Source organism: Phyllobates terribilis, unplaced genomic scaffold, assembly GCF_046119375.1.
Source record: "Phyllobates terribilis strain yellow unplaced genomic scaffold, ASM4611937v1 Scaffold_1__5_contigs__length_1240528914, whole genome shotgun sequence".
NCBI classification, from domain to species: domain Eukaryota; kingdom Metazoa; phylum Chordata; class Amphibia; order Anura; family Dendrobatidae; genus Phyllobates; species Phyllobates terribilis.
This window is the reverse complement of record NW_027362761.1, coordinates 1078637234-1078925591: the sequence shown is the minus strand read 5'-3', so window position 1 is coordinate 1078925591 and position 288358 is coordinate 1078637234. Positions and strand designations below refer to the sequence as shown.

Below are 288358 nucleotides of genomic sequence, written 5' to 3'. Positions count from 1 at the left end.
CACTGCGTGGCAACAAATTGCAATTGACTTCATTACGGATCTCCCTGTTTCTGCCGGTGTACTGTCATTTGGGTGGCCACTGACCGCTTTTCTAAAATGGCCCACTTCATCCCTCTGCCTGGTCTTCCGTCTGCATCTGTGCTGGCTAAGGTCTTCAACCCTCACATCTTCCGTCTTCACGGCCTACCCCTCCACATTGTGTCTGATCGTGGGGTTCAGTTCACTTTGCGCTTCTGGAGAGCGACGTGCAAGCTGCTGGTTGTCTCTTTGGATTTCTCTTCTGCTTATCATCCTCAGTCCAATGGTCAAGTGGAACGTATCAACCAGATCCTTACCAGCTTTCTTCGCCACTTTGTCAACGCTCACCATAACGATTGGGTTGAGCTCCTGCCCTGGGCCGAGTTCTCCTATAACAACCATGAGAGCGAGTCTTCTAAATACCCGTTTTTTGTGGTCTACGGTCGACACCCGGATTCCATTTCCCGTCTCCTCTTCAGTGGACAATCCTGCCGCGGAGTCTCTTGTCAGCGAATTTTCGGCTATTTGGGAAGACACTAGATCTGCACTTCTTCAGTCCCACGAGTGGATGAAGAGACATGCTGATAAGAGACATCTGGATTTGCCTCAATTCTGTCCAGGAGACAAGTTCTGGCTTTCCTCCAAATATGTCCGTCTCAAGATACCTTCTTATAAGTTGGGTCCGTGGTTCATCGGTCCGTTCGAGGTTCTGAACCAAATCAATCCCATGGCTTACAAGCTGAAACTCCAAGTCACCTTACAGATTCCCAACTCCTTTCATGTATCCCTCCTCAAACCAGTTGTTCTTAATTCCTTCTCGGACGATCCAGGTACCACCTCGCTGAGGACGTCTTTGAGGTAGAAAACATTTTGGCCACCAAGAAGGTAAGAGGAAAGACTTTCTTTCTTGTGAATTGGAAGGGGTTTGGCCCAGAGGAGAGGTCTTGGGAACCCAGAGAGAACATTCATGCCCCTCATCTTACCCCTCACGGGCCTTAAAAAGAGGGGGCTTAAAGGGGGGGAACTGTAGCATTGGTGTCTCTGCCTCCTGCCGGGCAGAGACGCCGTTCCCCTCACCGCCGCGGTCCTGGTCCGGCGTCTTCCTGCTCCCCTGCTGCTGTGGTGCGCACAGCTCGCAGCTTCCCGAGCACTGTGCTTAGGGCACGCACGTGCTCCCTCCTTCATAAAGGGGCCGCGCGCGCCGTCCTAAAAAGTCCCCGGCTAATGGCCAGAGGACTTCTCCTATATAACGGACCTCCTCCAAAATGGAGGTGCCTGTGCACGGTTGTTGTTCCGTGTTCTAACACTTGTTTCAGCCCTCAGGTCCCGCTGCCTGTCAGTCCTGACCACCGGTCTGTCTAACAGTCCAGCTGCCAGCTTGTCTACAGTCCAGTCGGCAAGTCTGTCTAATAGTTGTGCCCGCCAGTCTGCCAGTTACCTGCCGTGCCCGCCAGCCTGTCTACCTGGAGCACCTGCCTGTTACCTGCCAGTTACCTGCCGTGCCTGTCAGCCTGTCTACCCGGAGCACCTGCCAGTTACCTGCCGTGCCCGCCAGCCTGCCAACCCGGAGCACCAGCCAGTTACCTGCCGTGCCCGCCAGCCTGCCAACCCGGAGCACCTGCCAAGTAACCTGTCGTGCCAGCCTGCTTGCCTACCCGGAGCGCCTGTCTGGTTATCAGTCGTACCAGCCTGCTTATCTACCTGGACCACCCGCCAGCCTGCCTGTCGTGCTCATCTGCTCTCACACAAGGTCAGTCCCAGAGTGGCAGTGGTTCACCAGTCCGATCCCTCCCTGGTTCACGGAGTCGACTAAGCCGCCGTGTGACCTGAGTCAGGCCGAGTAGGCACTTAGTCACGCCCCTCTGGTCCCTCCTTGCACCGAAGCACAGAGGTTCCACCACCTGGACCCGAAACACTCAGCCACGCATGCCAGACTACTAACAGGCAAGACTTCCGTGTTCTCACCAAGAGGACTGACTATGCTCTCCTCCTCCTCCTCTCTGTCCTCTGGCCATCAACGCTGAACAGATGGTATGACAGCTGCGCAGGTAGTACCGTCTATAGTGCATAAAACTAGCTCCTGTCCTTCCTCCTCCTCCTCCTCTTCCTCATTGTCACCAATCCACGTTGGGATGAGATGAGGCTGGGCTGTGTGTAATCACCCTGTATGGTTCCTTGCTCCATCTCATCGTGCTCCACCTGCAATACATCCTCTTTGATTGTGAGCAGAGAGCGTTTCAGAAGACAGTGAAGCGGGATGGTGATGCTAATTATGGCGTCATCGCCGCTCACCATCTTGGTGGAGTCCTCAAAGTTTTGGAGGATGGTACATATGTCTGACATCCATGTCCACTCCTGAGGTCTTATGTGTGGAGTCTGAACTGAAAGGACGGCCTTGTTGATGCTGGTACTCAACAACTGCCCTCTTCTGCTCACAAATCCTTCCCAACATCTGCAGTGTAGAGTTCCAACGCGTGGGGACATCACACACCTGTCTGTGAGCCGGAAGCTGCAAACGCTGCTGAAACACGGCAAGGGCGGCGGAAGCTGTAGGTGACTTTCTAAAATGGGCACACAGGCGGCATACTTTAACAAGCAGATCCGGCAGCTGCGGGTAGGATTTGAGAAACCACTGAACCACGAGGTTAAGCACATGGGCCAGGCATGGTACATGTGTGAGCTCGCCTCGCCTCAGAGCTGCCACCAGGTTCTGTCCATTGTCACACACGACCATGCTTGGCTGTAGGTTCAGCGGTGTGAGCCACAGATCTGCCTGCTCTTTCAGAGCTGTCCACAACTCTTCAGCATTGTGCGGTTTGTCACCTAAGCATATTGGCTTCAGCACAACCTGTTGCCGCTTGGCCGATGCAGTGCTGCAGTGCTTCCAGCTTGTGACTGATGTGGTCATTTCGGAGATGGAGGCTGAAGAGGAGGAGGAGGCTGAGGAGGATGAGGTGCAGGAGCTATAGACCATGGGGACAACCCTGATTGACCTAGGGCCCGCAATCCTTGGCATCCGACTGGGTCCCGGCTTCCACTATGTTAACCCAGTGTGCCGTCAGCGAGATGTACTCACAAGCACTTGTCCACGTGTCCGTGGTTAGGTGGACTTTCCCGGTAACTGCATTGTTGAGGGCACAGCTAATGTTTTGGGACACGTGCTTGTGTAATGCGGGGATGGCACACCGGGAGAAATAGTGGCGGCTGGGGACCAAGTACCGAGGAATGGCCACCGCCATCAGGTTGTGGAATGCTTCCGTCTCCACAAGCCTAAAAGACAACATTTCGAGCGCAAGCAGTCGTGAAATGTGAGAATTTAGTAGTGTGGCCTGTGGGGCGTTGGCTGCATATTTGCGCTTGCGTTCCAAGGACTGGGGTATGGACAACTGAACGCTGCACTGGGACAAGGACATGGACATGCTTCCTGATGCTGCTACTTGAGAGTGTGCAGCGACAGGTGCGGGGCAGGAGGCATCTTCGCATGCACCATGGACAGGGGATTGGCTTGCATGTACAACAGCGTAAGAAGCAATGGTGCCACCAGCAGACACTGTTCCTGGACCCTGGTGTTCGGCCCACAAAGTCGGGTGTTTTGCTGCCATGTGCCTGGTCATGCTGGTGGTGGTCAGGCTGGTCGTTTTGCCACCCCTGCAGATGCTGGCCTGGCAGATGGTGAAAATGGCCTTTTTGGGGTTATTGGCAGAGTCTTTAAAAAACAACCAGACTCAGGAAGACCTAACAGTTGTACTGGCAACTTCCTTCATGTTGGTGTTACGGGGAACGGTTGCCTGCCTTCTGTCTGTGGCCACCACACTGCTTCTTCCTGCCTGTTGAGATGCTCTGCCTCTCTCCCCCTGTGTGCTGCTGTCCTCGCTCTGCATGTCCTCCTGCCAGGTTGGGTCAGTTACTATATCATCCACCACCTCGTCTTCCACTTCCGCACCCTGGTCCTCTTCCTAACTTTCTGGCAATTGTGTCTCATCATCGTCCACCTCTTGTGACACTTTCCCACCGTCGCCTTCGTGTGACCGTGGCTGCTCAAATATTTGGGCATCGCTACATGTGATCTCCTCTTGCCCCGCTTCAAGTGGACCGGGTGAGAGGCCCGAATCTATAAATGGAAAAGTGAACAGCTCTTCAGAGTGTCCATGTGTGGGATCATTTGTCTCCGGGCACTCGGAATGGTGGGAGGAAGGAGGATCAGGGTGAGGAATATGCGGTCCAGGCTCACGGCTACTGAGACTTGACCGTGTGGAAGACAGGGTGGTGGTGGTGGTGGTGGCTAAGTGACTGGAAGCATTATCCGCTATCCAACCAACAACCTTTTGACACTGCTCTGGGTTCAATAGTGGTGTGCTGCGGTCCCCTAGGAATTGGGACAGGAAGGTCGGGCGAGAAGATGTGGGTGTTTGTTGTGGCACAATTTCAGCTTGCCCACGGCCTTGTCCTCGGCCTCTGCATGCACCATCACCATCACGTCCAGTTCCCCGTCCCTTGCCACGTGCCTTGCCCATTTTAAATGGAGGACAGTATGTTCCACGCTCACTACAAATGACTGAGTTTGGAACGAACTTATATGTGATCCGTGTGATGGAGAAAACAGAGTTTTAAATACCTGGCCTGTAGGTAACTTGTTTGAACAGCAAACTGGTGTGAATTGCTTCACTGACACACTGAAACAAATTTTTAATGGAGGCCAGAAATAGCAGTATTTTCTGACAACGTATATGTGATCCGTGTGATGGAGAAAACAGAGTTTTGAATACCTGGCCTGTAGGTTACTAGTTTGAACAGCAAACCGGTGTCAAAAAGTTTGCTGACACAGTGAAAACAAATTGGAATGGAGGCCAAAAATGTCAGTATTTTCTGAAAATGTATATGTGATCCGTGTGACGGAGAAAACACAGTTTTAAATAGCTGGATTTCTAGCACTGTAATATGGAAAGGACCTGGCTGTATTCTGCAGTGCCAACAAGCAAATGGCACAGAAAAACGGTGTTCTCTGGATTGCTTTTTAAGCAAATAATGAGGATTAAGATCCAAAAAAAAGTATTCCTGGCCCCTGAGACCTGGGCCTTTGTATAGAAATATCTAGCAGCATCAGAAGGCAGAATTGGAATGGAGCCTCTTGTGCTATATGCACTGCAGTCTGCTATATACACTGCCTGCCTATATACCCTGTCTGCCTGATATCTCTGCAGATGGATTAGTTAGTCCTGGAAAGGACTGTTTGTTAAGATGGATAAGTGTAATGTACGGTTTTTCACCCTACACTACTTAATACACAAGCAAATCTCTCCCTGACGCAGCAGCACCTCTCCCTACTCTGCCTGATTCCGCAGTGACTGTGACGAGCACAGCGGCGCCAGGTCTGATATAGACCTGATGACGCTGTGCGGCCAGCCAATCACTGTAATGTCACAACCACCATGACTGCGGCATTACAATGAGTGGCAGGCAATCCCTGCATGTTGATTGGTGCTCTAAAGAGCACCAAACATGCAGGGAGGGGACCCGAGCATCCGCCCGAGCTCCGAGCATCTCGAGTACTGAGATGCTTGGGCGAGTACCGAGTACTTGAGAGTATGCTCACTCATCACTAATTGAGGACATTTACTGAACATACATTTCAGTTGGCCAAAATTTCGGATTTTAAAAACATTTTTCAAGCTGTTGTTATAAAGTATTCTAATTTAATGAGATAATGACTGTTGTGTTCTCATTGACTGTAAGCCATAATCATTAACATTAGCAGAAATAAACACTTGAAATAGATCACTCTGTTTGTAATGACTATATAATATGAGTTTAACTTTTTGTATTGAAGAACTGAAATAAATCAACTTTTTGATGATATTCTAATTTAGTGAGATACACCTGTAGATCCTCTTTAAATATACCTCACTGTTTGAAACACTTGCTTTAGAAGATATAATGTACTAGGAGATCTTTGGCAAAAAGCAACTATTCTCTATGATGAAAACAATATTGCTAAAAGGTTATCCTTACATCTGCTATTAGGGAATTAAAGGACAGAAACTAATATAAAAATATCAAGGTAGAACTTAATAAATATTTGCTACTATGGTGGCTTAAAAAAGTCACAACTGATAGAGCACAGTATATATTAACAATATTTTGCGACTTTTCTCGCCTTGTACAAAATTATATGGGTGTAGGCATGGCCAGAATATTTCCGTTAGATTTACCATCGCTAAATTCAGAAACAGGTGCAAATTTTAGGAGAAATCTCAGCCTATTCATAGCAGATATAGGTTTCATTTTCTGTCTTTAAGTTTCCCTTTAATGCACCACATTATAGAAAGGTGGAACATTTTATGCCAAGGGACATTAGTTGAGGTCTGACAAATGAAATTCCAGTTTTAATCTTTCCTATTAGTTACACACTTATTTATATTGCTGTACATAATACAGAATACATTGCTGTAAAAAAGTGTTTGCCTCTCAACAGATTTCCTCTTTTTTGTTAATTTGTCATATTTAAAGAGGATCTTCCACCAGTTTGAACATGTTAAACTAACCACATCACGATATAGTAGCTGCAGAGTAACATGTATTATTTTTTTATTATTATTTCTCCTCTCCATTGCAGAGATATTAGCTTGTAAAGTTTATGCTATAAACTGGGTTTTACGTCCTCCTCTGCATGAGGTTGCCCAATCATAAACAAGAGGCGTCTTGCAGAGGAGAAAAGAACACACCTTCCTCTCCTCACTGATCTCTGCAGCTACTGTGTAGAGATACATTAATTACAGAATTTTATTCTACAAACAACAGATACCCCTCATAAAACATGCCCCTAAAAGAGACCCATTAAAAATAGAGACAGTGTGGTCTAGTACAGTCAATTATAATTCATATATGGACATGGTCAGAAATAACAAGTATAAGAGTATATCACCAAATACAGCTTGAATATCAGGGAACCAACAATGACACATATATATATAGCATGCATCTATAGTCAATAGAATATAGATCAAATATACAATTTGTAATTATCTATAGATAAATGTTTATCACAGAGTTCATATAGTAAAGCATAATTCATTATATACCAGCCAATCTGATGTAGTTTACAGAAAATGAACTTATATGAAGTTAAGTCATAGATCCCAGCATTTAAGTATATACATTGGTATTATACAGACCAAGTGCCATGATTGATGAACCCACACTGCCTCGTACCCCAACGCGCGTTTCGCGTTCTGCTTCGTCGGGGGGTACTGAGGCAGTGTCCCCCTGGGTATTTATATCGTGTGTCAATCACCTGTGGAGCCCCGTGTTAGCGGGCGCGTGCGCACCGTTAGTTACGCATCATCCCCCCGCGGCCGGCGTCCCGGAAGTCAGACTGTGCATGTCCGCAGAACTCGACATCCGATTGGACGCCGGGCGGTGGGGGAGAGGAAAGCAGTGACACGACGCGCACGCGCACCACACGGGGATTAGACGGCACCGATTTGGATTAGGGCAAGATTGCCCCTTATCTATACAAATACATAGAAGTGACAGAGGTAAACCAATAGATACATATATATTCAAATCCATTCAAATGCTGCATACAGACGATGATTGCTTCATTTGATTCTTATTAAGAGTTCATAAGTAGATCCAAATTCAGATCCATTGTCTTGCAAGTCAGGAGAGATCACTTGTTTCAAATGAGAAATATTACATACAGTTAGTTCATTATATCAGATTATCATATTTAACAAGCAATTTCTTATTAAGCGATATCCCTATCCCAGAAAGAACACATATAATTAAATTAATAATGGCATGAACACAGGCTCAGCAATGTCAAGGACTAACGCAAAAATGGGGCAAAGCTCACTGAATCATTTAACCCATTTGGTTTTGTGGTATCAAGAACAGTGATCCATTTTGTCTCCATTTTATAGAGCAAATTCTTAACATCTCCGCCCCTCGCACCGAGGTGGATTTGATCAATTGCTCTAAAACGTAGAAGACGCCAATTGCAGTTGTGGGATTCCCGAAAGTGTTTTGGGATATTTTTTAGCTTCGCTATTTGTTCTGTGGTAGTAATTTTTGCAGCGTTTTTTATATATCGCGTAAGTGTTCCAGAATTCTCACGCGAAACTCTCTAGACGTTAATCCCACGTAAATCGAGTTACAGGGACATATTGCCCTGTAGATTACATCAGTAGAACGACAGGTGACCCGGTGGAGGATTTTGTAGGCATGTGTATTAGAAGAATCATGAAAGTCAAAAGCTCTCTCCACTTGAGAGCACGCTCCACAGGAACCGCAAGGATAACAGCCCCATTTGGGCTTGTAAGAACCGAAATTTGACCCTTCCATGGGAGGTGGTATATAGTGACTTCTTACCAGCATGTTGTTTAGATTCTGGGATCTTTTTGGAGTTATGAGGGGCTTTGAGGATATAATATTTTTAAGAATAGGATCTGCCCTTAAAACCGGCCAGTATCTATTAAAAATCTCCGACATTTCCCTCCAATATGCATGGTAAGGGGTAATTAATCTCACCTGTTCATCTTTTTTCTTAGGTTTATTTATCAAAAACTGTCTCTATTTTTAATGGGTTTCTTTTAGGGGCATGTTTTATGAGGGGTATCTGTTGTTTGTAGAATAAAATTCTGTAATTAATAAATCTATTGAAATATTTGAAATGAATTTTCCGATGTTTGATTTATTGCAATGGGGAAAGAGAATTAGCCGTTAGAAAAAAACTGTTGGATTTTCCTCATGAATTAACTGAATTAATAAGATGAACTTAGTTATCCTATTTTGTATATTCATGTGTAGAGATACAGCATAGCTTAGTTATGAATCATTACAAACACCTCCAGATGTAATCTCACAGCAGTCAGCATGGGGGAAGTTTAGAGCTGACAGCACTGTGAGATAAGATCTGGAAGTGTTTGTAAATAAATTATTCAGCTAAGCTCCAGATCTCATCTGTCAGCACTGTCAGTTCTCACCCTCTCCCTTACCTTACTTACTGCCATGAGGTTAAGAGGAGTCTATAATTATACATATCTCAGCTGTGCAGAGATCAATGCGGAGAGGTGGGCGTGCTTTCTTTTCCCCTGCATGACGCTACCTGCTTATGATGAGCAACCTCATGCATGGGCAGAAGTACAACTAGGCCATTTGAATACATTACTGATTTTCATTACCACTGCATTTCAATATTCATAAAACGAATGAAATATGGATTAAAAATACGTCCATCTGAAAGAGTTCTATTTGAGATTTATTTGAGCACTTATTATGGGCTCACCTGGTGAGATGGATTTTCTAGGCTGCAGGTCAGTGTGGACAACAAAGACTGAGGGTGTTGGGACGGCAGGAAGGACTTGAAAAATGGCTCATGGAACAGACAAGTACAGCAGGCAGACAAGCAGAGCAGGAGACACCAGAAGACATGGAGCCAGGAGCGTAACAATGCACAGGACCTGAAGATGTGCAGGACTTGCAGCAGCGTTTGTAGTGTGAATTACTGCAGAGCGGAGTTTGTTATGTTTACAGCAAATAAAGGGTTACTCAGCAAACAAAAGGATAGTCGCTGGCATTAGTGATGAACAGGCAAACTAGTTTATAGAGAAGATACAGTCTGTTACAGCAGGGTTAGTAGTGTGAACTGCTGGAGAGGAGCGATCATTATGCTTACAGCTGACAAAGGTTTATCAGCAGGTCTGAACCTGGAAATGAATGCAGATTGAAGAAACAAACAGGAGTGTGCAGTTATGATTGCCAGCTGAGGGATCTGGTTGGTGAGGCAAGCTCCAAGGTACACGGTAACTGACCACAAAGCTGAAGTATGCTCCCTAGCGCCCCCTGGCATTATTCCATTACGTCCTGGTAGTGAGTGATCAGCAGGTCAAGTTTGCGCAGTTCCTGTGATGATAAGAGGTCCGACTTCCCTCAACTCCCCACACCCAGTGTGCACAACATATTCTCCCTCACACGTCTGACAGCACAAGGAGCAGATTGCTATGGAGTGTGTCAGTGAGTCTTCCCAACCTGCCTCTGGGTGAGATCATCTGCTTCACAGAGCTGTGAGCGTGATTGTAGAGAGACGCTTCCAGCGCTTACACACAGCTCTGTGAAGCAGATGATCTCACCCAGAGGGAGGTTGGGAAGACTCACTGACACACTCCATAGCAATCTGCTTCCTGTGCTGTCAGACTTGTGAGGGAGAATATGTTGTGCACACTGGGGGTGGGGAGTTGGGGGGAGTCGAACCTCTTATGATAACAGGAACTGCGCAAACTCATCCAGCTGATCACTCACTACAAGGACAGAATGGAATAACGCCAGGGTGTGCTAGGGAGCATGCTTCAGAAAATAAAAGCTTGGTATTTATTGAATGGAGCATCATTTTTAATAAATGTAAATTACAAAACCATTTATTTCCACCTTTTCTGCTTGGTTAAAAGTATTCTTTATGGTGGCACAACCCCTTTAATACTCGGACAACCACAGTTGTCTGAGTGGGTCTTAACACGCCTACAGCAATCATGTCACAGGTGATCACCAAAAGGCCACAGCCATAGGAGTAGGGAGTAGAGCCAGGCCCTGGAGCTAGGACAGGTGCCTAACAGTAATTATAGCAGTTTACAGATTACCCACTTTTGACACTACTACCACATATACATTTTTGGGGGGTTTGCATTAAATTTTTGCAATACAGAGAAAAGCTTGGTTAAACATTGGGCCATGCTGCTGTCTGCTGGACACTATTAGCTTATTGTGTGTTGTTATCTATCATTTATCACATTGCGGAATTGAAAACAGCACTGGAAAATTATTTTATAATAAGGGGCCAGCACATGTCCTATATAGCAGTACATGTTCCTGTCCTTCATGCTCAGTGGGGGCACTTGTCAAGCACCAGTCTTTATGCTCTTAGTATGGTGCAGGTTGATCTGTTCACCTTCACACCTCCAGAGTGGCTTTTGGGGAAAGAGGGGATAATAGGGACTTTATAGATAGAGGTAGTCTTTATGCAGCCTGTTGTGAAAGGTGAATTGGTACCATTCCAATGTTGCAGGAAACGTTAGGACCAACTAAGAGGTTTGCCGTGACGTGCCAGTTGGCTTCAAACAGTCTGATCAGAATATTAAACTAAGAACCTCATGTCCAGTTATATATATTTTTGCCGAGAGGCATTAGATCAATTGTATGATTTTTTGGAGGTGCGGTCCATGCTCTTTTTTTGCATTGCATATTCTTTACCCTTTCTTGGACCAGCACTCCTCCTGTTTGGCACAGGTGATTATAATTAGCAGGAGACTGCAAAGAGGATCTAGCCTATTTTTGCTCTCTTTTGAGAGGTTGAGGAAGGTGAGTTACAATGCTCCTTTCATGTGGTGTCGATGCAGTGTGTCGGCCATTGTTGCAGCGGCTTCATGCTTGTGGGGCGGCACAGTCTGGAGTCATGGGGACTCAGTCTTGCAGCACGGGTGCAGTGAGATACCAGGCTGCCCGCCCTGCCAATGTTGCTGCGGTGGTGGTTGGTGTGCGGCGCCGCTACTTTAAGGCAGGAAACGTTAGTGTCATGCACAGTGTAGGAAAGACAAATTGCGACATGAAGGGATGAGGGGAAGGGAGCCCAGATACTAGGGAAAGGGGGAAGTGGAGACCTCCTAGATTGATCTGCAATCACCCTGTCTCCCCCTACATCCCTATATTGGTTCCTCACCAATCTCCGCACAGGAACCTATCCCTGTATTTCCCTAGCGCTTGGCCCTGGATAGGGAAGGGGGGGTGAGCGCTAGTCAATCCCCACTGACAACTAAAGACAGCCACGGGAGACAGACATGGGGGAAGTAGCTTAGCTTGAGTCGACTTCAGAGAGATGGCACACACGTTCTCTAAGCACCAGAGAGGAAGTAAGAACTGCACTTGCTCAAAGCCTTCACAAGGGGTCATGTGAATATCACTGGTACCTCTGTGTAGCAACCAAGAAGTATTTAAACACCTAGGCCTGATTGTCAATTAGAGCAGGAGGGAGGTAGCCGCTGGGTCCTAGATTGAGGCAGCTAAGAAGGTGTTTGTAATGCCAAATGAAGAGATCTCTTTCAAACAACTGCAGGGCTACTGTTAGGACCCACTGAGAGGTTTGCCGTGACATGGCAGTGGGCTTCATACAGTCTGATAAGAAAGTTAAAGTAAGAACCTCATCTTCAGTTATATATATTTTTGCCGAGAGGCATTAGATCAATTGTATTATTTTTACACTTTACACTTTAACCCCTTTATATATGGATATGGATGTAAAAAGGGGCCGAGGCGTGAATCCTCGGAGTAGTTGCTGGCTGGTGGTACAGGCTAGCAGGAATGGTCAGGTTGCCTGGTCAGAACCAGGAGGGCATACAAGGTACAAAGTTGAAAGATAGAAGAATGGTAAGGAAATTGGCCGAGGTCAGGACAGGAACAACACAGGCTGTACAAGGGCAAAACGAGCTGCAGTTAACTAGAGGCATTCACTGTATCTTGGACAGGAAATTGACTCTTAGGAATTTAAATAGGAGACAGACCTACCCAACAGTATTAAATAGCCACCGAGCTTCTGGGCTAGGCAGAACCACAAGTCTCAGTGGTAAGAATATCTACTATATAGTAGCCCTGCAACACCCGACAACTGAAGCGGAAATAGAGAGGACAGGCACTAGCACACATGTCACAAACAGATTCCAGTTGGAGTTTTAAGAAATTATTTTGGAAATCTGCTTCATACATGACACAAGCATTCTTTCCATGAAATATTTCCAAACAGATAATTTCATTTATAAATTACTATATCAAAATTACAGTAAGTCAGAACTTTACATACACAAAGATGGTAGTGCCTTTAAATAGTTCGAACAGTCCAGAAAATGATGTCACAACTTTAGAATCTTCCATTAGGCGAAGTGACATCATTTGAGTAAACTGAAGGAGTACATGTGGCAGTATTTTAAATTCTACCTTCAAGGCCTACTTGCCTCTTTACTTGACATCATGGACAAATCAAAACAAATCAGCCAAGACGTCCTTAAGTCTGATGCTTACTCAAGAGCAATTTACAAATGCCTTAAGGTATCACATTCATCTGTTCAAAAATAATCTGCAAATGTAACCACCATGGGCACACAAGTCATCATAACATTCAGGAATAAGACAAGTTCTGTCTCCGAGAGGGGAATGTATTTTGGTGCTATAAATACAAATTATTCCAAGATCAGCAAATGATCTTGGTAAAAATGATCCTGTAATAGGGAGACTTTTGCCGGATAAACCTGGGATTGATTTCTATAAAGCTCCAAGTGTGGGGGATATACACAATCAGTAGTTATATTACAGATCAAAATAAAAAGGGATTGAATAAGGGTCTAAATTGAAGACTGGTCGAAAACATGATTATTAAAAAGCCTAAATCACCAAAAGGCTCAAATATGAAATTAAAAATCATATTATGAGACAGCATTTATATTGAATATTGTATAGAGCAGGGCTTCTCAAACCTTTCCTACTCGGACCTCACTAGATAAACCAAGTTGATACCTGGGTTTCACCAAAGCCCAAGCTTCTCTTTCATTTGAAAGAGAGAAGGTTGGGCTTCACCATCCATGCTCAAAAGCCAGGTCATAATGAAATTTTTACTGAATTTACTTTTTATTTGTCTCCTGGATGGACAAAATAAATCAATTATTTTGCTAAACAAGAGACTGGTGCAGACATACAAAATAGTGCAATATACAGTTAGGTCCAGAAATATTTGAACAATGACACCATTTTTGCCATTTTAGCTGTTTACCAACACAGATTCAAAATATAATCAATAGGGTTTTAAAGTGTAGATGCTCATCTTTAATTTTAGGGTAATCACATCCTAACTGGAGTAAGGGTTTAGGAATTACAGCTCTTTAATATATAGTTGCCTCTTCTTAAAGGGACCAAAAGTAACTGGAAAAATATCTCAAAAGCCCTTTAATGGTCTGCATGGGCTATTCTCTTATTAATCCATCATCAATTAAGCAGGTTAAAGGTCTGGAGCTAATTCCAGGTGTGACATTTGCATTTGGAAGTGTCGCGCCCCCTGGGCCGTGGGGTACTCGGCAGCCTGGCCTCTGGTTGCTGGGGGATATCACGGTCGCTGGCCCGGTCTGTGACCCAGGGCGGTCAGTAAAAGCGGGGCTAAGGGTTTTTAGGGAATTTGGGATTGTTTTTGTGACGCCACCTGTGGATTGCGGTTAAAGGGTGCCGCCGCTGCGGAGCAGTCCTCTGGAGCTGGTGTTACGGCAGCAGGGATGGTGTGGCTCTCCACAGGTAGAGCTAGCTCCAGGGCAGTATAGGGGTAGATGGTGGATGTCGGTGAGAGATGGCAGGGCGGTCCCAGAGGAAAGACGGACACTCACACGGGGGTAAGCTTCAGTACCTTTACTGGTGATGATGCAGGCACGGTCCAGGGTACTCCTGACGAAGGACGCACCCTTTGACTCTCCCCAGTGAGCGGGTATAGAGCCTCCTGATCCGTGGCTTTACTCACTAAGCTTCTGGCCTTCCTGGAACTAGGCCTAGCTTGGTTACTGTCTCTCTCTCCCTTGCACCTGCTGACCTGGTGGTAGGGCTTTTTCTTGGAGATCACTCTCCCTGGATGCTGGGGCCTCCGTGACTCCTAGCCCTGGTACTGTAGTCAGCGTTTGGCAAACCTGGGACCTGTAGTCCTCCAGGGGTTCCGGTGGTCCCTACTGGGTATAAAGGGTCCCCGTAGGCGTGGACCCGGTGTCCGGTATATATCTCGGGGTGAGCCTGGTATGCTCCTCTGCCCCCTCGCTACTTCTTCCTTCTCCTCTCGCCTTCGGCCACAATCGGGGCCCTCACTTGTGCTGTAGGCCCTGGCTCGCCTAAGCACAGCAGCCAGCGTGCTGCCTCTTCGCTGCTCTCTGAGCGTCAGCACGCTCTCAGACTAGACACTGCGCACAGTCTGAGCAACTACTCACTAACTTCTGACTCTGTCTGAACAACAACTAACTGAGCTGCCTGGCTCCACCCTCCCTATATATATCCCTAACGGGCTCCCTCTGGTGGTCTGAGGTGGTAGGGTGGAGGTGTGTGAATGTGTGAGGGCCTCTTGTGGAGAAGTCCATCCATGCACCCTTCTGGGTTCTGTGGCACCAGTGCACAGCAGGGTGCCACATCCCCCACTAGTAAAACTCAGTACTCCTGGACTGAAGCATTTTTCTCAGAACAGGTTTAAACAATAACATTTCTTCCCTTTATGGGAGGCATTTTTCTTGAACGTTACAGGTAACATTATAATACAATAATAACAATTATAAATAACATTAATTAAGTCACAGTAAGTCCCGTAACCTGGTATCTATTCACTGATGAAGGAACATGAGGGACCCGCCTGAAAACCCTCAATGTAGGCCCTGGGCGTGGCTACAGGGCATAGGTGATCCAGGTGCTGGACCACGTCTTCGGCCACGCCAAACGGGTTTTTGTTCCGTGGTCACTTAAGGGGCACTCCAGGGAGTGCAACTATGTACATGACAGTTTTTGAGCTGCTCACAGTCCTCAGCCTACAAGTCTTTATATATATATACCCTTATGGGTAACTCAGTGCAATGAGAAGTGTCCGTGTCACATTAATTGTCCATTAACAAGGCAAGATAAATAAATAAATAAATAAATACATGAAATTATTACAAGAACATATCCTACGGGGTAACTATTAATACTGTCAGTGTTTCTTTACTTCACTTCACTCTCTATACCTGACAGGGGTCTGGCTTTTTGTGCTACGTGATGACCTACGTAGTACTGGGATGCGTGTAGTATGGATGCTTGCACTATTTTCTGCTCTATCAGCTCTATGTGTTGGTGGGCTGCAAGACTGCCTTAACCTCTCTACGGGACTGGCAAGTGCACTGGTTACTGGACCTACTGGCTCTGCTTCTACCGTTGATCCTTCTTCCGGGGATTCTTCCTGAGCGGGCTCTTCTGGGGCACTTACAGGTCTTACTTGCAGTGGAGGGTCTTCTGGCTGGTGGTAGAAGTGTAGCACAGGTATTATTACCGCTCCATCCAGTTGAGGCCAATCTGCCGGGAAATATCCTAAGACAGTATGGAGAACTTCTTCTTTAGGCTTCTCCGGTACGGTGAGAGGCACTTCCTCCTGAGGCTTCAGCGGACTTAGGCACAACTTCAGATGGTCTCTTGATACCGTTGCAGTCGTTCTTCCTCTGTATTTGCTAATCAGACAGGTTTTCCTATTGTCGAATCTGGAATTCAACACAGTGTAATGTTCCCTTTCCCACTGGTCGTCAAGCTTGTGGCTTCTTCTCTATCGTTTCAGCACAACTTCTCCAGGTGTCAAGGGTTCGGCTGGCGCACTCTTGTTGTACTGTGCTTCCTGCTTATCTCTCACCCTACTTAGACTGTCTTCGACACAGGCCTGTACTCTCTTGTACTGCTCCTGTCGCGTCGCATCCCAGTCTTCAGTGGACATATCTGCTTCCGGCTCTACCACTCTAAGCTCCAGGTCCATGGGCAACTTTCCGGGTCTTGCTCTCATGAGGTACGCTGGAGTACAATTGGTGGAACTCACAGGTATGTGATTGTAGAGATCTACCAGGTCAGGTAGTGTGTCTGGCCACTGGTTTCTTTCTTCTAGGGGTAAGGTCTTCAACAGGTTGATGACTATATTATTCATCTTTTCACATAACCCATTGGTTTGGGGGTGGTACGGTGTAGTCCGAATCTTCTTACACCCGTACAGATGGCAAAACTCTTTGAACAGCTCGGCTTCAAAGGCAGGGCCTTGATCCATCAGCACTTGCAACAGGCAGGCTTGCAACGTCCTTGCTGCAGTTTCTGCCGTCAGATCCTTGACGGGGGCTACCACCAGGAACCGGGAGTAGTGATCCACCATGGTCAGGGCATAAGAGTAGCCTGACCTGCTGGGTGACAGCTTGACGTGATCCAGAGCGACTGGGTTGTCTTGACGGACTGCAGGGGTGCCTTCTGGCTGCTGTAGTCTTTTCTTCTGAGGCTACAGGGTCCACAATCCCGGCACCACCTCTCTATGGAACTCCGCATTCCAGCCCAATAAAACAGACTCTTCAGGAGGGTTTCCAGCTTCTTCCAGCCAAAGTGCCCGGCTTGATCGTGGTAGGCCTCCAACACCATCTGGATGTCCGTCCTGGGCACTACGATCTGCCATACCATCTCATGGGTCCTAGGGTTGACATACCTTTGGCACAGCTTCTCTCTATAGATGAACATCCGGCTTCTCTCATTCCACAGTTGCTTGGCTTGTGGAGAAGCGTCCTTCTCCAGGCAGGAACCTTCCTGGGTTATCAGTTCTTTGATATGGCTGACAACCGGGTCACTGTCCTGGGTCTCCTTCCAACTGTGGTGAGGTAAAGGGTTTAGTGTCTTACCACGATACCTCCTGGAGGTGCGCTGCTCGTGGACCATCCCATTTCTGTAGAAGGCAGGTAGCTCAATCTCTTCCAGGTCATCCACTTCTTCTTCAGCATCCAACTGGTGAGGCATTCTGGATAGGGCATCGGCGTTGGCATTTTTGTGGCCTGCCCGGTATTTGATGGTGAACTGATAGTTTGACCTTCGGGCCATCCAACGCTGTTCCATGGCTCCCAACGTGGCTGTCTCTAGATGTGTCAAGGGATTGTTGTCAGTATAGGCCGTGAACTTAGTGAAGGCCAGGTAGTGCTTGAACCGTTCAGTGATGGCCCAGACCAAGCCCAGGAGCTCCAACTTGAAGGAGCTATAGTTTTCTGGATTCCTCTCGGTAGGACGAAGCTTCCTGCTAGCATAGGCAATCACCTTCTCCTTGCCATACTGCTTCTGGCTCAACACAGCTCCTAGTCCCTCGTTGCTGGCATCAGTGTACAGCAGGAATGGTTGGCGGTAGTCAGGGTAGGCCAGGATTTCTTCACCAGTCAGGATCTCTTTCATCACTGCAAAGGACTCAGTCTGCTCTTTACCCCACTGGAAGGGTTTTTTTTTTGCCTCTTCTGGACTGTCCTACCAGGAGATCTTGCAAAGGCGCTGCCTTCTTGGTGTAGTCCTTTACAAACCTCCGGTAATATCCAACCAGTCCCAGGAACTTACGTACCTCCTTGAGATTCTTCAGTTCCGGCCATTTCTGGATGGCAGTGACCTTCTCCGGGTCTGGTGCTACTCCTTTTGGACTGATGATGTGCCCCAGATACTGGACCTTCTGTTTGAGCAGGTGGCACTTGGAAGGCTTCAATTTCATCCCATACCGGGACCACGACTCAAATACCTCCGCCAAGTGCTTCAGATGGTCCTCATACGTCTTGGAGTACACTATCACGTCATCCAGGTATAGCAGCACTGTCTCGAAGTTACGGTGTCCCAAACAGCACTCCATCAATCTCTGGAACGTTCCAAGAGCGTTGCAGAGTCCGAACGGCATACTGTTGAACTTGCAGAGTCCCATCGGGGTAGTGAAGGCCGTCTTCTCCCGGTCCTCCTCAGCAACTGCTAGTTGCCAGTACTCACTAGTGAGGTCAAGGGTAGAGAAGTAATTTGCAGACTTTAGTGCAGCCAGGGATTCCTCTATATGGGGCAAAGGGTATGCATCTTTATGTGTTATGCAATTTACCTGTCTGTAATCTACACACATCCTCATGCTTCCATCCTTTTTCCTAACCAGGACCAGGGGAGCTGCCCATGGGCTACAGCTATCTCTTATTACCCCTGCATTCTTCATGTCGTGCAACATTTCCTTCGCTTTCTGGTAGTGTGCTGGTGGGATTGGCCTGTAACGTTCTTTGATGGGTGGATAGTCACCTGTGGGTATATGGTGTTGTACCCCTTTAATCCTCCCAAAATCAAGTGGGTGTTTGCTGAATACCTGTTCGTATTCTTGGACCACCCTGTATACACCTTGTTTTTGATGGACAGGAGTGGTGTCAGTCCCAACATGGAGCTGTTGACACCAATCCTCCAACTGAGCTTGGGAGTCATTGTCCTCCACTGTATCTGGTGGGGTCAAGGATTCCACTGTGTGCATGGCCTCATCATTCACAGTATACAACCTGGCAACAGTGGCATATCTTGGTAATTTAACTTCATCCTCCCCACAATTTAGGAGATGTATGGGTACCCTCCCATTGCGTTCATCAACTACCCCTCTAGCAGTAAAAAGTGTAGGTCTGTGCTCCGAGCTAATGGGCTCCACTACCGCCTGGTAGTTCTGTCCTTTGAGACCTATTGCTGCCCTACCCCAAATCAGCATTTCACTCATCGGGGGAATCACAATGGGCATCGGGTCTGTAACCCGTACATTACCAATTTCACCACCTGTTATTTTTACCTGTTGCTGGTACAGGAGGGTTCGTATCTCTCTCTGGAACACCTTCCTCTGCCCTGTTTTGGCGGTGTCAGCAATCTGTTGGAGCAAAAACAACACTTCTCCCAAACAGTTACCAACAATATTTGCACCGAGTATCATATACAAGTCTGTATCACCAGGATTAGACTCCACTACAATCAGCCCTTGGTCCTTTAGTTCCGCTCTCCCCACCTTCACTGTCACATCCTTAACCCCTACTAGGTTAAGAAGAAGGCCGTTAGAGGCATACACGGAGAGGTTCGGGGCTGGCGGCTGGAGTTCATCTACGGACCAGTACCTTTTGTAGAGGACATCAGGTATGATGGTTACCTGCGATCCAGTGTCCAGCAGGGCAGGTGTCGCAATGCCATCCAGCACAATGGACAGGAAAGGTCTTAATCCCACGAAACGATGGTACCAGCTTGATGGGCCTGCTTGATTTACTCCTGGGTGTCGGCCCTCGGCCCCAGGGTTTGCTCGTTTAAAGGACAGTTCCGCGCTGTGTGGCCTGCCTTCTGGCAGCGGTAGCAGATGAACTCTCCTGGAGGGTGATGTTGGTCGTTGGTCCTCCCACAGGGTGGCGTTGTCCTCCGCCGAGGTGGCGTTGCCCTCCTACGGGGTGGCGTTGTCCTCCTTCTTCTTCTCATCCAGGGGACATCCTCAGGGCTGTCGGCGAGTAGTATCCTTCCTTCCGGCTCAAGCTCCTCCTGTAGCTGCAGGGTGCTCAGGACAGTGGCCAGGGTTTTACTTAACGGGCACACTTCAGAGCGTAGGCTGTCCAGCTCGCTAGGAGGCACTGTTTGCATCTTTGTTTCCGCCGTTAATGAAGGAGCAGTGGGTGCTGCGGGCACTGGTAATGCTGGATAGCAGTATCTGTTGTTTCCAGGGGCTGCAGCCCCTTTATAGCCATGTCCTTAAGGGTGTCAAGGTGGCATCTGGATGGTCTAAGGCCCACCACCGTACAGTTCTGCTCTCCTCCTGGGACCTCAACCCCCAGATGAACTGTTTCGTCAGCATTTTATTTTCACTTTGTATGCTGGCTGGACTAACCTGTTTCAGGGCCCGCAGGGCTTCCTGTAAGCGCCAGGCGTAGTCCCGGACACTGTCCTCAGGTTTCTTCACTTTCTTATCGGGTAGGTCGCAGCTCCGCGGGCGACGGTCTTCTTCCAGGACCTTGCGTCGCTCGCGTCTGACGTCAGAGCGTCCTCTGGGCTCCTTCCAGGACCTGACGCTTCCTGCTTCGACGTCAGGGGCGGGGCGTGTCCTAGGCTTCGCGTGCTTCCAGCGGTTACGCCTCTCCGATTCCTGCGGTTACGCCCCTCTTCTTCACGCGCGGCAACAGGAAGATGGCGGACAATGGCGGGAAATCTCGGGAATGGCGGGAAAACTTCACCACAGTGAGTATTACAGTCTCTTAAGGCGCACAGTATCCGGTGGCAACGGGCACGGAATCATGTTCGTGACGCCAAGGCTGACGCGCCCCCTGGGCCTTGGGGTAATCGGCAGCCGGGCCTCTGGTTGCTGGGGGATATCACGGTTGCTGGCCCGGTCCGTGACGCAGGGCGGTCAGTAAAAGCGGGGCTAAGGGTTTTTAGGGAATTTGGGAAAGTGTTCATGACGCCACCTGTGGATTGCGGCTAAAGGGTGCCGCCACTGCGGAGCAGTCCTCTGGAGCTGGTGTTACGGCAGCAGGGATGGTGTGGCTCTTCACAGGTAGAGCTAGCTCAGGGCAGTATAGGGGTAGATGGTGGATGCCGGTAAGAGACGGCAGGGCGGTCCCGGAGGAAAGACGGACACTCACACGGAGGTAAGCTTCAGTACCTTTACTGGTGATGATGCAGGCACGGTCCAGGGTACTCCGGACGAAGGGCGCACCTTTGGACTCTCCCCAGTGAGGGGGTATAGGGCCTCCTGATCCGTGGCTTTACTCGCTAAGCTTCTGGCCTGCCTGGAACTAGGCCTAGCTTGGTTGCTGTCTCTCTCTCCCTTGCACCTGCTGACCTGGTGGTAGGGCTTTTTCTTGGAGATCACTCTCCCTGGATGCTGGGGCCTCCGTGACTCCTAGCCCTGATACTGTAGTCAGCGTTTGGCAAACCTGGGACCTGTAGTCCTCCAGGGATTTCGGTGGTCCCTACTGGGTATAAAGGGTCCCCGTAGGCGTGGACCCGGTGTCCGGTATATATCTCAGGATTAGCCTGGTATGCTCCTCTGCCCCCTTGCTACTTCTTCCTTCTCCTCTCGCCTTCGGCCGCACTCAGGGCCCTCACTCGTGCTGTAGGCCTTGGCTCGCCTAAGCACAGCAGCCAGTGTGCTGCCTCTTTGCTGCTCTCTGAGTGTCAGCACGCTCTCAGACTAGACACTGCGCTCAGTCTGAGCAACTACTCACTAACTTCTGACTCTGTCTGAACAACAACTAACTGAGCTGCCTGGCTTCACCCTCCCTATATATATCCCTAACGGGCTCCCTCTGGTGGTCTGAGGTGGTAGGGTGGAGGTGTGTGAATGTGTGAGGGCCTTTTGTGGAGAAGTCCATCCATGCACCCTTCTGGGTTCTGTGGCACCAGTGCACAGCAGGGCGCCACAGAAGCTGTTGCTGTGAACCCTCAATATGCGGTCAAAGGAGCTCGCAATGGAAGAGGAACAGACTATCATTAGACTGAAAACAAAAGAAAAAATCCATCAGAGAAATAATAGAAAATGTTAGGAGTGGCCAAATCAACAGTTTGGTACATTCTGCAAAAAAAAGAGTACACTTGTAAGCTTGGGAACTCAAAAAGGCCTGGATGCCCATGGAGGACAACAGTCGTGGATAATCACAGAATCCTTTCCATGGTGAAGAAAAACCCCATCACAACATCCACCCAAGTGAAGAACACTCTCCAGGAGGTAGGTGTTTAAGTATCTAAGTCTACCATAAAGAGAAGATTTCATGAGAGCATATACAGAGGTTTCATCACGAGATGCAAACCATTAATAAGCCTTAAAAATAGAAAGGCCAGATTAGACTTTGCGAGAAAAAAAACATCTAAGGAAGCAAGCACAGTTCTGGAAAAGCATTCACAGGACAGATGAAACTAGGATAAACCTGTATCAGAATGATGGGAAAAAGAAATTATGGAGAATGGAATGGCTCATGATCCAAAGCATAACACATCCTCTGTAAAACATGGTGGAGGCAGTGTGATGGCATGGGCATGCATGGCTTCCAATGGCACTGGGTCACTAGAGTTTATTGATGATGTGACAAAAGACTGAAGCAACCAGATGAATTCTGAAGTGTACTGGGTGAAACTCTCTGCTCAGGTTCAACCAAATGCAGCAAGATTGATTGGACAGCGTGTCACAGTACAGATGGACAATGACCCAAAACACACTGCGAAAACAACCCAGGAGTTTTCTAAGGCAAAGAAGTGGAATAATCTGCAATGTCCGAGTCAATCACCAGATCTCAACCTCATCGAGCAGCATTTCACATGCTTAAGGCAAAACTGAAGGCAGAAAGACCCACAAACAAGTTGCCACTGAAGTCAGCTGCAGTAAAGGCCTGACAAAGCATCACAAAGGAGGAAACCCAGCGTTTGGTGACATCGATGGCTTCCAGAATTCAGGCAAATGATTCTCTACAAAGTATTAAAAATTAACATTTTATTTATGATAAAGCTAATTTGTCCAATTACTTTTGATGCCTCTGAAATGAGGAAGCTTTGTAGAAAAATCATTGCAATTCCAAAAGGATATTTTTGCTCAACCCCTATAACTAAACCTAAAAGTCTGCATTGCAATTACATTTAAATTTTTTAATTTTAAATAAAAAGAATAGTGACATGCAGAGCCTAAATCACGCAGATTCGGACACTGTCCAAATATTTCTGGACCTAACTGTATAATCAATTTTGCCTCCTTAGCTGTGGGCACTTCACTGGTGACAGCCGCCTCACAGCTTGAGAAGTACTGTTATGCAGTGCCCCTGTGGCCTATACTATATTGCCCGAATATGTCTGACATTGAAAGGCGAACACTGCAGAAATATAAGTAGAGATTTGATCACTCACAGTTTACCAGCACATTTTTGAGTTTTGTGAGGTACATAAGAATCCTAGAAATGTAACGACAATTGATATAACTATTAGCTTTGGGGTGTATGGATAAAATTATAGTTTAGTACATGGAGAATGTAATCTAGAAAATTTTGTATTATAAGGCTATGTGCACATGTTCAGGATCTGATTGCAGAAATTCCTGCAGCGTTTCTGCATCTCTCGCTGTGGAAACAACATGAGTTTTGCCCCAATTTTGATGCGTTTTCTAATGCGTTTTTTGATGCGTTTTGGTACATAAATTAATGCTTTTTGGAGCTAAATAAATATATTTCAAAAAAGAAATGTGGTACATCGCTTTAACCCTTGGATTACCATCAGACCTGGGGTGAGTATATTGGTTAATTTAAATGATTAAAGAATGTGTCTGTTGTATTTCAAATAAAGTATTTATTCTGTGTGTGTGTTTACTTAACTCTTTACTTTCCTTTAATTAGGTTTTGTAATGAAAGGGTCTGATTGACAACTTGTCATTGTTAGAACCCTACTGTTTGTTTTTTTCCATCTTGTGTTTTGCGGTCACATGACCATCTGCCTTTATATTCCAGCTCTGCCCTTTTGGCTGTGCTGGACTTCAGTGTTTGACTCTCTAGCCAGGCGCTTCTGTGCCCTTCTCTGTCAGTTCGCTTGGTCCTTCTGGGACCTCTAGTACCTTTTTGTCAGTTTCTTTTTGTGTTCTGCTACTACTTCTCTGTTTAGGAGGTGTCCCATTTTTTATCCCAGTCCTTAGTTCTTTTAGAGACCCCTTCCTTTATGCTATAGGTCTTCGTTCAGACTAGCCAAGGACTAAGGCGGGTCGGTTCGCTAGGAACAGGCAGCCCGCTACATCATAGGGATTCAGCTTAGTCTTACTGTATTGACAGCTTTCCCCTATCTTTCCTTAGTTCATGTTGCAGATCATAACAGTAAGTCCAGCCTAAAAAACTAAAAGGAAAGAAATTCGGGGATCAGTATGGTTTCCGTCCAGGATTTGGCTCAACGCCTGCAGGTATTGTCTCTGGAGGTGGCCGAGCTTCAGCAACACGTGAGTAGCTGTTCTGGAGCGCATTTTGTCGAACCAAAGGTAGGACTGCCTGATGTTTTTTGTGGTAAACAGCAAGATTTTTTTTCCTTTAAAAACGCTTGTTTGTTATATTTTCGTTTGAGACCAAGGTTCTCTGGGAATGAATCACAGCACATTGGTTTTATTATGTCACTTTAGCGCAATGAACCACAGGGGTGGGCCTTTTCTCTCCAACCTAATGATCCATGTTTAAAGTCTGTTGAATAATTTTTTTCTGCTATGGGGCTATTATATTATGATCCTGATCGAATCTCCTCTGCTGAGGCAGAACTCAGGCGTTTGAATCAGGGGTCAGGTGATGTTGAAAATTATTGCACACACTTCAGGAGATGGGCCTCAGAAGTTAAATGGAATGATCCTGCGCTGAAATGTTTATTTCTTGCTGGTCTGAGTGAAATGATTAAGGATCTGCTAATTGCATTCCCTGCACCCGAGACTTTACAGGATGCCATGCAATTAGCTGTTCGTGTGGACAGGAGGCTGAGGTTCAGGCTGAATGAGGTAAAGACTCCTGTAATGTCAGTTCCTAGTCCCCAGAAAATCTGCTCAGATGGTGGATGGAGGTTGGGGCGATGTCACTCCGCTCTCAGGAAAGAGACCGGAGGTTCGCCGAGGGATTGTGTCTTTATTGTGGTAAAGCTGACCATTTTGATTAAGTATTGTGAGCTTCTTTTAAGTAAAGAAAAAAAAAAGGTCAGTTACGCCCGTATAGCTTGTTTACGCTCTGCAGGAGTATTTCTTTCTGGGAGTACTACTTTGCAGGGAGATTTGATTGAATTTCAGGTATTTGTGGATTGTGGTTCAACACTTAATGTGATTGATAAAAGGTTTTTGGAAAACCTTAAATTGAAATCCAAACCTTTGTCATCACCTATTTCTGTGGTTGCAATTGATAACACTCCCTTGAAATGTATTACTCACAAGCTTGCTGCATTTCCCCTCACTATCAATGGAGTTCACCAATAAATTTTGGACTTGGTTGTATTAGATAATTTACTCTCTCCAGTTGTTCTAGGATTGCCTTGGTTAAAACTGCGCAATCCTTTACTGGACTGGTCTATTAATGTGATTAAGTCTTGGAGTCCGAAGTGCTATGATAAATGTTGTAATGGTCGCATTGTGGCTGTGGAAAAAGGGGAATTACCTGTACCTATTCAAGATTTTTGGAGGGTTTTTTCGGAGGAGGAGTCGCAAGTTTTACCTCCTCATAGGGATTATGATTGCGCCATTGAGTTTGTTCCGGGAGCTACTCTTCCCAAGAGTCGCTTGTTTAATCTGACTATCCCTGAAAGAAAGGCCTTGGAGGAATACATACAGACTAGCCTGGCTGCTGGTCACATTAGACCTTCTAAGTTGCCTGTGGCAGTTGGATTTTTCTTTGTTAAAAAAAGGACGGAGGTTTACGTCCATGTCTGGATTTTCGTGAAATTAATAAGATTACCGTACGCAATTCCTACCCATTGCCGTTAATTCCTGACTTGTTTAACCAGTTAGTGGGGGCCAAGTGGTTCTCTAAAATTGATCTCCGGGGGCATACAATTTGTTACGAGTGAAGGAGGGTGATGAATGGAAAACTGCTTTTAACACTCTGGTAGGTCATTTTGAGAATCTGGTGATGCCTTTTGGTCTTACCAATGCACCTGCATTTTTTCAGAACCTTATTAATGACATCCTGAGACCTTTGATTGGTAAGAATGTGGTTGTGTATTTGGATGACATTTTGATTTATTCACCAGATCTAGAGTCCCATTGGCAGAGAGTACGTGAAGTTTTGCAGTTATTGAGTGATAATTCACTCTTTGCTAAGCTGGAGAAATGTGAGTTCGCTGTGCAGAAAATTAGTTTTTTGGGCTACATTGTCTCCAGCGAGGGCTTTGAGATGGACCCTGTGAAGGTTCAGGCTGGGCAGGAATGGCCTAGGCCTATTGGTTTGAAATCTATACAGAGATTTTTGGGTTTTGCCAATTATTACAGGAAATTCATTAAGAATTGTTCTGTAATTGTTAAACCTCTAACCGATCTCACCAGGAAAGGTGCGAATACGGCCCAGTGGACTACTGAGGCCATTGAAGCGTTTGAGTATCTCAAAGAGAGGTTCAGTTCTGCCCCTATCTTTATGCAGCCTGATGAGACCAAGCCTTTTTTGGTCGAGGTCGATGCTTCATCGGTGGGAGTCGGAGCAGTTTTGTCTCAGGAGAACAAGGGTGGAGTACATCCTTGTGCCTTCTTTTCGAAAAAAATTTCGGAAACCGAACTGAATTATGATGTTGGAAATCGGGAGTTGCTGGCTATTAAACTTGCGTTTGAACATTGGCATCATTTTTTGGAAGGCGCTAGATTTCCTATTCAGGATTTCACAGATCAGAAGAATTTGATCTATCTGGATGCTGCCAAGCGCTTGAATGCCCGTCAAGCTAGGTGGGCACTTTTTTTTTCTCGGTTTCATTTTTCTGTTACCTATATCCCTGGTACTAAGAATGTTAAAGCCGATGTTTTATCTCGCAGCTTCTCTCCTACGGTCGGTGCCGAGGAGGAGGAGAGCATTTTACAGAAAGGAGTTGTTGTGGCGGCATTGGACTCCGTGTTGGAGAATGGGATTCTGAAAGCTCAAGATGATGCTCCATCTAACACGCCCCATGGGAGGTTGTTCGTGCCTAGAGCCTTTAGGAGAGATTTGTTTGTGAAGTGTCATGAGTCTCGGTTGGCAGGTCATCCAGGAATTTCGGGGACTAAGAGACTTATCAGTCACAGTTTTTGGTGGCCTGGATGGCAGAAGGAAGTCATCAAGTGGGTGCGTCAGTGTACTGTGTGTGCTAGGTCAAAGGCTTCACATACTCCTGCTGCGGGGTTGCTTTGCCCTCTGGAGGTTCCTAGTGCGCCTTCGACGCATCTCACAATGGATTTTATTACTGATCTTCCTGTGTCCGAGGGTTTTACTGTTATCTGGGTTGTCGTGGACCGTTTTAGTAAGATGTGTCATTTGGTTCCATTCATTAAGTTGCCCTGCGCCAAGACACTCGCTAAGGCGTTTGTTAAGGAGATTGTCAAGCTCCATGGCGTTCCCACGGATATTGTTTACCTGATAGAGGACCTCAGTTTGTGGCTCACTCTTGGCGTGCTTTTTGTGACAGGTTGGGAGTCCATTTGTCATTTTCGTCTGGTTATCATCCTGAGTCTAATGGACAGACTGAAAGAAAGAACCAGGATGTTGAACAGTTTTTGCGTTGTTTTGTGGTGGACAATCAAGAGGTGTGGTCTGAGTTTCTGTCTCTCGCAAAATTTGCTCTTAACAATCATACATCCTCCTCTGCTGGGTGTTCTCCTTTTTTTTGTTGTACTGGGAGACATCCGTCTTTTGGTTCGTTCTCCAAATTGGGGTCGGTGGTGCCGGAGGAGGAGAATTTTTCCAGTGATTTGGAGAGAGTTTGGACTAATGTACGTTGCAACCTTCAAGAGGCTAACAATAAGTCCAAGAAGTATTTTGACAGGAAACGTAAGGAGGTTTTGTTTACTGTAGGTGACATGGTTTGGTTGTCCTCGAAGAACCTGCGGTTGAGGATTCCCTCTAAAAAACTGAGTCCTAAGTTTGTGGGTCCATTTAAAGTGCTTCAGGTTGTTAACCCGTCCGCTGTTAGGTTGGATGTTCCTACTTCCTGGAAGATTAATCCTGTGTTTCATGTTTCCTTGTTGAAAAAGGCTGATGTATCTGATAGGGATGCCACTGTCACAGTTCCTCCTGTGGTGGAAGGCGGCGAATATGAAATTTCTCGTATCTTGAATTCTAGATGACATAGAGGGAGATTACAGTATCTTGTCTCCTGGAAGGGTTTCGGTCCCGAAGACAACTCCTGGGTAAGGACAGATGATGTCTCTGCTCCTAGGCTTGTTAAAGCTTTCCACAAGAGGTTTCCGGATAGGCCTGGGCCTGGATGATACAGAGAATCATCATAAAAGAGGGGGGACTGTTAGAACCCTCCTGTTTGTTTTTTCCATCTTGTGTTTTGTGGTCACGTGACCATCTGCCTTTATATTCCAGCTCCGCCCTTTTGGCTGTGCTGAACTTCAGTGTTTGACTGTTTCTCTAGCCAGGCGCTTCTGTGCCCTTCTCTGTCAGTTTGCTTGGTCCTTCTGGGACCTCTAGTACCTTTTTGTCAGTTTGTCTTTTTGTGTTCTGCTACTACTTCTCTGTTTAGGAGGTGTCCCATTTTTTTCTCAGTCCTTAGTTCTTTTAGGGACCCCTCCCTTTATGTTATAGGTCTTCGTTCAGACTAGCCAAGGACTAAGGCGGGTCTGTTCGCTAGGAACAGGCGGCCCACTACATCATAACGATTCAGCTTAGTCTTACTGTAGGGACAGCTTTCCCCTATCTTTCCTTAGTTCATGTTGCAGATCATAACAGTCATCACCAAACAAAAGGGCTAGGTGTCAGCTAATCCCATATACCCAATCTCATTCGCATTTCCATTCAAGTAATTTCTGGGACTGCTGAGAGCTGTTATTTTTAGCCTAGGAAGGCGCCATTATGCAAACATATTCCCTGGCTATTAATAACAGCTCACAGCTGTTTCGTTAGCCGTTACGTCCCCGATCAGCAACCAGCAGCGCTTTGGACGCAGCGCATTTTCGCTGCGTCCAAAATGCTGTGCTCTAATGCTGCACTTTTGTTGTCAATACTTGCGGATCCACAGCATATAATGACATTTAAATTGATCAAAACTAGCATATCCGCTACAGAAATTGACATGCTGCGGGTGAGTTTGGGTACGTGGCCACAATCAGGAGCCGCTGCAGGTTTGAAGCTGTGTGTTTATACAGAATCAAACCCGCAGTGCCAGATGTTGCAGCATAGCGGATGGGATTTCTAGAAATCCCATGTCCACTATGCGTGCATCTGAGGCTGAGGCTGCGGATCATCCGCAAACACTGACATGCTGTGCGCCTTTCAGGACCGCAGCATGTCAAATTCTCTTGCTTAGTCGCTAGTCTCCGCAACAGAAATTTGACCACTAGACTGTATTGAATGCGGTAAATCTGAATGGTTCAGTGAAAACATGCGGATTTACCTCCATTCAATAGAACACAGCATTTTGGACACAGTAAAAGTATGCTGTGTCCAAACCGCTGTTACGTTCGGATTGTGGGCACATAGCCTAAAAATTAAAAAAAAAATGTCGTGGGCTTACGCTTCATTTTCTTAACCAGTAGAGGGAAAGCCGGCTGCTGGGAGCTGATATTAGTAGCCGGGGAAGGGGCCATTAGCTAAAAATGTTCCTTGGCTATTAATAACAGCCCACAACTGTTTGCTTAGCCTTTACTGGCTAGATTACAGGGGGGACCCCAGAAAAACATTGAAGTAGGGTCTCCCTATAAAATCAAACCAGAAAAAGCTAAACAGACAGCTGCAGGCTTATATTAATAGCCAGGGAAGGGGCCCCCTCCATGGCTAATAAAATCACCCCTCAGCAGTCCCAAAAATGGCGCAGCCATAAGATGCGCCAGATCTGGTGCTTAGCCTCCACTCTTCCCACTGCCGTGTAGCGGTGGCGAAGGGGGTAATAAGGTTGGGGTTCATGTCAACCTTGGTGGCTGACATGAAGCCCAGGTTAGTAATGGAGCGGCGTCTTTAAGATGCCCACATTACTAACCCCGTAGTAAAGTTTTCGATGGCTTTTCAATAAAAACACCGTCAGAATAAAGTCTTTTATTGAAATAAAATTACACATGGTTTTGATAATTTATTTTTTATTCGGCTAATCCCCGAATCCCTCGTCTCCTGAAAAAAAATAAAAATAAAAAAAAAAACATATCCCTCACCTGTCCACCATCATGACGTAATCCGGGTAACTTCTACAGTAGCCACATCAATCACTGATATGACTGCTATAGAAGACAGCACTATACACTGACAGGAGTGTAAAATCACTCCTGTCAGTGTACATGGCTGTGCTGCAGGCTAAGGTCATGTGAGTTCATCAGCTGAAGATCAGCTGATCAGCCCCAGTGACCTCATTTCACTGCATCAGTGGTATGTGGGAACATTTGAGAGAATATCCCCACGCAGCACTGGTGCCATAAAGTGAGGTCCCAGAGCTCTCAGCTGATCTCTAGCTGATGAACTCACGTGACCTCAGCTGGCAGCACAGCGATGTACACTGCCAGAAGTGAGCCTGTTCCCATCAATGTGCCACCGGGATGATAAGGTCGCTGGGGGACATCGGGAGGATGCCGGGACACCGGGAGCATAGAGTGTTTTTTTATCGTAATATAGATTTTTACTTTTTTTTTTAACACAGTCGCCACACAGACCCCGGCACTGCTGAGGAGACTAATTCTCCCCTCAGCCATGCCGTTCTCGCTGTTATGAGCGGGAGTGGCGGTTGGATGTTGGGAGAAGTAGTCTTCTTCACCGGCCCGGGTACCATTCTTTGTGCGTTTGTGCGCTGCAGAAACGCTACAAAGAATGGACATGCTGTGTATTTTAACGCAATGACAATCCTGAGCAGAAATTTCCGCATCATGTGGACAGCAAATCAGGATTGCCATTGCATTAGCTGGCAGACGGATTACCTAGCATTTTTGGTGCATTTTCGTGTGGAAAATACGCCACGAAAATGCATAAAAAATGCACAGTGTGCACATAGCCTTAAATATAATTAAATGACATCTGTCAGTAGGATCAACCTTCCTAAGCCTTTTATATGGACATCTAGGTCTTAGGAAGCTGAATAAAATAATACTTTGATGTCTGCATTTCAATTTCTTATTCTAGAGAAATCAATTTTTTTCATATGCAAATGAGCTGTTAAGATCTAAGGGCACAACATACTTTAGATCTCCCTGAGAATTTGCCTCCAGAGATAATTTTATATGAAAGGAGAAGTTACCAGTGTGAGACTTGTAATGGCTGAAACTTTGCTTTCATAATCACACACAGCTCTCCAGTGAGATCATAATTCACAGAACAGCAGGGCTAACACTGTAACTAGACAAAGTTCACCTCTGTTGTACTAACACATTTGCACTGAGTGTGTCCTCTCTCATAGTGCTTCAACTTCCTTGTCACAGGCAGCCAGTGTGTGGGAGAAGGGGCAGTACAGCAGAGCTGACATAATTGCAAATGTGTTTGCAATGAGACAAGATTCAACTCTGCTGTACTGTGTTGGTTGTAATCAGGCATAGCTCTGCAGCAGAGCGGTCAGCAGCATTAGGGGACAAATGCTGCTGCAAATGTTTGTAAATGAGACAAACTTCTCTTATGACTGTTAGCTATGATCTCACTGCAGAGCTGTGTGTGATTATGAGAGTAAAGTGTTAGTCATTACATGTCTCACACTGGTAACTTCCCCCTTCATTTATAATAATCTCTAAAGGCAGATTCTCACGGAGATCTATGTCCGGCCCTTAGAACTTAACAGCTTATTTACATATTGAGAAATATTAAGAAAAATTTAGATTTCTCTGGAATGAGACATCGGATTACAGATATCAAGGTATCATTTTATTCAGCTTCCTATAAACTGCATGCCCATATAGACAGCAAACCTACCAAGAATACTTCCATGCAAAAACTCATTTAAATAGTTAATCTTTATTTGTATACAAAAAAATTATAAAAACAGGTAAAAAAGATATACTGCAGAATGAAAACAGCTGGTATACAAAACCTATGTGTGTCACATGCATAGAATAAATTCAGATTAAATACAATGTAAATATGTTCACTTATATGCAGAGAGACATTTATGCGCACACATGCCCCCTTAACCACTTCGCGCCAGAGCCTGTTTTCGCCTTCGTGACCAGGCCAATTTTTTCAATTCTGACCACTGTCACTTTATGAAGTAATTACTCTGGAACGCTTCAACAGATCCCACTGATTCTGAGATTGTTTTTTCGTGACATATTGTACTTCATGATAGTGGTAAAATTTATTCGATATCACTTGCGTTTATTTGTGAAAAAATCAGAAATTTGGGGGAAATTTTGAAAATTTTGCAATTTTCAAACTTTGAATTTTCATGCCCTTAAATAAGAGAGATATATCACACAAAATAGTTAATAAATAACATTTCCCATATGTGATGAAAGCCGGCCGGTGGGTGCAGCTCTCTGGCGCCCCCTTACCTCTCAGGTCAGTCAAGGTACTGCACCTAGAGAAAGTAGAGCCAGGAAGCTGCAACCAGCGCAGGGAACACGGTAGTGTGTTATCCCTTCAACGTCACTAAACCGTAACGTCACTACACAGCACAACTCGCTAGCGCCCTCTTAGCCTCAGGTCAGTCAAGGAACTGCACCTAGGATAAGCGGTCGCCAGGGAGACTGTCCTGTAACCTACTGGGTATCGGGGCCCTCTGTAGTGAGGGCGGTATATATATCTTCCTTGGCCGCGCCAGGAATATATATATCTGAACCTCCGACCGTCACTACCAGCCTTCCCCAATCCCCAGTTGGTATGCTGCCACCAGTCCCTATTTTAGATATACGCCCAGTCCGTGAATGGGCCTATATCGGGTCAGGAACCAACCCTGGGTAGCGTTTTTGGCTTGAGCCGAGCTCACACGGACGTGCGTTCGTTATGCAGAATAAAAGGCAGGCCCACAATTACTTGAGGTAATTGATTATAATAATACACTAGATACACGATATACAACTAAATATACACAGGTATAAGGTCAGGCTAAACTATACAACAATGGAATACAACACACAGAATCACCACAGCATATCAGTTACCGGTTTCTTGATTTTCTTGTGACGCAGGGAGAGGATTCTGCGGTCGCAGGCACGGTTCTTTGTTACAGGCTGAGGCCTACCACCGCATGGTCAAACTGCTCCTCCCCTTGGTGGCCTCAGCTGGTGCTCAGATGTTCAGCACACCACTCTTGGGTCAAAAACTGACTTGTCTCTTGTCTGTCCTGCTATCTTACCTGCCCCGTCCCGCCCACTGCTGGTGAGGTCAGCTGGCTCAGTCTCCACCCTCAGGTCTAACTTCGATCAGAAGCCCAAATTCTATGGAACCCAATAACTTCTTCTGGGATGGTCTCATGATACCCCCAGGGGTTCCCATGGATTCGGGCCGCCGTAACCGACCTTTTGATATCAATTATGATACCATACGGTCCTCAGGAATGGCTCCGCGCTATATCTTGGCTTCCAGAGCACGTACAAACGTCTACCGCGGAGGCTTGTGTGCGCAATGGCTCCGGGACGCCGTGATATTTTTTTATTGGCCCATCCCACGCAACATGCGTGTACTATTCATGTTTCTATATCTTATGCCTCCATGCTTGTGACAGACAAAGAAACTAGTCCTATGGGACAAATGGTCAGGTACAGATAGACGAAGCACCCCCCCCTGCTGGCTGTGTTTCCTCTCGAAGTCTTTGAAGCTCCTAGCATTCAAGTGTTAAGTAGGCTTCTTATCTTACAGGAGCCTGGATGGGGGGAAACTATCTAGTTGACGTTTTAACAGAAGGTCCCAAGGGTGGGGGCTGCTGAAGTGTGGCCATCCCTGGATATGATTTATCATTACCAAGATGGCGGCTACAGGTTCATCACACCTCCCCCTATACGAGGGCGCGAGGGGGTAGCACATTCCTGTGTTCCCCCGTGCGTCCTTCTGCACCCTCCCCTTGCCGGGATAACCCGTCAGCGTTACCGTGGTCACGGCCTCTTCTGTGGCGAATGGAGAAGTGGTACTGCTGGAGAGCGAGGCTCCAGCGTAGCAACCTGCCATTCGACCCAGAGACCGTGTGTAACCAGCTGAGGGGGTTGTGGTCCGTCTCCACGGTGAAATGGCTCCCGTACAAGTAGGGCTGCAGACGCTGCAGGGCCCATACAATTGCCAGGCATTCTTTTTCCACCGTGGAGTAAGCCACCTCCCGGGGCAGTAGCTTCCTGCTCAGGTACAAGACAGGATGTTCCTGGCCTGTCGTGTTGACCTGACTTAGCACAGCACCGAGGCCAAAGTCACTGGCGTCGGTCTGTACCACAAACGGCCGGTCGAAGTCGGCAGCTTGCAGTACAGGGGAGCTACTTAGGGCGGCCTTGAGTGCCCCGAAAGCTGTCTCGCAGGCGACTGTCCAGTCGACTGCGACGGGCAGCTTCTTCTTGGTGAGGTCCGTCAGGGGCTTGGCCAGGGTGCTATAGTGTGGGACGAACCTCCTATAGTACCCGGCGGTCCCCAAGAAGGACATCACCTGCTTTTTGGTCCTAGGAGTGGGCCAGGATGCGATGGCATCCACTTTCCCCGGTTCTGGCTTCAGAACCCCCCCGCCTACCCGGTGACCCAGGTAGAGGACCTCACTCATGCCCAGCTGGCACTTTTCCGGCTTGATGGTCAAGCCTGCCCGGTGGATCCGACCGAGCACCTGCCGCAGGTGCTCTAGGTGATCCTCCCAAGTGGGACTGAAGACTGCAATATCGTCCAAGTACGCAGCCGCGTACCCTTCAAGTCCCTCAAGCAGCGTATTGACCATCCGCTGAAAAGTGGCAGGGGCATTCTTCATGCCGAATGGCATCACTGTGGACTCGTACAGTCCAAAAGGGGTGATAAAGGCAGAGCGTTCCCTTGCCGCGGGGGTCAGAGGAATCTGCCAGTACCCCCGGCTCAGATCCATGATGGTCAGGTACTTAGCCCCGGCCATCCGATCGAGCAGGTCATCGATGCGTGGTATGGGGAACGCATCGGTGGCCGTTACAGCGTTGAGCCCCCGGTAGTCCACGCAGAACCGTGTAGTTCGGTCCTTCTTTGGTACGAGGACTACAGGCGAGGCCCACGCGCTGCTGGATGCCTGGATCACCCCCAGCTTCAGCATCTCGTCTATCTCTTGGCGCATGTTTCCCTGCACCTCGAAAGAGACCCGATATGCTGAACGCCGGATCGGCGGGTGATCGCCAGTGTCCACGTCGTGGACAGCCATCTCAGTCCTTCCGGGCAGGCTGCTGAACAGCCCCCGGAAGGGGTGCAGGGTGGTCCCCAGCTGGGACCGTTGGTCCTCCGTGAGCTGGTGGCCAACCCCCACATCCTCGATGGACCCACCCGCCTTGGCTTGGGTGAGCAGATCCAGGAGGGTTTCTACCTCTCCTTCCTCGGGAAGGTTGCACACTGGGTGGGCAGTCGCTTCCCGCTCATGATGAGCCTTCATCATGTTCACGTGGAAGGCCTTCCTCCTTCCACGGGCGTGATCCAGGGTGACCAGATAGGTGACGGCATTGAGTTTCTGGTGCACGAAGTAGGGACCTTCCCAGGCTGCCTGAAGCTTGTTCTGTGGTACGGGGACCAGTACCCACACCTTTTGACCCACCTGGTAGGTCCTCTCACAAGCATTCTGGTCGTACCACCGCTTCTGGTCGGCCTGGGCCTGGGCCATATTGTCCTGCACCAGCTTTGCCAAGGCCATCATCCTGTCCCGGTGGCGCACGACATACTCGATGACCGACACCTCGGGGGTGGCCAAATCCCCTTCCCATGCTTCCTTCACCAGAGCCAGGGGGCCCCGTACCCGTCGCCCGTACAGGAGCTCAAAGGGGGAGAACCCCGTTGAGGCCTGCGGAACCTCCCGGTAAGCAAATAGGAGGTGTGGGAGGTAACGCTCCCAGTCTCTCCCGTGGGAGTCGACCAACATCTTAAGCATCTGCTTTAAGGTGCCATTGAACCGCTCACACAGGCCATTAGTCTGTGGGTGATACGGGCTGGCCACCAGATGTTGCACCTGCATTTGCTTACAGAGGGACTCCATCAGCCGCGACATGAACTGGGTCCCTCGGTCGGTGAGCATTTCTTGGGGGAAACCCACTCTGGAGAAGATCTCCAGTAAGGCGGTAGCCACCTTGTCGGCCCGAATGGACGACAAAGCTACCGCTTCCGGGTACCGGGTGGCATAGTCCACTACCGTGAGTATGAAGCATTTCCCGGAGTGGCTGGGAGTGGACAGAGGTCCAATAAGATCCACAGCAACCCTCGAGAAAGGCTCTTCGATGATTGGCAGAGTTACCAGTGGGGCTTTGGGGCGCGGCCCCGCCTTCCCCACCCTCTGACAGGTGTCACACGAACGGCAGTAGGCACCCACCGCGGCTCCCATCCCAGGCCAGTAGAAATGCTGAGCTATCCTGGCCTTGGTTTTAGCGATCCCTAGGTGTCCGGCCATCGGAATCTCGTGTGCGATCCGCAACAATTCCGCCCTGAACGGATAGGGTACCACTAACTGTCGGTCCCTGGGCCACGCCTCCGGTGAACCCTGCTGGACCGTTACCCGGTACAGCCGTCCCTGGTCCCAGACCACCCGCTCGCAGTCTGACTCCATGGGAGGCTGTGCCGCCTGTTCCTTGAGAGCTTTCAGGCTGTCGTCTGCTTCCAACGCAGCCTGAAATTCCTGACTTGATGTGGCCAGAATCGACGAAACTGCCACATCCTCTGTCAGCCCCTCCGGGCATGTCACCTGGCCGCTGTCTGACCCGGCAGACACTTGGTCAGAAGTGGGGAAGCCGTCGGACCTCTGCAAGGCTCCTTGGGCTCCGGCGCTCCCACTCCTGGTGACAGCGGCTATGACCGCTGTGACCGTGGGTAGTGCCTGCTTCCCCTCTGTTTCTGACCAAGCCGCCCGATCAGGCAGGCTTCCTAGGCCTTTGGACATCTCGGATGTGGGGAACTCCTGCCCTGGGGTCTTACCTGGCGGCTCCTCTCTTGGGACACCCCCACCTCCCATGGCCTGTTCCTCCCCCTGCAGTGGGCCTATACTCAGCAGCCTGGATACCCCTGGGAGCCCTACACTGCCGGTAGCTGCCCCCCTCTCCATCCCTGAGCTTCCCTCTACAGAATCCTGCCCGCCCCCTCCCTCACCGGAGGACAAGAGGTCACGGCACGCCGGCTGAGCACCTCTGCGGGCATCCCCACACTCCCCACCTGCTTTCACTAACCCTGTTTGTGTTGTGTCTGTGCAGGTGTTACCCTCAGGTTTCACTCCCTCCTCCTCAGCAGGACACACACTACATACAACATGGTTGGCATTAGCAGCAGACAAATCAATACACTCTTGGGGGGCCGAACTTGGGGGTTCAGAGGGTACATACTGCGATACTAGACGCCCCAAGTCGGTCCCTAATAAAACATTTGCGGGAATATTTGGCGTTACTCCCACCTCCCGCATCCCCCTTCCGGCACCCCAGTCCAAATACACCATGGCAACGGGAAGTGCCGGCTCCACGCCTCCAACCCCGGAGACGGAAAGAGTCTTTCCTGGTACCAAGTCCTGGGGGGACACCACCTCAGGCCGTACCAGTGTTCGTTCAGCGCCCGTGTCCCGCAGTCCCATGACCGCAGAACGGCCTATGGTGACGGGTTGGATGTTGTCCAGGGACCTACCACCACCCCCTCCCACACACAAAACATTGGGCGCTCTCTGGGACTGGGATGGGGTCTTTTGGCGCTGGGGACACTCAGCCCTAAAGTGTCCTGGTTTGTTGCATAGATGACAACGTCTTACGTCTGGTCCTTGCCTGGAGAGGGCAACAGGGGGATACACCCCTTGTGTTCTAGGGGCCGGGGAAACAGGGGCATGACTGGGCTTACCCCCTCTCCAGGTGCTGCTGGCAGACTTCTTCAGCTCAGGCGCCCTGTTATTGGCATACTCGTCTGCCAGGGCGGCTGTAGCAGAAGCCCCTGTTGGTTTTCGGTCACGGAGGAACTGTCGGAGGTCCTCTGGGCAGTTCCACAAGAACTGCTCCGTGACGAACAGTTCCTGGACCTCCTGGCGGGTAGTAAGCGCTAGACCCGAGGTCCAGTGCTCTGCGGCTCTCAACAGCGCCCGCATATGATCGGTCCAGGTGTCCTTGGGGCCACGCAGCAGGCTCTGGAACTTCTGGCGGTACGACTCGGGAGTGAGGTTGTACTGCCGGATCAGGGCCCGCTTGATGCAGTCGTAGTTCTGTACCTCCCCGGCAGGTAAGTCCCCCAAGGCATCCAGGGACTTACCCCTCAAACGGGGGGTCAGGTATCTGGCCCACTGATCCCGGGCCAGATGGTGCTGAAGACAGGTCCGTTCAAATGCCACCAGAAAGGAGTCCAGGTCCCCATCCTTCTCCAGTAGAGGGAAGTCCTCAGCTCGGACTTTGGACGACTTGGTCTCCTGATGGGTTGGTTGCTCTAGCGGAAGCCCCCGCTGGGCCAGGTCCAGTTGGTGCTGGCGCTCCGCAGCTCGCTCTGCACGCTCCGCAGCCTCCCGGCGCTCTGCAGCCCGCTCTGCACGCTCCGCAGCCTCCCGGCGCTCCGCAGCTTCGCGCTCCTCCTCCGCTGCCTTCTCTGATGCTGCCAGGAGGGTTTTGTAGACGGCATCGCCATGAGACTGGAGACTTGCCATAGCCGCTTGTAAAAGGGCTTGTGATCTGGACAGGCTGGGCTGGGTAGGTGGTGGGCAGCCCACTGCGGGACCGTATACTGGGGACTGGCTCCCTGAGGTGCCCGGGCTGGACTCCTCCTCGCCATGAGTAACAATGTCCTCCCCTCCTGCCACACGGACCGTAGCATTAGCCTCCTGCAGGGTCTTGCTCCTGGTGCCGTCTGCCATCTTGGTAACCGACACCGCTGCAACCCTGAGTTTGCACACACCTTGTTATACTTTTAGCCTGACCGTCTAACGTTGGGCTGACCTTAAGACTCCAGCAGTGGAAGTTACCACTGGCAGTCTTTAGTGCCTGGGAGTAGGGGTCCCACAACACTATTATTCTGCAATCCCACCGCTCTGCCACCAATGTGATGAAAGCCGGCCGGTGGGTGCAGCTCTCTGGCGCCCCCTTACCTCTCAGGTCAGTCAAGGTACTGCACCTAGAGAAAGTAGTGCCAGGAAGCTGCAACCAGCGCAGGGAACACGGTAGTGTGTTATCCCTTCAACGTCACTAAACCGTAACGTCACTACACAGCACAACTCGCTAGCGCCCTCTTAGCCTCAGGTCAGTCAAGGAACTGCACCTAGGATAAGCGGTCGCCAGGGAGACTGTCCTGTAACCTACTGGGTATCGGGGCCCTCTGTAGTGAGGGCGGTATATATATCTTCCTTGGCCGCGCCAGGAATATATATATCTGAACCTTCGACCGTCACTACCAGCCTTCCCCAATCCCCAGTTGGTATGCTGCCACCAGTCCCTATTTTAGATATACGCCCAGTCCGTGAATGGGCCTATATCGGGTCAGGAACCAACCCTGGGTAGCGTTTTTGGCTTGAGCCGAGCTCACACGGACGTGCGTTCGTTATGCAGAATAAAAGGCAGGCCCACAATTACTTGAGGTAATTGATTATAATAATACACTAGATACACGATATACAACTAAATATACACAGGTATAAGGTCAGGCTAAACTATACAACAATGGAATACAACACACAGAATCACCACAGCATATCAGTTACCGGTTTCTTGATTTTCTTGTGACGCAGGGAGAGGATTCTGCGGTCGCAGGCACGGTTCTTTGTTACAGGCTGAGGCCTACCACCGCATGGTCAAACTGCTCCTCCCCTTGGTGGCCTCAGCTGGTGCTCAGATGTTCAGCACACCACTCTTGGGTCAAAAACTGACTTGTCTCTTGTCTGTCCTGCTATCTTACCTGCCCCGTCCCGCCCACTGCTGGTGAGGTCAGCTGGCTCAGTCTCCACCCTCAGGTCTAACTTCGATCAGAAGCCCAAATTCTATGGAACCCAATAACTTCTTCTGCGATGGTCTCATGATACCCCCAGGGGTTCCCATGGATTCGGGCCGCCGTAACCGACCTTTTGATATCAATTATGATACCATACGGTCCTCAGGAATGGCTCCGCGCTATATCTTGGCTTCCAGAGCACGTACAAACGTCTACCGCGGAGGCTTGTGTGCGCAATGGCTCCGGGACGCCGTGATATTTTTTTATTGGCCCATCCCACGCAACATGCGTGTACTATTCATGTTTCTATATCTTATGCCTCCATGCTTGTGACAGACAAAGAAACTAGTCCTATGGGACAAATGGTCAGGTACAGATAGACGAAGCACCCCCCCCTGCTGGCTGTGTTTCCTCTCGAAGTCTTTGAAGCTCCTAGCATTCAAGTGTTAAGTAGGCTTCTTATCTTACAGGAGCCTGGATGGGGGGAAACTATCTAGTTGACGTTTTAACAGAAGGTCCCAAGGGTGGGGGCTGCTGAAGTGTGGCCATCCCTGGATATGATTTATCATTACCAAGATGGCGGCTACAGGTTCATCACACCATATGTCTACTTTACATCAGCACAATTTTGGAACCAACATTTTTTTGTTAGGAAGTACTAAGGGTTAAAAGTTGACCAGCGATTTCTCATTTTTCCAACAAAATTTGCAAAAACATTTTTTTAGGGACCACATCTTATTTGAAGTGACTTTGATGGGCCTTTATAACAGAAAATATGCAAAAGTGACACCATTCTAAAAACTGCACCCATCAAGGTGCTCAAAACCACACTCAAGAAGTTTATTAACCCTTCAGGTGCTTCACAGGAATTTTTGGAATGTGGAAGAAAACAATGAACATTTAACTTTTTTTCACAAAAATGTTACTTTAGACGCAATTTTTTTATTTTTACAAGGGTAACAGGAAAAATGGACTGCATAATTTGTAGTGCAATTTCTCCTGAGCACGCTGATACCCCATATGTGAGGGAAAACCACTGTTTGGGCGCACTGCATGGTTCGGAAGGGAAGGAGCGCCATTAGACTTTTGGAATGTAAAATTTGTTTGAATAATTAGCGGATGCCATGTTGCGTTTGGAGAGCTGCTGATGTGCCTAAACAGTGGAAACCCCCCACAAGTGACACCATTTTGGAAACTAGACCCCTTAGGGAACTTATCTAGATGTGTGGTGAGCACCTTGAACCCCCAGGTGCTTCACAGAAGTTTATAATATTGAGCTGTAAAAATAAAATTTTCACATTTTTCCCACAAAAATGTTTTTCATCCCCTAATTTTGCATTATCATAGGGGTAACAGGATAAATTGCACCATGAAATTTGTTGTGCAATTCCTCCTGAGTAAGCTGATACCCCATATGTGGAGGAAAACCACTGTTTGGGTGCACGGCAGGGTTCGGAAGGGAAGGAGCGCCATTTGACTTTTTGAATGTAAAATTTGCTTAAATAATTAGCGGATGCCATGTTGCATTTGGGGAGCCCCTGATGTGCCTAAACAGTGGAAACCACCCACAAGTGACCCCACTTTGGAAACTAGACCCTTTAGGGAACTTATCTAGATGTGTGGTGAGCACCTTGCACCCTCAGGTGCTTCACAGAAGTTTGTAATTTTGAGGCGTAAAAATAAAATTTTCACATTTTTCCCACAAAAATGTTTTTCATCCCCTAATTTTGCACTATGATAAGGGTAACAGGAGAAATTGCACCAAAAAATTTGTTGTGCAATTTCTCATTACAGGGAATCTTCCGTCATGGGTTCAGTCTGAATCACGTATTTCAGAGATTTACACGGAAACTCTGGTGTAAGTGCTCAGCGCAGAGCCATACTGCAATCTTTGGGAGATATAATAAACAAATAAGTAGCAGGTGAAGAATTGGTTTTATTTATTTTTTACGCTGTTCCTCATGTGGTATAACTGATAAGATTACTTTATTCTTCAGATCGGTGCGATTACAGCGATACCAGATTTATATCGGGTTTTTATGATTGACAGCTGTCACACACTAAAAGACGCTTTTTTTTTGCAAAATCTAGTTTTTGCATCACCATATTTTGAGAGCTATAATTTTTCCATATTTCGTCCGACAGAGTCATGTGATGGCTTGTTTTTTGCGGGATGAGTTGACATTTTTATTGGTACCATTTTTGGGTACGTGTCATTTTTTGATCGCTTTCTATTCCGTTTTTTGGGAGGTAAAATGAACAAAAAACAACAATTCAGGAATTGTTTTTTGAGGTTTTTTTTATGCCGTTCTGCATGTGGTAAATGTGATAAGGCAGCGTTATTCTTCGGGTCAGTACGTTTACAGCGATACTACACTTACTGTATATTTTTTTTTACGTTTTGGCGCTTTTACACAAAACAATTTTATAGAAAAATATTTTTTTTACATCGCTTTATTCTGAGAACTATAACTTTTTTATTTTTTGGCTGATGGAGCAGTATGGCGGCTTTTTTTTTGCGGCACAAGATGACGTTTTCAGCGGTACCATTTTTATTTCCATTTTGCTTTTTGATCGCATTTTATTCAACTTTTTGTTTGCCGATATGATGAAAAAACATAGTTTTTTGCTCCGTTTTTTTTTTTTACGGTGTGCACAGAAGGAGTTAATTAATGTGACAGTTTTATATATTGGGTTGTTTCGGATGCGGCGATACTAAATATGTGTACTTTTTTTGTTTTTGCATAAATATACGGATTTATTGGTTTAATATTTTATTTATTTCTTTTTATTTATTTTGTGATTATTTTTAACAGTTTGAAAACATTTGTTAGACTTTTTTTTTTAACATTTTTACTTAGTCCCTGTATGGGACATTAATTTTTATTTTTCTAATCACTGTTCTCATGCAATGCAATAGACATGTATTGCATTGCATGAGAGCTCTGCTGACAGTTTTACATTGTGAGTGTCTCCTGCTAGACTTCAGCTGCAGGCTGAGTCTAGCAGGACACCATACATGGCAGACTCGGAGGCGGTCATGTGACCTCCAGCTGCCATGTCAACAGCAGGTCCTCTCAGACATCAGGGGGTCGTCGGAGAGGTAAGTGGACGACCCCCTCTCCTCACACTATCTTCTAAATGCCGCGATCACTATAGATCGCGGCATATAGAAGATAGCAAAGGGTTAACATCATTGGGACCTGATCCAATCAGGTCCCGATGATGTCCCCTGTCAGAGCTGTCGCTCTGCACTGCACCCGTAGCGCTTGCTGGACCCTGGGGGTCCTGAGGGCTGCGGACCACCGACCGTTTATAAACGTCGGTGCTGCACAGAGCCCAGCAAGCGCCGACGTTTATGTACAGTGGGCGGTCGGGAAGCGGTTAATATATATAGGTAAATATAAATAAACCAATATAAATACGACTACTGATGTCGTATTTATATTGGTTTATTTATATTTACCTATATATATTAAGGGGGCATGTGTGTGCATATATGTCTCTCTGCATATAAGTGAACATATTTACATGGTATTTAATCTGAATTTATTCTATGCACGTGACACACATAGGTTTTGTATACAGCTGTTTTCATTCTGTAGTATATCTTTTTTACCTGTTTTTATAATTTCTTTGTATACAAATAAAGATTAACTATTTAAATACGTTTTTGTATGGAAGTATTCTTTGTAGGTTTGCTGTGTTTTGCGCTTCCAGCTAATATATGACCGTTTAGGTTTATTTATATTCCCATATAGACAGTCTAGGAGGGTTGATCCTGCTGACAGATGCCCTTTACTACGTAAAGGGTTTACCTATCCCACTATTTGCCAAAAAATGAAATTAAATAAAATGTATTGATAAACAATTCGTACAACTTAATTAGGGTCCGAATTAGAATAGTTCTATTCATCTATGGTTTCACATATAAGGAAAGATTATACACTGCTCAAAAAAATGAAAGGAACACTCAAATAACACATCCTAGATCTGAATGAATGAAATATTCTCATTGAATACTTTGTTCTGTACAAAGTTGAATGTGCTGAATACAAAATCACGCAAAAATCATCAATGGAAATCAAATTTATTACCCAATGGAGGCCTGGATTTGGAGTCACCCCCAAAATTAAAGTGGAAAAACACACCACAGGCTGATCCAACTTTGATGTAATGTCCTTAAAACAAGTCAAAATGAGGCTCAGTATTGTGTGTGGCCTCCACGTGCCTGTATGACCTCCCTACAACGCCTGGGCATGCTCCTGATGAAGTTGCGGATGGTCTCCTGTGGGAACTCCTCCCAGACCTGGCCTAAAGCATCCACCAACTCCTGGACAGTCTGTGGTGCAATGTGACATTGGTGGATGGAGCGAGACATGATGTCCCAGATGTGCTCAATCTGATTCAGGTCTGGGGAACGGGCGGGCCAGTCCATAGCTTCAATGCCTTCATCTTGCAGGAACTGCTGACACACTCCAGCCACATGAGGTCTGGCATTGTCCTGCATTAGGAGGAACCAAGGGCCAGCCGTACCAGCATATGGTCTCACAGGGGGTCTGAGGATCTCATCTCGGTACCTAATGGCAGTCAGGCTACCTCTGGCGAGCACATGGAGGGCTGTGCGGCCCTCCAAAGAAATGCCACCCCACACCATTACTGACCCACTGCCAAACCGGTCATGCTGAAGGATGTTGCAGGCAGCAGATCACTCTCCACGGCGTCTCCATACTCTGTCACGTCTGTCACATGTGCTCAGTGTGAACCTGCTTTCATCTATGAAGAGCACAGGGCGCCAGTGGCGACTTTGCCAATCCTGGTGTTCTGTGGCAAATGCCAAGCGTCCTGCATGGTGTTGGGCTGTGAGCACAACCCCATCTGTGGACGTCGGGCCCTCATACCACCCTCATGGAGTCGGTTTCTAACCGTTTGTGCAGACACATGCACATTTGTGGCCTGCTGGAGGTCATTTTGCAAGGCTCTGGCAGTGCTCCTCCTGTTCCTCCTTACACAAAGGCGGAGGTAGCGATCCTCCAGCTGGGTTGTTGCCATCCTACGGCCCCCTCCACGTCTCCTGGTGTACTGGCCTGTCTCCTGGTAGCGCCTCCAGCCTTTGGACACTATGCTGACAGACACAGCAAACCTTCTTGCCACAGCTCGCATTGATGTGCCATCCTGGATGAGCTGCACTATCTGAGCAACTTCTGTGGGTTGTAGAGTCCGTCTCATGCTACCACGAGTGTGAAAGCACAACCAACATTCAAACGTGACCAAAACATCAGCCAGAAAGCATTGGTACTGAGATGTGGTCTGAGGTCCCCACCTGCAGAACCACTCCTTTATTGAGGGTGTCTTGATAATTGCCAATAATTTCCATTTATTGTCTATTCCATTTGCACAACAGCATGTGAAATTGATTGTCAATCAGTGTTGCTTCCTAAGTGGACAGTTTGATTTCACAGAAGTTTGTTTACTTGGAGTTATATTCTGTTGTTTAAGTGTTCCCTTTATTTTTTTGAGCAGTGTGTTATCCCGTGCTATGTGAACAAAGTCATGACTGGGGACAGACGTCATTGCACAGACAGGGTTCTGGAAGGAATCTTAGTGGAGAATAACTTTTATTCACTTAATACAAATAGAGATTCGCTGTATAGAAAAGATTGAACAGTGGATAATTAGTGTTTATCGAGCACTGAAATGTTCGAGTGCATGGAACTCAAATCGAGCATGTCGGACATGCTCATCTCAAGAAGCGCGCATAATGGAAGGTAATGGCAAACGCAAGCATTTTTCTGGAGGATGGAAAAATTCTCTCTATCTCTGCACTGAGCTCAGATAATTCACTTACGGGGATTTGAGCACCACGCGATACTCGGCACTGCTTTCTACTTGATCAAAATTTCCTAGCTTTAGAAAAACCCAGCCTCCTCTAACCTTGTACCAAAAGATAGCAGCCATAGATTCTTCTAAGCAGCTGCCTAGCACTCTGAAAATAAAAATGGTAAAGGCCCACAAAGCAAGAGAAGGCTAAAAGAAGATAGCAAAGCGTTTTCAAGTTGCCCTTTTCCTCAGTTCAAAATGTAATTAAGAAATTACAGTTAACAGGAACAGTGGAGGTCAAGATAAGGTCTGGAAGACCAAGCTAAATTTCAATGAGAGCTGCTCGTAGGATTGCTAGAGAGGCAAATAAGAACCCCCGCTTGATTGCAAAAGACCTTCAGAAAGATTTAGCAGACTCTGGAGTTGTGGTGCATTGTTCTACTGTTCAGAGACACCTGAACAAATATGGCCTTCATGGAAGAGTCATCAGAAGAAAACTTCTCCTGTGTACTCATCATAAAATTCAGCGCCAGAAGTATGCAAAATAACATCTAAACAAGACTGATACATTTTGGAAACAATTCCTCTGAACCGATGAGGTTAAAATAGAACTCTTCGGCCACAATGGTCAAAGTTATGTGTGGAGAAAAAGGGCACAGAATGAATTAAATTAAATTTCAACAAATTCTTGATGCAAACATAACACCATCTATATAAAAACTGAAGTTGAAAAGAGAATGGCTTCTACAAATGGATAATGATCCTAAACACACGTCAAAATCCACATTAGTCTACCTCAAAAGGCACAAGCTGAAGGTTTTACAATGGCCCTCACAGTCCCCTATTCTGAACATTATTGAAAATCTGTGGCTAAACCTCAAAATAGCAGTGCATGCAAGACGACCCAGAAATCTCACAGAACTGGAAGAATTTTCCAAGTAAGAATGGATGAAATCCCTCAAACAATAATTGAAAGACTGATGGCTAGCTACAAAAAGTGTCTACAAGCTGTGATACTTGCAAAAGCGGGTGCTACTAGGTACTAACCATGCAGGGTGCCCAAAATTTTGCATTGGCCCATTTTCCTTTTTGTAATTTTTAAAATGTAAAAAATTACTATATTTTAGTTATTTATTTCACTCACTTATATAGCGCCATTAATTCCACAGCGCTTTACAGACATTATGGGCACTGTCCCCATTGGGGCTCACAATCTAAATTCCCTATCAGTATGTCTTTGGAATGTGGGAGGAAACCGGAGAACCTGGAGGAAACCCACACAAACACGGGGAGAACATACAAACTCCTTACAGATGTTGTCCTTTGTGAGATTTGAACCCAGGACCCCAGTGCTAACAACTGAGCCACCGTGCTATATATCTATATATATACAGTACAGACCAAAAGTTTGGAGACACCTTCTCATTTAACCCCTTTCCAACCCTTGCCGTATTAGTACGCACATTTGCGTACCCCCGGTTCAGTGAGGGCTGCTGCGCTGAGCCCTCACTGAACCGAGCAGATGTCAGCTGATTTTTACAGCTGACATGTGCCCGCAACAGCCGCGGGTGGAATCGCGATCCACCCGCGGCTGTTAACATGTTAAATGCCGCTGTCAATCTCCGACAGCGGCATTTAACGCGCGCTTCCGGGTTGCGCGTCATAAGCCCCGCCCATCAGCGACCCCGTCACGTGATCGCGGGTCACCGATGGGTGGGCATCACAACCCAGGGTCTGCAGCAGACGCCTGTAGCTGTCATGATCTGGTCGCTATGAGCGCCACCTAGTGGTCGGCGCTCATAGCACAGGACCATTTCTGCTGCATGCTGGGGATCTGCTCGTCCCCTGTATGTAGCAGAAACGATCAGACAACTGCTGCTTCTAGTCTCCTATGGAGACTATTGAAGCATGCAGTAAGTAAAAAAAAAATGTTTTTAAAAATATAAAAAAAATATAAAAGTTTAAATCACCCTTTCGCCCCATTCAAAATAAAATATAAAAAAAAAACCCACATACACATATTTGGTATCGCCGCGTTCAGAATCGCCCCATCTATCAATATAAAAAAAGAATTAATCCGATCGGTAAACGGTGTAACGAGAAAAAAATTCTAAACGCCAGAATTACGTTTTTTGGTCGCCGCAAAATTGCAATAAAATGCAATAACGGGCGATCAAAACATCGGATCTACCCCAAAATGTTATCAATAAAAACGTCAGCCCAGCACACAAAAAACAAGCCCTCACCCAGCCCCGGATCACGAAAAATGGAGACGCTACAGGTCTCGGAAAATGGCACTATTTTTTTTTAGTTTTTTTTACCAAATTTTGGAATTTTTTTTCACCACTTAAATATAAAATAACCTCTACATGTTTGGTGTCTACGAACTCGTAATGACCTGGAGAATAGGAATGGCAGGTCAGTTTTAGCATTCAGTGAATGTGTTAAAAAAAATAAATAAAAAACAACTGTGGTATTGCACTTTTTTTGCAATTTTACCGCACTTGGATTTTTTTTCCCGTAGACGATATGGTAAAACTAGTAAAGGCGTTGAAAAGTACAACTTGTCCCGCAAAAAATAAGCCCTCACACGGCCATATTTTCCAAAAACTAAAAATGCTATGGCTCTGGGAACAAGGGGAGCAAAAAACGAAAAAGCAAAAACGACAAAACCCAAGGTTGCGAAGGGGTTAAAGATTTTTCTGTATTTTCATGACTTTGAAAATTGTACATTCACACTGAAGGCATCAAAACTATGAATTAACACATGTGGAATTATATACTTAACAAAAAAGTGTGAAACAACTGAAAATATGTCTTATATTCTAGGTTCTTCAAAGTAACCCCCTTTTGCTTTGATGACTGCTTTGCACACTCTTGGAATTCTCTTGATGAGCTTCAAGAGGTAGTCACCGGAAATGGTTTCCACTTCACAGGTGTGCCCTGTCAGGTTTAATAAGTGGGATTTCTTGCCTTATAAATGGGGTTGGGACCATCAGTTGTGTTGTGCAGAAGTCAGGTGGATACACAGCTGATAGTCCTACTGAACAGACTGTTAGCTGCTTTTTCTTGCCATAATACAAATTCTAAGTAAAGAAAAACGAGTGGCCATCATTACTTTAAGAAATGAAGGTCAGTCAGTCCGAAAAATTGGGCAAACTTTGAAAGTGTCCCCAAGTGGAGTTGCAAAAACCTTCAAGCGCTACAAATAAACTGGCTTACATGAGGACCGCCCCAGGAAAGGAAGACCAAGAGTCACCTCTGCTTCTGAGGATAAGTTTATCCGAGTCACCAGCCTCAGAAATCGCAGGTTAGCAGCAGCTCAGATTAGAGACCAGGTCAATGCCACACAGAGTTCTAGCAGCAGACACATCTCTACAACAACTGTTAAGAGGAGACTTTGTGCAGCAGGCCTTCATGGTAAAATAGCTGCTAGGAAACCACTGCTAAGGACAGGCAACAAGCAGAAGAGACTTGTTTGGGCTAAAGAACACGAGGAATGGACATTAGACCAGTGGAAATCTGTGCTTTGGTCTGATGAGTCCAAATTTGAGATCTTTGGTTCCAACCACCGTGCCTTTGTGCGACGCAGAAAAGGTGAACGGATGGACTCTACATGCCTAGTTCCCACTGTGAAGCATGGAGGAGGAGGTGTGATGGTGTGGGGGTGCTTTGCTGGTGACACTGTTGGGGATTTATTCAAAATTGAAGGCATACTGAACCAGCATGGCTACCACAGCATCTTGCAGCGGCAAGCTATTCCATCCGGTTTGCATTTAGTTGGACCATCATTTATTTTTCAACAGGACAATGACCCCAAACACACCTCCAGGCTGTGTAAGGGCTATTTGACCAAGAAGGAGAGTGATGGGGTGCTACGCCAGTTGACCCGGCCTCCACAGTCACCAGACCTGAACCCAATCGAGATGGTTTGGGGTGAGCTGGACCGCAGAGTGAAGGCAAAAGGGCCAACAAGTGCTAAGCATCTCTGGGAACTCCTTCAAGATTGTTGGAAGACCATTTCCGGTGACTACCTCTTGAAGCTCATCAAGAGAATGCCAAGAGTGTGCAAAGCAGTCATCAAAGCAAAAGGTGACTACTTTGAAGAACCTAGAATATAAGACATATTTTCAGTTGTTTCACACTTTTTTGTTAAGTATATAATTCCACATGTGTTAATACATAGTTTTGATGCCTTCAGTGTGAATGTACAATTTTCATAGTCATGAAGATACAGAAAAATCTTTAAATGAGAAGGTGTGTCCAAACTTTTGGTCTGTACTGTACATATATAGATTTTTTTTTTGTTGCCTAAAATACAGAGTACGTTATCTTTAACTTTAGGCCTTTTAGAGATCATTTCATCTTCAACTTGCTTAACTGCTGGCAATAACAGTAATTTTGACCAGGGGAGCTCACGCATTTACATGTCACTCTTTTGGTTGATGTTATGGTCAAAATATGCAAGCTCGCAAACCATGTCAAGGGTCCTCATTATATTGCAAGTTCCTAAACTAAAATCAAAAGCAATTCACTGAAACGGACCCAAAAATCAAGCGACATTACAGAAAATAGCTGCCTTATTTACCTACACCAGGTCACAATACCAGAGCACAACAGGATGCAGCACACTCCCATGATAAAGACGTTTTATAGTCACAGCAATTAGGATGCTGATTGTGACCCAGAAGAAGCCAGAAACGGCGAAACTCAGGGTGAGGCTGAATGACCAGCATGCCACTACTTTTTAAAGTTTGAAGTTATTTTTTTAAATTGTTGTAAGAGTATATGGAATTGAACATTTTACTACATAGGTGGTCTGTACTATTGCGTTTGTCTTCACTTATCAGAACACTGATTCGGGTTTGTGGTGTTCATGGAAAGTGCTTTGACTTCATGCACTTGTTACAGATATAAGTTCTTGGAGGAGGAAAGCCAAGACCAATGCTAGGAATCTCCTATTCAAGTTTGTCACCTGTATACGATATGATTGTTCAGGTATAGCCTCATACATTCCTATTCATGACCGGTCAGTACGATATACAATTAGAACGCCAATAATACTATATGATTGTAGTGATGGTGGTGGCTACATAATGATCATTTCATGACAAACTTAAATTGTGCAAAAATGTTATGCCTCCCCCCCAATATGTCACTGACCGTGAGATAATATAAACTTTGTATCTGATTTAATGCGGACAATTTTACTATATAACCAGAAATTTATGATCGCGACCCTGAACACAGTCTTCATATCTTATAATAATTACTTCCAGCAGGACAACATGAGCAAAGAGTTTGTATGTTCTCCCCATGTTTGAGTGGATTTCCTATCCCACCACACTTTGAAGACATACTGATAGGATAACTGACTTTATATTTTAGATAAAAGATTGAAGGAAAAATTGTGTGATATAGCTGTATGCACTGCTATGGAATGTGCTTGCGCTATGCAAGCAACTTGATACTGAAGTGGTCTGTGGAACTGGATTGCCATAAAGAATATGATTATAAACCAATGGTGTTTACACAGACATCTTGACCTGAATGCTATCAGCAAGATGTGCCTTATATATCTTAGAAAAATACATTTCAGATGTCAGAGATTTAGTGCCAGTGAGAGGAGGGCAAACCAGTTCAGCAAAGAACTCAAAGAATTTAGTTTACATAATATGGAAAATCGTCAAGTGCAGAAAAAAAATAAATCACATTCTCAGAGATTACCTCCTTCTCAGGACCGCAGATATTTTTACTAATTAAATGCATTCAGATGTCATTGATGCCAGGATTCAGGGCAACAAAACAGCTGCAGGATGGTTATAAAACTGAGACCGTTCAAGATGAAAATGATGAAAGGAGTTCAGAGTGACTATTATTATTATTTATTATTATAGCGGCATTTATTCCATGGCGCTTTACATGTGAAAAGTGGTATACATAGCAAATACACTTTCAATAATCTTGAACAAAACAAGTCAGCGACTGGTACAGGAGGAGCGAGGACCCTGCCGGCGAGGGCTCACAATCTACAAGGGATGGGTGAGGATACAGTAGGTGAGGGTAGAGCTGGTCATGTAGTGGTATGGTGGAGCAGTGGTTACTGCAGATTGTAGGCTTGTCGGAAGAGGTGGGCCTTCAGGTTCCTTTTGAAGGTTTCCACGGTAGGCGAGAGTCTGATATGTTGGGGTAGAGCGTTCCAGAGTAGGGGGGATGGTTTATGCTGCAATGGTAATCCTGAGCGGAAATTTCCGCATCATGTGTACAGCACATCAGGATTACCATTGCTATAGGGCAGACCTATTAAGTGGAAAAACTGCTGCGAAAATGCATCAAAAACGCTACATGTGCACATAGCCTTACTGTTGTAGAAAACACGTTAAAAAATGAAGGTACTTAGCAAACAAAGTTGCCAATTTGTATGAGCCCAATAGCCAGAGACAAGATGTACTCCCTTGTTGGGACCCTAAATCTAACATGATGTCTCTCCCGGGCTAAACAAATTTTAAAACGTTTGAAACAAATTTTTACAACTTTTTTCACAGCAGTAATGAAGTTCCAATTTCATATATTCAATGGTTACATATTATAGCGTTTCAGAGTGCAGCTTTAATTTGTTAGCTACACATGAGGTCCAAATTGTTGGTACCCCTCTTTTAATAAAAGAAAAACCCACAATGGTCACAGAAATAACTTGAATCTGACAAAAGTAATAATAAATTAAAAATCTATGAAAATGAACAAATGAAAGTCAGACATTGCTTTTCAATCCTGCTTCCACAGAATTTAAAAAAAAAAAAAATTCATGAAATAGGCCTGGACAGAAATGATGGTACCCCTGAAAATAATGTGACAAAAGGGACATGTTAAATCAAGTTGTGTCCACTAATTAGCATCACAGGTGTCTACAATCGTGTAATCAGTCATTGGGCCTGTATATAGGGCTAAAGACACTCACTGTGCTGTTTGGTGACATGGTATGTACCACACTCAACATGGACCAGAGGAAGCAAAGGAAAGAGTTGTCTCAGGAGATTAGAAAGAAAATTATAGACAAGCATGTTAAAGGTAAAGGTTATAAGACCATCTCCAAGCAGCTTGATGTTCCTGTGACTACAGTTGCACATATTATTCAGAAATTTAAGATCCATGGGACTGTAGCCAACCTCCCTGGACATGGCCGTAGGAGGAAAATTGATGTCAAATCAAAGAGACTGATCATATGAATGGTAACAAAAGAGCCCAGGATAACTTCTAAAGAGATTAAAGGTGAACTTCAAGCTTAAGGAACATCAGTGTCAGGTCACACCATCCGTCGTTGTTTGATCCAAAGTGGACTTCATGGGAGGCGACCAATGAGACCATCATTGTTGAAAAAAATCATAAAAAAGCCATACTGGAATTTGCCAAACTACATGTTGACAAGCCACAAAGCTTCTGGCAGAATGTCCTATGGACAGATGAGACAAAAATGGAAGTTTTTGGCAAGGCACATCAGCTCTATGTTCACAGATGGAAAAATTAAGCATATCAAGAAAAGAACACTGTCCCGACTGTGAAACATGGAGAAGGCTCTGTTATGTTCTGGTGCTGCTTTGCCCTGACCTAAATCCTATTGAGCATCTTTGGAAAGAGCTGAAACATGCTGTCTGGAAAAGGCAACCTTCAAATGTGTCACCCAGGGGGACATAGGGGGACTCGGTACCCGGGCCTTTTACCTTGTTTAGGATGTCACGGCAGTCGGCTCCCGGGCCCGTCCTCTGGGCTCTCTCTTGAAAAAGGGGGTTTTTAGTGTAAAGTTTGTTTCGTGACGTCACCTGGGGTTTCCGGTAACGGTTACCGGCGCTGCTGCAGACCTCCGGGGGTGATGGAATGGCAGCTGGGATATTTCCGCTCCCCACAGGCGGAGCGAGCCCCCGGGGCAGTTTAGTATAGATGATGGTGATGCTGGGGTTTGTGGTGCAGGAGAGATGGCGCAGCTGAAATAACTGACGGAGGCAGTGGAGTGCAGTCATCCGAGTTTACTCACAGTTCTGTTCTAGTTCCTCAGGTACACTGTACGGATGTCAGCCTCCCGCGTCTACCAGATAAGGGGTCCAGCACTTTCTCAAGTAGATCAGGAGCGCTTGATGGAACCCCACTTTATTTATGTTCCTTACTAGACCGACTTCTCGCGCCAGGTCTTCTCCCTCCTGCACTGCGCTTTCCCACACTCAGTCCCGATTGGGTGCTCTGAAGTCCCTCTGGGCAACCTGGAGTTCCCGGACCTACTTGATGCCCTTCACGGTGACTAGGGTGAGACTGTGGCAACTGCACCATGAAAGTGCAGAAGCCTCTGTTTTTCCAGCCGAGACCTGGAGTAACACGGCTGGTCCAGGGACCGGTTCCCTTCTTGCGGCCTGATCCCTCTGACACCTGGAAGATTCGGGCGTACGGGTGCCGTCCTGCACTCACCGTACCCCCTGGGATCCCTTCTGTCGAGGGAGCCTTCCACCTCTGCTCCCCTCCTGGGCCTCTCTTACTAGGCCCCACTTATGGAGCAGAGCTCCTGAAGAGACTCTGCTCCCCTCCTCTCCTCACTGACTGTCTGACCTCTGTCCTCACTGTCCTGGGCCTCTCACTAGGCCTGCCTCCGGAGCAGAGCTCCTGCAGAGCCTCTGCTCCTCTCACTTCTCCTCCTCTGACTGGCTTGTCTTTTTAAGATGGCTTCCCTTTATATACCTCCTATTATGGTGCTCCCCTAATCTACATCCTCCACCCTCACCCACTACTGGTTCCCCCTCTCTTTGGTTCCCCCCACTCCAGTCAGGGACAGGGCTCAGCAGAAACACTGTGCATCTTGCCCTTCCAGCCGGCCTGGAGTAGTGTAGTGTTGAATGCGGGTGTTGGGGTTCCGGGCTGCACTCCCTCCTTACCTGAGAGAAGGAGACACCACACCTCTGGGTGAGGTGCAGTACCCCTGTGGCGACTGAACCCTCAGCGGCGCCACACAAACACCAGACAACTGTATCAGTTTGCTCATGAGGAGTGGGTCAAAATAACTGTCGAGAGGTGCAGAAGTCTCATTGACAGTTACAGGAATCGTTTGATTGCAGTGATTGCCCCAAAAGGTTGTTCAACAAAATATTAAGTTAAGAGTACCATCATTTCTGTCCAGGCCTATTTCATGAGTTTAATTTTTTTAAAATTCTGTGGAAGCAGGGTTGAAAAGCAATGTCTGACTTTCACATGTTCATTTTCATAGATTTTTAATTTATTATTACTTTTATTAGATTCAAGTTATTTCTATGACCATTGTAGGTGTTTCTTTCATTAAATGAAGGGTACCAACAATTTTGACCACGTGTGTATATACAGTGGCTCCCCTAGATTGCACCTGTTCACTATTTTTCTGCTTGGAGGTGCCTGACAGTTTTTTGATACTTGTAGCACACACCTTCTGACTGAGCACTCCTCCCATCAGCCTAACGCATTTTTAAATAGAGCTTGATCCTACCTGCCCATAATTGTAGGCTGTTAGCCCGGGAGAGGCATCATGTTAAGTTTCGGGTGAACAGAAGTCCTAGCTCTAAAGGTGAACTAATTGCTCGTCACAACTGCAGCGTTCATGGATATGTTAAGGTTTACATTGTGTTTTTTTTTTTTCAGATTTATGAAAATAAGATTAAATTAACTTTTTAATAAACTTTGCGTTTCAATTCTTCACTATTTTCAAGATAAAACTTTACTGTGAGTGGAAAATAATATTCTTGTCTACAGCTAAAAAGTAGATACAATTGTATCCAGTCCAGGCAATGCAATGTTTGCTTTAAATGGATGTCCAGCTATATAAAAAGTCATGTGGACGTACTTCAAATAGAAATAGGATAAACTTAGTAATATGCTTTAATTAGCTGCTCTAATTTCCAGGTTTCAGCGTCAGTCCTGCGGGTCAGTCAGCTTCACTACTGCATTCTGTATCATTGTTATATTTGTGGAGGGGGCTGATTGGCTCAGCTTAAAAGCTAAACCAGCCCCTTTGTTTGTCATGGCTGATTCAGATACTGAGAGGGCGATTAAACTGAGCCAATGAGTCTGGCCACTTTCATTACATCATTCCAGTGTTAAGAACATTATGGAAGTGGGGGTGGTTGGAATCTGGATATTGAGGTGGCATTCAGAATTACAGAAGCCCTCCCATCAACTTTTTTTCCCCCTAAATCTGTGTATAAGTGTATTTAGAAAAGTTTGTGTCTGTTAATGTACTCTCCTACCTCCGTTTTGTCCAGGAGTACAGCGGCGCTGGATAACGGAGAAGGTGGCTGTAGGTATCACAAATAAATAATCGGACAGTAGTCGTTATACAGGTTTAGGAAAAAAAAAGTTCACGGGAAGGCTTCCTTAAAGTATATAATATATAAGGTTACTTTGCAATATATATGCACTACTTTTTTTTTTATTGTGCAGAAACACTTTACATTGGTGGTAGCAATTGCTCCCCCTAATTTTTCTTCTTTGGCCAATATCCATCTTCAGTTTTGGCAGCAATGGTGGACATGCACTTTTATGGTCATTCCCCCTGACCTAGTTTGGATGTGCAATGGTGATGCAGCACAACAAATATACCTGCAGAAGCTGCATCTCTCTCCCCTAAGGGTACATGCACACAGTCAGGAGCCGCCTGCGGCCCTGACACTGCGGAATAGCCGAGCGGCTTCTGCTCATTATGTAAATGAGCGGCGCCATTTTTTTTCACATGCGGACTTTCCTGATAGAGGTTAGTCTATGGGGAAAGTCCACATGTGGACCCACAAGAGAAATTTACTTGCTGCGGGTCTGAAAGACGCGCCGCATGTCAGTTTCCGCGGGTGATCCGAAGGTGCCCAGATACACATAGTGGACATGGGATTTCTAGAAATACCATCCACTATACTGTAACATCTGGCCGTTGCGGGTTTGACACTGCATAACACGCAGCGGCTCCGGATAATGTGCACATACCCTAACAAGTGGAGATCCGGCTGTATGGCTGTGATCAGACTATCTTCGGCTGCCTGGAGGAGAGAGAGACTGCAGAACAAAGCTCTGGCTTTAGGAACTACTGGGAGCTAAAGCGACCCATGATGTGGCACTACTGTGCACCACCAATCAACCAACACAGATACAAACCAAAGAAATAAAGATGAAAATTTGAGATTTCTGCATTAAGATTAAATAGGCGTTTCCCACTGATATTTTGAAGAAAGGGGGTCCCTAACAAATTCTGGGAAACAAAAAATAGAAATCTGTACAAAATGGAGTTCTGATTATTTAAGAACATTTAACTTTTCAAAAATCTAATTAATGAACTTATTTTAATGGCTCAAAATATTTTTAGCATATAGTGTAATATTTATATCACATTTTCTCAAGTCACTTTTTTTCTTCGTTATTCCTGACAAGTCTCCCAGTGATAAAGGTATGACTTCTCATTCCATCATGTATTCAAGCTGCCTATCGTTATTAGAACAGTATTTGAATAAATCATTTCCACTTGCCGATGGCTTTTGATATACAAGCCGTGGTAATTAACATAGTCTGTCTCCATCTATTTATAGATCAAGTCACTGCAATTAAGTTCCCTAATTATAAGGAAAGAATTGCTGATTATCTCTGAGCGAGCAGTTTGCAAAGTACGCCGTTTACTTGCCTTACCATTGACCTGAAAAAGTCACAACACAAAGAAAGTCTCAATGTAATTTGCTACCGTTCCATCGCCTAGATTAAGACTAAACACCTCAAACACAGAGGATTTTAGAGATAAATACCAGCTTGTATTAATGTCAGATTGGCACTCATTAAGTGTTATGAAAGGGGAGCAAAAATAAACCGGTGTAAAAAGTGGTTATATGAGAAGCTGGTAACTTATTAAGAAGCATAAAAATAACTCCAGGTTTAAAAACTAATTTTTCAGACACAAATCATATCAAAGTGTAGTCAATAGTTCTCCCCCAGGAAAATACACACACTGTCTGTTGTCTGTGCTGAAATTAGATTGACCCTTTTATGTAGCCAACACTTCAGTATTCAATAAGGATGTCGCTTATATCAGCAAATCTAAATTAGCTGAAACATTTTGAGACCCTATAAAGGCATACATTGCAAAAATCACAACTAAATGTATATTGAAATATGAGTATTTTTTATTGCTAAGATGCTATCCCTTTCAGACTCCTTGGACTTCCACCACCACTTTGTTTTCACCAGCTGATCGTGACTGTTAAAAAACCACCGATCAGCTACATAGAAGCCAATTGGCGGTTGTTTAATAGCCTGTTTTAGAGGCTAGCTGCACGTTAGTAAAACGATCGTTCTTTGCATAGACTGTCATTGTTCTCGGCAGCATATGTTCTGTTTAAACATGAAGCTTAACCCCTTAGTGACCGAGGCAATTTTGACCTTAATGACAAAGACAAATTTTACAATTCTGACCACTGTCACTTTATGTGGTAACGACTCTGGAGCGCTTCAACGGATCCCACTAATTTTTTCGTGACATATTAGAATTTCACAATTTTCAAACTTTGAATTTTTATGCTCTTAAACCAGAGAGGTATGTCACACAAAACAGTTACTAAATAACATTTCCCACATGAATACTTTACATCAGCACAATTTTTGAAATATATTTTTTTTGTTAGGAAGTTAGAAAGGTTAAAAAAGTGATTTCTCATTTTTTTTTCAACAACATTTAAAAAAAACATATTTTTTAGGGACCACATGTCAATTGAAGTGACTTTGGGGGGGGGTCTATATAAAAGAAAATACCCAAAAGTGACACCATTATTAAAAATGCACCCTTCAAGGTACTCAAAACCACATTCAAGAAGTTTATTAATCCGTCAGGTATGTCACCAAAAGTGAAGCAATGTGGAAGGAAAAAGTGAACATTTAACTTTTTTTTTCACAAAAATTTTACTTTAGACCCCAAATGTTTAATTTTCACAAGGGTAACAAAAGAAAATGGACCACCAAATTTGTTGGACAATTTCTCCTGAGCATGGCGATACCCCATATGTGGGGGAAAACCACTGTTTGGGCACATGGCACGGCTCGGAAGGGAAGGAGCACCGTTTGGCTTTTTGAACGCAAAATTAGCTGGAATCTAGAGGGTATGCCATGTCGCGTTTGCAGAGCCCCAGATGTGCCTAAACAGTTGAAAGCCCCAAGTGACCCCATTTTGGAAACTAGACCCCTCAAGGAACTTATCTAGATGTGTGGTGAGCACCTTGAACCCCCAGGTGCTTCACAAAAGTTTATAACGTTGAGCAGTGAAAATATAAAATCAAATTTTTTCCACAAACATGATCTTTTAGCCCCAAATTTTTTGTTTTCACAAGGGTAACAGGAGAAAATGTACCCCAAAAATTATTGTGCAATTTATCCTGAGTACTCAGATACCCCATATTTGTGGTAAAACCGCTGTTTGGGCGCACAGCAGGGCTCGGAAGGGAAGGAGCATCATGTATCTCCTTACATAGGATCTATCACAGTGATCAAAAGGAACCAATAGGAAAAATTCCCTATTCTTGCCAGGTATCGGCCTGCAGATCTCGGTGGGCGCACTGCGCATGCGACTGCCATTTCTTTTTTACAGGAAGATGATGCGGAGGGCCGGAGCACTTTTCAGATCGTCTGAAAAGTACTCTGGCAGTGGCTGTGACTATGCTATGTTTGCGGAATTCAATAACCATCTACATTGTTTAGTGCCTATCATCGAATACTACGTTTTATCTTCAGTTTCACTTTAGAAACTTGCTCTCTGAAAGATAGCCAACCTTCTGTATGACCAGATTAGTGAGAAGGGAAACGACAACAGCACAAGAACACACATGATTTAATCAGCCATCAAGTGCCTCTAACAGCTGTTGGTGGAATAAAAGTACTTCATGGAGAATACAGCATGTCTGACATTCAGCAACAATAATAAATCTTGTAGTATAAGATATACTGCACATGCAACTATATACTTGGACAAATAGGACCACTCACCAATAGATACAATAGAGCAAGAAAAAGGGGACGATATGGTGGTCATCAAGAGTATTAAAATAAGTATGTTTATTGAATATATAAATATAAAAATACAAACAGATCTTCAAACAGGGAGGAGATGGGTATGTGTATGGGGGATGCTGTGACACAAGAAGCACTGGATCTGGGGAGATGTAAAAAAGTGCATATAATCATTTTTACAGGTATCGTAGATATCCTGATATAGTATAATATCCTGCAAGCAAATATAAAATATAGCACATGGTACTAAAATTAGAAACCACATCTACAGAGTAGGCATCTTTATATAAATGATCATGTCCACTATACCTGAAATAACACAGTGTGAGGTTTAAATAGTAATGGGAATCAGACGCGGTAACTGCGAACCGGAAGTGATGCCACTGGCCGGACAGGACACATGCGTTGCCGAGGCAACTGTGAAGCCGGCCGACATCCCCGTCACATGACTCGTGACGTTGGAACCACGTGATACACACGCGTCCCAATGGCAGGGATCACATGACATACAGAAAGCCGGACAGCGGAGCGGGGACAAGGCATGCATGCGTACAGGACCGGGCATCAACGAATAAGCCAACAAGGGTAAAAAGTGGGTATATTGATTTGCAGTGTACTCTATAGCATCATCACTCATCACATTACAACCAAGCAAACAAATATTAGGTCACAATTAAACATACCTCCAATAAATAATAAATAGTAACAATTATATGTTCAGTACAAAAAGAGATGCATAGCAAAAACATCGCAAGCAGAAATCACTAACAATAATCACTAATGATACACAATTAAATCTAACAGTGAAGGAAATAATTATTTGATCTCTTGCTGTTTTTGTAAGTTTGCCCAGTGACAAGGACATGAACAGTCTATAATTTTAAGGGTAGGTTAATTTTAACATTGAGAGATAGAATATCCAAAAGACAAAAAAAAACAAGAAAATCACATTGTATGAATTAGATAAATTTATTTGCATTTTCCAGTGAGAAATAAGTATTTTATCCCCTACAAACTATTATGCGTTCTGGTTTCTACAGACCAGATAGACGCTCCTAATCAATGCGTTACCTGCATTAAAGACAGCTGTCTTACATAGTCACCTGTACAAAAGACTCCTGTCCACAGACTCAATTAATCAGTCAGACTCTAACCTCTACAACATGGGCACGACCAAAGAGTTTTCTAAGGATGTCAGGGACAAGATCATAGACCTGTACAAAGCTGGAATAGGCTACAACACCATAAATAAGACGCTGGGTGAGAAGGAGACAACTGTTGGTGCAATAGTAAGAAAATGGAAGAAATACAAAATGACGGTCAATCAACATCGATCTGGGGCACCATACAAAATCTCACCTCGTGGGGTATCCTTGATCATGAGGAAGGTGAGAGATCAGCCTAAAACTACATGGGGGAACTTGTTAATGATCTCAAGGCAGCTGGGACCACAATCACCAAGAAAACCATTGGTAACACATTACGCCTTAAAGGTTTAAAATCCTGCAGTGCCTACAAGGTCCCTCTGCTCAAGAAGGCACATATGCAGGCCGTCTGAAGTTTGGCAATGAACACATGGATGATTCTGTGAGTTATTGGGAGAAGGTGCTGTGGTCAAATGAGACAAAAATTGAGCTCTTTGGCATTAACTCAACTCGCCGTGTTCAGAGGAAGAGAAATGCTGCCTATGACCCAAAGAACATCGTCCCCACTGTCAAGCATGGAGATGGAAACATTATGTTTTGGGGGTGTTTCTCTGCTAAGGGCACAGGACTACTTCACCACATCAATGGGAGAATGGATGAAGCCATGTACAGTAAAATCCTGAGTGAGAACCTCCTTTCCTCCGCCAGGACATTAAAAATGGGTCGTGGCTGGGTCTTCCAGCAAGACAATGACCCAAAACATACAGCCAAGGCAACAAAGGAGTGTCTCAAAAAGAAGCACATTAAGGTCATGGAGTGGCCTAGCCAGTCTAAAGATCTCAATCTCATAGAAAACTTATGGAGGGAGTTGAAGCTCCGAGTTGCCAAGTGACAGCCTCAAAATCTGAATGATTTAGAGATGATCTGCAAAGAGGAGTGGACCAAAATTCCTCCTGACATTTGCGCAACCCTCATCATCAACTACAAAAAGTCTGACTGCTGTGCTTGCCAACAAGTGTTTTGCCACCAAGTATTAAGTGTTGTTTGCCAGAGGGATCAAATACTTATTTCTCACTGCAAAATGCAAATAAATTTATCTAATTTATACAATGTGATTTTCTTGATTTTCTTTTGGATATTATATCTCTCAATCTTAAAATTAACCTACCCTTAAAATTATAGACTGTTCAGTTCTTTGTAAGTGGGCAAACTTACAAAAACAGCAAGGGATAAAATAAGTATTTCCTTCACTGTACAACCCCAGGCGAAAATTATGGAATCACCGGGCTTGGAGGATGTTCGTTCAGTTGTTTAATGTTGTTGAAAAAAAGCAGATCACAGACATGGCACAAAACTATAGTCATTTCAAATGGCAACTTTAGGGCTTTAAGAAACACTAAAAGAAATCAAGATTAAAAATGTGGTACTCAGTAAGGGTAATTTTTTTCAGACTAAGCAGAGGGAAAAAATTATGGAATCACTCAATTCTGAGGAAAAAATTATGGAATCATGAAAAATAAACAAACAAAAGAACACTCCAATACATCACTAGTATTTTGTTGCACCACCTCTGGCTTTAATAACAGCTTGCAGTCTCTGAGGCATGGACTTAATGAGTGACAAACAGTACTCTTCATCAAGCTGGCTCCAACTTTCTCTGATTGCTGTTGCCAGATCAGCTTTGCAGGTTGGAGCCTTGTCATGGACCATTTTCTTCAGCTTCCACTAAAGATTTTCAATTGGATTGAGATCCGGACTATTTGAAGGCCATGACATTGACCTTATGTGTCTTCTTTCAAGGAATGTTTTCACAGTTTTTGCTCTATGGTAGGATGCATTATCATCTTGAAAAATGATGTCATCATCCCCAAACATCCTTTCAATTGATGGGATAAGAAAACTGTCCAAAATATCAATGTAAACTTGGACATTTATTGAAGATGTAATGACAGCCATCTCCCCAGTGCCTTTACCTGACATGCAGCCCCATATCATCAATGACTGTGGAAATTTGCATATTCTCTTCATGCAGTCATCTTTATAAATCTCATTGGAACGGCACCAAACAAAAGTTCCAGCATCGTCACCTTGCCCAATGCAGATTCACGATTCATCACTGAATATGACTTTCATCCAGTCATCCACAGTCCACGATTGCTTTTCCTTAGCCCATTGTAACCTTGTTTTTTTCTGTTCAGGTGTTAATGATGGCTCATGTTTAGCTTTTCTGTATGTAAATCCCATTTTCTTTAGGCGGTTTCTTACAGTTTGGTCACAGACATTGACTCCAGTTTCCTCCCATTTGTTCCTCATTTGTTTTGTTGTGCATTTCCTGTTTTGGAGACATATTGCTTTAAGTTTCCAGTTTTGATGCTTTGATGTCTTCCTTGGTCTACCAGTATGTTTGCCTTTAACAACTTTCCCATGTTGTTTGTATTTGGTCCAGATTTTAGACACAGCTGACTGTGAACAACCTACATCTTTTGCAACATTGCGTGATGATTTATCTTCTTTTAAGAGTTTGATAATCCTCTCCTTTGTTTCAATTGACATCTCTCGTGTTGGAGCCATGATTCATGTTAGTCCACTTGGTGCAACAGCTCTCCAGATCTAATCTGATGCAGGTGTTAGTTTTGGAAATTAAAATTTACAGGGTGATTCCATAATTTTTTCCTCAGAATTGAGTGATTTCATAATTGTTTCCCTCTGCTTGGTCTGAAAAAAATTACCCTTACTGAGTACCACATTTTTAATCTGGATTTCTTTTAGTGTTTCTTAAAGCCCTAAAGTTGCCATTTGAAATGACTTTAGTTTTGTGCCATGTCTGTGATCTGCGTTTTTTCGACAACATTAAACAACTGAATCAACATCCTCCGAGCCCGATGATTCCATAATTTTTGCCAGGGGTTGTATATAATAGAAAACATATCCATGAAAAATTATTTTCATAAATCCCATAGCATGTACCAAAAAAAATCCAAAAGGTACATAAATAACCAAAACCTATTAGAAAAAAACAATACCACAATAGCACATAAAAGCGTGTGTCATTTCTCTATATGTTGTGGTAGATCGCTCACTTGGCTGCACATGGAGGTAGACACAGGTATGCTGTCTCTTTAAATCTTTGGTTGGTTTATTATAATATGGCATAAGCCAACCTTTAGTCTGTGAAAATAAACACAGTCTGCTGGGAAAAATAGGAAGACAAAGCAAAAATGGTAACACAAAGAACACAGTCCTTGTAGTGGCAGGGATTTGTCTGCTGAGAGTTCAGCAACTCCACATGGTTTAGGAACAGACACAAGCTCCCTTCTGGAGATTACTTCTCCAGACATTGAACTCTGAATGCTTCAGCTGGCCAAGTATTTAAGCTCCCCCAGACCACACCCTGAGAGATATGGTGAATGACCTCCCACCCTTCACAATGGCCATTCACAAAAAAACACTCCCTTTTACTATGGACTTAACCCCTCTCAACAAATAACACGCTGGAGGAAACTTAATGGTTTTAGTTCACTGAAGCCAACAGCCTCAGAGAAACATATCTCCCCTCCAGCACTTTACCAGTGACTTTGTCACATATCCCCCTCCCCTGCCCAAAGCCGGGGGTTTTGGCACCTTCACTAGCTAAACAGGGAAGTCTGGACAGGGCATCTGCATTTCCATGTAGTTTCCCGGGCCTCTGCTCTACATGAAAATTAAAGTCTTGGAGTGCTAGGAACTACCTAGTTACCCGGGCATTGTTCCCCTTCCTTTCCCTCATCCATCTCAGGGGTGCATGGTCTGACACTAGTCTGAATTTTTGGCCTAACAGGTAGCATCTTTGGGTCTCAATGGCCCATTTGACGGGCAGGCACTACTTCTCTACGATGGCATAGTTCTTTTCACAGGAGGAGAGTTTCCTACTCAGCAATAGGACTGGATGTTCGTCCCCATCTATTTCCTGGGACAACACAGCTGCCAAACTGACCTCTGAGGCGTCAGTCTTAACCACAAATTCCTTAGTAAAGTAAGGTGCTACTAAGACTGGCTGCTTACATAGGGAGAGCTTCAACTCCTGGAATTCCATCTCCGCTTCAGGGGACCACTTGGCCATCGATGTCTTCGTGCCTTTAAGAAGATTAGTCAGGAGGGCGGCTATCATTGCGAAATTTGGGATAAATCACCGATAATACCGCACAATTCCCAGAAACGCACGAACTTGCTTATTGGAGTTTGGTTGCGGGCAGTTTTGGATAGCCTCCACCTTCTTTACCTGTGGCTTTATTTCTCCCCTTCCGACAATGTTTGATGACGCTCCGGTGGGGTGTTGCCTCGGCTTCCCAGGTCTATTTCGCAATGTCCAAAAATCCGCAAAATGCCGTCCGTATAGCAACTTGAAGGGTGAGAACCTCGGCCATCCTTCTCCACAACCTTTTTAAGCATGAACTTTAGGGTCTTATTGAACCTCTCCACCAGGCTGTCCATCTGCGTATGGTACACTGATGTCCTGAGTTGCATAATCTTGAGAGCCTTATACAACTCCCTCATCACCTTCGACATGAACAGAGTTTCCTGGTCTGTCAGGATCTCCTTTGGCAGGCCCATCCGGGAGAAGATATGGACCAGTTCTTGCGCTATACTCGGGGCAGAGGAGTTTCTCAGTGGTACCGCTTCTGGGTACTGAGTTGCATAGTCCAGCACCACCAGGATGTATTGGTGTCCCCTGGCGGACTTAACTAAGAACCCTACAAGGTCCATAGCAATTCGGTCAAACGGGACCTCTATAATGGGTAACGGGACCAGGGGACTACGGAAGTGGGACACGGGAGCAGTTAACTGACACGTAGGACAGGACCAACAGTAGTTGACCCCCTCCCAGTGACACCCAGGCCAGTAAAATATTTGAAGGACCCGCTCCCGGGTTGTCAATGCCCAGATGCCCACCCAAGACATGAGAATGGGCTAGGTCTAGTACAACTCAGGAATCTCAGCCTCTTGGGTCACCATCTCATCCTCATCACTAGCAAGGACACACAGGGGAAATTCATTTGCCTCCAACTGCGCTGAGGATTCAACAAGGTGGAACTGTCTCTTATCTACGTCACATGGTACGCCTCCTTTCCACCATAAGTTCCAGAACAGGCTAAAGTCCCGCCCTATTATTACAGGGTGTAGCAGGCCCTCAACCACCCCAACCTCATGAGACTCAGCCCCACAGTCAGTTTTTATTATCACTTGGGCGACGGGGTAGTCCTTGGTGTCCCCGTGGATACAGAGGACGCCCACATACTTCCCTGGGATCAACTGGTGGGGGAGTGTGGCCTTTACCAGGGTCACCAAACTTCCTGATTCCAGAAGTCCCGACACTAACACTCCATTTATGGTCACGGGACATGACTGGGGCCCCCCACAGGGCTGATAGTCCACACTGCAGGCAGGGTAGGCATAGTATGAACAGCGTCTTCCCACACTGCAGTTCATCTGCTCGGAGGACATAGGACAACGGGAGGCTCCGTGTCCAGGACTGTGACACCTCCACCAAATCAAGTCATTCCCAGAGGCTTTTGGCAGACCCTCAGCAACCCCCTGGGACCTCTGACTCCCCCTCAGTGGTAGCTTTAATACCCCTCTTTTGGGTCTCTGGCTCCCTCTGAGTACCCCAGTGTGGGGATGCAGCACCTCCCGGCTTCCTTAGGGACCTCTCGACCACCTGGTATCTTTCTACGAGGCCGACCAGGTCATCCGCATTCCCAGGGTCTCCCTGGGCAACCCAGGCCTGCACTGGCCTAGGTAGGGAGTGAATAAACCTGTCCATCACGACCCATTCTACCATCTGGGCTGGGTTGGAGGACTCTGGCTGCAACCACTTCTGTACAAGATGGAGCAGATCGAACATTTGGGAGTGAGGGAGTTTATCACCGCAATATGCCCAGTGGTGGACCCTTTGGGCTCTCACTCCAGCACGTGCCAGTATCTCAGTTTTAAGTTTAATATACTCCTGGGCATCTTGCAAAGCCAGGTTGTAATAAGCCTTTTGGGGCTCACCAGTGAGATAGGGGGGCAGCACCTCTGACCACTGCACTGGCAGTAGCTTCTCCTGCTCTGCCACCCGCTCAAACACAGTCAAAAATGCCTCCACATCATCGCCAGGGGTCATTTTTTGCATTGCTCACCTTACCGCTTTCCGAATGCTCGAGTCATCACCTGGAGTTGGGGGAGGGGCTGTCGGCTTTCCACGAACTGCCTCTGCGAGCAATTCCATCTGCTGCTGCTGCTGTTGACAGAGCTGGTCCTGTTGGTGGATCCACTGCAATAGTAGCTTGCTTGTCTCCTGCTGGGCTAGCGCCAGATGCTTGCCCAGGTCCTCCATACTGTCTGTCTTTGTTTCCTGGCTTATAGCCGCCTTTACCCAGGACATGCGGTTTGTCCATTACACGTGCCTCCTGGAGATCTTGCCCGCACTTCTACCGCCACCTGTGGTAGATCGCTCACTTGGCTGCACACGGAGGTAGGCACAGGTACGCCGTCTCTTTAAATTTTTGGTTGGCATATTATAATATGGCATAAACCAACCTTTAGTCCGTGAAAATATACACAGGCCGCTGGGCAAAACAGGAAAACAAAGCAAAATGGTAACACAAAGAACACACTTCTCCAGACATTGAACTCTGAATGCCTCAGCTGGCCGAATATTTAAACTTCCCCAGACCACACCCTGAGGCGGAGAGATATGGTGAATGACCTCCCACCCTTCACAATAGTTATTCACAAAAAAACACTCCCTTTTACTATGGACTTAACCCCGCTCAACAAATAACATGCTGGAGGAAACTTAATGGTTTTAGTTCTTCTTTAAGTCTGTGCTTTCGTGTACTATTATGGTATTGTTTTTTTCTAATAGGTTTTGGCTATTTATGTATCTTTGTATTATTTTGATACATGCTATGGGATTTATGAAAATAATTTTTCATGGATATTTTCATGGATATGTATTTTGTGATATGTTAGATTTAATTGTGCATCATTAGTGATTATTGTTAGTGATTTCTACTTGCGATACTTTTGCTATGCTTCTCTTTTTGTACTGAACATATAATTGTTACTATTTATTATTCATTGTAGGTATGTTTAATTGTGACTTAATATTTGTTTGGTTGTAAAGTGATGATGCTATAGAGTACCCTGCAAATCAATATACCCACTTTTTTTTTTACCCTTGTTGGCTTATTCGGTGCTGCCCGGTCCAGTATGCATGCATGCCTTGTCCCCGCTGCATCGTCCGGCTTTCTGTATCTCCAGTGATCCTTTCCTTCGGGACGCGTGTGTATCAAGTGGTTCCGACATCACGGGTCATGTGACGGGGACGCTGGCTGGCGTCGGGGTTGCCTCGGCAAAGCATGCGTCATATCCGGCCCGTGGCAGCACTTAAAGTTCGCAGTTACAGCGTCAGTCTGATTCCCATTACTATTTAAACCTCGCACTGTGGTGTCAGCGCTGCCCCCTGACGAAGACTTACCAAAATGGCCGTTGGGATGTGAGCGCTTGGATCTGGCTGTGCAATCCTGCAGTTTTATTTCAGGTATAGTGAACAGGATCATTTATATAAAGATGCCTACTCTGTAGATGTGGTTTCTAATTTTAGTACCATGTGCTATATTTTATATTTGCCTGCAGGATATTATACTATGTCAGGATACCTACGATACTTGTAAAAATTATTATATGCACTTTTTTTTATATCTACCAGTGCTTGTTTCACAGCATCCCCCATACACATGCCCATCTCCTCCCTGTTTGAAGATCTGTTTGTATTTTTATATTTATATATTCAATAAACTTACTTTAATTTTTATTTTAATACTCTTGATGAACACCGTATCGTCCCAATTTTCTTGCTCTACAGCTGCTGGTGGAGCAGTGCTCCGTCCGCATCTGTTAACCAGTTAAATACCACTGTCAATCACCCACAACGGGATTTAACGCACACCAGCCAGAAGCGCGTCATTCATCTCGCCCATGGGCGACCGTCATGTGATTTCGGGGTGCCGATGGGCTGTTATGACAGCAGAAGACCCCTGTGCCTGTCAGTATGTTATTCATGTGAACACCGACTCGTGGCCGGTGTTCATAGATCGGGATTTCTGCTATACATAGCAGTGCTGAACCACTGGTATCTATAGCACAGGCGATCAGACTATCGCTGCTTTAAAGGGAACCTGTCACCAGAAATAACGCTATTAACCTGCAGATAGGCGGTTAATCTCCAGGTTAACAGCGTTATTATGCTGCCCGGCGCCTGCACGCAGCCAAATGCAGCAGGGAGAAAATTAACTTTATTCTCTCCGCCAGCATTCGGTATTCAGTCATGGAGGCAGCGTCGGTTCAGTCATCGCTCTAAGAATACAGAGTGGCTGCTGTAACCGTGCCCCTGGCCTTGACTGACACTCCCTATGCATTGGAGGGCGGGGGCGCGGTTACAGGGGCCGCTCTGTATACCCATTTTCCAGTGCACAATATGGTAAAATGAATTGTGTCGTTCAAAAGTACAACTTGTCCCGCAAACTGAAAATCACCGGGTGGGGAAGGGATTAAGTAAAGTAATGCTGAAAGTTCCTGTTCAATTCGACAGTCATTTCTTTGTTGTGAAACCTTTAGGCAAGGAATCTTCATAGTAAATACATAACAGAAACCACATAGTCATTATGCATTAGTGTGCTATGCTATTCTTGATGTCAAATAAACCCCCCAAAAAAACTAATGGACAGCATTATAAGCCGACTGGATCTGTTACGATTTCTTGAGCTCTGTTCGAAAACAGATTTGTCATGGGTATTTTTGTTCATGGAAACTATGGGACGAATATGAACAAAACAATCCTTTAAAAGTATTTTTAATCTTTTAATAAAGTTACATTAAATTGTCACTTTGTAATGCTAACTTTTTTTCCCCCATTTTGCTTGACATCTTCTCTTTAAATTCAGGTGATTTAAAATGCTAAAGGGGTTGTTGAGCTGGAAATAAAGAGGTTTTGAAAAAGGCTCACAAAATATTTATAAAGGCTTTGTTTTAGTAGTAACACAGACGGACCAGGCACAATATATGAGGAGACCAAGATTTTATTACAAAGAATCAAAGTTTACAGAAAACTGGGGCATTCCCGTCACCCACACACAGCGATATCGTCTTAGATGTATATGAACATTGTGTGATTCTGGCACAGAATGTCTACTGGTATCTTACAAATGTTTCATTTAGTTATAGACAGCTGCAGAATAGGTGAGAACGTCCAACATGCACAAGGTGCCAACATAACGGAGAAACATAGGATAAATAATAACGAACTATAATATACATCCAGATGTATGCAGTTTCTTACTATAGGAAACAATACATTCAACTAAAAGTGTTAAGAAGCTGAAACTGAAACCTACAGCATAATAAATCCTCGTTCCTGCAGCACAGAATTTTACCATAATTACATGTAAATTCCCTGCCAGGATGTTATTCCAGGTGCATTCCCTACAAAAGTGCAAACACAAGAGTCTATTAGTGTTGGACTTTCCTTCACATGGGGAAATGTTTCAGTTTTCCACCCTAGCCCTATGTCTAGCCCTCACCAAAGCAGAGCAGCTTGTTAGCGTTGTGCTTGCCACCCAGCAAACGTGCCCTACCACATGTGCCCTACAAAAAGTGCCCTGCCAGCTGCCCGTAGCTACAACCCTGCCACTAATGTTAAAGATTGTTAAAGTCTAACAGAACTAGATCTGCCATAATTCTGTAATAGAAAAAGTGACTACAAGGGACGCAGAAGATGTGGTCCTGGATCCTGGCTGGTCACTACTATAACCAATTTGTAAGTTGGCGGACTTCTTTACAGATTTTTTATTTTTGCACGGAAACCCAAGAGCAGAAAAGATGAGATACATATAAACAGATAAAGAAATAATGCCCTAAATGCTGACCAATGGGACTGGAGATGCCTATGCTTGTCTATAGAAATCTATGTACAAGGCCCAACCATGGGTTACATATACTGATATCAGTGATGTTCTAGTACTCACTGGTGCTCTAGAAATGGATGAGTACAGCCCCTACTCATACGACCCTATGATACGTCAATATAACATAAATGGGGGTATAATTCTCTCTTAAATCCCCTGTGATGGGCACATTGATGCAGCAGAATGGGTGGGGTGTACTGAGGTTTTGCACCTAGATTTCTTGTCACCTAGAATATCAGGAGGAATTATATACAATCCTTTGTAGTTAATGTGATAATTGGAGCAGCTATACAGTTATAGTATACAAAGCTACGAACAATTTCTGACAAGCATAATGTGGCTGTAAATTGTGCTGGTCTAATTGTCAGAAATAACCAAAAAATCACCAATATTACGCTTAGATGAAAATGGCCTACATCACTGTTTTCTATTCTAATGAGGGCATGCATACTTCATTCATATTAGTGTTAACTGACACAACTTTATGACAACCCTTCTTTCTTCATTCATAGTGTTACCGTACCACACTACTAAGGTGTCAGGAAGACTGGCAAACTCATATTTGTTCTGCTCCTTATTGGGAATGTAAAAGATTAGAAAAGAGGACTAAGGCATTTTCTTTTATTTTAGTTGGTGAGTTCAAAAACAAGTGTAGAAGGTGTGTGTGCATAGATAAAATATATATACAGTGGTAACCAAAAGTTTTGCTTTTTTTTTTTTTTTAAAGTGTGATTACTTCTGTCTGGTTGTTGTGATGCCATTTTCCTGGTGATTTTAGTAAACCGAAAGCAAATGGTTGTCAGCTATAAGGACAAAAATGTTTGACATTGTTTTATCCCTTTAGGTGTTCATTTTCAACATTTGCTGGGCCGAAAGTTTTGCATATTTTGTCATGGGTAATCGAATTTTGCCTAATTTTTTTTTTTAAAATGTGTGTTTGTTTTTTAGGTTAAAACATGGCAAAGACCAAGCCAAATTTATCAGCAGATTTCAGGTAGCTTATTATTCTGAACTCAGGCAAAAGCTAAAAAGAGGCAGCTATGGAATTCAACTGTTCTCAGAGTCAAGTGTCACGAATATTAAAGAAAGGAAAAGAAGGTTATGGAACAGCTGACAAACCTAGAAGTGGACGACCAAGGAAAACTTCCTCTAGAGTAGATCGCATTATTAAGAAAAAGTCAGTATTTAATGTCCATAAAAGTGCTGTACAGATTTCGCACAAAATGAACGAAGAATATGGGGTCAAAGTGAGTCGCCAAATTGTGGTGTGATGGCTAAGAGCAGTAGGGTTGAATGCACGAGTTCCTGTCAAGAAGCCTTTCATCTCTGCAAAGAACCAGAAGGTCCGACTTGAATTGGCAAAAAAACAGCCAATTGAGACAGATTGGTCTAAGGTATTGTGGTTGGATGAATCAAAGTTCAATCTGTTTGGTAGTGATGGCAGCACTATATATACTGCCCAATTGGAAAACGTAATGATGTAAGGTACCAAACACCTACAGTGAAACATGGTGGTGGCAATGTCATGGTTTGGGGCTGCTTTTCTGCATTTGCCATTGGCCCTTTGCATAGAATTGATAGAAAAATGAATGCTACCATGTAGAAGGATATACTGGAGAATGTAATGCTGCTACAGGGGATGGAAATTCCAGCAAGACAATGATCCTAAGCACACATCTAATTTACTCAAAAACTGGTTAGCAAAGAAAAAGGTTCTCCTGTTGTAATGGCAAAGCCAATCACCTGATTTACACCCTGTAGAACACCTTTGGGATGAATTAGAGCTATGAGTTGGGGCCCGTACCCATAGAAATAAAGATGAATTGTTTGCAGATTTACAAATGGAATGGAACAAGATCCCTCAAGATGTCTTCAATGCCCCGTCAGTGTGGTGCAGTAATTAAAGCAAGAGGTTATGCTACAAAATACTAAGTTATGGCATTGTAAACAATGAATTACTCTCTATGTTGTGATCAATAAATAGTATATGAAAAACTTTTGGCACTCAGTTTCTTTAATTAAATGACCATTCCTATAGTCAAAAGCATTTTGGTTAAAACTAAGGTCTTGCATGATGACAACTTCACGCACTTTCAATTCATCACCAGGGAAATGGCATCACAACAACCAGACAGAAGTAATCACACTTAAAAAAAAAAAAAAAAAAAAGCAAAACTTTTGGTCGCCTCTGTATATCTATCTATATACATACACACACATATGCGTATGTTTGTATCTGTATGCATTTGTTTAGTTAGATACTGATTGTATCTATTCAAATACTTTCTCTTCATTGCCCTCATCATCCTCGACTTGTGCCGTCATCTTGTGGATGTCACTTCTTTCAGCATCCTCTCTGCTTGTTTTATCTAATGCATGTATGGGGTCAGTGAACTGGAAGAGCAAGTCTGGGTTAATCATAGCGTTGGACCAGGAGTCTCTGGAGACGCAGCTGATCGTAAAAGCAGAAGAGGATAGAGGAGAGTAGAAGTCTGATGGTTGTGCTAGTGTGAGAGGTTTCCGTTATTACAGCAGCTATCGCTCTTTGCATCATTATCAATTTTCTAAAGCGCGGTCTTTCTGCCCAAAATAGTGTCATCTTGGAGAGATCAATCTGTTTAGGGAAAAGAAAGCACCCGTAAACAGCTTTAAAGTAACAGCAGAGTGCAGTGCACTGGAGCCGCAGTCATAGCTGCTGTAAGATAGGAGAACTCTGGTCCCCACCCAAGGAGGACCCTCAGCCTTCATTCTCCCAAACTGAACACGAGGTCTCTGCCTCAGGCAGCAAGATCAGGCTTGTTTTGAGGTGAAAGATCATGTTCAATGCTGGGGAGCAGCACAGAGCCATTAGGCATGCTGATAATGTGACAACCTTCTACAGAACGTCCGTCATTTGAACACCATAGGCATGCATAGACATTGAATGGCATGCAAATGATCATTATTACTTCATCTATTTTTTTGCATAAATTGTATGTACAAAATTATTTCTTTATTCCTTATTTAATAAAGTCAGGGCTTTATCTGGCATTGCAGTTCAGCTCCAGAATAATGCCATGGCAGGAACAGGGCACCTAGAACAGTTCTCCAGGAGGAGTATCCTAGCAAACAGTGCCTTATCTCTGCTTATCCAAACAGGAGGATCCCACCCAATAGCTCCTTATCTGTACTTATTCCAAGGGGAGGATCCCACCAAATAGCCCTTATCTCTACTTATCCAAGGAGAAGATCCCACTAAATAGCTCCTTACCTCTGCTTATCCCAATGAACGTGCCACCTAGCAGCTCCTTATCTCTACTTATCCAAAGAGGAGAAACCCACCAGACAGCTCCTTACCGCTGCTTATACAAGGAGGAGGATTCCTCCAAACAACTCCTTATCTCTTATTCCAGGTGGAAGATCCCAACAGCTACTCATCTCTGCTTATAACAGGGGAGGATCCTACCAGACAGCTGCTTATAACAGGGGGAGGATCCCACCAGACAGCTACTTACCGCTGCTTATACAAGGAGGAGGATTCCTCCAAACAACTCCTTATCTCTTATTCCAGGTGGAAGATCCCAACAGCTACTTATCTCTGCTTATAACAGGGGAGGATCCTACCAGACAGCTGCTTCTAACAGCTGGAGGATCCCACCAGACAGCTACTTATAACAGGGGGAGGATCCCACCAGACAGCTGCTTATAACAGGGGGAGGATCCCACCAGACAGCTGGTTATCTCTTCTTATACCAGGGGGAAGATCTCACCAGAAAGCTGCTTATATTAGGGAGAGGATGCCACCAGACAGCTGCTTATAACAGGGGGAGGATCCCACCAGACAGCTGCTTATAACAGGGGGAGGATCCCACCAGACAGCTGCTTATAACAGGGGGAGGATCCCACCAGACAGCTGCTTATAACAGGGGGAGGATCCCACCAGACAGCTACTTATAACAGGGGGAGGATCCCACCAGACAGCTGCTTATAACAGGGGGAGGATCCCACCAGACAGCTACTTATAACAGGGGGAGGATCCCACCAGAGAGCTCCTCATCTCTGCTTATTTTAGGAGGAGGATCCCACCAGACAGCTGGTTATCTCTTCTTATACCAGGGGGAAGATCCCACCAGAAAGCTGCTTATATTAGGGAGAGGATGCCACCAGACAGAGGCTTATATCAAGGGAAGAATCCCACCAGACAGCTGCTTATCTCTTCTTATACCAGGGGGAGGATCCCACCAGAAAGCTGCTTATATCCAGGGAAGGATCCCACCAGACAGCTGCTTATCTCTTCTTATACCAGGGGGAGGATCCCACCAGAAAGCTGCTTATATCCAGGGAAGGATCCCACCAGACAGCTGCTCATCTCTTCTTATACCAGGGGGAGGATCCCACCAGAAAGCTGCTTATATCCAGGGAAGGATCCCACCAGACAGCTGCTTATCTCTTCTTATACCAGGGGGAGGATCCCACCAGAAAGCTGCTTATATCCAGGGAAGGATCCCACCAGACAGCTGCTCATCTCTTCTTATACCAGGGGGAGGATCCCACCAGAAAGCTGCTTATATCCAGGGAAGGATCCCACCAGACAGCTGCTTATCTCTTCTTATACCAGGGGGAGGATCCCACCAGAAAGCTGCTTATATCCAGGGAAGGATCCCACCAGACAGCTGCTCATCTCTTCTTATACCAGGGGGAGGATCCCACCAGAAAGCTGCTTATATCCAGGGAAGGATCCCACCAGACAGCTGCTTATCTCTTCTTATACCAGGGGGAGGATCCCACCAGAAAGCTGCTTATATCCAGGGAAGGATCCCACCAGACAGCTGCTTATCTCTTCTTATACCAGGGGGAGGATCCCACCAGACAGCTGCTTATATCAAGGGAAGGATCCGACTAGACTGCTGCTCATCTCTGCTTACACCAGGGTGAGAATCCCACCAGACAGCTGCTTATACCAGGGGGAGGATCCCACCAAACAGCTCCTTATCTCCGCTTCCTGGATACTTGTGAGTTTATATAGAGGCAGTATGATATTAGGGTAAACTGCAGTCATCCTTGGATTTTTAGGTTTTGAGCAGCATTATTCTTTAATTGGATACTAAACATCAGGCAATATATTTTCTAAATATATACTACGATTTTGTTATTTCTACAGCATAACTAAGTTAATTTTATAGAAATGAAAATAAAAGCAAAAAACAAGCTAAATCCAAAGCAAATAAACTTATCTCTGCCAGAGCAAAGATGGTGGACACTGCAGGCCAAGCTCTGGCTGGTCCATGTGAACCAATGAGTGACATATACGGACTTGGACAACTAAGAGTATTTTAAGTAATGTAAACAGTTTTTAACATTTACATAACTATATATTTATATGGAAAAGCAAAGACACAAAACAGACTTAAAAGCTGTACAATATGTATTGCCTGCCAGGTGATTAGTAATATTTTAAGAAGGGAAATAAAAGGATGGATTGATTAGCAGACTAATGTATATATTAGTCTTACGCAGAATATTTCCTATAATTGTACAATTTCTCTACATTTTAATTTTACATTGTGCAAGTGTTCACATACAGCATAGTATTCCCATATATCGCACAGAATTAGAGATCTGGGCTTATCAAATATTGATTTGAGTAAGGTACAGTGTGAACACGGCCAGAGCGACAACACACACAGGCATTATTATATAATTCCTGTACTTCTGCCAAACAGATGGCTGGGTTTCCACTTCCTCTCTCTTTCTGTTCTTCCTCTTCTTTCCTTTCAGGCGATTCTCAAAAGCTTCTAGTTCAGCCTATAAACAGAACAAAATGCAATTAAAGGATTTGCTTCTTTATTGCTTAGGGTCTTGCCATTTTATTTTAATTTGTCCCCCAAGAGGTCACAAGAAAGATCTTTGGGAAACAAATTTTATTTTTCTTCTATTGTTCATTTTTTTCCACTGCAACTTGGGCATTCATAGGAGTCCAAGTCACAGAGAACAATAGTCACCTGGTGTGCCAAATATCACTGGAAGAGCTGATATGGGTCTGCCAAGACCTGGCAGCCATGGGTCTGAAAAGCTGCTAGGTCTTGTCAGAATCATAGCTGTTATCAGGTTACATAGGTTGAAAAAAAGACCTAGGTCCATCAAGTTCAACCTTTCTCCACCAATTATACATTTTGTCACTAAATTATCTATAACCCACAATGTAATGTTAAATGATCCCAAATAAAGTTTTCCAATAACTTGGAAGCATGTTCGCAGTTTCTCTAAAGTGTGCAAGATTCCCACCGATCTGCAGGACATGGTAAAACAAATTAAAAACAAGCAAATAATGGGTGCACTTTAAGTGAATATTTTCAGCATTAGAACTGAACATCTCTTTCCTGCTATGGACATTATTTTAGCTGTCTTGTGTTTGTTTTTTAATCCTCATCTTCCAAAAGCAGTATTTGTTTCCAACAATATTGCCATATGAGGGCTTCTTATTAACTTCATGAGCTGTAATTAGATGACACAATTTATTGTAATACTTAACATATTGAAAAATGGGGAAAAAAGCTTTGTCGGATAGAATGGCAGAAATAAAAGGAATATCATCAGGTTTCATTTTTACATCGTTCACGGAGCTGGCAAATGACATGTTAAATTTAATCTGTGGTTCAGTACGCTTACCACAGTGACAAAGAATATATTACATTTTTACAAAATGAATACATACATTATATATATATATATATATATATATATATATATATATATATATATATATATATATATATATATATATATATATATATATATATATTGTGGTCAACAGAGTAGTGTTAGAGATGTAGTTTTATTGGTACCATGCAACCTTTAGATTAGTTTGTATTCCATATAAGGGTGAAGAAAAAGTGACTAAAAAACAGCAATTCTGCTGAGGTAGAAAAAATGTTGTATTTTGAAGGTTTGGACATGTTTGGTTATGTTTTTTTTTTAATTTACTGAATAGGAAAAAAGGAGGGGTGATTTCAACTCTTTTTAGATTTTTAACATTTTTTTAGTTCTTTTAGGAGACTTCAATCTGAAATCCATCCAATATACTGCAATCCATCTGTATCCTATGAAGTGGGGAGCTGGGGTTCCCGGTCTAATCATTTACATCAGTGTTCTTTAACTCCAGCCTTTAAAGCCCACCAAGAGATCCTGTTTTCAGGATTTCCTTGATATTGCACAGGTGATGGAATTATAGTGCAGTCACTTATTAGGTACATAGGCATTATAGGCCAATGCCTAGGTTTCAATATTAGAAGTTAGGACCGTCCCGAATAGGGTCACCATGACGGTGTGGAATGGCACATTCTTTTGATCAAAGTTATGTTACTTAAATATCCTACATTATTTTTATGCACTATTGCTATTTATTTACTGCAGGGTATTTGCTTATTATGTTTTCATCTTGGGTTTTGTCTGTTTAGAGGCCAGTGTGAACAATACACCTACATGCTACATGCACACCAACTTATATTCCAGTTCATCTCTTTAGGTTTTTCGGCTTAATAAGAGTCAAGAAACAAAGCAGTAATCACGACCTTAAGGCTATGTTCTCACAATGGGTTTTTGGTGAGTTTCTGCACCATTTCTGCATCTATTAAGTAAAATAGGTTACTTTCCTGATTTTATTGTGTTTTTTATTTGCGTTTTTTTTGGCATGCGTTATCAAATTTTTTTAAGCTGCAGTTTTTGTCTCTTGTTGGTGTGTCATGGTTTAAATAATGCTGCTTTGTATTTGATCCTTCCTGGCTTTTGGCTTTGACCAAAACATTATTGATAGTCATTTGTGGATTACATGTGTTTTCAAGCGTTTCTGCTGCGGAAACGCACTAAAAACGCAGGTGTGGTGTGTTTTTTTACCTGTGAATTTTCTGCATCTAATACAAGTCTATGGGAAAAATCTGAAAATTAAAGTCAGCGAACCCGCAAGAGGAATTGACATGTTGCGGATTTTCAGCGGAAATACGAAGTGTCAAAAGCTCATCTTGGGCACCCAGCCTAAAGGAAGTCTGTCAGCAGAAAATGACTGATTAAGGTCGGTGCACCCCTGGCGTGGCCAAACAGCTCAGTGCACCTTCCCACCTACTTGTTTTCTATCCATCTGCACCCGCCTCTCGCTCCATTAATTGTCAAAACTGTAAATTAAAAAAGAAGGATGCGGAGATAGATGCAAAACAAGTAGGTGGGAAGGTGCACCAAACTTTTTAGCCACGCAAAGGTTGCACCTGATATCTTTGCTTGGTTTGAACAGTCATTTTGTGCTGTAACTGATTTAAAAACAGAGATTCAGCAATGTTTCTCCTGTAACTCAGTACTGTCTATGTTCACATTAAGTGCTGTAAAGACTTCTTTAAATTACGGCAGATTGCATAAGATCCTAATAGTAGATTGCATAAGATCCTAATAGTGATGTGCTACAATATAAACACTACAATAACAGCATGTGTCCGTCAGAAGCCATAAGAAAGCCCACGTGGGCACAAAGCACATAATACGGGTCACATGAAACCCCAAGGAGAGGTAATATGACAAATATTATTATTTCATTAATGTGAATTATAGGGATGGAGGATACACAAAGGCTAGTGATCCTTCAACATTAACGACCTGAAAACAAAGCAAACAACTATGGGGAAATGTGTTTTCTGTTAAACAACATTTGGTTTTGTTCAGTCTGGATGGAGGAACATGATTTTCTATCTGGAGAGGGAAGAGAAAGCATGGCTTCTAACAGATGTAACGGTCAGGACAGTACATCATCAGTTACAGGCTTCATACAATTGATGATTTAGCCCGTGGCCGTGTGCTCGCATTTGCTTTTGCATTCCTGATACAGGAGACACCTGTTTTAAATACAATCATGTTCCGCGGTTCGGAACACGATGAGAAAATGCAAAATCCTACGTAGCTCAGAATATTTTATTGTATCATGATTATACTGAAGAGACACGACTGATGAATAAATCATAGGTCTCTAGCCCTTCCTTGTAGCTGCTCTTCTGGCCGTAGGATAATCTGCATAATGAATGTTATAGCGTTCTTGCCCTTTAAACGAAGCCTGCAGAGAAGCATCGCTGTGCTGCCCTCACGCCCCACAAGGCGTTAAAAGGGTGTTCGAGTTTTCTTTAAAACTTAAGAGGGAGGACATGCTTGTAAAAGACAAAAAGAAGCTATTCGGACCACTGGTTTTGCCCCCAGCTCCAGTGGTCTCCGACACCCAAGCTGTCAGAAGCGATGACTTCTGACAACCAGTCACCTAACCCTGCAGCCAATCAGTGGCCTCAGCAATCAGATCACTAGGGTAGGGGGCAGATTCTGGCAGCTTCTTTTTTTTTTTCTTTTATAAACATGGAGCGCATCTGTTTAATTTTAAACTAGAGCAGAAAACCCCATTAAAATTCCTTTTGTGCACATACCAGTCTATTAATGTCCCGGACCTTCCACAATTCTCATGCTCTGTAACTGGCCAGACACTTTTTTTTTTTGAGAAGGCGATGCCTCTTCATCAGCAATCTGCCAGCACTAAAGGAGCTGAAACACCCTTTCCCTCACTTTCCAACAAGCATCACTACTGCCCAGCCCTGAATTGAAAGCTCTCCTCTCCACTGAGCAAAGTAGAGAAGCGTAAAACCTGTTTTGTTCTGGAGTACAATGCAAATTTAAACACAAAAATACTAAAAAAGGCGCAAACAAATTTAGTAGCACTTTAAAACAGTGTAAAAAGTTGCAGATTATACCTCAAATATAAATATTTAGCATAGTACTGCAGTCTCAAAAGTTGATATGTTGAAAAGGAGGCAAAAATAGAGATAAATACAGCGATTGCTACATAAAATTATACAGCTCAAGATGGCTCACTAGTGTTGTGCTACACAAGAGAGATGCTTCTTGTGGGATGTCTCATGACCTTTTCGAAGACAAAGCCCCCCCCCCAAAAAATACACAACCTGCAACAAGCTGACGAACCCTCTTTTAGGCCGGCTCAATGGAGCCATATGGATATGTATATAGAAAAGTTAGGGCTCTAATGGGGCAATAACCAGCTGAGCAGAAAGATGCGGTGATGGGACCACTTTATCCTGCCATACTATTATCCGGGATCATTGGATTTGTAGCAAACAGTTCCGCCAAGCAGGGAATATAAAAATCCAGATGGCCCCTGATTTGCAGCAGACTAGACATGAATGTCTAGTCTGTGATAGATAGCCAGGAGGGGTCGTAAGGTGGAAAAAGATATCCAACACTATAAGGCTGGGATTGCACACCTGGCATAGGACGAGTTCTCTTCCCCTAATTTTCTCAGCAATGCCCTCGTATATTACCAGGAAAAATCAGAACAGTTAAAGCTCAATGTCTAACTCTTGAGTAATGGTAGCAGATAAAAAGGATGCAGCTACTGACTTCATGTGGGGCAAAAATGAATGCAAGGCAACTTTTCTGGAGCAATAAGGACCACGTTTTTTTCCAGTCCTATTCTGATTTAAAGTGGATCTCAAGAACTGAGCACAGATTTCTTGTAATTAATGAAACCGATGTACTTACTGTAAAAATCAAAATGATTGAATACTTTTTTTTTTTTTTTTTTAAAGACTTCCCATTTTAACATGCACCAGCATTATTGGATCTAAGTGATCCACTTAATCTTCAGGTTTGTTCTTGCTTTTTCTGTTCCCCCCCAATTACATACGATGTGAAGCCTGTCTCACAATCCAGAATAAGTCGGCTACCGCCATAGTGATCATATGAGGCTCCTATAGACAGCAGTGATCGCACACATCTCAGGGTTCGGCTGCGGATGACCTTACCTGCTGTCTGCGCTTCTCTTCTTCATTTGCCGCCTTTTCTTCTTCTTCTTTCATCTGTCAGGATTAACAGAAGAGGAATAATTTGGGACATCTGTGGCTTTCTCAGTCCTTCAGCAAAAATGCTACGACTTTCTAGGAGTCAGGAATATCTGAGCACACAGAAACCTGGGGGGTATATTATTACGCGTAGGCTACGACTTCATGACCAAGTGATTTTTTGTTTTTGCGCCCCTTCTTTCAAGAGCAGTAACTTTTTTTTCTTTTTTTTATTTCTCTGTCAAAATAGCCACGTGAGGGCGTTTTTTTTGGAGGACTAGTTGTAGTTTTGAATAACATTTATTTTATCTTTAAATGCACTGAAAATGGAAATGCAATAACACTGCAAAAAAAAAACAAAACATGGATTCAGCCATTGTATTTTTAGGGGTTGTATTTACGATGTTCAATGTGCTCTAAAAATTACCTGGCAATATGATTCTCCATGTCAGTACGATGACAGTGATACCAAACCTGTTTTAGGTTTTATTTATTTATTTTACTTATTATTCATATTTTGAGACTCGTGACTTTTTAATTTTTCCATCAACGGAGTTTTATTAGGACGTTTTTTCCTTGGTAATCTGATTTTTTTTAATGATACTTTTTAGGGTACATAAAACGTAATCTATTTTTATTGGAAGCTTTTAGAGAGGTGCGACAATTCTTTTTTTTGATTTTTATCTTATTACAGTGGCGTGGCGATACCAAATATGCTTTTTTTTTAGTTTTTTGATTATTGATGTGATGTGGGAAAAGGGGCGTAATTAGAATTTTTATATATTTTAATATATATATTTTTTAACTTGATCTTGCGATCAGCTGATCACTTATTCTATGTACTGCAACACAGCAGTACTGCATAATATAGACAAAATAACGTTCTCTTACAAAATTCAGCCACAGAAGGACTTTTATCAGGCCCCCACCTTCCATGACAACCCATCTGCCTCCCTCAATCGGGGGTCTGATGGGATCCGATGCACCTGCAATCACACCATTTAAATGCAGCTATCAATGACTGACAGCAGAATGTATGTGCTTAAACAGCAGCGATTGGAACTAGCTCTGGTTGCTGCTGTAACAGCAAGATGCATGGCGTGTATGACAGTCGGCATCTCTGGTTATGGGGCTCACTCCATACATGGGACCTGATATATGACATACCAGTACGTCATTTGTCAGGAAGGGGTTAGCGGTCAAATTGTCACTGCTGTGTCTGGCCGTACACTTATGATGAATTCACACACCGCAGATTTTATTGTATTGAAATTGTACATTTCTGTGAGTCCTTTCTGCTGAATAGTTGCAGAACTCTCCGCAGCAAAATCTGTAGCGTGTGAATCCACTGTTATACATTGGGACAAATTACTGCTACCGCAGTCACACACCGGTACAGAGTGTCATTGCTGGAGCTGCGAAAACAGGACTGGGCAATGGACTAGGGCAGCAGTGGCACCAGAGTATCAGGGAATAGGTGAGTATTACTGGGGCTATGTGGTCTAAAATTACAAGTCTGTTGTTACTTGTGAATCCTCACATCGCGGGCACTACGAGCGGTGAGGACTCTCTGGTGTCGGGAGGGGTGGTCATGTGACTGTAAGTGTGTGATATCCTGGACACATTCAGACTAGACTGTTTCCGGCATTGCTCGATGCAAGTGTATTGGCTGCATCCATCTGGGTGCAAATCACTTTCTTATGGCCACATGACCGCCGCACCTGGGGCCAGCACTGAAGAATCCTCATAGCTCACAGAGCGCGCTGTGAGGGTTCACAAGTCTGCAGTCACAGAGTGACAGCAGAGCTGTAGTTTTAGACCGGACAACACCTTTAAAGGCCCCCATACTCATTAGATAGATAAATCGTTCATCTGACAGCTCTCTCCCCCAACTCCCCCATACACAAAAATACTTCGCTCCTGTGTTTTCTAGGAGACTCCTCTGGCAATGGCTTATCTCACAGAGACCAAAAGGATCGGCTGTTGGAAATCCAACAGGTCAGATAGTTCTTTTATCTGTCGAGGAAGAGTCACGAGTCCGCCGATATCGATGGGTTCGACCATGTTTAGTCTAATGTTTATTTTAAACCATTGTCAGCTGTTTGGAAAGGGCTGGAAACCCATCTTCAAACATTAGTATATATTAAAAGTAAACAGTATATTGTTTTCATTTATTTATTTTTTATTAAAGAGTAATGGGTTTCTAAATTTAATAACTTAAAGAGGTTGCCCTATTTAAAAAAAAAAAAAAAAAAAAAAAAACCTTTCTGCCCCACCCTGCGATAGTAATAAAAACAAACAGTGAGAGTATTAAAAAAACCTCTACGGTCTAAGGGGGTATAATATCAGAAACGCATTGATCGCCCGTTCGGTCATCTGGACTTTGTACCTGGTTTTTAGCTATGACATGCTATGTTTTTACCCTCACTACTGGATTTATATTCTTTCACTAAAAAAAGTAAAGGTTTTACCCTGTGGAGCTGGATCTTCTTCCTCTACAATCTACATGTACAGACCTGCTGAGCTCAGTGATTGGTTGCAGCCATGACATCATGTTGACAATGCTGCAGCCAAACAGATTGGGGCAGCTGTGGAGACCTGGTGCTGGACTCATTTTATCTTTATTACCATTTCAGCGCATGGAAGAAAATGTTCTAAAAGGGGAAAACCCCCTTAAGTCCATAAGTCTAAGAAAGTTCCTACCATATGCAGCTCATGTAACGAAAACCGCCGTAAAAGGAATTTACCTCGACAGCTTTTTTCCGTATTTGCAGGCACAGCGGATCACACTCTACAGAAACCTGACCCTCCCGCGCACTGTTACATTGTAGCTCCTAGGATGGAAACAAGCAAAACACAATGCTTTGATCAAGGGTTCGTAAGTGCCAGTTTAGGAAACAAGCGCCACATACCTAAATATTCACAGCTTTAATGTCTGCACATATTAAATTGCCATAAATTATAGTAAAGCTTATACTTAAAAAAGAGAGAACAAACCATAGCTCCTCTGAAAGAAAACACAGAATTCCTGTTAACTCTGTAGGGTATTTAGTAAATTTATGCATCTCTTTAGTGTTGGTGGAGGAGCCTCAGTAGGGGCGGCAGATCTTCATTGGTATGTAGATCGGACAGTCTACAAGATTTCTGATTGAACAAATCTGGCTTTTATTAGTTGATTCATTCAAAGTGTGGATATGAGTGCAATAAAATGCTCCGATCTTATGTCAGAGCAATAGTCTTTAAAACGAATGCCAGAAAAAAGCTGCTGCTTTCATCAGAACCATAGACCAATGAACCAGATGTGGCCGAGAATTCATCAAAGGAGGAAGGGGTCAGTAGAAGACCACCACCTCCCAGAGATGCAGGGCTTTAAATCACATGCAGAGAGGGGCCACAGTTTCATCATGAGCTCTACTTCAATGCCATATATACAGGACAAACCCACTATGCTCTTCTTGTTAAAGGGGTTGTCCACTTGGGAGGGAAATAAAAAAAAAAAAGGGGGGCTGGCTTAGCTATTAAAATGAACCAGTCAGCCAACCTCCTTCATATACAGCACTAGTCTTCTGCACCGAGCACACTGCCAGGACCAAGGACCAGCATTGAAACCAAAATATTAGTTGAGCTTTGGCAATAAAGTATAACATTAAGGTTAATATTAGTGTTGAGCGAGTATGTTCTGTCCGAGTATGCTGGGGCCGAGCTCCGAGTATTTACAGCTGCTCGGTGATATGGTTGAATCGCTCCCGTGTGCATGATTTGCAACTGTTTGACAACTTTATTACATGTGATGAATGTGTAAGAAATAGACATTCCTCACATGTAATAAAACTGTCAAACAGTCGCAAATCATGCACACGGGAGCGCTCAACACTAGTTAATATATGACATCAATGTGAATAAACAGTTCGTATTAATACATATTTAACAGCAATATTATACATTTTTTAACTCCTTTGTGCACCCCATGGTACATGTACATCAGCATCAGGGTGCATGTGTATACAGCTCGCTCCATGCAGGGCAGGTGCCAGCTGTGTTACATTGTCGGCACCTGCCTCCAACATCAGCAAATGCTTCTGTTTAACCATTTAGCCTGCATCTTGGTTCTCCTACGAGCCCAGGCTGTGGCTGAGATTCATAGGAGTTTTTCAATTTCATAATACATAAGATCAAACCACAGCAGGTTCAAGGGCTGTAAAAAAATAAATAAATAAAAAGCCCTCAAGGCTATGTTGACAGAAAAAATGGCTCCCTCTGCTGAAGAGGTTAAAACATTTTTTAATCCATCAAATGTATGGCTTTCTTTTAAACAACACATATCCAACTGTAAAAAAAATTACAATAAAACCTATAGAAAAAACTATGACTAATATGGAAAAGTATATTTCCGCCTCTGTACAGGAGTATAGTTTACTGTGTGGGCTCAGCCTGATTTGGACCTGCCAGCTATACAATGAGAACGGCCTGCATTTTCCTATGGACGTTTAATACTGTTCCCATCATTAGATCTTTTGTTTTGTACAGCGTGGCACAGTACCAAGCCACAAAGACACTTGGAGAATGCCTCAGATTACTTGTTCAGGATACAGAAGTGCTGGAAAACAGTTTAAAGATCGTGATGCTCATGGCTTTTTAGACTTGTTCGATTAGAGATTTAGTCTGATGACAGAAGGCAATAAATCACTGTAAGGAATCATCAAAAAGGGGAAAACCAGGACAAGGGCCGATATCAAGATTAGAGGCACACAGGAAATCCACGCGCTGACTTCAGAGCCGCTGCTTACACGCCTATTGCCTATTATATGTGCCGCAAAATAGAATGAAGAACGGCTCCATAGACTTCACAGCAGTGCTCAGCTGAGCACTTCTCCTCCTTTGTTTCAGTGATTGGTGGGTGTCAGAACCTGGACCCTCAAACCTTCAAGACATATTGAAGGCACTTTGAAAGTGCAGTTGTATAAAGCTTACCCGACTTTTGATAACAGGCTCTCATGTCTGTACATGTGGAATAACATCATTACTGGCTGTTATATGACTCTTGCATATTTTTTTTCCAGTATTTTTTATTCGTTTTTCCTTTTGCAGCCTCGCTCTCTAATTTTCAGTTCTCTCTTAGCTAGTAGGCTGAGCCTATTCGCTATGATATCTTCGATGTACTGCACACGGACAGTATGAGGGATTCCGGCTCTACTATCTTTATATAGCACATACTCAGAAAGAGCATCAGCATGGAGGACATTATACAGCAGTACTGAGAAGGGTAGCTGTGAGTCCAGTAATGGGGCGAGAAAAACACTAACTAGAAAGCAGAAGCATGGGTCAGTGTCTCCCTGCCTCTTTCTCCCTTCTCCACAGACTTTCATAGGCAAATGTAATCTGATCCTTCCCGTGGTTATGAACCATGATAGATTTTAGTTTTTTTTTTTTCCTTCAGAGCTAATGATTTGTTCAGGAAGCGGTGTGGAGGGAGAAGAAATGGTTCTTAAGTGGCTTATAAGTGCAGGAAAAAAAAATATTTCACAAAGTTTCATATATGCACTTGTAATTGATTCATGCAAAGTTTGTTGACAAAACAGACCATTTAAAGAGTACCTATCACCAATCAGGGGCTGTCTTTTTATTTCATAAAACAATGGGCAGTCCCAGATTGGTGAAATTTTCTAAATATAATCTAGCACCAAAACCTCACAGAGGTAGCCCTAATGTACTCAGATAGGGCCAGACTTTCTAGCAAATTCCAGCCTGAACTTCTGGGTTGGGGGATCCTGGCAGCATGAAATCCCACAACTTTACACTGCTGCTCTCATGGTGAAAGAATAAGATCTGGCTCTTTCCACTAACCCAGCGCTGCCGCATACTTTCTTAGGCTGTTGCTAAACAGTCACCGCTATAATGATGTTATGTTTGGCAACAGCTTAAAAGGTAACCAGTCACCTTGGAAAACGCCGGAATGGGAGAGAATGAACTTAATTGCTCCCAGGAGATGCCGGCTTTCAGTCATGAAAGTGTGCAAGGAGCGGTTAAATCCTCCGCTCCCAGCACCACTTACTGTACTGTGAGTGACGGCTGTAAGCACACCCCAACACTTTGAGGCTATGTGCCCACGATGCAGAAATGCTGCAGATTTTTTCCGCTTCTCCCTGGCAGGAAAAACGGATTTTACATGCGTTTTTCCTGCCAGGTAGAAGCGTTTGTCAAGCGTTCTTCACTTGCATTTCGCATGTGGGTTATCAAGCGCTTTTCCAAGCGATTTTAGCATCATTTGGAAAAGTGCTTGACAACTTGTTCACACTATATAAATCCATGCAACCGGCATATATAGTGTGACCAAGTAATAGTTGAAAAAAAAAAAAAAAAAAAAAAGAATAAGAATGGTAAAAAATAAAGATTATATTTACCTTCCGATGGCCCCCGGTATTTTCTCCGCTCCGTCCAGTCTGTTGTATCGGTCGCGGTGGTGTTGAAGGACCTGCGGTGACGTCATTGAGTCATGTGACAGGTCACACGACTGCCGACGTCAGCCGTCACGTGACCTGTCACATGACTAAGTGACATCATGGCAGGTCCTTCACACCACCGCGACCCATACAATAGACCGGACGCATCGCTGAGGAGGCCGGGGGACATCGGAAGGTAAGTATAATGTATTTTTTTATTTTAAATTCTTTATTTAACAGTTTCTATGGCACCTGGGTCTGGAGGAGAGTCTCCTCTTCTCTAAACGCGGGTACCATCCGCTCATAGAAACTAGTGTTGAGTGAGTATGTTCTGACCGAGTATGCTCGGGCCGAGCTCCGAGTATTTACAGCTGCTCGGTGATATGGTTGAATCGCTCCCGTGTGCATGATTTGCAACTGTTTGACAGTTTTATTACATGTGAGGGATGTCTATTTCTTACACATTCCTCACATGTAATAAAACTATCAAACAGTTGCAAATCATGCACACGGGAGCGATTCAACCATATCACCGAGCAGCTGTAAATACTCGGAGCTCGGCCCGAGCATACTCGGACAGAACATACTCACTCAACACTAATAGAAACGCATATTATCCGTGTGTACAAATGTGCTGACATGGATATTAAGCGTTTCAATGCAAGTCAATGGCGGCAATTACGCTGCGTGTCCGCAAAATTAATTTTCCACAATGATAATCCGCAGCGGAAATTTCCGCAGCATGTGCACAGCACATGCGGATCATCATTGGGGACCATGGGGCACGTATTACCAAGCGTTTTCGCTGCGGAAATTCCGCGGCAAAAACACTTGAAAAACGCATATATGTATATGTGCATAGCGTGCTGTTAATTAAAATGTCGGGCTGTGCTTACAGCAATCACTCGCTGTGTACTGAGTGCTGACTGTAGCCTCTGCAGACCCGCCTCTATGACTGAAAGCCGGTGACTCCTGTGAGGAAGTAAGTTAATTTTCTCTAGCTAGATGTACTTTCAGTAAGGCGGCCCAGGAGCATTGTAACACTATTTACCTGAAGATTAACCCTAAATCTGCAGTTAAACAGCATTTGTGAAGGTGACAGGTTCACTTTAAGAAAGTACGCTGCTGTGCTAGACTAGAGGAAAGAGCGACATATCCCTCTATCAGTGCGACAGTGGTGGCGGAAGGTTGCAGGATCTCGCACTACATATCTGGATCATGGTTACGACCACTAGCAACTAGATAACTAACTGTGACTATCAGTGGATGTAACCATGGATACCTAAGGTCCTGCGATGCTCTGCACATGAGGAAAGAGACATAGCGAATCAGAAAAAATATACTACATTTCTAATTGGAGATATTTGCTAATATTACTATTATTACACCTACTACATATTGGGATAGGATCTTGGAGATGGGAATACCCCTTTAAGGATACTCCTGTGAGGTTTTGGTACTGGATTATATATTGACAAATCATCAATCTGGGGCTACCCACTGTTTTATTAAATAAAAAAAGGGCAGTCGGAGACTGGTGATACTTATTCTTTATAGGGAGTCAGTCAACAGGCTTTTGCTATGTAATCTGACAGCACCATCATGTAGGGAAAGAGACCCTGATTCCAGCGACTTACTGGGCTGTGTTTTGCAGTTTCAATAAAATCAGTGTCTTATTAGCAGGAGATTATCACTTCAGGACAAGCTGCCCTTGTGCGTAGTAGTCCAACGACACCCCCACCACTGATCAATATACATCGTACACCTCCGTCACTATACATTGTACACAGGAAGCTGCCAATCAGTAGTGTGGGCAGGGTTATACAGGGCTCAGCGTTCTGAGCACTGCTGCATCTACAGCAGAGAAAACAGGGATTCTATCATAACTGCTGCACCCAGTAAACAAAGTGATACATAGCTGGAATCAGGGTCTCAGTCCTTACATCATTCGGTTGTCAGATTACAAAGTAAAAACCTAGTGACAGATTCCCTTTAAGTGCCAAAAAGACTCTGCGAAGTTATAAGAAATAGCTGCAAAGATACTTACAAGACGAAAGATTACATTGATTGTATAGTTTGGGCAGCGTCTGCGCTGGCAGTTTAAGTGATCTACACGCTATCCCATGTCATTTATTGTGAATCTGGTCATTATTTTACATTATCTGACCATACTGTAAGAATATAATGAGATATTTTGGAGCACAGTACTCACCTTTTTAATCCTACGGCACGGACATCTCAGTTTAACTTTCTGGGTGCAATGGGGCAAACAATTCCCTTGGTGACAGATCTCTTTGCAGCGATGTCCACATGGCAGCTAGAAGGTCACAAAGCAGAATGATTAAAAAGTTTGTTATTTAGTAGCCCAAATAAATAAGAGAATGGCCCCTGCAAGTTATATTGTATCCCACATGCTGATGAATTGGGGTCCCTTCGATCCAGAGGAGCCACTATCCACCTACACTGCACCAGAAGACGTCAGGGGGCAATTACTTTTTATATTAGGCTGATATATTACTATGCCATTAACCCATTCACAACCAAGACCTTTGATTCCTACATTTCCACATCATCTTCTCACAACAATACATCCTAACGGCCTATATATTTTTTTTATTCAACATTTGATCTTTATTAATCATTTTGTGGTAACGATTGGGTATTAATATATACAAAAATAAGACCAGTATCTTTTAATTTCCTGAAAAATGGGCAAAAGCATACAATGAAATTTCATTCTTGCCATTTTAAAATTATATTGTGGTACTGTGTTAGCCAGAAAAATCGATGTAAACACTTTTATGCCCAAAAATGACAAAAATATTCTCGGAGTGATACCTTTATTGGCTAACTTGAATTTTTTCTTTCTGGTTAGCCAATAAAGGTATCACTCCAAGAATACTTTTGTCATTTTTGGGCATAAAAGTATTTACATCGATTCTTACAAAAAAAAATGTAAATCTCTCACTTTCATGTATATGACTATAACGGCACAGTATTGGATATTTCTCTGATGAAGCACTGTTTTAGTCACCTGACCGCTGCAGCCGATCGCAAGCTTCAGTGGTCCTATGACAGTGCAAACCACCAGAATGGTCGGCTTTGGATCACTTGGGATGACAACAGGTGAGTATGCCTGAACTTTTTGAAAGTTATTTAAGTCGGCAACAATTTTAACAGATCTGATACATAAATATAAAAAGGAGAAATAGACGGCAATGTCCTTACTCTTTGGAGCAAATTTAAAGGATGGGCCCTACACTAAAAATCTTTTATCCTTAATGTGTGTAAATAAATATATAAAATATTAGCGTTACAGAACGTCAAACCTTCAATACGATTTACAATCAATCATGTGTTCTACATTATTTGAATCTTCGTTCTAAATTGAGTGGAAAAGCATGATTCAGTGTCAAGTCCAGATGGAAATGTAGTCTGAAGCGATTACATTAATACCGCCCGATATCTACGGCTTCCTTCCACAGGAAATCTGGCAGCTTCCATCAAATGACACCATGTGAAAATGCAAAGGAAAGACCTTTCACGATGTTGAGGTCTTGAATATGAAGAGGCCTGCTCCAGCATGATGGAAAAGAAATTCTGGTCAAGTACAAACCATAAAAGTAAAAGAAATATCACAACTGCAGCCAAGACAAATAGTTCATGTCTGGAGAAGGGTAATAATGACATCTCCGCAGCTAGGCTCCACAACGCTCCAATCCACCAGTGCCAAAGTACGCCGCTAATTGCCACACACTCATCACTCCAATAACACTTGTTTCCTCATGGATTCTGGCCTAAGTATTTGCACAGGCTCCTCAGGACTTTTCTGGAGGCGAACTCCGTGGGAAACGTTGTGTCAAGCACGCAGTAAACCTGTCCGTTACATTCTGTAATGATCTTAGCAGGGACAATAATACAGAAATGCCATATTTCCACAAAGATCATTTAGACCAGTGATTGTCAACCAGTTGCGGGTGAGACGCAGTTGGGCAGGCAGTTCACAAAAGCAATCATACTGCATGTGTCTGTATATAGTTACACAAATCCATGGGTTAGTGATAAAACTCCATTTTCTGCCTGTTTTGGTGTTCCACTGGGTTCAAGAGACACAATTTACGATGGGCTGACATGGACTATGACTGGTGTCATTCTTCACCTTTCCTGGATCCAGTGCAGAGGCCTCATCCTTCCAAAGCGTGCCTCTGTTCTTCTGGTTGTTGTTCCCGACATGCGCTCAGGCCTTATAGGATGACTCAGGCCTCTGAGTATTCAGGTAGTTGGGTGTCCACATTGCTACCGTGCCTTCTGGCTTTATCAAGGCTTTCTGACAAACTCAGATCTGCTGCACTGCATGGTAGCTCTGCTGGTCCGTTCAGTGTTGGTCTTTATGACTAACCCAGCTCTGCTCCATTTCTCAGTAACTGCTGTACTGTTGCCATTGTGCAACTCAATTCTGCTTCACCGAATCTTCTAGCTCCATTAATATGCTACATCGACAAACCAGCTTTGCCTTTGAAACTCCTCTGCAACTCAGTAGTTTAACAGGTTCTTATTTGATGAGTCTCCTCCACTTTCTTGTGGATTACAACCAGGGCTGTGGCGCCGAAGTCGTGGAGTCGGTGCCCATTTTGGTGGAGTCAGTATAAAGCTCCACTAAAATATAAAATAAATTGAGTGCAGTAGTACGATGTGCTGAATGTTTTTTCATAAGAATTTGGGAAAGTTATGAAATGTCCTATAAATGTCTGTTCTGTTCCTGATCTAAGGATCTCGGCTTTTAGTTGAGATGAATCTGTTCTGTAGCCTTTATGTGGGTTTGCTGCACCCTGGTAGTGCATTTAGTTCTGAAGATCTGGGCAGGTTAACACTGCTGCCCCTTTTTTGCTGTGTTTTTTCTTGAATCTTGGGGGAATTTTAATTCTTCTTAGTGTGGCTTTGCTTTCTGTGTTTAGCATAGGGACTCGTAAGCATGAGGACCGTTGTCGCGGGTTACGAGCTTGCGTATTTTGGCCAAACTATAGACTAATACCTCATATATTATATATATTAATTTTTGCACTTTTTTATTCCAGGGTTCAGCCGGGCCCATCAGTGCTGGCATTATAAACTGGGGTGTCTGTTCCCATGGGGTGCACTTGGATAGTACCGGGCAGCACGCCTAATCTAGTAGTATGGGCGTAACTAATAGGCTGTAAGCCGGATACTGTGCACTACCTTGGTGTGAACAGCACCCTTTACAAGCCTCTTTGTGTGCAATTCAAATACTAGCAGTCACCCCCTCCATGAAATGGTAGGTTGTGAGTGGTTGTCTCATCAGTATTTTGCACCTGTGTAGCCACCATCTTTATATGGGTTTGCTGCACCCTGGTAGTGCATTTAGTTCTGAAGATCTGGGCAGGTAAATACTGCTGCCCCTTTTTGCTGTGCTTTTTTTTTCTTGAATCTAGGGGGAATTTGAATTCTTCTTAGTGTGGATTTGCCTTTTGTATATAGTATATTGCATAGTTACAATTTATTAAAGTTTTTTTGTGTTCTAAAGTTGTACTCCAATAAATGTATTTTATGTTTTCTCTAAATAGTTTGATTATTGTATCATAATGGTGATGAAATGCCTGATGTTACCATTTTACTACAGTAAATTTATCACTTAGGCTGCAGTGCCCACTATGCGTTTTTCAAGCGTTTTTGCTGCGGAATTTCCGCAACAAAAACGCTTAAAAAACGCTTGGTAATGCGTGCCCCATGGCCCCCAATGATAATCCGCATGTGCTGTGCACATGCTGCGGAAATTTCCGCTGCGGATTATCATTGCGGAAAAATACGCAGTATGTCCATTCATTTTGCAGAAACGCAGCATAATCGCCGCCATTGACTTGCATTGGACCGCGTGACATACGCATCACTGCATCTGCACACGGTTCAATGTGCGGATGGTACCCAGGTCTGGAGGAAAGGAGACTCTCATCCAGACCTGGGTACCATAGAAACTGTAAAAAAAAAAGAATTTAAAATAAAAAATAAAGATTATACTTACCTTCTGATGTCCTCCCGGTGTTTTCTCCCCTCCGTCTGGTCTGCTGTATGGGTCGCGTTGTTGTGAAGGACCTGCCATGACGTCATTGAGTCACGTGATCAGTCACATGACTCAATGACGTCACTGCAGGTCCTTCACACCACCGCGAGCCGCACAAGACACCGGAAGCAGCAGAGAAAACACCGGGAGGACATCGGAAGGTAAGTATAATCTTTATTTTTTACCGTTCTTATTCTTTTTTTTTTTTTTTAACTATTACTTGGTCACACTATATAAATCCATGCCGGTTGCATGGGTTTATATAGTGTGACCAAGTTGTCAAGCACTTTTCCAAGTGATGCTAAAATCGCTTGGAAAAGCGCTTGATAACCCGCATGCACAAATGCATGCAAAAACTCTTCACAAACGCTTCTACCTGGCGGGAAAAACGCATGTAAAATCCGCATGCGTTTTTCCTGCCAGGGAGAAGCGGAAAAAATATGCAGCATTTCTGCATCGTGGGCACACAGCCTTACATTTGATGAAGGAGTCGGACGTTTGGTTTACCGACTCCACAGCCCTGACAACTCTTATGCCTGTTGCTGTAAACTCAACTATGCTCCATCGGATCCCATGATTCCATATTGCTCATCCTATTGCCGTTCTGCCAGAACAGCTTCTGTTGGTCCATCTGGATCTCCCAGCTGCATTAATGCCATACGTCTGTATTGTATAATTACTTCTCTTATCTGGACTAAGGGTCCCAAGGATCCACCTCACCAGATGAGACATAACATGTTGATGTGAAGGCATCACTATGTTCTGCCAGTACAAAAATACTGATTAGATGTGACTTGGACAACCCTTATTCATATAACTTATTACGGATGCTTTTGCAAAAGCAGAATAATGTTACAAAAATCAATTCCACTTCTGGAAGAATCTGCTGGTCCTTGCACTTCATGGGTTGATAATAAAGTTCAAAAAAGTACTGTATGATAGAAACTGCTGGAGAAAAACAAACAAAAAAAAAAACACCGTCTATGGTGGGCTTGCCAATACAATTGCTAGATCTCAATTTTATCAGGATATGTTTTCATGGGACCTTTTCTCTGCAGATGTCAAACAGCAGGATTCCATTATAGAAAAATTGTGGCTTCCCCACCCATTGCAAAGGATAAAACACGCATTGGTAGCCATAGCATAAATTGACAGTGAGCTGGTCAATTTACGCCGTCGTCTTACCTTGCAACATAAGCTATAAAATCTCATTAACATCGATCTTACTGTAAATACGCGGCTGGTTTTCAGCATGAAACTTCGCAACAAAAGATCCTTTACGTATACCGCCCATAAGAACATACCCAAGAACAAATATGGGATGAGTTTGCCATAAATATCTTCAAAAACTAACATAAGGCTGTGATGAAGGTAAAGTCTAATGAAAATAGAGCAATGATAGAAACAATTTTTTTTTCAACTTTTTGAAGACTGAGACCAAGGAGAGAAGAGGAAAAAAAATACCAAAAGAGATTAAAATATATCCCAGGCAGGATGAAATGTAAGAAAAAGAAAAGCAAAAAAACATTCATCATGAAGTTATAAGACTTTTAGCGTTTTTATTTCGGCCAGCTGTCCCAAAAGTGGTGTAGATTACAACAGCAATGGACATTTCTGGAGATGGTGCACTGCAGTTGAAAGATGTTTCAAAATTCACTAAAGAAGCAAACACCCCTTAATGAATTTGGTGCATCTTACTCCAGCGTTCTCCTTCATTAAGACTGGCGCACAAAACCCCAATCTCAATGAATCGAGCCCTTAGTTCTTCAATGAGAAACAAGGAAGTGTAAATTTAGCTTGATGAAAATAAGCCTCGCAAGGCAAGCAGTCTCTAAAACCAAGGAGTAGTGTCCATCTAAGGTCCACATGACTGTAGGCTGGAATGGAACATGTGTAGCCGTGTAGGTTAACACCAATGAAGAATAAGTTACATCAGCTTTATAATATGAAGTAGTTCACACTAGATAAAATAGATTTCTTTATTAGGTCGCAATGAATTAGGCATGGAGCAATATCAGAAGGAAGACGTTGGATGTAATGGTGACCTTGCATGAGCAGACCTCACAACGTGGCACCAACTAACATGATTCTCATCAAAAGTCCATAGAACAAGCCAAAAAATATCCAACCCATCTGAACTGAGTAGAGTACACACTCACTCTGAGGGCACGGCCCCACTATCAGTATTCGGTCAGTATTTTTTCTTAGGAGTGGGAGCTAAAACCAGGTGAGGAACAATCAGAGAAAAGGTATAATACAAACAAGTCACCAATTCTGCATTTATCACCCACTCCTGGTTTTGGCTCCCACTCCTGAGAAAAAATACTGACCAAATACTGATAGTGGGGCCATAGCCTGAGTGATCAAAAAGGAAGCGGTCACCAATGGAATTCAGCATGTTATATTGTGCCATTAGTAATACATATACAGTAGTGGCTGAAAATGTTGGCACCCTTGAAATAGTTCCAGAAAATGAACTATTTCTCCAGAAAATTATTGCAATTACACGTTTTGTTTATCTCCTTTGTGTGTATTGGAACAGAAAAAAAAACAGAGGAAAAAAGGCAAACTGACCAAACCATATTTTGCAAACCATAAGACGCACTCCAAATTTTTAGGAGGAAAATAAAAACTTTTTTTTTTTTAATGTATTAAATGGGCTTTTGTCTTACAGTCCAAATTCAACTTACCGGTAGGGGATCCCAGGAGGCAGGGTTGCCGCTGCAAGAAGCCGGCGGCGGCAGGCGTGGGCCGATGCTGCTGGGACTGGACTGGGAGGAATGGGGTGTCTCGGCAGTGGGCTTCAAGAAAATGTTAGTGGCGCAAGGCAGGAGCGGAGTCATTAAGCTGAGATCTAAATCTGAGCATGCGTTGCCTCCGGCGGCCATTTTCCTGAGCCCCACCGCTAGGAGAGCAATGTGCAAAGAAGGGACTCCGCCTCACATTTTGACAAACTGCAGTCTAGCTTTTTTATGTCTCTGTGTCAGCAGTGAGGTCCTCCTGGGTCTCCTGCTATAACGTTTCATTTCATTCAAAGGTCGACGGATAGTTCGCGCTGACATGGATGCACACTGAGCCTGCAGGACAGCTTGAATTTCTTTGGAACTTGATTGGGGCTGCTTATCTGCCCATGTCCAGAGAGATTAGCTACAGTGCCATGGGTTGTAAACTTCTTGATTATGTTGCGCACCGTGGACAAAGGAACATCAAGATCTCTGGAGATGGACTTGCAACCTTGATCTTTTTCAACAATTTTGGTTCTCAAGTCCTTAGACAGTTCTCTTCTCTTTCTGTTGTCCATGTTTAAAGTGGCACCCACAGACACACAATGCAAAGATTGCGTCAACTTCTCCCCTTTTTATCTGGTTTCAGGTGTGATTTTCATATTGCCCACACCTGTTACTTGCCACAAGTGCACAAAAGGTGTAAACAATTTCGTCCGGCCCATTTTTGAGGTTTTGGATGAAATTATGTTCAATTCGCCTTTTTTTCCTCTCTGTTTTTTTTGTTGTTCCAATACACAAAAGGAAACATGGGTATAACAAAACGTGTAATTGCAATAACTTAGCAAAAGTGGGCATATAGACCAAAGCTAAAAATATAGCACTTTTGCAAAGAAAGCCTTTTATAAAGCCAGCCTGACTATTCTTTAAAGGAAATCTATCAGCAGCTTTTGCTATGTAATCTGAGTGCAGCATGAGGTAGGGGCTGAGACACTGAATTCAACAATGTGTCACTTATTAGGCTGTGGGCAATTGTCTACTTACAATGAAGAAAAAAAATCCAGCTTCCAATAAAATCTGAATGCTTTATTGCAGAAAACGTCTGATTTCCCTTTTTTGAGAAATGAAGACTATCATACAGTTACAGTGGTTTATGAAAGTATTCACCATCCTTGGCATTTTTCGTGTTTTTCTACATCACAATCTGGAATTATTGTTTTTTTTTTAGGGTCTGCATCAGTTCATGTAAAGAACATGCCTATAAGTGTGAACATTAGGTTTTCTTTTTATTGCGAAGCAAACAACAAAAATAGGACAAAACTGAAAACTTCAGTGTGCATAACTATTCACCCCCCCCTAAAGTCAGAACTTTGTAGAGCCTCCCTTTGCAGCTGCAAGTCGCTTTGGATAAGTGTCTATGAGCTTTCCACATGTTCCCACTGGGATTTTTGCCCATTCCTCAAGGCAAAACTGCTCCAGCTCCTTCAAGTTAGATGGTTACCTCTGGTGAACAGCAATTTTCAAGTCTGACCACAGATTCTCAGTTGGATTAAGATCTGGGCTTTGACTAGTCCACTCCAAAACATTTACACGTTTCCCCTTTAAACCACTCAATTGTTGCTTTAGCAGTATGCGTAGGGTCATTGTCTTGTTGGAAGGTGAACCTCCGTCCCAGTCTCAAATCACGGACAGACTGAAACAGGTTTTGCTCAAGAATATCCCTGTATTTTGCACCATCCATCTTCCCCTCGACTCGGACCATTTTTCCTGTCCCTGCTACCGAAAAACATCCCCACAGCATGATGCTGCCACCATCATGTTTCACTGTGGGGATGGTGTTCTTGGAGTGATAAGCAGTGTTGGTTTGGTGCCAGACAAATATTTACCTTGGTGGCCAAGAAGTTCAACTTTGGTTTCATCTGACCACAGCACCTTCCTCCATACATTTGGGGAGTCTCGCACTCATCAAATTCAAAACAAGCCTTACACGCAAAAATTGTAAAGTAAAGGTTTTTTAATGCCCACTCTTCTAGAAATGCACCTCTATGGAGTGTATGGTTTATTGTGGTCGTATGGACAGATACTCCAGTCTCTGCTTGGGAACGCTGCAGCTCCTTCAGGGCTACCTTTGGTCTCTTTGCTGCCTCTCTGATTAATGCCCTCCTTGCCCGGGCTGATAGTTTTGGTGGGCGGCCATTTCTTGGCAGGTTTGTTGTGGTACCATGTTCTTTCTATTTCATGATAATAGATTTGATGGTGCTCCAGGGGATAATCAGAGATTGAGATATATATATTTTTTTATAACCCAACCCTGATTTGTACTTTTCAACAACTTTGTCCCGGACTTGTTTGTAGATCTCCTTGGTCTTCATGGTGTTGTTTGGTCAGTGGTGCCTCTTGCTTAATGGTGTTGCAGCCTCTGTGGCCTTTGAGAAAAGGTAAAGTGTATATACTCACAGACATGTGACACTTAGATTGCACATAGGTGGAAGTCATTTCACTGAGCATGTGACTTATTAAATTAATTGCTTGCACCAGAATTTTTTAGGGGCTTTATAGCAAAAGGGGAGAGTACACATGCACATGCCAATTTTTAGTTATTTGATCCCATAAATTTAAATGTATGCCTGTAATTTTTCTCACTTCACTTTCTTAGACTATTTTGTGCTGATGTCTTACACACAAACTGGATTACAAAGTTATTTAAACACAGGTTGTAATGTAACAAAATAGGTAAAAGCCAAGGGGGTGAATACTTTCGCAAGCTACTGTATACGCAGAAAAAAAAGTTTAGGGTTCTCAATTTCTTGATTATCGGAAACAAGATTGAAGACTTTCACTGCAACGGAAAAATGTACAGACGAGCCATTATCTATTTCTAACACTAGCAGATGATCTAGAAGAACTTTCTCACACATATGTTAAACACTTGGACCTTGTCTTAATAGAAAAAGACAAAATGTATCTCAGACACAAACTATGAACTGTCTGTACATACTTTACAAGGCACGATGTGCCCTCTGGCAATTTATGCGAGAACATGCTTTGTGCTAATCTGACACCACGGCAGGTAATGTCTTCCAGGACGCCAATTTACTTTTTTTTTTTTTTTTTTTTTTTTTGCAGTTGAAAATTCTTTATAACTACCAGAGTTAGCTGTAAAGCCGGTAATAGATAGTATTATTTCTCCAGATGTACAAAGTAAAGGATTGTGGTGACTGAGCCAAGAAATTACCAAAATGTAACAATTGTATCCATATGACCTTTGCCATAATACTCATTTGTCTACAGTAAAGGTAAAACAGATTCACTGTGACTAATATCATTAGAGATGAAATGTTCATTTTAGTGGTAAAATAAACCCAAAATACAGAACTAATGAGTTGCAGAAAGATCTTCCAAATGTGCGCTAGTTCCAGTTTACGTTGAAAGGGTTTTCCAGGAATCAAGTTTTATTGTAAAAACGTGTCTGCACTAGTGTTGAGCGATACCTTCCGATATCAGGAAATATCGTATCGGATTGGATCGGGCCGATACCCAAAAAGTATCGGATATCGCCGATTCCGATACCGGAAACCAATGCAAGTCAATGGGACACAAATATCGGAATGAAAATAAACCCTTTCTTTCCTTGTAGGTTAATTCTACATGAAGTAAAACAACTAAGAATAATGTAGAATGACATGAAAAGCCGGCAATTCATCAGCGGCATTCACCGGTACCCGACAATTTACAACAGAAAGAATAGAGCATCACACATAGATTAGATAGATAGAAACATGTCAGTCACATATATATGAAGTACAGTGACAGTGTTGCTTACTGTACTTGTCATTTAGTGTAAAGGATTTATTTAAAAAAATAATAGTGTTTTCATGCACCGTCTCTTTAAGAAAGCCGGCCGGCAATTCAGCATCTGTACCCGACAATTTAGAATAGAAAGAATAGAGAATCACACATAGATTAGATAGATAGAAACATGTCAGTCACATATATATGAAGTACAGTGATAGTGTTGATTACTGTAGTTGTCATTTAGTGTTAAAATAAAGGATTTATTTAAAAAAAAATGGCGTGGGATCCCCCATAATTTTAGTCTCTAGCGGAGGTTAAGCAGACGGCTGGGGCAAATGTTTGAAGCCTGGGAAGGGGGTAATACCCACGGAGCTTCCCAGGCTACTAATATCAGCCCCCAGCTGAATACCTAGCCTTTACTAGCTATTAAAATGGGGGAACCCCCCAAAAAAAATGACGTGGGGTCCCCCCTAATTTAATAGCTAGCACAGGCTAGGCAGACAGCTGGGGGCTGATATTAATAGCCCAGGAAGGGAGCCATGAATATTGCCACCCTCCCAGGCTAGAAACACCAGCCGTCAGCCGCCCCAGAAATGGCGCATCCATAGGATGCGCCAATTCTGGCACTTAGCCTCGCTCTTCCACGCTGGCCTGGTGCGGTGGCAGGGGGTAATAGGGTTGGGGTTGATGTCAGCTTATAATGCCAGCTGACATCAAGCCCAGGTTAGTAATGGAGAGGCGTCTATAAGACACCCCCATTACTAACCCCATAGTCAAAGTTAAAGAAAAACACAAACACCCAGAATAAAGTCCTTTAATTGAAATAAAGACACAATCCTTTATTGTTCTAAATTAAACCATACTTACCATCACGCCCATTCCAGCTGAAGCCAACGATCTCCTGCAATAAAAGTAAAGTAATAAAGCAACCTCATCCTTACCTTTCCATGGTTCCCACGACAGCTTCAGCTCTGCTACATCGAGATGACAGGCTGGACCGCAGCAGAACGCTGCCATCCAGCCTGTCATCCCGCAGACACTGAGAAGCGCAGGCATGCTTGCGCTCCTCAGTGTCTCTCTGTGACGTCATCCAGATGAGCCGAGTTCATGTCCAATGAACTCAGCTCACCTCATGCACGTCACTGACAGCGTGGGAAAATTCTCACGCTGAAGTGCTGAGTGCAGGAGAATTTTCCCACGCTGTCAGTGACGTACATGAGGTGAGCTGAGTTCATTGGACATGACCTCGGCTCATCTGGATGCCGTCACAGCCAGACACTGAGGAGTGGAAGTATGCCTGCGCTTCTCCATAATTTTTTTTTAATTATTTCATGAATTTCCTGAAATAATTAAAAAAAAATTGACGTGGGGCTTTGCACTATATTTGGGTCCAGCCAGGTACAGCAGGCAGGAACGGGCTGCCCCCAACCACCAGCTGCCTATTTGTACCTGGTTGGACACAACAATATAGGGAAGCCCTTTTTTTTCTTAATTATTCCATGAATTTCATGAAATAAAATTGGGGGATGATATTAATAGCCCAGGAAGGGTGCCATGAATATTAGCCCCCTCCCAGGCTAGAAACACCAGTCGTCAGCCGCCCCAGAAATGGCGCATCCATAGGATGCGCCAACTCTGGCACTTAGCCTCGCTCTTCCACGCTGCCCTGGTGCGGTGGCAGGGGGTAATAGGGCTGGGGTTCATGTCAGCGCCAGCTGCCATGAAGCCCAGGTTAGTAATGATGGGCGTCTATAAGACACCCCCATTACTAACCTACAAAGTGTTAAAAAGAAAAAACACACTACACCCAGAAAAAAATAATTTATTTGAAATAAAACACACAATTTTATTTAATTCTTAGTTTACTAAAAATAATAGTTACCTGTCCACGTTCCTGCGCTGATCTCCCATGCACAGCTGTCACATCTGGAGATGGTGACAGCTGTCATGGCTGCTGTAAGCTCACGCTGCCGGGAACACGTCCGCTCCCGGCAGCGGGAGCCACTGACTGAGGTCACCGGAGTGCATTCAGGCAGCGCAGCTCCGGAGACCTCCTTTACGGCACTGCTGTACCGTGGGAATTTCTCACGATACAGCAGGGCCGTAAAGCAGCTAACCGGAGCAGCGCTGCCTGAACTCCGGTGAACCCGCTTATGCTGTCATTCTAGCGGCGGCAGCGGTTCAGAGCGGTCACATTCTATGTGGCTGCTCTGAACTGGAGATCTTCGTGGGACACTCGTGGACTACTACGGAGGGGTAAGGATAAGGTTGTGGTTTATTATTTTATATTTTATTACAGGAAATCGATGGCTTCGGGGAATTAGGTGTCTAGGTGAGTATAGGTGTAGTTTTTTATTTTTTACTTTATTTTAGGTGGCGATCGGCGGGGACAGGTAATGTATGAACTAATTTCTTTTAGGTAACCACTGGCCACCAATGACATGTATTTAACATTTATTGGGGACACAGTAGGGCAATTTAAATAGCAGGATCAGTCTGATGGGAACTACTGCTCCCATCGAGCTGATCCTGCTGGCAGGAGTGGACGGGGGACAGACATAGGCCGATGGGAGTAGTAGTGTCACATCGGCCTATGTCTGCCTGCACGCACACACACCGCACACATCGCACAGACACCCCGCACACACACCCCGCACACATCGCACAGACACCCCGCACACATCGCACACACACCCCGCACACACACTAATCATGACGGGTCTGGGAGGTGAGGCTGACCTGTGCGGCCGTGGGAAAGTTCATGTGAGTTCATGCAGTCAAGCATGAACTCACATGAACCCTCTGAGGGCAACGCGGCGACTTCAAATGAACAGCTGATCGGCATCACCTGATACCTCAGCTGTTCATTTGAAATAACCGGCGGGAAAGCGCAGCACAGAACGGGAAAGCCGGTGGTGAAGTCTTTTCACTGCCGGCTTCCCCGCCCGGGTCCTTCACTCCCCGCTCCTTGGAGCTGCGCTCCCCGCCCGGTCCTAACTTACGATCGGGATGGGAGGTGGCGAGGGGAGCGGAGGATCGGGGTGGGAGGCTGCGGGGAAGCAGTATGGGGCTGTGTGATTGTTTAAAAGCCGGCGGCTTTATACCGCCCGCCGGCTTTTAAACAATCAGGAGAATTCTCCCCCGCTGGGATGGCATTCTGATGACAGGCTGGATCGCGCTGCCATCCAACTTGTGATCCTTCACAGACACTACAGAGCGCAGGCATTATGGGAACTTCCGATTCTGGTATCCGATATTGTAAAAGTATCGGAATTAAGTATCGGAATTCCGATACCGCGAATATCGGCCGATACCCGATATTACAGTATCGGAATGCTCAACACTAGTCTGCACACAATGCTGGGCTCTCTCATTTGCACCCTGTCAAAATTGCTTACTGCTGTGGAGATTCTGCTCCTAGTTATGTGACCCGGACAGGACACTTCTGTCTCATTGCACACGTGATCTGGAGGCAGAGTCTCAGGAAGATCTATGTCCGGCCCATAGATCTTAACTCGTTTACATACAAGAAAACTGTGGATTTCTCTGGAATAAGACATCGGAGCACAAATATCAGGGTATCATTTTATTTACCTTTTAATCTCCTGCATTCCCATATAGATGGTTTAGGTGAGTTTAACCTACTGACAGATGCCCTTTAAAAGACATATGTTTCTATCTACACAAGATAGAATTGAGCCATTCAGTGCCGCCTCGCTCCATACACGGCAAGTGGGCACGTCTGACTAGAAGGCGCAACCTCACTCAATACAAGTGTATGGAGAGCGAGGCCGTGTCCACTGGCCGGGGGTATGTATAATACATACCATCCGTTACCAGGTCTCATACCAGCGAATCCCTGCAGCGCACAGAGCCTGCGCTGGGAGGAGGGGGTGGGGGGGGGGGTGAAATCCGACAACCCCTTTAACAGGCTCTGTAACCTGATACCTCAGTTAGCTGACAGTCTGTCTGAGTTGAATTTGACTTGTTTTTCAGAGTGGATGGCGACTTCAAGAGGAAGGGGAACAATTGGTTCACAAGTGGAGAAAGATTACAAAGTTTTGTACTATCGATTTATACAAAGTTTGTTGAAACGAATGACCATTTTAACCCTTCAACAAGTCGTATGGGTATGTTACATACATTTTCCAAAACATTTGTGAAAAGTAAAGTTGAAAAACAAAACTTACTGTAGCCCAAGTGTTGATTTTCTTCTTGGCTATAGTTAAACAGATTATCATTAGGATTTTCTGCCCCGCTTTTGTGCTTGACTACTTACATTATTCTTCAATAAACTCAACAATGTTATCGAAAAACACAGTCCCCAATATGCCAGCAGAAAAAGAAGCAAAGATAATGGCAAAATAATTGTCTGCCAGTGCTCAGAATCTTCCCTAATGCATTAGTGCAAGATCTGATAAACTAATCCAAAGGCATAAAACGCTTCCTTTTTTTATCTTATTGATTCCTTAAAAATAGTCTAAGTAGAGCAGGGAGGTCAGCTGGCACATAACTGCAAAAATAGCTCTCCCAACTAAGCGGAAAATATCTTTTTAGTTTACTTAAAAACTAATTAGATCAGAAGTCAAAGACTATGAGAAACCCCTAAAGCGCTGCCCGGCTTACATGAGAAGATTCATTTGTATTATTCCAGACCTGGGAGCTTCAAGAACTTTGTCAGTGCGGTTCCATATTGTAGATGCATTCAATAACCAATACTGGATGACAGAGTCTGAGGGACATTCTTCACTTAGAAATGTGTACAGATTATAATCTTTGAAAAAAACAAACAAAAAAAAAACAAATAGAACAAAAAACATGATTTTCTGCCTACTTTGTCACAAGATGTTTATGCTACATGTGTATGTGCGGTCACCCAGTGGTTATGATGCCAGTTACAGCCTATAAAAAAACAAACATTCAAGTGCCTAACCAATTCAAGAGATGGTAAGGTTACGGGTAGACACACCTGTATTATGGCTACTAACAGGTTAGGCTGTCTTCATTCACATGACCCACCTTCTCGGTTAATGGACGAATAATTGTGAAAAAGGAATATTGTACTGATAGGTCCTGATGTTCCTGCAATTGGATATACTAATACATCATGGTGATTGTGCTGGCATAGGAGCCAGTGTGATCACTGTGTGAGCTTGGCTTAAAAGGGTTATACCCACCAAAATCAAGTTATTCCTTATCCATTAAATAGGGGATAACTAGATTATCTCTGGGGTTCCAACCCTAGGACCACCAGCAATCCAGAGATCAGGGCTGTGGAACCATAATGGCTCGCAGCCTTGTCCTGAATGAAACCAATGTGCACATGAGCAGTCTCCGCTCCCTCATAGATAATGCATGAAGCAATGGCTGCGCATGCAGACCTGTGCTCCGTTGCTGTAGGTCTCAGCGGTTGGACCCCCACCAATCAACATGTTATCTCGTATCCCATGGATCAAAGAGAACTTGCTGTTTTTGGAATAACCCTTTAACTGACAGCCAAGCTTCTGCAGCAACAGCCCAGTAAGTGGCAGCACCGATCCTGGTCGTTTTACCATTGTCAATAGCAACTGTGGCATTTAGATAGTAGTGATAGGTTGGGGGACACCCTCTTTAACCCCACTGGCACCCCTGCACCATGATCCCAAAGTGTTGATGGTTGTCGTGGCAACCCAAGTTCAAACTTTGACCTTAGTGTCTGCCAGGCATGGTGGCCTTTAAGGACCTGCCATAAACAGGGTCTAACAGGCCTCCTGTCAGTGTAATGCTAACAGGTTTAATACAATGAAATAGTCCAGTGATCAGACCATTTAGTGTTCAAGTACCCTATTGGGACTAGGTTAAAAAAAGTTAAAAATTAATGTGCAAAAATGTAAAATAAAGAACGAAAAAAATAATGGAAAATTATTTCACATTTTTCATGTAAAAAGAAAAACAAACAAAAAATTACACATATTTGGTATCATTATCTGTGCATGGTGGAGGAGAAGCAGGGGGTTGTGGGAGATGTTGTTACAATGGTCACATTGGCAGCACTGAAGGACCGCCCACATCACACCGAGCAGAGACAACCATGGAGGAGCTGGAGCTCCTCCATGAGGAGATGTAAGAGATGTAAGGAATTAGCCAGCGCGTATATAGAAGCAGGTCTGAGTTACTTTAGAGGAGTTATTAGACCCAGGGGAGTTTGAACAATAAATATAGATCTTGAGAGCAATACAACAGAAAATATTCCCCTATTGAGGTGAGAAAACATTTATGACCCAGATGTGTTTTCATGCTGGGTAAATTGCAGCTTAATTACCCTCTACGCCCTACAGAACAGTAACACATGGAAGATGATAAGCCGTCCTCAGCCAAACGACAAGCCGTCCTCAGCCAAACGGCAAGCAGTCCTCAGCCAAACGGCAAGCCGTCCTCAGCCAAACGACAAGCCGTCCTCAGCCAAACGACAAGCCGTCCTCAGCCAAACGACAAGCCGTCCTCAGCCAAACGACAAGCCGTCCTCAGCCAAACGACAAGCCGTCCTCAGCCAAACGACAAGCCGTCCTCAGCCAAACGACAAGCCGTCCTCAGCCAAACGACAAGCCGTCCTCAGCCAAACGACAAGCCGTCCTCAGCCAAACGACAAGCCGTCCTCAGCCAAACGACAAGCCGTCCTCAGCCAAACGACAAGCCGTCCTCAGCCAAACGACAAGCCGTCCTCAGCCAAACGACAAGCCGTCCTCAGCCAAACGACAAGCCGTCCTCAGCCAAACGACAAGCCGTCCTCAGCCAAACGACAAGCCGTCCTCAGCCAAACGACAAGCCGTCCTCAGCCAAACGACAAGCCGTCCTCAGCCAAACGACAAGCCGTCCTCAGCCAAACGACAAGCTGTCCTCAGCCAAACGACAAGCCGTCCTCAGCCAAACGACAAGCCATCCTCAGCCAAACGACAAGCCATCCTCAGCCAGACCTTACCTCTTTTGGACACTGGTTTTTGCATGAAATTAACATATTCTTCTCATTGTCATCAGCCAAAGTCAGTTTTCTAAAGCAAAGAAAAAGATATTAAGTTATTACTGTGAAATACAAACTGACAATCGCAATGATCATCCTCATGATTTCCAGCGGCGCAAGAAAAGGCGAGCAAAACATCCATGCACCAACGTGCCTCACACTGCAGTGATGGGTCAGCGCACCCAGGGGCGGACATAACATTGGGGCAACCTGTGCAGCTGCACTGAGGCCCAAGGTAAAGGGGCCACTCACACCTCCAAAGCAGCAAACGACTTCTGCCAAATAGATATTATTAGTAGTGATGAGCGAGCATGCTCGCCACTGCTCGGTACTCACAGTAATCGAGATGCTCGGAGCTCGCCGAGTACTTGCGCGATGCTCGGGCGGGAGCTCGGGTCCCTGTCTTGCATGTTTGGCGCTATTTAGAGCACCAATCATGCAGGGATTGTCTGCCACTCACTGTAATGCCGCAGCCATGGTGGTTGTGGCATTACAGTGATTGCCCAAATCGATGGGAACAGTGCTCACAGTGAAAAATGAAAAGCCGGCAATTCAGCAGCGGCATACACCGGTACCCGACAATTTAGAACAGAAAGAATAGAGCATCACACATAGATTAGATAGATATTATATATGTGACTGACATGTTTCTAAGTACAGTGACAGTGTTGGTTACTGTACTTGTCATTTAGTGTTAAAATAAAGGATTTATTAAAAAATAAATTGCCGTGGGGTTCCCCGAAATTTCTGGGATGGCTGACGGCTGGTGTTTCTAGCCTGGGAGGGGGCTAATATTCATGGCACCCTTCCTGGGCTATTAATATCAGCCCCCAGCTGTCTGTCTAGCCTTTGCTAGCTATTAAAATAGGGGGGACCCCACGTCATTTATTTTTGGGTCCCCCATTTTAATAGCTAGTAAAGGCTAGGTATTCAGCTGGGGGCTGATATTAGTAGCCTGGGAAGCTCTGTGGGTATTATCCCCTTCCCAGGCTTCAAACATCTGTCTCAGCCGTCTGCTTAACCTCCGTTCGAGACTAAAATTACGGGGAACCCCTACGGAAATTTTTTTTTTTTAACAAATCCTTTATTTTAACACTAATTGACAAGTACAGTAACACTGTCACTGTAGTTATTATATATGTGACTGACATGTTTCTATCTATCTAATCTATGTGTAATGCTCTATTCTTTTTGTTCTAAATTGTCGGGTAACGGTGTATGCCGCTGATGAATTGCCGGCCGGCTTTTTTAAAGAGACGGGTGAATGAAAATCGGAGGGCACTAGTGTGTTTTGAGTGCCCTGCTATGTTTTTCATGCACCCTCCTATATACCCTGCCTGCCTGTCTGCCTATATATTCTGCCTGCCTGACGTTTAATTGAGCACTGTTCCCATCGATTTGGGCAATTTTTGACCTTCTGCAGACCACCGGGGGGGACCGCCAGAAAAATGCTTGAGTTTCCCATAGACTTACATTGGGCTCGTTGCTCGGGTCGAGCACCCGAGTATTCCAATGTGCTCGACCCGAGCTTCGAGCATTTTAGTGCTCGCTCATCACTAATTATTAGGCTGCAAAGATCCCATCTACTGCTCTAGCATGGAGCCCCCTTCTGTCTGTACCCACTCCCAAATGCATGTTTTGGGGTCCACAAATGACTGGGAGCCAAGAGACCATGTGAACACTGCCCTGTGACAATCATATCTAACAAAGATACCCTTTTTTTTTAAATTATTTTGTGAAGTGTGCGGGAGAGTGGAGGCAGGTGTAGTTTAACCCATCCCATTAAGACAATCATGCACTGGGATTCTCAAATGAAGTATCATCATAAAAGGGAATAATAAAAAAAAAAAAAGTGGTTCGATAATGTTGTTAGGGAAGAAAAGGGACATTTTAATTCAAGCAAATTAGAAAATAGTTTTGATTATGGCACTAAATAGATAGGGATTTAGGAGGAAAATGTAGTTATATTTCAGATCACCCCTTTAAAACTTTAACTTGAAGGGGTTGGCCAAGATTTTTTTTAAAAAAGGGCATAAAGCAGGTGCATTGTAATAATAAAATAATACCAAAACTCCAGATACAGTTATATAATCTAGAGGGCATTCACATCCTAACTGGTGTAAGGGTTTAGGAAATACAGCTCTTTAACCCTTTCATGACACAACGATGTATGGAGCAGACTCACGTAGCCCCATTTCTGGGCATGTGATGGCTGTGTATTACAGCCAGGGCCTGCTGCTAACAATGCTCTGCCTGCGATTGTTAACTGTCTCAGAGTGAGATTTAACATGCGCCAGAATGCACGCGCATCATTCTCCACGCCCGTGATGTGATCGCGGGTCACAGAATCGGAGGTCAGCTGATGACCCCCTTGCCTGTCATTACGGAGCTTTGAAACCTTGCCTGTGGCCGGGCTTCAAAGGCAACCGTGATTTTTGCTATATCCAGTAAAGTGATCAGACGATGGGATCTGCAAGTCCCCTAAGGGGACTAACAATACCTGTTAAAATCTACAAAATTATGTAAGTCTCTTGCTACCGTGCTAGGGCTACTGGGATACTGACAGTTACTGCAAATTAATGTGGGATTCTGCTGGCAGCAGTGCAGACGTACAGTGAATGATGCGGTTACCTATATAAGTATACTTATTTACATTAATAGTTGGCAAAGTCTCCAGATATTTGTTTGATATATGGTGAATTAAAGAATTCTGCATCAATTAGTGTATGTGACAAATAAGTGTAGTTGATACGAACATTAAAAATGACAGGTTAAACTTAGAATTAGAAAATGATATACTTAGAACTTCCCTATTGCTTCTCTAGTGTAATGAGTATTGAAGATAGCAGGGGGTGTGCAGATAAATGCTGAATACTGATTTAATCAGTTACTGATAAATTCTTTGAAAAAAATGTTCAATATTCATAGTTGCCAGTAAGATTAAATTATAAGTATAAGCTTAACCTGCCATTAAAATTCAACAATGCCAAAATTAAGTCTTTTTGGGTCGCTGCAGTTCCATAAAAAATGCTGTAACAAGCGATCGTAAAGTCACATCTATCCCAGAATGGTATTAATAAAAACGTCATCTCGCCCTGCAAAAAAAAAGCCACTGCACAGCTCCATTGGCTGAAAAATAAAAATGTTACAGGTCTTGGAAAATGGTGACACAAACCTAAAAAAGTTTTTTTTTTGCAAACTTCTGATTTTTTTTTCTCACCACTAAAACAATAAAAAAAAAAAAACTGGACATGTTGGGTATCGCTGTATTTGTACTGATGAGGAGAATCATATTGCAAGGTAATTTTTACCTCAAAATGTACACCATAAAAACAATTCATGCGACTGCACAGCAGGGGTGAAAGCCCCTGAAATGAGCTGCGCTCAGTGAGTGACAGGACACCGCTCACTGAGTGCAGCTCCGGGGCTCGCTTGCTGCAGAAGTCAGTCTCCCCGGCTCCTCTGCTGAGCGCTTGCATGGATTACAGTGGGGGACACTTAGGACAGGTGAGTATATGGATTTTTTTAATTTTATTCTTGTTTTTACAGGTGGAGACACTGGGAGCAGACTACAACTCTCATCATTATCCCCTGCTGGTGCCGATCGCAGCGCCGCCAGGTGACTGATGAGGGCAGCTAAATGTACCGCTGATTCCCAAACGCCGGTAAATGTCACAGTGATGGCATCTGTGTGCGGCACGTGTTTACATGGACCCATTGACTTGAATGGGTCCATGTGATCAGTGCTGCCGGCCAAAAACGGGCATGTCTACATGTGGAGCACACAGACACACGGTCCGTGGAAACACAGATATGTGCTCAGACCCATTCATTTGTATGGGTCTACATGTGTCAGTGTCTCCAGTACGTGTGGAAACGGTCATCACATGTACCGAAAATACTGACATGTGAAAAAGCCCTTAGAAATAGAAAGGCCAGATTAGACTTTGTCAAAAACACATCTGAAGATGAAGCCAGCCCACTTCTGAAAAAGCATTCTGTGGACAGGTGAAACTAAGAGCATCCTGTACCAGAATGATGGGAAGACAAAAGTATGGAGAAGGCTTGGAACGGCTCATGATCCAAAGCACACAACATCCTCTGTAAAACATGGCAGAGGCAGTTTCATGGGACGGGCATGCATGGCTTCCAATGGCACAGGGTCACTAGTGTTTATTGATGAGGTGATTGAAGATAGAAGCAGCCGGATGAATTCTGAATTGTACAAGGTGATAGATTCTGCTCAGAGTCAACCAAATGCAGCAAGGTTGATTGGACGGCGCTTCACAGTACAGATGGACAATGACCCAAAGCATACTGCAAAAGCAACCAAGGAGTTGTTTAAGGCAAAGAAGTGGAATATTCTGCAATGGCCGAGTCAATCACCAGATTTCAACCTGGTTGAGCATGCATTTCACATGCTTAAAGAAGTTGTCCATTACTTTTCCATTGATCAATGTTTGATTGGTCGGGGTCTGGCACCCAGCACCCCCGTTGATCAGCTGTTATCAGTGCCGGCGGCTGAAGTGCTTACTTGCGCTACTTGGCAGTCTAGCCATAGTGGCCGCCGCAGGGTACTGCACATCCGCCCCCAATTGAATTGAATGGAATCAATGGAAAAGTAGTGGACAACTTCTTTAAGACAAAATTTGAGTCAGAAAGACCCATAAACAAGCAACAACTGAAGTCAGCTGCAGTAAAGGTCTGGCAAAGAATCACAAAGGAGGAAACCCAAGGTTTGGTGATGTCCATGGCTTCCAGACATCAGGCAGTCATTTCCTGCAAAGGATTCTCAAAAAAATATTAAAAATGAACATTATATATGGTAAAGTTAATTAGTCCAATTACTTTTGAGCCCCTAAAATGAGGAGGCTTTGTAGAAAAATGGTTGCAATTCCTAAACCTTTCACAGGATATTTTTGTTCAGTCCCTTTAATTAAACCTTAAAGTCTACACCTCAATTGCATCTCAGTTGGTTCATTTTAAATTAAACATATTGGCCTGCAGAGCTGAAATCACGAAGATTCGGTCACTGTCCAAATATTTCTGGACCTAACTGTACATTGCTAGCATACACACAGTACAATGGGTAGTAAAGCCTGGTCATACCTGCACTCGATGTACAGACTACTAATTTTGCAGTGGCACTTAGTCCTGATCATCTGAATGCATTGTGGGCAGTCCTCAGGGTGACACGGTAGGTTGCACTGATGGGGGCACCCTGCTGGCCGTGGCTTTCTGCATCCTTCTTCACACATAAAACACTCCGGACCACACTAGAAGATATACGTGGTTATATTGTAAGATTTAGGCTGTTACAATCAAGTTTTAGTCCTTCATGCCTGGATAATTGATTTCTGCCTTGGATTGCAACAGTAAACAAAATTTCCCATGTTATCTACTTTAACATATCAACATGTCAGGTTATAGGTTGAACGGCATGGAAGCATGTCTACCATCAAAAGTTAAAAGTATGAAGAAATGCACTTGAAACCATTTTATATCTCAATGTATAGCGATTTTTACAAAAGGTAATGTGAAGAGCGGACGTCAGCCTCGTATTCATCCTATCCGGTACATGACGCGATGATATTTCAGAATATTATACACCAATTCTCACCTTCTCTTTGTTGCCACGATCGTCTGTGACTTTATGACATTCTCTTACACAAGAGTGATTGCCACACGGAAGCAGGCGGTCACATGGTCTTTTGCAGGAAAATGGGCCAGCGGCATGGCACGGTAAGGGGCTCACCTGAGGGGACCAAAACCAACCCAGTGATTAGCTTACGTTACAATTAAAACGGGTGCTTTCCTATTGCTAAAGACAGCTTGAAAACGATTCTCCAAGACATGATATAGAATCCTTAGGATAGTCTGACAAAGTCACGGGCAGAGTACTGGCGGGGAGATATGTTTCACTGAGGCTGTTAGCTTCAGTCATGTGAAACCTGGAAATCTTCTCCTGTATAGTAGGTGCAGAGAGGGTTAATCGGCCATTTAAAAGGGCATGTTCTATAGGTGAATGGCCATAGTGTGGGCGGGAGGCCATTCACCATATCTCCACCCCAGGGTGTGGTCTGGGCTTTAAATAGCCAGCCTTTTCATTCAGGCGGTGTTCAGTGTGTGGAAGCTAGCTCCTGAGAGAGAAGAGCTTGTGTTTGTGCTAAAACTGGACCATTTGCTCTTGCTAACCCCGAGTGACCGGACCTCGGTCGAAGCAAGGACTGTTCTGTACCGTTTTCCTTTTTGTTTCCTGTTATGTCAGAAAGGCCGTTTATGTTATGCACTTGGCAGTGGTTTATGCAGCTTCTTATAATAAACCACCAAGTCATTTAAAGAGACAGTGTCCAGTATCTAACTCCGAGTGCAGCAGAGCGAGCAACTCTACCACAATAGACATAAGTTGAGGGGGTGCTGAAGTAGTGGTCACACCAGAGTGGTGCTGCCCGTGGAGCCAAATACACCTTTGACCCCATAAATAGACACCAGTATTACGAGTGGCACATGGTAGGTGAGGTTGTCCTGTGTAAATAACAAATTAACTTGGAGCGTCCTTCTTTATACTGACAGCGCTGGAGGTAGACACCTGAGACGGCACATGCCATTTACAAGGGAGATCTCACGCCAGTCAAACTATAGAGGGAAACCCATATATTAAGGAGGAGGTGGCAAGCCAATCTGCATAAGATTTCTCCATAGAGCAATGCATGAAAACAAGTCTATCTACCCCGTGTCTCTTCAGATCAGAGTTAGTACCCAATTAGTACTAAAAGGGGAAAAGTAACTCTCTATTGTCAACTTATTCGGATATTTTCAGGAGGAATAACAGGAATGAGCCAACACAGAGATCTAGTAAAAATGTTCCTGTATCATTTAAGGTTGCAAAAGTACAAATCAGAATATAGAAAAAAATATGTGGTAGAATAAATTAAGTTGTATTAAAAAAATAAAAATACCATGTAGGGGCAAGGCCTATTTTAGCCTTAAAAAGTAACTTTGGCTCTGCTCACTCAAGATGATGAGCGAGGCTGGTGACGTCATGTCACCCGATACCTGCCAGGACTATATGCAATAGGCAGGAGTTGTGTACCAGTACTATTTTAATGAGAACCACTGTGATAAGCATGACCTTTAGATCGGTCATGGAGCACAAGCTCCAAGTGCTCATCAAGTCTTAGCATTAAGGGATTATCGTTCCAGATCTGCAGTAGAGTTGTTGCGAATCCATTTGCAGAACCAGGGAGCTCCTCTTCCCTTCCGACACCTCCGGCTCATCTCTTGTTTAGACAGCCAGGTGGAAAGTGATCACTGCAGCAGGACGTACGTAACATCATGACCAGACGGCTAATCAATAGCAGAGTCGCGATGCCCTCAGGTACGAGGAGGTTCTCTGAGCTCCCATCCAGCTGTCAGAGACTACTGTCGCGGTCAATGGACCAAGTCCTGTGCATCAATTTGCACTAAATCTAGTCAACCATCCAGTCCATCTAGACCGGGGGGGTGTGACTTTGTCTTGTCTAGGTGATGTGTTTCAGCGGTCAAACCTCATTGATCTACCAGTCATCAACTATCCTGTTAACACGTAATACCACCTCCGGGATACCCCTTTATGTGCTCAATGAAATTAGCTTTACTGGCATAAAAGTTAGCGCACACATTGCTAGTGTTAGATGGTGACTTTATGGAAGGTATTTTAATTATCGCTCCTGCTATGGACTGCACTTTGTCCATGTGTATTTAAACTCTAGGTAATAAGTGTACACATTGGATAAAGTTGTACTGTTATTTTGTTATTCACTTTCCCTCCTGGACTTTTTACATGACCTGAGAAGTGTACAATATTCCCTTTCAATGGTCATGAATCTCCACAAAGCTTCAAGTCGAAGCCAACAAAGGGATATTTCTTACATCGGACAATACACAAATGAGTCATATGTTGACCCAAGCCAGCCCTGGACAAAATTAAACCTTCACAAAATGCAGCTCTGTAAAAACCACTGATGGCTCACGTATTGCCAAAAACCAAAGGCAGACATACTAGGAGAGGAATTCTAGAAACACACTGCCTCCGCCAGAGATGTGATAGGTAATGAGGTCATATCCTGGAGCTAACAGGAAGTGAGAGACTGACTTCCTGTGTACGCAGAAGAGCACGTACTCGATTGGTGGTCAGACTAAAATCACATAAAAGAGTTGACCGAAATGAAAGGCTCAAAATGTATGGCTGAAACACATGACATTATATATGTGCAAATAAAAGTCACTGAAGTGCTAGTTCTTCAGCAGTTTGTGCTGCAGTAGTTCTTCTGTGGAATCAGGGCTGACGCATTAATGAATCGTGGGAACCCTGTCACCGGTTGTCCTTCACTTAGAAACCTAGGTCCTTGTCAAAGTCGCCCAATCCTTGCACTCGTATTTTATGACTCTAACGTATAATTTTAAAGAACTTACTGTTACACAATATAAGCATCCTTTGAAAACCAATATTTTTTCAGAAGTTTATGTGTTCTGTATATTGTATTAGTCAGTGGTGGCCAATTTTTAAGACTCTCATAAAAGCCGAGAAACAGATAACCAACAAGACAATTCCTCTGATAGTGACGGTATCAAGATGAAGGTTTCTTAAAGCAACTGTCCAACCAGAATTCCAAAAATTATATGCAAATCTCTAAAGAGTATAATTATCTGCCATTTATGTTCCTCTGCTCTTGCTTCTTGGCTCCGTCCTATCATGTCAGAATGTGATCTGTAGATCCATCTCAGTTACAGTGTCTAGGTAGTCAGAGACACGCCCCCTGTCACATCATTGGTTCACATTTCAGCTACCCCTCCCCCCTGCCTTTTCTGGTTGGTGTATAAGACAAGTTTATTATAGCAATGAGAGACAATTTCTACACCAGGAAGGAAAGAATAATAATAAAGTACAAATATATTATATATTTTTTTAGATCTGGGCAATAATTATGTGGAAATCTATCACAATCCTGGACATGATACTAAACAGAGCTACAACGGCTAAAAACACAAAATCAATGATTAGCGACACAGGCGCACACTGATAGCGAGAAGTTTGAGCTCAAGATGGTATAGTGACATGCTTACCTCGTGTTTGCCAAGGCACTCCCTGAAAAAGAAGAGCAGGAGAATTCAGGGATTTGGTGATTCGGTGAAACAGAAAAAAGCAAGATGGACAATATATATCTGATGTCTGACCACAACTTCGTCACGAGCAGAGCAGCAGACTGGTCTGTGACAGAGCCTGTGTACAAGGAGGAACAGATCTGGATGCACAAGGGTGGGGTGTAGACCCAAAAGCACACTGAGGTGTTGTTGAGCTTCCTTAAATGAAACTTTTCAGTTTGTCACAATAGTTGCACTAATACCCAATGCTCAAACTAATATAGAACGCCACTGTACCTCAATACAACATGCACCCCCCTAGTCCAGCCATCAAACAGCTACATCAAAAAATGCATAGAAAATCAATGAACACGATATTTACCAACTAAACAAAATATCATACATAGAGATATATATTTACACACACACACATTATATATATATACGCTGCTGAAAAAAAATAAAGGGAACACTCAAATAACACATCCTAGATCTGAATGAATGAAATATTCTCATTGAATACTTTGTTCTGTACAAAGTTGAATGTGCTGACAACAAAATCATCAATGGAAATCAAATTTATTAACCAATGGAGGCCTGGATATGGAGTCACCCCCAAAATTAAAGTGGAAAAACACACTACAGGCTGATGATCCAGCTTTGATGTAATGTCCTTAAAACAAGTCAAAATGAGGCTCAGTATTGTGTGTGGCCTCCACGTGCCTGTATGACCTCCCTACAACGCCTGGGCATGCTCCTGATGAGGTTGCGGATGGTCTCCTGTGGGATCTCCTCCCAGACCTGGACTAAAGCATCCGCCAACTCCTGGACAGTCTGTGGTGCAACGTGACATTGGTGGATGGAGCGAGACATGATGTCCCAGATGGGCTCAATCGGATTCAGGTCTGGGGAACGGGCGGGCCAGTCCATAGCTTCAATGCCTTCATCTTGCAGGAACTGCTGACACACTCCAGCCACATGAGGTCTGGCATTGTCCTGTATTAGGAGAAACCCAGGGCCAACCGCACCAGCATATGGTCTCACAAGGGGTCTGAGGATCTCATCTCGGTACCTAATGACAGCCAGGCTACCTCTGGCGAGCACATGGAGAGCCCTGCGGCCCTCCATAGAAATGCCACCCCACACCATTACTGACCCACTGCCAAACCGGTCACGCTGAAGGATGTTGCAGGCAGCAGATCGCTCTCCACGGCGTCTCCAGACTCTGTCACGTCTGTCACATGTGCTCAGTGTGAACCGGCTTTCATCTGTGAAGAGCACAGGGCGCCAGTGGCGACTTGGCCAATCCTGGTGTTCTGTGGCAAATGCAAAGCATCCTGCACGGTGTTGGGCTATGAGCACAACCCCCATCTGTGGACTTCGGGCCCTCATACCACCCACATGGAGTCGGTTTCTAACAGTTTGTGCAGACACATGCACATTTGTGGCCTGCTGGAGGTCATTTTGCAGGGCTCTGGCAGTGCTCCTCCTGTTCCTCCTTGGAGGTAGCGGTCCTGCTGCTGGGTTGTTGCCCTCCTACGGCCCCCTCCACGCCTGCTGGTGTACTGGCCTGTCTCCTGGTAGCACCTCCAGTCTCTGGACACTACGCTAACAGGCTGACAGACACAGCAAACCTTCTTGCCACAGCTCGCATTGATGTGCCATCCTGGATGAGCTGGACTACCTGAGCAACTTCTGTGGGTTGTAGAGTCCGTCTCATGCTACCACAAGTGTGAAAGCACAACCAACATTCAAACGTGACCAAAACATCAGCCAGAAAGCATTGGTACTGAGATGTGGTCCCCACCTGCAGAACCACTCCTTTATTGAGTGTGTCTTGATAATTGCCAATAATTTCCATCTATTGTCTGTTCCATTTGCACAACAGCATGTGAAATTTATTGTCAATCAGTGTTGCTTCCTAAGTGGACAGTTTGATTCCACAGAAGTTTGATTTACTTGGAGTTATATTCTGTTGTTTAAGTGTTCCCTTTATTTTTTTGAGCAGTATAAATTTATATTTATATATATATATATATATATACACACACACACATATATATATATACACACACACATACATACATACATACATAGTAGAAAAACCTCATCAGCAACCTCCTAATGTGTACTGGAGCCAGCTGCTGTAACTGAAATATATAAAGAACCGATGCAGCAGCACTCCATATGGCCAAGATACGTTTTAACAACAGAGATACATATATATACAGACAAACAGACATATGTATATGTGTGACATGTTACTGTCCACAAGGAGAAACGTTACCCCTTGGATCCCGGTTAGACGCCTCTCACATAGCCAAACCAGATCTCACACTTTGCACTGATGAGGGGCAGCACCCAAAAACACTGCAGACTGAGATTCTGGTTTTTGCTTTTATCCTAAGTCATGTAGCAAGGCTCAATAAAGGGTCGATATTGGCTTTTAGGATGCCGGTTTCCAATTGGTGGCACTACAGTTCAAGTCCTCTTCTTCTTTGAAGAGGCAATTTGTATATTTATTTTGCCAGAAGAGCACTGCACGGCTTATAAGCCTCCTCACATTGATATGTCAGGCATGTCGATCTCCATAAGGGGACACGTTACCCACTGGATCCAAAGCAATGGGTGAAATCCTTGGATTACAAAGAGTGAAATTTGTGGCGACATCCCCAGCATATATTGTGCTGCAATTTTTAGGTCTGCAGCATCGGTCAATATACTCTGTGTAAAATCTCTGCAGCACATGCTTTCTAACCATCTCATGTAAAGTCCTATTACTATAAAATGCAGCAGATTTTCAGGCCAAATCTATTGCGCTTGTGCCCTTTTGTGCACGTACTCCAAAAGCAATCACTCAGCAGTTCTATGCTGCCCTATCAGAAGTAAGGAAAGGACCCTGATCATAATGCTGTCTTGTATTTGTATACGCCGTGGTTTTTATAAAAAACAAACAAACTATGAATTGGGTTCAGCGTTGAAGTCCTTGATATTCTTAATATTCAGACTCCACATGGCACTGTCCCATTGATTGAAAGCTTTCTGCATACGTGGGAAAGTGCACACAACATCTTTTTCATATGGGACTGCTGCAAACCTGCCTAAAAAAATCACCCAGAAATCACTCAAAAGACAGAATATATGCATTTATATGTAAAAACAACTTGCTGTTCACATATTCAAGTCATTTATGCATCTTTTATCTGCTTCATTAAGAGATGTTTATTATGCTCTTAAGTCTCTCCAGACCATATAGCATAATAAACAGCTTCTCATCCGGTTTTCCTTGCTCAAAAGTGAAGTCAGAAGCGTGAAGACGCCAAAGAACGAGAAGACAGAAGCGAAAGGACAGAAGCCAAAAGAGTGGCAGCGCCAAATCGAGAAGACAGAAGCCAAAAGAGTGGCAGCGCCAAAATCGAGAAGACAGAAGCGAGAAGACAAAAGCGACAGGAAGCCAAAGAGGGAAGACGCCCAAGAGGGAGGAGAGAAGCAAGAGAACAGGAGAGTGAGGGGGTTGAAGGGTGAGGATAGAAGCATACTGATGCGTGAGGAAACAAAAGAGTGGCGGCGCCAAAAAAGAGTGGCGGCGCCATATGAGTGAGGGCGCCAAAGCGAGAGGACAGAAGCGAGAGGACAGAAGCGAGAGGACAGAAGCGAGAGGACAGAAGCGAGAGGACAGAAGCGAGAGGACAGAAGCGAGAGGACAGAAGCAAGAGGACAGAAGCAAGAGGACAGAAGCGATAAGGCTTTTTTAACCCCCTTCCCAGTCATAAAAAATAAAAATAAAAAAAAATCAAGCTAAATGATAGCCACATATTTTCCATTTTGTTTGATTTGCGCACATTGAATAAAAATATAAATATACTGTGGTTTCTAGTGAATCTGAAATTTTGTGAAATTTGAAGAGAATTTGATCATTTCCAAATCAATTTACTCAACTGTAGGCTGTACCTCAGAATTAGTCATAGTCGGATAAATATTGGAACTAATTTGTGAAGTGACTCTGCTTTTAATGCCGATTAATATTTTACATAATATGTAACCTGCGCTATTTTTTGGTAAAATAACAGACACCGTACTAGCCAATCTATATGAAACTGAGAATATGAGAATTGCCCAGCACAGGTGTGAACAGGTCTAGAACAGTTAAGAGATGGTAGAATGATCATATCAGTTACAATGAAAGCAGATCCCCAACAATGCAGACATTTCCTTCAATACAGATTGGAGAAAACCTCAGTCTGAAGCCTCCGGTGATGGCTCTAAACTAGACATGAAGGACATATAAAGTGGTGCATGGAACATATGGAGTCCTGGGCAATAACATAAAATCAACAGCCAAAGGGACATGGAAGCGTAAAAGACGCATCAGTCTGGGAGATCTGGTAACTTTATTGTATACGTTCATATTTATTTTCCTCATATAATGGTAAAAAAAATGTAAAAGCTGCTGCGGACCAAAAAAGAGAGAAGAACGTAGACGACATCTGGAATCAATAAATCACAGGACAAAGTTACGTTGCGCCTGTCACAGAAGGACAGCCAGACATCTCATCATCATAAAGCATCATCCGATAGAGGAAGCAATAAAGGATATTAATGTAATGTGAACCCGTGTCTCTCCATAAATAATTCCCAATGTATCGCAGAATAGAAAGACCAGGCATGACCCACACACTCATCCACAACAATGGAGGCCACGTACAATCAAACTACAGATTAATCAACATCACATCAAACTGACTTCACTATTGGGATTATAATGGAATTGGGAAATCACGACTACATAGAACGTCTCATGCAACCAAATCCGAGGACGTGATCGGCATTGTATTTAACCATGTAGCTACTCACAAAGTACAATTGTATTGAGTAATATACAAATTGTATACAGATGTCTAATTCAGAGCTTAGGACTTACATAGGCATGGGGACTTTGCAGGGAGGACACGGCAATGCGGTCTGGATGAAGGCTGGTTCACAAGGCTGCTCCCATGGACCGGCAGGCTGAGGCTAACAAATAAAAGCCATCATTAAATGTTCATTGTACTTTCATACATTCATATTCGTTAGATCATGTGATAAATAGACGATCCCCAAATCACTTCTTAAAAAAGTTATGTTACCGCCTGTTGTCAAGTGTAATCAGTCTCCAGCAGCAGAGACGACGAGATGGATAAGGAAATGGAGGAATTTTTTTTTTTTTAACTCTTTGATTATGCTCTTCTGTTAAATTCCAATTAAGCATAAAAGAAAGGAGGGCTTTTAATTAGAAGGTAGGCAAGCTACTGGACACTGGTAAGTGCACTGCATGCTGGGAAGTCAGGATAAGGAAGTTCCTGCACCTACAGTGCTGGCAGAATACTCATAAAGAGCAACCACCCAATTAAAAATGGGGTAAGCTACATAGCTTTTCAGAAGAACTATACTACATTTCTAATTGGAGGTATTTGTTAATATTATTACACCTACACATGAGGTCAACATTGTTGGTACCCCTCGTTTAATGAAAGAAAAACCCACAATGGTCACAGAAATAACTTGAATCTGACAAAAGTAATAATAAATTAAAAAAGTCTATGAAAATGAACAAATGAAAGTCAGACATTGCTTTTCAACCCTGCTTCCACAGAATTTTAAAAAATTAAACTCATGAAATAGGCCTGGACAGTAATGATGGTTCGTCTTAACTTAATATTTTGTTGAACAACCTTTTGAGGCAATCACTGTAATCAAACGATTCCTGTAACTGTCAATGAGACTTCTGCACCTCTCGACAGGTATTTTGGCCCACTCCTCATGAGCAAACTGCTCCAGTTGTCTCATGTTTGAAGGTTGCCTTTTCCAGACAGCATGTTTCAGCTCTTTCCAAAGCTGCTCAATAGCATTTAGGTCAGGGCTCATAGAAGCCACTTCAGAATAGTCCAACGTTTTCCTCTTAGCCATTCTTGGGTGTTTTTAGCTGTGTGTTTTGGGTCATTATCCTGTTGCAAGACCCATGACCTGCGACTGAGACCAAGCTTTCTGACACTGGGAAGAACATTTCTCTCTAGAATCTCGATAGTCTTGAGATTTCATTGTACCCTACATAGATTCAAGACACCCTGTGCCAGATGCAGCAAGGCATCCCCAGAACATAACAGAGCCTCCTCCATGTTTCACAGTAGGGACAGTGTTCTTTTCTTGATATGCTTAATTTTTCCGTCTGTGAACATAGAGCTGATGTGCTTTGCCAAAAACTTCCATTTTTGTCTCATCTGTCCATAGGACATTCTGCCAGAAGCTTTGTGGCTTGTCAACATGTAGTTTGTCAAATTCCAGTCTGGCTTTTTTATGATTTTTTTTTCAACAATGATGGTCTCCTTGGTCGTCTCCCATGAAGTCCACTTTGGATCAAACAACGACGGATGGTGTGACCTGACACTGATGTTCCTTAAGCTTAAAGTTCCCCTTTAATCTCTTTAGAAGTTATCCTGGGCTCTTTTGTTACCATTCGTATTATCAGTCTCTTTGATTTGACATCAATTTTCCTCCTACGGCCATGTCCAGGGAGGTTGGCTACAGTCCCATGGATCTTAAATTTCTGAATAATATGTGCAACTGTAGTCACAGGAACATCAAGCTGCTTGGAGATGGTCTTATAACCTTTACCTTTAACATGCTTGTCTATAATTTTCTTTCTAATCTCCTGAGACAACTCTTTCCTTTGCTTCCTCTGGTCCATGTTGAGTGTGGTACACACCATGTCACCAAACAGCACAGTGAGTATCTGTAGCCCTATATACAGGCCCACTGACTGATTACAAGACTGTAGACACCTGTGATGCTAATTAGTGGACACAACTAGATGTAACATGTCCCTTTTGTTACATTATTTTCAGGGGTACCATCATTTCTGTCCAGGCCTATTTCACTAGTTTAATTTTTTTTTTAAATTCTGTGGAAGCAGGGTTGAAAAGCAATGTCTGACTTTAATTTGTTCATTTTCATAGATTTTTAATTTATTATTACTTTTGTCAGATTCAAGTTATTTCTGTGACCATTGTGGGTTTTTCTTTCATTAAACGATGGGTACCAACAATTTTGACCACGTGTGTACTACAGATTGGGATAGGATTTTGGAGATGGGAATACCCCTTTAAAGATAATATTCCAAATAAATACATGAATATGTAGATGGTACTACCACCATTCCTCACGGTCAGAGGTGTTTAGAAAGACGATACATGCTGCACAGTTCCTAAACTGGAGATCTACTTTGGCTGTGCAGGTCTCTGCTTGTGAAGGGAATAAAGGGGTCAATTCTGATTGACAAAATATACTCTGTCCTGGGGAGTGTAAGTAAAAAAAAAAAATTAGTAAAATCTTTGACACTCCAATCAGGAAATTAAGAAAACTGAAAACCACTATGACAGTTCTGCACTAATTACTCACTGTACCCAGAGAGCAGACAGCTTTAAAATTTTACAAAGAGACCAGGTTCCAGCTGTCCATAATAATATATTAGGAGCAGCTTGAGAGCGAGAGACGCACACACACTTTTGAAGACTCTGGTAAATATTTTACTCCAGTGCTGAATTCACAGCAACGCTGCTCAGTACTGCAGTATAATGTCCTTCATTCTGCTGCTGCTTCAGATAGTATGCTACAAAGAGATGGAAGCATGATCCCCTCCACTCTCTGTGTTTTATCCTCAATCATAGTAAAGAATTCTAAAAGTTTGGGATTTAAAATCTGCCATAACCATTAATATCCACATGGAGAGAAAACAATTGAAATTTTTTTTGATAAAACTGAAGCATTTTTTTTCTCCCCATTTACACCGCTTACGAATATACATAACACGGACTAACTAATCACATAAATCCTTCTATCTCCAGGTGAAGATTTTACCAGGTCTTTCTGCTTAATAAGAGCCTCATCGTGACAAGACACGGGGCACAGGTGACCACACTTCTGGAACGTTTTACGACAAATCTGTCGACAAGGTGGGCAAGGACCGAAGTGGCATCTGTGTTGCTCTCTGGCCTCATGGTGGCACGTGGGTGGGTTCCTAAATGAAGGAGACAACATGAGCCCCATTTTTGTAGATACACAAATTAATAAATGCATAGCGAACACATGAAGAGTTCAGAAGAAAAGCCATTGTGGCGAATGGAAATTAATTGTATATGATGTAGTGGTGCTTGGTGCCATGGATCCCTGCACAGTGACTAGGCTCCCGGTCAGGTTTTTTCCCTTTGATGATATAAATACACATTATATATATAATACCCTTTATTATTTATCATTATTTCTATGCACTGTGCGATTTATCCATTTACTTTTAGGTATTAGTGTATTTTGCTTTTGTCTTTGGTTTTTTTCTGTCTAATGGCCTTATGTGAACATGCATTTACATTTTGCATGCACATCAATATACGTTTCAGTTCAGACTCCCAGGTTTTTTCTTTGATATAAGTACACATTATATATGGCTGTGGATCATGCAGCACAGGAGAAATACCATATGACATACCTGCATAGCTCCTTACATCGGGGAGGCTTGGTGCTACGTTCTCTGCCACAAGGAACAGTGAGGACAGTTTTCCCGCAACTACATTTCACATCTACGGTCTCAGGACATGGATAGCAGCTTCCTACAATAAAAAAATATATAAGTGTACAATATCCGCGCCTTTCTCACAAATAAAATCTTACATACGTTGGAGAATTTCCACTCAAGTTGGAACAGTAAAGAAAGTATGGTAATAGTGATTGCTTGTCATTTCTGCTTTGCACTGTCCACATTTGACAAACAGAAGTGCAGCCATTTGGTTGTCACACTTTTGAATTAAAGGGATCTTCAATCTTTTAATGGGAATTTTAACTTTGTAATCTGAAGAAAGCATGATGTAGGGGCTGAGACACTGATTTCAGTGATGTGTTACTTATTAGGCTGAATGCTGGAGTTTCCATACTATCAATGTTTTATCAGCAGGAGATTATCACTGCCGGTCTAGAGCCCGCGTGCCTCCTGGTTCAATCACGTCCCCAGTACTGATTAGTAGTGTTGAGCGATACGATATTTCCTGATATCGGAAGGTATCGGATTGGATCGGGCCGATACCCAAAAAGTATCGGATATCGCCGATTCCTATACCGGAAACCAATGCAAGTCAATGGGACACAAATATTGGAATGAAAATAAACCCTTTCTTTCCTTGTAGATTAATTCTACATGAAGTAAAACAACTAAGAATAATGTAGAATGACATGAAAAGCCGGCAATTCAGCAGCGGCATTCACCGGTACCCGACAATTTACAACAGAAAGAATAGAGCTTCACACATAGATTAGGTAGATAGAACCATGTCAGTCACATATCTATGAAGTACAGTGACAGTGTTGCTTACTGTACTTGTCATTTAGTGTAAAGGATTTATTTAAAAAAATATTAGTGTTTTCGTGCACCGTCTCTTTAAGAAAGCCGGCCGGCAATTCAGCAGCGGTACCCGACAATTTATAACAGACAGAATAGAGCTTCACACATAGATTAGATAGATAGAAACATGTCAGTCACATATATATGAAGTACAGTGATAGTGTTGATTACTGTACTTGTCATTTAGTGTTAAAATAAAGGATTTATTTTAAAAAAAATTGGCGTGGGGTTTCCCTTAATTTTAGGCTCTAGCGGAGGTTAAGCAGGCGGCTGGGGCAGATGTTTGAAGCCTGGGAAGGGGGTAATACCCACGGAGCTTCCCAGGCAACTAATATCAGCCCCCAGCTGAATACCTAGCCTTTACTACCTATTAAAATGGGGGAACCCCCCAAAAAAATTAACGTGGGGTCCCCCCTAATTTAATAGCTAGCAAAGGCTAGGCAGACAGCTGGGGGCTGATTTTAATAGCCCAGGAAGGGTGCCATGAATATTGGCCCCCTCCCAGGCTAGAAACACCAGCCGTCAGCCGCCCCAGAAATGGCGCATCCATAGGATGCGCCAATTCTGGCACTTAGCCTCGCTCTTCCCACTGCCCTGTAGCGGTGGCAGTGGGGTAATAGGGTTGGGGTTGATGTCAGCTTATAATGCCAGCTGACATCAAGCCCAGGTTAGTAATGGAGAGGCGTCTATAAGACACCCCCATTACTAACCCCATAGTCAAAGTTAAAGAAAAACACAAACACCCAGAATAAAGTCCTTTAATTGAAATAAAGACACAATCCTTTATTGTTCTAAATTAAACCATACTTACCATCACGCCCATTCCAGCTGAAGCCAACGATCTCCTGCAATAAAAGAAAAATAATAAACCAACATCATCCTTACCTTTCCATGGTTCCCACGACAGCTTCAGCTCTGCTACATCGAGATGACAGGCTGGACCGCAGCAGAACGCTGCCATCCAGCCTGTCATCCCGCAGACACTGAGAAGCGCAGGCATGCTTCCACTCCTCAGTGTCTGGCTGTGACGGCATAAAGATGAGCCGAGGTCATGTCCAATGAACTCAGCTCACCTCATGCACGTCACTGACAGCGTGGGAAAATTCTCCTGCACTCAGCACTTCAGCGTGAGAATTTTCCCACGCTGTCAGTGACGTGCATGAGGTGAGCTGAGTTCATTGGACATGAACTCGGCTCATCTGGATGACGTCACAGAGAGACACTGAGGAGCGCAAGCATGCCTGCGCTTCTCAGTGTCTGCGGGATGACAGGCTGGATGGCAGCGTTCTGCTGCGGTCCAGCCTGTCATCTCGATGTAGCAGAGCTGAAGCTGTCGTGGGAGCCATGGAAAGGTAAGGATGAGGTTGCTTTATTATTTTACTTTTATTGCAGGAGATCGTTGGCTTCAGCTGGAATGGGCGTGATGGTAAGTATGGTTTAATTTAGAACAATAAAGAATTGTGCGTTTATTTCAATTAAAGGACTTTATTCTGGGTGTTGTGTTTTTTTAAATACTTTACTAGAAATTCATGGTGGTCATGTCTAATATTGGCGTGACCCCATGAATTTCGGGCTTAGGGCCAGCTGATAATGCCAAACTGGCCTTAACCCCTTTATTACCCAGTGAGCCACCGCACCAGGGCCCTGGATGAGTTGGGTACAGCGCCAGAAGATGGCGCTTCTATGAACGCGCCATTTTCTGGGGCGGCTGCGGACTGCAATTTGAAGCGGGGGTGGCCCAGAAAGCTTGGGCCTCCCTGCGCTGCAGATTCCAGCCCCCAGCTGCCTAGTTGTACCTGGCTGGGCACAAAAATAGGGCGAAGCCCCACGTCAATTTTTTTTTAATTATTTCATGAAATAATTTTTTTTAAAAAGGGCTTCCCTATATTGTTGTGTCCGGCCACGTACAAATAGGCAGCTGGTGGTTGGGGGCAGCCTGTTCCTGCCTGCTGTACCTGGCTGGAGACAAATATAGTGCGAAGCCCCACATCAATTTTTTTTAAAATAAATCCTTTATTTTAACACTAAATGACATTTGAGGAGTTAATAAAGATGCAGTCCCTAAATTATTATTTATTTTTTAATTAATTTTTCCCAAAACTTTTCACGTGGGCTTCGCCATATTTTTGTATGCCAGCCAGGTACAGCATCCAGCTTCTATGAACGCGCCATTTTCCGGGGTGGCTGCGGACTGCAATTTGCAGCGGGTGGGGCCCAGAAAGCTTGGGCCTCCCTGCGCTGCAGATTCCAGCCCCCAGCTGCCTAGTTGTACCTGGCTGGACACAAAAATAGGGCGAAGCCCCACGTATTTTTTTTTTTAATTATTTCATGAAATTCATGGAATAATTAAGAAAAAAAGGGCTTCCCTATATTGTTGTGTCCAACCAGGTACAAATAGGCAGCTGGTGGTTGGGGGCAGCCCGTTCTTGCCTGCTGTACCTGACTGGACACAAATATAGTGCGAAGCCCCACATAATTTTTTTTTTAATTATTTCATGAATTTCCTGAAATAATTAAAAAAAAATTGACGTGGGGCTTTGCACTATATTTGTGTCCAGCCAGGTACAGCAGGCAGGAACGGGCTGCCCCCAACCACCAGCTGCCTATTTGTACCTGGTTGGACACAACAATATAGGGAAGCCCTTTTTTTCTTAATTATTCCATGAATTTCATGAAATAATTAAAAAAAAAAAAAACGTGGAGCTTCTCCCTATTTTTGTGTCCAGCCAGGTACAACAAGGCAGCTGGGGGCTGGAATCTGCAGCGCAGGGAGGCCCAAGCTTTCTGCCCCCCCCCCCCCCCCCGGTGCAAACTGCAGTCCGCAGCCACCCCGGAAAATGGCGCGTTCATAGAAGCTGGATGCTGTACCTGGCTGGCATACAAAAATATGGCGAAGCCCACGTCAAAAGTTTTGGGAAAAATTAATTAAAAAATAAATAATAATTTAGGGACTGCATCTTTATTAACTCCTCAAATGTCATTTAGTGTTAAAATAAAGGATTTATTTAAAAAAAAAATGGCGTGGGATCCCCCATAATTTTAGTCTCTAGCGGAGGTTAAGCAGACGGCTGGGGCAGATGTTTGAAGCCTGGGAAGGGGGTAAAACCCACGGAGCTTCCCAGGCTACTAATATCAGCCCCCAGCTGAATACCTAGCCTTTACTAGCTATTAAAATGGGGGACCCCCCCCAAAAAAATGACGTGGGGTCCCCCCTATTTTAATAGCTAGCAAAGGCTAGGCAGACAGCTGGGGGGCTGATATTAATAGCCCAGGAAGGGTGCCATGAATATTGGCCCCCTCCCAGGCTAGAAACACCAACTGTCAGCCGCCCCAGAAATGGCGCATTCATAGGATGCGCCAATTCTGGCACTTAGCCTCACTCTTCCACGCTGCCCTGGTGCGGTGGCAGGGGGTAATAGTGGTGGGGTTCATGTCAGCGCCAGCTGCCATGAAGCCCAGGTTAGTAATGATGGGCGTCTATAAGACACCCCCATTACTAACCTACAAAGTGTTAAAAAGAAAAAACACACTACACCCAGAAAAAAATAATTTATTTGAAATAAAACACACCATTTTATTTAATTCTTAGTTTACTAAAAATAATAGTTACCTGTCCACGTTCCTGCGCTGATCTCCCATGCACAGCTGTCACATCTGGAGATGGTGACAGCTGTGCATGGCTGCTGTAAGCTCACACTGCCGGGAACACGTCCGCTCCCGGCAGCGGGAGCCACTGACTGAGGTCACCGGAGTGCATTCAGTCAGCGCAGCTCCGGAGACCTCCTTTACGGCACTGCTGTACCGTGGGAATTTCTCACGATACAGCAGGGCCGTAAAGGAGCTAACCGGAGCAGCGCTGCCTGAACTCCGGTGAACCCTTACGGCCCCGTCATTCTAGCGGCGGCAGCGGTTCAGAGCGGTCACATTCTATGTGGCTGCTCTGAACTGGAGATCATCGTGGGACACTCGTGGACTACTACGGAGGGGTAAGGATAAGGTTGTGGTTTATTATTTTATATTTTATTACAGGAGATCGATGGCTTCGGGGAATTAGGTGTCTAGGTGAGTATAGGTGTAGTTTTTTATTTTTTACTTTATTTTAGGTGGCGATCGGCGGGGACAGGTAATGTATGAACTAATTTATTGTAGGTAACCACTGGCCACCAATGACATGTATTTAAAATTTATTGGGGCACAGTAGGGCAATTTAAATAGCAGGATCAGGCTGATGGGAACTACTGCTCCCATCGAGCTGATCCTGCTGGCAGGAGTGGACAGGGGGACAGACATAGGCCGATGGGAGTAGTAGTGTCACATCGGCCTATGTCTGCATGCACGCACAGACACCGCGCACACCCGCACACACACCCCGCACACACACTAATCATGACCGGTCTGATGGTCTGGGAGGTGAGGCTGACCTGTGCGGCCGTGGGAAAGTTCATGTGAGTTCATGCAGTGAAGCATGAACTCACATGAACCCTCTGAGGGCACCGCGGCTACTTCAAATGAACAGCTGATCAGCATCACCTGATACCTCAGCTGTTCATTTGAAATAACCGGCGGGAAAGCGCAGCACAGAACGGGAAAGCCGGCGGTGAAGTCTTTTCACTGCTGGCTTCCCCGCCCGGGTCCTTCGCTCCCCGCTCCTTGGTGCTGTGCTCCCCGCCCGGTCCTAATTTACGACTGGGATTGGAGGTGGCGAGGGGAGCGGAGGATCGGGGTGGGAGGCTGCGGGGAAGCAGTATGGGGCTGTGTGATTGTTTAAAAGCCAGTGGCTTTTTACCGCCCGCCGGCTTTTAAACAATCAGGAGAATTCTCCCACGCTGGGATGGCATTCTGATGACAGGCTGGATCGCGCTGCCATCCAACTTGTCATCCTTCACAGACACTGCAGAGCGCAGGCATTATGGGAACTTCCGATTCCGGTATTCGATATTGTAAAAGTATCGGAATTAAGTATCGGAATTCCGATACCGCGAATATCGGCCGATACCCGATATTACAGTATCGGAATGCTCAACACTACTGATTAGCAGCTCACTGTTAATATACACAGAAAGCTGTTGTGCGAGTGGGGTCAACTTTCTGAGCTCTGCTGCATATAAAGCTGAGAAAACTCTGGTTGCATCACAACTACTGCACCCAGCAAAATAAGTGACACATCGCTGGAATCAGAGTCTCTTTCCCTACTTTGTGCTGTTTTCAGATGTGATGGCAAAAACCTGGCGGCAGATTCCCTTTAAAAGGATCATCAATGGTAAAAACCATGGTCAAGAACAGCCATATTTTATTTATCTCAGCTGACTGTCACTTATAATTGGAGTACTAAAGTCACAGAACCCATTTTCTACGACAAATGAGAACCCCAGAATTGAGATACACACCCATAAGAAAGGTATAGCATGATCTAAGCGTATAATATTAATACTCTAGATGAAATACTTCTTCGAAACAAATGCACCAAGTGACAATTAACTAAGACGCTATCTCAGGGGTGACAACCAATATTGGCTTTAGTGATAATTTAATAAAAATGTAAAGGACAAGGACTAATTCATAACTTTTATCCAGACATCTCATTACAAAAAGGAAGAAGCGAAATACAATTCCTAATGATAAAATTAATGGAGGATGCCCCAGGGAAGGGCAGGTGAGAACCTCATGTGGACATGAATGAATCCTGAACTACCTGAAATATGCTGTATTAATAACCCTACTATACAACCTGTTGTCTTCCTCATTATAAGCCAGCTTAGAGGCAGCTTTCATTGGCTGGGCGACTTCTCCATTAACAGTATCAATTGCAGGTTACAGGCTGCCATGTCCGTTACAATTGCATCAGATTAATCCAACATATTTCTTATAAACACAATGCACTTTTTCATAGGACTAAAAAGCTAAGAATTATAATGTTCTTCTATCTTAAGTTATATAAAAATGTTTTTAGAAGGTGCCAGGTGACGATAAAATAAATCGGATTATAAAATGTTCATGTCAGCAGATTTCATAATACAAACTGAGGAGACTGATGTACTTACTGTCAGAATGGCTGTATAATCCTGATAATATAATAAGCATTTTAAGAGTCCAGTTTAGGAGTAAAAAAAAACTCATGAGTCCAATGTATGCAATATCCTCACGCCCACCCAGCCTGACAGCTGCAGCTTATACTGAGCAGAGTGAGATTCTAGCAGCAGCAGGGAGGAGGGACACTGAGAAGTTGTGAAACTAGGAGGGCAAAAATTGAGTTAACGAATAGAGGCCTCAATCTGCGCATGCGCCGCCTCCGGCAGACATTTTCCTGAGGTCCACTGTCGGGAGAGCAATGTGTAAAGCGGGAACTCCACTCCTGTCTGCACTGCTGACATTTTCATAAAGCCTGCTGCCGGGACATCCCCTCCTCCCAGCCCAGGGCCTGCAGCGCCAGGGGACCCCCCTACTCCCAGCCCAGGGCCCGCAGCATCACTCCACTCCTGCCGTGGTGACCCTGCTTCCTGTAACCCCGCTCCACTGCCGCCCCCCCGTAAATTAAGACTATAAGACGGACTTCCATTTGATACATTAAAAGATTTTTTTTGTCAGATTTTCCTCCTCAAAATTTGGGGTGCGTCTTATAGTCCACAAAATCCGATCTGTAAATGGTGTAATGGGAAAAAACTCAAAACACCAGAATTAAGGTGTTTTTGGCCGCCTTAGCATTGCAATAAAATGTAATAAAAGGAGATCAAAACATTGGATCTACCCCAAAATGGTATTAATAAAATCGTCACCTCAGGGCGCAAACAAATAAGCCCTCACACAGCCCCATATTCCGAAAAGTGAAAACACTACAGGTCTCAGAAAATGGCGACAAAAGCACACATTTTTTTTTTCATACAAATTTCCACTTAAAGAAAAAACATTACCATGTAATGTAAACATGGTAATTAAAAAACCCAAAAAGAAATTGTGGAATTGTATTTTTTTTGCAATGTCACCGCACTTGGATTTTTTTTCCCCCGGTTTTCAGATGTGGTAGAACAAACGATGTCATTCTACAGATCAACTCGTCCCGCAATAAACAAGTCCTCATAAGGCTATAGGAAAAATAAAGCTATGGCTCTTGGAAGAATTGGAGGAAAAAATTAAAACGAAAAAACAGACAATGGACCGGGGTGAAAGGATTAATAACATATAAAGTTTGGTGAAATATGGTGACAAATCCGCTATACAGTATACAACTGCAAGGTATTGATATTTCTACACATTAGACCCTTGTAGTTTTCTACGCCAGGACACCATGAGAGACAAGTTTACTATTCTCCAGGTTGTCAAAAGTAAAACAGGAGCCCCACACTTGGGAGTACGTTCACATGCACCAGTTTTTTTCTATAGATTTTTCCATCTGGTTTTTAAAGGGAAAATACAGAGTGGAATTGTCACATTGCTGTGGACTGACAACCCTGACAATATATATTACACACACAAATTATATACTGAACAACCCCTCTAAGTCAATATGAAGATAGATTTCCAAAGAGGTTTTATCTGACATAGTTCATCATTTTACTTCGCACATAGGTCTATAGCAGCCGCCCTATTGAATCTATTACTGTGAAGTGCAGAAGATCGCATTGCATAATTATAGAGCATCATGCAAAATCTGCCATATTCTCCCTTTCTTCATCCTATTATTTCATAGGTCCTAATCAGATTGTCAGAAATGTCAGTTTCTGAACTCTAAAGGAAGCCGATTCTGAGGTGGTGAGACTCATGTGGTTAGTTATCTTTGTGACCTTTATAGGGATCCCATTATTAGTTGTATCACATTTGAGATGTAAATGAGAGCGCTGTGCACAGAAAGCCTCAAGGAGGCTCTCATACCCGTCAGATGGTGCAGATCCACGCTGCCAGGCATGCCACCAGTGACAGCCCAATAAAGAAGGGCAGAGTGTTAATTTAGCTTCAAAGAAACTAGAGAAGCAAATGTTGTTTTTATGATTAGAACCAGAACATTTTGGCTTTTGCATGAATTCTTGATTTGTCTGGTTATGTCTGCAGCACAGCGTGGCGCTAGGATGGCTCCAAGGTGTTAATAAGCTGATACAGAAAATGAGGGGGATTACAAAACAGAGTCTAACTCCAGGCTCGCGACTCACAAATACAGATAGCGAAACCACATAAGATACTAATGGGGGCTGTCACCATGCCTGACCTCACCGCACAGAAGGGACAGGGTAATAACAGCTAGATTTAAGGTTGGCCTTCACATGCACATCAGTAATTAGTAACCACGTCTAATAGACGCAGCCCAGAGAGGACGTCCGTGCCCTTCAGGAGGTCGAGAATGTTTCATGGCTCAAAAAGAATTCAGATTCTTCCACTCTAGTTTTCTCTACAGCTGCCCAGATGAACCGGATTTTGGGTGGAATTGCCTACAACCCCCTGTCGGGAGCCTTTGGAGTAAGCAGAAATCAGACAGGTGGTTTTGTTGTATCTGATCCCTTTATCCTTCAAAAAAGTAGGGGTCAGATACTCATCTTCCATCCAAAGAGTAAATCCAATAGCACAGGAAGCTATTCACAGCAGATCCATATCAGAATCCGTATGTGTCACTGCATGGCCACCCTGGATTCCCCCCTGCTTCTGAAAGAGGTGAACCCATGGTAAAAATAAATCTTAAAAGAGGAATTTTACATGCTGCAGACTTACGGGGTTGTCCACGACTTTTACACTGATGACCTATCCTTAGAATAGGTCACCAATATCTGATCGGTGGGGGTGCGACACCCGGTACCACTGCCCATGGGAGTGGATGTGCTCCGTTGCGGAGCTGCACAGTTTTGTCAACTACATAGTGGCTGTGGCTAGGTACTGCACATTCACACCCTATTGGATTCAAATATGGGCAGATGTGCAATACTCGGCCACGTCCTCTATAATGTTGATGGAGCTGTGCAGCTCTGCACGTAAGCACTGAGAACAGCTGATCAGTGGTGTGCCAGGTGTGGTACCCCCATGGATCAGATATTGATGACCTACCCTAAGGATAGGCCATCAATGTAAAAAGTTGGACAACCCCTTTAAAATTCCTAATGTCAATTTTTGGATTTGTGTGTATGGATGAGATTTGTGGCGTCACATTCACTTACCTGGGACTGTAAAGCAGATTTTACCTATGCAAATCTGGAAATAAACTCCACAGCAATTCCGTTTTGCATGGACCTACTCCAATAGCTTCCTCACAAAATAAAGTTGAATAAAGCCAAATGAGTCGAGGCAAGCATGCATTTGGGGCAGTCAGGAATGCTCATTGGGTCGAAGGCTAACTAAAGGGTATCGGCATGTCCTAAAGTATGGGATGTTCTAACAGTGTGTTCCACATTTCCTGTGAGATATCACATGTGTAGATAAAAACACAGACACCAGTGACAGGACACCACCCATTCAGGAGAGGTTCCCACATACTAACAGTCAATGGGATCCAAGAACCTCGCTGATCTAACATTTATCACCTACGCCATGCATATGACCTGGAAAACCAAACCAATGAAACAAGTATTTTAATATCTTTTGCATTGTAATAGTACTTAGACATGTCGTATGTATTGTTCGTCACGTGCATATCACAAATAAAGAATGCTTACATTTCTCCCAAGAATTCTGTCATATTGGGAAAGCGGTTTCATGTATAAGTAATTGTATACCCAAATGGTTCTATCTTACCTCTGTGGCAGACGGAGGGGCATTTGTGATTACGACATCCAAGGGTACGTCCACATTGCTGATCGCAGCCGAGGCAGTTTCCGATGCAACACTACACAAGAATACATCAAAGTACAAGAGAAATCTATGAAGACCGAGACAAACAACTGCTGACATTCTATGTGTAACCTTTAATATCCACACTTTTAAAAACAAATGTAACCAGAATAATGAAACTTGCAAATGAAAAAAAAAAATCACCCCCACAAGTACACAATTTTCTGAAAGTAGACATATGGCCAATAGCCTGACCCAAGCAGAACAAGACGTGAAGGGAGGAGGACAATCAGAAGTCATATGTGCCATTAATACATCTACATGTAGATATCGACCCTTATTCACAAGAACTAAATACATTAAGATATCCACAAGCAAAACGCTGTTAAATATCAGTTATGGAGTCAACAATGGTCCTGATTGAATGTAGAAGTGACAACATATGCAACTGCTCCTCTTCTCATCCCTTCCTAAAGTGACAATCGGGGTGCACAGATTGGTAGAAAGGGGTGATAATATGGGGAAAGTTTCTGTGCCCACCCTCCTCTTGGTACACTGGAGGTCATACAGGTGGACAGGTGATCGTAAAAGGCTGTGAACTTTATTCCTGATGTCGCCTACCCTTCCCTTAGACTATGTTCACATCTACATTAAAGAAGTTGTCCTCTACTTTTACATTGATGGCCTATCCTTAGGGTAGGTCATCAATGTCTGATCGGCCGGGGTCCGACACCCGGCACCCCCATTGATCAGCTGTTATCAGTTCCGGCGGCCGGACGTACTCACTTGCAGAGCTGGCCATCTGATAGTGACCGCCGCAGAGTATTACACATCCACCTCTTATTCAAATCAATAGGAGGATGATGTGTAGTACCCAGAATCAGCCACTACAAGAAGACGGCCAGCTCTGCAAGCGAGCACATCCGGCCGGCGGCTGCTGACACCGATAAGAGATGATCGGCAGGGTGCCGGACTCTGGCCAATTAAACGTTGATGACCTGTCCTAAGGATGGTCATCAATGAAAGTAGTGGACAACCTCTTTAAGTACTTTTATGTTCTGTTTTAGTAACAGAAAAACTAAATCCATATAGATGTGAATCCATCACATGGTGGATTCACAAATGGCACCTTATGGACTCAATTGATTACTGGTGTTTGTTGGGTTATCAGGGTGGCAGTCACTTTAATAGAAAAATAGCGCAGATCACACATCATTACTGGTAAAAATGCAGAACTCTGCAATGCAGGCTCCTAACAGATCTCAGGCACTAATTGGAACAGAAGATTAATGACACACAAATACAGTAGGTAAAGCTTTACATGCTGCACCCTGATTATTGCACCTGGGTCTAATTGAAACCAGAAAATCTGAGCATTAATGTGTCTCCAAGATGTAAGGACAGGATGTGACAGATTCATAACTACTGCAAGTAAACAACAAAGTTTCATATCGATTGATAGCAAGCAGAGATCTTGATAAACAGCAATGAATCAATATAGATAGTTAGTACAATTTTCCAATATACTAATACAACACACAATAAATATCCAGAATCTCCGGAAAATGTAATATTACAATATGTAAGGCATGTTCAAAAATCTGATCTTAAAAGTCAAGTAAAAAATTTAATTATATACACTCACCAACATTAAAATTGCAAGACAGAAAAATCGTGGAGTTGTGGACATCACAGGATTAATAGACATGTTAATGACAGGTTCCATGACAATTCAATGTAACGCCGAGCTGTTACTGTACCTGGAATGAAGACTAGAGGGGTCCACAACTGTACGTTATGCACCTCACACTATGATCCCCGTGTGATGTTCCCTCGTGAAGGCCTCTATGTGTTGCCCACATGGTCTTCAAACCAATTTCCGGCTATCGCTGGGTCCATAAGAAAATCGGTACTCCTCTCTGAAGGGTATCGACCTTCATTCCAGCCTCCATTGCTGTCTCGCTGTGCACCATGATAGCTCAGAGCGGTGGCGTGAGGTTAATGGACACCTGTAGTTGGATGCCTGGCTCAAAGCCCAACGCCAAGAAAACTCCTTCACATTGTTTGTGTAGACTGTTTGACGCTTCAGGCTTGGTATGCGACATCAAATTTCACTTGCACTACACAATAGACCAATCGTGGAACCAATGGTATAGTCATTTTTCTAAGGTGTCTCAAAAGCCATTTTTCAACATGAAAACAGCAGGCCGTGTGCTACTGTAATCAGACTACATGGCCCAACCGTGCTGCCACGGCCTGCAGCGTCTCTGGACTTGTCTCCCATCAAGTATATCTGGGACAAGATAAGGTAAATAAGATTCTAATAGATAAAATGGCAAAAATACAAGCGTTCAGGAAGGCCAATTTTTATGCTGAGGGGGAGAAGGTTGGACATTTATTATCAGTTATAGCATCGGCACAAAGGAGTACTTCATTTATCCATGAAATGGTTAATGATAAGGGAAGGGCTGTTACAGAATTGGAGGGGATACTAAAAATTTTTAGAGATTTTTATAAAAAACTTTATTCCTCGGAAGGGATGGTGACATCTGAGGAGATAGATAATTTTGTTGATTTAGTGTCACTCCCTAAGCTAAACAATGAGAGCAGAGAGAGGTTGGACTCCCCCATTACTATGGAGGAGATGGAGATTGCTCTGCATGGCATGGCTAATGAGAAGGCCCCGGGTACGGATGGTCTACCGTCAGAAGTATATAAACAATTTGCTGAACTTTTGTTGCCTAAACTATTAAAAAGTATTTGAAGAGGCTAGTGAGGGAGGATTGCTGCCGGCTTCTATGAGGGAGGCGGTGATAGTGGTGATTTCTAAGGAGGGGAAGGACCCTAGAATACCTGAATCATATAGACCAATCTCTTTGCTGACAACTGGTGTTAAAATCCTGGCCAAAGTACTGGCTAATAGGTTGACCGGGATCATTTCCTCATTGATACATCCGGATCAGTCGGGATTCATACCCAATAGATCTACTGCAGTTAATATAAGAAGATTGTATCTTAATCTCCAATTACAGACTAATAACCCAGGTCGTAGAGTAATCGCCTCATTGGATGCCCAAAAGGCGTTCGATAGTGTACAATGGGAATACTTGTGGAGAGTTATGCAAAAATTTGGTTTTGGACCAAGGTTTATCGAGTGGGTTCAATTGTTGTATTCCCAACCTACTGCCAAGATAAGAGTTAACGGAGCGATATCCCCTTCGTTCCATTTGGATAGGGGAACCAGACAGGGGTGCCCACTGTCGCCACTCCTCTTTGCCATGGCAATTGAACCTTTGGCAGCAGTCATCAGGGAAACGAAGGAGATTCAAGGGTTCAAATATGGAATATTAGAGGAATATTGTTTCTGGGTGATCCAGCTGAATCATTGAGTCGTGAAATGCAGATAATTGAGAGGTTTGGAACGCTATCGGGGCTAAAGATTAACTGGTCCAAATCAGTCTTGTTTAAAGTGGATCGAGAGGTAGATTTGACAAATAGAGAGAAGGAAGCTGATAACTTGCAGTGTAAAAAAACATTTAAATACTTGGGAATACAAATATCTTTACCGGTATCAGACTATCTTAATATCAATCTATCGCCATTACTTCAAAAATTGAAAACTAAAATAGACATATGGACTAAACTACATATAACGGTGGTGGGGAGAATAAACCTTTTTAAAATGATCTTGATGCCCAAGTTGATGTATATCCTACATAATGCTCCTATATGGATACCTAAAAAGAGATTTAAATCCTTAAATGTGATGATCAGAGCTCTGGTATGGGGGAAGAAGCAGGCAAGAATAAGGCTAGAAACTCTCCAAAGACCTAAAGATGAGGGCAGATTGGCGTTGCCAAACCCGGAAATATATTTTTTGGCAGCTCAGAGTCAGCATTTTAGAGGGTGGTCATGTTCTGGATCTGGCGGATCTATTAAAAGAATATTGGAGTATTCCATTGGGAAAAGACAGATTCTTGGGGGTCTGGAGGGAGGAGACATGAATAGGTTGGGGGAAAAATGCCTACAATAGATCTTATACATAAAACCTGGAACATAGTAAAGAAAGTAAGGGGAGTGAAAGGACTAACCAAATTTACTCCTATATGGAATAATAATCTCCTAGAGATACAAAAAATTGGTACTATAAGAGAAAGGACAGATAGAGGGATTAATTACATGTATCAAAAAATGGAGAGGGAAAGTCTTAAACCCTTCTCACAGTTGCAGAGAGAATTCTTGCTACCTAATACAGAGTGGTATCACTATGAGCAGGTTAATCATGCAATTAAATCCCAAAGAACCAAACAGCGACTGGTAGCGGAAGCAGATCTAGTACTGGAGTATATGGGTGAGGAGGTGGGTACCAGGGGGGTAATCTCGGGCACATATAGAGACTTAATGCATACTTTCCTCCTGGAGTTTCCACTGAGATCTAAAAGTAAATGGGAAGAGGAAGTGGGACTCATAAGTCAAGATATTCGGGAAAACATCTTGGAGTATATACCTAAGCTTTCTATGAGCGAACCTGCAAGACTGTCACACATTTACGTAATTCACAGAGTCTATAGATCTCCGCTAATTATGCATGAAATTGGGATGAAGGTCAATTCAGAATGCCCAAGATGTGGAAAAGAGGAGGCGGGCATATTTCACATGATGTGGGAATGCCCTAGGTTATTAAGGTTTTGGTCTGGGGTTCTTGCTGTGATTGAAGGGGCATATAGATGTGGGGTCTCTGGGGATCCTATTACATGCTTGTTGGGTTTTTGTAGAAGAAATATTAACTGACAAAAATAGTAAAATAGCCATTGCTAGGTTACTTTACTGTGCTAGGAAAGTAATAGCAAGAAATTGGATTGGAGCTGACCCCCCCTCGAGGGAAGAATATTTTAAACAAGTAGAATACATTATACAGATGGAAAGAGGCATATATGAAAAAAGAAGGAAACAGAATATATTTGGAAAGATATGGGAGCCTTGGATACAATATAAGGGAATTTGAGCGTATTGATTTCAAACATGTATTATATAGTATAAACTAATATTTGTGTAATGCACTTCTGGTTTTCTACCATAATTGGTTAATAAGAGGTTTCGTGTCTTTGTATCTTATGATATAACATAGGGGAGGGGAATGCTGTCGGAATGGGTGGTGGGGGGGATGGTTTGAAGGGATGTTGGTATATTTTATGCTTTCTTTCACAATTTAATGCTTGGAGAAATATTGTATGATCAGAATATGTTTAATAAAAATTTATCTGATTTAAAAAAAAAAAAAAAGTATATCTGGGACATCATTGGTCGCCAATCGCAAAAGGGAGCTGCCAGCAGCGGACCTTGATGATTTGCCAAAGTGCATTCAGTGTGGCAGAACATTCCTCACCAACCATTAATAACCTCATTGATAACATGAAAAGGTTGGTCACTGTGTATTTCTGTGCATGGAGCGCATAGGGTATTTGCACAAGTTAAGGATTTGCAGAAATTTCTGCACCAAAAAACGCTGCATAACATACACGTTTTTTGATGCGTTTCTTGAATGCGTTTTTTTCCGATTCATTTTAATGAATGAAAAACGTTGGAAAAAAAGCTAAAAAAAATTGACATCCTGCAGATTTAGAAGTTTCAAATCTGCAAGGAAAAAAATAACCAGCGTGTGCATGAGATTTCAGAAATCTCATTCACTTGGCTGGTGCTGTAAACTAGCATTTTGGTGCAGAAACATCTGCTGCAAACACTGGCCATATGTACATACCCGTATTCTATACTGAATGAATCGGGATGTTTTGAAAGTTTTGTTTCCATTTTTTCATCATTTTCATATCAGTAACAGGTCTATCCATCCTGTGATGTTCATTATTCCACAACTCTTCTTTCTTGGTGTTGCAATTTCAATGTTGAGGAGTGTAAAAAGGGCACAAGGTTTCCATAAGATCGATCACACAGTGATAATGTATGTTCAGTAATTATTATTTTTTTTTTTTTATTAGCTCAGTAGGGAACATTGTATAGACATTATTGATCGGCCATTCCTAGAATATAAAAGCAAATAAAACCCAATGTTGTATTTGTGATATTTTTGTCACTTTTTATGGTGCATGCGAATGTCGTAATGGGATAAATCCAGGCTGTCTTCTAAGCTATCCTTATAAATTGGTTGTGAGTTTTGATACTAAAATAAAAGGAATAAAAATGAAGATTTGGATGATTATACTTGAGGAATCTCAGTTCTGCTTCAAGTAAGAAGAATAAGAAGCCAAAAACTTGAAAAGATTTTCTCATCTCAAATCTCTTTGATCATCCTGTAATCTTAGAGCGTACATCAACATTTTAAAGTGATGATACCATGCGTGATGTAACCCATCACAACCAAATATGTTTGTACCATAGAAATGACCACAAGTTTACATGGCGGCAGAAGTAAATAAGGCAATGGTGAGGGTCCTTCAACGGCTAGTGAGGATTATTGGGGTCCTGACAGTTACAATTCCTCACTTATTGGGTGTATAATATGTATGTAGATGTATGTATGTACAGTGGGGAAAAATATTTAGTCAGTCAGCCACCAATTGTGCAAGTTCTCCCACTTAAAAAGATGAGAGAGGCCTGTAATTGACATCACGGGTAGACCTCAACTATGAGAGACAAAATGAGAAAACAAATCCTGAAAATCACATTATTTCCAAATCAGACTTTTTTTTTCAAATTTTGGTGGAAAATAAGTATTTGGTCAATTACAAAAGTTCATCTCAATATTTTGTTATATATCCTTTGGTGGCAATGACAGAGATCAAACGTTTTCTGTAAGTCTTCACAAGGTTGGCACACACTGTTGCTGGTATGTTGGCCCATTCCTCCATGCAGATCACTTCTAGAGCAGTGATGTTTTGGGGCTGTCGCCGGGCAACACGGACTTTCAACTCTTTCCAAAGGTTTTCTATAGGGTTTAGATTTGGAGACTGGCTAGGCTACTCCAGGACCATGAAATGCTTCTTACAAAGCCACTTCGCTGCCCTGTCGGTGTGCTTGGGATCATTGTCATGCTGAAAGACCAAGCCACTTTCATCTTCAATGCCCTTGCTGATGGAAGGAGGTTTGCACTCAGAATCTCACGATACATGGCCCCCTTCATTCTTTCATGTACAAGGATCAGTCACCCTGGTCCCTTGCCACCCCCATGCTTCACAGTAGGTATGGTGTTCTTTGGATGCAACTCAGCATTCTTTGGTTTAATCTGACCATATGACATTCTCCCAATACTCTTCTGGATCATCCTGTTGCTCTCCAGCAAACTTCAGACGGGCCTGGACATGTAATGGCTTAAGCAGGGGGTCACGTCTGGCACTGCAGGATCTGAATACCTGGCAGCATAGTGTATTAGGCTGTGTGTCCACGTTGCGGAAATTAAGCGGAAAATTTGCGCTTCATTTCCGCATGTCCTTTCCCGGAAAAACGCATGCGGAATTTCGCGAGCGTTTTTCGTGCGTTTTCGCCATGCGGAATTGCCTTGCGTTTTTTAATGCATTGAAAAGGCAATTCCGCTTGCGGAAACGCAAAATTAATTGACATGCTGCGGATTTTTGTGCGCATCAAAAACGCTGCGGAAAAATCCGCATCATGGGCATAGAACTTGCGCATTCTCATTGGGGACCATGGGGTGCGGAATAACAAGCGTTTTACAAGCGTTTCCGCTGTGGAAATTCCGCATCAAATACGCTTGTAAAATGCTACGTGGGCACATACACTTACTGATAGTAGCCTGTGTAACGGTTGGTCCCAGCTCTCTGGAGGTCATTCACTAGGTCCCCCCGTGTGGTTCTGAGATTTTTCACCATTCTTGAGATCATTTTGACCCCACAAGGTGAGATCCTGTGTGGAGCTCCAAATCGAGGGAGATTACCAGTGGTCTTGTAGGTCTTTCATTTTCTAATTATTGCTCCCACAGTTGAGTTCTTCACAACAAGCTGCTTGCCTATTGCAGATTCAGTCTTCCCAACCTGTTGGAGGGCTACAATTTTTTTTCTGGTGTCCTTCGACAGCTCTTTGGTCTTCACCACAGTGGAGTTTGGCGTGTGACTATTTGAGGTTGTGGACAGGTGTCTTTTATACTGATAACAAGTTCAAACATGTGCCAGTACTACAGGTAATGAGTGGAGGACAGGGGAGCCTCTTAAAAGAAGAAGTAGCAGGCCAGAAATCTTGCTTGTTTGTAATGAACCAAATATTTATTTTCCACCAAAATTTGAAAAAAAACTTTCCAAATCAGACTGTGATTTTCAGGATTTGTTTTCTCATTTTGTCTCTCATAGTTGAGGTCTACCTATGATGTCAATTAAAGGCCTCTCTCATTTTTTTAAGTGGGAGAACTTGCACAATTGTTGGCTGACTAAATACTTAGTGTGTATACATATATACACACACAGTACAGACCAAAAGTTTGGACACACCTTCTCATTTAAAGAGATTTTTCTGTATTTTCATGACTATGAAAATTGTACATTCACACTGAAGGCATCAAAACTATGAATTAACCCATGTGGAATTATATACTTAACAAAAAAGTGTGAAACAACTGAAAATATGTCTTATATTCTAGGTTCTTCAAAGTAGCCACCTTTTGCTTTGATGACTGCTTTGCACACTCTTGGCATTCTCTTGATGAGCTTCAAGAGGTAGTCACCGGAAATGGTCTTCCAACAATCTTGAAGGAGTTCCCAGAGATGCTTAGCACTTGTTGGCCCTTTTGCCTTCACTCTGCGGTCCAGCTCACCCCAAACCATCTCGATTGGGTTCAGGTTTGGTGACTGTGGAGGCCAGGTCATCTGGCGTAGCACCCCATCACTCTCCTCCTTGGTCAAATTACCCTTACACAGCCTGGAGGTGTGTTTGGGGTCATTGTCCTGTTGAAAAATAAATGATGGTCCAACTAAACGCAAACCGGATGGAATAGCATGCCGCTGCAAGATGCTGTGGTAGCCATGCTGGTTCAGTATGCCTTCAATTTTGAATAAATCCCCAACAGTGTCACCAGCAAAGCACCCCCACACCATCACACCTCCTCCTCCATGCTTCACGGTGGGAACCAGGCATGTACAGTCCATCCGTTCACCTTTTCTGCATCGCACAAAGACAGTGGTTGGAACCAAAGATCTCAAATTTGGACTCATCAGACCAAAGCACAGATTTCCACTGGTCTAATGTCCATTCCTTGTGTTCTTTAGCCCAAACAAGTCTCTTCTGCTTGTTGCCTGTCCTTAGCAGTGGTTTCCTAGCAGCTATTTTACCATGAAGGCCTGCTGCACAAAGTCTCCTCTTAACAGTTGTTGTAGAGATGTGTCTGCTGCTAGAACTCTGTGTTGCATTGACCTGGTCTCTAATCTGAGCTGCTGGTAACCTGTGATTTTTGAGGCTCGTGACTCGGATAAACTTATCCTCAGAAGCAGAGGTGACTCTTGGTCTTCCTTTCCTGGGGCAGTCCTCATGTGAGCCAGTTTCTTTGTAGCGCTTGATTGTTTTTGCAACTGCACTTGGGGACACTTTCAAAGTTTGCCCAATTTTTCGGACTGACTGACCTTCATTTCTTAAAGTAATGATGGCCACTCGTTTTTCTTTACTTAGAATTTGTATTATAGCAAGAAAAAAGCAGCTAAGTAAAGAAAAACGAGGTGGCTACTTTGAAGAACCTAGAATATAAGACATATTTTCAGTTGTTTCACACTTTTTTGTTAAATATATAATTCCACATGTGTTAATTCATAGTTTTGATGCCTTCAGTGTGAATGTACAATTTTCATAGTCATGAAAATACAGAAAAATCTTTAAATGAGAAGGTGTGTCCAAACTTTTGGTCTGTACTGTATATATATATATATATATATATATTTTTTTTTTTTTGGACTCATCTGTACTATATATATAGCAAAAATTAAGAGACCACTGCACAGTTTTCTAAAAATCCCCACCTCTGCATGTCTGACAGCCATTCCATTCCAGTGTCAGTTGAATTCCATCCACCTCATTCTACTTAATGTGCTTCTGATTAGGTGATCAACTGAAGCAAATCTTAGGTATAGAGGGAAAGTATAAAAAAACACTGCTGTGGTCTTCATAATCCTCTTGCAATAGGACAAGCTGGATGACAAAACAAGTGCTAGGAAGAGCCCAAAAGTAATTTGAATGAAAAAATAACGTTTAACCATACCAAAGGAGTTGAAAAGAAAAGTCTTGAGTGAGGAAAAGAAGGGCTCAATTCTGGCTTTACTAGCAGAGGGATACAGTGAGCGTCATGTTGCCTCCACCCTTAAAATTTCCAAGACGGCAGTCCATTACAACAAGGTCAAGCAGCAGACATTGGGGACAACAAAGCTACCAGTAGAGGGCGAAAGCGACTATCCAATGACCGTGATCTTATTTGAATGTCACTCAGCAACCGCAGGATGACATCAAGTAACCTACAAAAGGAATGGCAGCTGGGGTGAAGTGAACGGCAAGAACAGTTCGTAACAGGCTCCTAGAGGCAGGCCTCAAGTCATGTAAAGCTAGAAAAAAGCCTTTCATCAATGAGAAGCAAAGGAGAGCCAGGCTGAAGTTTGCCAAAGACCATAAGGATTGGACCATAGAAGACTGGAGTAAGGCAATCTTCTCTGATGAGTCTAATTTTCAGCTTTGCCCAACACGTGCTACTCCAATGGTTAGACAGAGACCTGTAGGAATTTGCAGGAACTGGAGGCTTTTTGCCAAGAAGAATGGGCAGCTTTACCATCTGAGAAATTAAAGAACCTCATCCACATCTACCACAAAAGACTTCAAGCTGTCATTGATGTTAGAGGGGACGATACCCGGTATTAAGAACTGGGGTATGTGAACTTTTGATCAGGGTCATTTGGATGTTTTTGGTTGTCATTAAGATTTAAAACGAGAAAACACAGTAGTTTGACAATAAATGGCTTCACCCAACCAATAATCATGAGTGGAGAAAAAGGTTTTTTTTATCATTTATATTCTCTGAAATAAGGCCAAGAAAGGAAAAATTCTGCCGGGGTATGTAAACTTTTGAGCACAACTGCACATGGCCCTAATTAACCCCTTTATTCCTGAGTGATTGTTTGGCGGGTGAAATAAGTATTGAACACATCCCCAATTTTCTAAGTAAATATATTTCTAAAGGTGCTTTTAACATGAGATTCTCATGGTTATACTAATAACCCATCCAATCCATGCAGGCAAAGAAATCAAACCATAGATGTCCATAAATTGCATTATGTGCAATAATGAGAAATGACACAGGGAAAGACATGAAGAAAGAAATGTGCAAAACGCCATAGAAAGTCCTGATACCAACTGAAATCTATGAGCAATTAGAAAGCAATCCTGCAACTTAGTGAAAAATAATATCAGTTGGTTCAACTGATGGCCTATAAAAGGGTGTCTCATTACCAAGGTGCCACATAAAAAAACATCTCATGATGGGTAAAACCAGTGAGCTGTCTCAAGACCTTCACAACATTATTGTTGCAAAACATACTGATGGCATTGGTTACAGAAGAATTTCTAAACTACTCAAGGTTCCAGTAAGCACTGTTGGGGCCACAATCCGAAGTAGAAAAAACATAACTTCATCATGAATCGGCCACAACCAGGTGCTCCCCACAAGATTTCAGACAGAGGAGTGAAAAGAATTATCAGAAAATTATAATTTCTCATTATTACACAGAACACGGACATCTATGGATTGATTTCTTTGCCTGTGTAGATTGGGTGGGTTGCTATCTGGTGAGAATGTCATGTCAATAGCACCTTTAGAAATATATTTACTTAGAAAATTGGTGACTTTTCAAAACTTATGCCAGCCGCTGAATATGGTTTATTTTGCATTTACGGTAAGTGGTAAGAAAGAAAAAAAAATTGGTTAAAAAAATATTTTGATTTGTGTCCCCATATTCTTGGACCCATAAACTATTTTATTTTTCGCCTATTGAGCTGTGTGAGGGCTTGTTTTTTGCGTCGCAAGCTAATGCTTTTATTTATACCATTTTGGGGTGTGTATGATTTGATCCCTTTTTGCTGCATTTTTTTTTTTTTAAAGGAGATGTGGCGACAATTTAAAAAAAACGCAATTATAGTGGTTGGACTTTTTTTCAAAGTGTTGAATAATTTTAGAATTTGATAGATCAAACTTTTATTGGCATGGCAGCACTAAATATGATTTTATTTCATGCTTTTTTGTTTATTATTTAAAGGGGGGGTATTTGAATTTTTGTACTTCTAAGCTTTCTTTTACTATATTTTTTCTGAATGTTTGTTCTATATATTGCAATACCACTGTATTGCAATATATAGTTAAAATGTCATTCCCTTATGTGAAGCCTAGCATGTGTTGTATGCTTTATGAGGACTAAGATGGTATCCATGGGGCAATCAATTGGGCCTACACTGTGTAAGCAACGCAATGGCAGGGGGCTGATGGTAGCTGGTGCAAGAGTGCACATGCAATTATGCTATTTGAAAGGTTAAGCAGCAGTAACTAGAGCTAGCCCCAGTTGCTGCTTGAGAAGATGATGCTGGTTATGTAACACTCCCAGCATTCTCCTTTGTACCAGTGCAGGCTCACCTCCTGAGCCTACTCCATACACCGACACCCGACATGTGATGTCAATTTGTGAATGGTTGAAAAACAATCTTGGAAAGAGAATTTGAGTGCATCGACCTTGGCAGTAGCCATTCATTAAAGTGGTTGCTCAACGCTGACTTTTTTCTTTTTTTACTTAGCCAAGGATGTTTCCAAAACAACAAATGGAAGCATGGTCCTTGGCCTGTGTTGGATCTATTAGTGTTACGCAAGGGGAATATGCCTCAGTTTATTTTAAAAAACATTTATGCCTAGGAAAAAAATGTTTTCAGCATTGGACAATTTCTTTATTAATATATTATGGAAACAATGACACTCCTGCACTTCCCAATGTCAGCACAAAATGTGTGCCGCTGCAATATAAGCGGTCGCTGACGGTAAAGCTGGAATAAATAAGTCTTTTAAAGCCATACAGGACTTCGAAGGAAATGCAATAATCAGGATATATTTAATACTACAGGCAGTGCCGACTCTGGATTTTCGACACTGTGCATTTATTTAGGGGTTGTGACTACCTTCGAGTCCCATCTAATAGGACGGCTTGTCACTGGCACATGGATCAAAATGTGTGCCAAGAACCTGTAAGAATTGATGCATTTAATGTTTGCAGAGTGCCGCTGCATAGCGTTTGTATACAGCCATCACAGCATCCTTGCACCGGTGTATACATCAGGAGTCCTATACATTATGAATGGAGCAGCTGCACTGAAACAGGCAAATCAAGACCCCTATTCTTGTGATTGGCGGGATTTCCAGCAGTGCGCCCCTTCTGTGATCAGTTGTGATTGTGTCACAACCCCTTTAAATGCTGATTATAAAGAAGAGGTTACAATGACTGATAATATTGAATGTCGGCATATTTCGTTGACATATCATAAATCGTTTGAGAAAACACCTTTAAAGTTGTAAGTTCCACGGGAGCCGGAAATGATATGTACAAGAGAGTGAAGCAGATGTCTGGACAGTGACTGGCAAAATGTGATTAATGTCCCTCTGTCCAAAATCCAGGAGGCTGAAGACTGCAAGAAACCACAATGTGGAAGTCAGACGTACATCTTGAAAATCACTCCATGTGCCTTTGCCTTATTATAAATGATTTATTCTTAAATTATGTGTAGTGACTATGGGGAACACCAGTCACAGCTCGCAGTGAGTGGTCCGTGACTTATGGTGTGGGCGACTACTTCTCAATGTGTAACACTAGTCGAGGAAGGAACACAATGGGAAGCGAGGCAATGTTATTACTAGTCTTGTTTCCCAATCCTCTGCTGTAATAAAAGTCTAAGATTTCCTCCTCCTTAATCCCAGGTGTCTGTGACCCCTTACTGATGATTGCAACATAACCAGACACTTACTAGACTTCAGGAGAAGGAAATACCCTAATGTGAGGAAAGAGCCTGATCCAGAATTAAACATATTACAGATGGATAATTGTTAAAAGGATTGTCAGGTTACAATGGTTGTTCCGTCTCATTACCACACCAGGATTTATGGACCGAGCAAGTAGAAGAATGATCATCGGTGAAATGAAATAGGATTCTTCGTTTATACTTGGCATTTGCAGGGTGCTACATATTAAAACAAGTCCAGACTAGAGTTTGGAGAATCGATTGGCTCCAATCCATCGGCCAGGTCAGTAATCTGTGACCAGGAGCGAATCTACTTACCAGCTAGCATTCACAGCCCTTCTCTTGAGTAGGCGGGTTGGCACACCCGCTGCCCTGGAGTGACAGCTGCCTACATGCGCATAAAGGGAGAGACCTGCCAGTCACTGGCAGTGGGCGGGGAGATTCTGCCGGGGACCCGCCCATCTGACTAGTCTACACTGCGGCTCGGTCCCCAGCAGTTTGTAAAGTACGTTTTTCTCTGAAACCACGCTGCGTTTCAGAGTCACACATGCCTGGCTGAGATCATACAGCCGATGCCTGATACCTGCTGCCCATGCATTAGATTGTTTGTGACGGTGGAAATATTACTGATGGACCCGATTACAGCCAGGGGGATCTGCTCAGTGACGCTGGTGTCGGTAATGTAATTTACCTGTCAGGGCTGTGTGGTTATAAACAGAAGCCACAGCACAGATGAGAACACAGCTGGGCCCACACATACTATCGCTGGGATGACAGTGATCTCTTCTGACTTCTCTCTCCTGTGTTCTCCAGGAGACACATTGGGCAGCGGATTAAAGGGGTTGTTTACTACTTGGATAACCCCTTCTTGATCAAAATGTTTGGCCCCAACATATTAAAAAAGTCTATACTCACCTCCCAAGCCGTCGCCGTTACAGCAGTGTCGGCACTCGCAGTCCCAGGTCTCCCATGCGGTTGTTGTGACATGTGACCCCGGCGCCCAATCAGCGCTGGCGTCACTGTCCCGACTTTAGGACAAATCGAACATGAAGAGGAAGTCCGGGCTGCAGCTGATCTCTGACTTCCTCTTCATGTTCAATTCGACAAGAGGCGGGGACCGTGACTGCAGCGCTGATTGGGCGGCGGGGTCACAAGTCACAACAACCGCATGGGAGACCTGGGACTGCGAGTGCCGACACCACTGGAACAGCGCCTACATGGGAGGGGAGTATAAGCTTTTTTATATTATTGGGGCCAAGCGTGGGGGATGTAGCAGACAACTTCTTTAACTCCTCAAAGGATAAACTGAATTAGAAATCCCAAGATCCGTATGTCCCTGGACGTACTTTATTGGTGGGTCAGGAGCACCCATATTAGATGGTCGGCCAATCCAGCCAAAATTAGTAGTTTGGCTGACTTATCTAATGTGAATGGGGGCCTTAAGCATGTCATTTTAAACCAAATGTTGCGTATGAGTGTAAGGTACTGAATGACATTTTTAGAATTTGCCAGATGTTCACTGCCAGAAAATATATGGATAGATAACTTTGTTTTTTTTATTTTTTTATATTTTTTAATTTTTTGTATGTCAAAAGTGTTAAAAGGTACAAAACCTTCTTTGCATTTAGTAATGAAAGGCACGGCTGGAGATCTAGTTTTATTTATAACTTATAACACATGGCTGCAGGTATGCGTCTGCAATTCATACAATAATAAAAAAGTTTCATATATTTGCTATCATTTTTAATATTAAAGCGGCATTGTACTAGCAATGTGCTATGTGAATGTTAATGCAACAGCGCCTCTACTGGCCAAAGCATAGAAAAGATTCCTCGTAGTTTTAAAGTGGTTATCAGGGATTTAAAGAAAAAACAATCACTTGTTATATTGGTTGTGTTCAGCCATTTAAATTGTTCTTGTTTGACTGGTTTATTGAAAGAAAAAAAAAATGTATATTTATATTATATATATATATATATATATATATATATATATATATATATATATATATATATAAAAAAAATTCAAACAAAATTGTGAGAAAAGGTGCAATTCTCCGACAACGTTTTTAATATACAGGTTGGTTCAGGAGCAGAACACACTACATTACACATATTGGGGTGCTCTCCGTATATAACCCTTTTACGCTGCATTATGGCACATTTTTGACACTGGTGTCACCATGTACAAAGCCCATAGGGCCCAGTTAATTAACACTCATGCCAGTATTCTGCATAGAGCGGGGCTGGGGCATGGCGACCATCAAACTCATGAGTTGTGGTGGCAGCATTCGCCATGCTACAAATCTTACTCCAGCAGGGACTGGAGTAGGATTTGTGGCAAGGTGCACGCCACTCTTCCGGTGCTCCTGATTCATAAAGAGGCGTGATCAACGCCGGACTTGATGAATCAGGTCTAAAGTGTGTACACCATGCCCCACGTTCAAACTGTTATAGACTGCAGCTTAATATGAGCAGCTCTGCCAAAAATCCCCTTATCTATGTTTATATTTCATATTAAGGAGCCTTTAAACAGAGCATGGAGGTGAAAATGCAGAAATACTGCTCTGTAAAGAAGTTTGTTGGTCAGTAAAATGTATTCAAAGTGGATTTTTAACAAATTCGCTCATCTTTTGCGACTTCTTCCAAGAGAAATATCTATGGGGCACAAATTGACAGATTCCATTTAAGAGAAAAGGAACTGATCTAGTGTACACGGCCGACCCTGTTACAGTCCTCCTCCTTAAACTCCAGTATGCCCCCTCATCAAGACCAGCGAGAACAACATCAGTTTTGATTAATCAGGCCCACACTATCCGTCTGGCTCTCTCTGACTCTGCAACATTTCAGAGTAAGGCCATGGCCTCACTATCAGTATTTGGTCAGTATTCGGTCAGTATTTTTTCTCAGGAGTGGGAGCCAAAACCAGGTGAGGAACAATCAGAGAAAAGGTATAATAGAAACAAGTCACCAATTCTGCATTTATCATCCACTCCTGGTGTTGTCACCCACTCCTGAGAAATAATACTGACCGAATACTGATAGTGGAGCCGTGGCCTAACACATACACCCTGTAAGTGGTGACAGCTGACGAATTCCCTTTAATGATTGATTTTTGCCACATGTACACCAGCATATTTTTGCGGCGCCACATTTTTATGTGCAGCACTTTTATGAATATGGTGAATGGCATGCTTTATGCAGATACCCAATTATAGATAAAACACAAAAAATGATTTACTGATGCTAATCCTCCTCGTTTCTGCCCAGTCCTTACCAGTACATTTGACAGACTGGTTTCTAAGAATGCGCTGCTTGACAACCCCTTTCAAGGGTTAAAATTGTAACACAGCCCAGTAATCAGTGTATCACACATGGCACAGGATAAAGGTGAACTCCATAACATTGTGTATCCCGTTAGGCTGGTACAATCCTCATTACTCATCTGAATGGACCAATATAATCCATCATGTGTGCTGTCCAGTCTTATAATGAAAACTTAAGCACCACTGCAGTTTTTTTTTCATTTCAGTGCTGAAGTGTTTCTACTAATGTCTGTTCCCTGCCCCTAGCATTATACTCACCAGTCAGTCTTCAGCTGTTCCCAGCGCTACTCCGGTCCTGTGCCGCCATCTTGTGACCACAGCTCCTGACTGACGGGAAGTCAGAGGTTACGGTCACAAGTTCTCAGTGTAAGTCTATGAGACCCTTGTTCTGGCCTCGTTCTGCCCCTCATAGATTTACATTGAGGTGCGACTTCCAGATCGTCCACCAAAATACTGGAGAGATCCCGCAGGTCACAACCTGCAGAAGACCAACCGGAGCAGCGCCGGGAAGAGATGAAGATGGTGGCTGGTGATTATAATACTGGGGGCAGGGAACTTTGATTAGTAGCACCACTCCAGTGCTGCAATAAAAACAAAAACGCTGGAGTGGTGCTTTAATGAGGTTATCCACTACTCGGACAACCCCTTCTCGATCTGAAAGTTTGCCCCTGTTAAAAATATAATCACTTATACTCACCTCCTGTGCCGGCGCCATTCTAGCGGTGTCAGCACTTGCATTCCCGGCACTCACGTGAGGTTATTATGTCATGTGATCCCTGTGCCCAATCAGCGCCGGCGTCACTGTCCCCACCTTCCGACATATAAGTAATCAAGAAGAGGTGACAGAGCAGCCGCAGTGCTCACCTCCTCTTGATTACTTATTCTTCTTACGGGCAGGACAGAGAAGCCGACGCTGATTGGGTGCAGGGCTTGAGTGACATAACAACCTTATGTGAGCCCTGGGAATGCGAGTGCCCACACCGCTGGTACTGGAGCTGAGTATAAGTGATTATATTTTAATGGGAGCAAACATTAAGAGTGAGAAGTGGACAACCCGTTTAAGCAATACTTCGACCATCATATTTTGTTTCAAGTCCTTACAATTTAAGATGTCTGCTTGCTGTCAATCAGTGGAACATAAAGAACCAAATTAAGTCCACAAGCTTTTATTTTGTAACAGCAGTTGAAAATGCAAATGATTCAGTTCCATCTCTCTCCAGTCCTACCTTTCTCTTGCACTGGTGCCTCTGGCAATCCCGGGTTTTGGGGCATTTGGTTTCACATAGATAAGGCTTATGACAAGGCATCCGTTTGGTGTGCTTGCCACAACGACACTGCTTCTCAACCTCCTTCAATAGAGAAATATTAGAGCGTCAGCCCACGACTGGTAATGGGTTTTATACTTAAGGAAAGCGCCTTGCAGACAATTACTGATGATCTGCAAAACTGAATTGTACACAGCCGTGCGACTCAAGGAAGGAAAATCATAAGAACTCTGTGTATATTGCATCAATTTACCAAGAAGTGCGAAAGAAACCGTCACCTTGAAAACCAATAACTGCTTATACATAAAGGGAAACCACTCTACTAAATCAGCTTTTAAGTAAACATTTTCTGTGTCCTTCCTGCAAAACCCAAGAGGCTATTCTGTAACCATTCTGTATTAGTCCAGTACATCTAAAGAAAAGAGGAGAATGGTTGTAATCATGTGCCCATCTGCTGCCAATCTACAGAACAGACAGTAGAAGAACGGGCAAAGAGACTCCATGGGGTTAGTTTGTCGTCTATATGAAGCTGCATATGAAAAACAATGGGAATTCTCTCTCTTTTTTATTTTTAATCAAAATGATTTGCAAAGTTAATACTTCCTTTCAACATCGTGTCCAGCAGTCACATAAGTAGCCAATAAACCACATCCATGAATGTACAAAAGCAGCGAGTCTGCGGTGGATGGGCATTACATTATTATGGACCAGGACTGTTTAATGAGCACTGAGGAAGAGCAGTGCAATCACATATTACCTGCTGGCTTATTTTTCTCTTGCCTGTAGAGCCCAAAAATATTTTTCCAATAATGGGGTCCCGACATACCCCAATAATCAGCATATGGGCATAAGATATTAATAAAATATTACCAACAATAACACAGTTGTGTTCTGGAATGTGCTATTAAAGCAGGAGATCACTAAAGAAACAGGTAACTGATCAAATCAGATCTAATCACCCTGAGCACACCCTGATTTTCAAGGGATTGTTGCATTGTGCTAATTAGACGTCTAAGGCAGTATATCACACACATACAGTATAGCCATACACTGTACATGCAGCCATGCAGTGGGTACGGAAAGTATTCAGACCCCTTTAAAATTTTCACTCTTTGTTTCATTGCAGCCATTTGGTAAATTCTAAAAAGTTCATTTTTTTTTTCTCATTAACCCCTTAACCCCCGAGGGTGGTTTGCACGTTAATGACGAGGCTAATTTTTACAATTCTGACCACTGTCACTTTATGAGGTAATTATTCTGGAACGCTTCAACGGATTCCCCTGATTCTGAGATTGTTTTTTCGTGACATATTGTACTTCATGATTGTGGTAAAATTTCTTCGATATCACTTGCGTTTATTTGTGAAAAAAACGGAAATTTGGCAAAAATTTTGAACATTTTGCAATTTTCACAATTTTAATTTTTATGCCCTTAAATCAGAGAGATATGTCACACAAAATACTTAATAAATAACATTTCCCACATGTCTACTTTACATCAGCACAATTTTGGAACCAACATTTTTTTTTGTTAGGGAGCTATAAGGGTTAAAAGTTGACCAGCGATTTCTCATTTTTCCAACAAAATTTACAAAACCATTTTTTTTAGGGACCACATCACATTTGAAGTCACTTTGAGGGGTCTTTATGACAGAAAATACCCAAAAGTGACACCATTCTAAAAACTGCACCCCTCAAGGTGCTCAAAACCACATTCAAGAACTTTATTAACCCTTCAGGTGCTTCAAAGGAATTTTTTGAATGTGGAAGAAAAAAATAAACATTTAACTTTTTTCACAAAAATGTTACTTTAGACCCAATTTTTCTGATTTTCACAGGGGTAACAAGAAAAAATGGACCCCAAAATTTGTTGTGCAATTTCCCCTGGGCACGCAGATACCCCATATGTGGGGAAAAAACACTGTTTGGGCGCACGGCAGGGCTCGGAAGGGAAGGAGCGCCATTTGACTTTTTGATTGTAAAATTTGCTTGAATAATTAGCGGACGCCATGTTGCGTTTGGAGAGTCCCTGATGTGACTAAACATTGGAGCTCCCCCACAAGTGACCTAATGTTGGAAACTAGACCCCCCAAGGCACCTATCTAGATGCATAGTGAGCACTTAGAACCCCCAGGTGCTTCACAAATTGATTCGTAAAAATGAAAAAGTATTTTTTTTTCCACTTTTTCATTTTTACAAATCAATTTGTGAAGCACCTGGGGGTTCCAAGTGCTCACTATGCATCTAGATAGGTGCCTTGGGGGGTCTAGTTTCCAAAATGGGGTCACTTGTGGGGGAGCTCCAATGTTTAGGCACACAGGGGCTCTCCAAACGCAACATGGTGTCCGCTAACAATCTGAGCCGATTTTCCATTCAATTTGTTAGCGGACACCATGTTGCATTTGGAGAGTCCCTGTGTGCCCAAACATTGGAGCTCCCCCACAAGTGACCCCATTTTGGAAACTATACCCCTCAAGGATTTTATTAAGGTGTATAGTGAACATTTTGAACCCAGAGGTACGACACAGAATTTGATAACATTAGGTCATCATATTGAATAAGTTGTCATTACACTTGAGCGCAAGTGCTCGCTACTTGAGTTTGCATCGGGTACTCAGGTATGCACCATGTACTGCATGTGCTCGAGTGACATGCTCGAGTCCCCGCCCGGATGTTTCACGGTTATTAGACACCCAAAAAAAACCATGCGGGGATCGCTCGTGCATGGCAAGCAATCCCCGCAACGTTTTTTGGCCGCGAAGCATATGGGGCGGAGGCTCGAGCATGTCACTCAAATACCCAAGATACTCAATGCATACCCGAGCACCCGATGCAAACTCAAGTAGCGAGCACTTGCGCTCAACACTAGTCGCCATATCGTCATCTTTTTTTCTTACTTTTGAAAAAAATCCCAACCCCATCACAACCCTAACCCCAAACCCAGCCCTAACCCTAGCCCTAACCCTAACCAGAGAGTTTATTTTTTACGCTGTTCCTCGTGCGGTATAAGTGATTAGACGACTTTATTCTTCGGGTCGGTGCGATTACAGTGATACCAGAATCATATGGGGTTTTTATGACTGACAGCTGTCACACACTAAAAGACGCATTTTTTGTAAAATCTAGTTTTTGCATCGCCATATTTTGAGAGCTATAATTTTTTTTGGCAGACAGTCATGTGACGGCTTGTTTTTTGCGGGATGAGTTGACGTTGTTATTGGTGCCATTTTCAGGCACGTGACATTTTTTGATCGCTTTCTATTCCGATTTTTGGGAGGCAGAATAAAACAAAAACCAACAATTCAGGAATTGTTTTTTTTGTTTTTTCTTATTCTGTTCCGCATGTGGTAAAATTGATAAGGCAGCTTTATTCTTCGGGTCAGTACGTTTACAGCGGCACCACATTTATATCGTTTTTCTATGTTTTGCACTTTTACATAAAAGCAATTTTATAGAAAAAATTATTTTTTAGCATAGCTTTATTCTGAGAGCTATAACTTTTTTATTTTTCGGCTGATGGAGCTGTATGGCGGCTTGTTTTTTGCAGGACGAGATGACGTTTTCAGCGGTACCATGTTTATTTATATTCGTCTTTTTGATTGCGTGTTATTCCATTTTTTGTTTGGCGGTATGATGATAAAACATTGTTTTTTGCTTCGTTTTTTATTTTTTACCGTGTTCACTGAAGGGGTTAACTAGCGTGACAGTTTTATAGGTCAGGTTGTTCCGGACGCGGCGATACCAAATATGTGTACTTTTATTGCTTTTTTTATAATAATATTTATTGATGGGTACATTATATTTTTATTTTTGGTGGATTATTTATTTATTTATTTTTTTATATTTTTACAATTTTTTTTTTCACTTTCTGACAGTTTTTACACTTTTTTACTCTGTCCCACTCTGGGACTTTCACTTTTTTTATTCTGATTGTCTACATGGCATAGGAATGGAGCACCATCCCTGTGCCGTGCAGGCTGTCAGCGCTGGACAGGGAGAAGATAGTTTGGAGATGCACTGCGCATGTCCAAACAATCTTCCTGCTGTCTGGTGACCCGGATGTTGTCATGACGACATCGGGTCGTCATGGCAACATCCTGGAAGCCACGGCAGACAGCGCTGGAGGCCGGAAGAGGAGGTGAGTATTTGCGATCACCTCCCCTTGCCACCGCAATGCTGCGATCGACTTCGATCGCAGAATTGCGGGGGTTAATGTGCTGGGAGCGGTGCGGGACCGCTCCCTGCACATAGTACCGGGTGTCAGCTGTGACAATCAGCTGACACCCGGCGGCGATCGCGCCCGCACAGCCTGTGTGCGCGCGCGATCGCGATGACGTACTAATACGGGTCTGGCTCTTAAGTCCCAGGGCACAGACGCGTATTAGTACGTCTAATGTTGTTAAGGGGTTAAAGTACACTCTGCACCCCATCTTGACTGAAAAAAAAACAAAATGTAGAAATTTTTGCAAATTTATTAAAAAAGAAAAACTGAAATATCACATGGTCATAAGTATTCAGACCCTTTGCTCAGTATTGAGTAGAAGCACCCTTTTGAGCTAGTACAGCCATGAGTCTTCTTGGGAATGATGCAACTAGTTTTTCACACCTGGATTTGGGGATCCTCTGCCATTCTTCCTTGCAGATCCTCTCCAGTTCCGTGAGGTTGGATGGTGAACGTTGGTGGACAGCCATTTTCAGGTCTCTCCAGAGATGCTCAATTGGGTTTAGATCAGGGCTCTGGCTGCGCCAGTCAACAATGGTCACAGAGTTGTTTTGAAGCCACTCCTTTGTTATTTTAGCTGTGTGCTTAGGGTCATTGTCTTGTTGGAAGTTGAACCTTCATCAAGTCTGAGGTCCAGAGCACTCTGGAAGAGGTTTTCAACCAGGATATCTCTGTACTTGGCCGCATTCATGTTTCCTTTAATTGTAACCAGTTGTCCCTATAGCATGATGCTGCCACCATGTTTCACTGTTGGGATTGTATTGGGCAGGTGATGAGCAGTGCCTGGTTTTCTCCTTACATACCGCTTAGAATTATCACCAAAAAGTTCTATCTTCGTCTCATCAGACCAGAGAATCTTATTTCTCATAGTCTGGGAGTCCTTCATGTGTTTTTGAGCAAACTCTATGCGGGCTTTCATATTTCTCGGAGGAGAGGCATCCGTCGGGCCACTCTGCCATAAAGGCTCGACTGGTGGAGGGCTGCAGTGATAGTTGACTTTGTGGAACTTTCTCCCATCTCCCTACTGCATCTCTGGAGCTTAGCCACAGTGATCTTGGGGTTCTTCTTTACCTCTCTCACCAAGGCTCTTCTCCCACGATTGCTCGGTTTGGCTGGACAGCCAGGTCTAGGAAGACTTCTGGTGGTCCCAAACTCCTTCCATTTAAGGATTATGGAGGCCACTGTGCTCTTAGGAACCTAGCCACAATTCTACGCGTTTCAGAGTCCACAGACTCCTTCCTCAGGACAACCATACATAACATACAAAAAACCTGCTGTCCAGGCTGCTTCCATGCTATTGAACTCAATTCACCTCACTTTCTGAGCTCAGAGTGAGGGGACTCCCAGCCCTGATGCAATGTTGTTCTGTTTGATTCGCTGCCTCCTGTTCCACACGCAGTGAAGTCTGAACCTAGAATTCCCTTCACTCAAACAAGTGTTTTTTTAATTAAAGGACAATATTAATTAACATTATTTATACATTAAACAGTCACAAAAAATACACACCAATACTTGAGAAATTATTCATTCTATTTCAATGGAACTCATGACTCTGTCCATGATCCTATAAGGTTATGTAAGGTTGTCCTGAAATGCGTAGACAATAAACCTACATTTTTATCCATACTAATGGTTTGTCGTGACCCCAGAGAGCGCAGAAACAACTTCCTTTCCCAGCATCTATCTCTGACATATCCATAGGAAGCTGCAGCATTTGGAGTCCAGGCTTTATAGGTGTTGTGTCCCACACAACCCTACTAGGTGAGCAGTTTTTAATACCTTTATGTAACATTTATTAATTGGATAAGACCCTATTGCGCTCTTGCAGTTTTTCATTGCCACAATTCTGTCTCTGAGCTCCTTGGGCAGTTCCTTTGAGCTCATGATTCTCATTTGGTCTGACATGCACTGTGAGGTCTTATATAGACAGGTGTGTGCCTTTCCAAATCAAGTCCTATCAGTTTAATTAAACACAGCTGGACTCCAATGAAGGAGTAGAACCATCTCAAGGAGGATCACAAGGTAATGGAGAGCATGTGACTTAAATATGAGTGTCTGAGCAAAGGGTCTGAATACTTATGACCATGTGATATTTCAGTTTTTCTTTTTTAATAAATTTGCAAAAATTTCTACATTTGTTTTTTTTCAGTCAAGATGGGGTGCAGAGTGTACTTTAATGACAAACTGCTCTATTATCTGCAGAAATGGAAACTCCAGTACTAAATAGTCATTAATGAAAATTCTTCATATATCACTGTAGGAAACAATTAGATGAACGTTAGTGCAAATGTTCACCCACCTGTCGGCATGTCTCACAGGGGCCTCTATGGCAGCGCTGAGAACACTTGTGCATCTCGCACTCCAGCACCTTGTCACAGCTGTCACCGCAAGTGGAGACGTCTTCTGTACAGGGCAAGGTGTATTCTGTGGAAGGAAGACAACCCTGTAAATATTCAGGGATATATCACAAATATATAACAATAGATATAGAATTGTGCTCATCAGTCAGAACCGTACTTGTTTTTCCACATGGACACAATCGATTCCCGGAACGAGGGCACTGCCCGCAAGGTCCAGCATGGCAAACCTGCTCACAAGTGTGGTTCCCACAAGGTAATGTTTTTCCACAGACCTGAAATAATAAGTAAAATGTATCAGTGCCTCTGTACGAGTGGTAAAAATTACTATATGTAGACCATAATGTAATACAATGCATTTGCTACTTGTGATGCAATATGACTGTAGAGTCACTTCATATCTCTGCAAGGTAAGGAGAAAATTATAAAAGGGGTTATCAGTTGTGAGAAACCAAAATCTCAGGAAATGAGTCTCAGGAGCTGAATGCAGGGGGGTCCCAACTGCTGACACCCCTCGGATCAAAGTATCACTGGGAAAAGCCCAAAGTATTGGAAATCTTCAGTTTTATCCCCCTTACATGAAGGGTCTTATGAAAAAAAAACTAGAATATGGTCATTTCATATAAAGCAGTTTTGCGAATGTGGCTGAAACTCACAAAAGCATTTCTTTCCCAAAAGCACATGGAAACCTGCAATGTACCAAAACCCTGCATCTACCGTATATTCCGGTGTATAAGACGACTTTTGAAGACTGAAAAATCTTCTGTCTAGTCTGGGGTCGTCTTATACGCCGGTAATGTTTTTGAACTTTCAGAAATTGACATGCGGGGATAGTCTGGGGGTGTTAATAAGCTGCCGTGGCCGTATCCCTGCCATGTGGGAGTTAATATAAGGTGGAGGGAGTTAAAATACGGCGGCGGTAGGTCCAGACAGTCAGCGCTTCTGTGCTGAAACTGACACATCGCTGCGCTGTGTCTTCTCAGGCCTGGGACACAGCGCAGCGTATTCCCAGCAGCGGAGACAGACAGAACCTAGCGAACTTTTCTGACACATCGCAGTGTCTTCCCAGCTCCGGACACAGAGCAGGGCTTCTGTGCCGACAGCTTTCACTTGTCACAGAAGCGCTGCGCTGTGTCCGGAGCTGGGAAGTTCGCATCGCTTCTGTGACAAGTAGTGTTGAGCATTCCGATACTGTAATATCGGGTATCGGCCGATATTCGCGGTATCGGAATTCCGATACTTAATTCCGATACTTTTACAATATCGAATACCGGAATCGGAAGTTCCCATAATGCCTGCGCTCTGCAGTGTCTCTGAAGGATGACAAGCTGGATGGTAGAGCTCAGCTGAGATCCAGCCTGTCATCAGAATGCCATCCCAGCGTGGGAGAATTCTCCTGATTGTTTAAAAGCCGGTGGGCGGTAAAAATCCGCCGGCTTTTAAACAATCACACAGCCCCATACTGCTTCCCCGCAGCCTCCCACCCCGATCCTCCGCTCCCCTCGCCACCTCCCATCCCGACCGTAAGTTAGGACCGGGCGGGGAGCGCAGCACAAAGGAGCGGGGAGCGAAGGACCCGGGCGGGGAAGCCGGCAGTGAAAAGACTTCACCGCCGGCTTTCCCGTTTTGTGCTGCGCTTTCCCGCCGGTTATTTCAAATGAACAGCTGAGGTATCAGGTGATGCCGATCAGCTGTTCATTTGAAGTCGCCGCGGTGCCCTCAGAGGGTTCATGTGAGTTCATGCTTGACTGCATTGCATGAACTCACATGAACTTTCCCACAGTCTCACAGGTCAGCCTCACCTCCCAGACCCGTCATGATTGGTGTGTGCGGGTGTCTGTGCGTGTGTCTGCGAGTGTGTGTGGGGTGTCTGTGCGATGTCTGTGAGATGTCTGCGAGTGTGTGCGGGTGTGCGCGGTGTCTGTGCGATGTGTCTGTGCGATGTCTGCAAGTGTGTGCGCGGTGTCTGTGCGATGTCTGGGGGTGTGTGCGGTGTCTGTGCGATGTCTGCGGGTGTGCGCGGTGTCTGTGCGATGTGTGCGGGTGTGTGCGTGCAGGCAGACATAGGCCGATGTGACACTACTACTCCCATCGGCCTATGTCTGTCCCCCGTCCACTCCTGCCAGCAGGATCAGCTCGATGGGAGCAGTAGTTCCCATCAGCCTGATCCTGCTATATAAATTGCCCTACTGTGTCCCCAATAAATGTTAAATACATGTCATTGGTGGCCAGTGGTTACCTACAATAAATTAGTTCATACATTACCTGTCCCCGCCGATCGCCACCTAAAATAAAGTAAAAAATAAAAAACTACACCTATACTCACCTAGACACCTAATTCCCCGAAGCCATCGATCTCCTGTAATAAAATATAAAATAATAAACCACAACCTTATCCTTACCCCTCCGTAGTAGTCCACGAGTGTCCCACGAAGATCTCCAGTTCAGAGCAGCCACATAGAATGTGACCGCTCTGAACCGCTGCCGCCGCTAGAATGACGGGGCCGTAAAGCAGCCCCGTCATTGCATAAGCGGGTTCGCCGGAGTTCAGGCAGCGCTGCTCCGGTCAGCTCCTTCACGGCCCTGCTGTATCGTGAGAAATTCCCACGGTACAGCAGTGCCGTAAAGGAGGTCTCCGGAGCTGCGCTGCCTGAATGCACTCCGGTGACCTCAGTCAGTGGCTCCCGCTGCCGGGAGCGGACGTGTTCCCGGCAGTGTGAGCTTACAGCAGCCATGCACAGCTGTCACCATCTCCAGATGTGACAGCTGTGCATGGGAGATCAGCGCAGGAACGTGGACAGGTAACTATTTTTTTTTTAGTAAACTAAGAATTAAATAAAATGGTGTGGTTTATTTCAAATAAATTATTTTTTTCTTGGTGTAGTGTGTGTTTTTTCTTTTTAACACTTTGTAGGTTAGTAATGGGGGTGTCTTATAGACGCCCATCATTACTAACCTGGGCTTCATGGCAGCTGGCGCTGACATGAACCCCAGCCCTATTACCCCCTGCCACCGCACCAGGGCAGCGTGGAAGAGCGAGGCTAAGTGCCAGAATTGGCGCATCCTATGGATGCGCCATTTCTGGGGCGGCTGACGGCTGGTGTTTCTAGCCTGGGAGGGGGCCAATATTCATGGCACCCTTCCTGGGCTATTAATATCAGCCCCCAGCTGTCTGCCTAGCCTTTGCTAGCTATTAAAATAGGGGGGACCCCACGTCATTTTTTTGGGGGGGTCCCCCATTTTAATAGCTAGTAAAGGCTAGGTATTCAGCTGGGGACTGATATTAGTAGTCTGGGAAGCTCCGTGGGTATTACCCCCTTCCCAGGCTTCAAACATCTGCCCCAGCTGTCTGCTTAACCTCCGCTAGAGACTAAAATTAAGGGGAACCCCACGCCAATTTTTTTTAAAATAAATCCTTTATTTTAACACTAAATGACAAGTACAGTAATCAACACTGTCACTGTACTTCATATATATGTGACTGACATGTTTCTATCTATCTAATCTATGTGTGAAGCTCTATTCTGTCTGTTATAAATTGTCGGGTACCGCTGCTGAATTGCCGGCCGGCTTTTTTAAAGAGACGGTGCATGAAAACACTATTGTTTTTTTAAATAAATCCTTTACACTAAATGACAAGTACAGTAAGCAACACTGTCACTGTACTTCATATATATGTGACTGACATGTTTCTATCTATCTAATCTATGTGTGAAGCTCTATTCTTTCTGTTGTAAATTGTCGGGTACCGGTGTATGCCGCTGATGAAAATGGATGATAGTAATGTTGTTGTTGTATGCCTTATGTTTATGAGTGACAGTTTTCCTGCTATATACCTGCATGTCATAAGAATTTAAATTAAAAAAGGACCATGTTAAATTCAAATCTGTTTTTTTTAAATTTTTACCGGTGTTTGGTATGCGTTGGAAAAGGGGTAGTCTTATACGGTGAATATATCCTAAACTCTATATTTTAACAGGAAAGTAGGGGGGTCGTCTTATACACCAGGTCGTCTTATATGCCGGAATATACGGTAAATATTGCTCAGTAAGGTGCATGTTATCTAGTGGTGGTGCAGGGACTCACAATATCACACTGCCATGTTGGGCTGGCACACAGCCGTTCGGCAACCTTTCTCCCACACAGGCATTTTTGCTTGCTGACTCTTGGGCACGGCAGACAGTCTCCTGAAAATAGAGTCACACATTGAAAATTAGACAAAATCCTGCATGTTTTATTGGACACAGCTATAGAGTCCACAATGTTCCCTGAGTACAAGGAAGGCCGACCTGGGATTCACACTAGTTTCCACGTGCCTTGTTGGAAGCAAACAATGTTTTGTAATAATGGCTACAGTCTCTACAAGCGGATATAAAAAAAAGGCAGTTTAAAGGGGGTTTCCATCACTTTTTCAAAAGGGGCTCATAGTAAAATAACGAATAAAATCTTACTTATTTCTTCCAAACCCCCCATTGCTACTCCTGCTCTGCTGCTCATTCTTTATGCTTGGACCAGGACGGAGGACATCCTGTCCATACAGTGAGCTAACTACGGAGGTCACCGATTGTCAGGCTGATGGATGTGAAGTCATCTCAGCAGAAGTTATTACGTCCAGTCCATTAGTCACCTGACCCTGTGGCGGCTTCAGGTGACTGTATGGATGTCAATACTGTCGGACACCACCGGAGCAGCGGCACTGGATTGGTGATCCATTGAATCTGGCCCCCTTGCAAAAGGGGTGGAAGGTCGTTGTGAAGCGGACCCTCACAGCCTCTTACAGGGTTGTCACCTGAAGTAACGTCTCATGCGCTCAGCCCACAAAGAAGTTTATGAGCTCCTTGTTTACTGTGTGCAGCATAAGAACATGGCCACAGAAATCATGTCGACATGAGTGCACCCATTAGGACGGCAGCAATTCTTCAAATAGATGCCACAAGTCCCTAGAGCTCCTTTGTCACAGGCTTATTCACAATATACATAAAATATATTTAACACTACCAACTATATTTAAATATAGCAATGTTTGGACATACTGTGCATCCTTCATAGGGCTGCGCATCCTTCATAGGGCTGCGCATCAAATATGGAGCAAAACATACGCACAGACTACATGCCATGATTGGGCTTCTTTCACATGATACTATTGGCCAGGCTTGCCCGTGTTGAAGGCTGCAATGTAAATCCGAATTGTGGCTGTCCTACTGCCTTCAATTCAACTAGTTGTGGAAAATTTTAAGTGCAATAATAATATGTCAGAAGCTCCTGTGTTGCTACAAGAATTGTGTAGGAGGATCTAAAAAGACAGAACGTGAACAATCAGGAGTTTTGTACAGATGGGGGAAGTTGATCTGAAATCCAGCACTAGTGCAGTGATACATGCAGATTTTGTCAAGGATTGTGCTGCAGATTTAAACTAATGTATAGGTAGATTTCTGCATAAGTATGAGCATATCGTAACTCTGAAACGGCACACCATGATCAGATTTCCCAGCGTTTTTTTTATTTTTAATGCTACATATGGATGGAATTTTCAAAAACCGCATGCACCTGTAGTATACTGCAATAGGAATCTACCCCCAAAATTATATAGAAATGCTTAGAAATATGCAAGTATCTTAGTCACCATTTTCAATGGACAGGAAGCTTCAGGGGTCTGTTCACATGGCGTGGATTACCATCAGTGGCTACTGTGAATATGTGCATAGGGCCTAAAGGATATCTATTAATCTAGAAACTACCTTTATGACATGGATTTGCACACTTGTGTTGCCCACACAGCAGCATTCTCCCACAGGGTTGCTGACAGGACCACTCTTTGGTGCTGCATCGTCTAGGAACAGGCTTTGCTTTCTTACAATAGCAAGTGGTGGTCACCATCTTTGGGCAGGGCGGACATGGACCTAAGAGAGAACAAAGTCGGCAACTTATTCATTTTATTTTTACTAAAAAATTAAATCTACTTAACAATTAAAAACTTTTAATCGCAACCTCTAGCAGTATATGCATGAATGCTGAAGACTAGCTTATAGGGGTCTTCCCATCGCATGTCCATTGGGTCTCGCTCAGTCATCTAGTGACCGCAACTTCTGACTGACCAGAGTTCAGAGGTAACAGTCACGAGCTCTCAGTGTAAATCTATGAAACCCTTGTACTGGCTCTCAGAGACTTTCATTGAGTCGTGACTTCTGGCTTGTCCAGCAAACACTGGAGCGATCCAGCAGGTCATAACTTGCAGAACACCAACCGGAGGGGTACCGATAACAGATGAAGACGGCGGCTGGTGGGTAGAATACTGGGGGCAGGGAACTTACATTAGTGGCACCACTTCAGTGGTAACATAAAAAAAAATGCTCGAGTGGTGCTTTAAATTGGACATATGCGGACGGCCATCTCTCCATTCATCCTCAGACTGGACGTGTCAGCTAGCAGCCATCACAACAGGTGGCATATTGAACAGGGGAGCCCATTATGGAGCAGGTCCAAGAAGTTGGATCTACAGACATTTATGGCATATCCTTCAAGGTGGTTAACTACAGTGCAACGGACCTTACCCAACATGTATAATGGTAGAGCGAGACTCCCAAACCCCGCTGTAATTAAGAGGACGATGGAAACTTAGGCACAAATCTGGGTCCTGGATGTTTAAATATCTTAAGAAGCTTATAGATGGTGTCTGTCAGCAACAAATTACTGTTCACACCAGCTACAGGCGCTCCTGTGGTTCTGGTGTGAACAAAACAGTCCAGGGCACCTTCCATCTACTTGCTTTCTATCCATATCCGCCCTCCTCCTCCATGATTGACAACTGTCTTTACAGGAGAGAGGAGGCAGAGATAGATAGAAAAGCAGTATTTCTGACTGTGCACTGAAGTGTCTGGCCACACCAAGAAAGCATAAGCGCCTGTGCTTGGTTTGCACAGTCATTTTGTGCTGACAGACTCCCTTTAAGTGAGCTGATGGAGGGACCAATTTATACAAGAGATCACACAAGCCAGGATTAATCTGGAGGTAACAAGCATCCACCTCATTGTAGGTGTACATGCAGCGGAAATTGGCTCTGCAGGTAAATAATGTCTGGTTCACCATCTCACCTGGATGGCATAACAGCAGGCATTTGTGCCCACACGAGGGCTTAAATTCTTTTTCACAGACTTGTCCACAGGAATGCGGGACAAGCCACGGGTCCAAAGGGGGGTCTTCTACCTTTCCACAGTAACAGTAATACCTAGCAGGGGTCTGTGATCTCTTATATTCATACCGACATTTTGGGCTGAAAGACATGAGAAAAAGGAAGAAAGAAAATCATGAGAGTTAAAAACAAAATGATAATGGTAAGAAACATATATTGTTCCTTAAAGCGAATAACCATATTCATGTCCTTACTAAATCAGACATGACATTGTATGTGTATATTGTGTATAAAACACAACGCAGCAATAAACTAGTAATATCAGAAAGAACAGATTTTGGAGAAGATTGGTCTCCATAGCGCATCACGTATGCTCAAGATCTCAGTGCTCTCCTTTACCAGGGCCAAGGATAATCTCTCTTCTCAAAGTCGTCATCTGTCAGTGAAGACACGAGGAATATGCTGTCCTTGGCCCACTTCTGGATGCACGGCATGTGGAATATGCAGTAACAGCCAAAGCAGCTCCAGACCTACAGACGAGACATGTAGAATTAGAGAGACTATTGATATCACATAGAAAAACTCCTTAATAAATAATCACCAGCGCAGGACGACAGCCCGATGTACAGAGAAAGATTAATAGGATGGAGTGGCAAAGGTGGCGGTACACAAATCCCCATAAAAAAATCGTCCGCCAACACCTGGAAGTGGTCAATGATACTACAGCTGTCCTAGATCACCCCACAATGGAGTCCTTAAAAGGAACCTGTCATCAACATTGTGCTAAGTAAAGTTTGGAGATTATGATTAAGCCACAATGATGAATATCAGAACAGAGCACCAACAAAAGCCCCGTCCACAGGCCGCCCCAAAGCACGAGACTCTAATTAGCTCCAAACTGCAAATAAAGATTAAACAATCACAGGACGGATTTCATCAACCCAGGTATCATTTTAATCAGTGCAACAGCGCCAACCTGACACTGCCTGCAGTTTACTTAGCACAATCCTGATGACAAGTTTCCTTTATATGGAAGCGACCATCAGAAAGTCACCTTTTTGTTAAATCAGGTTTCGTGTTAAATGTATCTTTTAAATGTATTTGCAAATGTTTTTTTCTGTATTAAAAATGAAATAGGAAAATCTTTTTTAGAGTCTAATTTCTGATTGTTTCAAGGAACAACACACGTACATAGCCACGATGGTCGGATCCCAGCCCTATCTTTTGTATAAAAAGCATCTAATGGGCGTGTATAAAGGTAAGGGGGCACAGGGTCCGCTGTGACATCAACCATTGTGATTAAGAAAACCTGTAAACTCGTTCTGAAAGGACAGGAAGTAAGAGTCTAAAAAGGCCCCAGTGGCAAGTGTGAAAATTGCAAGATTACTAATTTAGATTTTTTTTCAGAAAAACAGTGATATGAAGAAGAAAAAAAAAAAAAGCATTCCTAGATATTTTTCTAAAAATACATCTATAACAAAGCCTTGATTTAACCCCTTAATGGCCTAGTACGCCCCAGGCCATCACACCCGGTTCAGCGGGGGTTCTGGTGCTGAGCCTGCACTGAGCCGGGCACATGTCTGCTGATTCCTGATTCTTACAGCGGACAAGTGCCCGCAACAGCCGCGGGTGGAATCGCGATCCACCCGCGGCTGTTAACCAGTTAAATGCCGCTGTGAATCTCTGACAGCGGCATTTAACAGCGCTGCACCAGAATCGCGGCATTGAATTGAAAGTGAAGTACCTCTCGGTTCTGAGTTACAGCAAATCTGAGAAATTTTCTGCAATCCGGATGAATTGGCACGTGGTAGTAAGCCTCTTGCAGGTCTACTGTTGCCATGACAAATCCTTTCCCAATCAACGGAATCGTGGACTTTATCGACTCCATCTTGAACCTTCTGTATTTCACATATTGGTTGAGATGCTTCAGATTGAGGATTATCCTGTAAGAACCTGAGACCTTCCTTAGCAGAAACACCCGAGAATAGTGTCCCTCTCCTTGTTCCATGCGAGGCACTGGTGAAATGACTCCAGAGTTTTGAAGCTTCTGAAGACCTAACATTAGGAGCCTGTGTAATCTTGTTGATGGTAAAGATGTTACCTCTATCACTCTTGGAGGGTAGGTTTTAAAGTCTATTTGTGCTCCTACCGACACCATGTCCAGTATCTTCCTGTCTGAAGATATCAGCTGCCATTGAGGAAGGAAGCTTGCAATACAGCCTCCTACCTTCTTGGCGTCATTGTCTGTCCTGCCTACAACCTTGAAAGATATTCCTGCCTCTTCCCCCTTTTGGGTAACTCCAGGGACCAATTTTACCCTTGCCTCTGTACTGATATGTTTGCTGCTGCTGTTGAGGGGGGAGAAATGGTCTCTTTCTGAAACTTCTTGGGTTCTTTGGCTCTGGCAGAGACTTCTTCTTGTCGGATGCTTTCTCCAACAACTCGTCTAGGACCGCCCCAAACATATACTCTCCTTTAAATGGAATGGAACAAAGCTTAGATTTTGATGCGCTGTCCCCACTCCACATATTCAACCACAGGGCTTGTCTCGCAGAATTCGATAATGCTGCCGATCTTGCCGCAATCTTGACCGACTCCGCTGAGGCATCCGCTAGGAATCCAGTGGCCTTCTGCAGCAAAGGAAGAGATGCTAGGAGATCTTATCTAGGAGTACCTTTCCAGAGATGTTCCTCTAGTTGTTGGAGCCAGAGGAACATGGAACGAGCTACACAAGTTGAAGCAACATTAGTCTTCAGTGAAGCCGCCGATGTTTCCCATGTCTTCCTTAGCAGTCTGTCCATCTTCCTATCCATAGGATCTTTGAGCTGTGACGAGTCTTCAAAGGGAAGGGTTGTTTTCTTCACAACCCTTGCCACCAGTACATCAATCTTCGGGACTTCCATCCAAAGCTTAGCCACCTTTTTATCTAGAGGGAATCTATCCTTCATTTCTCCTGCCATACTAAGCCTTTTCTCAGGTGACTCCCAGTCATCCAAAATAAGACTCCGAATGTTGTCATGCACAGGGAACACTACCTTCTTTTTGGATTTCAGACCCCCAAACATTTCATCCTGAACTGTACGGGTTTCCTTCTCCTCTTCCACCTGCATCGTGTCTCTCACATGCGACAATTCCTCCATATTCTCGGACGAAAAGTAATATTTCCTAACTTCCTCCTGATCTTCACTTAGGATCCCTTCTTCCGGTTCCTCCATAGACCCTAATTCTGAGATGGACCTTCAGCTCTGGCTTGTGAAAAGGTCTGTGAGAAGGAGGCTAGGCCGAACCATTCCCCTGACTTCTTCCATAAGGGAAGGCTGTTCTTCTTTCATAATGTTGTCAGTGCATTTCCGGCATAGGGGTTTCTTATGCCCTGAAGCAAGCTTTTTTCTACAGATGGCACATTTGCAAACTGTAGTGCTTTCTCCCACTCTCGGTGCAGGATCCTTATCTCCCTAAATTAAAAATAAAAAGAGGGAGATTTAAAATATATTTAGGATCCTGCTCAAAAGAGAGTGGGGAATAACCTAGGACCTAGTACTTACTGGGGCCTGGTTAGTGCTGGGCTCTGCAGACACAGGCTTTGGAACAGCACCCTCCATAGTAGCAGAATATTCTGTCCTACCTTAATGGAGTCTTCTCATCTGGGTCTTTTGTAGGGAAGACCGAGATCCAGCGCCAAATTTTCACCTATCTGGTGAAGGATCCTCATTTTCGGGGCAAACCGCGGCTTCTCCATTTGAATTTCCCGCCGCGGCCCCCATGCGTTCCCACGGTGGAACGCACCGGAAGTGACGTCCCGCAGGCCGAAAGCCTGACTTCCGGCACATCCTGCATGCGCGCCGGAACGCCGCCATGGAGAACAGAGGAGACTCCGGCCGGGGAGCACAGGAGGCCCCCAGCCCCCAAGACCCTACTCGGCTTTACCCGCAGGCACAGGTGAGTGAGGGGGTACCGCTCTCAAAGAGACACACGGGAACTGCCAAGGAAGGAAGGCCGGAGGCACCCCAAATAACCTCTTCATCCCATAGGGACAGGAAAACACTGGAGATTGCAGCAGGGAGGGGCTATTTAACCTCTTGTTTTCGTGTCCCTAATTAGGATGGGGAGGCTACCTCCAGGTGTGCTGTCGTGGAGGGGATTGGAGAAAAATATATAAAAGTTTAAATCACCCTCCTTTCGTCCCATTCAAAATAAAATAATAAAGAAAAAACCCACATACACATATTTGGTATTTTTTCCCCCGTTTTCCAGTACACGATATGGTAAAACCAGTGATGGCGATTAAAAGTACAACTTGTCCCGCAAAAAATAAGCCCTCACATGGTCATATTGACCAAAAAATAAAAAGGCTATGGCTCTGCGAAGAAGGGGAGCAAAAAATGAAAACACAAAAACGGAAAAACCCAAGGTCGTTAAGGGGTTAAACAATAAGTCATTTTCTGATGATAGCTTCACCTTAAAGGGATTAGCCGACCATAACAACTTATCACCTAGATACTAGATGAGTTATAAGTTGCCAATTGCTGGGACTTCCACCAATTCTAAGAATGGGATTCTGGTGACCCCTTAGGCTGTGTGCCCACGATGTGTTTTTTAAGCGTTTCCGCAGCGGCAAAAACGCTGCAGAAACGCTTAAAAAATGCATGGTAGAAGGTCTGCCATGCTCCCCAATGATAATCCGCATGTGCTGTGCACATGCTGCGGAAATTTCCGCTGCAGATTATCATTGCGGAAAAAAAAGCAGCACTACCAATTATTTTGCGGAAGTGCTGCGTTTTCGCCGCCATTGACTTGCATTAGAACTCATGGATTACGCATCATTGTATAAGTAGATGCGCGTTCCAATGTGCGGATGGTACCCAGGTCTATATCAGAGGAGACTCTCCTCCGGACCCGGGTACCATAGAAACTGTAAAAAAAAAAATAAATAAATAAATATGATACTTACCTTCTAACGGCCCCCGATGCGCTCGTCCTCCCTTGCCGGCAAATCACGATGGACTGAAGGACCTGCACTGATGTCATAGTCATGTGACGGGTCACGCGATGCTGACGTCGGCAGGTCCTTCAGTGTACAGCGATCTGCAGGCAGTCAGCACCGAGCGAAGCAAGACACCGGGGACCATCGGATGGTAAGTATAGATTTATTTTTTATTTTTTTACATTCTCTCGGGTCACACTATATAAATCCATGCCGGTGACCAAGTTGACAAGCACTTTCCAGGTGATGCTAAAATCGCTTGGAAAGCGCTTGTCAGCCCGCATGCGGAAATGCATGTGAAGAACGCTTCACTTCCGCTTGTCCCTGGCAGGAAAAACTCATGTACAATCCGCATGTACAATCTGCATGCGTTTTTTCTGCCAGGGGGATGCATAAACGCTCAGGAAAAATCTGGAGCATTTCTGCATCGTGGGCACATAGCCTTTAAGTGCACCATTGTGAACTGGATTTTCGGGGATTTGTCTAGGTTTCTTGTATTCTTGGTAGTAAAAATAACGTATCTTTAATCAATTAGCTCAGACAGACTCCAACATAAGTGGATGGGGTCTGCAATGATTCATGAGTAAGGCCCCATTCACTCGGTCAGCATTTTCCATCAGTATGTGTAAGCTAAAACCAGGAGTGGGTGATAAATACAGAAGTGGTGACGTGTTTCTATTATACTTTTCCTCTGATTGTTCTACTCCTGGTTTTGGCTTACAAATACTGACGTAAAATACTGACTGAATGTGTGAAAGTGGCCTATCTCTTGCAATTGGGTCTGCCAGAATTTAAGAAAGCCACGTCACAGACACAAGTCATGATGCTAATGTGAACTGGGCCTACGTACAAGATTATGTTCATTTGCTGTAACCCCCTTTTTCCTCATCAGAGTACATTGCTTAGCTGAAGATATGTGTGTATGGCATGGTCGGCCACTCACATCCCATCCTTCTTTACTTTGTACATGTAAGATGGTTAAGTCTGCAATGCTTTTCTCACATACCAGACAGTTGAATGGCCAGCTTAAAACCAACAGAATCTGGACTATCCACCATGGAATTAGAAATGCAAGAGGACTTCAGAAAAATCACCGTCATTGGGCTGAAATTAGGATGTTACCATTTCCAGACATAAATGTGCAATCACAAGTTAATACTTACAGCTTGATTCCTCTTCACTGAGGCAATGCATATCAGGCAAGTCACAGCTCCAGACTGAAAGGCCTCATTCACATACTGCTTAGTGCGAGCCAGGTCACTGGTATCACCATCTGAAATCAAGAGCAAAAAAAAATACATTTGCAGTCAAGAAAGCCAGATATTACTGCCAATTTTTGAAAATAACAGGGAAAGATGATATTAAACAGATATTGATTGTTTTTCTCAGTACACAGTTTACTTATTTTGAACAACTGGACTATGGACGCAGTGATACCACATACGTGATTTTAAGTCCTCGTTTTTAAATATATAAAACATTATTGCTATATAGCAAAAATCACTGTCTGGCTTTCACAGGAGTACGATCATGACAGGCACGGGGGTCTTCAGCAGACCCCTGGCTGTCACGGCAATTAATTGACACCCAGCAATTGCATCTCTGGGGCATCGTTGGGTGCTAGAATAGTGCGCTCCCTGGCAAACATCCCTGTAAAAGCAGCATTTAACAGGTTAAAAGCCGCAGGCAGAGCCGCTCTATACGTGGCTGTTAGAGGCAAACGATAGTAGAACAATAAAGTCATCATCTGCCAGCAAAGATGATCCATCAAAATGACTGTTCAAACCAGCTCCTGAGCATGCTTCAAACTCAGGGAGCCAACATAGGTCATGCAGTGAAGGGTCACATAGCCTCACTCAATACAAGTGTATGCAGGGAGGCTGCACCCACTAGACGGGCTCTGGCCAGGAGTATACATGTCACATATCGCATACATCACTACCATTTCCGGCTGAGAAACGGGCAAATCCTTGTAGCAAAAGGTGCCTGCGCACAGAGTGACTGCAGACTTTTAATTTTAGACCGGACAACCCCTTTAAAAATGTTACAGCATTTGCCTTCTATGTGTTGCACTGTCTATAATTGGCTGCAAAGTGAGTTATCCAAGACTGCATTAGTGAGCCCTCGATGATGGTCTGATGGAGAGTCTGCAACTCTTATCTGTCTTTTCTGAGCTCACTTCAGCTGATCACAAACCATTTAATAAGTATGGGGCCCCCTCAGAAATGGTGTCAGAACAGAAAGATCAGGCGGTATGAGTTAAATTGCCCAATCCATTTGTTCTTTACTAGAGGACTCTGGATGCAGCTTTTTACAGTCTTTCCACTGAAAACATGAACACTGAACCCAGCCAAGTGTGCACGTGCGCAGAAGAGCTGGAAGAGATGACTGCCGGCTATCTCATGTGCATGGCCACCTTTATACCACGGGACCCTTCTGTAGTGCAGAGACAAGCTACCTGTTTGGTTGGTGTAAGTGGTAAATGTTAAAGCCAATATTCTTTTCTGTTTCCCTTCATTATCTTCCTCTCCGTCCGCATCGTCTTCATCATCAGAAGAGCTGTAGTTATCTGCAAGTTTCTTAACCACCGCCTGGTTGGCTTTCTGAATATCTTCAAACTTCTTTTTAGAGGTCTCTGCTGGAAAGAAAATGCCCAATAACCGGGTTATTCTTATAGAAGTGAATGAGAATACTGTGAGCAAATACCAATACAGCATATAACAATAGTAGCTCTACATTAAGGTACAGCAGGCTTTAGATATTGAAAACCTTTCCTTAGAATAGGTAATTGATATAGTTGCCATTCTCAGATACTCCCTTCAGTAGGAGCTGAGCTGCAGTAAGACCTGAGCTGCAGTACCCAAGAACAGCCACTACATAGCATATGGCGCTGTGCTGTTCTGCTCCCCACACTGTGTATATCTAGTCACAAAGAGCTGCAGACAGCTGACCGTGGGGGTGTCGGACCAGCAGCGACATAATAATAAGGACCTATCCAATATTGAGATCCTCAACAATTTAATGCCTGGTTTAATTAATACCTCTTTGTGAAAGTAAAGTTCTAAAGTATTTGTTCTTAGAATGCAGTCTTGTGCCCTTTTAGTGTACGAATACATGTACAAATTAACATTCCCCTTGTCAATGGGAAGCTTAACCACTTCGCGCCAGAGCCTGTTTTTGCCTTCGTGACCAGGCCAATTTTTTCAATTCTGACCACTGTCACTTTATGAAGTAATTACCCTGGAACGCTTCAACGTATTCCCCTGATTCTGAGACTGTTTTTTCGTGACATATTGTACTTCATGATAGTGGTAAAATTTCTTCGATATCACTTCCGTTTATTTGTGAAAAAATCGGAAATTTGGCGAAAATTTTGAAAATTTTGCAATTTTCAAACTTTGAATTTTCATGCCCTTAAATCAGAGAGATATGTCACACAAAATAGTTACTAAATAACATTTCCCACATGTCTACTTTACATCAGCACAATTTTGGAACCCAAATTTTTTTTTTCTTAGGGAGCTATAAGGGTTAAAAGTTGACCAGCGATTTCTCATTTTTCCAACAAAATTTACAAAAACATTTTTTTAGGGACCACATCACATTTGAAGTCACTTTGAGGGGTCTTTATGACAGAAAATACCCAAAAGTGACACCATTCTAAAAACTGCACCCCTCAAGGTGCTCAAAACCACATTCAAGAACTTTATTAACCCTTCAGGTGCTTCACAGGAATTTTTGGAATGTGGAAGAAAAAAATTAACATTTAACTTTTTTCACAAAAATTTTACTTTAGACCCAATTTTTTTATTTTCACAGGGGTAACATGAAAAAATGGACCCCAAATTTTTTTGTGCAATTTCTCTTGAGCGTGCTGATACCCCATATGTGAGGGATAACCACTGTTTGGGCGCACGGCAGGGTTCGGAAGGGAAGGAGCGCCATTAGACTTTTTGAATGTAAAATTTGTCTGAATAATTAGAGGACGCCATGTTGCGTTTGGGGAGCCCCTGATGTGCCTAAACAGTGGAAACCCCCCACAAGTGACACCATTTTGGAAACTAGACCCCTTAGGGAACTTATCTAGATGTGTGGTGAGCACCTTGAACCCCAAGGTGCTTCACAGAAGTTTATAATATTGAGCTGTAAAAATAAAATTTTCACATTTTTCCCTCAAAAAATGTTTTTCATTCCCTAATTTTGTATTATCATAAGGGTAACAGGATAAATTGCACCATGAAATTTGTTGTGCAATTTCTCCTGAACACGCTGATACCCCATATGTGAGGGAAAACCACTGTTTGGGCGCACGGCAGGGTTTGAAAGGGAAGGAGCGCCATTTGACTTTTTGAATGTAAAATTTGTTTGAATAATTAGCGGACGCCATGTCACATTTGGGGAGCCCCTAATGTGCCTAAACAGTGGAAAACCCCCACAAGTGCCACCATTTTGGAAACTATACCCTTTAGGGAACTTATCTAGATGTGTGGTGAGCACCTTGCACCCCCAGCTGCTTCACAGAAGTTTATAATATTGAGCCGTAAAAATAAAATTTTCACATTTTTCCCATAAAAAATGTTTTTCATTCCCTAATTTTGCATTATCATAAGGGTAACAGGATAAATTGCACCATGAAATTTGTTGTACAATTTCTCCTGAGTACGCCGATACCCCATATGTGGGGGAAAACCACTGCTTTGGTGTACGGCAGGGTTCGGAAGAGAAAGAAGCGCTATGTTGGCTGGGATAGGCAGCAGACACCATGTCACATTTGAAGAGTCGCTGACATGCCGAAACAGCAGAAACCCCCACAAGTGACCCCATTTTGTAAACTACACCTCTCAAGGAATTCATCTAGGGAAGTAGTGAGCATTTTTTAATTTTTTAATTTATACCATTGGGCAGTGAAAAAAGCATAATTATATTTTTACCACAAAAAAATGTTTTACCCTCAGATTTTACATTTTCACACAGGGCAATGGGTAAAAATGGTGCCGAAATGTGTCACACAATTTCTTCTAAAAGTGTCAATACCCCATATGTGGCTGTATCGTACCACTTAGCCATACGGTGAGATTTGAGGGGGAAGGAGCGCTATTTGACAATTGGAGAACAAATTATTGTAGAATAGGCATTTGGATTTGGGAGCACAAAATTTTCTGAATTTCTTTTGGGGGGCAAGGACCATTTTGCTTTTCCAGAGCCTTTCTGCTACCAGTAACTTGGAAGTCCCTTATATTTTTAACAGATGATGGACCTGAGTGGGGACTAGCTTTTTTTGAGGACTGAGTTGAAGCTCTTATTGGGAACATTTTACGTAACATTTATCCGGCGCTCTAGGCTGAGCACTTACATGGGGGGTTTCCATCTAATTTTCCAAGTGATGTAATTCAGATGAAACCCCTGCAGGATCCATTCACTGTAATGAGGCAGCAGAGTTACTCTGGACTCCGTCTGGCCTCTGTTTAGTGGTGTCCTTTTTTTCAGAAGTGCACAAAACTGTGGCCAACCGCACTTTTATGCACGCCTAAAACAAATGACACCGTGGGATCCCAGGCTAGACGGCATCCACAGTGGCCTATATCTGCCTCATTACAGGGAATCTTCCATCATGGGTTCTGGCTGAATCACGTATTTCAGAGATTTACACGGAAACTCTGGTGTAAGTGCTCAGCGCAGAGCACAGGATAAATGTGAGCAGAGCCTTACTGGGATCTTTGGGAGACATAATAAACAAATCAGTAGCAGGTGAATAATATTTGTTTTATTTATTTTTTATGCCGTTCCTAGTGTGATATAACTGATTAGATTACTTTATTCTTCGGGTCGGTGCGATTACAGAGATACCAGATTTATATCGGGTTTTTATGACTGACAGCTGTCACACACTAAAATACGCTTTTTTTGCAAAATCTAGTTTTTGCATCACCATATTTTGAGAGCTATAATTTTTCCATATTTCGGCCGATAGAGTCATGTGACGGCTTGTTTTTTGCGGGACGAGTTGAAATTTTTATTGGAACCATTTTTGGGCACGTGACATTTTTTGATCGCTTTCTATTCCGTTTTTTGGGAGGTAAAGTTAACAAAAACAAACACTTCAGGAATTGTTTTTTGAGTTTTTTTTTATGCCGTTCTGCGTGTGGTAAAAGTGATCAGGCAGCGTTATTCTTCGGGTCAGTACGTTTACAGCGATACTACACTTACTGTATTTTTTTTATGTTTTGGCGCTTTTACACAATAAAACAATTTTATAGAAAAAAAAATTTTTTTTTTTGCATTGCTTTATTCTGAGCGCTATAACTTTTTTATTTTTTGGCTGATGGAGCTGTATGGCGGCTTTTTTTTGCGGAACAAGATGACGTTTTCAGTGGTACCATTTTTATTTCTATTCTGCTTTTTGATCGCATTTTTTTCCACTTTTTGTTTGGCGATATGATGAAAAAGCATATTTTTTTGCTCCGTTTTTTATTTATTTTTATTACGGTGTGCACAGAAGGAGTTAATTAGTGTGACAGTTTTATAGCTCGGGTTGTTTCGGACGCGGCGATACCAAATATGTGTACTTTTTTTGGTTTTGTAATAATTTACGGATTTATTGGTTTAATATTTTATTTATTTATTTTTATTTATTTTGTGATTTTTTTTTTTAATAGTTTAAAAACTTTTTTTTTACTTTTTTTTACATTTTTACTTAGTCCCTGTATGGGACATTAATTTTTATTTTTCTGATCACTGATCTCATGTAATGTAATACACATATATTACATTATATGAGATCTTCACTGACTGTTTCAGTCAGAGTCTCCTGTCTGACTTCAGCTGCATACAGGCTGAAGTCAGACAGGAAGGACACCATATATGGCAGAGCTGGAGGCGGTCATGTGACCTCCAGCTGCCATAGCAACCCCAGGTCCTCAAACGAAACGGAGGTCTTCGGAGGTAAGTAAGACGACCCCCTCTCTTCCTGCTGTCTCCTATATGCCGCGATCACTACAGATCACAGCATATAGAAGACAGCAAAGGGTTAACATCACTGGGACCTGATCTAATCAGGTCCCGATGATGTACCCTGTCAGAGCTAACGCTCTGCACCGGAATCGCAGTGCTTGCAGGACCCTGGGGGTCCTGAGCACTGCGAGACCACCCACCGTTTTTAAACGTCGGCACTGCACAGAGCCCGGCAAGCTCCGACGTTTATCTACAGTGGGCGGTCGGGAACCGGTTAAAGGGGTTGTCCGGCCTTAGGGTACAAGTCTGCAGTCACTTGTGAATGCATGCTATGAGCAAGTATGTGATTGGCATATGTGTGGTCACGTGCCGACTAGACATCCGTGGCCTCACTCAATACACTAAGACACGTCTAGTTGGAATGTGGCCGGAAATGTGCAAATCGCATATTTGCGGTCACATGACTGCCCTCTCCCGTCACTGGAGAATCCTCGCACTGTGCACATAGAGTGACTGTAGGCTTGTACCTTAAGGCCAGACAACCCCTTTAAGTTCACATGCTAAAGCTGTCCAATAGTTGTCAAGTTATTCATAAAGAAGGAAAAGCAGAAGAACAGTACAACATAGACTGCTAAGAAAAGAAGTGATGGCATATCTCTAAGCGAATGAGGAGTCAACACAGCTGTGTCTCCTTCTCAGTTTTCCCTGCACTGCGGGATCCTGGCCACCCGGCTGTGTACAAAACTGCAAATCCCTCCACATTGGGCGGCCAGGGAAAACCAGTGAAGGGTGAAAAAACAGCACAGCAACACATTCATTTTCATGATCAGTAGAAGTCACAGATGTCAGAAATCATAAAGTGACAACATATTGCAACAATATGGTCGCCTATTAAAGGATGGAAAATCCCTATAATAATTGTTTTTCCATCCATTAAAGAGTATCTGTTGTTTTCGTTTTCACATGAAAATAAGAAACTTTGTAATATATCTTATCAGAGAAATCTGCTTCTTTCTTCTCCTGGATTAATCTTTTCATTTTCAAAATTCTCAATATCTGGGTAAAATCTGTATTCAGTGAAGAAAGATTTTAATATTACTGAGAGAGAATCTTAGTAATAGTAACTGCCATCTCCTATGTAAAAAAGAGAGGAGAAAGGAGGAGCTAGAGGCAGAGCTCCTCCCTCCTCCATAGAATCTTATAAAAACCAACTGCCATCTCTTATCTCAGTAATGGGAAAGTCTTCACTGAATACAGATTGTACCTGGGAATTAAGAATTTTGACAATGAATGATAAGTCCTGGGGAGAAAGAAGCAGATTTCTCTGATGAGATATATTACAAAGTTTCTTATTTTCATGTGTACTATGGATTTATGAAATAAAAATGAAAATTAGGTTTACTAAACTTTTTTTTTTATTATTTTGTCCAGTATTGAAAGAAAGTTTTGAAACTTTACAAATCAATCTATTATGGGATTTGTCTTCATTCCTGTATTAAAAAAAAAAAAAAATTGCATGAAAGTGGCTTCCAACCACCTGCTTTTCACCGGGCAATTTGCCTGCCTTCAGCTACATTGATATCAGAACATACCGATTTGGAGTACAGATGATAGTAGTGATGGTCAGCACCTGTCTTCTCCTCATCGGGACAATCTCCTGCAGCGGCTTATCCCCAGAATAGGTGACACAAATGCTGACCATCACTGCCATCATCTGTACTCTAAATGAGTATGTTTTGTTATAAATGCAGCTGAAGGCAGGCAAATAAGACTAGAGAGAAGCAAAACAGGGGTATGGAAACTACTTGCATATTTTTTTAATTATTTTTTACAGGAATGAAGACAAATCCCCTAATGAAGTGACTTGCAAAGTTTCATATGTTTTCATACTGGACAAAATAATTAAAACAAAAATCACATTTATTTACTCTTTAATAGTAGGATACATACACAAGTTACAGGCCACGATTATTGTCACATATGAGGAAATAAAGATATGTTCCTAATATAAAGAAGAAAATGAGTCGACGCTGGATATTCAATAAATGGATCACTTATACTTTAATATTTGCTTTTATGAAAGGTTATAAAGAAAGGTCTAAAGGGAGCTTTAACGGGTTGTCTTAAAGAGGTATTCCCAATACATATCCCAATATGTAGTAGGTGTAATAATTATATTAGCAAATAACTCCAATTAGAAATGTAGTATAACTTTTCTGATTCACTATGTCTCTTTCCTCATGTGCAGGCATTACAGGACCTTAGGTATCCATGATTATGACCACTAACAGTTGTCACTACATCAGTGGTCATAACCGTGGATACCCAAGGTCCTGCAATGCCTACACATGAGGAAAGAGACATAGCGAATCAAAAAATACTATACTACATTTCTAATTGGAGATATTTGCTAATATTATTATTATTACGCCAACTACATATTGGGATAGGATCTTGGAGATGGGAATACTCCTTTAAGTTCTTAAATGATAAAAATTGGAAATTGCATGTAACAAGCAACTTTGCAATTTAATTCTGTAGTATACGTCAAGGTTACCGGCCACCCTGCAGCCTCAGAGCGGCTGGTCAGCTGGGCGTGGTGCACGTGTGCTGCTTGTAGGCTATGCTACAAGCGCCACTCTGGAGCTGACCAGCCTCAGTCCCTGTGCGCTTCTCTTTGATGCTGCAGAGGCATAGCTCAGTTTGGACCAGCGATGCGACCACGGCACTTGCCTGAACGGTCAATCTCCAAGAAAGCACAGCCCCCAGCAACCAGAAGACTGAGTGCTCCTGAAGACAGAAGATTAGACAACCCCTTTAACTTTTACCCAGCCAGCAGGATTTACCCCTCTAATGTGCTAGACGTGCAGAATCAGTCTTCTACTATTCTATGCAATCATGTCTTTATTATCAATAAGTGATTATGTAGTTACGTCAAAACTTAAAGTTTAATCTCAGATCTTCTGTACCCTGACACGTCCAGGAATGCTATTATGGATCACTGCACTTTGCTGATATAATGTTTACAGCAGTGTGGCTGAAAAACAAACGTGTGTAGGGAGAAGGGGGGCAAGTCATCCCTGTTCTCCTCATTGATGGTATCATGCGTGGTTGACAACACAAGTGCAGGGATGAGTGCCGGCGCTCCCGGACCGGTCAGGGCACAGGAGTGCCGGCGCTCCCGGACCGGTCAGGGCACAGGAGTGCCGGCGCTCCCGGACCGGTCAGGGCACAGGAGTGCCGGCGCTCCCGGACCGGTCAGGGCACAGGAGTGCCGGCGCTCCCGGACCGGTCAGGGCACAGGAGTGCCGGCGCTCCCGGACCGGTCAGGGCACAGGAGTGCCGGCGCTCCCGGACCGGTCAGGGCACAGGAGTGCCGGCGCTCCCGGACCGGTCAGGGCACAGGAGTGCCGGCGCTCCCGGACCGGTCAGGGCACAGGAGTGCCGGCGCTCCCGGACCGGTCAGGGCACAGGAGTGCCGGCGCTCCCGGACCGGTCAGGGCACAGGAGTGCCGAGATTAAACTTCAGTTTTGCTGTAACTACATAATAACTTATTTAGAATAAAAACATGATTGCAAATGACATTAGGAGACTGACTCTGCACATTTCACACATTATAAAGGTGAATCCTATTAGGAGAGTCCCCTTTAATATCCAGTCCTACATGAGGGCACGTACAGGGTGGAGTACGGACTTTTTATTGAACCGATATTCTGCTCGGCACGTGCGCTCATGTCCGAGCTCGGTATTTCTGTCTGCTGAGCAGAGGGGTCTTGTGAGTGATCGGCGGGGATCTTGAACCCAGACCGCATTTCATCTGCTGTACATGTTAAGAAGGGACTGGATTTTAAAATAAAAAAAATAACGATATTACTCTTACCCATGTCAATCACTGTGTACTGCACAAACAAGAGTATAGCTACGATATTGCAATAGGTTAGAATATGAAAGCACAATGAAAACCCCCCCTTTTTTTTTTTTTTTTTTTTTTTTTTAAGGAAAATGAAGATGACTGGAAACCAATTCTTACCATTAACACTCACTGACTGGACAGGCCTGCTGACAGATGCATAGGACACGTTTCCTCTTCCAGCGCTGGACCAAGGACCACTTGAGAAGGCAGCATTTCTGGCAGGCACTGGTGCAGGTCCTGGTGCAGGGGATGGAGCACCATTTAAAGAAACCCCACGACCCCTTGCTCGGCCTCTGCCACCTTGGCGCCATGGAGCATCCATTGTGCTTCTTGTTACAGATCACTCAACATCTGAAAGACATCCCAATGATACATTGAATTGCTGATATAGAGTGGGGTGAGAAATGTTTGGGCAGGAGTAAACCTGAAGTTGTGGCAACTTTCACTGTATGAAGTCAGATTGCCCCAGATGTGAATCCCCGCAACTGAAGCCATATTCAGGGCTGTAGGTGGCATCGTCTCCAAAGTTACACTGTCATCCACAGGCATTAGGGCCATACTCCCAGAGAGGCTCTGGCCATACTTTATAGGAAACATATAAAACTACAATCCTCTATGCCAGAGAACAGAGACAACCCACTGATGAGGATGGGCAACGTCCAGTATTCACTTTGGTGGGTTTTCAGGGGAAAAACTACTGCCAGGTTTCACCAAAGGTTATCGCAGATCACTGAGGTCCAGTATGTGATCAGCTTCATTGCTTGAAAGGTCTTTTGACAATAAGTCTTGTACCAGGAGAAGATGCCCTTCAAGATTAAGCCGCACCATAAGGTGCACACAGCATCCCCACCACATAAGGGCCAGCAGTCGGCTGAGGTCTCACTGCAGTAACTTTAATGGGTTGTCTTCTATATTGATAACCTACCCTTAGGGTAGGTAGCCAATATTCAGATTGGTGGGGAGGCAACAGCCAACACCCCCACCAATCAGCTGTTCCTGGTGCCGGTGGCAGCCGGATGTGCTCCGTTGCCGAGCTGCACAGAACAAGTCCGTCAACTGAAGTGTTGCCGCTGCCGACTACTGAATATACTATTGACTCAAATAGTGGATGGATGTGCAGTACCCGCCAAGGCCACAATACAGCTGATGGAGCAGCTGAGCACATCCGGACGCTGCCGGAACCGGGAACAGTGGATTAGTGGGTGTGCCGAATGACGCATCCACACCAATCAGACATTGACGACCTACCGTAAGGCCACATTCACATGTCAAGTATTTAGTTAGTTTAGCGAGAAAATTAATAGCACAACATTGGTTGGATATTCAAGAGCCCAACAAAAATGGAATATATTAATAAAATAAACTGGTTTCTAGATATGGAAAAAGGGGTATATGAGAGAAGAGGTACCATTCATAAACTTAAACAACTTTGGGCTTTGTGGATTGACGAGTCAGGGCTAGTGTCTAGGGAACTAATGAGACATAGACTGGGCTTGATTTAATAAGGAGGACTCCTAGGTATTGGACCCATGTATACTTTAGGTGTAATAGAAATGTATATATTGGAATGACTCCAAAGAGAGATGCTTTGACTTTAGGTCTCATCAGTAAGGTGACAACTGTTTGTGTTCTTCTGGTTTTTCTTCCTCTCCTTCCCTTTCCTCTTTCCCCTTCCCGTCCCTTTCCCTTCTATGTAGCTTCTAGATTTGATATGGTTTTCATTGTGTATTATGTTTGTTTAAAAACTGTTGGGAAATTTCAATAAAGATACTTTATTAAAAATATATATATATTTGGTCAGTATTTTACATCAGTATTTGTTTTTCAATAATTTTTTATTAAACTTTTAAAAGGGTATTTACCTCAGTATTTGTAAGCCAAAACCAGGAGTGGGTGATAAATGCAGAAGTGGTGACGAGTTTCTATTATACTTTTCCTCTGATTGTTCCACTCCTGGTTTTGGCTTATAAATACTGATATAACATAGTGACCGAATACTGAACGTGTGACTGTGGACTTAGGATAGGCCATCACTATAAAATCCAGTACAAACCCTTTAAAAGAGCTTGGCCAGGTGCCAATACAAAGCCATTATTAAATAGCATATGATGACATTTATTAATCTCATGTGTTTTTAAAATCATTCTGTAGACTCTCTATATGTAACACACACTGTGGGACAGGGGCAAAATGTATGAAAACACATGCGCTGAAGGTAAGGGAGGCAGAAGTCACATCCCCACTGCATCCATTGCTTCTTGTTGTGTATACACATGCATAAGCGATTACTTGGGAGTCCGTCACCACAAATTTACACTTTAACCCCTTAATGACCGCCAATACGACTTAAAACTGACCTGCGATATAAGAGACTAGCATCCCCCGACAGGCGACAATCCAGCAGCTGTCCACTATAGATGACAACTTGCTGTATCAGCCATGATCAGTGTTGGCACCGACCATGGCCTTTTAACTCCTTAAATACTGCTATCAATAGTGACTACAGCATCTAGATGGTTAACAGAGTGTGAGGTCTCTCTCTTTAAGCGCACCCTGAGATCTTGATCATGTAGTCCTGATGTTTGCCATGGCAATTCATAACCAAATAACGGCCTTAAAGTCTGCCAGCTATAGCGGCCTGTTCAGAAGTTAGTAACATTTAGGAGGTAAAAAAATACATTTTGTAAATTTCCTTTAAAAAATGAAAAATTACTGCTATATTTTTAAACCTTCTAAAATGCTAACAAAATAAAAGAACATTTTACAATTGGTGCTGATGTAAAGCAGACATGAGGGAAATGTTATTTATTAATGTTTTTGTGTGGTATGACTATCTAGATTAAAGGGATAATCATTCAAAGCTAGAAAATTGCTATTTTTTTTTTTAAATTGTCACATTTCTGACATTTTTATAAATAAACACGAAAAACATATCAACCTAAATTTACGGTAACTATTATTATAAAGCATAACGTGTCACGAAAAAACAATCACAAAGTCAATGGGATATGTTGAAGCACTCCAGAATTATTACTACATAAAGTGACATGTCAGATTTCAAAAATTTGGCCTGGTCACTAAGGGGTTAAACTAACCATATAGCTTTGCAAAAGATGGAGAAACAATAAAAATCATTCTATTTTTAAATCTGTTCCTCCATTGCTCCAATAAACATTATTGTAATATGCAAATGAAGGTGCTCGGTGCACCCTTGGAGCGGCAAAATGCCCTGGTGCCCTGTTCCACCCACTTATTTAGATTACTGCCACTCCTATGTTGACTGACAGTGCAGACTTGACCAGGGCCAGCTCTGTCTGAAGAAAAAAACATGTTAAGCGATTACTGCCCCAGTGCAGGAGAAAGTAGACACATCACTCTCTCCTCGCTGCTGACATTTCTTGGGTATAGCTGTTTAGAGATGTTAGCAGCGAGGAGAGGGCGAGTTGTAAAGGAAGAGCATTTTAAGAAAACAAAGCATTAATACAGTGCAGAAGTTTTTCACAGCTATCTAGACCGCCTCTTCCTAGAATATAACTGATCTGACAACCATTGTGCCATTGCTAGAGGGAAAATGTAGCATGAAATTGTACCAAGAGTGTGAACCACTCATTACAGCCACCATGTCTTCTGGTTTAGGCTGATTTCACACTTCTCAAACTCTCGGTCTGTGTAAATATCATGGTACCCTGACTAGCCACAGGTCATTTGACCTAAACTCAACAGCCCCATAGATTTTTCATCCATATCTCAGATTTTTATATCCATTATTATACATCAAATAAAAATAAAAATAATAAAAGAGTAAATAAAATTTCCTAAGGTAATAATTGCAATAGATTATGTAAAAAACAGTTGATATCCATATGGAATCCATTTTATTATTATTATATTTATTTGTTTTTTTTACATATATCCACTGAGTTTAATGGGCGAGCCTAATCTGTAAACTACATCAAGGCATTGAATGCTGTGATTTATTTTTTCTACATGCTGAACTTCCTCATTCACTTGCATTGGTCCATGTAATGTTGTGAGGCAGTGACTGGAATAGTATACGGGGGGACGTTATATATCCCCCAGAATGTGTACAGAGACCTATGAAATCCATTGGAGTGCATTGCAGTCACAGACACACCTGCAGCTGCAATGCAGGAATGAAGGTGAGCATTGACCTGGTCTGGCTATCTGGCTAAGACAGATTAGTAAAACCCGGCAGGGCCTTCATTTCCTGAAGGAGGCTACAGGAAGGCAGTGGGGCAGCCTTCTCCCTCCAACCCGGGTTTTCCAGTGGCTCTTGCCCCAGGTCCTTTAAAAACCCTGCATTAAGGATTAGTGTTGTTCAGTGTTGGAACCTGCTAGGAGCATAGCAGGAAAGCTCAGCAGTATTGAGTGTGGCTGAACCCACGCCTAGGAAGGCTCTGCACCTGTCAGGCTCTGAGCGGCCCGGCGCGGCCATTGCCCACGGCAATCGTTGTTTAAGGACTCGTGTTAACCCGGCTGCAAACGGGAGGACTTTTCTGTTTACCCGTGAGTTGCTGAATAAGCTGTTTATGTTGGACTTGCTTGGGTCACTGCCTCAGTTACTGCACGGTGTGAACACCACCGCCTTACAGCTTGGTGGAGAATGCGGGCAGTGTGACTGAGGCATACCTCCACCGGCAGCTGCATGACCACAATCCGGCTGGCCACCTTTCAGCCTAAACCTGTGTACAAAATGGAGGAGCTATTAAGGCAATTAGTCCACAAGTAGGGGCAGCAACAGCAAACCAATGAGCTGATCATGCAGCAGCTCACAGCTCTGCGGGAGACGCCGACGGCACCAGCTCCGGAACAAGGTTCGCTCCGCGTTGAGGAAGATGGGACCGGAGGACGACGTGGAAGCCTTCCTGACCATTTATGAGAGCACAGTAGAGCAGGAAAACCTACCAGCCAGCCAGTGGACAGAAGTGGTGGCTCCGTTTTTGGTCGGCGATGCCCAGAAGGCCTACTTCGACCTCAGTCGGGAGGACGCCCAGGACTACCAGAGGCTCAAAGGTGAGATCCTTGCCCGACTGGGGGTCAATACGTACGTAGAGGGCTCAGCGCGTGTTTTCACGGGCCTATGTGGAGACCCGACCCGCCCAGTTTCAGGCTTATGACCTTTTGCAGCTGGTCAAGAGGTGGCTCCAGCCTGAGTCTTTGACTCCAGCCCAGATGGTGGAGAGGGTGGTGGTCGACTGGCTGGTGAGGACTCTGCCGGCCGCTATCCAACGTTGGGTGGGGCAAGGGGACCCCGGCACCCTCGACCAGGTGGTCAGCCTGATCGAGCGCCACTCGGCCACTCAGGACTTTATCCGAGACTTTGCCCCACTCGCGGCTGTCACGCCAATCCCTCCCAACCCAGGAACCGGGTAAGGGGTCGCATCCCACTGCTGAGGACAGTCAGCGCCATACCCGTGCTGAAGGGGTACCCCGGAGTGAGAGTGGCAGGAGACCGGTTCCCTCCCTAACGGTCATAAGACCGAACAATACCTCCACAGTTAGGTGCTGGTGGTGTCAGGGGCCGGGACATGTGGTTGCTAACTGCCCCCTGACTACGGAACCCATGGACTGCGGGTATAACCACCAGATCTCAATGTACGCCCAGACTGTTTGCACTGCGAGTGCCGACCCCCCCGGACAGTGAACCCCAACTGTGCCAGGTACTGGTTAATGGGTACCTCATGGAGGCCCTCCTAGATTCGGGGAGCCTAGTGACTTTGGTACATGGGTCGCTGGTGGCAGGAGACAACCCCAGTGGACGGACAGGCGGGGTTGTGTGTATCCATGGGGACCTCCGAGAGTACCCAACCGCGGAGGTAGTTTTGTCCACGCCATGTGGAGACATAAAACATGTGGTGGGGGTGGAAAAAACTCTTCCCTATGGGACTGTGTTGGGAGCAGACCCCTGTTCTGGACTCTGTGGAAAAATAAAAACCACTCTCCCCCGGTAAAATGTATTACAGGCGCTGTACCCGACGAACCCGAGTTAGGGGTACCTGCCGTAGGGGTGTCCAACCCCGATAGGTTTCCCCTAGAGGTGCTGGCAGGAGAGGTCGAGGAGACCTCATCGATCCCCGAACTGGAAGTGTCCCGGGGCACGTTTGGGACAGCTCAGCTACAGGATCCCACTCTGACTCGGGCGCGAGAAAGGGTGTTAGAGGTAAATGGCATAGCTCAACAGCCCGATGCAGATACTGTATTTCCATGCATGATAGTCAATGGTGAGTTGCTCTATAGGGTAGACAAAATCAGGGACGAGGTCGTGGAACAGTTAGTGGTACCTCAGTCGTACCGTCGGGCGGTTCTGGAGTTGGCACACACACACACCTGCTGGGTGGACACTTAGGGGTTAAAAAGACGCAAGAGCGTATCTTGCAGCGGTTCTTTTGGCCGGGGATTTACGCGGAGGTCCAAAAGTACTGCGAATCCTGTCCCGAATGTCAGTTGACCACACCCACCGCAAGTTTCCGTAGCCCATTGGTACCCCTGCCAGTGATAGTTACCTTTTGAACGGATTTCAATGGACTTGGTAGGGCCCATTGTAAAATCCGCTCGTGGCCACCAATATATACTGGTGGTCGTCGACTATGCCACCCGGTACCCGGAGGCTATACCGCTATGCCACACCTCGGCAAAACAGATTGCACAGGAGCTGTTTGCCATGTTCTGTCGCCTTGGACTACCTAAGGAGATCCTGACAGATCAGGGGACCCCTTTTATGTCCAAAGTGACAAGGGAACTGTGCAAACTGCTAAAGATTAAACAATTGCGCACCTCAGTGTACCACCCTCAAACCGACGGGCTAGTGGAACGGTTCAATAAAACCCTCAAGTCCATGTTAAAAAAGGTGGTTTCTAAGGACGGAAGGGATTGGGACATGTTGCTACCCTATTTGATGTTCGCCGTCCATGAGGTACCCCAGGCTTCCACAGGGTTCTTTCCCTTTGAGTTATTGTACGGCAGACACCCTAGGGGTCTGTTGGACGTAGCCAAAGAGACGTGGGAACAAGAGCCGACTCCACATAGGAGTATAATTGAACACGTGGCAAGTTGCTGGACCGGATCGCGGCGGTCATGCCCATCGTGAAAGAACATATGTTAGATGCCCAAGCAGCCCAGAGGCGCACATGTAATAAAAGAGCCAGAGTCAGGTCTTTTAACAAGGGCGATCGGGTGTTAATACTGGTACCCACAGCCGAGAGTAAACTCATGGCCAAGTGGCAAGGGCCATATGAGGTTTGAGAAAAGGTGGGGGAGATAAATTACCGGGTGTATCAGCCCAGAAGGAGGAAACCTGAGCAGCTTTATCATGTAAACATGCTAAAACCTTGGAAAGATCGAGAGTGTTTAGTTACAGACGTCACTCCGGGCATATCGCCAGAGAGTTCTCTACCTTCAGCCAGGGATGCATCCGGGGGGGGAGAGGTCAGGATAAGTGATGCTGTCACTAAACAGCAGCGACGGGAGGCTCGCTCGCTGGTGCAGCAGAATACCGACGTGTTCTCAGAGCTACCGGGTAGGACTACAGTACTCCAACATGACACTGTCACCGAACCTGGGATAAGGGTGCGAATGAGACCGTACCGGGTACCTGAGGCTGGGAGGCAAGCCATCACGGCTGAGGTAAAACAGATGCTCCAGTTAGGCGTCATCGAGGAATCACGGAGTGAGTGGGCTAGCCCCATCGTACTGATTCCGAAACCAGACGGATCGTTACGCTTCTGTAACGATTTCCGAAAACTAAATGAAGTGTCGAAGTTTGACCTTTATCCAATGCCCATGGTGGATGAGCTGATTGAGAGACTGGGGCAGGCTCAGTACTTTACCACGCTCAATCTCACCAAGGGTTACTGGCAAGTACCTCTCACGAAATCAGCGAAGGAAAAGACCGCCTTCATAACTCCGGAGGGTCTATATCACTATGTGGTCTTACCTTTTCGGTTACATGGGGCCCCGGCTACATTCCAGAGGTTGATGGACATAGTGCTCAAGCCTCATCAGGAGTACGCGTCCGCGTATCTAGATGATATTATCCTCTTTAGCACCGACTGGCATACGCATCTATCCCAGGTACAAGCAGTGCTGGATTCTCTTAGAACCGGGGGGTTAACAGCAAAGTAAAAAAAAAAATGTGCGATGGGGCTAGAGGAAGCCCGATATTTGGGGTATCTGATTGGACGAGGAGTTATCAAGCCCCAAATCAATAAAGTTGAGGCCATAAAAAATTGGCCTAAACCGTCAAGTACAAAGAAGGTGAGGGAGTTCCTTGGCATCCTTACCGCCGGTTTATACCTAATTTTGCTGGGAGAATGGCGGCCCTGACCAATCTCTTGAAAGGGGGGGGGGGGGGAAATCGGTAATGGTTCGGTGGAACCCTCAGGCACAAGAAGCCTTTCAGTCCATGAAGTTGGCCCTGTGTGCGGTCCTCATCAGCCCCAACTTCAAGGAAACCTTCATTGTACAGACAGATGCCCCGGAGGTAGGCCTAGGGGCGGTGTTGTCACAGAAAGTGAATGGTGATAAGCACACGGTCACCTACTTGAGTAGGAAGCTTATCCTGGCAGAGAAAAACTATAGCGTGGTAGAGTAAGTGTTTGGCTATTGGGCCTTGGAATCGCTACGTTATTATTTGTTCGGGAATCAGTTCCGCTTGGTGATGGACCACTTACCCTTGGGTATGGATGAGGAATTCCAAGAAGAGGAATGCGCGAGTCACCAGGTGGTTCCTGTCACTGCAAAATTTCAGTTTCTCTGTAGAACATCGCCCTGGGAAGTCACAGGCAAACGCGGATGCCCTGTCCCGGGCACCCTGTATGGTGACAAATGTTCAACCCCACAAGTTTCAACAGAGGGGGGGAGGGATATGTGAGGCAGTGACTGAAATCGTATACTAAGGACGTTATATATCCCCCAGAATGAGCACAGAGACCTATGAAATCCATTCGAGTGCATTGCAGTCACAAACTCACCTGCGGCTGCAATGCAGGAATGAAGGTGACCATTGACCTGGTCAGGCTATCTGGCTAAGGCAGATTAGTAAAACCCGGCAGGGACTTCATTTCTTGGGGGAGGTTACAGGAAGGCAGTGGGGCGGCCTCCTTCCTCCAACCTGGGTTTTCCAGTGGCTCTTGCCACAGGTCCTTTCAAAACCCTGCATTAAAGATTAGTGTTGTTCTATGTTGGAATCTGCTAGGAGCATAGCAGGAAAGCTCAGCAGGATTGAGTGTGGCTGAACCCATGCCTAGGAAGGCTCTGCACCTGTCAGGCTCTGAGCGGCCCGGCGCGGTCGTTGCCCACGGCAATCGTTGTTTAAGGACTCGTGTTAACCCGGCTGCGAACCGGAGGACTTTTCTGTTTACCCGTGAGTTGCTGAATAAAGCTGTTTATGTTGGACTTGCTTGGGTCACTGCCTCAGTTACTGAATGGTGTGAACACCGCCGCCTTACAAGGGGCAGATGATGAGCACTTCAATATTACTCATTCATTATCTGATCAGACTGCTAAGGTCCCATCATCATAAGCATACAAGCACCTAATGACATGAAATGCATGTTTATTGTGATAGAGAAAGGGATAAGTGGCTGCATTGCCTATGGATCTACTCTATACACCCTATTGGACAAACCATTAGCAGACTTGGTTTCCAGCATCATCTCTATGCTGACGACACCTTATACACCTCTTCTCCTGACATCATCCCCACCTTAATACAAAATACCAGGGATTGTCTGTTCGCTGTCTCTAACACCATGTCCTCCCTCTATCTGAAACTGAATCTCTCCAAAACTGAACTTTTCATGTTTCCTCCCTTTGCTAACCTATTTATACCCAATTACCTTGGGTGGTTCAACCATAACTCCCAAGCAGCACGCTCACTGTCTTGGGGTCATATTTGACACAGAACTTTCCTATATTTCCTATAACCAATTACTCGCTTGCTCATGTCACTTGCATCTTAAAAACATCAACAGAATCTGACATCTTCTGACCTTTGAAACCAGGGCTGTGGAGTTAGTAAGCCAAACCACCGACTCCACAACTCTGACTCCACAGCACGGCCTCACTACTGAGCATGTACAACCCCTGGCAAAAATTATGGAATCACCGGGCTCGGAGGATGTTCATTCAGTTTAATGTTGTTGAAAAAAGCATATCACAGACATGGCACAAAACTTCATTTCAAATGGCAACTTTAGAGCTTTAAGAAACACTAAAATAAATCAAGATTAAAAATGTGTACCCTCAGTAAGGGTAATTTTTTTTCAAACCAAGCAGAGGGAAAAAATTATGGAATCACCCTGTAAATTTTCATTTCCAAAACTAACACCTGCATCAAATTAGATCTGCTCGTTAGTCTGCATCTAAAAAGGAGTGATCATACCTTGGAGAGCTGTTGCACCAAGTGGACTGACATGAATCATGGCTCCAACACGAGAGATGTCAATTGAAACAAAGGAGAGGATTATCAAACTCTTAAAATAAGGTAAATCATCACGCAATGTTGCAAAAGATGTTGGTTGTTCACAGTCAGCTGTGTCTAAAATCTGGACCAAATACAAACGACATGGGAAGGTTGATAAAGGCAAACATACTGGTAGACCAAGGAAGACATCAAAGCGTCAAGACCGGAAACTTAAAGCAATATGTCTCCAAAACAGGAAATGCACAACAAAACAAATGAGGAAAGAATGGGAGAAAACTGGAGTCAATGTCCGCATAAAGGAGATGGGATTTACATACAGAAAAGCTAAACATAAGCCATCATTAACACCTAAACAGAAAAAACAAGGTTACAATGGGCTAAGGAAAAGCAATCGTGGACTGTGGATGACTGGATGAAAGTCATATTCAGTGATGAATCCCGAATCTGCATTGGGCAAGGTGATGATGCTGGAACTTTTGTTTGGTGCCGTTCCAATGAAATTTATAAAGATGACTGCATGAAGAGAACATGCAAATTTCCACAGTCATTGATGATATGGGGTTGCATGTCAGGTAAAGGCACTGGGGAGATGGCTGTCATTACATCTTCAATAAAGGCCCAAGTTTACATTGATATTTTGGACAGTTTTCTTATCCCATCAATTGAAAGGATGTTTGGAGATGATGACATCATTTTTCAAGATGATAATGCACCTGCCATAGAGCAAAAACTGTGAAAACATTCCTTGAAAGAAGACACATAAGGTCAATGTCATGGCCTGCAAATAGTCCGGATCTCAATCCAATTGAAAATCTTTGGTGGAAGTTGAAGAAAATGGTCCATGACAAGGCTCCAACCTGCAAAGCTGATCTGGCAACAGCAATCCGAGAAAGTTGGAGCCAGATTGATGAAGAGTACTGTTTGTCACTCATTAAGTCCATGCCTCAGAGACTGCAAGCTGTTATTAAAGCCAGAGGTGGTGCAACAAAATACTAGTATTGGAGTGTTCTTTTGTGTGTTTGTTTTTCATGATTCCATAATTTTTTCCTCAAAATTGAGTAATTCCATAAGTTTTTCCCTCTGCTTGGTCTGAAAAAAAATTACCCTTACTAGGTACCACATTTTTAAGCTTGATTTCTTTTAGTGTTTCTCAAAGCCCTAAAGTTGCCATTTGAAATGACTTTAGTTTTGTGCCATGTCTGTGATCTGCTTTTATCAACAGTAACCCCTTCGCAACCTTGGGTTTTGTCGTTTTTGCTTTTCGTTTTTTGCTCCCCTTGTTCCCAGAGCCATAGCGTTTTTATTTTTTGGACAATATGGCCGTGTGAGGGCTTATTTTTTGCGGGACAAGTTGTACTTTTCAACGCCATTACTAGTTTTACCATATCGTGTACGGGAAAACGGGAAAAAAAATCCAAGGGTGGTAAAATTGCAAAAAAAGTGCAATACCACAGTTGTTTTTTTTTTTTTTTTTTTACCACGTTCACTGAATGCTAAAACTGACCTGCCATTCTTATTCTCCAGGTCATTACGAGTTTGTAGACACCAAACATGTATAGGTTATTTTATATTTAAGTGGTGAAAAAAAATTCAAAAATTTGGTAAAAAAAACTAAAAAAAAAAATAGCGCCATTTTCCGAGACCTGTAGCGTCTCCATTTTTCGTGATCCAGGGCTAATTGAGGGCTTATTTTTTGCGCGCCGGGCTGACGTTTTTATTGATAACATTTTGGGGTAGATCCGATGTTTTGATCGCCCGTTATTGCATTTTATTGCAATTTTGCGGCGACCAAAAAACGTAATTCTGGCGTTTAGAATTTTTTCTCGTTACACCGTTTACCGATCGGATTAATTCTTTTTTTATATTGATAGATCGGGCGATTCTGAACGCGGCGATACCAAATATGTGTATGTGGGGTTTTTTTTTTTACATTTTATTTTGAATGGGGCGAAAGGGGGGTGATTTAAACTTTTATATTTTTTTTATATTTTTCAAAACATTTTTTTTTCACTTACTGCATGCTTCAATAGTCTCCATAGGAGACTAGAAGCAGCAGTTGTCCGATCGTCTCTGCTACATACAGGGGACCAGCAGATCCCCTGCATATAGCAGAATTGGTCCTGTGCTATGAGCGCCGACCACTAGGTGGCGCTCATAGCGACCAGATCATGACAACCACAGGCGTCTGCTGCAGACCCTGGGTTGTCATGCACGCCCATCAGCGACCCGTGATCACGTGATGGGGTCGCCGGTGGGCGGGGCTTATGACGCGCAACCCGGAAGCGCGCGTTAAATGCCGCTGTCGGAGATTGACAGCAGTATTTAACATATTAACAGCCGCGGGTGGATCGCGATTCCACCCGCGGCTGTTGCGGGCACATGTCAGCTGTAAGAATCAGCTGACGTGCTCGGTTCAGTGAGGGCTCAGCGCAGCAGCCCTCACTGAACGGGGGGTACGCAAATGTGCGTACTAATACGGCAAGGGTTGGAAAGGGGTTAAACAACTGAATGAACATCCTCCGAGCCCTGTGATTCCATAATTTTTGCCAGGGGTTGTATATAAAGTGCAGCACAGATTTATCTCAACTAAAAGCCTAAATCCTTAGATCAGGAACAGAACAGACATTCATTGGACATTTCATAACTTTCCCAAATTCTTATGAAAACATTTACAGCACATCCTGCATTGTACTACTGTATCCAATGTATTATATATTTTAGGAGTTGGAGTCAGTCAATTACATACTGTAACATACCTGGCGGCGTCCTTGCATAGTGGTCCATCTCCCACTGTGCAAGAGCATGCACTTGATTTCCAGTCCAGACTATCACTCTGGCTTTCCTCCATGCTGTCTGCTTGCCTCGGTTTCTTCTGCTTAAGGGCGGCGCCCGATCACTTCCTGCTTCTTGTAGCTGCTGCGGGCACACCCCTTGTGCGTCCTCAGCCTATTGCTGTCTGTCACCTGGTATTTAACCCAGCTCTTTCCTGGAATCCTTGCCTGAGCATCTTGTTCTGTCAGTTGGCCTTTGGTCGCTGACATGCCAGGTCCTTTCCTGTTCCCTGCCTTCGGTATCAGTTCAAGTGTCTGAACTGTGTCCTGTCTGTGCACTCTAGCCAGCTACCTGTCTGAACACTCTCTTAGCCTGTTCATCCTGCCTTCTAGGGGCTGCATACCTAGATCTGCTTCTGTGTTTGTTTGCCTGTCTGTCCGCCTTCCTTAGGCTGTATTTCTAGGCCAGTCTGAACACGCTCCTTGCCTGTTCGTCCCGCCTCTCTGGGGGCCGCATACCCAGACTCGCTCCTGTCTCTCGCTGCAGTGTCGGTTTCTGTCCGAACACTCAGTTCCTGTCTGAACACTCTCCTACCTTTTACCTGTTTTGTTTATATGTCCGTCCCTTCCCTTTTTCTGCAGAGTCTGAACCTGCTCCTAACTCCTACTCGTAGTCGCTGTACTTTCGTTTGTGAGTTTAGTGTCCACTCGCTACTTCATTGGAAGTATCTGGTTCTGTCTTTCCCTTCCTGTCTGTTCCGTGTGAACAGAGCCCTGTCCCCTCTGCTCCGCCTTGCTCACCGCTCCTGCGGTTTCCGCTCTGCTCCGCCTTGCTCACTGCTCTGGCAGTCTCGCTCTGCCCTGACCCTTTGCTCACTGCTCTGGCAGTCTCGCTCTGCCCTGACCCTTTGCTCACTGCTCTGGCAGTCTCGCTCTGCCCTGACCCTTTGCTCACTGCTCTGGCAGTCTCGCTCTGCCCTGACCCTTTGCTCACTGCTCTGGCAGTCTCGCTCTGCCCTGACCCTTTGCTCACTGCTCCGGCAGTCTCGCTCTGCCCTGACACTTTGCTCACTGCTCCGGCAGTCTCGCTCTGCCCTGACCCTTTGCTCACTGCTCCAGCAGTCTCGCTCTGCTCTGACCCTTTGCTCACTGCTCCAGGGGGCCTCGTCCTGCTCTACTCTCGCTCACCGCTCCAGGCGGCCTCGTCTTGCTCGCCGCTCCGGGTGGCCTCACTCTGCTGTGTTTGTCCACCGCATCTGCGGTTCTGTTCCAGTCTGTACTGGGTCCTATCCACTCTGTGCTCAAACCTGTCGTACCTGCCAGTACCTCCCTGCCTGCATACCAGTCGTGCTTACCAACATCCACCTGCCTGCATACCGGCCGTACCTCCCTGTTTGCATACCAGTCGTGCTTGTCAGCATCCACCCATCTGCATACCTGCCGTGTCTGCCTGTACCCACCAGTCTGTGTGCCAGCCTAACCTGCCTGTTCCTGTATTCCCCGGTGTGGGTCAACAGCCGTGTCCGGGGTCTGACCTGGAGTAGCACCTGGTCCCTCTGCTCGGTCCCTCCTTGGTGCACTGGCGTCGTATGTCGTCGTGCGACCTTGTCGGATCGGGTGGATACTTAGTTACGCCCCTCCAGGCATTCACTCTCCGGTACGGTCCAGTGGAATCACTACATATACACGCACACGCCAGTCAGTCCGGGCGTGTGCATTACACATACCAACTCCACCGCCTTGTTTGAGACTGCAAAAACTCTAACTGTTGCTCCTATTCATTCTCGTCTAGATTACTGCAACTCTTTACTGATTTGTCTCCCTCTAACCAAACTTTCTCCTTTCCAATCCGTCCTGAATGTGGCAGCCATGATAGTCTTTCTGGCTAGCAACTACACCGATGCCTTCTCCTTGCCAGTCGTTACACTGGTTGTCCAATCGCTACAGATACAATACAATACAATACAATACAATACAAAACAAACTTCTCTCTCTCACCCACAAAGTTCTCCACAGTTCTGCACCATGCTACATCTCCTCCTTCATCTCTATCACCCTACCCGTATCCTCCGCTCCACAACTGATCTAAGACTAACATCTTCCATAATCCGAACCTCCTAATTCCTTCTCTAAGACTTCTCTTGTGTGGCACCAGTTTTCTGGAATGCACTACCCCAGATGATCCGACAGAAGATTGACACCATCAGACAAAACTTTGGCCTAAAGTCCACACAACCCCTCCTCACATCTACTCAACCATCCTCCTCCAAACCCCACTTCTCCACCATTACAGAAGGTCAAGTCTCCTCTTTACTCTCCAAATCACACCTCACCACCTGCGAACTTGACCCAATCCCATCCCACCTCATCACTAACCTCACCTCAGTCTTCATCCCAACCCTAACCCACCTCTTCAATCTATCACTAACAACCGGAGTCTTCCCCTCATGTTTCAAACATGCCGCAATCACACCCATCCTCAAAAAGCCCTCCCTTGACCCTTCCTCTCTGACCAGCTACCGCCCCATATCACTTCTCCCCTTTGCCTCAAAACTTCTAGAACAACATGTCCACCTTGAACTGTCCTCCCACCTCTCCTCCTGCTCCCTCTTCGACCGTCTACAATCTGGCTTCCGACCGCATCACTCGACTGAAACTGCCCTGACCAAAGTCACCAACGACCTACTAAATGCCAAATCCAAGCGACACTACTCCATCCTCCTCCTTCTGGACCTGTCATCTGCCTTTGACACAGTGGACCATTCCCTCTTACTCCAGATTCTCTCATCTCTTGGCATCACGGACTTGGCTCTATCTTGGATCTCCTCATACTTAACAGACAGGACATTCAGCGTCTCCCACTCACGCACCACCTCCTCATCTCGCCCCCTATCTGTCGGTGTCCCCCAAGGTTCAGTTCTAGGACCCCTGCTCTTCTCCATCTACACCTTCGGCCTGGGACAGCTCATAGAGTCTCACGGCTTTCAGTATCACCTCTATGCTGACGACACACAGATCTACCTCTCTGGACCCGATATCTCCTCCCTACTAACCAGAATCCCACAATGTCTGTCCGCCATCTCATCCTTCTTCTCCGACAGGTTTCTAAAACTCAACATGGATAAAACAGAGTTCATCATCTTTCCACCCTCTCATTCACATCCCCCATCCGACCTATCCATCAACGTCAATGGCTGTTCACTCTCCCCAGTCCCACAAGCTCGCTGCCTTGGGGTAACCCTGGACTCTGATCTCTCCTTCAAGCCACATATCCAAGCCCTTTCCACCTCCTGCCGACTCCAACTCAAAAACATCTCCCGGATCCGTGCATTCCTCAGCAAAGACTCTGCAAAAACACTAGTGCATGCCCTCATCATATCCCGCCTCGACTACTGCAACCTCCTGCTCCGTGGCATCCCTTCCAACACTCTTGCACCTCTCCAATCTATCCTAAACTCTGCTGCTCGACTAATCCACCTGTCCCCCCGCTATTCCCCGGCCTCTCCTCTCTGTCAATCCCTTCACTGGCTCCCTATTGCCCAGAGAATTCAGTTCAAAACTCTAACCATGGCATACAAAGCCATCCACAACCTGTCTCCCCCATACATCTGTGACCTAGTCTCCCGGTACTTACCTGCACGCAACCTCCGATCCTCACAAGATCTCCTGCTCTACTCCCCTCTTATCTCCTCCTCCCACACTCGTATACAAGATTTCTCCCGTGCTTCCCCCCTACTCTGGAACTCTCTACCCCAACATATCAGACTCTCGCCGACCGTGGAAACCTTCAAAAGGAACCTGAAGACCCACCTCTTCCGACAAGCCTACAACCTGCAGTAAACACCACTGCACGACCAGCTCTACCCTCACCTACTGTATCCTCACCCATCCCTCGTAGACTGTGAGCCCTCGCGGGCAGGGTCCTCGCTCCTCCTGTACCAGTCGCTGACTCGTTTTGTTAAGATTATGTAAATGCTTTTGTTATGTATATCCCTATCACATGTAAAGCGCCATGGAATAAATGGCGCTATAATAATAAATAATAATAATAATAATAAAACCTAGCCCCCCCCCCATTTTTAAGTGTGTTTTAAAAACACATCTCTTTAGACAGGCCTGTGTCCTAACTTCACTAATCTAACTGTTCCCCCTTTCTAAATTTTCACCAAAATCTGGTCCCTAGTGGTGAGTGCAAGTGCTCATTACTCCAGTTTGCCTCTGGTGCCCAGGTATGCACCGAGTATCGCAGGTGCTCGAGTGACATGTTCGAGTCCCTGAGGCCTTATGTTTCATGGCTGCTAGCAACAAAACATGTGGGGGATTGCCTGACAAACACAGGCGATCTCCATATGTTTTGTGGTTGTCTAATAGATGCAAAACACGTAACCGCAGGGACTAGAACATGTCACTCGAGCACCCGCGATACTCTGTGCATACCTGGGCACCATAGGCAAACTGGAGTAATGAGCACTTGTGCTCATCACTACTGGTTTCTCCTTTTCATCCGTCTCTTCATCCTCTATGCACCCAATAGCACACGGTAACTGCACTTATACAGATACTGTCTGATGACCGGATCACACAGCTTTATATCATAACCCCTATTTATTATAATGATGGCTGGCTGGTCTACCTATTATGTTCCCCCTATTTCCTTATAGATTGTAAGTTGCGAGCAGGGCCCTCATTCCTCCTGTAACTGGAGAATTATGTGTCACTTTGTGATGTCTCCATTGTCTGTACATGTCCCTGCTTAATTGTAAAGTGCTGCGGAATAGGTTGGCGCTATATAAATAAAATTATTATCCCAGCAAAGGATGACACATTACACTGGACTCCATCCCCGAGGTAACACATAGCACATAGCATAACTGATAAGTTACACAGGGTCATTTGTACGATCATAATGATCCGACCACCAACATGCCGGACTAAACTCACCGGTCAAGGAGGTCGTCTACAATAACTAAGACAACACGGAGGGTTTACGGCACATAAAGCGGTAAAAGATCTGCCGCATTCGCTACTGGCCCTTACAAGCAATCACTGGTGTATGATTTCCAAATCTTCATCGCCAACTTTTATTTTATGTATAGGCAACTCTGAGTAAAATCTCTGGTACATGAGCAGCAGATATAAATCATGTAAAAGTTATTCCCAAAATATGTTATCCCCTATCCTAGTGATCCCTGGGGGTCTACAGTCCCCATCTCAGGATTGGTGGGGGTTTCAGCAGTCGGACCCCCAGCGATCAATCAGTCATCCCCTCTCGTACTGAATGCTGAGGGCCTATAGAGTAATTTCTAGGCATCGGTGGAGATTGCAGCAATCGGATCCCCAGGGAACAGCTAGCGGTCCAGAGCCCCAGTTATCGAGATTAGTGGGGGTCCCAGTGGTCAGACTCCAGCGATCAGTGAGCTACCCACTATCCTAATGATCGCTGTGGATCTACAGTTCCTATTTCAGGATTGGTGGGGTTCCAACAGTCGGACCCCCATCGATCAGTCATGCTGAAGGTGAGGACATAGAGTTTCAGTTCTAAGAATCATGGGGGTCCCAGCCATCGGACCTCCAGCGATCAGTCAGCTATCCCGTCTTACTGATTGCTGGCGGTCCAGAGCCCCAGTTTTCGGGATTAGTGGGGGTCCCAGTAGTCAGACCCCCAGCGATCGGTCACTTCCTTATATAAATAGAGGATAACGGCATATTTTAGGAGTAACCCATTGATGGCCCCACTGCTCATGTTCCTCTGTGGGGCAAGGGCCGCCCGTCAGTCAGCAGTGTGACTAGTGGTGGGCACATGTACAAGTGACTGGAGAGTATACAGGAAATATACCAGCACCACGTCACTATGGCTACCATTATCCATATTATATATTAATATAATTTATATTCTGCTATGTCACCTGTCAGGCCCCATACACCGCCACAGCTATGTACTCCATACACACTCCTCACATAACGGCCGGCGCTTTTCTCCCCTTACCAGTCACTCCACAGAGGTCTAACAGCCGGGGAGGACACAGCATTGAGAGCACGACCGGCTTCACCGTGTAGTCTCCAGCAGAACTGCGGCAGAAATCGGCTACAACTACATTTCCCGGCATGCACTGAGTAGACGGCGCCGCTGACTATCAGAACGCTAGGACTGTGAGGACTACAAGGCCCGGCATGCACTACTCCGCGCACCCGGCGATGACGTGTCACACGCCCATTGCGAGGCGGCTGGAAGTGCGGCTCCCGTCGTGCACCGCGGCGCAGTGTGGAGAACTTGAGCCTTGTCTGCTGCAGGTCTCCCAGAGGCGGCGGTGAGTACAACGTCCGACAGTGCGGGGCCCTTCAGGTAGCGGGACTCCTGGTTCATATTGTGCCAAAGAGGGATGGGAAACTGCATATATAGCAACTCCCTAAGAGAAGCTCATTGTTGCTGCTGCTCCCCTTGGAGGACTGACTGCACATTGTTGGTTTTCACCTTCCTACTAGATATTACCTGTCTAACCCCTCTCTGGTCCTGCAGTGATGACATCACATCAGTCACCTAATCACTGCAGCCAATCACCGGCCGCAGCGGTACATGCACGTGTCACCACAGAGGCGAATGATTGGCTTTAACCATCACATGACTAATGTCTAGCACATGACCCCTGCTGGTCCAGCGGAGTGGCGGCACTGGCGCAGTTGAGGATTTGAAGGCTATAGTTTTTGGAAAATCACTTTAACCCCGATATAAATATATAGCGTCATATTGCACCGGGGTGATGGGGAGCAGACGTCACGTGGAGGCGTCCCTGCATCGTCCTATAGACTATCCTGGCAGCATATGTCGCCATAGCAAATGATCTGCATACGGTGCCCTGCACTACTCTGCCCGCCTGATGTCGGTCCTGGCCGCAGTGTGGGCACGTTGTGGCCGATCTGGCCAGTCATGTGTACACCCGATTGTGGCTGCCAGCTCTCCCTGTAAGGGCATGTGCACACCAGAGGAGCGAACCGCACAGGTTTTTGAGAGGAAGGTACTTTTTGAACTGCTGCTCTTTTTTACTGAAGTGGGGTTTTTATCATTTTTTGTAGTATCCTGAACGATTTTCTTTGAGCATTTTTGCGGCATCTTTCTGTTACTGGCATTTTCCAGACACTTTTTTTTTACTCAATTCAACAATAAAGAAACCGTTAAATGTTTTTTTTCAAGCTAATGCGCTAAAGAAAAAGCCTGGCCGCCTTTTCTGCCTTCCTATTACAGAGCATCTTCAGAGCAGAAAACTCCAGAATGGTCCGGTCACTTCTTTTAACGGAGTTATCCAGGACTATATCGTGTTTTTTCTCTATGGGCCTAAGAACTAACAGGCAGATAGTTGCTACCTACATGCCTGTTGTGCCCGGTGTTGATCTTTGCCTTAACAGAGCAGTCACAGACCGCTCCTGCTGGCGATTTAGTGGCTTCTGTCGACAGAGCAGCAGCTTCTCTTGCACTCTGCTTTGTACATAGAGTGTGACAGCCACCATCATGCTGATTGACAGCTGGCTCCCTGCTACCTAACTGCGGGGAGCCAGCTGTCAACCAGCATGATGGTGGCAATCACGCTGCTTCGACAGCAGCCTGGAAGAAGAGCTGCTCTGTTGATGTAGAGCCGCTGAATCGCCAGCGGAGTGGTCAGTGACCGCTCGAGCAGACGCAGAGTACAGCAGGCAGGTAGTTGCCTCTGTTAGCAACTACTTACCTGTTAGTTTTTAGGCCCATAGTAAAAAAAAAAATAAAATAAATAATAGTCCTGGACAAACCCTTTAACTGCTTGGCAACTTTGGAAACCTGCAGCGGATAAACAACACTCAAAAGACTGAACATGGGCAGCAAGTCGTCTTTGCATAGAAATGTACCGTATATGTTCATTCCTTTGAGTGTTTAATCAACATTTTTTCAAACTATTTTGGAGCAGATCCGCCTGACAAAAAGATGTTGTGTGCACATAGCCTTACCCAACATTATGGTGCTACTGCTGCAGTCTGAAGGAATACAGAGAGTTGCATGCAATACTGTAGACTGTAGCTGTCACTCTATAGTCAAAAGTGACCTGTCTTTGCTATCCCCTCAGCTCACCAGAGTATTCCGGTTTAAGGCTATGTTCACACGTTACGTACTTGCTGCATTTTTTCCACAGGCAAAACCTGCTCTCTTGGCAGTAAAGAAGCAGCTTCAACAAAGCAGATTTTGCTAATTTTGTTGCTGCGTTTTTATTGTCTCTTGTGCATGCTGATAAAGTTTAGTGCCCCCCAAATAAGATGATGCGACTTCCTTAAGGTTTTGACCTGCGTTTTTTTTGCTGCATTTTTACACTTACTCATTGCTTTCTATGGGTAAAAGAAGTGACATGCTGCAGTTTGCAAAAAACGCAGAAATTTTCCAAATCAATCAGGAAAAAAAACACCAATGTGTGTGCATGAGATATCTGAAATCGCATAGCCTTTGTTGCTACACAAAAAAACTACAGCAAAAATCACGGCAGCCTGGACTCTGCGTCTACATAAAGAACAACCTGTAGTCTGCTGCAGAAGTGTAGGGGATTACTGTTAGTAGATCAGACTTGTGTAGTTTTTTATTTTTTTTTAACTGATAAATAAAAACCTGGTTCCTGTCACCATTTTCTGATATTGGTAACATTTTTATTTTTTCCGTTTTGGCTTCTTTTATTTTATATTTTTTGGTATAGTGAGCTGACATTTTTATTGATACCGTTTTGAGGAATGTACAATGTTTTGATCTATTCTTTTTTTTTTTTTCCAGGCAAATGTGGGAACCAAAAAAACTCACAATTCTGTTTTTTCATGTTGTTTTTCTCTTTTTGTATTAACTACTGTGATTTTATATCTTGATATGACTTTTATGGATGCAGTGATACAATTTTTTTATTATTATTATTTTTAAACTGCGGAGAAAGGGTGGTTTGATTTTTTTTTTTTTCCTTTTATTATTATTATTATTTATTTTTAAAATAAAGGTTATTTTATCCTCTTAAGAGGACTATTTTAATTAGCTTTTTATGTCCCTGGATGCCATAACAAACTATCGGCACCCTATAATAGTGTCTCAAGGGGGAAGGGATATGGGAGCCCCCGTGCACTGGCAATTGTGCCATTTAAATGTTGCTGTCAGCGATTCATTGTGTCAATTAGATGCTTTAATAGCAAAGATCAGAGCTAACCTCAGTCACTGCTCTTTCAGGAGAAGCCGGCTGTGTAACATAGCTGGCATCGCCGCTGAGCACACTCCAGAAATTGGCACGTGACGCACTATTATGTCACACCTTGGGAAGGCGTTAAAAGAGCTCATGAATTTGCCTTCCGAATATGCTATGGCTCCCCACAATTTGCAGCCAGTCATTTGGAGGCCAATTTTAACAGAAAGGGATTTCCCAAACAGACGACTGTTGTATTCCTAATAATGTGAAGACTCAGGATCATTTCATAATGTAGAACTAGCGGGGGCTTTACCTGCACAACTTCACCTAATGGGACCGAAGATTCGCGTGTAGTGGGTTAATTATGCAATGGATGGATTTCATTTCTCTTTTTCTTTTCTTTTTTTTTTTTCAGTGCACTTAGTTTCCACTGAATTAAAGTGATTTAAACCCTTCTCTTTGTGTGAAAAGGTAGGTTTGTGTGCAACGTTATATTTTTTCCATTTATTAATATTTCTTGTCTTTTACCCCTAAACTGCAAAGTACATATCATGGTTCATAAAGCTTGCTACTACTAGAATATATTAGTTATAGTGTTCTTTTTTTGTGTGAGTATGTATGTATGTATGTATGTATGACTGCAGACTTAATGTATGATGATGTGAGTGATCAAATGGGAGCCTGTTTTACAGAGGTGCTGTTCAGTATAGGAGAGTTGGAGATAGAAGTGAAGGGAATCCTGTTTGCTTCATCACAAAGTACCATGAGTATTGGCCGTTTTCCCCATGGCTGTGAAATCGGAGTCTGTGTCCAGCAGGATGTGCTGGAAATGTTTTCATAAGAATTTGGGGAAGTTATGAAATGTCCTATAAATGTCTGTTCTGTTCCTGATCTGAGGAGTTCGGCTTTTAGTTGAGATGAATCTGTGCTGCACTTTATGTACACGCTCAGTAGTGCGGCAGGGCTGTGGAATTGGAGTCAGGGAAATTGAGAAGTCGGAGGTTTGGCTTACCGACTCCACAGCCCTGATTTTACCCCTCCACCCATTTCTGTGCCTTGTACACCTGCATGTTACTTGGTGTCAACACTGAAAGTGATTGAGGGATTTTCCAGCTCTGCATTTCTAATATCAAGTGTAGCTACACCTAGCAGAGCACAAAAACCTATTTAGTAGAATTTACAATAAATATTTTTTTTGTTCTTGACCTACAGGATGCCAGCGTGCATGGTGAAGGGATGTCCCTCTGGTGGGCGACATCATGAAGAAGGGGTTACCCTTCACGTGTTTCCCAAGAACACAGACATGATTAAACGTTGGCTGGCACAAACCGGACAGAATTTCGGTGATCTAGATGAATTTGCAGAGAAAGTACTTGAAGGAAAAAAATCAGACAAATACCGAATGTGCTCTAAACATTTCTCTCCAGGCTCCTATGTCGTAGCTGAAGGTTGGAGAAAAGCTTTAAGAAAAGATGCCATCCCCACCATCTTTGATATCATCCCATCCCCAGCACTTCCAGCCTTCCAGAAGCGACCATTCAAGAGACAGAGGCTGGAAGACTCAATTACCCCAATGTTGATGACTGTGTATGAAGATCCCGGTCCTTCTTCTTCTGGTTTTTGTTATCATTGTGGGCAAAGGATTCTTGCAAATACCACAATGAGATCTATTGGGGTGTTAACTGATTTCAATGTGGGCAGGAAAGATTGCTTTACCCAGACAGACCCCAAAATGGGCTGCAGAAATGTATCTACAGAAACGAAGCTTAAAAAGTATCACAAGCGAGTACAATGTAGGATACGAGTGAAAACCCCGAACTGTGATTCTTCACCAATTACTCTTGAAAACTCTGTAGATGAAGGATCTCCGGTGTTACAATATGTTGTCCCATCAGATAATTATCAAACCCAAATCTCCGATTCCGAAAGTGAGCAAACAAATTACAGTGAACCTGAACACACAGATGGAGGAGTATCTCCCACTACAGATGTTTTCCAGTTTACGTCTGAAACTTCTTTATTAATGGATATTGACTCTAATCATTTCAGTAGAAAACATGAAATTGACTCCACTTTCCATCCCTCCAAAGAGTCTTCTACAGAGCCCGAAACTGGCCTTAAGTTTGACTGCTCGAGCCGAAGTGATCCCATAAAGGAACAGAAATTCATGGTATTTGAAAGCTGTCTTGATGCCCTGATCTATAAAGTACCTTGTCAATATCAGGGGCGATGTTGGAAACCAATAAGCAAAATAGAAAAAAAAAGTATTGGGTCTTTTATAAGCGTCTATGTAACATGTGTAGACAGACACTGCTACTGTCTATGGGAAAGTCAACCCAAAATTGGGCATGTGCCAGTAGGAAATCTCCTTCTGTCTTCTGCAGTATTGTGCAGTGGGTCATCTTTTATGAAGATACAGCACTTATTCGGTTTGCTGGGACTTTTGAACATCAGTAAAGTCACATACTTTAAGAATCAGGTACAATATTTATTTCCCTCCATAAATCAACAGTGGGAAGAAGAGCAGAGAAGAAACTTCAAAATGCTGGCGGCAAATCCTGTGTGTTTGACTGGTGACAGCAAATGTTATCTCCCCGGTGACGGCACTAAATACTGCGTCTACACCATGATGGAGGCACAATCTAAAAAGATGATCGGTTTTCATATTGAACGAGTAAGGGCCGCAGTGCCATCTTTCTCATTGGAAAAACGAGCTTGCAAAAAGGTCCTCCGGAACCTGCTCGATCAAAAACTGCACGTGAAGATGGTATGCACGGCCCGTCGTGTTGGCATAAGAAAAATGATAAAACGGGAATTTTCTACTATTATTCATCAAGTTGACTCTTGGCATTTGGCCAAGTCTGTGGGTAAGAAAATAACACGAGCAAGTCGGAAAAAGAATTGTTCGGCTTTATCATCATGGGTCAGCCCCATCAAGTCACACCTTTGGTGGTGCGCTAGAACCTGCGATGAGAGACCAGATGCCTTAGTGCAGAAATGGAATTCTCTATTGCATCACGTAGTGAACACACATTCATGGCAAGCAGGGAATGGATATGAACATTGCCGGCATAATCCCATCCCACAGGATGTCTGTCGGCTTCGAAAATGGCTCTGGAAGGGAGGCAACGCGCACAACTACCTTAAGACAATAGTTCTCAATAAAAGGCTTCAGCAAGACCTCAGGCGTGTGTCTTATCTGTGCAACAGCGCTGAACTTGAGGTCTACCATGGTGCTACTTCAAAATACCAACCCAAAAGAGACCCTTATTTTGTTGAAGACTTAGTGGCAAGAACCCAGTTAGCGATATTGGATCACAACAACAATGTTAAACATGTACAGGAGATGGTGAGGCGTTCAACAGACACATGTGATCCATTGTGTAACCCAAGATTTTATAATGTAGAGAACAATGCGCGCAAACACTGGTTTCAGAGAGCGCTGTATGAGGCGAGCAACCATGAATTTTTGTTTGCGGTTATGAGAGACGTCTTAGTGTTTGCAAGTGGAAGTCGGCACACAGACATCCCTATAATGGTCAGGACTTAGCTTCATTGCAGATGGGGAAAAAAAGCCATTCATATCTGACTTGGTCACATTCAAGGACGAGTTATATTTAATGATTAGCGAGCATCCTTGTTACTCGAGATTTACAAGCATTCTCGGGTGTTTTCCGAGTATCTTCAGCGTGCTCGGGTGTTATGTTTCAGTCACTCCGTGCACATGATTTGCGACTGTTTGGTAGCTTTAATACATGTGAGGAATTCCTGTTTCTTAGGCACTCCTCACATGTATTAAAGCAGTCAAACAGTTGCAAATCATGCACACGGAGTGACTCAAACATAACACCCGAGCAGCTAAAGATACTCGGCGAGCACCCGAGCATGCTCGCCGATAGGGTTAACAGAACATAGTCGCTCATCACTAGTTATATTCTCTATACAGCTTTATACTTTTCCAATAACATCTTTTCCTCTAATATAAAATATACTTTTTTTTTTCTATTTTTTGTCACATGAAATTAACTTTTAGATTATTGTAGTTGGTCAAAGGGAACCTGTCATGTCCAGAAATGCTATTTATCTGCAGATATGGGAGTAATCTGAAGGTAAATGGCATTAAAATCTTGACTGCCTTACCAGAAGTGCGGCTCCAGGGAGAAAATGAACTTGTGTTCATCCTGTGGCCACTTGTTTCCAGTTATAGGGATCATGCAGGCAGCGATTACAGTCGCCGCTTACTATACAGTGTGCGCGCTGTCATCACTCCTCTGCACTTTGACAGCCAGCTGTAAGCATACGCTGCACACATTCACTGCAGAGCTGGCTATGCATCAAAGTGAAGCCCCTATGACTGGAAGCGAGTGGCTGCAGAGAAAATATAATTTTATTTTCTCAGGCAGGATTTTAAAACAACCTAATATCTTCAGATAAATAGTGTTTCTGGACATGACAGGTTCCCTTTACAAAAATGTAGGTTAACTAAATAAACCAACGTATTATCTATATTGTGACTTTTGTATTAATTTGAAGAGGCTTGTTTATCGTAGTAGGAAAAAGAAACCAGTGATTTATCCGAATTCAGAATTACTATTTTATAGATTAACTTAAACAGTGTTGTTTTCTCTTATATTTTTTTAAGTTGATCAGTAAAATAATAATTCTCTATTTCCCTCAGAATAGTGAAAGCGCTGTGCTTATACCTCCCTATAAGAAAAAAAAATTATCAAGGAATTGACAAAATTAATATGCACAAATATTTGTATAAACCGTTATATATGGGAAATAATTATGCTCATATGTCAGGAGGAATATGGCCAGTAGACACATCGGTGAAACACCAAAGAAAACTGATATAGAGTCAGTAAGATAAGTAATGCTTAAAAAATACAAGCAAAGCCGAAACGCGCGTCAGGGTATGTTCTTCACACAGAAGGTCCTACTGCCATATTTGTATGTGTTAACTCATTCTTATCTATGCTGTCCTTGCTACATGTTGCAAGTGTTTTGTTATATCTATATACTTGCCTACGTCTACTATATACCTACACTACTATTTGCACCACCAGCTACAGCCATATATTATACCTGCAGTGACTATTTAAAAGTATAAATTACACTTTGATTTATATTATATTTATTTTTACTACCATGCAGTATGTGTCCTCCCCCTATTTTATCTTTGTATTTTTTAAGCATTACTTATCTTACTGATCTACAGTACAGACCAAAAGTTTGGACACACCTTCTCATTTAAAGATTTTTCTGTATTTTCATGACTATGAAAATTGTACATTCACACTGAAGGCATCAAAACTATGATCAATCAAGATGGCCGTTTATTAAATATCAATTTTGTGGTGTAACCTCTAAGTGCGTCCTCCACCCTCACCCACTACATGGTTCCCCCTATCTTTTGGTTCCCCCCATCTCCTCTTATCCCGGCTGGGGCAGCACCCTGGTGTATATATAAGCCCCCCTCAGGTGGGAGAGGTGTAGTGTTGGATGGATGGCTGAGTCCTGAGAGGTGCTCCTTCCTTACCTCCGGAGAGGAGATACCACACCTCGGTCTGAGGTGCAGTACCCCTGTACCGCCTGAACCCTCAGGGGCGCCACACATGCGCTCCCCAATACACACTGAACAAGCATGGGATTTTAACACGTATTCCAGTGACGTCTGTGCAAATCCGGGAACATAGTTCAAATTGCATGGGCGGCAACAACCCTGACTGAACGCAATGAAGTACAGACTAAATGAGCAGGTACGATATAACTATATGAAGTGCCTTTTTCACATGATTACAGCGCCGATTTTAATGGAATCTGGAGACCATTTCGATGTTATAAATGACATGACAGGTTTCCTATAAACAGGTTTTGCCAACTTGGGAATGGAGCTTTGAAAGGCTGAGACAGGATGGAGTGGTTGCCATCCATGCTTGCCATTGCTTTACTTTTTGTATATGGGACTGCGGGAGACACAACACTCATTTATCGGTCGACCATGACAGCACTACGAGAGAGGGAATCCTCCCACCAAGGACAGGAAACCTACAGGCTTAAAAGGGGGCGGCCCTCCCTCTTGCCTCAGTTTGGTTTCCTGTCCTTGATGGAGGAAGCCGGTCGCAGGCGCAAATATTTCTTCTAATAATTGGATCCTTGGTCTGGTAGGTTCCGGCCTGAGACTCGACTTTCAGCGAGTCCCTCGTGGGAGGTCCGTCCTGACCCCAAACCGATCCTCAACATGGGAGCAGATGGCCCTACAAGTGGAGGTCCTGAATCTGGTCCATAAGGCCGTCTTAATGGAGATCCCGATAGCAGAAAAGGGACTGGGGTTCTACTCACCGTTATTTTTGGTCACTAAACCTGACGGATCCTTCAGGCGTATTATTAACCTTAAGGCCCTGAATAAATTTTTGTTAATTCCCACCTTTAAAATGGAGTCCATTAAGTCTACTATAAAACTATTGTTTCCAGCTGTCACATGGTAGTTTTGGATCTAAAGGACGCATATTACCATATACCTATACACAGAAGCTTCTAAAAATACCTTAGAGTGGCCTTGGTCATAGGGGATGAAATCAAACATTTCCAATTTGCGGCCTTGCCATTCGGTCTCGCTATAGCCCCTAGAGTATTTACGAAGGTGATAGCGGAGGTGATGGCTCATGTACGGGAACATAATGTGTTAATTATCCCTTACTTAGATGATTTTTTGATCATTGGGAAATCAGCCTCTCAATGTGTCTCCCATCTTAAATTGGTCTCCTCTATTCTGGAAGACCTGGGCTGGATTCTAAATCTGGAGAAATCCAGGGTAGTCCCTTCGAGAGTACAGCAGTTCCTAGGTATCATGCTAAACTCAGACCTCCAGATGTGTTTCCTTCCAGAAGCCAAAAAAACAGAAGGTCAAAAGGCTGGTGGAAGGAGCTCTTGCGAACCCGGTCATGTCCCTTAGGGCTGCAATGTCCTTACTTGGTACCCTAATATCTTGTCTGCCGGGGGTAATGTGGGCACAATACCACTCCAGAGTTTTACAGTGGGACGTCCTGCAGAATGAGGTCTCGTTACGTGGGCACTTGGAGAGACGGATGTTCTTATCTCCTCGGTCTATTGACTCTCTACAGTGGTGGGTGAATTTAGAAAACTTATCTTAAGGAGTTCCCTGGGTGGTCAGAATATCTGAAATAATTACAACTGACACAAGTCTACATGGATGGGGAGCTCACTTGGGGGATATGATTGCCCAGGGGTTCTGGTCGGACGCTGAGAGAGCTCTTTCCTCTAATACCAGGGAACTACTGGCAGTTGATAGGGCTGTTAATCATTTCTTACCATTCCTTCACAATAAGAACATTAGGATCCTGTCCGATAATAATATAGCAGTAGCTTATATTAACCATCAGGGGGGTACTCGTGCTGGATCGCTAATGAGAGTGGCGGATCATCTCTTTCAGATCTCGGAACACCATCTCCTCTCTTTAACAGCCCTCCATATCAAAGGGAAAGAAAATTCAAAGACAGACTTCTTAAGCCGTCATTTTTTAAGGCAAGGCGAATGGGAACTAAAACAGGACATTTTTTCCCTATTAGTCCGGAAATGGGGTCTTCCGGTGGTGGATCTCTTCGCCACAAAGCAAAACCGGAAGACAAAGTCTTTTTGCTCCCTAGATCCGAGAGAAAGGCCCCTGACAGTAGACGCTCTCCAAATCCCTTGGAACTTCAGTCTGGCCTATGCCTTCCCACCGTTAAACCTTCTGCCTATGGTGCTAAGAAAGATCAGAGAGGACAAGGCAAGGGTCCTCTTGATCGCCCACTTTTGGCCCAAAAGGTCCTGGTTCTCATGCCTGAGGAACATGTCCATCTCGGACCCTTGGGTCCTGCCCGAAGTTCTGGATCTCCTCAGCCAGGGTCCAGTGCTCCATTCGCGAGCTCCGGGCCTCCACTTGACGGCGTGGAATTTGAGAGGTCCCTGCTAGAACTAAAAGTGTTTTCCCAGAGTCTAGTATCTACTTTATTACGTAGTAGAAAGCCTGTCACTACCAAAATTTATGCAAAAATTTGGAACAAGTTTTTATCCTTTTCTAAATCTTCAGTGGATAAGGGAGCGCCAATTGGGAAGATTTTAGAGTTCCTACAAAGGGGCTTCGAGCTGGGGTTAGCTACGAGCACCTTGAAGGTCCAAGTGTCGGCACTAGGTGCTCTGTATAACTCTGTCCTCGCAGAAAACTATTGGTTTTCCCGCTTTATAAAAGCAGTAGGTAGGTCCAGGCCGGTTACCAAAACTAATGTCGTTCCATGGGACCTAAACCTGGTTCTGAAAGCGTTAGCTGGGTCACCCTTTGAGCCGATAGATTCTGTATCCCTGAAATCTATTACCCTCAAAACAGCGCTTCTTGTAGCCCTAACATCTGCTAGGAGGATTGGTGATATTCAGGCTCTGTCCTCTGGCCCTCCCTTCACCCAGGTCCTGGACGACAGAATAATTCTTAGAGCAGATCCAGCATACTTGCCTAAGGTAGCTTCCCGGTTTCATAGACTTCAGGAAGTAATATTACCCTCTTTTTGCCCGAACCCTAGTAATCAGAGAGAAGCAGATTTCCATGCTTTAGATGTGAGAAGGTGTGTGGTTAGGCACCTTGCTGTCACTCAGCCCTTTAGGAGAGAGAGTTCCTTGTTTATCTCCTATCTGGGGGTTAGGAAGGGGCTTAAGGTCTCTAGATCCACCATAGCTAGATGGATTAGGGAGGCCATTACGCTAGCCTATGTATCCAGCGGAGAGGAAGCACCGCGTGGCCTGAAAGCTCACTCTACCCGGGCGGTGGCAACCTCATGGGCAGAGAGGTCTGGCGTCTCGATGGAGGACATATGTAAGGCAGCTACCTGGTCTTCTCCATCTACCTTCTATATGCACTATAGACTAGATCTGGGTGCTTCGTCTGACCTCACATTTGGGAGAAGGGTGCTCCAAGCGGTGATCCCTCCCTAGAATCTTCATGTCTGCAATTCTCTCGTGGTGCTGTCATGGTCAACCGATAAAGAGATTAGTTACTTACCGGTAACGGGATTTCTCGGAGACCATGACAGCACCCTTATATTCCCTCCCTTCACCCCTTTTTGGGAGCACTTCTTATCTGTTTTCATTCTTTATTCTCACACATTGGTGTTGTAAGAAAATGTATATACTGTTTGTTTCATGATTATGTTGCTATGTCTACTAACCGGGCGGTCCTCTCAATGCTCTGTAATCCAAACTGAGGCGAGAGGGAGGGCCGCCCCCTTTTAAGCCTGTAGGTTTCCTGTCCTTGGTGGGCGGATTCCCTCTCTCGTGGTGCTGTCATGGTCTCCGAGAAATCCCATTACCAGTAAATAACTAATCTCTTTCATAGCCAATGGATCGAACAGTGACTCGCATGCGCAGCTACCAATCCATTTTGATGTGGCATTTTGGATTCCTCCAGATTGGTGTGGCTCCCAGTGTTTGGACCCCAGCGATCCATTAGTGACCAGCAGTGATTGTTTTGCTGTCCTCCAAAGAGTAGCAGAACCCATGAGCTGCCAATACTCTCAGACCTTACCTGTCATGTCATTATCAATTTGGTGTTGCAACATGTTTGTTTTTGGTGCGGCTTAACACTTGTTCTTGCACTTTCCTTCCACATGTACAATAATTATACAGATGCACACAATGGGCTAATTTACGAGACCTGTACAATTTTTAGACAGTGTAAACATAGACTATACAGTCAGTCAGTCACAGGCCGCAGTGACCCACCTCATCTGAATGAACATTTCCAGGGTGTCAAGGAATAGGCACCAGAACAGCACCTGCATGGGATCATTGATTCTTTTTCTTACTTTTAACAGCTCTGAGATGTTTTAAGTAAAGGGTTATGCCCAAATAAAACAAGTTATTTCCTATTCATATGATAGTAGATAACTTTCTAAGTGCTGGGGGTTCAACTAGTGGTACACTCAAATGATCTCTAGATCAAGGCTCTGTAGCCCGATCCTGAATGGAGCAGAGATGTGCATTCTCTGTCTCCACTCCATTCATTGCCTATGGGATTTGTGCTGGTATCCAAGGAGTAATGTTTCTCCTTTCAGAGAGTGACATGTTAAGCATGTCAAGGGGAGGAGACTTTTAAGCCACAATGCTGCTCTGGGAAATATGCAAATTGTTTTCTCTTCAGAGAGGAAGAGAACTAGAACTCTAGTGCCAACTATAGGAAGTAGCAATCCTAAAAGTCAATATTGACTCTTCAAGGAGCCTTATCACATGACTTAGGATAATAGCCAAAACCAAAATCTCACCTTTAACTCTCTGCAAGGAGAAACGTTACTCCTTGGATACTGGTCAGACGCCTCTCACTCAGCCAAACCATATCTCACACTTTGCACTGACGAGAGGCAGTACCCCTAAACACCGTGTCTGCAAATTTAGATTTTGGTTTTGGCTATTATCCTAAGTCATGTGATTAGGCTCCTTGAAGAGTCACTATTGACTTTTAGGATTGCTACTTCCTATAGGTGGCACTAGAGTTCTAGTTATCTTCCTCTCTGAAGAGACAATTTGCAAATACAGTGCCAAGCTATTTCTGGCAGTGCCATAGACAGAATGGAATGTAGCTTGAGCATAGATAGGGGATAACTTGTTTTTTTGGGGGGGAATAACTCTTTAATATATTTTAACAACTTGGTGAAGTAGTTTCTGAAATCTAATGCTAAGCAGATATTATTATTATTATAGCGCCATTTATTCCATGGCGCTTTACATGTGAAAGGGATATACGTAGCACAAACAATTACAATAAATTTTGAACAGTACAAGTCGGTGACTGGTACAGGAGGAGCGAGGACCCTCACACTCTACAAGAGATGGGTGAGGATACAGTAGGTGAGGGTAGAGCTGGTCGTGAAGCAGTATGGTGGAGCGAGGGTTACTGCAGGTTGTAGGCTTGTCGGAAGAGGTGGTTCTTCAGGTTCCTTTTGAAGGTTTCCACGGTAGGCAAGAGTCTGATGTGTTGAAGTACAGAGTTCCAGAGTAGGGGGGATGCACGGGAGAAATCTTGTATACGATTGTGGGAAGAGGAGATAAGAGGGGAGTAGAGAAGGAGATCTTGTGAGGATCGGAGGTTGCGTGTAGGTAAGTGTTGGGAGGCTAGGTCACAGATATATGGAGGAGACAGGTTGTGGATGGCTTTGTATGCCGTGGTTAGGGTCTTGAACTTGAATCCCTGGAAAGAGGGGAGAGGCCGGGGGGACAGGTGGATTAGTCGGGCAGCAGAGTTTAGGATAGATTGGATGGGTGCGAGAATGGTAGAAGGGAGGCCACAGAGCAGGAGGTTACAGTAGTCGAGGCGGGAGATGTGAGCGTCCGCTAGTGTTTTTGGAGATTCGTGGTTGAGGAATGTGCGGATCTGAGAGATATTTTTGAGTTGGAATCGGCAGGAAGTGGAAAGGGCTTGGATATGTGGTTTGAAGGAGAGATTAGAGTCCAGGGTTACCTCGGGGCTGCGAGCTTGCGGGACTGGGGCGAATGGGCAGCCATTGACTTTGATGGATAGGTCAGTTGGGGGGGTTGAGTGAGACAGTGGAAAGATGATGAATTCAGTTGTATCCATGTTAAGTTTTAGAAATCTGTCAGAGAAGAAGGATGAAATAGTGGACAGACATTGTGGTATTCTGGTTAGTAGGGAAGAGATATTGGGTCCAGAGAGGTAGATCTGTGTGTCATCAGCATAGAGGTGATACTGAAAGCCATGGGACTCTATGAGCTGTCCCAGGCCGAAGGTGTAGATGGAGAAGAGCAGAGGTCATAGGACTGAACTTTGGGGGACACCGACAGATAGGGGGCGAGATGAGGAGGTGGTGTGTGAGTGGGAGACACTGAATGTCCTGTCTGTTAAATGAGGAGATCCAAAATAGGGCCAAGTCTTTAATGCCAAGAGATGAGAGTCTGTAGTAAAAGAGAATGGTCCACTGTATCAGAGGCAGATGATAGGTCCAGAAGGAGGAGGACAGAGTAGTGTCACTTGGATTTGGCAGTTAGAAGGTCGTTGGTGACTTTAGTCAGGGCAGTTTCAGTGGAGTAGTGCGGTCGAAAGCCAGATTGTAAGCGGTCGAAGAGGGAGCAGGAGAGGTGGGAGGACAGTTCAGAATGGACTTGTTCCAGTAGTTTTGAGGCGTAAGGGAGAAGTGATATGGGGCGATAGCTAGTCAGAGAGGATGGGTCAAGGGATGGCTTTTTGAGGATGGGTGTGATCGAGGCATGTTTGAAGCATGAGGGGAAGACACCAGTTGTTAGTGACAGGTTGAAAAGGTGGATTAGGGTTGGGATGAAGACTGTGGTGAGGTTAATGAATAATGTATCTCAAAGTCAAAATACTGATTCACTTTATTTGTACATATTTTACAGTTTTTGACAAATAACATTTTATTCATAAAAATTTTATTTTTTTCAGTACACCTAAAGCATAGTAAAATGTACAGTATTCCTAAGTAAATACCTGGCAGTATACATATAACTAAATATGGTCCTCCTATGATCAGGTGCAAGTAAAGATGTTACTCTTAATTTTCCATTTGAGTATGCAAATTATTTATTAAAGGGGTTGTCCACTACTTGGACAACCCCTTCACATTTACCATATTCTTACATGTAAAATAAAAAGTCTGTTCTCACCTTTGGTGCCAGCACCGTTCCATCAATGTTGGCTCTGTGTCTCCCGGGATTTGCGTGACGTTGTATCACGTGAGCCCTGCAGTCAATCAGTGGCCGCTTATTGGCTGCTCTGCTCTCATTTCCTTTGGGCGTAACTGACATCCAGAAGAAGCAAGCGCTGCTACTGCTCTGTCACCTTTTGGATGTCAGTTACATTCGAAGGAAGTGAGAGTGAAGTGGCTCATAAGCGGCCTCTAATTGGCAGCAGAGCCTTGGAGGAGAGTAGGGGCTGGTTTTATTTTACATGGGGTAATATGGTAATTGAGAAGGAATTGTGCAAGTAGTGGACAACCCCTTTAAGTCATTTCCATTGTGATTCAAGGGAATGCTTTCATATTATTGGGTTTAAATTTACATAGTAGATTGCAAAATAATAGTGAAGATTGCTATGGCATAGCTCTCAGATAATTTTTTTCCTCACTTACAAAATAGATTTTATGTACACTTAAGGGAATTGTCCACTTCATCTGTGTTTTTACAAATTCATAGGAAATGGTTTGTAACATCCAGGGTTTGTAACATCCAGGCCAGTACCTATCCCCTCTGTTTCCACTTTGGTCGCAGGGCAGTAACTCACCTTTGTTATAAGTGACGTGAGTTAGCAAAGTGGCTGTCTTGTTTAATTTCTGGGACTTTTGGTGCCACTCAGGGAGCTATTGGGCTAATTCCTGGCTGCTGTGATTTACTCCTTTCTGTGATCTCCGGGTGAGACTGGCTTCTATTTGAACTCCTGAACCTCTGACTCCAATTTCCAGTTAATAGGGCTCTTTCTCTAGTTCACACCTTAGTGCTATTTTGATCAACCCGTTTTCTGACCTCTTCTTTTTTTTTTTTTTTTTTTGACCACCCACTTGCTTTCCAGTGTGTCCCCAACTAAACCTCTTACTGACAGCTTTCTCTACTTGTTGAAACTGATTCTCTTACTTTAAGCTAGGGGCCCCTGTGTAAGTCCAGATCCCTGTGCTGAGGTTAAAGGAAAGGATGAAGACCAGGGCAACCCCTGTGATCTCGTAGACTGTGTGGCGTGTGCTAAGCCTTTCTGCGGAAGCCCTATTAACAGCTGCCAGGCTGTCTAGAACAGTGCCACATCACAGTTTAAATGCTCATTTTATAAATTAGATTTGTCATGATAAATGTAAAAGAATGCACCTCGTCTATTATAATCCTATGCCACAGTAATGCTATTTTGCATATAATTGAAATTAATTACAAGTGGGATAACATAACAAGATGAGTATTTGAGTATTCTGGATCCAAGTATGCTGAGCAGCAGTACTCAATATCAATCTGCAGCTGCAAAGAGCAAATACAATATTGAGTGTTTAAAAACTCGTGAGAACAAATCTAGTATTCTGCTGTGGGCTCCTCATTGTAAAAAAAAGTTTTATGGTAACGGTTAAAAGGTGAATACATTATTAAATTAATGTGTCGGGGTTGTCCAGCTTAGAAAAGAAAGTAATAGAAGTGATCCTACTAACATGTACAGTGGGGAAAAAAAAGTATTTAGTCAGCCGCCAATTGTGCAAGTTCTCCCACTTAAAAAGATGAGAGAGGCATGTAATTGACATCATAGGTAGACCTCAACTATGAGAGACAAAATGAGAAAACAATCCTGAAAATCACATTGTCTGATTTGTAAAGAAATTTTTTTCAAATTTTGGTGGAAAGTAAGTATTTGGTCAATTACAAACAAGCAAGATTTCTGGCTTTCACAGAACTGTAACTTCTTCTTAAAGAGGCTCCTCTGTCCTCCGCTCATTACTTGTAGTACTGGCACCTGTTTGAACTTATCAGTATAAAAGACACCTGTCCACAACCTCAAACAGTCACACTCCAAACTCCACTATTGTGAAGACCAAAGAGCTGTCGAAGGACACCAGAAACATAATTGTAGCCCTGCACCAGGCTGGGAAGATTGAATCTGCAATAGGCAAGCAGCTTGGTGTGAAGAAATCAACTGTGGGAGCAATAATTAGAAAAGGGAAGACATACAAGACCACTGATAATCTCCCTCGATCTGGGGCTCCACACAAGATCTCACCCCGTGGGGTCAAAATGATCTCAAGAACGGTGAGTAAAAATCCCAGAACCACACGGGGGGACCTAGTGAATGACCTGCAGAGAGCTGGGACCAACATTACACAGGCTACCATCAGTAACACACTACGCCGCCAGGGACTCAGACCCTGCAGTGTCAGACGTGTCCCCCTGCTTAAGCCATTACATGTCTGGGCCCGTCTGAAGTTTGCTAGAGAGCATTTGGATGATCCAGAAGAGTATTGGGAGAATGTCATATGGTCAGATGAAACCAAAGTAGAACTGTTTGGTAGAAACACAACTCGTCGTGTTTGGAGGAGAAAAATGCTGAGTTGCATCCAAAGAACACCATACCTACTGTGAAGCATGGGGGTGACAACATCATGCTTTGGGGCTGTTTCTCTGCCAAGGGACCAGGACGACTGATCTGTGTACATGAAAGAATGAATGGGGCCATGTATCGTGAAATTTTGAGTTCAAACCTTCCATCAGCAAGGGCATTGAAGATGAAATGTGGCTGGGTCTTTCAACATGACAATGATCCCTAGCACACCGCCAGGGCAACGAAGGAGTGGCTTCATAAGAAGCATTTTAAGGTCCTGGAGTGGCCTAGCCAGTCTCCAGATCTAAACCCTATAGAAAACCTTTGGAGGGAGTTGAAAGTCCGTGTTGCCCAGCGACAGCCCCAACACATCACTGATCTAGAAGTGATCTGCATGGAAGAATGGGCCAACATACCAGCAACAGTGTGTGCCAACCTTGTGAAGACTTACAGAAAACGTTTGACCTCTGTCATTGCCAACAAAGGATATATAACAAAGTGTTGAGATGAACTTTTGTAATTGACCAAATACTTATTTTCCACCAAAATTTGAAAAAAATTTCTTTCCAAATCAGACTGTGATTTTTAGGATTTGTTTTCTCATTTTGTCTCTCATAGTTGAGGTCTACCTATGATGTCAATTAAAAGGCTCTCTCATCTTTTTAAGTGGGAGAGCTTGCTCAATTGGTGGCTGACTAAATCCTTTTTTTTCCCCACTGTATAGATATTTCTTAGCATTTAATAAAGGTCTAAATTTTTATCTAATGATTATTAATAATTTAGTATTGAATGGAAAACTTGATGGACTTGTCTTTCAACCTAAGTAACAGCGTAATTTTCATGGTAACTTGTGTTTTTCAGATGGTCATTCTGTTGCGTATGTGATACTGTAGATGTACTCCATTGTTATTTTTTTTTAGCAAACTATTCTTTTAAGAAAATTCTAATATATAAAATATATATTTTTTAATAGTTCATCTTTTTTGTATGCTGTTCCTTAACTCTTCAACACTATTTGTCCGGCATTGTACAGTCATAAATACCCTATTAAAATGAATGACAGATTCAAGACTGTACAAAAGTTTCTGATGACAGTTCATTGTACCAAACTTTAATACCGTGAGTAAAGGTTAGTTGCAATCATTTAATGACAAAGTCCCTCAGCCAGTTAGTTGTACATTCATTTAATTATTCATTTGGAGGAGGCTCTACTTCTTTTGGTGCCTCCATTTCTACAGTCTCAACAACTTCAGGACCCGGCTTTAACATTTCTTCTATTTGGGTCACCCTCTTTTTAAGTTTCTGTTGTGCGGAGTCATACTCCGCCAACAGTCTTGCAAATTTTGTTTGCAGATTTTCAACTAAACCTTCCATGTGAGCAACTTTCTCTTCAATGTCTTTGGGATCCGCTCCTGCATTAGCAATGTCCATGTCAAGTAAACCATCTTTCATTAGAATTTGCCTTCCCTTTTCCTCAAGCATGGCCTTAGCATCTGGATATTCAGTGAGCGCTTCCATTAAGTCATCTTTGGACAAGCAAAAAAGATCAGAATATCCAATACTCTTAATGTTTGCTGTTCTTCTATTACCAGCTTTACTGCCCTTGATGTTTAGAATACTGATCTCTCCAAAATAGCTGCCATCACTCAACACCACAAATTGTGTAATTCCATCATCTGCCACGACAGCGAGTTTACCTTCTTTGATAATGTACATTTCTCGTCCAATGTCTCCTTTCCTACATATGTAATCCCCAGGACTGTAAACCTGAGGTTGAAGCTTTAATACAAGTTCAATCAAGAGTCCAGCTTCGCAATCTGCAAAGATTCTGACTTTCTTTAGTGTGTCTAGATGGACATTGATAGCAATTTCTGCTCTTAACTTGTCAGGTAGGTACTTCAACACTTCTCTTTCATCAACGGCTTTCTTATTTGTCCACAAATAATCAAACCACTTAATCACTCGTTTTTCTAAGTCTTTGCTGACTTTCCGAAAATGCATATACTGTTTAATTGCGTCTATCCGACTCTGGAACTCTGCTCTGGCGGCATTCATGTTTGAAATCATGGATCCGACATTACCAACGATGGTGGCGAAAATCAATACTCCTACTAAGAAATCAGCAACTACAAACCAAAACTCCGAATCTTGCACAGGAGGAGGAGTTTCCCCAATAGTAGTTAGAGTCAGGGTTGACCAGTAAAGACTGTATACATATTTCCTAGCTAAACGGCCATATTCAGGGTGTGAAGTGTTAGGGTAAACCCATGAATCTTCTCCAAATCCTATAGCTTTAGAGATGGAATAGTAGACGCAAGCATTCCAGTGAATGATGATGACAATGTACATGATGAGGTTAGAAATCCTGAAGATGTTGGGGTAGTTGGTCCTTGTTTCAGTTCGCTGGAAAAACTCGAACATACGAGCAACTCGTAGCAATTTATTAAGTCTGAGCTCTGGATAGTTTAGTCCAAATTTAAAATACAATATATCTGTTGGTATAATGGATATCACATCCAACTTAAACTGTAAAGTCATTTTATACTTGTCCCTAAGTTTTCCTTCATCGCTGACCAGAAGACCTTGTTCCAAATAACCTTGAATGAGAAGAAATGGTGTTAATAAAGTAGAACGTCTAAGGGCTCATTCAGACAAACATAAATAAACATCTGTGTACTGTCCATATACGAAAGGATTAGCATACAGACTGCACACTGAGCAATGCAAATGTGGTAGCTCGCTTGAACGTTATTACACAAGGACCTATGGTTTGCATGTAAAAAATTCTCAGCATTCGCTACTTTGGACTGTATTTTGGATCACACCCATTATAAGTCAATGGGTGCGCAAAAACAGATCACATATGGGTTACCATCCACATATCATATGTTTTTCACACAATTGTAAAGATATCTGCCCTTTATTTATTAAATTGTTCATGTGGATGCCATATGGACTTACAAAATGGATATAAGCATATGGGTGTAAAAAACGGATACCTGGATGACTTACGGATTGCATATGCATGACAATAAGGATGAAAAATCATCAGTCTTTTCTTGACGTAAAATGGATGATTTTGCATGTGCTCTTGTGAACCCAGCCTACCACACAAAATCTTTTAGGCCTAGGACAGAATTAATCAATCACTATTTTTACCGCATTCAATACTTTCTAGTGGTCAAATTTCTGTTACGGAGACTAGCACTCCACAAGAGAAATTGACATGCTGCGGTCTTGAAAGACGCGCCGCATGTCAGTGTCCGCGGGTGATCCACAGCCTCAGATGCATGCATAGTGGACATGGGATTTCTAGAAATACCATACACTATGCGGAAACATGTGGACGCTGTATGTGTCACAGGTGACAGTCGCCCTGCAGTTGGTTGCAGGAGATCTCTGCATTTGTCATTACAAACATCTTCTTAGAGGCTGTCTCTAGGACCCAGTGGCTACCTCCCTTTGGCTAATTAACACCCTGCCTGGATGTATAAATACCTGCTGTGTTTCAAAGGGAGATGCTGGCGATATTCCTTAGTATTGTGAAGGATTTAGCAAGAGCTGTACCTCATCCTCTCTAGAGCTTGAGGAAGTGTGTGCATTTGTCTGGATTCGTCTAAAGCTAAGCAATTTCCCCCTGTTTGTCCACCATTGTTGTCTATAGTGTATAGTGGAGATCGACTAGTGCTCATCTCCACCCTTCCCTAGCCTGAGCCATACGCCAGGGAAAGACAGGGCGAGACACACATGCGGCGATTGGTGATGAGCAAATACAGGGATGTTAGGGGAGACAGGGTGACGCTAGATCAACCTAGGAGGTCTCCACTTTTCCCTAAAGTCTGGGCTCCCTTTCCCACACCTTGCTTGACAGTAGGTTTGACGCTGCATAAATACGCACCGTCAAACCCGCAGCATTTCATGATCGTGGGCACATACCCTCATACAGAGAAGGAGAACCAGAGTTCCTGATAACAGTTAAAGGGGTTTTCCCAAGTTAACTTTAATTAATAGATCTTGGAATAATAACTTCCACAATTGGATGTGTTTAAATTAAATGTTCCTGTGCTGAGATAATCTTACAAATGTGCCCCTGCTGTGTAATGGCTGTGTCTGACCGTGTACAGAACATGGTCTGATCATACCACATCTCCTGGGTAGGGGAGAAAGCAAAAGAGTATACAGACATTATAGCAGGGGATCATAACTGATTCTTTTTGTGAGGTAAAAAATTTCACTGCCTGTTTTTAAACAATGTTTTGCTTCTAAGAAAGAATCAGCTTTGATCCTGTACTGTAATGTCTGTATACTCTCTTGTTTCCTCCCCTGCCCAGGAGCTGTGGTATGATCAGACCATGTTCCTCCACAGTCAGACACAGCCATTACACAGTACACAGCAGGGGCACATTTATAAGATTATCTCAGCACAGGAACATTTTATTTAAATACATTAAATTGTGGAACTTATGATCATTCCAAGATCTATTGATTAAAATGAACTTTTGTTTGTGAGGAAACCCCTTTAAGCACTGAAGAACAGAAGATGCAAGGGGCAGAGAAGCTTTTATGGAGATGCAACTACTGCTTATTTGCTACTCTTCTGAAACTTAGAGGTTGTCCACTACTTGAGCATTGATGACCTATCCTTAGGTCATGATAAAGAGCACTGCCAGGAGCAGAGGGGGCAGAATTAAAATCAACTTCTCGATTTTGGCACAAATTGACCTCCAACGGCAAATTAATTTAATTGCCCAGCCCTATTGCTCAGTGAAATTTGTTCTGGGAGAGTAAGAGAATGGTTCTTTTCTCTAATAGCATTTTGGTTATACGCATAGCAGGCTTCGCCAAAAATGTATACTTACAAACAGTTAAAGAAAGAAGCACTTCCGTAAATTCTTTTTATTCCCTGAACCTGTATAAATGTTAGTGTGTTAATATATCATGAGTCATGTGACAAGGCTTGTTAAACTTTCAATATATAGGTGGCACTAGAGTTCCTCTCTGAAAAGGATAGTTTCATATTTAAATACCTAGAGGGGCATTGCATAACCTATGTCGACTTTGCACCCTCCATAAGGAGAAATGTTTCCCCTAAGATCACATCAGAAGCCTCTCACCTAGCTTAGTCAGACCTTTTGCTTTTCACTGAAGAGGGGTAAATACCCCAAACCACACGTCTGCAAATGGAGTTCCCAGTTTGGCTTTTTATCCTTAGTCATGTAGCAAGACTCAAAAAGGGTCGATATTGCCTTTTACGATTTCCACCCCCAATAGATGGCACTAGAATTCTAGTCCTCTTGATTCTTTGAAGAGGATAGTTGCATGTGGTAATATACTCAACGATCACCGTTGTGCTCCTCTTCTGAGTCATGTGCCGGCTATTCAGACTCTCTGGATCACATAGCGTTCTATATGTGAGCGGGAAGTCTGTTTTACCATGTTAGACTATGGGGCCTCGTTCTAAAGCTTCAAAGGCTTAGATTGTAAAAGCCACTTCCAGGTCATGCAGAGCGCAGTGTGACCAAGAGAGTCTGCAGAGCGGTGACATCACTGAGAAGAGGAGCAGAGCGGCGCTGGATCCCGGAGAAGAGGACAGTACGTGACTATATTAATACACTCGCACTACATTACACTAACATGTACACAGGTTTAGGTCGTAAAATAGGGAGTGCTTCTTTAAAGCAAATTCAGACATACTGTGAATGCCTATTTATTTTATATACAATCGATGAACCAGATGATCTCTGTGGGTTTTTAAACTGTCTGTGTTTCTAGAAATTAATAAACTTTGAACTCTTTTAATTGTGAACATAATTATCTGCATTACTAGCATGGAAATACAGGTAGCCAGTTTGCCTATTAACAAAATTGTATAATAATATACGTAATTTCTTCTCGCCGCCTAATGGGTTCTCCTAATGTTACTTTTACTTTGATATTTCTAACAATAATCATAGCTAAATTCATATTTGCCACAAGTGCCTCAAATTTTGTCATTTGTTAATTTTGGGTCTTCAAAGTTATTACATTGTCTTTAATCAGCTAAAAAAAGAAACTAAAGAAAATCATGTTTTATTGGTTTCATACTTTTGTCAACATTAATGCTTTGGCTTTTCATTGTATCTGTGATTGCTGGATGGTATTACAATATATGAGCAAGTTAGAACCAGTTTTAAACAATTGATGCAAACTTCATTGCAAAGCGCCAAATCCACTGTGAGGTTCAACATTATTTCTACAAAATAATATGCATGCAGTGAATTCCATGTGGATATTTTAGAACCCCATCCAGATACAATGTATTGCAAATTATGGCAGATCTCTGATGTAGAACCAGCACGAAAAATCTTCAACAACTCTGCCACTTCTGAACTCACCCTAAGATCCCCTTCACACGACTTTTTTTATGTCCTTATACAGTCCATTTTTTAAGGACCGCAAATGCGGAAACACGCACACCCTTTGCAATCAATGGTGGTGCACACACGTCAGGTTTTTCACACAGACCATGTGTCTGTGTGAAAAACCTGCAAACGTCATTTTTTTCAGCCACCACGGAGGAAATGCATGCCACACACGTGCACACTGATGACACACGGATGACATCTGTGTGACACATACCCGAATTAAATTTTATGGTGGCTGGGGAAAGCAGTACAGTTAGTGCTTTTCCCAACCGCTGGTTGCTGACTACAACCATATTCTGGAGTAAAGAGACAAAGTAGACCAAAATAAATGTTTTTGGAACTGATGGCTCAAAACTGTATTGTGTCACAAAGGTGAGGAGTACATAGAAAAATGCATGGCACCTACAGTGAAACATGGTGGTGTCAGTGTCCTTATGGGGGGCTGCATGACTTCTGCTTGTGTGAGGGAGCTACATTTCATTGATGGTGTCATGAATTTACAGATGTGCTGCTCTATATGGAAAGAGAAGATGCTCCCATCACTCCGTGCCCTTGCTAGACGTGCACTTTTCCAGCATGACAATGATCCAACACACATCTAGGCCACTGTTGCATTTTTAAAGAAGAACCGAGTGAAAGTGATTCAGTGGCCAAATGTCTCCTGATCTTGACCAAATCGAACACCTATGGGGTATTCTGAAAAGACAAATTGACATCACTCTCCATCCACCATCCAGGCTCTAAAGAAGGTCGTTCTTGAAGAATGGAAAAAGATAGATGTTTCAATATGTCGCCAACTTGTTCATTCCATGCCTAGAAGACTTGGTGCTGTCCTTAAAAATCATGGCGATCATAGATGTAGTATTTTTTGATGTGGAGTGTGTTCATTTTTCCATCAACTTATTTGAGTAAAAGTAAAGATTTTGTTATGAAAGTTTTATTAACTTTACTCTCATTTTATGGGCTAAAGAAATGTTCTATGAAGCTCAGTCTTGTCAACATTTTGAAAATTGTTCTTGTGTTCAGTGAGATATTGATTAAAATCTTACTTTTCAAATGCGGTGTACTTTTTTATGCGGAGCACTGTATGTTCTGTCTATTTCTGTTTGAATAAATTTATATTTTTATACTTTTTCCACTTTGCGCGTTTGGCACATTTTTGTATAGATTGTTAGGTTTACCTGTTCTTGTTCTTACAAACATATCTGCAATATAGATGACATCTGATAGGTAGTCAAGAAGGAACCACAATTCCAGGTAATCCTGCTGGAGTTCATCAAAACAAGCTCTGCAAAATGAAAGAAGCTATCAAATGTTACAAAATATTAAAACATTTTTTGAAATATGCTGTCCATCTGACAAAGGTAGATAAAAATAAATTACAAAGGTAAGGTTTTCCATGCAACTGTTCAAAGATGAATGAAAAATACAAAAAATACATAATATAACTAAATTTAGTAAATGTTTACAAAACAACAATTAATTCCACTTTCACCACATTCACACGTTCAGTATTTGGTCAGTATTTTACATCAGTATTTATAAGCCAAAACCAGGATTGGAACAATCAGATGAAAAGTATAATAAAAACCACTTCTGCATTTTTCACCCACTCCTGATTTGGGCTTACAAATACGGATGTTTAAATACTGAGCAAATACTGCATGTGTGAACATGGCTTAAGTCTTACAACTAATGTGTGATCACAAACAGTCCTAGAGTCTAGACTAAATTCAATAAACAAGGGGGCCAATTTATTAAAGCAATTTCTGGCATAAATTGTTCTGAAAAGTCACATTTTTTTCCCAGAACTTGGATTTACACACAAATTTTGCAAATGTTGGCATTTTCTTGCCAGTTTCTCCTAGTTCTGACAAAATGGACAGAGCTGGAGCGTGACTGGGGGCTGCGGGGAATGACAGCTTGTCTAATTTAGGATGAGTTGTGGTGTTCCTTGTGTCAGAAATCCTACTCTACGCTATGACAGGAGTAAAATTCTTGGCCAGGCTCATGGAGATGGATGACACTCGTCAGGCACTCTTGATTCATTAGGCATTAATCTCTTAATGAATCTGGACCATCTGACTCCTACACGCCCCTTTGATGAATCCGGGCCGAAGAGTTGATTAGTGTAAAAAGGTCACCTAAAAAAGCCAATGGTGAGGCAAATATTACTAGAATTGCACATTTTATAGAATATGGGAATAATATGGTGGCTCAGGGGTTAGCGCTGGGGTCCTGGATTTAAATCCCACCATGGACATCTGCCTAGCGTCTGCATGTGATTGGTATGTTGTCGTTGTGCTTTTGTGGATTTAGTATTTCACATATTGAGAGGGAATTTATAATGCCCGCGCCAGTGGATACAAGGTCTGTAAAGCAGAAAATATTGAAACTGTGTAAGAAAACATAAAAAATAATGTGTTAGTTTCCACATAATTGTAAGTTTATCCAAGCTTATAACATGGAAAAGACTTTTAATATGTATGTAATGGACTTATCTCAAGAAATGAGTGACAACTTAAAGTGAACCTGTCATGTCAAAAAATTCTATTAAGCTGCAGATGTGTGGTTAATCTTCAGGTTAATAGTGTCCTAAAGCCGTGCAGCCGTGGCACTGAGAGCCCCTCTGCTAGGAGAAAATGAGCTTTATTCCTCCCAGCAGCCTCTGGCTTTTAGTCATAGAGACATGGCTTAAGTCACTGTTCAGTATGTAGTGAGTGTGTTACGCACATGGTTCGTGGACCTACTGTGCCTTTGGGCCGGGCTTACCTAGGAGGGGCGTCGCTAAGCGGCTACCAGGTGTTTACTGGTTCAACTGATGGTGGAGTCAGGCTTGGCTGCAGGTAGCCACCAGGTACCACTCCTAGGCAGTCCCCGATACTGTTGCTGTTGACCATGGGTCAGGTACATAGACACGGATAGGACTAGGGCTCCGTTCAGACTACTAAGCCCTGGATCCTCTGTAGAACTGTTACTGACACGGACACAGACTCGGGCTCCATTCAGACTACTAGGTTCAGGATTCTAAGCAATGTGAACTGAGGTCTAAGATGGTAGACATGCAAGAAATAGGAGCATGTTCACACTAGCAAAAAGAAGCAAAACCTACAAAAGACAAAAATATATCTCATACCCTACCATCATTATATATAAATGTAAAGCAAAGTTGCATAATAAATATAGGGTACTTAGTGAACTATTTTTGATCAAAAAAAGTATACAAGCCGTCCCACCAGCAGCAAGGTGACCCTAAATTGGGACGGTACCTATACTGCCTATATTAAAAACCTTACTGTATATCAAAGTTGAAGTAATGCATATAAAAGGGTAGACAAATAGGACCGGGTCCCAACTCCAGACCACCTAGGCCCGTGGTAAGCTACACATATACTAATCAGCTCAACAAAGGGGATGCCACACCCTTAAATTGCACAGAATGCAAACAAGACAAAAAAACAGGCAATGTGAACTGAGGTCTAAGATGGTAGACATGCAAGAAATAGGAGCATGTTCACACTAGCAAAAAGAAGCAAAACCTACAAAAGACAAAAATATATCTCATACCCTACCATCATTATATATAAATGTAAAGCAAAGTTGCATAATAAATATAGGGTACTTAGTGAACTATTTTTGATCAAAAAAAGTATACAAGCCGTCCCACCAGCACTGAGAGCCCCACTACTAGGAGAAAATGAGCTTTATTCCTCCCAGCAGCCTCTGGCTTTTAGTCATAGAGACATGGCTTAAGTCACTGTTCAGTATGTAGTGAGTGTGTTACGCACATGGTTCGTGGACCTACTGTGCCTTTGGGCCGGGCTTACCTAGGAGGGGCGTCGCTAAGCGGCTACCAGGTGTTTACTGGCTCAACTGATGGTGGAGTCAGCCTTGGCTGCAGGTAGCCACCAGGTACCACTCCTAGGCAGTCCCCGATACTGTTGCTGTTGACCATGGGTCAGGTACATAGAGACGGATAGGACTAGGGCTCCGTTCAGACTACTAAGCCCTGGATCCTCTGTAGAACTGTTACTGACACGGACACAGACTCGGGCTCCATTCAGACTACTAGGTTCAGGATTCTGTGCAGAACGGTTACTGACACGAAGTCTCAGACAGGGCTGATTTGGAGACTGTTAGGACAGTACGGATACACGGAATACTCGTATAGGCACACGTTCATACACATGGATCTAGGATACTGATTCATGGACTGGCCACACACGGACCGGGGGACAAGGTTAAAGGGGTTGTCCACTACTTATTATTCCCCCCACAATGTATCCCCCTGGGGCCCATAAGTGTCTTTGTCATTAGCTTCTGTAGGAGTTACTGCCTGTGAGCGGCGCTATTGGTGACCGTTCACAGGCATCACGTGACCCCCGGCTGCAGCCGGCTCTGACATCCGCTGATGTCATGTCATGATTCCGGATGCAGCCGGGCGTCTCTGTCTTCTGCGTTCCACCGGTGGCTGCTGGGTTGTGGGCAGAGTTACCCCGCGAGTCACACCCGGCATCCACCGCGCGCTATTCCTCTCCTCATTCATCAGGAAAGCGTGCGGTGGATGCTGGGTGTGACGCGTGGGATAACCCCGCCCACAACCCAGCAGCCACCGCGGGGACCGCGTCACTGATGTCACATCTCACTTGACGTGACATCAGCAGGGGGTCACGTGATGCCTGTGAGTGGCCAGGGATAGCGCCGCTCACAGGCAGAAACTGCAACAGAAGGTAATTACAAAGACACTTATGGACCCCAGGGGGATACATTGGGGGCATAATAAAAAGTTGTGGCCAACTTCTTTAAGGAAGTGGTCGTACTAGGACCAGGGACTTCTGGTTCAGGACTCGCTGCACAAGGACCAGAGACTTCAGATTCAGGACTGGCCACACAAGGACTAGGTGCTTCAGATTCAGGACTGGCCCCACAAGGAGCGGGGGTCAAAGTTCAGGCACTGGCTGCACTATGACCAGGGACATCGGGATCAGGGCTGGGTGCACAAGGACTAGGGACTTCGGGTTTAGAAGTGGCCTCACAAGGACCAGGGACATCGGGTTCAGTACACTGGCCCCACAAGGACCAGGGACTTCGGGTTCAGGACACTGGCCGCACAAGGACCAGGGACTTCAGGTTCAGGACACTGGCCGCACAAGGAGCAGGGACTACGGGTTCAGGAATGGCCGCACAAGGACTAGGTACTTCAGATTCAGGACTGGCCACACAAGGACCAGGGGACAAGGTTCAGGCACTGGCCGCACAAGGACCAGGGACTTTGGGTTCAGGACTGGCCAAACAAGGACCAGGGACTTCGGGTTCAGGATTGGCCTCACAAGGACCAGGGACTTCGGGTACAGGACACTGGCCGCACAAGGACCAGGGGCTACTGGTTTAGGAGTGGCCGCACAAGGAGAAGGGACTTCGGGTTCAGGACTGGCTGCACAAGGACCAGGGACTATGGGTTTAGGACTGGCCGCACAAGGACCAGGGACTTCGGGTTCAGGACTGGCCACACAAGGACCAGGGACTTCGGATTAAATAAATTTTGCTGTTGTTTTTTTTTTCATGATCTGATAAGTTTCTTCTAAGACTAAGTGTGGTTATAAGGTAGCAAATGTATATAGTAGCCTTTTTTTTTAACTACTTACAAGAAATGAAAAAAAAACTCGGAAAGAATTTGGTTTTAGCCTCCATATTTTGTGAGACATATTTTTTTCTTATTTTTCAGACAATAGAGTTGCTTGAGGGTTTGTTTTTTTTGTAGCACACTGTAGTTTTATTTACCATTTTTGGTGCATGCAACTTTCTAATCTATTTTGATGGCTTTTTTGGGGGAAAGCAAAGTAACCAAGAAACAGCAATTCTGCCACTACACTTTTTTATCCTGTTTTCACATTCACCATATCGGATAATTACTTTAATATTTTCTTAGTTTGGAAAATTATGCATGTAGCAAAATCAAATATGTTAATTGTTTTTATTTAAACTTTTATATCATATACTGTATATTTATTAGTATTAGTAAATTAATCAGTGCCCTTAGTAAATATGAACCTTCAAGCACCTGATTGCCTACACAATACACTGCAACACAGGCTTCATAGGTATACAAGCACAAAGGCCATTGGCACGCATCACATCATGTGGGGGAAGAATGTGTGGTCACATCCACTCCATTGGCTGCTCCTGTGCAAAACACCGGAGACAGCAAGCAGTACAACAAAGTCCTCCCCACCTCCACATCTCAATTTATACTATTCAGCCTATGAGTATGGAGCTGGATGCAGCGTGCACGATGATGTCACTATATTGCACCTGTTACATGGAGCCTCAGTGCACAGATTGGAGCAGTGCGTCAGAGGGAATGCAGTTAGGTGAGAAGTTTTATTTTTTTTAATGTTTTTTAATTAACAGTCAGATTTTGCATGGGGCCATAATACTACGTGGAGAGACTACAGTGGATTGTGATTGTGTGGTGGCCATCATACTGTGTTAGGACAAAAACTTGTGGGGGCAACATATCCTGTGTGTGTGGGGGAGCTGTGCGGTCCATTATTATATTATGTGTGGGAAACTGTGGATTTTATCATGCTGTTTGGTGAGCTGTGAGGTCCATTATGTTGTCTGGGGTCCATCCAGGCTTGGACTGGCCCATAGGAGAACAGGAGGATCCTTTGGTGGACCCCCCATGCGAGAGTGGGCCACCGCCCTTTTATATGAGCAGTACTTGGCACAATATACTTGAATCACTATGTAGAGACAAAAGCAGCATCGTATTAATTTAACAATCTACCCAGTTTATTACTATAGAAATGTGAATGAGGGTAAAGTCATATTTGCATGTAGCTGAAAAGTGGGACCCTGGAGTTGACGTTACTGGTGGGCCCTTGGTACTCCAGTCCGACAATGAGTCCATCATACTTTGTGTGGGGTGCTGTGAGGTCAGTTATGCTGTGGGGGAGACTATGGGGTCAATTATACTGTGTGGTCCATTATTCTGTGTGTGGGTTCATTATGCTGTATGTGTGGTTGAGCTGTGGGCACATCTTACTGTCTGAGGGTGCTGTGGAGTCAATCATAGAGTGTGAGAGGATGTTGTGGGACATTGTCCTGTGTGGGTGTGACTGGGGCATCATACTGTGTGTGAGGGCATCATACTGTGTGGAGAAACTGTTTATCAAAGTACAAGGACAGCATAATAGGAACAGAATGATTTACTCCTTTTTATACATTTTATAAAAATTTGTAAATTATATGGTTTTGATTAGCCGCTATAGGTAAGAATAAGTTACAATAAGCCCTATCTTAACACGTATTAGCAGTAGCAGCAAGTCACCAGACTTAATTCTGCTCCATATTAATTGATACAAATTAAGATAATATAAAATAATCATAATAAGCAGAATTAAGTTTGGCCTTTTAGTTCGGCCCTCCCCAAAAGTCACAGTTTCTCATGTGGCCCCTTGGGAAAATGAAATGCCCACCCCTGGCTGAAGAGGTTAAACTTTTGGGATTGGTATTAGCTCTGATCATGTTCGTTACTCTCAGGTGCCTGCTGTGCAATTGAACTGACCAGTAGAATTAAATTACCAGGTCATTACACTGCACAGTAATAATGGTTAAAGTAAAAACCCCAATACAATGGCGGAACTGTAAATTTCTCAACCCACTTGGATTTTTTTTCCTGTTTTTCAATACATTGTGGTTCAGCTTATATTCAAAACCACAAATCATTTTGCAAAAACCAAGCCCTCATATGGCTGTGTCAATAGATAAAAAAAAGTACCGTATATACTCGAGAACAAGCCAACTTTTTCAGCACATTTTTTAGGCTGAAAAAGCCCCCCTCAGCTTATACTCGAGTATATACTTCTCGAGTATATATAATTACGGCTGTTGAAGGTGGTGGTGGGGGGTTGGCGACGGCGAAGGAGCGGGGCACAGGCTGTAGCCGGCTGCTGCAGATACCATGTTTGCCCGCTACTAAAGAAAATGAATATTTACTCTTCTCCACGCCCATGGGAGTGGAGAGGAGTGAATATTAATTTTCTTTAATAGTACACACTGTCAGCAGCGCATCTGTGCCCGCTATTAGAAAGTATGAATATTCACTCTTCTCCACTCCCATGGGCATAGATAAGAGTGAATATTCATTCTCATTAGTAGCGGGCACAGAGGATTGCAGAACCACAGCCAGATCTGTGGCCAGTGCTGACAGTGCGTGCTATTAAAGAAAATGAATATTCACTCCTCTCCACGCCCATAGGCCTGGCGTGGAGAGGAGTGAATATCCTCGCAGCTCACCTCAGCGTCTGAGGGCGCATGGCAGTGATGTCATACGCTGCTCAGATCCTAAGATCAGCTGCTGCTGGCAGAACAGGACGCAGCGCTGGAGCAGTGGGAAGGAAGGTGAGTAGGAGTGTTTATTTTTTCATGTGTGCAGTGATGGGGGGCCATGTATACCAGGATAGGGGGGCCATGTTTACCAGGATGGGGATGCTGATGGGGGGCCATGCTTACCCGGAAGGAGATGAGGGGTCCATGCATACCAGGACAGGGGTCCATGCATACCAGGACAGGGGTCCATGCATAACAGGACAGTAGTCCATGCATAACAGGACAGGAGTTCATGCATACCAGGACAGGGGTCCATGCATACCAAACAGGGGTCCATGCATACCAGGATTGGGGAAGAGAGGGCCATGCATACCAGGATTGGGGATGAGGGTGCCATGCATACCAGGATTGAGGATGAGGGGGCCATGCATACCAGGATTGGCGATGAGGGGGCCATGCATACCAGGATTGGGGATGAGGGGGCCATGCATACCAGGATTGGGGACGAGGAGACCATGCATACCAGGATTGGGGATGAGTGGGCAATGCTTACCACGACTGGGGATGAAGTGGCCATGCATACCAGGATTGGGGATGAGTGGGCAATGCTTATCAGGGTGGGGAAATTTACCAGTAGCTGCTGCATTTCCCACCCTAGGCTTATACTGAAGTCAATAAGTTTTCCCAGTTTTTTGTGGTAAAATTAGGTGCCTCTGCTTAGATTTGGGTCGGCTTATACTCGAGTATATACGGTAATGGTTCTTGAAAGAAGGAGAAGGAAAAGAAAAGCGCAAAAGAAAATTAATTTACTTGGACTTGAAGGGGTTAAAACGCATGGTTCTAGTTGTTTATCTTGTCCTTATTTGTTTTTATATAACATATGGAGTTTTTAGCTGTAGACGTTCACCTTGCTATAATCATGGTCCAGTTGTACATTACAGGCATCGTGATGCAAAAAAGCCAATTGTAATATAAGTTGCCGGCTGGATCAATAACAAAAATAGGTTTCTTCTTTCTGCAGAAAGGAAATAAAAAAGTATAAAGTCATAGTTTATTACATACAAACATCTTAGCTATAGTCAATTCTTTAAAATGTGAAAGTGACCAAACAACCATTTTTGGGGGCATCTTAGACGTTGTCTAATCTTCTTTCTTCAGGAGCGCACCGCTTCTCTTCCTCCCAGATTCCTGCATGCTTGGGTAGAGTGTGCTCCAGATGCTTGATAGTTCATGCCAGCAGAATGGTCGTGGCACTGCTCTGTTCTGCTGATCTAAGCCTCTGCGCTTTGCCTCTTCAACATCAAAGGACAGTAAGGGCACTGAAGCTGGCCAGTCCAGTGACCCTGCTAGCTTCTGAGCTCTGCTTGCCCAGGAAGCCGGCCACGTCAGTTGTGGCCGGTAAGCTAGCCAATGAGCAGTAAGCTATAAGTCAAAAAACCCTCTATTATTGAAAACAGAGAGGATTTTTAATAAAGGCTAAACTGCAAAGTTGTTTGCAGTTTTACCCATTGAGATAATTCCTTTAAAGAAGCGCTCCTCCCATCAAAGTTTTTATTATATTGCTATTCATTATATTATATAGCACTGTGTACTTACAATTGCTCATTTTTCCCTTCTACCCAGTTAATTCTCCTGTTTTCCATTAGGTCTATGACTTCACAACATTAAAAACTGACTAGCTGAATCCTTCTAAGCTCTATGTAGAAACAGGAGGTCAATTTTCCCTGCATGAGTCATAAGTCACTGCAAAAGTGCCTGGCAGTAGGTGGAGGGAGCAGCTGGGTGAGGAGTTGAGGAAGGGAATGATTTTTGCAGGGACAAGAGACTTTCTGTTTCTACATACAGCAGAGAAAAGAGAAGGATTTACTGAGTAGAAAGGCAAAATGAGCAATTGTAAGTACACAGCACTATATAATATAATGACTGCAATATACTATGAGGATAAAAACTTTGTTTGGAGTGCTTCTTTAAAGAAGTTCTTTAAGACAATTTATATTATAGACATATTATCATCTCATTTCTTAGAATGAATACAACATGGAAGGCTTGAAAGTAAAAATTTCTTATTTCTAAAGTGGAAAAGTGGAAAAGCATTCTTCTCCGTGTGTAAATTATGTGCAGATTTGCACAATCTCTTTCTACTCTATATTGTGCATCCAGCTTCTGATCATAGTCACCACTCACTCATCTTTTTTGTCTTTATCTTTGCCTTTATCTTTGTCCTTGTCAAATTTTTCTTTTTCCTTTTCTTTCTCTTTTTCTTTTCCCTTGTTATCCTTTTCATTTTCCTTTTTGTCTTTTGTTACTTTTTCCTTGTCTTTCTTTTTTTCTTTGTCCTTTTTCTTTTCCTTTTTATGATCAGATTTGCTAAATAAAAAAAATGGATATTTAAAAACAACATAGAGTAGACCAGGATAATCAAAGGGTCCATTTACAAATGACATGCAGCCACTAAACCACCCCTGATCGGCTACATGCTTGCCAATCAGCGGTCGTTTAGTAGCCTATCTAGACAGAGTGACAAACGTCTGACGTGCCCGGAATGATTAGTAATAGATCGTTCTGTGCACATGAAGAAGCAATGTTCCCGGCAGCACATGTCCTGTTCACACACGATGATGTGCTGCCGAGAACGATAATTGTAAGTGAGCTCAAACGATCAAGGGTTTTACTCTGGCAGATAAACTGGCTGCAACAAGCACGTGACGATGATATAAGAAGTCAATTGTTTCTCATTAAGGATCATTTTCACTGTGTGAAAGGAGGGGTGTTTGTACAAACAATAATTTGTTCCAGTTCCTGTCATTTTTGTCTGCAGCACATCTGTTTACACCGAGGATGTGCTGCCAATTAACAACAATTTGTATACTCATATGAAAGACGTTATGATTAGCCATAATGTTAAAGCTCACCTGTGAGCAGGATTGTGCTTAGTAAACTACATTAAAAGGTATCAACCACTGAGGACTCTCAAATCTAAATAGTAAACTACATACACTGTCAGATGGGTGAAATTACACTGATTAATATGATACCTTTGTTGATTAAATCTGTCCAGTGGTTCTTTTATAATCTTTATTTTCAGTTCTGCCGTAATGATATGCTCGTGCTCTGGTGCTCTCATTATGTATTCATGTATGCATATCTCTGCCTTCTGACAGGTCACTGTGCTTTCAGTGACCTGCCTACTATTTTACATACTGACTGTGTAATTTGTGTGTCATATTGAAATTTACATTCCCCCAAAATGGCTGCGGCGGCCAGCGCAGGCGCAGTAGCATCTCTCGTTTGCAGAGAGATGTTACTGCGCACGCGCGGACACCATTTTGCTTTTGGAAAGAGAATTTGGGTGCAGCAATATGGGGCAGCGCATGCGCAGTAGCATCTCTCGGCAACCGAGAACTGCTACTGCACAAGCGCAGGTGATGGGGGCCTTATTGCTGCAGGCAAATTTATTTTTCTTCTAACAAAATGGCGCCCGTGCGTGCACAGTAACATCTCTCTGCAAACGCGAGATGCTACTGCGCCTGCGCTGGCTGCCACGGCCACTTTGGGGGAAAATTTCAATATGAGACAAAAATTACACAGTCAGTAAGTAAAATAGTAGGCAGGTCACTGAAAGCATAGTGACCTGTCAGAAGCCAGAGATATGCAAATTGTCTCTTCAGAGAGGAAGAGGACCAGAACTGTAGTGCCACCTACAGGAAGCAGCAATCCCAAAAGTCAATAGTGACCCTTTAACGAGCCTTGTCACATGACTTAGAATATAAGTCAGAACCAGAAACTCAATTTGCAGACACTGTGTTTCGGGGTACTGCCCCTCGTCAGTGCAAAGTGTGAGTTCTGGTTTGGCTGGGTGAGAGCCACTATTGATTTTTGGGATTCCTGTAGGTGGCACTAGAGTTCTAGTTCTCTTCCTCTCTGAAGAGACAATTTGCATATTTCCCAGAGGAGCATTGCGGCTTTAAAAGTCTCCTCAACGTGACATGCTTAACACGTCACTCTCTGCAAGGAGAAATGTTACCCCTTAGATAAAGGCAGAGCTAGGCATACGTGAATACATAATGAGAGCACCAGAGCGCATGCATATCATTGTGTCAGAAATTAAAGTAAAGATTATAAAAGAACCACAGGACGGGTTTCAGCACCCAAGGTATCATTTTACTCAGTGTAACGGCGCCCACCTGACAGTGTATGTGCTTTACTAAGCACAACCCTGCTGACGAGGTGCGCTTTAACTGAGAACTAAAAACAAACAGAATTGAGATCAGCTTTTAAATTCTGTAAATTTCAATGCATACTCTTTTTTTTCTTTTTTCTTATTCTTTTTTTCTTCCCTGAAATTAAAAAAGACCCATGGATTAGTTAGGCTATTTTAGCACATAATTAAATGTTATGATTGCTCCCATGGCATGATATGAGAGATCGCTAGGATTTTTCACACAATTATAATAAATGTATTCCCTGCAGATCATTGCTCTAAGCAACCTGCTGTGAAGGGAACTGCAAAATAGTGTTATTCAAGCGATGTCCTTGTACGAGTACAGCGGGGAACCAGGAGTGGGAATGAGTAGGAAATACAGTTATGGAGCTGTAGCACTTACAGGGGTTATCTGGCACCGTTTGGTGCCACTCACTTCTGCAGTGTAGGTATGCGGTGCTTATGATGTTACGACCCCACTCATCTGCTAAAACACATATATGATCAGCAGGTATCATGAACTTATCCTGTTGACTAGAACATGTTCACTATACCTGCCAGTCATGCTTGGATCTTGGCAGGTGTGTGGGGTTGTATTGTAATCAGAACCACTCACTTTTGATTCTGAAATGAGCATCTCCAGATAAAACTCGTTAACTAGCACAGCAGCTCCTTTATTCTGATGATTGTGGTGGTATGGCTCCAATGATTAGTTAGTTATTGCATATCCTAGCAATATGCTACTCCTTCTATCATAGGAAGGAAGCCTGCATTGGAAGTGCATTTGGGGGTGAATGTATTTGGAAGAAACAATACAAATCCCGTGACACGCCCCCAATGCACTTCTATTCTGATTTGCATATGACTTCTACACTAGATTTCTCTCCGCTGAATTATCAGATCTCTGCAAAAAAAAAGTTATACCACTACTTCTATATGGAAAAATGTGCTGACAGGTTCTCCTTAAAGTTTATATTGGCAATACAAAATATATTGAATACTTACTCATCCTTATTGTTACTGTTATTAGTGTTACAGCCGGAAGCTGTGCCAGGAAGATGTTGTTCACTAGGGAAAAAAAAAACATTTTTACTCAAAACCGTAGAGTAAAAAAAAACCAATGCAGATTCTCTGTTAAAACAAAAGATGCTCAGTATTTATGGTGGAACTCTAGGGGGAGACATATCTTTTGTCAAAATCTGCAACTTTCCTTACAATGGCTAATCTGTTCCTCTCTGGCTTTCCCTGTTTTCTGAGCCATGGCATTACCTGCAGTGGTCCAAGGCTCCTAAACACTATTGTCACGAGCCATCTGGGAGCTCTGTATAAGAATCTCTTCCTCTGGTGGTTAGTGAGCAGAGTTAGAATTTTCCTACAGTATTTATGATCCTTTTCACAATAGTTTGTTAATTGAAACTTAACTAATTGCAATTTAAAGGAGTTGCACGGGATTAAAAATAAAACCACCGGAAGAGTCCCATATCTGCCCATGAATTGTATTTGGTATTGCAGCTCTTCCCGGTGCAAGTGAATTGGGCATAACTGCAAACCTGATACAACCAATGTACAAATGTGGCGGTTTATCTGGAGACAGAAACAGACAATTTTTCACTAATTCAGGTCAATTATTTTAAGCATACATAGCCAACGAAGTACTTACTGGTGCGGGGATGGAGTAACAGTCTGCACCCGATTCCTGCTAGAGAATATGCTGTAGCAATTTATATGATCCTCTGGATGTACCGCATCATTGCTTTCTCCTTGCTTACTTACAAGCCTGCTATCAACAAGATAAATACTATGTAATAACTTAAATATTTAGAAAATGTTGCAATATTCCAATGGCAAAATTGTAATTTGATGAGATCTATAAGAGGCTTTAAAATGTAACATATAAAGAACATATAATGTATTTATACCATAACCCGTGTATATTATATGTTGCATTGATTTTCATCATGTATATTTTAGCACTGTCTGAGAATGCCTGCACTATACTGATAAATGACATGTATGTTGTACCTGCTTTCACCATTTTCCATGTTGTTGATCTCTTCATCCATGACTTGGATGGAAACCTTTGGGACAGCAGCACCATAGGTGTGATATGTATTAATTAATTTGGCCATTCTCACTCTGTTCTACGAAATGAAAAAAAATCTATTACTATTTGTTTTAAACCAGATACATATAAAACTTATATAATATACAGGCAAGTACAGCACAGAAAGACTGTTCAAATCAAGTACAGGCGATCGATGCACCTTGGCATGGCCAAACATTTAAGTGCATCTTCCCAGCAACCGTATTTTTCAGACTATAAGACGCACTTTTTTCCTTTAAAATTTTGGAGGAAAGTGTGGGGGGGTGCGTCTTATAGCCTGAATATATACAGTACAGACCAAAAGTTTGGACATACCTTCTCATTTAAAGATTTTTCTGTATTTTCATGACTTTGAAAATTGTACATTCACACTGAAGGCATCAAAACTATGAATTAACACATGTGGAATTATATACTTAACAAAAAAGTGTGAAACAACTGAAAATATGTCTTATATTCTAGGTTCTTCAAAGTAGCCACCTTTTACTTTGATGACTGCTTTGCACACTCTTGGCATTCTCTTGATGAGCTTCAAGAGGTAGTCACCAGAAATGGTCTTCCAACAATCTTGAAGGAGTTCCCAGAGATGCTTAGCACTTGTTGGCCCTTTTGCCTTCACTCTGCGGTCCAGCTCACTCCAAACTGTCTCGATTGGGTTCAGGTCTGGTGACTGTGGAGGCCAGGTCAACTGGCGTAGCACCCCATCACTCTCCTTCTTGGTCAGATAGCCCTTACACAGCCTGGAGGTGTGTTTGGGGTCATTGTCCTGTTGGAAAATAAATGATGGTCCAACTAAACGCAAACCGGATGGAATAGCATGCCGCTGCAAGATGCTGTGGTAGCCATGCTGGTTCAGTATGCCTTCAATTTTGAATAAATCCCCAACAGTGTCACCAGCAAAGCACCCCCACACCATCACACCTCCTCCTCCATGCTTCACGGTGGGAACCATGCATGTAGAGTCCATCCGTTCACCTTTTCTGCGTCGCACAAAGACACGGTGGTTGGAACCAAAGATCTCAAATTTGGACTCATCAGACCAAAGCACAGATTTCCACTGGTCTAATGTCCATTCCTTGTGTTCTTTAGCCCAAACAAGTCTCTTCTGCTTGTTGCCTGTCCTTAGCAGTGGTTTCCTAGCAGCTATTTTACCATGAAGGCCTGCTGTACAAAGTCACCTCTTAACAGTTGTTGTAGAGATGTGTCTGCTGCTCGAACTCTGTGTGGCATTGACCTGGTCTCCAATCTGAGCTGCTGTTAACCTGCGATTTCTGAGGCTGGTGACTCAGATAAACTTATCCTCAGAAGCAGATGTGACTCTTGGTCTTCCTTTCCTGGGGCGGTCCTCATGTGAGCCAGTTTCTTTGTAGCGCTTGATGGTTTTTGCAACTGCACTTGGGGACACTTTCAAAGTTTGCCCAATTTTTCAGACTGACTGACCTTCATTTCTTAAAGTAATGATGGCCACTCGTTTTTCTTTACTTAGCTGCTTTTTTCTTGCCATAATACAAATTCTAACAGTCTATTCAGTAGGACTATAAGCTGTGTAACCACCTGACTTCTGCACAACACAACTGATGGTCCCAACCCCATTTATAAGGCAAGAAATCCCACTTATTAAACCTGACAGGGCACACCTGTGAAGTGAAAACCATGTACAAAGTGTACAAAGCAGTCATCAAAGGAAAAGGTGGCTACTTTGAAGAACCTAGAATATAAGACATATTTTCAGTTGTTTCACACTTTTTTGTTAAGTATATAATTCCACATGTGTTAATTCATAGTTTTGATGCTTTCAGTGCGAATGTACAATTTTCAAAGTCATGAAAATACAGAAAAATCTTTAAATGAGAAGGTGTGTCCAAACATTTGGTCTGTACTGTATATTATGTAGGTGATACTGTGATTATACACAGCAGTCACAATATCACCTATAAATTGTATATACAGCAGTCTATATGTATTATGTAGGTGATACTGTTACTGCTGTATACAGTGGGTACGGAAAGTATTCAGACCCCTTTAAATTTTTCACTCTGTTTCATTGCAGCCATTTGGTAAATTCTAAAAAGTTCATTTTTTTCTCATTAAAGTACACTCTGCACCCCATCTTGACTGAAAAAAACAGAAAAGTAGAAATTTTTGCAAATTTATTAAAAAAGAAAAACTGAAATATTACATGGTCATACGTATTCAGACCCTTTGCTCAGTATTGAGTAGAAGCACCCTTTTGAGCTAGTAAAGCCATGAGTCTTCTTAGGAATGATGCAACAAGTTTTTCACATCTGGATTTGGAGATCGTCTGCAATTTTTCCTTGCAGATCCTCTCCAGTTCCGTCAGGTTGGATGGTGAACGTTCGTGGACAGCCATTTTCAGGTCTCTCCAGAGATGCTCAATTGGATTTAGGTCAGGGCTCTGGCTGGGCCAGTCAAGAATGGTCACAGAGTTGTTCTGAAGCCACTCCTTTGTTATTTTAACTGTGTGCTTAGGATCATTGTTTTGTTGGAAGGTGAGCCTTCGGCCAAGTCTGAGGTCCAGAGCACTCTGGAAGAGGTTTTCATCCAGGATATCTCTGTACTTGGCCGCATTCATGTCTCCTTCAATTGCAACCAGTCGTCCTGTCCCTGCAGCTGAAAAACACCCCCATAGCATGATGCTGACACCACCATGTTTCACTGTTGGGATTGTATTGGGCAAGTGATGAGCAGTGATGGTTTTCTCCACACATACCGCTTAGCATTATCACGAAAAAGTTCTATCTTCGTCTCATCAGACCAGAGAATCTTATTTCTTATAGTCTGGGAGTCCTTCATGTGTTTTTGAGCAAACTCTATGCGGGCTTTCATATGTCTTGCACTGAGGAGAGGCTTCCATCGGGCCACTCTGCCATAAAGGCCCGACTGGTGGAGAGCTGCAGTGATAGTTGACTTTGTGGAACTTTCTCCCATCTCCCTACTGCATCTCTGGAGCTCAGCCACAGTGATCTTGGGGTTCTTCTTTACCTCTCTCACCAAGGCTCTTCTCCCACGATTGCTCAGTTTGGCTGGATGGCCAGGTCTTGGAAGACTTCTGGTGGTCCCAAACTCCTTCCATTTAAGGATTATGGAGGCCACTGTGCTCTTAGGAACCTTGAGTAATGCTGAAATTCTTTTATAACCTTGGCCAGATCTGTGCCTTGCAACAATTCTGTCTCTGAGCTCCTTGGGCAGTTCCTTTGAGCTCATGATTCTCATTTGGTCTAACATGCACTGTGAGCTGTGAGGTCTTATATAGACAGGTGTGTGCCTTTTCAAATCAAGTCCTATCAGTCTAATTAAACACAGCTGATCTCCAATGTAGAAGTAGAACCATCTCAAGCAGGATCACAAGGAAATGGACAGCATGTGACTTAAATATGAGTGTCTGAGCAAAGGGTCTGAATACTTATGACTATGTGATATTTCAGTTTTTCTTTTTTAATAAATTTGCAAAAATTTCTACATTTCTGCTTTTTCAGTACTTCTGGCAGAATGGACAGGTGCCAAGTCCTGCTGGAGAATGAAATTTCCATCTCCAAAAAGCTTGTCGGCAGAGGGAAGCATGAAGTGCTCTAAAATTTCCTGGTAGATGGCTGCGGTGACTTTGGTCTTGATAAAACACAGTGGACCTACACCAGCACATGACATGGCTCCCCAAGCCATCAATGATTGTGAAAACTTCACACTAGACCTCAAGCAGCTTGGATTGTGGCCTCCCCACTCTTCCTCCAGACCCTGGGACCTTGATTTCCAAATGAAAATTGGAACTCTGGGACCTTGTGGAGTGTGTCAATGACATCTGTCAAGTCAGCTGTCTTCCACATGATCGTGGAGCCTACTGAAACAGACTAAGGGACCTTTTTAAATGCTTAGGAAGCCTTTGCAGGTGGTTTTTGTTAATTATTTTAATTTACTGAGATAATGACTTTTGTGTTTTCATTGGCTGTAAGCCATAATCATCAACATTAACAGAAATAAACACTTGAAATAGATCACTCTGTTTGTAATGACTCTATATAATATATGAGTTTCACTTTTTGTATTGAAGAACTGAAATAAATTAACTTTTTGATGATATTCTAATTTTGTGAGATACACCTGTATAACCCTGATGACAGGTTCTCTTTAACATCATCATGAGCAGCAGTGCTGCTTCTGAGGCGGTCTGAGGTGTCTCCCAAGGGACGACATTTTGCTGCCCCCCAGGAATAGGTTTCAGACTGTCGTTAAATTGACAGCCGGCTTGGAGAAGCAGTATATGGCCAGCTCACCGACATTCAATGGTATTCAGGTCATTCAGAAGTAGTGTTGAGCGATACCTGCCGATATCGGGAAATATGGGATCGGATTGGATTGGACCGATACCCAAAAAATATCGGATATCACCGATTCCGATACCGGAAACCAATGCAAGTCAATGGGACACAAATATCAGAATGAAAATAAACCCTTTCTTTCCTTGTAGGTTAATTCTACATGAAGGAAAACAACTAAGAATAATGTAGAATGTATCACATGAAAAGTCGGCAATTCAGCAGCGGCATACACCGGTACCCGACAATTTAGAACAGAAAGAATAGAGCATCACACATAGATTAGATAGATAGAAACATGTCAGTCACATTTATAAGAAGTACAGTGACAGTGTTGGTTACTGTACTTGTCATTTAGTGTTAAAATAAAGGATTTATTAAAAAAAAATTGGCGTGGGTTCCCCGTAATAGCAGAGGTTAAGCAGACGTCTGGGGCAGATGTTTGAAGCCTGGGAAGGGGGTAATACCCACAGAGCTTCCCAGGCTACTAATATCAGCCCCCAGCTGAATACCTAGCCATTACTAGCTATTAAAATTGGGGACTCCCCAAAAAATGACGTGGGATCCCCCCTATTTTAATAGCTAGCAAAGGCTAGGCAGACAGCTGGGGGCTGATATTAATAGCCCAGGAAGGGTGCCATGAATATTGGCCCCCTCCCAGGCTAGAAACACCAGCCGTCAGCCGCCCCAGAAATGGCGCATCCACCCAGACACAACACCCAGAATAAAGTCCTTTAATTGAAATAAACACACAATTTTTAATGTACTAAATTAAACCATATTTACCATCACGCCCATTCCAGCTGAAGCCAATGTCTTCTGCAATAAAAGTAAAATAATAAACCAACATCATCCTTACCTTTCTATGGTTTCCAGGACGACTCCAGCTCTGCTACATTCACATGACAGGCTGGATCGCAGCCGAAAGCTGTCATCCAGCTTGCCATGCCAGAGACACCGAGAAGCGCAGGCATCCTTGCGCTCCTCAGTGTCTGGCTGTGACGGCATCCAGATGAGCCGAGGTCATGTCCAATGAACTCGGCTCACCTCATGCACGTCACTGACAGCGTGGGAAAATTCTCCTGCGCTTGCCGTGAGCGCAGGAGAATTCTCTCACGCTGGGATGGCATTCTGATGACAGGCTGGATCGCAGCTGAGCGCTGCCATCCAGCTTGTCATCCTTCAGAGACACTGCAGAGCGCAGGCATTATGGGAACTTCCGATTCCGGTATTCGTTGTTCTAAAAGTATCGGAACTCCGATACCGCGACTATCGGTTGATACCCGATATTTCAGTATCGGAATGCTCAACATTATTTAGAAGCAATTACAATGGACGATATGAGTAGTGTGCTACCACTTCCTGTCTCATGGCGACATGTAGCAATGTGATCAGTTCACCTGATTACGCTGCGGATGTCATTGTTGCATCACAGAGGTGGTGAAGATAACAGGAAGGTAAGCGCTCTGTAGTAGCTCTGAAATAAATAACTTTTATTGAAGAGAGTTTGTTTGAGGGAAAAGTATGGTGGGTACATTATGAAGAGGAAGAAGTATGAGAAAAGGCACAGTATACAAAGAGGGGGGCAACATGAAAATAGAGCACTGTATGGAGAATGGTCAACATGGGGGAGTACAGTGTGGGGAGATTGTATGAAGAGGAGGCAGTATGTGGGACAGTGTGAGGGCACAGTGTGAAGAGGGTGAATATGTGGGTGGCATTGGAGATGGGAACAGCATGAGGGGAAATAGTGGAGAGGGGACAGCAAGACACATGGCAATTATTGTTCATGAGAGAGGTCAGTGTGGTGGTTATAGTTCATAAGGGAGTAAAATTGAGTGGTCATAGTGGTTATAGTTCATAAGGGTCGAGAATAGTTATAGTAACAGTTATAGTTCATAATTGAGGATAGTTACAGTTCATAAAGGCTGACAACATGGTGGTTATGGTTCAGAAGGGCAGACAGGTGGCACTTATAGCTCATAGCAGCTGACTATGTGGCGGTTCTGGTGATGTGCTCATGTACTGATGATGGGTCTGGTGCTGTATAATATTATGGGGGAGAGGTGCCATTTCAATTTTCACATTAGGCAGTAGGAAAGCTTGAATTGCCCCTGATGTGCATTGTGGAGTGATGTAAAGGATGCTGCCTCTGAACTTTGTAGTAGTGGAAAAGTGATTAATCACATTTGAGTCTGATGGACGAATCTTGGTTTAACAGATGCCTGGATTCCCTGTATACTAGAATTCATAGTGCCTACTATAACATTTAGTATGGCAGAGATATTGGGGGTTCTATATTACGGAGTTTGGGTTGACTCCTTAGTTCTAGTGAACAACATTGCAAAACAAATACCCTCTCCTATGCTTACTACCTTGTGGCAATAGTTACTATCTCTGCCACTTGAAAAAGGGGCCATTGAGCCCAGAAACGCATTGTATACTGAGATTTGGATAAAGAAGGTTTTAAACACCTTGTATCAGGTCTGTTTTGAAGTTTGTTGGGAATTACCCAACAAACGCTTGGTAACATTATTCCTAGAAGAGTGGATGCAATAATAGGGACTTGGCTCTGCATAAATGCTCATGGTTTTAGAATATCTAACTGTCTCACGTAGATGTGATGTCAGGTGTCCAAATACTTTTGTATATATACTATAAATGTAATATCTCTAGCAGTTCTCTGGAGATAAAAACAAAAAGTCTATTCAGTAGCCCTGTTTTGCTCCTGTGGCCATTCCAGAAGCTTTGGTATGAAATCCTTGTTAGTTTGTGTTTCTTCCTGCGGTGGGTGGGATTTCTCACTATTTAAACTCATGAGAATCAGTTCCCACTGCCAGATATAACCTAACTAGCGTCGTGTGGATCAGATCCTGTGTCTTAGTGGACAGCTGCCCTCTGCCTGACGCTATCAAGACCCCCTTTACCTCCATACTAGCTGACGCTTTAGGTAACCATTTAGTGCCCTGACAGGACGCTTGCTTTCACATACCCCCTTGTGGGACATATGATTATCTTTCTGGATTTTCTAGATTCCATTATTGGGTCTTTCTGTATTTTTCAGTGGTCTGGGTTATTTCCCACCTCTGAATTGTATTTAATTCATGGTCCTACAGTACCTTTTATCATGAAGGCTACTTTGTCAGAGCTGGTATTTACTATGAGATGTGTCTTCTCTTATTTATATTGATGTTATTCTCTATCATGAAATGTATCTTCATCTATCTATATTGACATTATCTCATACATATATATTTCTTTATGCATGTGTTAATTCACGTGCTATCTACCTATTATTGTATTTCTCTATATATTATTGGGGATTTTTCTAAATCATGTATTGTTACATTATTTGAGCATTATTCCCTATTCACTATTATACCCGTATGTATTTGGGGGTGTACATCACTGTTTGATTATTGACATCAGTCATGCGGGGGGTAGTCTCTGCATGCCAATTGATGGCTTTTTTTTTTAAATGTTTTTATTATGTGTGGTCCAATGAACTTTTTTCTACATTATTCTATATTGGAGGTGTGCTCGTCTACTATGTAGTGCTTTTTCTTCCAGTAAGTTAGTGGATAGTCCTGACTTTGACTTTGACTTGTTTACTGACATTTTTCCTGCATGACGATTTTGTACCTACTGTACCTCCTGGTCCTGACCCGGCTAACTTACTATTCTTTTTGCAAGCTTACATAACTGAATAGCAGCTGAGTCCTTGGCCCCTGCCTACTAAGGGTTCCTGTATAAGTCCAGATCACTGTACAGGGTTCAAAGGGTGAAGGCCAGGGCAACCCCTGGGATCTGTAAAATGGAGTAGCTAGCGCCAAGCCGATTCATGGTAGCCATCTGTAGAGCTGCCACGTGGCCATGAAGTATCCACGTGACAAAACTAATGTTCATTAGGGGCAGACATCTTGTGTGGCTTTCCATTGAGAATCCCATTGACAAGCAACGCAGTCAGTCTTTCTTCAACCTAAAATAGCTTGTTACCATGAATATCATATTGCATTCAACTTCATTACGAAGTGGGATAAGATAATTGTTACTTTAAGTGTTTAAAATGCATCGGTAACCAGATATCACAATGTAAACTGCATACATTATTATATAGATTTCATAACCCTAATGAGGCTGGTGAACTTACTTTGAAAATCCATGTCAGAATGGCTGCATAGTCCTCAAAGTGAAATAAGCATTTTATGAAACCAGCTAGAGCTTTATTGTAAGGCAAGCAAACTTTCACAAAGGATTATACAGCCATTCTGACAGGAATTTTCAAAAAGTGCCTACCACAATCTTACATATTGCTGAAGATTGCATCAGCCAGAGAGTGGGCTCATGATGTCACGTGCAGCTGGCTTCCTCATAATTTCTTGCAGCCATCATATCACATGATTTAGGTAAGCCAATCAGGGCAGACTATCATAGGCACGATAAAATATGTGGTCAGGGAAAAAGCGGCCATTTTGGGATTTTACAGCCTAAGGATAGGACTGAGGTTAGAGTGCACAGTTCATTATTACTGGTAGAGATAGGCCTAAATCTGATTGTGGTGTGGTAAGTCAATGCTGAAAACAATGACAATGGTAGAGATATTCACAGTATATGAATAATAATAATAATAAAAAAGGTTCAAATAATAGGGAGGTGCTGAACCTGCATAGTCAGTGTAATTGTGAATTGATCTGTGAAATAGAGCAGTACAGGACCTTAATAGCTGCATTTTTTTAGTCTTGACTCACTGAAAACAAGGAAGGCAGTTTAATACTATCTGTCCTAATTTTGTGTATGCGTCAAAGAGATCAAAATAGGTAGAACATAGTCTTGAAAAACATCAGAGTGTTATTCACGTATTTTCCACTCAATTAGAGACTCACAGCAAATTTATTTGCTGCAAATTCATTTTTTGGTGGAAAATTTGGCGAGGCTGGCGAATTTGAATATCAAAAGTTTAACTCATCTAGGTATGCTAATAGCTGTCATTAGCAATAAAGCATTTGATGTCAAGATTTGTAGCAAAACTATAGGCAATAGTTTTCCTTTTAAGTTTTTGCAATGTCCATACAAAAACAGCCGTAGCTAAAAAGTATTTAGTGCCCATACACATAAAAGTCAGCCATATATTGTGAATGGAGGCCTCCTGACTCCCTCCTACCCTAACGTGATGTCGGGATAGAGAAAGACTGTTCTTATGAATTTTAATCCTTTTGTTCTCCCATGTTATGAGCCAATGAAAATGCCACCTGTCAGCGGCTTACTCTGCTCTTCCCATATAGAACATGCACGATCAGGCTAGCCAAAACATGCATGTGGGGTGTCAGGAGAAATATCTGTCATCAAATCAAGAGTTCACAGTTCTCTAGTGTGTATGGGCAGCTTAAGTATCCTATTATTTTTAAAAATGAAATGATGGGGTTAATATGAAATTATATATATAAATGATGTTCTCCCTACTGTAAATTGTAAAAATATTAGACATCCACAAAAAGGTTCAATGGCCGCATAATAGCCAGCACAACAGGGGTGCACTTATTAATCCATCTTTAAGTAAGGGATCTCAATGCATCCTTAAAAACCAGAACTATTTCCTACTGTTTTTAAGATCACATGTTAGGGACTACATTCTTTCCCATCAATGTCTTATATTTGCCGCCACTTTGGTGAATGATTTTCTGGAGATCGATAACTAAAGTGGTCTACGTCTAGCACCTAGTGTTATTCCACTGGACCCTCAGTTGTCAGAGTCTGCCTTTTTCACACATGTAGGGCCTGATTCATGAAGTTACCTATGGCCATTCAATTATGGCAACATTTTTGTGCAACTCAGAAGTTGCACAAAAATTTAGCGACTTTTCGTGTTTTCACACCAGTGGGTGAAGAAGCATGGATGGAAAAGGGTATGGCTAAGGCAGGCAGTCTCATTCATAAAAATTGATGGCACTTTAGTGGTGTCAATTTCGTGAGAATTTTACTCTAGTCACTGACTGGAGTGCATCATTGGCCATGGAGCATGGCACTTATAAGATGTGCCTAATTAATTAAGTGGCATGTTCCTCTTAATGTCTTAATGAATTAGCTGCTTCTTACTCCTCCTTCTCATGCCACTTCATTAAGAATGGTGTCCACAACACCAGTCCTAATGTATAGGGTCCATAATGGCAAGAATAAGGAGTAATATACAGTCATGGCCAAAAGTATTGAGAATGAGACAAATAGTAATTTTTCCAAAGTTTACTGCTTCATTTTTTGTAATGGCAATTTGCATATACTCCTGAATGTCAAAGAGTGATCAGCTTAACAGCAATTACTGTACTTGCAAAGTCAATATTTGCCCAGAAAATGAACTTTAACCCCCAAAACACATTTCAACATCATTGCAGTCCTGCCTTAAAAGGAGCAGCTAACATCGTTTTAGTGATTGATCCATTAACACAGGTGTGGGTGTTGATGAGGACAGGGCTGGCGATCAATCAGTCATGATTAAGTAAGAATGACATCACTGGACACTTTAAAAGGAGGCTGGTTCTTGGTATCATTGTTTCTCTTCAGTTAACCATGGTTATCTCTAAAGAAACACGTGCAGCCATCATTGCACTGCACAAAAATGGCCTAACAGGGAAGAGTATCGCAGCTACAAAGATTGCACCTCAGTCAACAATCTATCGCATCATCAAGAACTTCAAGGAGAGAGCTTCCATTGTTGTCAAAAAGGCTCCAGGGCACCCAAGAAAGACCAGCAAGCGCCAGGACCGTATCTTAAAACTGTTTCAGCTGCGGGATCGGACTACCAGCAGTGCCGAGCTTGCTCAGGAATGGCAGCAGGCTGGTGTGAGTGCTTCTGCACGCACTGTGAGGCGGAGACTCTTTGAGCAAGGGCTGGTTTCAAGGAGGGCAGCAAAGAAGCCACTTCTCTCCAGAAAAAACATCAGGGACCGACTGATATTCTGCAAAAGGTACAGGGAGTGGACTGCTGAGGACTGGGGCAAAGTCATTTTCTCTGATGAATCCCCTTTTCGATTGTTTGGGACATCTGGAAAACAGCTTATTCGGAGAAGAAGAGGTGAGCGCTATCACCAGTCTTGTCTCATGCCAACTGTAAAGCATCCTGAAACCATTCATGTGTGGGGTTGCTTCTCAGCCAAGGGAATCGGCTCTCTCACAGTCTTGCCTAAAAACACAGCCATGAATAAAGAATGGTACCAGAATGTCCTCCAAGAGCAACTTCTCCCAACCGTCCAAGAGCAGTTTGGCGCCCAACAATGCCTTTTCCAGCATGATGGAGCACCTTGCCATAAAGCAAAGGTGATAACTAAATGGCTCATGGAACAAAACATAGAGATTTTGGGTCCATGGCCTGGAAACTCCCCAGATCTTAATCCCATTGAGAACTTGTGGTCAATCATCAAGAGACGGGTGGACAAACAAAAACCAACAAATTCTGGCAAAATGCAAGCATTGATTATGCAAGAATGGACTGCTATCAGTCAGGATTTGGTCCAAAAGTTGATTGAGAGCATGCCAGGGAGAATTACAGAGGTCTTGAAGAAGAAGGGGCAACACTGCAAATATTGACTTGCTGCATTAACTCATTCTAACTGTCAATATAACCTATTGGTACTCATAATATGATTGCAATTATATTTCTGTATGTGATATAAACATCAGACAAACACTAATAAAAACCAGAAGCCAGCAGATCATGTGAAAATATAATTTTGGTGTCATTCTCAAAACTTTTGGCCATGACTGTACGGTATATAAACAAATATACACATTGTATATATTTATGCACTGTATATGTATACATAACATACATGAATCTATCTATCTATATATACATTTGTACTGTATATACACACAAAATGTATATATATATATAAATTTTGAAGTTTTTATTGATCTGATTATCCAGAAGAGCCATTTTGACTGGAAATTGTAATAGTGGGAATACAGTCTGTTATTGTTATTTGCATATGATGGATATATTAGATTACCATATTCATAAACATATGCATTAACTATGATAATAATACATTGGCTTCACCTACTTTGGTCAAGTGCCTTCTAAGGCCACGGCCCCACTATCAGTATTCGGTCAGTATTTTTTCTCAGGAGTGGGAGCCAAAACCAGGTGAGGAACAATCAGAGAAAAGGTATAATAGAAACAAGTCACCAATTCTGCATTTATCACCCACTCCTGGTTTTGGCTCCCACTCCTGAGAAAACATACTAACCAAATACTGATAGTGGAGCCCTGGCCTAAAAGTGACTCTCATTAATAGACTCACTTTCTTTACCCTAATTAATCAATAAATGTGATAAATCTCATTTATTAGAAAAGATATCAGTGAAGACATCTCTGAAGCAGATCTCTCACCTCCTTAGTGTCCGTCTTCTCCAGTATTCTCAGCCAGGATATCCAGTATATATTTTCCACAACTAAGTTCCAACCATATCCAAAGCCATGCAGTGATACAGGCCCATAAAATGCCTAAAATAAGACAATTTCCTCCATCTGAATGTGGGCTACAAATTTTCCTGAAGCAGCAGAAGGTTTCATTTAGGATTTGGAGATTGAGGCGGCTAGCACAGATAGAGTTATCATTATCCTTTCACCTGAGAAGCGGCTTATGAGACTCATGAATATGCCAGAAGGGCCCATCTACTAATAGGTCCTTATACTCACTACAAAACAAAACAAAAATGACTGGTGGTAATATGGAGGTATTCCAAATGTTTCTTATGCTAAATGTCCTATGTGTTATGTGCATGCCCTATATAGTATATCATGGCTGTATTGTACAATATAAGTTCATTTTACCATTTACCTTTTATGTCCAACCTATTTCCTCATAGACTGTAAGCTTGCGAGCAGGGTCCTCACTCCTTTTGATATCTGAGGTATGCTTATTCTGTAACGTCTTTATTGTGTGTACAAGTCCCCCCTAAAATTGTAACGTACTGTGGAATATGTTGGCGCTATAAAATAAAAATTATTATTATTAATTATTATAAATGGGCAAAAAAATCCTTTTTCAATACTTCATTCAAACATCTGTTTGTTTTGTGCTGGAGCAGATCTGTATGGAGGTGTGGGCCAAAATCCCAACTGCAGTGTGTGCAAACTTGGTCAAGAACTACAGGAAAGATTTGACCTCTGTATTTAAATAAAAAGTTCTGTTTTTCTATTGTATCAAATACTTATTTCATGCAATAAAATGCAATTTAATTATTTAAAAATCATACAATGTGATTCTCTGGTTTTTATTTTTAGATTCTGTCTCTGAAGTGTACCTATGATAAAAATTACAGACGTCTTCGTTCTTTGTAGGTGGGAAAACTTGCAAAATTGGCAGTGTATCAAATACTTATTGTCCCCACTGTAGGTGTGGTGATTTAATTAAAGAAAACTGAGTGCCAAAAGTTTTGCATATACTATTTATTGATCACAACATAGAGAGTAATTCATTGTTTACAATGTCATAACTTAGTATTTTGTAGCAGAACCTCTTGCTTTAATTACTGCACCACAACGACGGGGCATTGAAGTCTCTAGGGTATTTAATACATCTTGAGGGATCTTGCGCCATTCCATTTGCAAATCTGCAAACAATTCATCTTTATTGCTATGCGTACGAGCCCCAACTCGTCGCCCTAACTCATTCCAAAGGTGCAGCAGGCAAACATTTTTCTTTGTTAACCAATTTTTGACTAAATTGGATGTGTGCTTAGGATCATTGTCTTGCTGGAATTTCCATTATCTGCCTACTTTGGTTTTACCATGTAGCAGCATTACAGTCTCCAGTATATCCTTGTACATGGTAGCATTCATATTTCCATCAATTCTATGCAGAGGGCCAATGGCAGATGCAGAAAAGAAGCCCCAAACCATGACATTGCCACCACCATGTTTCACTGTAGGTATTTGGTACCTATCATTACATTTTCCAGTTGGGCTGTATATATAGTGCTTGCCATCATTACCAAACAGATTGAACTTGGATGCATCCGACCAAAACACCTTATACCAATCTGTCTCCATTGGCTGTGTTCTTTGGCAAACTCAAGTCGGAACTTCCATTTTTTGCAGAGATGAAAGGCTTCTTGACTGAAACTCGTGCATTCAACCCCACTGCTCTTAACTGTTGCACCACAGTTTGGCGACTCACTTTGACTCCATATTCTTCGTTCATTTCGTGTGATATCTGTACAGCGCTTTTATGGACACCAGATACTGACTTTTTCTTAATAATGTGATCAACTCTGTAGGAAGTTTTCCGTGGTCGTCCTCTTCTAGGTTTGTCAGCTGTTCCATAACATTTTTCTTTCTTTAATATACATGACCCTTGACTCTGAGAGCAGGTGAATTCCATTGCTACCTCTTTTTACCTTTTCCCTGACTTCACTCTTAGAATAATAAGCTTCCTGACATCTGGTGATAAATTTGACTTTGTCTTAGCCATGTTTTAACCTAAAAACACACACATAAAAAAATTAAATTTATCCAAAATTCAATTACGCATGGCAAAGTATGCAAATCTTTTGGCCCAGCAAATGTTGAAAACAAACACATAAAGGGATAAAATAATGTCAAACACAATTTTCGTCCTTATAGCTGACACCATTTGCTTCAGATTTACCAAAATCACCAGGAAAATGGCATCACAACAACCAGACAGAAGTAATCACACATTAAAAAGAAAGCAAAACATTTGATCACTACTGTGTGTGTGTATAAATATATATATATATATATATACATGTATATACAGCACAGACCAAAAGTTTGGACACACCTCATTTAAAGATTTTTCTGTATTTTCATGGCGAATGCTGCCACCACTACTCATGAGGTTGACGGTCACCATGCCCCAGCCCCACTCCACGCAGAATACTGGCATAAGAGTGTTAATTAACTGGGCCCTATGAGCTTTGTACATGGTGACACCAGTGTCAAAAATGTGCCATAATGCAGCGTAAAAGGGTTATATACAGAAAGCACCCCAATATGTGTAATGTAGCGTGTTCTGCTCCTGAACCAACCTGTATATTTTTTCCTATATATATATATATATAAAAAATATATATACAGATATATATTTATGTGTGTATATATATATATATATATATATATATATATATATGTATATATATGTATATATATATATATATATATATATATATATATATACAGTACAGACCAAAAGTTTGGACACACCTTCTCATTTAAAGATTTTTCTGTATTTTCATGACTATGAAAATTGTACATTCACACTGAAGGCATCAAAACTATGAATTAACACATGTGGAATTATATACTTAACAAAAAAGTGTGAAACAACTGAAAATATGTCTTATATTCTAGGTTCTTCAAAGTAGCCACCTTTTGCTTTGATGACTGCTTTGCACACTCTTGGCATTCTCTTGATGAGCTTCAAGAGGTAGTCACTGGAAATGGTCTTCCAACAATCTTGAAGGAGTTCCCAGAGATGCTTAGCACTTGTTGGCCCTTTTGCCTTCACTCTGCGGTCCAGCTCACCCCAAACCATCTCGATTGGGTTCAGGTCTGGTGACTGTGGAGGCCAGGTCATCTGGCGTAGCACCCCATCACTCTCCTGCTTGGTCAAATAGCCCTTACACAGCCTGGAGGTGTGTTTGGGGTCATTGTCCTGTTGAAAAATAAATGATGGTCCAACTAAACGCAAACCGGATGGAATAGCATTCCGCTGCAAGATGCTGTGGTAGCCATGCTGGTTCAGTATGCCTTCCATTTTGAATAAATCCCCAACAGTGTCACCAGCAAAGCACCCCCACACCATCACACCTCCTCCTCCATGCTTCACGGTGGGAACCAGGCATGTAGAGTCCATCCGTTCACCTTTTCTGCGTCGCACAAAGACACGGTGGTTGGAACCAAAGATCTCAAATTTGGACTCATCAGACCAAAGCACAGATTTCCATTGGTCTGATGTCCATTCCTTGTGTTCTTTAGCCCAAACAAGTCTCTTCTGCTTGTTGCCTGTCCTTAGCAGTGGTTTCCTAGCAGCTATTTTACCATGAAGGCCTGCTGCACAAAGTCTCCTCTTAACAGTTGTTGAAGAGATGTGTCTGCTGCTAGAACTCTGTGTGGCATTGACCTGGTCTCTAATCTGAGCTGCTGTTAACCTGCGATTTCTGAGGCTGGTGACTCGGATAAACTTATCCTCAGAAGCAGAGGTGACTCTTGGTCTTCCTTTCCTGGGGCGGACCTCATGTAAGCCAGTTTCTTTGTAGTGCTTGATGGTTTTTGCAGCTGCACTTGGGGACACTTTCAAAGTTTGCCCAATTTTCCGGACTGACTGACCTTCATTTCTTAAAGTAATGATGGCCACTCGTTTTTCTTTACTTAGCTGCTGTTTTCTTGCCATAATACAAATTCTAACACAACTGATGGTCCCAACCCCATTTGTAAGGCAAGAAATCCCACTTATTAAACCTGAAAGGGCACACCTGTGAAGTGAAAACCATTTCCGGTGACTACCTCTTGAAGCTCATCAAGAGAATGCCAAGAGTGTGCAAAGCAGTCATCAAAGCAAAAGATGGCTACTTTGAAGAACCAAGAATATAAGACATATTTTCAGTTGTTTCACACTTTTTTGTTAAGTATATAATTCCACATGTGTTAATTCATAGTTTTGATGCCTTCAGTGTGAATGTACAATTTTCATAGTCATGAAAATACAGAAAAATCTTTAAATGAGAAGGTGTGTCCAAACTTTTGGTCTGTACTGTATATATATACACTGCTCAAAAAAATAAAGGGAACACTCAAATAACATATCCTAGATCTGAATGAATGAAATATTCTCATTGAATACTTTGTTCTGTACAATGAATGTGCTGACAACAAAATCACACAAAAATCATCAATGGAAATCAAATTGATTAACCAATGGAGGCCTGGATTTGGAGTCACCCCCAAAGTTAAAGTGGAAAAACACAGTACAGGTTGATCCAACTTTGATGTAATGTCCTTAAAACAAGTCAAAATGAGGCTCAGTATTGTGTGTGGCCTCCAGGTGCCTGTATGACCTCCCTACAACGCATGTGCATGCTCCTGATGAGGTTGCGGAGGGTCTCCTGTGGGATCTCCTCCCAGACCTGGACTAAAGCATCCGCCAACTCCTGGACAGTCTGTGGTGCAACGTGACGTTGGTGGATGGAACGAGACATGATGTCCCAGATGTGCTCAATCGGATTCAGGTCTGGGGAACGGGTGGGCCAGTCCATAGCTTCAATGCCTTCATCTTGCAGGAACTGCTGACACACTCCAGCCACTTGAGGTCTGGCATTGTCCTGCATTAGGAGGAACCCAGGGCCAACCGCACCAGCACATGGTCTCACAAGGGGTCTAAGGATCTCATCTCGGTACCTAATGGCAGTCAGGCTACCTCTGACGAACACATGGAGGGCTGTGCGGCCCTCCAAAGAAATGCCACCCTACACTATTACTGACCCACTGCCAAACCGGTCATGCTGAAGGATGTTGCAGGCAGCAGATCACTCTCCACGGCATCTCCAGACTCTGTTACGTCTGTCACATGTGCTCAGTGTGAACCTGCTTTCATCTATGAAGAGCACAGGGTGCCAGTGGCAACTTTGCCAATCCTGGTGTTCTGTGGCAAATGCCAAGCATCCTGCACGGTGTTGGGCTGTGAGCACAACCCCCATCTGTGGACGTCGGGCCCTCATACCACCCTCATGGAGTCGGTTTCTAACGGTTTGTGCAGACACATGCACATTTGTGGCCTGCTGGAGGTCATTATGCAGGGCTCTGGCAGTGCTCCTCCTGTTCCTCCTTGCACAAAGGCAGAGGTAGCGGTCCTGCTGCTGGGTTGTTGCCCTCCTACGGCCCCCTCCACGACTCCTGGTGTACTGGCCTGTCTCCTGCTAGCACCTCCAGCCTCTGGACACTACGCTGACAGACACAGCAAACCTTCTTGCCACAGCTCGCATTAATGTGCCATCCTGGATGAGCTGCACTACTTGAGCAACTTCTGTGGGTTGTAGAGGCCGTCTCATGCTACCACGAGTGTGAAGGCACAACCAACATTCAAGAGTGACCAATACATCAGCCAGAAAGCATTGGTACTTAGATGTGGTCTGTGGTCCCCACCTGCAGAACCACTCCTTTATTGAGGGTGTCTTGATAATTGTCAATAATTTCCATCTATTGTCTATTCCATTTGCACAACAGCATGTGAAATGGATTGTCAATCAGTGTTGCTTCCTAAGTGGACAATTTGATTTCACGGAAGTTTGATTTACTTGGAGTTATATTCTGCTGTAAATTAAAGGGGTTGTCCAATACAAATTGAACACAGACAGGAAGTCAGGGCTGCGGCTGCTGTCTGACATCCTCTTGATGTTTGATTTGTCTGAAGGCGGAGACAGTGATGCCAGCGCTGTTTGGGCGCAGGGTTTGTGTGACGTAACAACCTCACGTGAGCCCCAGGAAAGCAAGTGCCGACATCGCTGAAACGGCGCCCATACGGGAGGTGAGTATAAGTGTTTTTATTTTAACTATTTTATTATTTTAAAGGTGGCAAATATTTAGATTGAGATGAGGTTGTCCTGGTAGTGGACAGCCCCTTTAAAGTTTAACATGAACTCTAAATAAAAGATTTAACTGGATTTTATATGGTAAAATAACGATTGAAGCTATATGCACATAACATCCAGTTATATTTATTTTCTGCTTTGTAAATTTGTGCAATAATGATTGTCACATTTTATGAGCTTATTATCCTGTATATAGGATATACTGTAGATACACATCGGATAAGTATGTCTGTACACCCACTAGTAATATTTCACTAATGTCTTGTGTTTTCAATGTAGAAAATTGGCTCATCACCTAGGCTGACAGGAATTGCACTAACATTGGATTATGCTCACACCAGGTCAATAATCTGTTCCTTTTATCTTGCTTGCTCAGCTCTCTATAATGCCACCTAATCCTATTTGTTGAATCTCTGTGTATTTGCATAAACGGGACATAGAGGAGCAAACAACTGTGCTTAATATGTATTGGATATTTATATATCAGCCTAAATTAGTACACCCCCTCTGAAAAGTAAAATTTTAATCAATATCTCACTAAATACAAGAACAATTTAAAATATTTTGACAAGACTGAGTTTCATTGAACATTTGTTTAACCCATAATATGAATGTAAGGTTACTAATGTAACTTTCAATGACAAAATCTTCAGTTTTACTTAAATTATTTCATGCAAAAATGAATACACCTCACATCAAAAACTACTACATCTAGTATTTTGTATGACCTCCATGATTTTTAAGGACCACACCAAGTCTTCTAGGCATGGAATGAACACGTTGGCGACATATTGGAACATCTATCTTTTTCCATTCTTCAAGAACGATCTATTTTAGAGCCTGGATGGTGGATGGAGAGTGATGACAACTTGTCTCTTCAGAATCCCTCATAGGTGTTCGATTGGGTTCAGATCAGGAGACACTTGGCCACTGAATCACTTTCACACTGTTGTTCTTCAGAATTGCAACAGTGGCCTTTGATGTGTGTTTTGGATCATTGTCATGTTGGAAAAGTGCACGTCTACCAAGGGCATGGAGTGATGGGAGCATCTTCTCTTTCAATATGATGTAGAGCAGTAGATCTGTGAATTCATGATACCATCAATGAACTGTAGCTCCCCGACACCAGCAGCACTTATGCGGCCCCAAATAAGGATGCTGATACTACCATGCAGAACTGTAAGCACCAATCATTGTTTTTGTACTCCTCACCTTTGTGACACCATACCATACAGTTTTGAAGCCATCAGTTCAGGGGTGGGATTCAATTTTTTCAAATACCGCCATGCCATGAGCAGACCACATATTACCACCACACAGTGATCGAATACTACAATACTCATCATTAATAAAAAAAAAAACAGAATACTAATAACACTAATATTACCATAAGTGACATTATATACAGGATCTCTGTATATAGTATATATTGTATAGTGTAAGTGTACAGGTAACACACGTTCCAGTGACTTCTGTAGTTGAAGTGATTCTTTTCGTTTTTCTTCTTCATCCAGCACAGTCCGCCATCACTTCTTCCAGCCAAGACTCGTCTCTGCAGAAAATAACACACAGTTATCAATAGCTGATCACTTCTAGAGCACACTTTTTCCCCCCACTTTTTCCAAGACTTCTACACTTCACCAGATGAAGAAAAAAAGTGACATAGTGCTGCCCTGCAAAGTAACAGAACACCCCCCACTGAAAATAGTACCCTCAAAAATAAAATACATCACAACAGTAAAAAATATACTTAACCCCTTCACGACCTTGGGATTTTCCATTTTTGCGTTTTTGTTTTTTGCTCCCTTTCTTCCCAGAGCCGTAACTTTTTAATTTTTCCATCAGTATGGCCATGTGAGGGCTTGTTTTTTGCTGGACGAGTTGTACATTTGAGCGACACCATTGATTTTACAATATAATGTATGGGAAAAAGGGAAAAAAAATTCCAAGTGTGGTGAAATTGCAAAAAAAGTGCAATTCCAAAATTGTGTTGTTGTTTTTTTACCATGTTCACTAAATGCTAAAACTGTCCTAGCATTATGAATCTCCAGGTCATTATGAGTTCACAGATACCAAACATGTATAGGTTCTTTTTTATTTAAGTGGTGAAAAAAAAATCCAAAGTTTGTAAAAAAAAAAAAAAAATGGCGTAATTTTCCGACACCCCTAGTGTCTCCATTTTTCAGGATCTGGGGCCGGGTGAGGGATTTTTTTTGCACGCCGAGCTGATGTTTTTATGGATACCATTTTGGGGTAGATACGATGTTTTGATCGCCTGTTATTGCATTTTATTGCAATGTTGCAGCGACCAAAAAAAACCCATAATTATGGGGTTTTGATTTTTTTTCTTGTTACACTGTTTACCGATCTGATTAATTCTTTTTTATATTTTGATAGTTCGAGTGATTCTGAACGCAGCGATACTAAAAATGTGTGTTTTTGATTTTTTTTAATGTTTTATTTTAAAAAGGAGGGCTGATTTGAACTTTTGGATTTTTTACACTTTTTAAATATTTTTAAAAACATTTGTTTTTACTTTTTACATGCTTCAATAGTGTCCTTAGGAGACTTGAAGCTGCGATCTTCTGACCGCTTGTGCTACACACAGCAGAAATGATCATCAGCTATGAACGCCGGCCCCTGGGTGGTGCTCATAGCAGATCGGCAATGACAAGCACAGAGGTCTTCTGCAGCCCCCTGGTTGTCATGCCAACCCATCAACGCCCCACGATCATGTGACAGGGGCGAAGATGGGTAGGGTTAGTGACATGCTTCGAGTTCGAGCATGTTAAAACCCCGTTTTGTAAATTACACCCAGGGAAATAATCTATGGGAGTAGTGACTATTTTGACCGCAATGTTGTTCTCCAGAAACAAGTGTGCAATTGATGTTGAGGAGTGAAAATTGCTAATATCCCATTTTAGCGCCCAATACATAGTGACCAGCTTGTGCTTGAGGAGACATATGCCGCATAGATTGTTGAAAGGGTTTTCCAGGACCTAACAACTGACAACTCATCTCAATTTAAGATTGATGGGGGTCCGACAGTCTCATGATTCTCTGAAACTACTCTGGCAGAGGCCCAAACTAAGACCAAGTCCACACTGCGCTTGTGGACACTGTTGGGTACATACACTCAGGAGGTATGCGCTCGTGATGAGCGATCTTGCTCGCCACTGCTCGGTACACGCCGAGCATCAGGCTGCTCGACATGCTCAGCGCTCGGCGAGTATTTCTGGGTTGTTCGGGCGGGAGCTCGGGTCCCCTCCCTGCATGTTTGGCGCTCTTTAGAGCGCCAATGAACATGCAGGGATTGCCTGCCACACACTGTATTGCTGTAGCCATGTTGGTTGTGGCATTACAGTGATTGGCTGGCCGTACAGCATCATCAGGTCTATATAAGACCTGGCGCCGCTATGCTCGTCACAGTCTACCCCAGAAACAGGCAGAGTAGGGAGAGGTGCTGCTGAGTGAGGGAGAGATTTGCTTGTTTTAGTTAGTGTAGGTATTCCAAAACATATCTATATAGCCATCTGAACTAACAGCCCTTCTGAGGACTAATCCAGCTGCATCTATTACTGGTGATAGCAGGATTTAGGCAGGCAGGCAATGTATACAGCACAAGATGGTCCATTGCACGTTCTGTCTGATCCTGCTGTTACAGATATTTGTAGACATAGCCCCAGATATCAGGGACCAGGGCTAATTTTTTTTTATCTTAATCCTGATTATTTGCTTAAAAAGCAATCCAGAGTACTCAATTTTATTGCTCCATTTGCTTGTTAGCACTGCAGAATACAGCGAGATCTTTTCCATCATCTGACGTGATCCCATATTACAGTGATAAAAATCCAAAAATTTGTAGTGAACGTGGAAAATATTGTCCTCCATTTAGAGTTTGTAGCAGTGGGTCAGCAAAGCTATTCACACTTGGTCGCTGTGAAAAATAGGAAACTATAAGCCCGCTATTTAAAAGCGTGGGTGTCCGTCAGACGTATCACATATAACTGTGCTAGAAATCCAGCCATTTCTGTCCTCCATTTAGAGTTTGTAGCAGTGTCAGTGAAGCTATTCACACAAGGTCACTGCCAAGAATAGTAAACAACAGGGCCGCTGTTTAAAAGCGTGGGTGTCCGACGTATCACATACAACTGCACTACAAATCCAGCCATTTGTAGTGAACGTGGAAAATATTGTACTCAATTTACAATTTTGCATCAGTGTGAAGTGAAGCTATTCACACATGGTCGCTGTGAAAAATAGGAAACTACAGGGCCGCTATTTAATACCGGGGGTGGCCGTCACACATATCTCATATAACTGCGGTACAAATCGAGCCATTTGTAGCAACCGTGGAAAATATTGTCTTCCATTTAAAATGGGCAAGGCGCGTGGCAAGGGACGTGATGCTGATGGTGAATGCAGAGGCTGAGGCAGTAGGCAAGCTGAAATTGTGCCACAACAAACACCCACATCTTGTCGCTTGACCTTCCTGTCCCAATTTCTAGGGGGCCGCAGCACACCACTATTGAAGTCAGAGCAGTGTCAAAAGGTTGCTGATTGGATAGCAGATAATGCTTCCAGTCACTTTGCCACTACCACTACCACCCTGTTTTCCACACGGTCAAGTTTCAGTAGCCGTGAGTCTGGACCGCATATTCCTCACCCTGATCCTCCTTTTCTCCCACCATGCCGAGTGCGCGGAGACAACTGATCCCACACTTGGACACTCCGAAGAGCTGTTTACTTTTCCATTTATAGATTCTGGCATCTCGCCTGGCCAGCTTCAAGCGGAGCAAGAGGAGATCGCATGTAGCGATGCCCATATATTTGAGCAGCCACGGTCACACAAAGGCAACGGTGGGAAACTGTCGTAAGAGGTGGATGATGATGATGATGATGAGACACAATTGCCAGAAAGTCAGGAGGAGGACCAGAGTGCGGAAGTGGAAGACGAGGTGGTGGACGATGAAGTCACTGACCTAACCTAGTAAGGTGACATCGACATGTAGAGTGAGGAGAGCAGCACACAGGGGGAGGGAGGCGTAGCACCACTATAGGCAGGAACAAGCAGTATGGTGGCCACAGACACAACGCGGGCAACCGTTCCCCGGAACACCAACACGACGGAAGTTGCCAGTACAACTGTTAAGTCTTCCCGAGTCTAGTTCATTTTTAAAGACTCTGCAGATAACCCCAAAAAGGCTATTTGCACCATCTGCCAGGCCAGCATCAGCAGGGGTAGCAAAACTAGTAGTCTGACCACCAGCATGATCAGGCACATAACAGCAAAGCACCCAACTAAGTGGGCCAAAGCCCAGGGTCCAGAAAGAGAGTCTGCGAGTGACACCACAACTTGTTCCGCTGTTGTGCGTGCACGTCAATCCTCTGTCCATGGAGCATGTGAAGATGCCTCCTGCCTTACACCTGTCGCTGCACTCTCAACTAGCACCATCTGAAACCACGTCCTTGTACCAGCGCAGTGTTCAGTTGTCCCTACCCCAATCCTTGGAATGCAAGAGCAAATATGCAGCCAATGCCCCACAGGCCACACTACTAAATTCACTCATTTTGTGAAGGCTTGCGCTCAAAATGTTGCTGTTTAGGCTCGTGGAGACGGAAGCTTTTCGCAGCCAGGTGGCAGCGGCTGTCCCTCGCTACTCGGTCCCCAGCCGCCACTATTTCTCCCGGTGTGCCATCCCCGCATTACACAAGCATGAGTCCCAGAACATTAGACATGCCCTCAATAACGCAGTTACTGGGGAGTTTCACCTAACCACAAACACGTGGACAAGACAAGTGCTTGTAGGCAGGGACGGTACATCTCGCTGATGGCACACTGGGTTAATATAGTGGAAGCCGTGACCCAGTCGGACCCTGGGACGTAAAACAAACATACTCCCGACACCAAAGATTGCGGGCCCTGGGTCAATCAGGGCTGCCCAAACATTCTACAGCTCCTGCACCTCCTCCTCCTCTTCAGCCCCCATCTCCGAAATGCCCACATCAGTCAGAAGCTGGAAGCACTGCAGCACTGCATCAGCCAAGCGGCAACAGGCTGTGCTGAAGCTAATATGCTCAGGTGACAAACCGCACACCGCTGAAGAGTTGTGGACAGCTCTGAAAGAGCAGGCAGATCTGTGGCTGTTACCGCTGAACCTACAGCCATGGTCGTGTGTGACAATGACCAGAACCTGGTGGTGGGGCTGAAGCGAGGTGGGCTCACATACGTACCATGCCTGGCCCATGTGCTTAGCCTCATAGTTCAGCAGTTTCTCAAAACCTACCCAGATCTGCCGGATCTACTTGGCAAAGTACGTCACGTGTGTGCCCATTTTGGAAATTCGGCTCCAGCTTCTGCCTCCCTTGTCGTGATTCAGCGGAGTTTGCAGCTTACAGCTCATTGACTGGTGTGCGATATCCCCACGCATTGGAACTCAACCTTGCAGATGTTGGGAAGGATTTGTGAGCAGCACAGGGCAGTTTTTCAGTACTAGCTTCAAAATGTCGGTATTCAGGTCAGCCTCCGCACATATGAGCTGAGGAGTGGGCATGGATGGCAGACATCTGTGCTGTCTTCCAAAACTTTGAGGACTCCACCAAGATGGTGAGTGGTGATGACGCCATAATTAGCGTCACCATCCCGCTTTTCTGTCTTCAGAAACGATTGCTGCTCACAATCGAAGAGGAGGCATTGCAGATGGAGCACGATGAGATGGAGTAAGGAACTATACAGGGTGATTCCACACAGCCCAGCCTTATCACATCCCAACGTGGACTGGGTGACAATGGGGAAGAGGAGGAGGAGGAAGAACAGGAGCTATAGACAGTACTACCCGCACAACTGTCATACCGTTTGTTCAGCATAGATGGCCTGAGGAGAGGGAGGGGGATGAGGAGGAGAGCATGCTCAGTCGTCCTCTTTGTGAGGACACGGAAGTCTTGCCTGTTAGCAGTCTGGCACACATGGTTGAGTTTATATTAAGCTGCCTTTCCCGTGACCCTCGCATTGTCCAAATTTTGGGTGACAGTCATTACTGGTTGGTGACACTTCTAGACCCACGCTACAAAGAGAACTTTCTATCTCTTATTCCTGAGGCGGACAGGTCTACTAAAATGGGCCAGTACCAGAAGGCCCTTCTTGCGGAATTATTAAAAAAAATCCAATCTGAAAACGCTAGCGGCAGAGGTCATCACAGTTCATAGGACAACCAAAGAGTACAGGCGAGAGAGACACAAATCTGATCCAGAAGAGGCAGGGGAACACTGTCAAAGTTCTGGGACAGTTTTCTCAGACCCTCCCATTGCACAGGCCCTGATGCATGGGGTAGTCTCACAAGGAGGGATAATTTTACGAAGATGGTGAAGGAGAACCTTGCCAACCGTACCAACGTCCTCTGTGATTCCTCTGTGCTTAATAATTATTGGGTATCCAAGCTGAACACGTGGCATGAACTGGTTCTCTACGCCTTGGAGGTCCTGGCCTGCCCTGCAGCTAGCATTTTGTCAGAGCAGGTTTTTAGTGCTACCGGGGGAATTATAACTGATAGGCGCATCCGGCTGTCAACTGATAAGACTGATAAGCTGGCTCTTATAAATATGAACAAGGGCTGGATCTGGCCAGACTTCTCAACACCACCGAATGATAGCAGCGTAACATAAACTGAAATCCAGTGTCTTTTTTTTGGAGGTCTATCGCCAAGGATGCACCTCTTGACACCCAGACATAGATTTTGTCTATTTGCTGTTGTCCTCCTCCTTCTCCTCATCCTCCCCCACAATATCACCGTCATATCTACCATATCATCATATCTACATCTCTTGCAAGGGGCATTGGAGTGCCCCCAAATTTTTGTCAGGCCTTTCATTCACTGCATAGACAATAACAGTATGGGAGACCCACTTCCTAATAATGAGAACATTTTTGTTCATGAGGCCCTCCTCTACATCTCTTGCAAGGGGCATTGGCATGCCTCCAAATTTTTGGCAGCCCTTGCATCTGACTCGCCCCCTGGGCTGTGGGGTACTCGGAACCGGGCAATAGGGAGACGATGGGGGTAGTAGTGGCGACCCGGTCCCGTGGCTCAGGGTGGTCAGACCAGTGGCAGTCTTTTAGATGTTTGAAATAATGTCCGACTACGCCACCCGTTGATTGCGGTTATTAGGAACCGCCGCTGCAGGGCAGACCGCTGGGGCCGATGATGTGTGCAGCTGGGATGGTATGACTCCCCACGGGAAGAGTACGGCCCCAGGGCAGTGTAGTGGATGGTGGGAGTGATGGTGATGAGAGTCCCAGTACCGGTAGTGCCGGAGGAGCGAAAAAGCACACAGACAACGTACTGCAGTCCAGGGTCTTTACTCACGGTTAATATCCAAGTCACTTCAGCTGGCAATGACTGCCCGAGCCGTGCTGTGTCCAGGGGCTCGGTCAACTCCCAGGCAGCTCAGGAGTATGGCACAGGACCCCCTTCTTTCCTTTCTCTGGCCTGCCTCACCGGTGACCCACTTTTGTCAAGCTGCCGCGGACTTGTGCGGGTAAACGTGGGCCCCGTTCCCCGCTGTCCTATATGGTGCCTTCCTAGCAGGTTTGATGAGGTGTCGCACCAATAAATGATCACGACGTCCGGTCTTTGGCTGAGGGTAGTTTCTCCTCCACCAACTTGGGATCCGGCACCCTTAATCTGCCTGACCCTTCACCCTGTATTCTCGTGGGTTCTTAGGGTCCCTTCTGCCTTCTTGTTCCTGAGCCCTTCTGTTTCTCTGTCTCTCCTCCTTCTTTCCTGTTCCTTCTTCTCCTCCCTCCTCGTGGAGCTGGGCTGAGGTGACGCCACAGGTCCCCTTCACCTCCTCCTCGGCCTCTCACTAGGCCCTCCTGGAGTAGAGCTCCTACAGAGCCTCTACTTCCTGTCTTCTCCTCCCTGGACAGAACCCTGTTCTAAGATGGTGCCCACCTTTTATACCTCCCTCTGACCATGAGCCCAGGTGACCAGCAACCAATGGGCTCCTTCCTACGCTCAGGAACCAACCCCTATCTGCCCCTACAGCACTGGGTGTTCCACCCCCCTCCCCACTCCAGTCAGGGACATAGTCGGTCGTGCCTGCACTTCTGTCTAGTGGGAACACCGCTGAGCTGTCCCTCGGAAATGGGGTGTATGTGCTGTATGCAGCTAACTGAGCCCTGGTCCATACTCCATCCTTACCCGGGAGTGGAATACCACACCTCTGGCAGAGGTGCAATACCCCTGTAGCAGCCGAACCCTCGGGGCGCCACATTTCCCCCTGGTAAACCACAGCACGTCCTCGGCCTGGAAAAGAGCAAAAACAATTAAGTACAGGACATGCAAAACTTTTTAAAACTTTTTACATCAGGAAACAGGCAATACGGTTCAATTCCCTTTATGGGAAACACTTTTCTTTTCTTGTCACACTATTATAAAACACATACTAATACTTCTGGAACTCTTTTGACATATAAACACTATAGAAAACATTCACAACACTATTTAGCAGCATATAAAAACTTTTCATATAAAACATTTGCAAGAAAACATTTTCAAAACACATTCTTGGATCCTGGCGGCAGTGCAACTTGCGACCAGGTGTGCGTTCTCCTTTTAAGTGCAGGAACCTTGGCAAACTTGTAAACATGAGGGACTCGTTGTCCCGAGGTAGACGTGGTAGTCTTTTTATAAAACCAGTAGGGGGCGCTTTAGGAAGCGCAACTATTTACAGGGGATTGGCCGTTCCCAGTCCTCGGCCGGATAGAAAGGGGGAGGGGAATGGCTGCTCACAGTCCTCAGCCTGGTAAAGGGAAGAGGGATGGCTGCTCTCAGTCCTCAGCCAGGTTACCTAGGGGATAGGGCAACAGTTAAACAGTCCTATATCAGTCCCAACTGGGACCACACTCATCTTGAAACAGTCCCAAACAGTTCCTTCGTACCCTGACGGGTAACTATATACATTGGCGCTTTTTCTTACTCTCTACAGTCGTCCTCCATATGCGCCTTGCTCCTCCTGGTCATCTTCAGGCCCATCCGGGTCCTCTTGGTACTCGGAGTCCGAGTAGTGCTGTTCCTCTTCCTCTACCACTCTGTGGACGTGGAGGGCGTACCATCCCTTCATGCCTTGGTGCCGGGTGTAAGACACCATATCCCCTGGATATAGATCCCGCCATCGATGACCTTCTGGCAGGTGGCTCTCTACATCCCTCCTCGTCACGAACACGTCTCTGATGGTCTCAGGGTCTCGGATGAAACCCCAGCTGCGCTCCATCTGAAACTTCACAACAATCCCGGTGACTCGGGGACTGCGGGCAGCTCGGGGGTCTCGCCGAGTCTTCATCTTTTGCTCCGCGCTCTGGACCTGCAGCTTCTCTTGTTTCACGCGCCGCTCACGCTGCTCCCTCTCAAACATCTCCAGCTGTTGGTGGCAGGCCTCCCGCCGTTCAGCTGCGTCCGCCCGTGTTTCCTGTGTGAACCCCATCAGGTCCTCCCCAGTGGGGTCCCATTCAAACTGGGCGTCCTCCAACGGCAACTGGGGGGTTTACTGAGGCGCCGGAGCACGTATGAGGGGCTCAGATGATACTCCAACCTCCGCGGGCGGGCTCCTCCGAAGGCGGGGGTTAACATACTCGGGGGGGCCAGATGAAAGGAAGCCCATCCGGACTGGTATGTTGGGCGAAAAGATCTGCGCCCAGTGGTGGTACCGCAGAGGCAGGGGGCGCGAGCGGGTTGGCGGCGCTCGGGGGTACGCGGCCTTGCGACCAGGCCCGCAGTGGTCGTTTCCTAGTTGCACCCAGGGGTGATACAGCGGGAGCAGGGGGCTCCGACGGGGCAGCGGCGCCCGGGGGCGCTAGGCCTTGTGGCCGGGCCTGCGATGGTGGTCTGCTGAGCACGCCCGGGGTCAGAGGGCACGGCGTGGGGCGGGGCTCACTGGCAGCGTCGACGGCCTGGGGGCCGGTTGGTGGCGGTGGAGGCACGATGTCGACGGCGGGTCCAGGTACGCTGGGCTCCGCAACAGGGTGCAGGGGCAGGTCGGCGGCCCCAGGGTTCGGGGTAGGGGCGTCTCCGTTACCTGCCTCTGCTGTCGCGGCCTCCTCCGCGGCGTCGTCTTCAGCCTCCACTCTGTCTTCACTGCCCTCGGTGGCTGGTGTGCTGCTGGATGTCGACAGCGCCTCCTGCTGCAGGGTCACAGCCCGCCGGGCCATTTCTTCTTTCCACCCGGCGATCACGTCCTGCTGCGCCCGGACCATCCTCCGGTCCAGCTCCTCCAGCGCCGCCCACGCATACTTAGGGTCCTCCTTGGGGAGGTGGGCTAGCAGCTCTGTGAAGCTGCATGGTGGTGCGGCCTGCAGCTGGCCCCTTGCCAAGGTGTTGGAGCGGGTTCCTTTCTCCATCTCCGGGTGTGGTCTGGCCAGACTGATCCAGACCACCCCCTGCCCCGCAGTTTTCTTCTCTTTCCGCCCCAATGGGGGGTGGTCCTGGGGCATTCTGCTGACAATCACTCTCAGGGGCAGCCCCCCCACGTTGACGGACATTTCTACAGCCGTACTCATGGCTGTTGGGGGTGGGCTCCTTCTTTGTCGCCATTCTGGGACCTGGCCCACGATGGGAGGTGGTTTCCTGTTGTCTTTCGGCATGCACATTATGGCGCTCGTTCTTCTGGGGCGGGCGCCATCTTTAGTACAGTGAAACAGTCTCTTTTCAGGCGCGCAGTACCCGTTGTTAGCGGGCACGAAATCCTGCCGCCTACGCCAAAGCTGACTCGCCCCCTGGGCCGTGGGGCACGCGGAACCGGGCGATGGGGAGACGATGGGGGTAGTAGTGGTGACCCGGTCCCGTGGCTCAGGGTGGTCAGACCAGTGGCAGTCTTTTAGATGTTTTAAGAGATGTCCGACTACGCCACCCGTGGATTGCGGTTATTAGGAACCGCCGCTGCAGGGCAGACCGCTGGGGCCGATGATGTATGCAGCTGGGATGGTGTGACTCCCCACGGTAAGAGTGCGGCCCCAGGGCAGTGTAGTGGATGGTGGGAGTGATGGTGGTGAGAGTCCCAGTACCGGTAGTGCCGGAGGAGCGAAAAAGCACACAGACAACGTACTGCAGTCCAGGGTCTTTACTCACGGTTAATATCCAAGTCACTTCAGCTGGCAAAGACTGCCCGAGCCGTGCTGCGTCCACCAGGTGAGGGGCTCTGTCAACTCCCAGGCAGCTCAGGAGTATGGCTCAGGACCCCCTTCAATCCTTCCTCTGGCCTGCCTCACCAGTGACCCACTTTTGTCCAGCTACCGCGGACTTGTGTGGTTAAACGTGGGCCCCGTCCTCCGCTGTCCTATATGGTGCCTTCCTAGCAGGTTTGATGAGGTGTCGCACCAATAAATGATCACGACGTCCGGTCTTTGGCTGAGGGTAGTTTCTCCTCCACCAACTTGGGATCCGGCACCCTTAATCTGCCTGACCCTTCACCCTGTATTCTCGTGGTTTCTTAGGGTCCCTTCTGCCTTCTTGTTCCTGAGCCCTTCTGTTTCTCTGTCTCTCCTCCTTCTTTCCTGTTCCTTCTTCTCCTCCCTTCTCGTGGAGCTGGGCTGAGGTGACACCACAGCTCCCCTTCACCTCCTCCTCGGCCTCTCACTAGGCCCTCCTGGAGTAGAGCTCCTACAGAGCCTCTACTCCCTGTCTTCTCCTCCCTGGACAGAACCCTGTTCTAAGATGGTGCCCACCTTTTATACCTCCCTCTGACCATGAGCCCAGGTGACCAGCTACCAATGGGCTCCTTCCTACGCTCAGGAACCAACCCCTATCTGCCCCTACAGCACTGGGTGTTCCACTCCCCTCCCCACTCCAGTCAGGGACATAGTCGGTCGTGCCTGCACTTCTGTCTAGTGGGAGCACCGCTGAGCTGTCCCTCGGAAATGGGGTGTGTGTGCTGTATGCAGCTAACTGAGCCCTGGTCCATACTCCATCCTTACCCGGGAGTGGAATACCACACCTCTGGCAGAGGTGCAATACCCCTGTAGCGGTCGAACCCTCTGGGCGCCACACATCATTATTATTTATTTATATAGCGCCATTGATTCCATGGTGCTGTACATAGGGGGGGTTACATACCAAATACAGATATCACTTACAGTAAACAAACAATGATAGACTGGTACAGAGGGAAGAGGAGACCCTACCCTGGTGAGCTTACATTCTACAGGAATGGGGAGGAGACAGTAGGTTGGGGGGTTTCAGTAGCTCCGGTGTTGCTCAGGTGGCAGCAAGCAAGGTCATGGCAGGCTATAAGCTTGTTTCAAGAGATGGGTTTTCAGGTTCCGTCTGAAGTATCCAAATGTAGGGGCTAACCGGGCGTGTTGAGGCACAGAATTTCATAAGATGAGGGATATTCGGGAGAAATCTTTGAGGTGATTGGGTAAGGAACGAATAAGTGTGGAGAGAAGGAGGTCTTGGGAGGACCAGAGATTAAGTGACGGAAAATATCGGGAGATTAGTTCGGAGAAGTACGGAGGAAAAGAGTTATGGGTGTTACGCTCACGCCCGCACTGACTGGCATGAGCGTGATTAGTGATCCCACTGTACCATGAACCAAGGAGTTCCTGGAGGGGCGTAACTAAGTATCAACTTGGTCCGACCAAGGTCGCATGGCGGCTCAGTCGACTCCGTAAACCAGGGAGGAACCGAGCAGAGGGACCAGATGCTACTCCAGGTCAGACCCCAGTCACAGCTGTTGACCCACACCGGGAAATGCAGGAACAGGCAGGTTAGACTGGCATATTGACAGGTGGGCACTGGTAGGCATGGCTGGTATGCAGACAGATGGATATTGACAGGCACAGCTGGTATTTAGGCAGGTGGGCACTGGCAGGCGCGGCTGGCATGCAGACAGGTGGGCACAGGCAGGCACGGCTGACATGCAGACAGGCGGGTACTGGCAGGTAGGAACGCAGGCAAGATAGGGACCAGTACAGACTGGGACACAGGAACGGAGCCGCAGGTGCGGTGGACAGCAGAGCAGAGAGAAACCGCAGATGCGGTGAACAAGCAGAGCAGAACCGCCAGAGCGGTGAGCAAACAGAGGAGGACGAAACCGCAGATGCAGTGAACAAGCAGAGCGGAGCGAAACCGCAGGTGCGGTGAGCAAGCAGAGCGTAGCAAAACTGCATGCGCGGCGAACAAGCAGAGCGGAGCAAAACCGCAGGTGCGGCGAACAAGCAGAGCGGATCAAAACCGCAGGTGCGGTGAACAAGCAGAGCGGAGCAAAACCGCAGGTGCGGTGAACAAGCAGAGTGGAGCAGAACCACAGGTGCGGTGAACAAGCAGAGCGGAGCAAAACCGCAGGTGCGGTGAACAAGCAGAGCGGAGCAAAACCGCAGGTGCGGTGAACAAGCAGAGCAGAGCAAAACCGCCAGAGCGGTGAACAAGCAGAGCGGAGCAAAACTGCCGGAGAGGTGAACAAGCAGAGCGGAGCAAAACTGCCGGAGCGGTGAACAAGCAGAGCAGAGCGGAACCGCAGGTGCGGTGAACAAGCAGAGCGGAACAGAGCAGAAGGTGCAGGCAGACAGGACAGGGCTCTGTTCACATGGAACAGACTGGAAAATACAGGAAGATGGTTAGAACACAGGAGGTAGATATGGAGGAAGGGAAAGGGGACAAGCAGAACCAGATACACAAGGTACTTACAATGAAGTAGCGAGTGGACACAAAACTCACAAACAGAAGAACAGAGACAACGAGTTGGAGTTAGGTGCAGGTTCAGACACTGCAGGAAAAGGGAAGATTCGGACATAGAAACAAACAGGTAACGGGCTAGGACACTGTTCAGACAGGAACTGAACCGGGAACAAGATACAGGAACGAGCCTGGGAACTCAGCACCCAGGGTGGCGGAAACAGACTAGAAGTCAGAGATACAGGTAGCGGCCCTGGGTACTCGGCCCCCAGGGTGGCGGAAACAGACTAGAAGTCACAGGTACAGGAAAAGGCCCTGGGTACTCAGCCCCCAGGGTGGCGGACAGACTAGAGTCAGGACAGGACCTGGCACCTCACAGTTGCACAGAACAGACTGTAAGAAAGTGTTGCTCAGGCACCTCCTGCTGTGTGGAGGGGGTTTAAGTATCCAGTGACTCACAGCAATAGGCTGGGGACGCATTAGGACTGCGCACACTGTAGCTTTAAGAATCAGAAAGCAACAGCGCCGACGCCCCAAGCCAGCAGACAAGAGACATACAAACAGCAGGTACTGGAGCAAAAGTGTGCAGCCTGGCCTGAAAGGTAAGATTGCGGTCTTGCATGGTGGGAGATGGTAAGCTATGCAAGCATGCCGCCAGGGATGTTACAGTGGGTAGCTTTGTAGGTTAGTGTTAGTAGTTTGAACTGAATACGCTGGGCATTTGGGAGCCAGTGAAGGGATTTGCAAAGGGGAGTAGCAGAGGAGTAGCGAGGCGAGAGATGAACTAGTCACGCAGCAGAGTTAAGGATGGACTGGAGGGGTGTGAGAGTGTTAGCAGGTAGGCCACAGAGGAGGATGTTGCAGTAGTCGGGGCGGAAGATGATGAGGGCATGCATAAGCAGTTTAGTAGATTGAGAGCTGAGGAAAGGACGGATTCTGGAAATATTTTTGAGGTGGAGCTGACAAGAGGGGGCTACAGCTTGACAGACAGGGCAGAGTCAAGGGTTACTCCGAGGCAGCGGATTGCCGGTACAGGGGAAAGTGTGATGTAATTTATTGTGATAGAAAGATCAGGTGGGGAAGTTATGCGAGATGGAGGAAAGATGATGAGATCAGTTTGGTCCACATTGAGCTTGAGGAAGCAAGAGAAGAAGGAGGATATGGCTGATAGACATGCTGGGATTCTGGACAGCAGAGAGGTGATATCTGGGCCACAGAGGTAGATCTGGGTGTCATCAAGATACAGCTGGTACTGGAAGCCATTGCATTCACTGCATAGGCAATAACAGTATGGGAGACTCACTTCCTAATAATGGGAACATTTTTTTTCATGAAGCCCTCCTCTACGTCTCTTGCAAGGGGTATTGGAGTGCCTCCAAATTTTTGGGAGCTCTTGCATTCACTGCATAGCCAATAACAGTATAAGAGGCCCACTCTTTAATAATGGGAACAACAAAGCATAGCCGGCTGATGGATCTCTAACAATAGTGAGGCCCCACTGCTGGCCCTTTAAGAATACTAAGGGCCGCCTGATGGCCCTATAAAAATAGGCTTTGTGACTTTCAGAGTCCCTCCTTCATAAATGAAACAGGATGTGTCTGATTATATCTCGCACACCACTTGGGAAGATAAGCTAGTAACATGTTAAAATGGCATTTAGGGGTAAATGTATTTTTCACCGTTGAAAGCATTGCAAAAACTACAAAAACGCGTCAAAAACGCTATGTGTGAACATAGCTCAAGGTGTGGAAGAGCATTTTTTGGGGGGTTATTTATTTGCCTTATATGCAAGTCATTACCCTGGAAAGAATGTTCCGTAACGATTTTCCCAGGAAAATCCATTTTGGTTTTGTTTTTGTATGTTTTATTGTGAGTCTGTAAAAGTGGCATAATACTCTGACAACATTGTTCACAGCAGTGACCTGGGAGTCAAAGATGCTTCCAGGAGTCTTCCCCATGCTGTTCCCATGTCTTTTCAGCACTGTATGGATGTGTCGGATCATGTCTCACACACCAAATGGCCAGATAAGGTAGTAAAATGTTAAAATGACACTTACCGGTGAAAGTATTTTTCACCTTTGAAAGCAATGCTAAAGTGCAAAAACGCTACGTCTGAACATAGCCCAAGGTGTGGAGGAGCATTTTTGTTTTTGGTTATTTATTTTATCTTATATACAAGTCATTACCCTGGAAAGGATGTTCCTTAACATTTTTCCAAGGAAAATCCATTTTGGTTTTGTTTTTGTATGTTTTATTGTGAGCCAGTAAAATTGGTGTAATACTCTGACAACATTGTTCACAGCAGTGACCTGGGAGTAAGAGATGCTTCCAGGGGTCTTACCCATGCTGTTGCCATGTTATTTCAGCACTGTTCCCATCGATTTCAGCAATTTCTAGGCCCCCTGCAGAAGTCCGGGGAAGGGGGGGTCACCTGAAAAATGCTTGAGTTTCCCATAGACTTACATTGGGCTCACTGCTTGGGTCGAGCACTCGAGCATTCCAATTTGCTCGACTAGCATAGTCCTCAGTATAGTATAATGCACCCCATAGTCCTCCCTACAGTATAATATGCTCCCCATAGTCCTCCATATAGTATAATGCATTCCCCATAGTTCTTCATATAGTATAATGCACTCCCCACAGTCTTCAATATAGTATAATGCACTCCCCATAGTCATCCATATAGTATACTGCACTCCCTATAGTCCTCCATATAGTATAATGCACTCCCCATAGTCCTCCATATAGTATAATGCACTCCCATAGTCCTTCATATAGTATAATACACTCCCCATAGTCCTTCATATAGTATAATGCACTCCCCATAGTCCTCCATATAGTATAATGCACTCCACATAGTCCTCCATATAGTATAATGCATTCACCATAGTCATCCATAAAGTAGCATGCACTCTCCATAGTCCTCTATATTATATAATCAACTCCCCATAGACCTCCATATAGTATAATGCACTCCCCATAGTCCTCCATATAGTATTCTGTAGCCCCCATAGTCCTTCATATAGTATAATAAACTCCCCATAGTCCTCCATATAGTATAATGCACTCCGCATAGTCCTCCATATAGTATAATGCATTCACCATAGTCCTCCATAAAGTATCATGCACTCTCCATAGTCCTCTATATTATATAATCAACTCCCCATAGACCTTCATATAGTATAATGCACTCAACATAGTCCTCTAAATAGTATAATGCACTCCCCATAGTCCTCCATACAGTATAATGCACTTCCCATAGTCCTCCATATAGTATTCTGCACTCCTCATAGTATGCCATACAGTATAATGCACACCCATAGTCTCCATATAGTATAATGCTCTCCCCATAGTCCTTAATATAATATAATCTACTCCCATAGACCCCTATATAGTATACTGCACTCACCATAGTCCTCTAAATAGTATAATGCCATCCCCATAGTCCTCTTACAGTATAATGCACTTTGCATAGTATAATGCACTCCCCATAGTCCTCCATATAGCATTCTGCACTCCCCATGGTCTTCCCTATTATATAATGATCTCCACATAGTCCTCCATATACTATAATACACTCCCCATAGTCCTCCATATATGATAATGCACTCCCCATAGTCCTCTATATAGTATTCTGCAGCCCCCCATAGTCCTTCAAATACTATAATGCACTCCCCTTAGTCCTCCATTTATGATAATGGACTCCCCATAGTCCTCCATATGGTATTCCGCAGCCCCCATAGTCCTTCATATAGTATAATGCACCCCTTAGTCCTTCATGTAGTATAATGCATGCCCCATATTCATCCATATAGTATAATGCACTCCCCCTAGTCTTCCATATAGTATAATGCACTCCGCATAGTCCTCCATATAGTATAATACACTCCCCATAGTCCTCCATATAGTATAATGCACTTCCTTAGTCCCCCATATAGTATACTGCACTCCCCATAGTCCTCCATGTAATATAATGCGCTCCCCATAGTCTTCAATTTAGTATGATACACTCCCCATAGTCCTCAATATAATATACTACTCTACCCTAGTCCTGCATATAATATACTGCACTCCCCAAAGTCCTCCATATAGCATAATGAACTCCCTATAGTCCTCCATATAGTATACTGCACCCCTTAGTCCCCCATAGAGTATACTACACTCCCCATAGTCCTCCTTATAGTATAGTGCATTCATCATAGTCTTCAATATAGTATAATGCATTCCCAATAGTCCTCCATATAATATAATGCGCTCCCCATAGTCCTCAATATAGTATACTACACTCCCCCAGTCCACGGTATAATATACTGTACTCCCCAAAGTCCTCCATATAGCATAATGCATTCCCCATAGTCCTCCATATAGTATAATGCACTCCCCATAGTCTTCCCTATAATTTAATGCACTCCCCATAGTCCTGCATATAGTATAATGCGCTCCCCATAGTCCTCATATACTATGATGCATTCCCCATAGTCCTCCATATAGTATAATGCACTCCCCATAGTCCTCCATATATGATAATACACTTCCCATAGTCCCCCATATAGTATTCTGCAGCCCCCATAGTCCTTCATATAGTAAAATGCACCCCATAGTCTTTCATGTAGTATAATGCACTTCACAGAGTCCTCCATATAGTATACTGCACTCCCCTAGTCCTCCTTATAGTATGCTGCACTCACCATAGTCGTCCATATAACATAATGCACTCCCAATAGTTCCCCATATACTATAATGCACTCCCCATAGTCCTCCATATAGTATAATGCACTCCCCATAGTCCTTCATATATGATAATGCACTCCCCATAGTCCTTCATATAGTATTCTGCAGGCCCTCATAGTCCTTCATATAATATAATGCACCCCATAGTCCTTCATGTGGTATAATGCACTCCCCATAGTCCTCCATATAGTATAATGCATAGCCCATAGTCCTGCAAATTAGTATAATACACAGCCCATAGTCCTCCATATAGTATAATGCACTCCCCATAGTCCTCCATATAGTATTCTTCAGGCCTCCATAGTCCTTCATATAGTATAATGCACCCCATAGTCCTTCATGTGGTATAATACACTCTCCATAGTCCTGCATATAGTATAATGCACAGTCCACAGTCTTGCATATTAGTATAATACACAGCCCATAGTCCTCCATATAGTATAATGCACTCCCAATAGTCCTCCATATAGTATTCTTCAGGCCCCCATAGTCCTTCATATAGTATAATGCACCCCATAGTCCTTCATGTGGTATAATGCACTCCCCATAGTCCTCCATATAGTATAATGCACAACCCACAGTCCTGCATATTAGTATAATACACAGCCCATAGTCCTCAATACAGTATAATGCACTCCCCATAGTCCACCATACAGTATAATGCATCCCATAGTCCTCCATACAGTATAATGCACCCTCATAGTCCTCCACATAGCATAATCCACCTCATAGTCCTCCATACAGTATAACGCACTCCCCATAGTCCTCCATATAGTATAATGCACCCCATAGTCCTCCATACAATATAATGTACTCCCCATAGTCCTCCATACAGTATAATGCACTCCTCATAGTCCTCAATATAGTATAATGCGCTCCTCATAGTCTTCAATATAGTATAATGCACTCCCCATAGTCCTCCATATAGTATAATGCGCTCCTTATAGTCTTCAATAAAGTATAATGCACTCCCCATAGTCCTCCATGAAGTTTTGGGGCTCTGTGATTCTTGAATGTAATATTATAAATGAGCTAAATGCAGTCCCCATTGTCTTCAATATAGTATAATGCACTCCTCATAGTCCTCCATGTAATATAGTGCACTCCAATAGTCCTCCATATTGTATAATGTACTCCCCATAGTCTTCCCTATAGTATAATGCACTCCCCATTGTACTCCATGCAGTATAATGCACTCCCCATAGTCCTCCATACAGTATAATGCACTATTGCAGCTTCAGGTGGGCCCTTCAGAGGGCGGGTCCCGGGGCGACCGCATTCTATGCTCTCCCACCTGTTTATCATAGGGACCTACTGCAAAGAGACGTATATCCCATGGTATACATCTCTTTGCATTTTCCTAATCAGGGGGACACTGCAATCTGCTGTGCTTTCCTGTACACTTACATAAGGCCATGTTGGCCAGACGGAGGCTGAAAGAACACTCTTTTCATGGGCTTCTGGAGAATGGTCAACCATGGTGACATTACAGTATACGTCTGGAAAAGTTTCTAGAAGTATACTGTAGGCTGGGCCACTGTAGGAGGCTATATACAGCAACCCCATACATTGCTTGGTGGCTGCTGCATGAATACTGCAGTACATTCACTTGAATGGGAGATTAAGCTCAGTGCTCGTCCCCTAAGCAATGTGCGGGGTCGCAGTGTTCCGGCCGTACATCGCTTAGGTCCAGCCGTTGCTGCAGCAGGTTTCAGTAGATAGGTGGGAGTGTTGGTGTCAGACCCCCACCGATTTCATATTGAAGAAATATCCAGCGGATAGATCACCAATGATTAGACTCGAAGAACCCTTTTAAGTGCATTCTCCCCTCTGCAGCAGTGCCGTACATGTTGATGTTAAGTGGGGTTTGAGCGTGCTGCAGGGTTTAGAAGAGGGGCCATTTGGCTTTTCGAGCGTAGATATTACTGGATTGTTTTTTTGGAGCCATGCTGCTTTTCCAGTTTCTCTGAACTACTGTACTAAGAACATGGACAACCTCAATTTTTCCACTGACAGAGAGGCATATCTGAGTAGGGGCTTGTTTTTTCTGGCTTGAGAAGTTTTTATTAGTGCCATTTGGGGGTACATAACACTTTTTATTTGATTTTTATTTACATTTTTGAGAAACAAAATGAACAAGTGAAAAGCAATTCAGAAATTGTCTTTCATTTTTTTTATGCCATTTTAAGCTATTTGCCGTGCGGCAAACGTGATAAGGCGAGTTATTATTCGGGTCAGTACAATTATAGTGATGCCAGGGTTATTTAGTATTTTTATAATTTGCTATTTTTGCACGCTAAAAACTGTTTATCAAAAAAAGTATTTGTTATGACATTGTCATATTCTGAGTAGTGATGAGCGAACCTGTGACTGTTCGGCTAATTGAGCCGAACGCCGAACAGTTTATTAAAAGTTCAGGTTCGGGTACCAGAACAGTATCCGAACCCGAACCCCATTTATGTGAATGGGGGAGCCGAATATACCTGCTTTCCCAAACTGTCATTTGCGTGACAGTGCAGGAAGCACAGGCTCTGATAGGTGGTAACAGCATTACCGCGGTTAGAGCGCTGTGGCATCATGCTGACAGATGTCAGCATGATTCCTCAGCTGTGACAGTGACCTGCGGTAAATAGCTTACCTCCGGTCAAAGGCGCCGGCTGATGGTACTACTACCACCATCAGCCGGCGCCTACTGCCATAGGAAATAGCGAGCGCAGGCCCCGCTGATTGGGAGCAGTAAAGAAAATAATTTTGGTGAGTCCCAAAAATAATTAAAATCCTCAATTTATTACAAAATAATTTAAAAGATCATACAGGTTGGGAATACATCTCAACGTGTTTCTGGCAAAAAGCCCTCAGTGAATAAGGGCTTTTTGCCAGAAACGCGTTGAGATGTATTCCCAACCTGTATGATCTTTTAAATTATTTTGTAATAAATTGAGGATTTTAATTATTTTTGTGACTCACCAAAATTATTTTCTTATGTGAAGCCGTAAGTCATGGCTACTGGTTGGAGACCTACAACATTGTAAGACGGACTGAGACATATAAATAGGACACGGTGAGGCTGCTTTTTTTGTTTATTTGCCTTGTGATTGGGAGCAGTAGTCTCTCATCCGCCGGTGCCTGTGCTGAAAAAAAAAATGTTAAAATTAATAAAAAAAATATTCAAATAAAAATAAAATCTTTATACTTACCTACACCTTGTCCCCGATGTTCTCCGCCCCTGCAAAAAATAAAAAAAGCACCATGTAACATGAACTCAGCTCATTGTCGGCACTGCGAGTCACTGAGGCGCTCCTCAGTGTCTCTGCAGGATGGCAGGCTGGATGGTCGCATCCAGCCTGCTATCTAAATGTAGCAGAGCTGGACACTCGTGGAAGCCATGGAGAGGTAAGGATGAGGTTGCTTTAATATTTTACTTTCATTGCAGGGGACATTGGCTTCAGCAGGAATGGGTGTGATGGTAAGTATGGTTTAATTAAGAAAATTTAAGGTGTCTGTGTTTATTTCAAATAAAATATGTTATTCACGGTGTGGGTGTCTTTATTTTACATTGCACTTTCACGATGGGGTTAGTAATGGGGGCGTCTTGTAGACACCTCTCCATTACTATCCTGGGCTTGATGTCATGGCCCCTTCCTAGGCTATTTATATCAGCCCCAGGTGACTGCGTAGCCTTTGCTAGCTGTTAAAATAGGGGAACCCCACATCATTGTTTTTGCGGTCCTCCATTTTAATAGCCAGTAAAGGCTGGTTAATAAAATTACGGGGGACCCCACGCCATTTTATTTCCAGTAATGTACTCATTTATTAATAAATTACATGAACAGTAAGGTACACACGCAAAGTACAGATTATATCTATCACATACTGTATTTCTATCTATCTATCTATCTATCTATCTATCTATCGATCTATTATCTATCCATATATCTATCTATCCATATTTCTATTATCTATCTATCTACACAAAAAAAGGATGAAAATAGCACTCTTTGTAGAAACAGTTGGTTTATTTAGCTAAAAAAAAGAGCTCTATCTATCTATCGATCTATTAATATATCTACCTATTTCCATATACAGGTGCATCTCACAAAATTAGAATATCATCAAAAAGTTAATTTATTTCAGTTCTTCAATATAAAAAGTGAAACTCCTATATTATATAGAGTCATTACAAACAGAGTGATCTATTTCAAGTGTTTATTTCTGTTAATGTTTATGATTATGGCTTACAACCAATGAAAACACAAAGGTCATTATCTCAGTATATTAGAATACTTCATAACAACAGCTTGAAAAATGTTTTTAAAATCCGAAATTTTGGCCAACTGAAATGTATGCTCAGTAAATGCACTCAATACTTGGTCAGGGCTCCTTTTGCATCAATTACTGCATCAATGCGGCGTGGCATGGAGGCGATCAGCCTGTGGCACTGCTGAGGTGTTATGGAAGCCTAGGTTGCTTTGATAGCAACCTTCAGCTCATCTGCATTGTTGGGTCTGGTGTCTCTCATCTTCCTCTTGACAATACTCCATAAATTCTCTATGGGGTTAAGGTCAGGCAAGTTTGCTGGCCAATCAAGCACAGTGATTGTCACGGGTGTGTCAGAGGTGATAGACAGTCGCCCTGCAGTGGGTTGCAGGAGATCTCTATGTGACGCTCGCAAGCCCTGCCCTGGGAAGATGGGGGATACTCGGAGCCGGGTCAGATGTTGAGGGGGATGCAGTCGTGGCCTGGACCCGTTCCGTGCCCGAGGCCGTCACATTAAAAATGATGTTAGGGCTTTCCGGGTTGAGTGGTAATTGTCGACTACGCCACCTGTGGTGTCTGGTGAAGGGGCGACCAGCGCCGCTACAGTCCGCTGAGGCCCGGTGTCATGGCGGCTAAAATTCTCGCTGCTCCCCACAGGCGGAGTGCGGCCTCAGGGCAGGCAAGGCAGGATGAAGGGGGGTAGTAGTACCGGGAGTATGGGTACCGCGTTGCATGGTATGGCGCGTAATGAACAGTCCGGAGGCCATAGGGATGAATTTCCAAGGCTTTACTCACAGTTCTCTCAAGCAGCGCAAGGCTTCTCCCTGCTCCCCGCGGAGTCCTGCGGCCACCAGGGACGGGGTAAGACTAACTCCGAGGAAGTCCAGTGTGAGGTAGCATCCCTACGCCAGAGTGTTCCTGCACTACAGACTTTACCCTTTCCCGTCTGTGCGTGTGTAGATAGGCCGGGTCTCCCTCTGAGCTCCTCTCAGGTGTAGGGCTCGTGTGGCAATTCCTCTCCATCCGAAGCCCGGCAGGATCCTCAGGGCCTAACCGGGCTTTCCCGTCCTGGACGTAGAGTACAAGGTCAGGTGTCGGGGGCCGGTACCCCTCTTGCAGCCGGAATCCCTCTGAATAGATCAGGTAGGCGAGGACAGGTGGCGTGCTCCGCTTCGTCTGCATCCTGCCCGGGACCCATTTGCTAGGGAGCCACACTCTAAAGCTCCCGGGCCTTCTTGATCCTGGTCCTTGGCCGGGTTGAGACATTCCTTGTCTGCAACCTTCCTCTCGTCCCATAGATCGGGGTACGAGGGCTGTGTCCCATACCCGTGCAGGCCCACACAGGATCTGCGCTCCCGGAGGGAAGTCACATTACACACAGTATTTTGACAGCACAGTCCGACCACTAGGACCACTTGACAGACAGACTGCCAGAGACCAAGATCAAAGATGGCATTCTATTAAATATGAAATTAGAAGTGTCACTAACTAACTGTTCCTCCACCCACACCCACTAACTGGTTCCTACCACTTTGTGTTCACCAGTATCCCTGTAACCAGGGGAGCAGCACCTAGTGTATACTAGCTCCCTCTGGTGGAAATGTGGTGTTGGATGCAAAAGGCTAGGTCACTACCATCACACTAGGCTTACCTCAGAGGAGGAACACCACACTCCATTAAAGAAGTGCAGCATTCCTGTGGCGGTCGAACCCTCAGGGGCGCCACATTTACGTTTGGCATTGCTGACAGCTCCTTAGCTAAGAGGCAGTCTTTAAGACCGAGCAGCTACCTGTCACGCCAGGTGTGAGTGCAACACAGAGAGCCACGCCTGGTGTGAGTGCAACACAGAGGGGAAAGGGAGCCCAGACACTAGGGAAAGGGGGAAGAGGTGACCTCCTAATCTGGACTAGCGTCACCCTGTCTCCCCCTAATGTCCCTATACAGCTTCCGCAGCTGTCGCCGATCACGTGCCTTGCCCTACAATCCCTGGCGTAAAGCTATAGCTTGGGATGGAAGGAGATGAGCGCTAGTCAACCTCTGCTAGCAATCTAAAGACAAAAGAGGAATACAACACAGGGGAACAACAACTCAGCTTTAGAAAAACTCCAACAGGGCACATGGCCTCAAGACTCCAGAGAGGACGTGATGCTGCTTCAGCTAATTTCCAAGTAGAAATGAGTATAACCGGTGACGCCCACCTAGACACACCAGGTATATATACACCCAGACTAAAGAGAAGGTAGTCGCTGGGTCCTAAACACAGCCTCCTATCTAGGCAGCTGTCTGCATTGCCAATTGTGGAGATCTCCTGCAAACCATTGCAGGGCGACTGTCTGTCACCTCTGACACACCCGTGACAGTAACCCCCCCTCTACGAGTGGCCTCCGGGCACTCAGGACCGGGTTTCTCAGGAAAAGAGGTGTGAAAAGAGAGAAACCAATCTGGGAGCGTTCACCTCTGATGCTGAAAACCACGTCCTCTCCTCCAGACCATAGCCTTTCCAGTGCACCAAGTATTGCAGAGAACGACGTTGGAGACGAGAATCTACTATCCTCAAAATCTCGAACTCCAAATTATAATCAACCATTACTGGGGGCGGTGGTAGAGGTGAGGGCTCAAGAGGTTCTATGTACCTTTTGAGTAAGGACCTGTGGAACACATTGTGAACCTTAAGGGCCCGAGGAAGTTCAAGACAAAACGCTGCTGGGTTAATGGCGGTAATTTTGTAGGGACAAAAAAATTAGGTCCCAGCTTCCAAGAAGGAACTTTCAAT

General features: G+C 44.0%; 3 protein-coding genes across 4 annotated transcripts; 1 reads left to right on the top strand and 2 right to left on the bottom strand.

Moving 5' to 3' along the window:
- Nucleotides 1–70275: 70275 nt before the first annotated feature.
- On the bottom strand, nucleotides 70276–203884 carry NFXL1 (nuclear transcription factor, X-box binding like 1). 2 transcript variants are annotated; one of them, XM_073645534.1, is made up of 23 exons: nucleotides 203681–203884; nucleotides 184597–184830; nucleotides 176073–176249; nucleotides 174778–174887; nucleotides 169030–169160; nucleotides 168593–168771; nucleotides 167240–167401; nucleotides 165588–165688; nucleotides 161662–161776; nucleotides 161444–161568; nucleotides 154885–155007; nucleotides 136318–136408; nucleotides 125704–125824; nucleotides 125079–125238; nucleotides 122107–122198; nucleotides 117168–117189; nucleotides 113683–113817; nucleotides 113172–113338; nucleotides 108024–108093; nucleotides 90684–90788; nucleotides 84779–84865; nucleotides 81996–82049; nucleotides 70276–76962 (listed from the first exon to the last, which is right to left on the bottom strand). In XM_073645534.1, the coding sequence occupies exons 2-23, from the start codon at nucleotides 184799–184801 to the stop codon at nucleotides 76786–76788; spliced, it is 2709 nt and encodes a 902-aa protein (XP_073501635.1). In that variant the 5' UTR covers nucleotides 184802–184830; nucleotides 203681–203884; the 3' UTR covers nucleotides 70276–76785. The 2 variants fall into 2 exon arrangements, with proteins under 2 accessions (XP_073501635.1, XP_073501634.1); XM_073645533.1 differs by having other exon boundaries at nucleotides 176073–176252; nucleotides 203681–203882.
- Nucleotides 203885–203889: 5 nt separating this feature from the next.
- LOC141165165 (uncharacterized) lies at nucleotides 203890–210647 on the top strand. Its single transcript, XM_073650829.1, has 2 exons — nucleotides 203890–204002; nucleotides 208080–210647. The coding sequence occupies exons 1-2, from the start codon at nucleotides 203890–203892 to the stop codon at nucleotides 210415–210417; spliced, it is 2451 nt and encodes an 816-aa protein (XP_073506930.1). The 3' UTR covers nucleotides 210418–210647.
- A 12491-nt stretch (nucleotides 210648–223138) lies between these two features.
- On the bottom strand, nucleotides 223139–243018 carry CNGA1 (cyclic nucleotide gated channel subunit alpha 1). Its single transcript, XM_073650742.1, has 8 exons — nucleotides 242912–243018; nucleotides 242550–242666; nucleotides 241895–241957; nucleotides 240990–241025; nucleotides 238873–239055; nucleotides 237596–237703; nucleotides 229536–229642; nucleotides 223139–224547 (listed from the first exon to the last, which is right to left on the bottom strand). The coding sequence occupies exons 1-8, from the start codon at nucleotides 243016–243018 to the stop codon at nucleotides 223139–223141; spliced, it is 2130 nt and encodes a 709-aa protein (XP_073506843.1).
- Nucleotides 243019–288358: the final 45340 nt, after the last annotated feature.

What these genes read in the sequence shown, in the direction of transcription:
- NFXL1 (XM_073645533.1), bottom strand. Translation starts at nt 184,801, where the DNA reads ATGGATGCTCCATGGCGCCAAGGTGGCAGAGGCCGAGCAAGGGGTCGT. An exon ending in CCAGTCAGTGAGTGTTAATG is followed by an intron (nt 176,253 to 184,596) that starts GTAAGAATTGGT and finishes TTTTCTTTCCAG; the next exon opens with CAGAGACCTCTAAAAAGAAG. An exon ending in CCTGCTGTTATGCCATCCAG is followed by an intron (nt 167,402 to 168,592) that starts GTGAGATGGTGA and finishes GTTCTCTCTTAG; the next exon opens with GTCCATGTCCGCCCTGCCCA.
- LOC141165165 (XM_073650829.1), top strand. Translation starts at nt 203,890, where the DNA reads ATGACGTGTCACACGCCCATTGCGAGGCGGCTGGAAGTGCGGCTCCCG. An exon ending in CAGGTCTCCCAGAGGCGGCG is followed by an intron (nt 204,003 to 208,079) that starts GTGAGTACAACG and finishes CTTGACCTACAG; the next exon opens with GATGCCAGCGTGCATGGTGA.
- CNGA1 (XM_073650742.1), bottom strand. Translation starts at nt 243,018, where the DNA reads ATGGCCAAATTAATTAATACATATCACACCTATGGTGCTGCTGTCCCA. An exon ending in ATGGAAAATGGTGAAAGCAG is followed by an intron (nt 242,667 to 242,911) that starts GTACAACATACA and finishes TGTTGATAGCAG; the next exon opens with GCTTGTAAGTAAGCAAGGAG. An exon ending in GTTTGTAAGAACAAGAACAG is followed by an intron (nt 224,548 to 229,535) that starts GTAAACCTAACA and finishes TTCTCATTCAAG; the next exon opens with GTTATTTGGAACAAGGTCTT.